This window comes from Halichoerus grypus, chromosome 5 (genome assembly GCF_964656455.1).
Source record: "Halichoerus grypus chromosome 5, mHalGry1.hap1.1, whole genome shotgun sequence".
Lineage (NCBI taxonomy): Eukaryota > Metazoa > Chordata > Mammalia > Carnivora > Phocidae > Halichoerus > Halichoerus grypus.
This window is the reverse complement of record NC_135716.1, coordinates 73,093,432-73,326,550: the sequence shown is the minus strand read 5'-3', so window position 1 is coordinate 73,326,550 and position 233,119 is coordinate 73,093,432. Positions and strand designations below refer to the sequence as shown.

The 233,119-nt window shown below is 41.7% G+C and overlaps 2 protein-coding genes and 1 non-coding gene across 5 annotated transcripts; 1 reads left to right on the top strand and 2 right to left on the bottom strand.

Annotated features, from left to right (window-relative positions):
• The first annotated feature begins 50,096 nt into the window (after positions 1-50,096).
• On the top strand, positions 50,097-165,020 carry LYN (LYN proto-oncogene, Src family tyrosine kinase). 3 transcript variants are annotated; one of them, XM_036106088.2, is made up of 13 exons: positions 50,097-50,312; positions 104,946-105,082; positions 107,971-108,016; positions 108,838-108,943; positions 110,497-110,595; positions 110,718-110,821; positions 110,968-111,117; positions 111,962-112,114; positions 127,056-127,238; positions 129,262-129,338; positions 154,110-154,263; positions 157,249-157,380; positions 163,547-165,020. In XM_036106088.2, the coding sequence occupies exons 2-13, from the start codon at positions 104,951-104,953 to the stop codon at positions 163,747-163,749; spliced, it is 1,539 nt and encodes a 512-aa protein (XP_035961981.1). In that variant the 5' UTR covers positions 50,097-50,312; positions 104,946-104,950; the 3' UTR covers positions 163,750-165,020. The 3 variants fall into 3 exon arrangements, with proteins under 3 accessions (XP_035961981.1, XP_035961983.1, XP_035961982.1); XM_036106090.2 differs by having other exon boundaries at positions 50,099-50,312; positions 104,946-105,019; XM_036106089.2 differs by lacking the exon at positions 50,097-50,312 and adding an exon at positions 83,358-83,457.
• A 45,649-nt stretch (positions 165,021-210,669) lies between these two features.
• On the bottom strand, positions 210,670-212,088 carry RPS20 (ribosomal protein S20). Its single transcript, XM_036106087.2, has 4 exons — positions 211,895-212,088; positions 211,586-211,685; positions 211,204-211,277; positions 210,670-210,883 (listed from the first exon to the last, which is right to left on the bottom strand). The coding sequence occupies exons 1-4, from the start codon at positions 211,895-211,897 to the stop codon at positions 210,701-210,703; spliced, it is 360 nt and encodes a 119-aa protein (XP_035961980.1). The 5' UTR covers positions 211,898-212,088; the 3' UTR covers positions 210,670-210,700.
• LOC118544313 (small nucleolar RNA U54) lies at positions 211,344-211,410 on the bottom strand. Its single transcript, XR_004921520.1, has one exon. It is a non-coding gene; the product is annotated as a small nucleolar RNA U54 (small nucleolar RNA).
• Positions 212,089-233,119: the final 21,031 nt, after the last annotated feature.

Sequence of the window (233,119 nt, the reverse complement as noted above, 5' to 3'; positions counted from 1 at the left end):
AACAGTATTTTATAATTCCTTTAGAAGACAGAAAAGGAATTGCAGTATACTTTAATATACTTTTTTCCCTCTCATTCATGCACTGTTCAATACTCCTTCCTTTTTTTTTACTTAATCTTTTTTTAAACTATGTACAATTTTACAAATATATCTTGAAGACCTTTCGTTGTCCTTACATACACAGAGATCTACCTCATACCTTTTCATGGCTATCTTGTATTCCATACACTATAATTAATTTAACCAGTCCCCTGCTGATGGACACTTCGGCTGTTTTCAGTTTTCGCAACTACCAACTATTGTGGGCATCATCAGGCATTTTAATTTTGTTATCTCACGTGTCAGAAAAGTGGTATCTTACTGTTTGTATTCCTCAAGTATGAATGAGATTTGAGCATATTTTCATATATATTGGTCTTACAATAGTTTTCCCCTTTTAAACTGACTGTCCTATCTTTCATCAATTTTTCTTTTGGATTACTGCCTTTTTCTTATTAATATGCATGAATTCTTCATAAATTAAAGAGCCCTTTGGCTTCAGTAGATGTTGCAAATACATTTTTCCAGTTTGTTATTGGCCTTTGCTTGTTTTGTGACTTTTTTTTTATTTGCCATCAATAAGTTTTTAAGTTTTTATGTAGTCAGACTTATCAATCAGTCTTTTCTCTGTTGCTTCTGGGTTTATGGTTTTTTGAAAGATCTTTTCCATTCCCAGAATACACATACATTTGTTCAAGCTTTTTTCTAGAATTTTACTGTTTTTATGTCTTTGCTCCATTTGGAATTTGCTTACATCCTTTTATTTTATAAAGTTGGTGGTTTTTTTTTTTAATTTCAATTACAAAAACAATATGAAATATATTTTGTAACATTGGGATTTATATTCTTTTTCTATTAAAATGACAATGAAAGGAAGAATGTGTGTTGCTTAATTATTCATCTAAAATTATGTGTGTTCAGTTAATTTTACAAGTAGATAAAAAGACAGGGACACAGGACTCTGGCTATCAGGGATCTGGGACCTTTATCTTTTCATAATGTGAGCATGTTAAACATTAAACAAAACATGGTTTGGGCTGGGATGGAGCTGGGGGAATTGAAATAAATTGGGGGAATTTCCAGTAAGTACTGGAAAGAATAACTTACATAAAAACAACTTTGTTGGAGAATGGAGAAGCAGTGCTAACTTCTGTCTCTTGAAACTTTACAATGTGTGCCCGATTGTCCTGCACTATAGAAGCAATAGAGCCAGTCATGAAGGGTTAATTTTTTATTGATTTGCAACATCAAAGTCAGTCAGGGTTCTTTGTTTTTATACTCCGTCATCATGGAACATTGGTCTATGTATCATAAATTGGTCATCATTTTTAAATTAATGGCAGCATTGGTCATAAACACGTGGCCTCTAGAACTAGAACATGACTTGACTTAGCCACTGAGGTAGGAAGTGGAGGAGTAAAAACATTTCCAAAATCACCACTTGTTTTTTAGTTTGTGTCTCTTAACCTTTCATGCATACCTTTTTTTCCACAATACCTTTTCTTATTTATATATTGTTAATATTAAAACTAGTTTATCTTTCTGAGCGTACATAACCTTATATGAGTAGAAAAGGAAACCTAACCAAGATTAAAATATTTCTCTCCACGAATCACACAGAGATATAACATTTGTAGACTTGTTCATGGATTATTAGTGCTTAAAAGAACTTTATTGTGCAGCTCCTGTGTTCAAATAAAATCTTACCAAAAAGCCAAATACGTAAAATGGATAAAAAGTAAAGCTGCTGGAGCTGCTTCAGATAAGACAGAAGTGAGGAAGTGAGCAGCCCTTGTTCTAATCCAACTCTCTTTTTTCTTTGTTAAATTGCAAAACTTCTTAAAAGACATTTTTGTAAAAAATGAATATGAATTGTCAATTTCAACACAGTGAACAATGCAAAAAGTGACACCCCAACCCTCACCTTCTGTCTGGGGCACTTCCTCTCCACCTCCTCTCCCACATTTCCATTCCAATTCCCAAAGTCCACCATCGCCAGCACCTCGATATGTGTGCTTCAAGACATTTCCCTAACTAATAAACACACACACAGTGGGATGGGATGGCATGGGATTATATGATTTTGACACCTGACTTTGTTTTTCATTTAATATGCCCTACAAATTTTTCCACATGAATACATACACATTTGCACTATCATTTTTATCCATCACATAGTGCAGATCTGAGAATTTCTTTAACCATTACCCCACTATGAACATTTAAATTGTTGCCAGTTTTTGCAACTGCAGATGATACTGCAGGGTATATTTCTAATTAGGGTAGGAGGATCCTAGAAGTGAAATTTTTAGGTTAAAAGTCATGCTTATCTTTATATTTAGTCAAGTTGTCATGTTGCCCTAGAAAACTATACGTTCTCACTGCATAAAAGGGGCCACTTTTCCCCAGACTCTCAAAAACATGGCATGTTTTCACTTCTTATTGTTACCAAATTAATCAACAAACAACAAAGTTATCTTAATTGGCATGTCCTGATTACTAGTGAGGGAAGAGCAGTTTTTCATATATATAATTATTATTCAAATGCATGTGTTGTTAGGCATCTAATTTTTTCACCATTTTCTAGTAAATGAACTAAACTTTCTCCATTAATTTGAAATCGTGTGTGTGTGTGTGTGTGTAATTCTGCGTCTGGAATTCTTTCCTGTCCATTAATTTGAAATCGTGTGTGTGTGTGTGTGTGTAATTCTGTGTCTGGAATTCTTTTTGTTCCATCAATCACTTGTCCATTCCTGTGTGTGTGTGTGTGTGTGTGTGTGTGTGTGTAATTCTGTGTCTGGAATTCTTTTTGTTCCATCAATCACTTGTCCATTCCTGTGTGTGTGTGTGTGTGTGTGTGTGTAATTCTGTGTCTGGAATTCTTTTTGTTCCATCAATCACTTGTCCATTCCTGTGCCATATGTTTTGATTACTGTAGTTTTCATTGTACATGTTAATAGTTGCAAATACCCCCATCATTAGTCTTTCAGATTTTTCTTGGCTCTTCCTGAGCATTTTTTACTTTTTCAGGTGAGCTTGAATTTGTCAGTTCTATTTTTAAAGATTTTTTTTTTTTTTTTTTTTTTTTTTTTTTTTATTTGAGAGAGAATGAGAGAGAGCAAGCACATGAGAGGGGGGAGGGTCAGAGGGAGAAGCAGACTCCCTGCCGAGCAGGGAGCCCGATGCGGGACTCGATCCAGGGACTCCAGGATCATGACCTGAGCTGAAGGCAGTCGCTTAACCAACTGAGCCACCCAGGCGCCCTGTCAGTTCTATTTTTAAAATCTCCTTTAGGATTTTAAATTTTCAGTTAAGGAAGAATGATGTCATCACAGCATTGAATCTTTCTATCCAAAGACTTAAAATGTATGTCCCTTTCTGATCTTCTGTGTCTTTCTGTAAAGCCTTCATTATTTTAGTTGTATAAATCTTGCATTTTTTTTTTTTTTTTTTTTTTTTGCCAAGTCTATTGCTTGGTATTTCACACTTACTGTTTGATTTTGAATGGGGATCTTTTTGTTGTTACTATTTCCTACTGGCTGTATTGTTTGCATGTAACAATGCTTTTACTTTCTTACATCCAGTCACCTCACTGAACTCTTTTTAATAGTTCTATTATTAACTGATTTACTTTGATTTTCTAAATCAGCAGTCATGACATCCACGTAAAAGTTTTTCTCTTTGACAGAATGTATGCCTTTTAATTCTTACTCTTCTCCTATTATATTGGTTAGAACTGCCAGGAATGTTATGCTAATGTCACTTACTCCTTGCTTTTTATTTTGCAATGAAAAGTTGGAAGCATTTCTATTAAATATTAGAGCTTGCTTTTAAAATTAGAGATAGTACTTTAGGGGCGCCTGGGTGGCTCAGTCGTTAAGCGTCTGCCTTCGGCTCAGGTCATGATCCCAGGGTACTGGGATCGAGCCCCGCATCGGGCTCCCTGCTCCGCGGGAGGCCTGCTTCTCCCTCTCCCACTCCCCCTGCTTGTGTTCCCTCTCTCGCTGTCTCTCTCTCTGTCAAATAAATAAATAAAATCTTTAAAAAAAAATAAAATAAAATAAAAAAATAAATAAAATTAGAGATAGTACTGTATCCTAGAGGTTTTTTTGTCCTTATTTAATCTAATAACGTACTAAATTGCTCTTAAAATTTCAAATTATTCAACCATATGGGCATTTATCACTAAATCCTACTTTATTATAATGTATTATTTTAGTGACTACTGGATTTCACTTGGTAAGCTTACTCTGTTTATGTTTGTTTTTTGTGCACCTTACCTGGTTTTGGTATCAGAGTTAGACTATTCTGGCAGAATGCTTTGGAAATGCTTCCATTTTCTTCTGAATCCTAAATAACATTAGCATTATTGGTTCATTGAACCCTTGGTTAGAACTCCAGGAAAACTGGGCCTGATACTTTTTCAAGAAAGATTTTCACTGTAGCATTTTTTTAAATCCTCTTTTCAGTTTTTTTAATTCTTTCATAAGTTTTTTTTAATAACTTATAATTTCCTAGGAAATATCTGTTCACTTAGATTTTGGCTTATTGATATAAAGTTAGTACATTATCTTATGGTATCTACTTGCTTTGTTTAACATTTTTTATAATTTCTGTCATAAAAAGATTGAAAAACTGGCATAAAAAATTTTTGTGTGTGGAGCGCGTGGGTGGCTCAGCGAGTTAAGTGTCTGCCTTCAGCTCAGGTCATGATCCCAGGTCCTGGGATAGAGCCCTGCACTGGGCCCCCTGCTCAGCGCGGAGCCTGCTTCTCCCTCTGCCTCTGCCTGCCACACCCCCTGCGTGTGCTCTCTATCTCTCTGTCAAATAAATAAAATCTTTAAAAAAATTTTTGGTGTGTGTACAGCTCACTCATTTTCCAAATGTTAATGTCTTATCTCAAGCTACTACTCAGAAGTAGGCCTGGGCAAATTCTGGAGACAATAGCAGAGGGTCTAAGAGAAAACATGAAACGCTCCCCAAGCCCTCATCCGCCCGGACCACAGCCTAACCAGACAGAAGCAAGACTTGAGTCAGGCCAGGGCTGCCCAGACTTCAGGTAGTTGTCTGCTACCATCATAACATCGCCATGTCTGTGTCCATGTGTAGAGTTAGTTTTTTTTTAACTCAGCTAATTTTTTTAAACTTAAAATATATATGAAAAACAATTTCAAATACTATCATAAATGAAAAATCACTCTCCCTTTTAATATTTGTATACTAAGATAAAAAATGTTCATCCATTGACTACCTAAAACAATGCTAGATACCACACTCTGAGAAACAGTGGGATGGATGGCAAATGATAAAGACCCACACTGTCCCCTCAAGGAGCCGAGAAGTGTGACACGATGCCCTGTGCACCATGAAAAGGCTGCCCTTTGAACAGCGTGGTAAGTTATCACAGGTTAACAAATCAGGACAAGACGCTCCAAGAATGGAAACGGCATTTAGAAGGCACAAAGGCAAAAGCATGCAGAGTCTATTTGGGCATCAATAAATGTCAAACCCATGGTGAAGTTGCTGAAGAGTAAGCATGCTGCCCTATGCTGTGCTAAGGAGTACCCGCGACATCCTGAACACAGTGTAGCTTTTCTTTAATCAACACATTAAATAAAATCCGCTGGAGGGTCTACCAGCTACTGCAGTTTCCAAGTAGTGAGACCTGTAAATGGTATTTCAAGAAAGCTGCAACAACTAGAATATTACATGAAAACATGTAAAATGTCTATTGGTGGCAGAGCACAGGTACTGCTAGGAGCCTGTTTTTATGTTTGCCATGCACGTTCACAGACTGCCTGAGTTCTACCCCTGATCCCTGTGGGGGCCACAGACTCCAGATGAAGAACTCCCTTCCAGAGAGCTCTCTGACTAAGGAATTAGCCTGACCGGAAGCCAGAGGAAAGGGAGTCGAGGGAGGAGGCCCTCACCCACAGCAGCAATGTGTGTGTGGCAGGGAGGACTGAAGGCAGAGGCAGAGCTGAGAGAGGTTTAGGAGATAGAGCTCGCACCAGACAGGCAAGTTAGTGTCAGCCCCGTGGGCAACTCCTTACTTTCCCTAGGAGACACTCAGTTCCTGGAGACTCTGTAAGACAAAACTCTCCTTTCTGCAAGAGAAGAGTGGGTTTATTCTCCAGCTTTGAATGGGGAAGGCATTCTGTAATTAAGCAAGATGCCCTGTGGAAATAGTGAAGAGTGTTAATGGGGATCATCTAGCTCACATGAGCCACAAACGTAATTTTAAATTTTCTAGTGGCCACATTTAAAGGTAGAAATAAACAGGTGAAATTAATAATATATTTAACTGTTGAAAATATTGTCATTTCAACATGTAAATAATATAAACCCTTATTAATGAGATATTTTACTTTCTCACTAAGTTTCTGGTATCCGGTGTGTATTTTAAACTTAATGGTACATTTCATTGGTACCAGCTACACTTCTTTTTTTTTTTTTAAGATTTTATTTATTTATTTGACAGAGCGAGAGAGAGATAGTGAGAGCAGGAACACAAGCAGGGGGAGTGGGAGAGGGAGAAGCAGCCTTCCAGCCTTGCAGAGAGCCCGATGCAGGACTCGATCCCAGGACCCTGGGATCATGACCTGAGCTGAAGGCAGAAACAACCGACTGAGCCACCCAGGCGCCCCATCCAGGTACACTTCTTGTGTTCAGTACCTACATGGGGCCAGTTGCTGGTGGCTTCTGTTCAGATCGTGTGGATCTAGATTTCTGGAGAATAAAAAAGAACACTTTCATTTGGAGGCTTTGGTATCTAGTAATTAAAACTCAAATGCTTAGGAATTCAGATTTCATCCCCAGCTGATCGACATAGTAATTGAAGCTGGAAAGGGAAATGACCAGATTTGCATTTTATGACATAGGATGAAATAGTGTACACAGGTCTTCCTCCTTCCAACTAGAAATATGGAGATTCTTTTACAGTATTTCAAATAAGAGCTCAGGAAGTCCTACATTAAGGTTATGATAGTTTAATTGTCCCAAATGAAGTATAATCATGATTTTAATCCTTTAAGTAATTAACAATAATATAACAGAGATTAAACATAGTGAACATAACATGCTGAAGGTTTTTGTTGTAACTGCCACAGTGACTTGCCTCTGAGCCTAGACTGAATATGGATCTTGGGTGAATTTGCTTTAATTCTTTTAGGCCTGACAGCCTCTCTCTGGGAGCCGATGAAGAGCTCGGGCTCCAGGAGAACTCTGGGGAATTGGCCATTCTGGGGAATCCCTTTTCAACCTGCACCACAGCAAGAGACAGAAGAAGCATTTTACTCTAAGTTTTAAGACCTATGCTCCCTTTATTCAAATTCATTTCTTGAAATTAACCTTTCTAGTAAATAAATAGAAAAAAAGCATCTAAACATTAATGTACATGAGGAAATAAAAATTGTATGCAAACAAGAAATGTACTTCTCCCTGATAATCATTTATTAAACAAATAAGTATGCACTGCTAGACGTTGGGAACTCACAATCCCAGTTAAAACAACCTTTAGATACCAGAGTTTATCTCATCAGTTAGCAATTTAAAAGTAGCATCCCATGCTAGCTTGTTATGATAAATAATTCACTCATTCAGTAGTTGTTCATCATTAGTGCCTTTTGCAAAAGCAATGGAATGGAATCCGAGATAGCTCAGAGTCTTTTAGCGCTCACTGTCAACCCCAGCTGGTGGCTACAACTTGAGAATTTAAGTTCCAACAGGTACCTCTAGTTCCAAATACGCAGTTTCTTGTCTTGTGTCTCTCGGGTCTAACGGCTTATCCCTGGATTCTGCTGCTCCTACTGGGCCTTACACACTGATGCATTGATAGGCCTCACGGTTCTCCCTTTCCATTTCACCTCTAGAAGTGGTCTTGGTCCATCCTGGCCTCTTCATCTTCAGCTCTCAGTCTAGTCTGAATATACTCCCTCTGTCACTTACCTGACTCCTGAGGATCAGCCCTATGGAAATAAATACTTGAAAGAGGGGGAAAAAAAAAAAGACATATACATGAAGATGTTCATTGCATAGAAGGAAAAATTTGAGAACAACCCAAATATTCCCTAAAGATGAATGGTTATTTACACTGGGACTATTAAGACTATGAAAGCACATAAATGCATTTACAGCTCAAGAGAATCTCCAAGGTATATCTTCTAACAAAAAATAGTGTCCTTTGAGGCCCCCTTCTTAGGTCTCGCTACTACCACTCCATTGATTAACTTATAACTCTTTAATGGCTATTCCATCCAGGAGAAAACCCTGAGTATCACTCCTGAACCCTCCCTCATGCTGCCCTCATAATAAAGCTCGAATGCCTTTCCATGGCCGGCACGGCCAGCCCACTCCTGCTCGTCTCCCAGCCACACCACCCAGTCTCCCCTCATCCTACCATCCAGCCCTGATCCTACTGTTCAGTTCCAGCTTTTGCACAGGCCATTCCGTCGGCTAGGACATTCCCCCAACACACCGTAGTCATCTGACTCAAAGCAACTCAGCCTAGCTCTCTGAGCTCAGGCCTTCCTCATCACTCCCTTACCTTACAGTGCCTTCTTGCCAACTCTATGGGCCAGTCAGTGCCTTCTCTGAGTTCCTGTGACTCTCTGCCCTACTCACCTGCAGAGCCCTCACACAAAATCCTCAGACAGATTTTGGACCGCATCTTTGAGTTGAAACATTGAGCAGAAAACCTCTGCTAAAATGTAAAAAAAAAACCTGTATTAATCACAGCCTTTTGTGTCCTCAACTAAAATAGTTAGGTTGTCATTGTCCTTTTACCTTTGTGGGAAGATGGCAAAAAATTCTTCTTACAAATTACTCCATCCAGTATATGGTAAGGATTTATAGCATCATCTAATCTTTCCATTTATAGAAATTGAGACTGACCCACAATCACGTGATCAGTTAGTTTCAAAATCAAGAACAGCACATACAATTCTTGAATCTCTGACTTCTGCCCTGAGCTCTTATGAACACTTCCTCTCTCTACTCATGCTCACAAATCCATTGACTTCTCCTTTCTGCGTACGAGAAAGGCAACGCCCAGCCAGCATTACCAAACACTACATATAACCCAAATGCATTTGTCCAGGGAAGTCTTTACCTAAACATTTTAACCATATTTGGAAAATTAATATCCATCCACATTTATCTGAATGATAAACTTACTTTTTTTATTCTATTGATGAAAACAATTAAAAAAATTAGTGAGATTTTCACATCACCATGTGATTGATATTAAAGTAACAATTTTGAGTTTACTTTCTAGCCTAGCTGTGCCAGATTTTTTACTGTTTGTATGTAAAAGGAGAGTTTTAAAGATCAAATTTTACTCTTTACTGCTTTTTAAATGGTTATAAATTTACATTAAACTTTTTAAATTTCTTTCTTAGATATTTTTTTTTAGTTTTTGAATTTGGAAGCCTGCAATGTGACAAGTTTTAAAAATTGCTTCTCTCTCACCCACCCTAGAGGAAAGCAACCTGCTCCAGTTGAAAAAGTGAGCCATAAATCATTTAAAAAAAGATCTGTAATCGAAACTAAATATTTGGCACTTGGAAAAAACAAAACCCGTAAAGCAACTATATCCTTCCAGAGAGTATAGCAACAACTGTATGTTGTAGCAATTCATATGTGTGTGTAATACTTTCGTAATTCAGCATGTACCTCCAGATAGCTGCTATCTCAGTTGGTCTGCCTGACACCACGGGATGATGTGTGGCAGCCGTGATCATCCCTGTCTTACACAGGAGCAGAGATTGAGAGAGTTTCGATGAATCTGTGGCCTGCCCCACCTACCATTTGCAGGACCCAGGCCAAGAGTATCGGTGGAGGTCCCCATACTGTGTGCCTTTTGGTGTCGATGATATATGGTGCCTCTAAAGCTCAGGGCCAATGGCATGGTTCTAAGAACAAATTTGTTATTAAGGGCTAGAGCCACAACCCGGATCTTTTATAACCAGAACCAACACTCAACTATCAGTGTCACATCATAGTCAGGGGGCAAGCCTCTCAAGTCAGCACTTGAATCAAAACAGGGCCAGTTGGACTTGGGGTATTTTAAGCTCTGACTTAATATTCACTAAGTTGCCCTATGAAGTATAATACACATCGTTTGGTGTTAATAACCCATGCACTATCATAGAGGATATTATTAATGGTTACCAACCTACCAGTCATTCCAAAAGGATCCTGAATTTCCCTGTCATGGGATTTGGGTAGATGGCCCCCAGCCATCTAAGGGTGGGCCGAGAGTAGCCAAAGCAAATCAGTATAGTTACATCTGCCCTGTCACAACAACTGGATTAGAAGTGGACATGCAGGGCGCCTGGGTGGCTCAGTCAGTGGACAGCTGCCTTAGGTTCGGATCATGATCCCAGGGTCCTGGGATCGAGCCCCGCATTGGGCTCCTTGCTCAGCAGGAAGCCTGCTTCTCCCTCTCCCACTCTCCCTGCTTGTGTTCCTTCTCTTGCCGTGTGTCTCTGTCAAATAAATAAATAAAATCTTTAAAAAAAAAGAAGTGGACATGCAGTCTAAGTCACTTCAATCAGCAGGAAGATAAGACTCTAGAGAGTTAAAAATTTAAAATTTTTACTCTTTTTAGAGGGATACTACTACTTTTTTTAGAGGGATAATTTTGATGTCTTAATGATTTCCTGTTCCTCCTCTCCTGTGAGGCTCATCTTTCTCCTCTGCCACTGTTTCCCTGCCCCAAAGTCTATGTGCCTCCTCCCCAGATTTGGGGGATCTTTCTTTCCACATGAAAAAAAAGAAAGATGGTTTATTTTTAAAATGAAGAGGAAGAAAAAGAAGAAAGGAAAAAAAAATGGGTGTGTAGCGTATGGATAACCTCTAACTCATGTACACAGTTCTTGGTGCTCAAACTATGTATCTAAATATAAAATACCAGATGATTCCACTTATGTGAGGCACTTAGAACAGTCAAATTCATAGAGACAGGAAATAGAATGGTGTTTACTGGGGGCTCGGGGAAGGGAGGAATGGAGAGTTACTGTTTAATGGGTACAGTATTTATGATGGAGATGATGAAAAAAATCTGGAGATGGACAGTTGTGTTGATTACACAAGAATGTGAATGTACTTAATGCCACTGAACTGCATATTTTAAATGGTAAGTTTTATGTATACTTTACCACAATAAAAAATGAAAAAGTCTGGTGTGTGTGTGTATCATACATCAATATGTAGTATTTATTACATAATTATGTATATATCAATATGTAGTATTTGTTACGCAATTATATAACTATCATTTTTAATGTGGCTTTATCTGTCTCACTTCCTCATTAACTATTTTTCAGCCCAGCCCTCGATCATTCCAGAAAGCAGATTCAAAATGGATGATATCAGCACAAGTCATCTTTAGAGCTGGGAAACAGCTCCACAGAGCCAACCCCTACTATGGTAAAGGAAATAATACAGTACTCACAATGGACAGAGACTGCTCCAAAACCTCTCTGTATATTTTTATTTTTTTTAGGATTTTATTTATTTACTTGACAAAGAGAGTGAGCAGAAGCAGGGGGAGGGGCAGGCAGAGGGAGAAGGAGAAGCAGGCTCCCCGCTGAGCAGGGGCCCCCACTCGGGGCTTGATCCCAGGACCGTGGGATCATCACCTGAGCCAAAGGCAGATGCTTAACCTACTGAGCCACCCAGGTGCCCAATATTATTATTATTATTTAAATTCAATTAACATATAGTGTATTATTCATTTCAGAGGTAGAGTTTAGTGGTTCATCAGTTGCATATAACACCCAGTGCTCATTATATCAAGTGCCCTCTTTAATGCCCATCTCCCAATTACCCCATCCCCCCACCCACCCCCCCTCCAGCAACCTTAAGTTTGTTCCCTATAGTAAAGAGTCTCTTATGGCTTGTCTCCCTCTCTGATTTTGTCTTATTTTATTTTTCCCTCCCTTCCTTTTGGATCCTGTATTTTGTTTCTTAAATTCCACATATGAGTGAAATCATATAATAATTGTCTCTCTGATTGACTTATTTCACTTAGCATAATACCCTCTAGTTCCATCCACGTCATTGCAAATGGTAAAATTTCATTTTTTTGATAGCTGAATAATATTCCATTGTATATATATACCACATCTTTTTCATTCATCTGTCAACGGACATCTAGGCTCTTTCCATAGTTTGGCTATTGTGGACATTACTGCTATAAACATTGGGGTGCAGGTGCCCCTTCAGATCACTATATTTGTATCCTTTGGGCAAATATCTAGTAGTGCAATTGTTGAGTCACATTAAAAATGTATACTTTACCACAATAAAAAATGAAAAAGTGTGGTGTGTGTGTGTATCATACATCAATATGTAGTATTTATTACATAATTATGTATATATCAATATGTAGTGTTACGCAATTATATAACTATCATTTTTAATGTGGCTTTCTCCTCTAGGATTTTGATGGATTTCTGTCTCATATTTAGGTCTTTCATCCATTTTGAGTTTATTTTTGTGTATGGTGTAAGAAAAATGGTCCAGTTTCATTCTTCTGCATGTGGCTGTCCAATTTTCCCAACACCATTTGTTGAAGAGACTGTCTTATATTCTTTTCTGCTTTGTCAAAAATTAGTTGACTATAGAATTGAGGGCCCATTTCTGAGTTCTCTACTCTGTTCCATTGACCTATGTGTCTGTTTTTGTGCCAGTACTATACTGTCTTGATGATTACAGCTTTGTAAAAACTCTGTGTATATTAACTCATTAACACGTATAAGAAATTTACGAGATCGGTAGTATTTTGTTCATTTTGTAAATCAAGAAACTGAAGTACTGGAAAACTAAGTAACTTGTCCCAAGTTCAAAGAGCTAGTAAACAAGGTAGCTGGGATTCGAACCCAGGTACTCTGTCTCCAGAATTATTGCACTCTTCTGCCCAAATGAAACTTAACAAACTGGGGATCTCTCTATGCCCCAGACCTATAAGGATATAGAGATGCATCTAGAAATGGACTTTCTCTTTCTGTGCCTTGGTTTCTCCAACTGAAAAACAGGTAATAATGACACCTATCTCATAAAGCGCTCACGAAGATTACATGAGTTAATGGACATGACTTTGTAAAGTGCTCTGTATGTCTGGCATGTGGTAAGGACTAGCTAGTATTAGTCATTGTTCTTAAGGAAAAATTAGGAATCAAAGATGGTTGTCATGATAAAAACTCTCAACAAACCGGGTATACAAGGAGTGTACCTCAACAAAATAAGGGCCATAAATGACAAGCCCACAGGTAACATCATACTCAACAATGAAACACTGGAAGCTTTTCCTCTAAGATCAAGAACATGACAAGGATGCTCACTCTTGCCACTTTTATTCAACATAGTGCTGGAAATCCAGGCAGAGCATTTAGACAAGAAGAAGAAATAAAAGGCATCCAAATCAGAAAGGATGAAATGAAACTGTCTCTATTTGTAGATATCATGATATCATATATAGAAAACCCCCAAAACCCTACCAAAAAACTGTTAGAACTAATAAATTCAGTATAGTTGCAAGATACAAAATCAATATGCAAAAATCAGTTGCATTTCTATACACCAATAAGGTACTATCAGAAAGAGAAACCAAGAAAACAATTTTATTTATAATTGCATCAAAAAGAATAAAAGAATCAAAAGAATCAAATACCTAGGAATAAATTAGGGAAGGAGGTAAAACACCTGTACACTGACAACTATAAGAGCTTGATGAAAGAAAATGAAGAAGGCACAAATAAATGGAAAGATATTCTATACTTGTGGATTGGAAGAATTAATACTGTTAAAATGTCCATACTATTCAAAGCAATATACAGACTGAATGCAATCCCTATCAAAATTTCAATGGCATTTTTCACAGAAATAAAACAATCTTAAAATTTGATGGAACTACAAAAGACCCTGAATAGCCAAAGCCATCTTGAGAATGAAGAACAGAGCTGGAGGCATCATACGCTGTGATTTCAAGCTATATTACAAAGTTATAGTAATCAAGACAGTGTAGTATTGGCATAAAAACAGATACATAGATCAATGGAACAGCATAAGACCCCAGAAGGAAGCCCACACATATGTGGTCAACTGATTTATAACAAAGGATACTGGGGAAAGGACAGTCTCTTCTTTTTTTAATTTTTGTAAACTTTTTTTTAAGATTATTTATTTATTTATTTGACAGAGAGAGGGAGTAAGAGAGAACAAGCACACAAGCAGGGGGAGCAGCCCAGAGAGAGAGAGAAGCAGGATCTCCGCTGAGCAGGGAACCTGATGCAGGGCTCGATCCCAGGACCCTGGGATAATGACCTGAGCTGAAGACAGATGCCCAACCAACTGAGCCACCCAGGCGCCCCAAAGACAATCTTTGCAATCAATGGGAATGCTTGATTTGATAGCCACATGCAAAAAAATGAAACCGGATCACTTTCTTATATCATACACAAAAATCAACTCAAAATGGATTAAAGACTTAAACATAAGACCTGAAACCATTAAAGCAGACACAAACATGGTGGTAAGCTCGTTGACAGGTCTCGGCAATGATTTTTCTGGACCTGAGATCAAAAGCAAAAGTATATAGGAGGGACTACAACAAACCAAAAAGCTTCTGCACAGCAAAGGAAACCAACAAAATGGAAAGGTAACCTACTGAATGGGAGAAAATATTTGCAAATCATATCTCTGGTAAGTGCTTGATATCCAAATATATAAAGAACTCATAAAACTCAAAGAAAAAAAATCCAATATAAAAACGGGCAGAGAGGGGCGCCTGGGTGGCTCAGTCATTAAGCGTCTGCCTTCGGCTCAGGTCATGGTCCCAGGGTCCTGGGATCGAGCCCCGCTCAGCGGGAAGCCTGCTTCTCTCTCTCCCACTCCCCCTGATTGTGTTCCCTCTCTCGCTGTGTCTCTATCAAATAAATAAATAAAATCTTTAAAAAAAAAAAAAACGGGCAGAGAATCTGAATAGATATTTTCCAAAGAAGATATCCAAATGGCCAACGGGTACATGAAATTGGCTCAACATCACTCATCATCAGGGAAATGCAAATCAAAACCACAATGAGATATCACTTCACACCTGTTAGAATGGCTATTATCAAAAAGTCAAGAATTAACAAGTGTCCGTGAGGATTTGGAGTAAAGGGAACACTTGTGACCCATTGGTGGCAATGTAAATTGCTGCAACCATTCTAGAAAACAATATGGAGATTCCTCAGAAATTTTAGAGTAGAATTAACATATGATGCAGCCATTCCACTTTTGGGTATTTATCTGAAGGAAACAAGATCACTATATCAAAAAGATACCTGCACCCTCGGGTTCATTGCAATGTTATTCACAATAGCCAAGATATGGAAACAACCTAAGTATACATCAACAGATTAATGGACAAAGAAAATGTGAGATAGATGATATAGATATAGATAATGCAATATTATCCAGCCGTAAAAAAGAAGGAAATCCTGCCATTTGTGACAATATGGATGGACCTTGAGGGCATTATGCTAAGTGGAATTAGACAGAGACAGACAAAACTATATGATCTTGCTTATATGTGCAATTTAAAAATAAACCAACTCATAGATGCAGAAAACAGATTGTGCCAGAGATAGGGGGTGGGCAAAATGGGGAAGGTGATCAAAAGGTACAAATTTTCAGTTGTAAGATAAAGAAGTCCCGGAGAGGGGCGCGTGAGTGGCTCAGTCGTTAAGCGTCTGCCTTCGGCTCAGGTCATGATCCCAGGGTCCTGGGATCAAGCCCTGCGTCAGGCTCCCTGCTCCGCGGGAAGCTTGCTTCTCCTTCTCCCACTCCCCGTGCTTGTGTTCCCTCTCTCGCTGTCTCTCTCTCTGTCAAATAAATAAATAAATAAAATCTTTAAAAAAAAAAAAAGAAGTCCCAGAGATATAATAATGTACATCATATTGACTATAGATAACAATACCATATTGCATATTTGAAAATTGCTAAGAGAGTAAATCTTGAAAGTGTTCATTACAAGAAAAAAATTTTGTAACTATGGTGACATGTTAACTAGAATCATTGTGGTGATCATTGCACAATGTATACAAATATCAAATCATTATGTTGTGTACCTGTTATATCAATTAAATCAATTAAATCTCAATTTAAAAAAAGAACAAAATACTAAAAAAAGTTGCTAAGAGAGTAGATAAGTTTCATCACAAGAAAAAAGAGTTGTATCCATGTGTGGTAATGGAATTCATTTTGGTAATCATTTCACAATATATACATCTATCAGATCATCATGTTGTCCACCTAATACAATATTATATATCAGTTATATTTCAATATAAAAAAGTGGTTGTCAGGAGGTTGATGAGAAACTTTTATTTTTGTTACATAAAAAACTACCTTCTTAAGAATTTTGTAAATTTAAATTTTCTTCTTTTTGCAAATGAGTAAAGTTAGAGGCATGAACATTAACGTCATTAGGTCTTCTCGTTTTTGAACCTAAAACGCTCACCTTCCTGATCACATTGTTTTAATCATAAAGAAGCGACGATACTGGGCTTGAGGTCATAAGACGATAATGTGATCCAGTTTGGGCAAGCGATTCAGCATCTCTGAGTCTTTGCACGTTAAAATGGAAATAACAATTGCAGGTTCGCAAAATAATGGGGAGAAGAAATGAAGAGATGGTGTCATAGAGGGGCTCAAGTTTGTAGAGTCATTCGCACCTGCGTTTACAGCCCCGGGTCTTACTGAAGCCCCTTTGTTTGAGAGGTTCTCATAGGTGATGTAGGGCTTAGCACACAACTGTTCCAGAAACGGTATTGCCTCAAAACGTCAGAACTATTATGGGGATGTTGATGAAACGATGCTGTAGTGTTCTGAAGGCGCCAAGAAAGTACAGGTTATTATTTCTGTTACTTCCTCAAGTAATGCGACTTAAAATCCCATTTAAAAAAAGAAAGAAGGAGTCAAGGTTAAAGGTAGTTGCAGGCCCACTACACAAAAGTCTTGAGCTAGCTTCCCTGTTTGGGAAGTCTGGCGGCTTCTCCCGCACAGCTGCTCAGAGTAGCAGAGTTCCCAGGCGGGGTCACCGTGTCGTGCCCTCAAGTACAAATGTGAAAATAGATTCACCAGTATGTGCTGCTGCGTTTTTAGTTTCACTACCGGAAAAGCCTGCTTGGATGGAAAGATTTCATTTGCTATGCTTTCTGCCTTTGAGTCTGGTTAGCATTGTAAGCAGGTGTTTTTTCATTCAAAACATGTTGTGGCCCTTGTTAAAGGCCACCGCGCAACAAGTAGCCAGTGCAACCTGGGAGGGACACGACAATTATGGACTTCCTAGGGCTCTAGCCAGTCTCTAGAAATACTTAAAGCAAGAAAACTTCACTCCCTGGCTCGTACACCTTATCTCACTTATCTTAGAGCAACCGTCCTTCAATTTCCTGTAACTAACCAAAGGATAGTGGTGAATATTCGAAATTTCTCAGTTCTTCTAGGTCAGGGGTCAGCAAACTATTGTCCACCGGCCAAATCTGGCCCAGCACCTTTTTTTTGTAAGGCTTGTCAGAGAAGAATGGTTTTTACATTTATAAATAGGTTTTTAGGGCGCCTGGGTGGCTCAGTTGGTTAAGCGACTGCCTTCAGCTCAGGTCATGATCCTGGAGTCCCGGGATCGAGTCCCGCATCAGGCTCCCTGCTTGGCGGTGGGTCTGCTTCTTCCTCTGATACCCTTCCCTCTCGTGCTCTCTGTCTCTCATTCTCTCTCTCTCAAATAAATAAATAAAATCTTTAAAAATATATATATATAAATAGGTTTTTAAAGGAGAAGAGTATTTTATTTCATGACAAATGAAAATGAAATTCAAATTGCAGTGTCTATAAATAAAGTTTTATTGGAACACAACCCATTCATTTACATACTGTTTATGAGAGCTTTTCACGCTGCAGGGGCAGACTTCTACTATTAGTCGAGAAGTTCCCATTACCTTTTAGTTGAACAAAAACAAAATTAATAAATAAAACAAGAAATACTTAACTTTTAATATGACAGATTCTGATTTTCCAGTAGTGCTAGAAGTTAGAAATTAATTTCAAAATTTAATCTAGAAATATTTAGGAATTAGCTCAAACAAAGGGGAAACCATGTCAAAAAGTATTGTATTTAATCTTTATTCTCCTAACCAAGTGCCAAATAGGCACTCGCTAACCCATGGTTGTCTCTGAAATACTTGTGCAAAACAAAACAAAACAAAACAATTGTTCTAGAATAGACATTAAGCTGAAATGGATACTGTAAAAAATGAAATGAGGGGCTTTGGCTAAATTAGTCAAGATTTTAGCAGCTGCTGAAACAATTCCCTTAATTCTCTATTTTACTTTGGTGGCAAGGCAGGCCTTATTGTTGACTCTAGTTGAGTAAATCCGACCTAGACTTTCAAAGCCTTTCCTTCACAAGTCTCCTGGGGCTTACTGCAGGGCTCCAGTCTCTGGGGTGGAGACTCCAGCCTCTGATTTTGCTGTTCCTTCTGCGTTGTGTCTCCCTACAGAAGAAAGCAGTCAGGGAAGTGTGTGTGTGTGTGTGTGTGTGTGTGTGTGTGTGTGTGTGTGTGTCAGGAGAGAAAGGGTATAATAGCCACACCAGCTCAGTAACTGGGTATAACCCTGATGACTAAGTAGCAGAAGCAAGCCGTCATAGGTCCAGAGAGCAGAAAACTTTGCTTGTACTAAAAAAAGTCTGGTTACAGGAGAGTAAGAGTTTAAATGCAAATAAAACTCATCACATAGATGTTCACTGCAGTGCTCTTTTGAGTAAACAGTTGAAAACAGTCTAGATATAAAAAAAAAACAACTGAATTTTTAAATAGATTGTGGTACATACACATAGAAAAACACAATTTAGAACCACGTTGAACTACTGTAGAAGTATTCTGTAAAACTCAGTTGAGAAGTTCCGTGCAACCATATGACAAGCTGGGGAAACTGGATTTACTGATATATGGGTACACTCCAGTCCCCAGCACCAGGGCCACCTCCTCTATATGGAGGCTCCGCACTACCGAGTTTCCCCAAATCTCTCCTGCCCCACATTGGCTTTACTGCCCACCTCCTTTGTAACTATGGCCTGCGTCTAGTAAAGTCTCCACAGCCTGTGGACCATCCTCATTCCAAAGGAATGAGGGAGAAGGTTGCCTGGGTGGCCCAGTTGGGTAAGCAGACATCTGACTCTTGATTTCAGCTCAGGTCATGATCTCAGGGTCATGAGATCGAGCCCCGTAACAGACTCTGCACTCGCCGGGGAGTCTGCTTGAGACTCTCTCTCCCTCTCCCTCTGCCCCTCCCCTCTGTGCTCACACTCTCTCTCTTTCTCTCTCTCTCTCAAATAAATAAATATATCTTTTAAAAAAGGAATAAGGGAGAGAGAGGGGAGAGACAAAAATAACTGTATTGCAATAAACTCATTTACTGTTTTCCATAAGCAAAGTCATTTATTCAAATGATTATTTGAACTTTCTCCTTGGAGTTGAATGTTTGATACAATATCCTGTAGAAATAAAAATACATTAAGAATTTTATCAAACATATTTAACTAGAAGATATCTATTTATTTATTCATTTATTTATAAAATTTATTTATTTTTATTAACATACAATGTATTATTTGTTTCAGCGGCACAGGTCTGTGATTCATCAGTCTTACACAATTCACAGTGCTCACCATAGCACATACCCTCCCCAGTGTCCATCACCAGCCGCCCCATCCCTCCGATCCCCCACCACTCCAGCAAACCTCAGTTTGTTTCTTGAGATTAAGAATCTCTTATGATTTGTCTCCCTCTCTGGTTTCGTCTTGTTTCATTTTTTCCTCTCTTCTCCTATGATCCTCTGCCTTGTTTCTCAAATTCCACCTATGATAATTGTCTTTCTCTGACTGACTTATTTCGCTTAACATAATACCCTCTAGTTCCATCCATGTCGTTGCAAATGGCAAGATTTCATTTTTTGATGGCTGTATAATATTCCATATATACATATCTTCTTTATCCATTCATCTGTCCATGGACATCTAGGCTCTTTCCACAGTTTGGCTATTGTGGACATTGCTGCTATAAACATTAGGGTGCACGTGCCCCTTCGGATCCTTACATTTGTATCTTTGGGGTAAATACCCAGTAGTGCAATTGCTGGGTCATAGGGTAGCTTTATTTTCAACTTTTTGAGGAAACTCCATACTGTTTTCCAGAGTGGCTGCACCAGCTTGCATTCCCACTAACAGTGTAGGAGGGTTCCCCTTTCTCCGCATCCCCACCAACATCTGTCGTTTCCTGACTTGTTAATTTTAGCCATTCTGACTGGTGTGAGGTGGTATCTCATTGCGGTTTTGATTTGTATTTCCCTGATGCCAAGAGATGTTGAGATTTTTCATGTGTCTGTTGGCCATTTGGATGTCTTCTTTGCAGAAATGTCTGTTCATGTCTTCTGCCCATTTCTTGATTGGATTATTTGTTCTTTGGGTGTTGAGTTTCATAAGTTCTTTATAGATTTTGGATACTAGCCCTTTATCTGATATGTCATTTGCAAATATCTTCTTCCATTCTGTGGGTTGTCTTTTGGTTTTGTTGACGATAGCAATTTATTTAAATAGCACCAATTTGCAGGCAGCCTATCACCAAGAGAACCAAAGAAGGATTTGTGAGTTTGGGTCTGTCCGCGCTTGCTGTCAGAAGTCCATTTGTGGCTCATCAAGACTCCCTTGGTAGCATCTGGATCCCTAGTCTACACCATTTAGTTGGTTATTGTTGTAAGCTAAACCGTGTCCCCACAATTGTTATATTGAAGTACTAGTCCCCAGTACCTCAGACTGTGACTGTATTTGGAGATAGGGTCTTTAAAGTGGTAATTAAGTAACAATGAGGTCATTAGGGTGGGCCCTAATCCCAAAAGACTAATGTCTTTACATGAAAAGATTGGGACATAGACACACACAGATGACAGAGTAGGTGAAGACACAGGGAGAAGGCCATCTCCAAGCCAAGGAGAGAGGCCTCAGAAGAAACTGCCAACACCTTAATCTTGGACTTCTAGCCTCTGGCACCATGAGAAAATGAATTTCTGTTGTCTCAAAGCCACCCAGTGTGTTATGACAGCCCTAGCAAACTAATACAGTAATTCATGGTGCATTAGGGAGTTTTTAAATATAATTTATATATATTTTTTACATTTTACCTGTTTTTACATAATTTGTCATGAGTACCATTTAAAACTTCTAGTGTGTTTATGTTTTTTTCCCAGCTGGACGGTAAGGTTCTTGGGGGCACTTCAACCTGAACCTATATAGCCCAGTGTCCTTGCAGAACTCACTAGATGTTTACTGACTTTGTCTAATAACAAAACGTGTAACGATTCTATGAAAAAGAAGAAGTGAGAAAAGAGTGGGGAAAGTTAGTTTGGGGTAGACACTGGCTTTTCTATGTGAGTGATTCGTTTAGTTAATAGTTAACCCAGAGATTGAAATCGTGCTTTAAGGCTTTCCAAAATGATTTTCTTGGACCTAATCTGTACTCTTCACAACAGCCTGGGACAGAAGCACCACCAGCGGCTATGCTTAGCAGACGAGGAAACTGAGCCCAGAGCCGGCACAGAACTTGGCAGGTCACACAGAACCGGGGCTTGGGGGCCTGGAAAGGCAGCAGGGCTCCGGACCACAGCTGGAGGGTCCCAGGCGGGGCCCGGCTAAGCTGCAGGCACTGGACTCCCCGAGGCCTTCCTGGAAACCGAACTGAGGAGGACCCACAAGTCCCAGCCTTTCTCATCGAAGCCTGTTGTCAGACCATCCAGAAGCTGAGACTAGCTGGACAGAGGGGTCTCTGCAGTCCAAAAGAAAAGTGTGTGGTTGCCTGGTTGAATTCGGGTAAGGAAATCAAGCCCCGGCACTGATAGTGTGCACTTCATGCAAGTTCTCAAAGTTTTCTCAGGGCAGTTTTTCTTTTTCCATTTGCGGTTTTCCGGCCACAGTCAGAGGAGCTGTACCCTGAGTTACAGCGCTGAAACTTCTCACTTCTCCATTCCCGGGCCTTCCTCCTGGGTGACCAGCTGGCTAACAGCTGGCTCTTTCTCTGTAGACCTGATAAGGCCCTCCAGGCAGGAGGCCTTATCGGACTTGAAGATGCTCTATCTCGGGGCCGGCCGGAGGGCGCCGAGGCCCCTGGTTCTTGTGGGTCTGTCCAGGCTCCCTGCGAGGCTGCAAGCTTTCCCCGGGCACAAACTCCATAAACAGATGGCTGGAAGCCGATAAACACATGGAGCAGGGAAGGATTTACATGCTGGTGGAGGAGATTTTGGAGTTCCTCCAAATATTAGTGAACTATCTGGGGAAATGAATGAAAATTAGATCTCTGCCCCAGGTTGTGGAATGGGAGAGACCTCAGAGCCACCCAAGGCGCTGACAAGACCTAACGCCACACGCCCTCCCTGCTCCTGGGGATGCAAAATGCAAACAATGCTGAACACACAGGGAGCTCAAGGAGGGCTCTGATGCTCTTCAAGAATATCACATTCATGGCCCCCTGCCCCAGGCTTCTCTTGTTTGAGTTTGTTCCTAATTTGGATGAAGGCATTTAGTTTATCATTAAATTACCTTTCCGATTGCAGGCTTCCGTCTCTAAATCAGATATTAAGTGCCTTGCAAGTTTCTTAAAAATAAAAGTCCAACACTGTTCAACTTCCAGCTAAAAGCTTCCACTCTGTTCCACAATTAGTGTTCTGCCTTTATTTTCCTAACCTAGTCACCCACCAAAAAGGTGTTGCACAGCTATTACGTGCATCTGTAATGGGGCAGCGCGCGGACCGTATTTCTACAGTAACTCACATGCACCTTGAACCCTGTGACTCGTGGAGACCTTATTTTGATGAAGAACTGGCTCCCCTCCAGGTAGAGCTAGCAGGGGTCTTTGTGTCCCCAAAGCCTAGCACAGGCACAGTCCCTCCAACAAAGTCAGTCTCATGAAAGGCTGCTGAATGAATGAAGTCTGAGCAAGACTTCTGTGTGAAGTACAGCTGGGAAGGAAAAAGGCGGGCGGGGGGTTGTTAAAAAAAAAAAAAAAGCTATCATATGCCTTCCCACTCAATGTCTGTCTCCATGATCTGCCTGTGTAGATGCGGAGTATTCTACGTATCGAGAAAGGGAGGATACTCTGTACAGTTCTGTAACCTCTCTCTTCACACATATCTGAAATATGCAGAAATGCACTTGAAGGAAGGGGTAATGGTCCAGTTTGTAGTGTTAATCTCACAGGCTCAGGCTGAGTGGAGAGGAATCCAGGGCATGGGTGGAGAGATAGTACGGGGAAGACAGTGGTTCCAACTGCCGCTCAGACAGGCTTCCAGGGAGAGGGTGGAGGCCAGCGAAGATAAGCGTGGGTTTCGGAATACCTCCCCTGCGGCATTGCCCTGCCCCCACCTAACCCCGCCCCCACCCTGCGATCTTGCTGTTTCACTTTCCGACTCAGACCCTAGAGGGATTTCAAAGGGAAACCCCAGTGGGGTGTCACGTATCCGTGTCATCGCTACAAGCTCCCCATTGTGACCGGCCCAACAAGGCTCTGTTGTTCCCCATGAATGTGAACTCAAGAGAGGAGAGTACTCGGCACAGCGGGGGGAACTTCTCCGCACCAAAGGCAGGGCCTCGCTGGAAACTTCGACCCTCCCCTGGCTTCTCAGAAAGGCCGTGCCCGGCACTACCTGACGCACACCTGTCACCTGTGGGCAGGTGTCCGCGCACCAGCAGCCGGAGGGCTCTATGCTGGAGAGGAACTTCTCAGCGAGGAGCCTCAGCTCCGAATTGCTGGTTTGCTAAGAAGTGTTCTAATCCCAAAGCTTGCTTCCCAGGAGCACTTTAAATGACTGTTTATGGGGTTCAGGACGTTTTTTTAAAAGTACCTGGCTGCAATGAAGTTTGGATGAAAAGGATCTTCTTTCTCAGCAGGATTATATTTTGTCATTGTTTTTATTTTATCCATTCAATTGCCTGTGATACTCTTTTTGATTACCAGAGTCATGTCAAAAGTCTTGCCCCAAACCAACTGAGTCATGTAATTATGATAATCCTTCGTGCTTTCACTTCCAGGCCACCCCAGATGCACTCATGCTGAAGGGCAGATCAAAGGCGCCCAGCGCGGCTCCTACCTGTGCTGACCCAGGAGGGCATCTTCTATTGTAATGATTGGTCTGTTCTTCTCCTTACTTCCCGAAGGTTTACAACACACCCTGTATTATTCGTGCCACGGGCAGGGCAGTTCCAGCATGTGGCTTCTGTAGGCTTTGAGTCACAAACCACAGCTTGATGTTTCTGTATCTGTATTTTCTATCTATGACCATTTATTTCATGCTCTCTTCCCACCATCTTCATATATTAGTTCTGCTGCTGTCCCGGCTACAGCCGCAGAAAATGCTGGAAGAGTTCCAAGTGGCCAGGGAGAGCAGGACATCTCTCTCTCTGACTCCCTCCTCACCCATGGTCCCCAGCTCAAAGCCACTTCTCTTTCCTTCTCTTTACATCATCCTAAGTATTCCCACCAGGGGCTCGAACAGATGAATTTTCAGAATTCTACTTTTTAACACAGCAGCCTGGCATTTCGAAAACAAAGGGAAGGGCGACCAAAGAAGGAATAACTACAAAAAAAAAAAAAAAAAAAAAGCCCAGGCTGCTGATAGTGGCTATGAGGTAGCCTTCCCAGGGTCACTGACTCAGTTTTGTGCAAGTCTGCCGCGCTTCCCTGTCCGGTCCGTACGTGGCTGAGGACAACGAGAAAATGTGGGTGGTCAGAACTCTGAGTGGAAAACACACATGTGATTTCAAAACACTACCAAAAAAGAATCCAAAATATATGACTACTTTTTTATATTAATTACATGTTTAATGATAATATTTTGGGTATTTGGAAATAAGCAAAATATATGGTTAAAATGAATTTCACCTGCTTCTTTTTGCCTTCTTTAAGGTGGCTATGAGAACATTCACGAAGATGCACGTGACTACCATTATATTTCCACTGGATGCGGCTTCTCAAATAACAGCCTTATCTCCTGCCTTGCGGGAACTTTCTCCAGGGGACTTGCTTACTTCCTTGCACCAGTCGGGGACAAAAGTTCTCTGTGTCTCTCACCTCCCATATTCCTCCCATTCAATTCTGCTCTTCCATCTGAAACAGTCACCTACCTCATCCACAGCCAACCAAATGGTCCATCGTGGTCAGGTAGGACCCTCTCCTATAATGAGGAGGAATGCACTTGCCCCTTACAGCCAACTTCAGCGTCCAATAATCATCTCCGAGCTTATCACGAGAATTATAATATCTCCCTCCATCGTAGCCCCACACCCATCTCAGGGCTTTTCCAAAGATAATGTAACATCCAGGATGAGTACTTATTGCTAAACAGGTGAGAGCCCCACTTTCCTGAGACGGTCTTTGCATCTGACCGTTTCTACCTGGAAAATCACAGATCTCATGGAAAAACCTTTCCTTCGACCATAGAGGCTGTGGCTGGCCCAGCACCACAGAGCTGAGGAAAAAGAAACGCGGACTCCAATAACCAGGTATCTTGGCTTGAATCTTGTCTAGATTTCTAAAGCTTCACTTTCCTCTGGTGCGTATAAAAGAGGAAATTGACTTCACGTTGTTTTGATGCTTATAAAGAGTAATCCTCTTGCCCATGGGATAAGACTTTCCCTACCTTGTAGGGGTTACAGTACCTGGTAAGTGATGAAAGACAGACGGAAATAACCAGATCTTAGGATGCATCCACATGATGCTGAACACCTGGATCCTGAGAACAATCCAAATGGTCGGTGTTATTATGCCAAAAAAATCTGACGAACAGATGAACTTTTCACTCAAAAGTACAGGCCTGCTATAAAGACAGCTATAGATTATGAGCATGGTTGAGTTATCAGCGAAGGCCGGAGGTTACTAGATTTACACCAACCACTGATAATGCCGCGCAGGCCGGGGGCAGTTCCTGATTATGGACGTTTGAGGAAATGGATGGCAACGCCCACATACAGATGGCTCCTGATAACTGGCCATCTCTCTTCCCGGTGGCCAGGACTGTTATTTCAGGAGCACAGCACAGAGTAAACCCTCTGTGGAGGTTCTGGGAGAAGCTTCAGCTGGTCATACATGGAGAGCACAGAGAATTAGGCAGAATTCCAGCACGGCATGGGACATGCCAGAGGTCCCCGAACACCCCAAGCTGACGGCGAGGGAAGGGCTCAGAGCTCCAGGGATTCCGGGCACCTCTGAGGGATGAACCTCAGGGGCCTCCCTGGTGGCAGATGTCTGCTGGGCCTCTCCCAGCCCTCCGTTGTCCCTGTGTCTGGGAAACTGGGACACATTGCCTTGCTGTCTATTTTCAGGACCAGAGGACTGTATCTTTTCCCAAACAAGTGTTTCAAGAAATAGTCTCGTATTAATCGTATGAGCAGACAGGCCCGGGAATGGTGGTTCAAGATGAACTGGACAAGAATGACGTTGCACGGCAAGTAACTTGAATTTTCCAAAGGCTTGAGGAAAGCGAAGCTTTCAGATCTTTTCAAACTTTTCTCCCAAGTGGGAAGTTTTTATTCTAAATGCTTGAAAGGCCAGAGTTATTTTTGTAAACATAAGCCGTGCCTCACTAGGTCACACCAGTGGGGGTGGTCTGACCTCCCCCGACACTGGCCATGCCACAAAGGGCTCTGGCATTCACCTCCCCTTGTCTCTGTGTCCCTCGGCACCAAAAAGTTCAGCTCACACGTCATGTGTCATGCAAAACAACAAGGAGAGATAAATAAGCCATATAATACAAAAATACTTGTTTTTTTTTTTTTTTAAAGATTTTATTTATTTATTTGAGAGAGAGAGACTGAGAGAGAGAGCACATGAGAGGGGGGAGGGTCGGGAGGGTCAGAGGGAGAAGCAGACTCCCTGCTGAGCAGGGAGCCCGATGCGGGACTCGATCCAGGGACTCCAGGATCATGACCTGAGCCGAAGGCAGTCGCTTAACCAACTGAGCCACCCAGGCGCCCAATACAAAAATACTTGTATGCTAAGACAAAATTGCATCTTTCTAAATTTCTCTATTGTCAAATTTGGAGTAATTTTTCCCTCCCCCCTTCCTCCCTCCTTCCCTCCCTCCCCCTTTCCTCCCTCCCTCCCTCTCTCCCTTCCTTCCCTCCTTCCTCCCTATTTTCCTTCCTTCTTGACCCTGCCCTCCCTTTGTTGGTGAGCTGTGCACCCACATAGTCTGCCTATTGAATAATCCAGCTTTGGTGTCACCTTCAAAGAATCACCCACTATGCACCTGTAAGCACGTGTATACGTATGTGCAGACCCACACAGACACTAGGTTTATAAATTATTTCTCTATCCATATCTCTCTAACATGCAGTTCTATCTTTGGACAAGGATATGATAGAGTGGATGCTGCCAATTTGGTTCTCTCCTGGTTCTCGTTTGTTTATTGGTTGGTTGGTATATTAATCTGTTTGGGCTACCGTAACAAAATACCACAGACTGGGTGGTTTATACAACAGCAATTTATTTTCTCACAGTTGTAGAGGCTGGAAGTCTAGATCAAGGTGTCGGCAGGGTTGGTTTCTCCCAAGACCTCTCCTTGGCTAGAAGATGGCCGCCTTCTCCTGTGTCCTCACATGGTCTTCCCTCTGTGCTTGTCTGTGTCCTAATCTCCTCTTATAAAGACACCAGTCATATCAGATGAGGGCCCGCCCACATGACTTCATTTTAACTTAAATACTTCTTTAAAGACCCTATCTCCAAATATAGTCTCGTTCTGAGGTACTAAGGGTTTGGGCTTCAACATATGAATTGGGGAGGGAGGGGATACAATTTAGCCTATAATAGTTAATTTACCAGAAAAATCAGCATGCAACTTGGCAAAGGTCTGTTATGTTCTAAATCTAGAGAAGTCAAGCTTAAAACAAACAGTAATAAACATCAAAAAAAAAAACCAATCATAATTCCCCTTCTTTAGTGGAAAGACTCTGTCTAAATTGCAATGGGCCACATCTGCCCTCAGTTAATGACCTTTCCTTCTAGGCCCTTCCCATAGACCTGTGGGGACTCTGTTCTCCATAATATCTGTAATGCCGTTATATTCAGTTTTTAATTTTAATTTTACTTGTAATGTCCTGAAAAAAATGTCCTTTTAGAGTTTGCTAATCTGTTAAAAGTCATTTTTTTTAAGATTGACCCTCAAGCTAGGCAAAAAAAACATCAAGACATTTCTATTTCTCAAAAATTCCATTCTTCGTTTTACAGTATCATCAGTTCTACATTTAGCCAAAAGATCCACTTTTTGGGGGGCGCCTGGGTGACTCAGTCTGTTAAGTGGCTGCCTTCAGCTCAGGACATGATCCCAGGGTCCTGGGCCTGCTCAGCTGGGAGCCTGCTTCTCCCTCTCCCTCTGCCTGCCACTCTGCCTGCTTGTGCTCTCGCTCTCTGTCAAATAAATAAATAAAATCTTAAAAAAAAAATCCACTTTTTTTCTTAACATCTAAACTGGATTAGAACAGAAACAGATTACTTCTCTACTTATTTCCATCTTACTATTTTTTTACAAATTAGTATTCATTAATCTGAAATGTGCCAGCAACCTCAAAGTCAACAAGAATGTGATTTTTAGGAAAAAGTAATTTCATCTTACAATGAATTTAAAACTTGATTTTCTGGTTAAGCACATCGTTATTCCTTTTCTTTCCCAGTCTCTTTTTCCCTTCATGTGGCATGATGTTTGAAAAAGACCAGAGAATATTCCCTCCCACTTGGGTTTCAGTTTTCTAACCAGACAGCATTTTGGCACGGAGGGTGTGAAATAAAGGTGGCCGACGGGGCTGATTGTCTGGAGGGGTCCCTACACCCACTGCATTTTATGCTGTATATCACAAGTGTGTTATCTGATCTTCCTCTGACCAACAGTAATGTATGTTTGTCACGAGGGATTTTCACAAAGCTTCTCTGAGTCAAGCTCCGTTGAACAAGCTTGGGGAGGATGAGTGTGCATTGTTAGGGCTCAGGCAGCAGAGCTGAGCTCCACCACCTTCCAGCTGGGCCATTCGGGGCAAGACCCTCGATCTTGCTGAGAGTCAGTTTCCTCTGCTGTAAAATGGGATCATCGCCACTATCAGTAGGGCTCCTCGCACATGGAAAATGTTCAACAATAACAATGTTGAACAAATGTGAGAATTGAAAAGAGATAATGTGTGCAAAATCCTCTGCAACAGTACTTCTTAGCCCAAGAGAAGAATCGAGAAAAAAAGGCAGTAGACAAAGAGCAATAAATGGAAAGTTTAATTATTTCTATTGGTAGATCTATAGGATGAAGGATTAAGTGCTTGGTGTGGAAGAGCGTAAGTCAAAAATTAGGGGAACCGCAACTCATTTTCTTTAGATAAACCCTCCTGTGTCCTTATATTGATTTGGTAAATTACACAAACCATCACACTTTTCTTTTATCCTATTTTGCACGCTGGATGGACATCCAGTCTTCAGACCCAGCTCTTCGTCCTGGAGATGCATTTGCAGTTCCTCCTAAATCCCCTGTGTCACATCTCCCCTGCCACCACGTAGATTGGGGGACACACTCCCCCGAGATGGCCATCGTGCACCCTCCCCCATGAATGAAAGTGCACCGAATTCCCCCCTGGCATGGTTCTCCTACCCTTCACCAGCAACTCGTGTCTGAGTTATGTTGTAAGTTTTCCTCCCTGCGGTCTGGAAGCATTCATCCCTGGACTCTGAATTAGACACAGCAGAAAGAGCTTGAAAGGTCAAAAACAGAATCGTTCCTCTTTCAATACCAAAGTAAAGCATTCCTTGCATTTCCCTGAAATTTCTTCTTCCTTTTGTACATCTTCTCCTTCTCTGTTGAGACCATCTATTGAGAATTTCCCATGAGCCAAGCTACACCAAATCCTTTACAAGTTGAGTCTCCTTGATGTCATAGTCTTCCCATTTTAAAAATCAGAAACTGAAGTTTAGTGAGTTCCAAGGTTTCCAAGCTTGAATTCTGGCTGAGACATAACCGAGCCCCTGGCTCCCCCATGACGTGACCACTCAGATGTTGATGATCAGTGTCCACCTTCCTTCACCCGAGCTTCCCAACCCCGCCATCAAATTCCAACCCCTCAACCCACAAGAAACAGCAGGACTGCAGTAATCCCCAGAGCAGCTTTACGTCATCCTTCCCTGCCTTCCTAGCAATGGTCAGTGACTCTCTACTGTCCACTAAATGAAGCCATACCCCTTGCGTTAGTATTCAAGACAGTGCAATCAGACCTCAACCATGCCATCTTCTTTCTTTTCCAAACTTCTCTCAACGCCTCCCCATGGCGGACCCACATTTCAAAATTTCTTCCCCAGACACGACACGACACCACACACACACACACACACACACACACACACACACACACACCCAAGCCTGTGTCAGCATGCACGCAAACCTATACACATGCAATATAACACACAATAAACACACATCCCTGCATACCCACACTGCTGCATAAACATACACAGACGCTCTTACAACACACTCCTACATACATGTCCTTACTCACACACGCCTGAGCACAAACACATCCTACACACACAAATGTCTTTACACATACTCACACCCTGCACACTCATCTATGTACATGCATACCCCTATACACACATATTTCCCTGCATACACACACTCTTAAACACATACAAATAGCATTCCCATACACACACTCCTAAATACGTACTCTACAGACACATGTACTTGCACACACGTGCACATCTGACACACACACATGCACTTGCCCACTATCTGAATACGGATGAAAGTGGAAGTAACTAGGGCTACATGTTATCATTTTACATTTCCATTGATGGGACTAAAGGAAATTTTCTCTCTTTGTTAAATTTTTTTGATAGTGTTATTTGGCAATTAATAAATTTTTTTGATAGTGTTATTTGGCAATTAACTGAGAGGAGAAAGATCATTTCAGGTAATGTAGTCAACAAGTTTTTGTACGGAGGAGACATTTTAGGCCACCTAAGTAAGATGGTGTAAATAACTGCATTTTTAAAAAGAGGAAGAAGAAGACACCTTTGTGTGTCTTCATTTTGTTTTGCGTTTTTAAAAGATTATGGAGTTGAATCCTTTAACTTAAAATTTTATTTTGGTGTGCCTGGGTGGTGCAGTCGGTTAAGCGTCTCACTCTTGATTTCGACTCAGGTCATGATCTCAGGGTTGTGGGATCAAGCCCCGTGTCAGGCTCCAGGCTTAGCATGGAGTCTGCTTGTCTCTCTTCTTCTGCTCGTCTCCCCACTCTCTCTCCCTCTCTCTCTCAAATAAATTAATAAATTAAATCTTTAAAAATTTTAAATTTTATTTTATTATTATTTTTTTAATTTAAATTCTAGTTAGTTGACATACAGTTCAGTATTGGTTTCAGGAGTAGAGGTCAGTGGTTCATCATTTACATCTAACACCCAGTGCTCATCATCACAAGTGCCCTTCTTAATGCCCATCCCCCATCTAGCCCATCTCCCCACCCACCTCCCCTCCAGCAACCCCCAGTTTGTTCTCTATAGTTAAAAGTCTCCCATGATTTGTTTCCCTCTCTCTCTTTTTCCCCCTCCTGAATGTTCATCCATTTTGTTTCTTAAATTCCACGTATGAGTGAAATCACATGGTATTTTGTCTTTCTCTGACTGACTTCTTTCACTTAGCTTAATACTCTCTAGCTCCATCCACGTCATTGCCAATGGCAAGATTTCATTCTTTTTGATGGCTGAGTAGTATATGGAATTTTTTCTGCTTCATTACAATGAGAAAGTGTTGCCATCCTTTATGATGTGAGGCTGCTCTTCTTCTTACTTGATTACTGGTGAGTTTTTGCAATATGTCACTTTTGTATGGTTCCAGGACCAGGAAGTTTTTTGTTTTTTTTTTTAAGATTTTGTTTATTTATTTGACAGAGAGAGATACACAGCGAGAGAGAGAACACAAGCAGGGGGAATGGGAGAGGGAGAAGCAGGCTTTCCGCCGAGCAGGGAGCCCGATGCGGGGCTCGATCCCAGGACCCTGGGATCATGACCTGAGCCGAAGGCAGACGCTTAACAACTGAGCCACCAGGCGCCACCCAGGAAGTTTTTTAGTAGAGCAAGTGCTATCCTAGCTTTGCAAAGCGATGATAAAACACAGAGATTCCATCAAGAGATATCTTCCTTAGACCATTTACTACCCAACCACTCACAGAGGTAGACTACGAGAGCTTTTGAGAGTTCAGATGGAAGGTTTGACTTCATGCTACTTGTACATTCTGGGTCCTCACCAACTACATGTCTGAGGTTCAATTTCTTTCATTTGTAAAAGATTAGAGTAGATACTTTTATATTAGGACAAATATACTTCGTTATCTTCAAATCTATGTGTTAATATTTATGAGGAGAAAAGTACTCTGCACAATAAAACCATTTCCGATGTGTCCAGTTTTATAGCAAGTCATGGGTCTGTCTAACCAGATAAATGTAACAGGACATCCTGTAGGCACCGTGCAGTTTTTCCAATGCTTCTAAGTTTTTCTTTTTTTCTTTTCTTATTTTTTTTTTTCTGGCTCTGCATGAGACACAGAGGCAACCCAAATTTAACCAAATACTAAAACCTGTTATAATGATAGTTGCAATTGTGTACAAAAAGAAAGAATGGTAAAGATACTCTGGAAGGACTATTGTGTTTGATAACATCTCTGCAAAATACATTTTTCTTTTAGAGCACAAATCCCCTTTATATTGGTGTTTATTCATTTGTACTTTTCCTACCCTTACTTATACTCTTGCCATGTGCTTGGTATTGGCTACTTTTTTTTTCTTTTCTTTTTTTTTTTTTCTTTTACTTTTACTGGGAAATAAGGGACTTCTCTGAAAGGCTAAAGGAGATATAATTTTGTTTTGGCAACATGCTATTTTCTACAGAGTTCCCACATCTACTTTGAAATGATTTTACATTTCTTCCCAATGGAATGGTGACAGAATCATCAGATCGAGTAGACAGTAGACCATGGGCCACCAATGAAAATGGTTGAGGATTCACCAGAATAGAACAAAAGTCAGCTAATATGTATAAACAAGATGAACAATTAAGAAATTAATATGTTATTATTTAGGTTTTACGTAAAGAATAAATTTTGGGGTTTCTTTATTGAGAATGACCCTTAGTAAATATTAACAAGTTAAATTGTATTTGATTTTTACAAATGTCCTCAAATATCTTAAGCATTTTATTTCATATCAGAAAGTTATAATTATAAATCTAACCCAAAAGATAAACATGCAATTAATTGAGCTTAATTAAACATTTAACTATAGATATTAACGTATTTATACAGAAGTACTGTATGATTGTGATAATTATTCTTTCTGCCATTTCCTGGCTGTGTGATAGTGGGCAAGTTACTTAGCTTCTCTGAGCCTTACTTTCCTCCTCTGCAACCTAGGAATTAAGAATACCAACAGCAAATCATTGTTATGAGAAGTAAATAAAACAATATCCAGCACGTGTTCTGCTTAGCACATAATGAAAACAAAGCAATCATGGGGAGGTAGAATGACCAGCAAGCTCTGGAGCCAAAAAGCCTGTGTTCTGTCCTGGAACCACCAATTTACTAGTTTGATATCGGACAAGGATTTCCTCTTTTCTGCCTCTCAATTCTCTTATGGTCAGATGAACCAAAAATGAGCCTGTGAAGCGCCCTGCACACTGCTGGCCATTGGTAGGCAGCTACCGGATTCCCTTTCCTGATCCTTCCTGGCTCTCTGACTCTTTACTATAACATTCAAGGGGAAAATAGCAAAAAACTTGACAGATTTTTATCGGGGAGAGAAAACAAGTAGTGTCATCAGCATATAAGTGATTTCAGCCTATAAGAAGAATGGCGGTATTCCCCAAGACAGATCATAGTTTTATACAAACGAAGCATGTATGAAAAATAGGTGGCATAGAAGAGATGCCTGAGCGGATGTGTGTGGCAAATGCCAAACAATCACATGTAGCAAGAGTCAGCAATAGTTCCGGCTTTCACGCCCACGCCCTCACTAATCCTATAGCTCGTCAACCTCACTTATGTGAGCTGGGCCACTCTTCCCTGGTTAGTGCAATGCAAGGCATGCAAGATGTATACATTGATTGAAAAGCTGGAGAAAGGGGCGCCTGGGCGGCTCAGTTGGTTAAGCATCTGCCTTTGGGTCAGGTCATGATCTCAGAGTCCTGGGATCAAACCCCGCATCAGGCTTTCTGCTCAGCAGGGAGTCTGCTTCTCCCTCTCTCTCTGTGCATGCACCCGTGTTCTCGCTCTCTCTCAAATAAATAAATAAAATCTTAAAAAAAAAAAAGAAAGAAAAGCTGGGAACAGAATCCAGTTTTCAGCAATCTCCTCACATCTTTGAATTTCCCACTTCCTGACAGAGTTGTGCCAATGAGGGTCTTGGACTTCAGACCTGCTGAATCTTCTGGCCGTTTCCAATGGAGCCTCCTCCTCCTTGATGTTGGGGGGAGGTAGGGAATGACACGTATGTCATAATACAGGCCATACACACACGTGTACATAGATATACAATTACGGTCTCTTCAACCTCATTTAATACATTGTCCTAAAATTTGAATTTCCCCCCCATCTGTCTGTTAGCCTAACGTATTTGATGGCTCTAGCTTGGTTGGTTCTCAATCATTTCCTGAGCCCATTTCTTTGGAGCCCCCTTCTGTTAGGGCTGAAAGCCAGGCACTGCCAGAGGAATAAGGCAACATTAAGCACGATGTCTTAGGGCCATTTGTATTCTCTCGGGAATGTGCCCTAATCAACCGTGTACTTGAGCAGTGTTCTAAACTTTCAAGTTCAGATCACAAAAACATTCACATGTAAAGGAACTTTAGAAGATGCAGCCTTAGTTTTCCAGTCACCCCATAAAGTTTTCTTTGTTTCCATTTAATAGAAGCATCTAGTTGGACTGGTTTATAAGAGTTCATAATAGTTGGTGAAGGTTTAATCTCCCTAATACAAGCAATCTTGCATGCAGATGTCCCTCAAATGATTTTCCTTATTGAAACAAAAAGCTACTTCTGATTGGCCTAAGCAAAAATGGTGCTTTATACTGCTCACATAATTGCTCCAGGTCCCCGTGAATTATCTTCTCAGGTAAAATGCCCTGAGCAGGCAACAAAAGTCCTCCCACCACATCAGAAGCATAGACTATGAAACCTGAAAGTTCCTATAGATCCCACAGACCAGCCTCTAAGCTTAAATGAAGAAACCAAGGTTTCATAGCTAATGAATGGTGAAACCAGAGCTGAAACAGAGATCTTATAATTCCTATGCAATGTTCTTTCTATCAAAGAAAGGTTATTTTTTTTTTAAGATTTTTTAATTTATTTATGAGAGAGAGAGAGAGAAAGAGAGAGCATGCAGGAGTGGTGGGTGGGGACAGAGGGAGAGAGAGAGAAGCAGACTCCCCGCTGAGCAGGGAGCCTGATGTGGGGCTCGATCCCAGGACCCCAGGATCATGACCTGAGCCGAAAGGCAGACGGTTAATTGACTGAGCCACCCAGGCACCCAAAGAAAGCTTATTTTTTATCACCAGCTTAAATCCAACAGAACTTAAGCTCTATTGATGCATAAAAGCATAAGATTATTTTGTTTAGAAAATAAATTTTTAATACACTGGAAAACTCACATCTAACAAATATTCACTGAGCAGCTTCATGTGTCTGGCATTGCACTAGGCACAGGGATAGAAAGTGGAAGACACTGTCCTCAACTGAAGGAAGCTCATGGTCCTCCTGGATGTACCTGTTGAACACAACTTGGGATGTTACCATGTCTATTTGTATTTGAGGCAGGGAATGGACAGGTAAGGTAGGTCATCATTGAAGACCAGTGGATCATGGAGAGCAATGGAATGCACCCTGGTTCTGGCTCAGAAGACCAGAGTTGAGTCCCAGCCTCCCATTCACAAGTTATGGGACTTGGAGCAAGTCTCTTAATTGTTCTGTGTCACACTTCCCTCATTTGTAGAATAAAGGTCAGAGTAGCCAGGGCGAATGTGAAGGCTAAATGATATAATACAAGCAATGTACCCTGAACTCAATAATTGTTACTTACTTTCCCCGTTGTTGAAAAGCAGAGGTAGAAATCACATCTACCCTCTGTAGCTCAAAGACTTTTTTTTTTTTAATTCAAGTTAGGTAACATATAGTGTATTATTAGTTTCAGAGGTAGAATTTAGTGATTGGTCAGTTGCATATAACACCCAGTGCTCATTACATTAAGTGCCCTCCTTAATGCCCATCACCCACTTACCCCATTCCCCCACCGACCTCCCCCTCCAGCAACCCTCAGTTTGTTCCTTATAGTTAAGAGTCTTTTATGATTTGCCTCTCTTTCTGTTTTTAGGTTGAATGAAATAATGCTTTCTAAAATAATTTGTAAAAGATTATTATCATGTTTCTTTTACCCTAATATTATCGTAACTATTAGCTTACTCCTTGTCTCTTTCCAGCTCAAGCATTCCAACCACTTAAAAAAATCCATCATCCACCTTCCAAAAACCACCAAGACCAGGATAAGGAGAGCATAATTTAAGGAAGAAGTTGTGTTTTTGTGTGCTGACCCCATTGCTCTTGGTTCAAAGTTATTTTTGCATTCACTAAGCTCCCAGAGAAGTTAGGTAGTAATTCCAGTCTTTGTGTCAAGATTTTGTTTTTGTTTTTTGTTTTATCTCTGTGGAGTTTACTGAAAGACTAGTCTATATTTAAAGATATTAAGGATATTAAGACATTAAGAATTAATAAAGATATTAATACTTTTGTAGTATGTTGAACCATGTAAAATTGCCAATATTCAATCATTTTTGGATCTGTAAAAATGGCAGCTTCATATGGTCAAACCCAATATTTTATTTAAGAGTAGTGATCTTGGGCATATTAGAAAGACTCTCCCTTTTTTTGTTTTAAAGATTTTATTCATTTATTTGACAGAGAGAAAGAGAGAGTACAAGAATGCAGAGTAGCAGGCAGAGGGAGAGGGAGAAGCAGGCTCCCCGTTGAGCAGGGAGCCCGATGTGGGGCTCAATCCCAGGACCCTGGGATCATGACCTGAGCTGAAGGCAGTTGCTTAACCAACTGAGCTACCCAGGCGCCCCAGACTCTCCCTTGATACACATTTAGCTATAAGATGGTTTCATAACACATACCTGAGGGCAGCTTATAGGGATCTCCCAAGCAATCCATTTGGGATGAAACTAAGCCCAGTATCCAGAGTGGAATGCTGAGTGGAATAATGGAGGTTGTGCCGGTTGGGAATTAGGATATGCAGCTAGTAGTGCCTGCCACGCGCTGGATGAGTTGAATCCCTGAGGCATATCATGGAAGCTCTCTGAGTCTCCGGGCCTCACACCCAGCAGAAGAAACCTGGAATACATGAATATGCCTATTTCTTGGAACTGGGCAAGAAGAGCCTGGCTTGATGCCCCACATGGTAGAGAACCTGCCCCTGGAACACCATGCCCCTCCAGAGAAGAGTCTGTGAGTTCATGCTTTCCTGGAGCCTGTGCCCCCTCCCAACCCATGTTCTAAGTACCACAAACCACAGAGTCCCTGTTCAGGTGTCCCTGGGCAGACCAGATGCTCAGGTCTCCTCCCCCAGAGAACAGAGCATGGTAGCATGCACCGCCCTATGTGGAGAGGTGGCCAAGAGCCCACTATCTGCAGAGTTGCAGATGGCATGTGGATGTGTGGGTTAGGAGTGCCACACTCCTGCATGCAAGGCTGCTCAGAATGAGGGGCAGAGGGGAGAAGAGCAGGGGTGGGGGGCAGCGCACAGGAAGGGCCTTCAGCCAGCCCTGGTACTGCCACACTCTGATGCACACCTTCTAGGGGTCTGAGAATTCTAACTTCCCAAGTCCTTCTGAAGGTTGTGATGGTTAGTCTCATGTGTCAACTTGGCTAGGCCATGTACCCAGATATCTGTTCAGACACCAGTGTAGATGTTGCTATGAAGGCATTTTTAAGATGAGATGAAAATTTCAATCAGTGGACTTTGAGTAAAGCAGATTACCCTCCATGACGTGGGTGTGCCTTGTCCAAGCAGTTGAACGCCTTATTAGCAAAGACTGTGGTCCCCTGAGAAAGGAGGAATTCTGTTCCTACACTGCCTTTGAACTTGAGCTGCAACATCAACTCTTCCCTGGTCTCCAGCCTGCTGGCCAGCCCTGCAGATTTGGGACTTGCTATCCTCCATAACTGCATGAGCTGATTCCCTAAAATAAATTTCTCTCTCTCGCTCTCATATTATATGATATTGATTCTGTTTCTCTGGAGCATCCTAACTAACACCAAGGTTTATTTTTCAGGGTAAAAGGATAGATCACATTTTATCTGGCACTGGATTTATACAGACTGGACATATTAGACACGTCTTATTTAGACTGCTCACAAATGGTCCCACAAATATTAGGGCTGAACCTGGATGTGTCTGCAGTTCCCACATTGTGAATACAGAGGTCCTAAATATGTGTGCTTTAGCTGAGTGCAGCAAGCGCTATATAGATGCTCATTGCTACCAGATGGTCAAACCTTGACATTAAAGCTACGGAAGAGGGGCGCCTGGGTGGCTCAGTTGGTTAAGCGACTGCCTTCGGCTCAGGTCATGATCCTGGAGTCCCGGGATCGAGTCCCGCATCGAGTCCCGCATCGGGCTCCCTGCTCGGCAGGGAGTCTGCTTCTCCCTCTGACCCTCCTCCTTCTCATGCTCTCTGTCTCTCGTTCTCTCTCTCTCAAATAAATAAATAAAATCTTTAAAAAAAAATAAAAAATAAAAAATAAAGCTACGGAAGAATTTAGGAAGGAAGGAGATGGAAAGAGGCAGTAGGGTGCAATGGGGAGGCCATAGGCTTGGCTAACTAAACCTAAAGTCAAATTTTGCTTCTATTATCCACAAGTGCGAGTGAATGATCCATGCGATCTTGGAAAACTGCTTGTAATCTCCTCTGTGACATCATTCTCATCACATGTAAGACAGAGGAAACAGCGTGGGTCTCCAACATTGCTGTAAAAACAACATACGTGGTGTCTGTAGGGGACTCGCCCAGCTCCTGAAGCACAGTAGGGACCCAAGAATGAGAGACTCTTGCTAGGACTGCTGTAACAAAGTCCCACAAACTAGTGGCTTAAACAACAGAAATCTGCTGTCTCACAGTTCTGGAGGCCGGAAGTCCAAGATCAAGGTGTTGGCAGGCTTGATTCCTTCTGAGGCTGTGAGGAAGAGTCTGTGCGATGCCTGTCTCCTAGCTTCTGCTGGTTTCCTGGCAATGTCTGGCAATCCTTGGCTTCATTTTTACACGGCATTCCCTCTGTGTGCAGGCGTGGCTATCTGGGCTCACATTTCCCTTTTTTGGTAAGGACAGAGTCATATTGAATTGGGGCCCATGCTAATGACCTCCCTTAACTTGATTATCTGCAAAGATTCTGTTTCCAAGTAATGTCACACCCATGGGCATTGCAGATAAGGACTTCAACATCTTTTGGAGGACACAATTCAACCCAGAACAACAACTACTAGCTGGTGTTCTCTATGAACCAAAGCAAAATACTGCTTCTCTGGGTTCCAACAGAGCAATGGTAGCCTCTCCTGCCATATTAACTCTTCATTTGGCAAACTCGCTCTCAGGACCTGCTGCTTCTATGCACTGTGCTTAGTGCTAAGAGTAACAGCACACAAAATCAAAACAGAAGAAACAGGCCTGGATTCTCCATCAGGAGCTCACCCTCTGGTGTAGGAGCTCCACGTAGATAAATAACAATATTAGAAGAAAGGTCTAAAGGGACAAGTGTCAACAGAGCTAGAGGTGACTTTTCATAGGATGCTAAGGGCTGAAGAGATGCAATGAATCTAAAGAAGGTTTAGTGAATTTTTGATGAGGTGGCATTTGAACTGGTCCTTGAAAGATGGGTAAAAATTGGCCAGGTGAAGGTGGAGGGAAAGGGAAACACGTGAAAAGAAAGACATAAAGAAAATAAGCCACACAAAAATATTCTCATTATCTTGTGTACCCCAAGTATTAGTTGGGCTTCTGTTCCTCCTTCCCACCTCTTCCCCTCATACCATCACTTTATGCAGAGACTAGGAAAACTGGGTCACTTGCCAGCCTTCACAGACCTGGATGAGCTAGATGTGACTCACTTTATAGATGAGCAAACAGAATCAAATTAAGTATAGTCTAGCCAGTAATCACAAAGGACCTCTTCCGATAACCTTGGGTCATGTAAATGAGCAATTCAGGCTCAAAATCATACCTTTTAATAAAAACTCTCCCATTGGGTGGTAAGACAAATACATATACTCTTAAATTCTAAATTAATGTGAATTTTTTTCTCTTATAACTTTGACTCTTATCTACAATCAGATCTGAAGAATCCTTAAGTAAGAACCAAATATTATATTTCATAGGACAGTGTATTTTTAGGATAGTGGTATTCTCAGAGCTTAACAATAGCAAATCAAAATAAACAGGACTTCGGAGGAACAGACACACATAAACTATTTAGATCAACAAAAAGACACACCCAACGTCAGAGAAACTCATAAACCCACCCTGGAATGAACTGTACTTTTAGAGGGTGGCTGAGATTTTACTGAGTGATCTGTAGGAATACTCTGCATTTTCTGGATATTTCTGAAGGTAGAGGTGAGTAACAGAAAATGACCACAGTGAGGCCATGAAGGTCCCTCCTTAGACTTCAGCTATCACTGGCTTGTTGGTCTGCACTGCTCTGTGAAGACAAGTCAATGGGGTTCATATTAAAGCACACCAACAGGGGCACCTGGGTGGCTCAGTCAGTTAAGCGTCTGCCTTCGGCTCAGGTCATGATCCCGGGATCCTGGCATTGAGCCCCAGGTCGGGCTCCCTGCTCAGTGGGGAGTCTGCTTCTCCCTCTCCCTCTCTCTCTCTCAAATAAATAAATAAAATCATAAAAAAAACCTCAAACAAACAAAAAATAAAGCACACCACCTCTTTCCACATAGTTAGAATCTATGGATTCCTTGAAATACTTCCCTTCTCATAGCCGTGCTAATAACCAAATCACCTTATCAGGCTGGCTATCCAGAGAACTGGGAGGACTCAGCTGATGCCTCCTACCAGGGCAAAAAACAGAAGTAGCCTTTGGAGCTAAATTCATTCAAAGGCAGCACAGACAGAGAGACAACATCCAAGGCGGTCGCCAAACTACATACATAACCTCCATAAAAACGACATAACATTAGTCAATGCAGATAGAGAATGTAACCAGAATGTAAAATCGTAATCAACTTGACACAAACATCCTCATCTGACTGTGTCTTCACACGACAGCTGTTTAGGGGGGTACTATATTCAGCATGCCGTCTTCTTTCTGGTCCATGACAAGTACTCAGTGAACAGAAACATGGGGGCACTGAAAGGGTAGGCGGATCAATGAGAGGTGATGGCAATAGCTAGACCCCGGGGAACTGGCTCATCATGAAAGGTTCTGAGGGACAATTTTGTCAATATGGACTGACATAGAATCAGAGAGCTTTCTTAGGATGTTATTGGCGTTAAGACTGGCAGTTTGGATGAAGGTGGTGGTGGGAGGAATGATGGTAAGGGGTCACGTGGTGCCCAGGACATCATGCAGGAAGAGGTGGGCTTTGAGGGAAGTAAGAGTCTAGAAGCAGGGCTGGAGCGTGGGGCAGGTGCTGGGTAGGAAAGGGCTGCAAAAAGAGACTCCTTCCCCCCACCCCCTGACCCAGGGCAAACTTGGCCTGTTGCTTTGGAAGTCCAGGGATGCATCATACAGATACTGATCTTAAAAGCTGGTTGTATAACTTAATTTCCTCTGGAAGATGCAGCTCCACTAATCACCTTTAATGTTCACAGTAACAAACAAGCCATTACCAAAGGGGGCAGTGGATGGGGGGCTGGTCTCAAAGGGCAAGCAGAGGCCAGGAAGCCCACTGTCAGAAACTGGGCAGCATCCAACTCAAGTGGTTTGGGCCGTGGATATAGACAAGGTGTAGCAGTCAGTGCTCAACTGCAGTGCGTCTAGGCCCTCCCACTGTTTCTGTGCCGTCTTCTTTCAAGTTCTCCTCCTCATCCAGAAAGCAAAGGCTACCTGAGTTGGTTGGGTTACCACCATGACGTGAGCATGTCTGGAAGAGGGCTTGCCCGGTTGGCTGGATTCTGGCCCCAGAGCTGTGGGTGGAGGCTTTGGTCCAGGCCATAGAGCATGAGACTCTTGATCTCAGGGTTGTGAGTCTGAGCCTCACACTGAGTATAGAGATTACTAAATAAATAAATAGATAAATAAATAAATAAATAAACTACATCATGGGGCTGCTCTGAAAATTAAGTGGTTTTTATGCTTTTTTGTTTGATCCTTGCTACTTATTTTTCTACCTCCTTTGACTGACACAATCCAATTCCAGAAGGTTTTTTTTGTTCAAAAGTTATAAGATACATCATTTGGCAACCATCACAATAATTACTGACACAGGCAAGAATCATCAATGGATGCTAAGCTAGGGGGTAAAAGTTTGATGAAGAATAGGAAACTTATACAGTTATCAAGGTATCTCCCTACAAGATATTGATTAATTATAATGGGGAAAATAGTGACTTTAGAGTGGAAAATCTAGACAGACACCACCTTAACTAAGTGATCAAACTCCACCTCACTGGTGAGGACAGAAATGGACCCTCTGTGCCTCCAGATAGCTGCACTGACAAGAACCCACTAGCACTTCACTTGAGGGATGCTTCTGCCAGAAATGCATAGCCTGAATCTAATTATGAGGAAATAGCACATAAACCCAACACAAAGCATGATCTGGGATGTTCTTTTGCTATGAAGTGTATTTGCAGGACAATTGCCGAGATTTGAATGGTCTGCAGATTAATTGGTAGTGTTGTATCAATGTTAGTTTCCTGATAAGATAATGTTTTTAGGAAATACCCACTGAAGGATTAGGGGTAAAAGGGCATCATGTCTGTAACTTACTCTTAAACAACAATTCAGAAAAACTTATTGATTGATAGAGCACAAATCTGGTTAAATGTTAACAGTTGGAGAATCTGGCTGAAGGATGTATGGTGATTCTTTATGCTTATTTTGGAAATTTTCTTTAAGTCTGAAGTTATGAAAAACTAAATACATGAGTTCCTAGATACCATAAGAGCACCTAGGAAGGAAGTTTGACCTCTCTAGAATTAAAACTGGGGACACAGCAGATCCCAGAGTCGGGAGACCGGCTTGATTTGAGGGGCTAGGTACCCTTGCTGAAGATCAGAAAGTCTGGAAAAAGGGGAATGTGGCACTGGGCCTCCTCCCTCAAAGGAAAACAGAAATGAAGTCACAAGCAATTCTCCCTCTTACCTTCTGGACATTCAGCTGTAGACCCCCAGACCCCCAATCTGACCACATGAGACTTTTTTGTACACATAGTTTACTGTTGTAGTCTAATTACCATGTAGCACAATCTTGTCTGTCATCGAGTGACAATTTTGTTATAAATTTGATAAGATTTCAATTTCAATTAGGTTATCAGGATGCTTGCCATCATAATTCAGCTCAGTTTTTAAATAATTGCTCATTTAGGTAGTTTGGTTATTCCTATACAATGTCCAAGGATTGATAAGGACGGGGCCCAGATTTAGCCCCATGTGCTTTCGGGCATGTTGCATTGCTTCTGTGGTATTCCAGGCTGAGAAGCCGAGACTTTCCAGAAGGCATTGTAAGCCAAAGGTTCGAGCTTGAGCTGTGATGTCAGAAGGACAGAATGGGGTTCGAATCCAGTGTGTACCACTTCAAGGTGAAGTTGGGTGGGTCACCTTCCTCTTTCGAGGCTATCTTCTTATCAACCAAACGTAGAAAAGAAAGCCCGGTTGTTGTGAGGACTGGTAGGAGGCTTTCACATAAAACAACCTGCCCAGTTCCTCACCAGTAGTTGTGACAGAAACCCCTGGGAATCACCCTCTTCCCAGAGAACTCTGGATGAGACAGCACTCAAGCTTGCCTCTATAAACACCTGCTGGATCCCTCCAGCAAAGTGAACTCTCTCCTTCCCGCGACTTTCCAACTGTTTTTAGGTCAGTGTGTGCCTGATATGATAAATGGGCAGTTTAATTAAATAGAAACTTCAAAAAATGAGTGAAAGAGTTGTTTCTATATAAACTAAGCTAACTATTTGGAAAGAGTCACAGGTAAAACGGTAAAAGCAATAATTCTGCTGATTTAGGAATTATTTAGGTGGGGTGAAGTGGCTCTAGAAGGTCAGAGACCATGGGAGAGATGGCTTTGTGACTCTTTCCTCTGCTTCCACAAAGCTGTGACTAGAAATCAGAGAGGCGGGTTCATGGGTGTGGTTTAGGTAAGAAAGATGACACAGAATGCCCAGCTAGGGGTTCACGCTCAGGGGCAATGTCCTGGCATCATCACCTGAGAGATCGGCAGTGAGTGAATGAATGTGAATGCAACTTTAGGTTGAATTTCAAGTCAAATATCTAAGGCACATTTACATCACTTTTTTTATTTCCCCACTTTAAACAGCTTTTTTGATTCATTAGTCCCCGTGCGTTAGATGAAAGGTCTTCTGATGTATTTTATTAAGAACACTGGTGGTAGGTAGAAACCATTTGTTTGGCGAATACAAATACGCCATATTCTCCGAGGATGTCGACTGGGGCTTTTTCCCAGTGGTTTCTCATGTTTGCTGCACCATCTGGGGAGCTCTGATGATTGAGTCCCTCTCACTCCACCCCTGGAATTTGATTTAATTATCTGGGTAGGGCCTGGGTAGGTGATTCTCATGTGCTGCCAGGCTTGGGGACCACTGATCTGTATTATTTGCTACTTGGGCCTCAGTCTGTGACCATGTTTGCAAGAGTCAGACGGAGAGTCTTAGCCTCCACTCTTCCTCCCCCAAAGCTGAAGAGGGGGCTTGTGCAGACAATCTGTAAGAGTCCCTGAGTTGTTGGGAGGAGTCTGAACCCTTGGAGGGCAGCTCCCAGAAAAGTGAAAGGGGCCTTGGGACAGTCCACACCGTGGCAATGGGATGAGCAGCAGGTCAGACGGCGAGATGGGTAGGATGGCATGAAGGTGTAGGCTGAGATTGGTCATCCTCATCAGCCCTGTAAGTGCCACGATCAGGTATACGAAGACGAAGATTGTGTTGGAGAAAAATTTCCTTGAAGTCAGGCATTTCATTTTCCTATCAGTGGATATCGGGATGGTCTTATGCACAGTCGATTCTCATTATTCGTGGTAATGATGGTCTATAAAGTTGCCACACACAATGAATTAGCTAATATGGAACCACTGTTCCTGGGAGGAAGACAGGGTTCAGTTGCTGAGAGCCTCTGGCTGTTGCATGTTCATCAACTGATGGATAAATGACCTTGTTTTGTGTGCTTCTGTTTAAAGACACCTTATTTAATGTATACTGTTGACTCACTAACATAGAACTCACAGCCAACAGCACCATAACTCACGTCCGAATAAAGCTTATCTAACACATGCATCTCCTCCATAAGGTACATCCCAGTTTTCTTGTGTTCAGAACACCGGACAGCATTTCAGCACTACCCTTAGGAGCCATTTTAAACAGTGAAATGGCCAACAAAAAAGCACGAAAATGCAAAAAACCTGGCACTAAACAAATCCCCAGAGGACACAGGTTTATGGTACAAGAACTTGAACAAGAAGGCGGAGCATCACCTTGTTTGACCTCTGCAGGGGAATGTGTGCATGAGGAGACGCAGATTCTCAATGCGGTGCTCATGTCCATGCATGGCTGTGAAAGCACTATGAGTATTGGTTTTGGGGTTACACTTAAGTTTTCGTGAGTGGGTGAATTTGTAGATATGGAATTTGAAAGAACGAGGATCGCCTATACATAGCTGGTGCCATTTCCACGACTTCTTCCTATGGTCCTGCTCAGTCCTATCCCTCACCTTCTTCAAAAGTCTACTTCCCCTGCCAAGTGGGATCTTTGTTCATTTGCAACCTGTCTCTGATCGTTTGTCTGTGCTCAATTCCCAACTGAGAATACCCTTGAGACAACTCAGTCCATCAATCACTGAACCAACCGATACTCATGAAGTATTTTAAAGCACCCAATAGAACTTTTTTGTTTCAAGATTTTATTTTTAAGTAATCTCTACACCCAATGTGGGGCTTGAACTCACAATCCCGAGAACAATAGTCGCATGTCTGAGCCAGCCAGGCACCCCCTAAAGTACATAATAGAACTTTTGAGAAGTGTGGTGGGAGAAAGATAAATACAAGAAGCAATGGCTTCCAGGGGCGCCTGGGTGGCTCAGTTGTTAAGCATCTGCCTTCAGCTCAGGTCATGGTCCCAGGGTCCTGCGATCGAGTCCCGCACTGGGCTCCCTGCTCAGCGGGGAGTCTGCTTCTCCCTCTCCACTCCCCCTGCTTGTGTTCCCTCTCTTGCTGTCTCTCTCTCTGTCAAATAAATAAATAAAATCTTTAAAAAAAAGAAGCAATGGCTTCCAAAGAGAGGTTTGCTATTTACTAGCAGTTGAGGAGAGAAAGTTACCATGTGAAACAAAGGCAAACCATGTTGGAAAGGACCTAAGTCTAGTTTACAAAAATGTTGCACCCTGCAGGTGCTCTAGATGTCTAGAAAAGAAAGATACCAATGAGGTCTTTAAATAAAACTTTTCTGAGACATGGAAATTTCATGGGACTTAGGAAAGACAAATATGGAGAGTAGGTGGGGAAGTTTTCAGGGTATATGAATGCAGCCTGAGAAGTGGGAATGAACATCGATTTTCCCCCCCAAATAAGAATAAAGAGACGAACTTAGGCAGGATGCTTGTATGTAAGGAGTTAGAAGTGATAGAGCTGAGTGCAAGCCCAGCTCTGCCTGATGATGCTTTGTTCCTTGTTCTGTCAGACATTTTACCAAGAAACACTGACAGGACACTCCACATGGATGAACCAGCACCAAACATTTTGTGTCCTAATCACATGCCTTCTGCCAAGATCTCAAGGACTCATTGGTAATAGTAGCTATTTTAATTTAGGGCCAGTATATTTGAGATGTCATCCTGAAGAAAGGTCTAGGAAATGGGCTCTCAGGTAGTGAATTACTCCATAGGATCTGTGACAAATTTCACTCACACATTCAATACCTTCCAGCAGATAACCCACCCCCTCCTCTTCAGCAGCAAACTAAGCAGCTACATACTAGTGAACATCACAGGTATAAACCATCCTACTCCTTGTTGTTGCTGGAGGCAGAGTATTGCAAACCTTTGCAGTCTGTTACCAGTAATAAACTACTGCTGTACAGGATTACGTTAAGGTGGCTACTTGACTGCTGGACCATGGCTATAGCCTCAGGGGGAGCCAGCCTCCTAAGAATGTTGTTAATAACCCACACTTACATGGTCAATTACTCTAGGATAAAGAAGGTAAGAATATACAATGGGGGAAAAAAACAGTCTCTTCAATAAATTGTGCTGGGAAAAAAGAAACAGCTACTGGTCCACTTTCTTACATCATACACAAAAATAAACTCAAAATGGATTAAAGACCTAAATGTAAGACCTGAAACCATAAAACTCCTAGGAAAAAACACAGGCAGTAAACTCTTGGACATCAGCTAGAGCCATTTTTCTAGATATGTCTCCTGAGGCAAGGGAAACAAAAGCAAAAATAAACTATTGGGACTACACCAAAATAAAAATTCCTGCACAGCACAGGAAACTGTCATCAAAATGAAAAGGCAACCTCCTGAATAGGAGAAGATATTTGCAAATGATATATCAGATTCAAAACAAATAAAGAACTTATACAACTCAACACCAAAAAAACCCAAATGATCCGATTAAAAAATGGGTAGGGGACCTGAACAGATATTTTTCCAAAGAAGACATACAGATGGCCAGCAGACATATGAAAAGACACTCAACATCACTAATCTTCAGAGAAATACAAATTAAAACCCCAATGAGGGCACCTCACACCTGTCAGAGTGGCTAAAACCAAAAAGGCAAGAAATAACAAATGTTGGTGAGGATGTGGAGAAAAAGGAACCCTCATGCACTGTTGGTGGGAACGTAAATTTGTGCAGCCACTGTGGAAAACAGTATGGAGTTTCCTCAAAAAATTAAAACAGGTCTGTGTGCACACACACAACAGAACATTATTCAGCCATAAAAATAGGATGAGATCTTGTCATTTGTGACAACATGGATGGATCTAGAGGGCATTGTGCTAAGTGAAATAAGTCAGACAGAGAAAGACAAATATCCTATGATTCCACTTATATGCGGAATCTAAAAACAAAACAAAACAAAACAAAACAAATGAATGAACAAAGCAGAAACAGACTGCTAAATACAGAGGACAAACTGATGGTTGCCAGAGGATATGGGGGTGAGGGATGGGCAAAAGAGGTGAAGGGGAGTGGGAGCTAACAGGCTTCCAGTTATGTAGTGAATAGGTCATGGGGATGAAAGGTACACCACAGGGAATGGAGTCAATGATATTTTAATAGTGCTGTATGATAGCAGATGGTAGCTGCAGTTGTGGTGGGCATAGCATGAACATATAGACCTGTTGAATCACTATTAATGTAACGTGTGTCAACTATACTTTGATTTTTAATTTTTAAAATTTTTTTAAAGATTATTTATTTATTTCTTTGAGACAGAGAGAGAGAGAGAGAGAGAGAGCGCACACAAAAGCAGGGGGGAGGGGCAGAGAGGAGAGGGAGAAGCAGACTCCCCGCTGAGCAGGGAGCCCTATGCAGGAGCTCAATCCCAGGATCCCTGGGATCATGACCCCAGCCGAAGGCAGACCCTTAGCCGACTGAGCCACCCAGGCGCCCCTATACTTTGATTTAAAAAAAAAAAAAAAGATTTAAAAAAAGAAGAATTACAGGAAAAAAGGAGAACATATTAATGAAAGGTGATCAACCTAAAGTGCTTAGAGCAATGTCTAGCACCTGATAGGCCCTAGGTGTTTGCTATTATTAATACAAAGAAAATCTCCTACAGGGCACTGTTTATTTCCCTGTAAATTCACACTGTAGTGTAATGCTGGGATCCCAGTGAATCTTGCTTAAAACAATTGGTCATCCGCTGTGACTGGGACTAATAATCTTGGATTTATATGTGGCATTTACTGAGTTGGAACACCGGTTCGACGATGCAATCATTCTTTCAACAAACATTGATTATGCGTTTGCTGTGTGCCAAGCACTGCGCTCCATGCGGGGAGGCAGAGAGCGCAGGAATGAACGGATAACAGCTACCATTACTGTGTGGTAGGCACAGTGAGAGCCCTTTACAGAAGGCATGTTATCCTCCAGTGACCCCCCCATCTCCATTTTCCTGGGAGGAAATCGAAGTTTTGAGGAACTGAGTAATTTGCCAGGCCATTCAACTTTACAGCCACCCTCCGCCCCGACTCTACACCCTGAGCATCGGCGCGTACACCCTTAAGGAGCTTACTCTGTACTGATGATTAAGAACACAGTGAGACCCTGAACATCCGCCCGGCCCATCTCATCCTCTTTCTTGAGAACTCCAGATGTGGGGGACCAGAGCGTGCCCCTCTGCTGCCAGGGGCACCCCACTTCCTAACACCTTATAGGGAGTACGATGGTGAAGAAGCAAAGGAGACGCGAGAGGTTTCGTTGCCAGGCTCCCACGTCCAGGCTCCAGAGGATCTCCCTGGAAGACCCTTCTGCCCCCGTCACAGGAGGATGTCGGGCCCCAGCGGCTCCACATTCGCGAGCGGCACGCTGAGAGGCTAAGTTTCTCTGCCTTCAAAGCTCGCGCGACGGCCACACCAAAGACCCAAACCTTGGGCAGGGGCCAAACGGTCACTTCCCCGCCCTCCCGGCGCAGTATGCAAATCCGAGCACCAGGAAGTAGCTGGGACCTCTCGGCCGAGCCCAGCGACAGCCAGTTCCTCTCCCGCCGCTCCGGGCCGTCCGCCTCTCGCTCCCCTGCCGTGGCGCCTCCGGGCCCGACGCGCTGCAGCCTCCAGCCCGCGGCAGGAGGGGCGGCCGCGCCACCCCGGGCCCAGAGCCCGCAGCCTGCCCTGCGCGGGCCCCTCTGGGCCGCCCCGTCGCGCCCCCCGCTCTGAACTCGAGTCACCGTGGAGCGCCGCCGCAGCCGCCGCCGCCCCGCAACTTTCACCGGGAGCTGGTGAGTCCCAGGCGCGAGCGCGGGGGTGGGCGCGGGCGCCGGGGCGGGCCGGGCCGGGGCCGCGGCTGTGCCACTGGCCCGAGTCCCGGGTGCCCGGCCGGCCCTGGGCCGGGGGCTGGGGGTGGCCGCGGGCGCGGGCGCGCGCCGCCTCCTGGCCGCACGGGCGGGGGCCCCGGCGGTGAGGGCACCCAGGTGCCTCCAGCCTGTGGGTGGCCGGGCCCTGGGGAGCAGGGGACGCGGGGGCGGGCAGCTCGGCAGGTGTCCTCCCCGCGGCGGCGCGCAGGGGGGCGGTGGGAGGTGTGGGCGCGGAGGCGGGCGCGCCGCGGGTCCCTCTGGCGCCGATCCGAGGGCTGGATGCGCTTCCCGCTCGGGCCACTCTCGGTGCGCCTCGGGGAAGCCCTTCTCCGCGCAGAGCGGGCGCGCGGCGGGGATCCTGGCGGGGACTCCTCGGGTTGCACAATCCGGTCTCCCCGCTGGGCCCCGGGCTCCCCGAGGTGAGGGATAGGGCTCGGCCGGGGCTGCCAGCCAGGCCCGCGGACAGCTGCGCTCCTCGGGAGCCCCGGGCGGGAGCGTGACGTCGAGGGGCTGCGGCAGAGGCTCGTGCGCACCCTCCCGCTGCGCCCGGCGCCTCCCGGCCTGCGGAGGAGCAGTCCCGTGCCTCCGCCCGCGGAGAGGAAGCGAGAGTTATTTTAAGAATTCAGGGGTTGCCTTTCCTTCGCCCTGGGGGAAGGGTGTAAGCGTCAGTTCTCGCTTTCCTGCGTTATCTTGGCCGAGTGCGGCTTCTCCAAGCTGTGCATTTGTAACGTTCCTACTAATAGCTGACGTGGTCGTCTGGTTGTGTTTCCGTGTGTGTGTGTGTGTGTGTGTGTGTGTGTGTGGTGTGTGTGGTGTGTGTGTGTGGTGTGTGTGGTGTGTGTGTGTGGTGTGTGTGTGTGTGGTGTGTGTGGTGTGTGTGTGTGTGTGTGGTGTGTGTGGTGTGTGTGTGTGGTGTGTGTGGTGTGTGGTGTGTGTGTGTGTGTGTGTGTGTGTGTGTGGTGTGTGTGTGTGTGTGTTTGAATTATCCCAAACCCACTCAGCTTCTTTGCCAGAAACCCCAGTTGAATCCGGGCCTTGCAGTTTCCTAGCTGCGTGTCAACTTGGGCCTATTATTGAAATTACTTTTGTGGGTTTTTTCATCTCAGAGAGAACATGTTTACCTTCTGAGCTATTTATTGCACGTAAAGCCCCAAGCGCATTCATGAGGCATTCCGTAACTGGCGCTGTTATTATTTACTGCAAATAATTCTATCCATTAAGACAGGGTTCCCTGGTTCTTTGCAATTTGTTGATTTTAAACCTGAGACTACATGTGTGATTCAGCCATCTGACCTTCTTAGTAAAGCTGCTTAATAAATACACCAGAGATTTGCTGTCTGCAAAGCTAGGGTCTGGGAATCTCACTCACCCTAAGCACGAGCTAATACGGATTTTGGCTTACTTCTGATTTGTTGGCTGCCCCCCACGCTGCCTGTAGGGTTTAGGAGGGCAAGCCTGTTGTCCCTGCATAGGTAAAAGCTAAGGGGATCAGGCACTGAAGGAGTATAGGAATTTCCTAAACCCCCAGCAGCCCTTCCTAAGTAAGGTAAACTGTGCTGGAAAAGGGGGGGATCCAGTTAGTCCTGGGTTTTCCTTTGGAGGTAAGGAGATAAATGTCTTGAGGCTTGAAGAAATTTAATTTGATCCCAAGGGACTTTTGGTGACCGGGCCTCTTTGGATGCAGAGTGGGGTAAAACCCTCTTCCTGGGTGAAGGGGAGAGGTCAGCCCATGTAAGGAAAGAGAAAACAGGAGCTGGAAAAGCTAAGTTTGGGTCTCTCCCATCATTGACCAGAGCTGTGATACGGAATAAATTGGGTTAATGACTTGGGCCCTTTATTCAGCCAACATTTCCTTCATAGCAGCAACCAGTTATTTTCTGATTTGTCCGTGTGTGTCTAGTCTATATTCACCACTGCAATGAAAAGCTCTGTGAAAACAGCTCTGTCTTGTCCAAAACTCTAGCCCCAGTGCTTGTCACACAGTCAAGATTACTTGGAAGAGGGAATGAAGGTTGGCTCTGAGTTTGGCTCTGTGCAAGGCCAAGGAACAAGGCTGGTTCCTAAGGCATCTGAAGCCTGCTGGCTCTCTCTGTCCTGGTTTCTACAACGGGAATTTTTGACTGTCTAGTTATCCCGGGGGCAGTGTTCTAAGTGGGAATCTCTACGCAGGATAGGTTACTCTGCTGTATCCCTCGGAGCAAGGGCTTGACTTGGAGTGATGAGATGTAGCTTGCAAAGGTAGTTCGTCCCGTCAAAAAGACCCACTTTATCTAGGAGTCATAGATGTTGCCAAGATATATGGAGACTTTGCAATATGCCCTGACCCCCAAGGGCGTTTCTTTTAGCAGAAAAGTGGTCCACAGGTTTGTGAATCAATGACTCTCTAAGCCCCTTAGTTCCATTATATTTGTTTTCAAAAATAAATCACCAAAACATCTGAGATGTCAGTTGGTTCAAATGAATATGCAGAGTTGTAATTTAACAACATTAAACAATAAAATCCATAAACAAACCCATAGAAATTTAAATCAGTATAAATAAGAATACAGTGTGTACATGTCTACAGTATGAAAAGTTGTTACATCTCGCGCACACTGCTGATCCCAATGACCGCCATGTCCTCAGGCATGGACAGTATTAACATTGAAAGGTCACTACAATCATTAGTTGGGACACTGACCAATGACTCATTGATGACAAAGGTGGCCTCAGATCTCTTTTGGGCTTTACCTGGCAATGACTGTGCTCACACCTTTTGCTTGTCGGAAGCGATTCCTGAGAATTGCTGATTCCAGAGTCAGAAGCCTTTCTGAGCTCTGATTTCATTTGAACCTCTCATGGATCCCAGGGTAGGCAGGGCCAGGTTCAAAAAAAAGAGGTTTGGTGTCATGTCCAAGGTTACAGACCTGGTTACGTGGCACCACTGGGCAGAGTAGGTATGTTTTCTGGCTCTGACTTTAGAGCATTCCCCACTTTTCTGCCTTTACGCCTGTAGTAGGTACTCAATTTCATAAAAGCAAAGGAATGATCACTTAATAAACATTTTTAAACAGGGAACCACAAGGTAATTTTCTTCTATCACTTGGTAATTGTACCATCAAGCAGAGCACTCCAGGCATATTCAGGGAGGTGAGTTTCTGTGCCTTCCAGCACTGCTTCCTGCTTGGGGAGCATAACTGCCAAGGTGACACTTATATTGGCTGTTGCCCAAGCAGCTTGAGAGACCGCCTTGGGGGCTGTCGGGCTTATTGGTTAATACAGAAGTAACCAGGTAATACTTTACCAAAGGATTGCCTCCAGCCGCTGCTGGAGGGGCCTCCCATGAACCCTACAAGCCTCCTTGTGTGGTTGTTGTAACAGTGAGAGCATCATTTGAGGTGAAAATATAAAGGAGGGAGACAGGACCAGATGCTCATTAAACATGCACTCCTTTACTGAGCACCAGCTACGAGCCAGGCGCCCTTCGAAGCCCACACTTTTACAATGGACACACACTGCCTACCATCTTTAAAGATTGGTGACAAAGAGGAAGTTTTTTTTTTTTTTTTCCAGTCAGAACTACTGAAAGATTTCTTACAGATGTCCAGTTTCCTGATACTTAAATTGTGAAATGTTGAGTTGACTCTATCATCATTTCTGAAATTTATTTTGAGTAAGTTCCCATTTAGGGGAGAAGCCCAAGTGTAGACAATGTATGGGAATCTGCCAGTTGAGGAATTAGAATTTTTGGAACAGCCCTGTTTCCAGACTTGGACCTTCTTTTGGATATCTTTGGCTTAAGTTAGCTGGAAGGGCTGTCTCGCGTAATTTAGCAAGTTCAAATAATGACTTGGGATGATGTGTTAAAAAGGTGCATCCATGCTGCCAACTTGCAGGGCCCGAGAATATAGCCTTTGTTCTTCATTCTTGGACTTTTTCCTCAATCTTGTTCTGTGCTTCACTTTCCCTTAGTACTTAATGAGTTGCCCACGTTCCTTATTTGCCACAAAAACTATTTCTTGAAAGTTCTATTTGCCATCAGGATGTCATTTTTGTTTGCACAGAACTCTTCCAAAGTTTGATCATTTGACCTTCTTTGTTAACCTTCACATATTGCCAATCTCCCTTCTCTGGCCCCTCTGGTCAGCTCTCTGCCCACCCCCCTTACAAGGTCCACAAACCATGAGTCGACACGATAGGAGCTGAGCATTTATGGGAAGAGATTATTGGTTCATGTCGTTGTAACTGTCCATTTCTTATGATGCTGACTTATATAAATGATGTCCCGTAAAATGATATGAATGGGGATACCTTTACAGAATCCATCTGAGCGGGTGTTTCTTAACGCTCTAGGCTGTGCCCCCATTGGGTCGTAGAACACTGGGCAGAGGTCTCCATTTCCTGTAGCCCAGAGGGTCTTTTAAATCTGTCTCATCTCCTTTTGACAGTTCACACCTTAGGCAAGTCAAATAATACAGGGTCTGCCCACACTCCCACCCTTCTGGGAACATCGAAACTCACTGTATTGATCCCAAGCCGTGCTGATTGAAAGCTCTTTGCCAACGCGCCTCTCCAGTCCTCCTTCCTCTCTCTGGTGGTACGGCATCTGGTGGGGAACTGTCACGACTTCCGTGGCCCACTTTTCAGCGCCGGTGAGAATACACAGTGAGACGGGCGAGATGGGTCCGCGTCCAATTTACCTCCAACTGAAACAATGATGTCTTCTTGGCTTTGGGGCCTTCTGGGTGCCTCTGCTCTTCCTGTAAATGTTAACCCCCACGGGGGTGAGGGGAACAGAGAAGATCGTCTCAGAGAGACCCTCTGGAGAGGGAGGACCACTTCTGCTTTCCACGGGGAAGCTGTGTCACGGAGAGCAGAACTGTAGCCAGCGACCTGACAGGAGGCCCGAGGGAGGGGGCCGGCAAGGAAGTGATACTTCCTCCTGCTTCGAAGGCCCCAGACCCAGTCATTTGCCTGCAGCCCCACCTTCCTTGCCACCCACCAAGGCTTTTTCCTCAGAGTTCTTGCCACCACCTTCTGCTCTGTTCATTTTCAGTTTGCCCCTGAGAGAGGGGGAGGGAGGAAAAGAATGAACGTAGCCATCACCGGAGAGCCTTCTATGGCGAAGCCCACGTTGGCCATGCTTGATTTTTCAGCATCAGAAAGATGTACCTTTTGATATTCACCATCATGGAAACTATTATGAAAATCTAAGTGGGTGTTTTGAAATTTTTTAATGTTCAGGCAATATAATATTTTCTTAATCTCGTGAGAATGGTTCAGTTCTATTTTTTAAAATTACTTAAGTTCTAGGGATGCCTGGGTGGCTCAGTCGTTAAGCGTCTGCCTTCGGCTCAGGTCATGATCCCAGGGTCCTGGGATTGAGCCCCGCATCGGGCTCCTTGCTCAGTGAGGAGCCTGCTTCTCCCTCTGCCTCTGCTGCTCCCCCTGCTTGTGCTCTCTCTCTCTCTGACAAATAAATAAATAAAAATCTTTAAAAAAAAATTACTTAAGTTCTAGCCTCTAATTAATTTTGGGGGATAGAACGGTGACTTTCATGCTTCTTTGACCACACCCCACATCAAAAAACAGGTTTTACCTTGGGCCTGAATGCACATCTATCTGTATGCAAAAAAGAAAAGAGAAAGAAAGAAACACAATTTGGTGAAAGAACGCCTCCTTCCAGCTCATTGGGTAGTGTGACCCAGAGCAGTTCCTTTGAGACCAGCAGCATGGTGGGATCGATCAGAGTTTAAAGCCCATGGGGGAGCCCAGCAATTCCACAAGCTCCAGTCCGATAAGAGCCTTATTAATTATTAAGCAAATACCAATTAAGATACATCCATACAATGGAACACCTTGTAGATATCTTTAAACACAATATTAAATTACATTACTAAAATGAAAGATGTTTTTAAAAAGTTGAATCACTATATTGTACACCAGAAACTAACCCTGTATGTTAACTCTACTGGAATTAAAATTAAAAAAATAAAATAAAAATAAATTCACAAAATAAAAAAAAATAAAAGGCTTAACACAAATGTGTAGGTAACATATGATGCTATTTCTGAAATAAAATATGCATTGGTGGGACACATAATCTGTAAGCTATGCCTATCAGTAATTTTGATACTGAAGTTTTAATAGTGATTATTTCTGGGTTACAGGTGAATGCTGTTTTTTTGCTTTTGTACATCTTTATTTTTTTATTTTTTAAATTTTTTAAATTTTTATTTTTTTAAAGATTTTTATTTATTTATTTTAGAGATCGAGAGAGAGAGAGAGAGAGAGAGAGAGAGACAGCACGAGTGGGGGCAGGAGCAGAGAGAGGGAGCAGGGAGCCTGATGGAGGGCTTGCCCCCAAGACCCCAGGATCCTGGGTTTATGACCTGAGCCGAAGGCAGCCACTTAACTAACTGAGCTACCCAGGCGCCCCCATCTTTATTTTTTTAAAAAGAGAATCACTTGTATGATTTGAAAATAGCAGTAAAATGAGCAATGACACGAAGCCAGTGTGAGTGCAGGGGGAAGGGAGGAGCAATCAGAAGACATTGGGGCAAAAGTGGCCATTATGGCGCTTGTGTGGATATAATTGTAAGCAGACCTGCCCCTGGAGGAACTCACGCACTATGAATGTGGTAAATAGATGTAACATTTTCTTTCTCTTTTAAGATTTTATTTATTTATTTGAGACAGAGAATGCACGGGAGTAGTGGAGTAGAGGGAGAGGGAGAAGCGGGCTCAGCAGGGAGCCTGAGGTGGGGCTCGATCCCAAGATCCCTAGATCACGACCTGAGCTGAAGGCAGACACCTAACCGACTGAGCCACCCAGGTGCCCCAGGTATAACATTTTCTTAAAGGAACATCCACTTCTTATGTTTAGTTATATTTAGTTATATTTAGTATGGAGCTTATTTTTTGAGTACCTTGTGCAGGAATCATTCCAAGGCCCAAGAACTTGTTCTAGTGACGTGGTGGTTAGTGTGGAGGACCATTGCCCAGAATACTAAATGTTGGATTTCACTGTGTAAAAGGGAGAATCATTGGAGCCTTTTAGTGAGAAAGTTTTTTTTCCATCACAATCAACTTACTGCCTAGACTCTTGGCTCCATATGGTGCTGCCAAATGATAAAGAGACAGTGAGCACTCATTAACTGCTCTGAATTAGGTGGATGATTAACCCCGGAGCTAACAGAGATTAATTTGGGGCTGAAATGTAACATTTGTTGTTGTTTTACATGACATCAGAAGGCTTAACCTTGTAGTCACTAGCACGTAGGTACTTGATCACTGTCCTAAATGGTCATCTTGCCCAAACATTTATCTAAATATTCTTGATGATGGTAGCACTGTTGGAAGAAGTAAGAAATTAATTTGGAGTTGAGGTCTAAGTTTCTGTGGTATTTTAAAGGAGAATATGTTGTAAAGCAGCAGCTTGGTATTGGGATCATGTTATGATATATATATATATATATATATATATATATATATATATATATATATATATATATAAGTTTATCAAAAGAATTACTATAACTAGGAATGGCAGTATTTGGTCAAAATGGCATAATTTGGCAATGATGCCAGCAACTATATTGAATAATCAGATATGTCATACTGATCATCTGTTGTATTCAATGCCTTTGAGGGATTATTACTTTTAAATTTGAGGGGAGATAATATAAAATGGTAAAAAGAAAGTGGGCTTCCAAGTTAAGCAGATCTGAGTTCCTGTTTTGGTTCCCCTGCTTATAACTTTAGGCAAGTTACTTAGCCTCACCATTTAGTAATACCGAAGTTTGTGGTGGTGATTGACAGAGCTAACCTATAATTTCCTAATGTTGTTTCTGGTACACAGTAGGCACAGAATAAAAGGGGACTGCATCCTTAAATAATGAGAGGCTTCATGAGAGAGTGACAGACAAATACCATAATAGACACAGTCCCTGGCTTCAAATGAAATTTTAATATGGAGTTTATGGTCATCAATATAATCAAATGAGCACTGTAAGAGTTGGTTTTTGTCTCTCTAAACAAAACCCTGGTTGTTGTCTCTCTGGACAGTGGGCTACACTGACTTTTTGAATTGTTTCAAATTTAATGGATTAAAATGTATATAAAAAAGAAATTCTAACAAGTTAAATCTCCTAACTGCCTGTGTATCTTTTACGTTATGGTTTTCAGTTATTTTTAAAGTTTTAAATGAATTAATATAACCACTAAATGAAAATTGTAATTTTCCTTAAATTCGTTTACAAATGGATAATCTTTCTAGAGTCTAGTAAAAAAAAATTTCTGAACACTTTAGTGAATGACTCTCAAATGTTACATTGTTGCTATAGTTATAAGTCTTTAGCAAAGATAGGACTATACATCCGATTAAACAAATGACATGGCCCGTCTGGTGTCAAGTATCAACCCTTGGGCTCTTGACATCGCCTATCTGCCTTGGTATTTGATATTTGAATCATAGAACCTTGTAGAAGGAGGAGATTCTGGTGGTGTGTCTTAACATAAACCTTTGCAGGTAGTCACTTTCCCTTGAACATTGGGTCTCAAATGTTAGTTTCTTCCCAGGTTATCCTAATGCAGGTGGTGGAGGCCACATCGTGAGAAACACCAGGATAGGGTGCTCAAAGTGGCCCATTTCATTTTTGGACAGCTGTGGATATTAGAAAGCTTATTCTATCATCCTACAATATTTCATTTCCGTAATTTCTGCCTTCTGCTTCTACTTCTGCCCCCTGGCACTGTTTTGACATATTTGAAGCTGTGGCTCTCACTTTGGGATGTGGAGGGACATTATTAATTGCCTGTCCACCCATCACCATCACTCTCTTCCTAACAGAACCCAGATTATTTCAGGATCCATCTTCTCCATGGAAGGTTCAGCAGAAGTTTTCTCCGTCCCCATTGATAGGGTGGCCCTAACTGGTCAGAGGCTCCTACTCTTGCCAGTGATTGGTTCATAAATGGCTGTACTTTGGGTTGGACAATAGTCAGAAAAGCAAAGTAATGTTCCATAGATGGTCCCAACATATAAATAGAAAAGGAGTGGAAGGGGCGAAGAGAATTGAAGTGAGAGATAAATGAGGAATAAAGAAACAAAAAAAAAACCTCATGTGAGAGTCAAGAAATTAGAAGAAAAATATTGTAAGTTATCTTGATTACTAAATTTGTAATGTGCACAGTATGTGGTTGTCCACTCTGTATTCTTTTTTTCTCCAGTCACACAGACTGGTGTGGGATTATTCGGGATTACTGGGTTTCCATAACTATAATTTCTTTTTCAAATGTATGTTTATTGAGTATCATATGTTGGGTGCTCTGGGGGAAACAAACATTGGACGTGTGAGATTCCTATCCTGGAAGAGTTTCTTGTACTCTTTTCTCTCTGGCTGGTACACTGATCACAAGGCTGACAAATTAATATGCCAGAAGGCAGGACAGGAACCTTGCTCAGGAGTTCCCTGGGCACCTTAATCAGTGCCCAGAAACCAATATCTTTGGGAAGAAAGAAGGCAGCATATGAGGTGGATAGAACACAGGATGTGTAATTATCACCTTTGGGCTCAAATTCCAGTTCTGTCCTTTCCTAGCTTTCTGACAAGATGCTGGCCTTGTTAGCCCCAGGGTCCCCCCTGGTTGTGAGGATTCCAAGATGCAGTGGATTCAGAACCAGCTACACGTGAAGCACGTAGTCGGTGGTTGTCATGTAATCGTTGCTATCAAAAGAAATTATCTAGTTACTATCAAAACAACAAAACAACAAAAACAGAAACCAGAAGATAACAAGTGTTGGCAAGGATGTGGAAAAACTGGAACTCTTATGCACTGCTGGTGGGAATGTGAATCAGTGCAGCCGCTGTGGAAAGCATGGTGGAGTTCCTCAAAAAATTAAACATAGAATTACCGTATGATCCAGTAATTCTGTGTTAGTCTATACCCCCCAAAATTGAAAGCAGGGTTCCAATGGATTATGTGTACACCCATGTTCATAGCAGCATTATTCACAAGAGCTGAGAGGTGGAGGCAACCCAAATGTCCATCAAGTGGACACACAAAATGTGGGATGTACGGACACTGGAAATATATTATTCAACCTTAAAAAGGAAGAACATTTTGACACATGCTGAAAGGTGGATGAACCTTCGGAGAACAGTATGGTAAGAGAAATAAGCCAGTCATGAAAGGACACAGACAGCTCTTCCCTGACTTATGTTGGAGTTACATCCAAATAAACCCATGCATTTCATACGCCTAAACCTACTGAACATCAGAGCTTAGCCTCGCCTACCTGAAATGTGCTCAGAACATTTAGGTTGTCCGACATCATCTAACACAAAGACTATTTTATAATAAGGTGTTGAATATCTCATGTAATGTATTGAATAATGTACTGCACATTGCTAGCCTGTGAAATGATCCCAGTTCATGATTCCAAGTATGGTTTCTACTGATTGCATATCACTTTTGCACCATCATAAAGTCAAAAAATCATAGGTCAGATCATCCTAGGTCAGGGAACAACTGTACAGTATGATTTCACTTACCTGAGGTGCTCTTGGAGAAGTCAGATTCATAGAGACAGAAAGTGGAATGGTGGTTGTCAGGGGCTGGGGGAGGGGGACATGGGAGTACATGCTTAACAGGTATAGAGTTTGAGTTTTGCAAGATGAAAAGAGTTCTGGAGGTGGATGGTGGTGATAGTAACACAAGATGGTTAAGATGTAAATGTTTTGTGTATTTTATCACAATTTAAAAAATGACTTTTTATTCTTTTAAAGATTTTTATTTATTTATTTGAGTGAGAGTGAGAGAAAGCGAGCACAAGAGGGGGGAGGGTCAGAGGGAGAAGCACACTCCCTGTTGAGCGGGGAGCCCAACACGGGGCTTGATCCTGGGACTCCTGGATCATGGCCGGAACGGAAGGTAGACGCTTATCTGACTGAGCCACCAGACGCCCCTAAAAAAAAGGATTTTAGAAAAGTTGCTAGGCAAACAGAAATGTAAACAAATAATGAGGGTGGTCTAGAGGATATTTCATTGAGTCTGATAGATTGTCCTTATTCTGAGTGGAGATTTGCCCACCACGATGGCCGGTGTTCACTTCTTTTGAGGGGAGAAGACAGGGTCTTCAACTTGTATTTAATACAGGGCCATGTGGCTTGATGGCTGACAAGATATGGAAGTGGCTGTGGTGTGTGTGAGAGGGTATGAGAGTGGAGAATTTTATAAAGGCAGGGGCTGGATTAGAGGGTAAGGAGGAGGTTTTGAACAATCAAAAGTCTGCTGGGGACCTGGCCAGGGTGAGAAGTGGGCCTTCTCCATCCCTCGAAGTTTGCAGGCATATGCTGAGCGATTCTCTCACAAGACCTTATGTGTGTATATATATATATATATATATATATATATTAAAATTTTATTTATTTGAGAAAGAGAGAGAAAGCACAATCGGGGGGAGGGGAAGAGGGAGAGGGAGAAGCAGGCTCCCTGCTGAGCAGGGAGCCCAATGGGGGCTTGATCCCAGGACCCTGGGATCATGACCTGAGCCGAAGGCAGACGCTTCACCGACTGAGCCACCCAGGCGCCCCTCATAGGACCTTTTAGAACAGGTCCGACTAGATGGCTCTAAAAGGTGCTTTCTGATTTGAGAATGCTGTGTTTCCTAGCCACGTACTCACCGATTCCAAATTGCAGGGAAGAATATTGCTGATGGAGTTTTTCCTCATAGGCTTGAAGGGGAGCTTTTTAAAAAGTTTCTCCCAGGCAGGAATGGTCTTTTTCTTTTAATTGAAGTATAACATACATGTAGCAGAGCAGCTTAAAGCCAACCCTCAGGTAACCACCCCCACACCCCAGCTCAAAAAGCAGAACGGTGCTCAACCCAGCGTCTCCCTATGCACCCCCAAACAATACTCGCTTCCCTCAAAGGCATCTCTCATCCTGCTCCTAGCTTTAATTTAGTTTCCAGTGTCGGCTTTTTTAACAATAAGGTGTAGGAAACTGAAAAGCAGTACAAAGCCATTTGGTTTGGCAGATAAACAGATTTTCAAGCTGTGGGTTTGGCAGGCCCTGGCCTCTCCCCTGTGTGCGGAATGACTGCAGTTCAATCGGAGAGCAAGTCCTTGTCCTGTTTTAGACCCTGGCTATTCAGCTGCTAAAATTCTCACAGGGGAGTTTGATCAGAGCCTCATTTAAATACGTTTTTTATTCAACCATTAGTTAGTAAAATTAGGCAGCCCTAGCCACATACAGCTTGCTTTTCTGCCCATCTCTGCATAGCTAAGTCAATTTATAAATGCAAATATATAAACGCGGGTGTGATAAAGGTGGTTTCCAGTGACCCTCATGTAATCAAACATCCTGCTATGCGCCACAAAGCTGCCCGTGCCCAGACTTTTGAAAGGACTAACTAGTTTTGGGAATTCAGTGATGCTATTCCTCAGTAAAATAGGACTCCCTTTTCCGATGTGAAGGCACACAGTACCCTTATTACTGACTGTTCTGCCTCACGTAGTTTTGACATTTATTTTTCTTGGAGGGGAGAGAAATCCATGATTTGACCTGTGGAATTTATTAATCCATGAAGTAATGCTTCGTTTATTCACCATTCCGAAAACATTTCTTGGACACTCAGCACTCATGAATATGTATGCATACGACCTGCAGTCCCATCCGTTTTGCGCTCAGAAGCAGAATTGTGCCATATGGACTGAGGAAGTAAAAATACTTGAAAAAGTAGAACGAGGAGTACAAGTTTCTCGCTCATCTGAAATAGGAAGAGCACACACAGGCAGGGAGCACTGAGGTGAGGTCCTCCTGTGAGAAAGTCACAGGTTGTGGTCCAGGTCAAGGCCCGGAGGAACCACATGCCGGGAGGACAGGAGGAGCCCACGGTTGGACTGCCTGCAGCCCCCGGCCCCTGGCCACAGCGCCGGAGCGTGGCCTCTCTGTGTCCTCACCACGTACAGCTCTTGGCAGCTGTGGGTGCTACAGAAGATTGAAGAAGGACTGAAGCCTGGAAATGGAGGGAGGGCAGGGCTAGGCCAAGGAGCCTGACCACAGCAGGGCCATTTCGGGGTGAAGAAGCGTGTTCCTCAGGTGAGGATAAAAAAGAAAAAGCGGAGAAACAACTTAGCAGGATCCCTTCCTTATGCAAGTGAAAAACCAGTGGAAGTACGGTCACTTGTGAGGAATGGGGTGGCCACGGCATGCACTTTGGGGTGTCTGAGGAGCAGTGTAATGCCATGGTCTCATAGATTCAAGAATCAGGACTTGGGTTCCAGTCCACGTGTGTCATGCTCTAGGCTCAGGGCAGGAGGAGATGAAGTTCCTTTCCATTCCCAAGTCGGTAATGACATGCTTGTCTCCTACTCCAGCCCATTGTTGCAAGGCTGAAATGAGGTAACATACCTGAAAGTCCTGGGCGAAATCTCACTGGCCACACACTTGTGGCTATTGTTTGGGGTTCAGCTTCCGTACCCCTAGCCTTTTCTTTCTTTTCAGGCAAAAGGCAAAGGGAAAACATTTTCTTTTATTATTTAGGCTGTCCTTAAGCATGAGAAGTAAAGCAGTTGAAAAAATTAAAAAAAAAAAAGCTAGTTTTATGGATAAAGAAACAGAGGGGATAAAAGTCTTGCCAAATTTGGTCGAGGCCCATCCTCAGGCTCCCTCACCTCAACTTAAAAGCCCTGGTCGCAGGACCCCAGTGAAATCATGGGTGTGGGTAGCTCGGTGGAGACCCGTGCCCTGGCCAGAGAGTGGATTCCATGCAGGCTCTCCCTCCATGCAAACCCTCTGATTGACATTTGGAGCGGCGTTGGCCTATTTCCTCCCGACAAGGAGATGAGGCACAAATGTTAGTACACTGGTTTTGATTCATGTGACTCCTATCATGCCATTTAAATGAAAATCCAGATTTTAGGCTAAGGAAAGTGAAGTCCTCTCTATTGTATCTTAAAAGATACTTTTTCTCCTTCTAATAATAGGTTACATGATGCTTGTCGTCTTACAAATTAAAAACACCTTGAGATCAGGAACAAGCTTCTCAGATGCTGAGCAGACCTCTAAGTTCACCTGTGGTGTTTAGGAGGGGCTTGACTGCATGGGACCCTCAGTTATGACAATAGTACTGCTGGTAATCCCCCACCCCAGCTTTCTCTTAAATTTGCCTTTTCTACCTTGGCTTTCTCCCCATCTAATAAAAAATGTACTACTTAATATGTACTCTAAGATATTTCAAAATCCCTTCAGTAGAGAGATACAGCACTCAAAGCCATCAGAATAACTTTTTAAGATCAATAAACATTTTTTTAAAAGAGTAACAAAAACTTAAATGAAAGTAGATTTGACTTTAAGAAACAGCTGGAGTTTTTTGTTGTTTAAGCTGACTTTTAAAATTTTGCTATACAGTTCTGTGATTTTAAATAAATGTATAGATTCATTCAACCACCATCATAATAAGGATGCGGAATGGTTCTCTCACTCCTGGCGTCTGGCAACTGTTGGTCTGCTCTCTGTCACTATAGTTTTGCCTTTTCCAGAATGTAATATAAATAGAATCCTACTGTATGTGACCTTTTTTACAGTGTGGCCTTACTGAGATATAATTCATGTACCATATAACTTCCCCATTTAAGGTATGCAATTCAGGGATTTTTAGTTCGTTCACAGAAGTGAGCAACCATTGCTACGATCAACTTAAGAACATTTTGATAACACCATAGAGAAATCCTGTACCCACGAGCAGTCACTGTCCATTTCCCTGAACCTCCCCCCATCCTCCTTGCCCTGGGTAGCCACCACTCATCCACTTTCTCTTCATATAGATTCCAGGCAACTGTTTTTAATGATATTTTGTGCATGGCTTCTGATGTTTCCCAGACTCAGCTGTTTCCAGTGTTATTAATTTAACACTGCAGAATTTCTAGGTGTAATTCATAATGCAGTTTCTATAAAGCTCAATATTGTTGCCAAGGTGGGAACCTTTATTCTGTCTTTTATCAAGAAGGGTACTCAAAGTAGTTTTTCTCTTTTAGATCTTCAACCTAAAATAAATAAAGTTCCTCTCCAAGAGAAGCCTCCAAGATTGTAAAGGGCAGTGTTATTAACACTGGAACATAAATCATTTGGGAGGGGATCCTGGAAGGCTGAGCTTTAAATTCTGAGGATAAACTGGGCATTTTGCCCTGCCGCATTCTGCTGCTTACCCCTCCCTGCTGCCTGAGGGTGATGGCGATGTTCCTAACTACCAGGTTTACTTTGTGGGGAGGTGGTCTCTGGAAGCCCCAGCTCCCCCACCTAGAGAATGAACATGACAAGTCGCTTCTCACAGACTCTCAAAAGCATCAAGTGAAGTATGATCATTTGAGCCAATGCTTCTTAGTGAGAGGTAATGTCATGCAGGGACAGTGGACGGAGGACCCGGTCACATGACCTGGCTCTACATTTGCAGGTATAAATTCTCACTGTTGGAGGTATAATCTTGGGCAAGGCACTTGACTTCTGGTCATCTCCATGTCACCATCTGTTGTGTGACGATTAATTATAGAAGGTCTTTGGAAGCTTAGCTGTGATCATTTATGTGGATATACTCAAAACATAATAGAGTCATAACAAATATTTAATATTTGATTTTCCTTTGGTAAAATAATCATTTTTGGCCATCAGAGTCTTCAGGGAGCTTATTCTGTGCAACTATATGTAAATCACTGAAAAGATTTTGCAAAGGCCATGGCAGTCTGAACTTAGATGCATGCTTGGACTTGAGCCAGCACTGCATTTTGAAATGTTTGTTAAAGCTTAGAAGCACAGTGTGTTGCCAAAAGGGAAAGAATGTTTGGATGAACGATGGATAAGGATGACTTAAGTTTTCCATGCATTGCTTAGTCTCTGTAGGGAGCAAAAGGAACTTTCTGGCCCTCGTCTTCAAATCCAGACGGTCTTACTGAACACTAGCTAATGATGAGACACAGGATCCAATTTGCATTCATTTTTTTTTTTTTTTAGATAAAAGACTGACCTATCAGGATCAGGGAGGAAAAGGAGCTGGGAATGATTGGTTTTGGTGTAGAAGGGAAAGCAACTTTCTTTCTTAATTGCAAGAGTTTTATAATGATGCCAGCACAGTTATGACTTGTTTTACTTTTGTATCAAGCAATATTTACCTTTCACAGAAAATATAATAGAAATAGCAATTTTATGGAGTATGTGTCCTCTGTTAGGTGACCGATTCCTTACAAGGTGTGTTATTGATATTCTTGTTATTGATAAGGAAACCAAGGCTCAGAGATAATAAATTACCCTTATTAGCTCCTTTAGCTACTAAGTAAATGGAACCTGAGCCAGCTTGACTCCCAAGCTGGTGTGTTTTGCAGGCATACCTCGGAGATATTGCAAGTTCAGTTCCCAACCACTGCAATAAAGCGCAAATTGCGATGGTTTCCCAGTGCATAAAAAAGTTCTGTCTACAGTATACTATGGTCTATTAGGTGTGCAATAGCATTATGTCTAAAAAAACAATGTACATACCTTAGTGAAAGAATATTGCTAAAAAATGCTAACCATCATCAGAGCTTTCAGTGAGTCATAATCACTGATCACTCATTGCCATAACAGGTATAATCATAATGAAAAAGTTTAAAATATTGTGAGGATTACCAGAGTGTGACACAGAGGCATGAAATCAGCAAATGTTGTCAGAAAAAGCAAAGTGCAATAAAATGAGGTATGCTTGTATTTAACTTTGAAAGGTTATTTTTATTTATTTATTTTTTAAGGATTTTATTTATTTCAGAGAGAGAGAGAGAGAGAGAGGGCATGGGAAGGCAGAGGGAGAGGGAGAAGCAGACTCCCCGCATGGTTTTTTTTTTTTTTTTAAGATTTTTTTATTTATTTGACAGAGAGAGACACAGAGAGAGAGGGAATACAAGCAGGGGGAGTGGGAGAGGCTTCCCGCCGAGGAGGGAGCCCGATGCAGGGCTCGATCCCAGGACCCTGGGATCATGACCTGAGCTGAAGGCAGACGCTTAACTGAGCCACCCAGGCGCCCCCTGAAAGGTTATTTTTTAAAAAGTCATGACTATAACATGTGGAAGGTAATGTCCACTTTAGTTTATCAAGTTGACTTTATACATTTACTTAAATGAAAACAGAGGAACATGCTTGCTCCTGAGATTACTAATAAAAATGACGCAGCAAACATTTTTTGAGCACACACTGTGCATCATTAACACTTGCGAAGTTTTTACCCATTTAACCCTCACGACAACCTTTTGAAATCGGTACAGTTATCATCCCCTTTTTGCAGGCAAATAAAGATTAATTAACCACAGTGTCACATGGCTCCGCCGGATGGAGCTGGAACTTGAACCCAGGAAGTTTGGCTGTCAAACTCAACTCCGCTGCTGCATGAATCTAATGTCTAACTAACTGTTGGGTCTTGCAGAAGACAAAAGCCCAGACACTAGAAACCAGTCAGCACAAGAGAGAGCCCCCACTTCTGCCAATTTGGTGTGATTTTTTTACCATGGTCACCACTTGAAAAGACGAAGAGCAAAATAATGTGCTGAAATTGCACTGAAATTTTATAAACATCACATCAAGAGTTTAAAGCACGATCAAGATTAAGCCAGCTGAATTTATCCACATTAACTTCAGCTGGCAACTCAGTCTAATCAATTAGAGTTGTCACCCTTTGCTGGGAAAGAATCATTTTCCTCTTCCGCCAGAGCAAAGTAAATACTTTGTTTTATAGCTAAGCCTGAATCATGACTGGATTAAGCCTTTCCTTCAGTATGTAGCTCACATTTTTCTTTTGCTAATTACTTACGTAGCTTGCATTTTTCTTCCCACTAAGCAGTAACTCTTCAGTATCATACACTTGGTAACTCTTAACCAGGAAATGCTGCTGCAAGTCCTCACAGTTTGAAGGGTTAACACTGTAGTTAATAGATTACTAATGGCAATGGGTCGGATAATAGGCAAAGGACTTCCAGGTGAGGGGAGTTGTATAGCTCTCTCCAGCTCATTCCCCTTTGCTTTTCTTTGTGGCATTTGTGGCAATGGGTCTAGGTGCCTGAGCGAAGCTGCTTTATTCCCTGGGAGGCGTGTCAACGAAACGGCCAGTGCTTTTGCTCAGCCCTTGGGCACATCATGATGGACTGTCTCCTGTATGGTTTATACGTGGCTTGTTCCGTTTCTGAATGGTGGCTCTCTGAAAAGGAGTTAAAAGAAAAATGGATAAGACTTCAACTTTTCCTTTAAAAAAGGAAAACGTATTAGAATCTCTCTGCTTTCTTTCATTGCTGGGGTGTCAGGTGGTTCTTTGAGGAAGCCCCAGATTTCTCTTGTCTTGAGGAAGTCGGTTTAAGTGGAAGTGCTTTGACATCGACTTTAAGAGAAAAGGAGCTGTTTAATCTCAGTGCCAGCCCTTGTGCTCATTCTTGGGCTCGTCCAGGATCCTTTTTCGGTCCACCTTGTGGCCTAACCGGAAACACTTCTGGTGATTTCCCTGGACTAATAGTCCCCAAATATGGCAGCCTCAGGCTTGATGTTGACCAAAGGTGCCGTGTTATGCTTGTTTTCTGTGGGGATGAAGGTGTTGCCGGGGCAGTCTTGCGTCAATATTTTTCATGCCGATTCAGAAGAAACACAGGGCATACACTTAAATAAACTCCGTCGACTGACAGTTTGGAATTGTTGCTGGACCTTCGAGAACCTTCGGGCCATAACACCACTGCGCCTTCCTGAACCTGAGCTGGAGGCAGCAAGGAGGGAGCACCCAGCCGAACAGCTCGTGCTAAGTCCTTATCTGGGTTCCTGGCTCAACCAAAGACGAACAGATGAGAAGAGCCAAAGCCAAAACGGGCATGAGGACTGTGATTTGGGTTAATATACTACCCAGGGCAGTGACGGATTCATTCCCGAACAGACACAGGGGGCATCTGGGGTTTGAAAAGTCACATGAGTCACTGATTATGTATCATCATTTAAAAAGTGTCTTGTATTGTTATGAATGGGAAGGTGTCTTCACAGTGGAGCAAATAGAAGAGCAGAGCCCTACTCTGAGGTATTTCTTTCAAGCCTTCAGAAGAACTAAGTGACCTCGTGGGGAAGAGTGAAAATGGTAAGGCTTCTGCATGCAAGACTTGTGGGACAAAGTTGAAAAAGATGAAGTAAACTGTAACAAGAGAACAATGATGCACTGAATTACTTCTGGTTTTGACTGCCAGTGGTTCAGGAAATTAACAGATTGGAAATTTTCTGCTGTTCTAAGTTTTTTATTTTTAAGGTCAGGAGAGAAATTATTTCCTCGGAAGCTTCTTTTTATTTCTGTGTTGATAGTTTAATCTGAGGACATTGGGGTTTACTGGGACCCTCCCATTTGAAAGTGATTTCTACCTATTTATTGTTTGTTTATGTAGAATTTAGAGTGTTTTATCCTTTATATAGATTTTGAGGTCTTAAACTTGAAGTGGCATTGTTTTATCAGTCATAAAAGTATTTGTTGGGCACCTGGGTGGCTCAGTTGGTTAAGCGACTGCCTTCGGCTCAGGTCATGATCCTGGAGTCCCTGGATCGAGTCCCGCATCGGGCTCCCTGCTCAGCGGGGAGCCTGCTTCTCCCTCTGACCCTCCCCCCTCTCATGTGCTCTCTCTCCCTCTCTCATTCTGTCTCAAATAAATAAATAAAATCTTTAAAAAAAAAAAAGTATTTGTTCTCTGAGGGTTGATTATAAACAACGAGGTAGAATGACTTTTGAAATAAAGGAAAATGATAGCAATAGTTTTATAATAGATAAATCTGAGATAACTATAAGTGAATTCTGTTTTCCATAAAATGTACCCCAAAGCTAATACTTTGTAAATTCTACCATTTTTTTTATGGCTATAGTGTAACCTTATCTTTGGTTATCAGGTTTGTAGAACAGAAATAAAGTTCACAGCAGCAAAAATATGATATGAAAGCCAATTCTCCTGCATACCAGTAAATACATTACAATTATGGACTCTGTTTATCAATTAGAGCTTTACTTTCTTTCCTGAGCATTGTTTTCTGTTTTGAGTTCAGGTATGGGGTCAGATTGGGCAGTGGATAAATCCCAATTCCCATTCCTGAATAAGGGCAGGGAATTGTAATGCCATTTGGGATCGTTACTGTTATAGTTAACCCGCAGGGCACCTGAAATTAAATCATCCATGGCATTTCCATTGCTAATGATTTCAGTCCTGGCATAGAGTTCAGTATTTGCGAAGGTTCCTAACACAATTGGATGGTGCCTTTCTTTTTCAAAAGCAGGTGAAGTTGTAGTGTGGGGTTTTTGTAGTTAGTCTCAACCCTGGCTGTTCATGGGAATCAGTGGGGGGGTATTTAAACCTTCTCATGCCAAGCTGGACCTAGACAATTAAATGGGAATAGTGGGGAACCCAAGTTCAGTCTTTTTTTGAGCTCTTGTCGAGATTCTGCTTGTGTATCAAGGTTGAGAACCATTTCACTAGATCTAGCCATCATGGAATTTGGGGGCTACTATAAGAAAACATTCAGATCAATGAATTAGGGTGGTGCTGCTAATACCTGGTCATTCTCCAGCTGAATGTCATATATCCTGGAGTGTGGAGACATGTGCAGAAGAGCTCCCTAGCTAGGAGTTTGCCCTTCAAGGAAAGCAACTGCAGTGGGCACCAGTTAAGAGGGTGGACAGTTTCCTGGGGTCAGAGGGCTTGTTCCACTGTCTCCCACACACACTTAGAAGCATCTGGAGTGGGACAGGGACACACAACCTGCTGGGACAGTCTCATTCACTGAAACAGCAATATCTTGGCTGTGTTTTAAGGTGTGTGGGGTCCACAGAGCTTCCATCACTCAGGGACCTCACATTCAGGCATGGAGTGACTCCCATGTGCAAGGGGCTCGCTCCCCTTTCCCACTGGTCTTGACTTCTGTCAAAGGGACCTGTGAGTGAGAGGGAGTATGTATACAAAACCATGACGTAGCATAGTTCATCAGAACTCATCAATCAATAAGTTGGTTTTTTTTTTTTTCCTCTTTCCGCATGCAACAGGTTGACTGATGTGCTCAGAAATGGGGAACCTGTTTAGTCAGAGGGCTGGAATGAGGAGGTCTGCCCTGTGAACCCAGGGCGAATTACCCCATCTCAGAGCTGCTCCTTTATCAGATGTTAGAATTCCTTATCAGGATTCATTTTGTTGTTGTTATTGTTTTAAGATTTCATTTATTTATTTGAGAGAGAGAGAGAGGGTGACCACGCCCAAGGGGGAGGGGCAGAGGGAGAAGCAGGCTCTCTGATGAGCAGGGAGCCCGATGCCGGACTCAGTCCCAGGACCCAGGATCATGACCTGAGCCAAAGGCACATGCTTAACTGACTGAGCCAGCCATGCGCCCCTCAGGATTCATTTTGAAAGGGTATGTGAAAGCGTTTTGTTGAAAAGGTAAGGAATGAAATAACCCCCATTTAATCTCCCGCTGAGCCGGGGTAGAAACCTCCTGCCTGAGAGAAAAGGAGCAGCCCTCTGGGAAACCAGTAACCCTGTCTAAGAGGTACTTTCCTCTTTCTGTAGCATTCATGGTGGTTCAGTGAGCCGTCGGTGTCCATTAAAAAAAAAAGACTGACCATACCAAAATGCTGACAAGGATGTGGGGAGATTGCAGTCAAAAATGGGACAGCTACCACCACAAGACACCCTTTGGCAGCTTCTTATAAAATTCAAAATACATCTGCCTCACAACCTAGCATTTCCACACCTAGGTAGGAGGAATGAAAACATACATCCACAAAATGACTCGTGCAAGGATGTATATAGCACCATTTTTCATTATATATATTATAAAACCGCAAAACCCTGGAAATGTCTTGAATTCCCATCATCAGAAGAGTGGTTCAATACATTTGAATGGCAGACTCATAAAATGGGATAGTGCTCAGACCAAAAAAAAAAAAAAAGGATACTGACACAAGCAAGAGCTGGGTGAGTCTCACAAACATGTTAAAGGAAACACATCAGAAAGAAATACATACTGGATGATTTCATTTGCATGAAGCAGAGCTCACAGGGAGGGTGTGACTTAGAAAAGGACACAGGGGACTGTCTGAGGTGATAGGAATGTTTTGTATCTTGTTTTGGAAGCTGGGTAGGTGGATGTGGACATATATATCGGTATCAATCTCGTACGGCATTTAAGATCTGTGCATTTCATTATATATACATACTTGTTTTGGTGGGTAATCAGAATTTATTTTTCTTGATTTTTTCAATTGTGGTAAAATATACATAACATTTACCATCGTAACCATTTTTAAGTGTACTGTGGCATTAAGTACATTCATCCTGAGCCATCACCACCATCCATGTCCAGAACATGATATGTACATTTTGTTTCAATCAGAGAGGCCGATGAGAGGTAACATTGTGTGGTAAGGTCCACTCAAGCTCTAACTGAGGTATTCACCCGGTGCATTGGTGAAGCCAGCCCTGACGCTTCTTCGGCCTGTGGCCCCGACGCATGTCGAACATACGTCTGCTGTGGTACCTGTCACGTCTTATTGGCACTACCATTGATGTGCCTGTTTCTCCCACTGTTCCCTGAATTCCCAAGGGTGGAGAGTATCGTGCTCATCCTCTTCCATTTAAGTGAGGTTTTCATGAAAATGTGCTGAACTCCAAATGATCCCAATGTCAGATTTTGGCTTGCTACATTTCCATGTTCTTTTTCTTCTTCTTTTTAAAGATTTTATTTTATTTATTTATTTGACACAGAGCGAGAGAGAGAGAGAGAGAGAGAGAGAGAGAGAGCACAAGCAGGGGGAGTGGCAGACAGTGGGAGAGGGAGAAGCAGGCTCCCTGCTGAGCAAGGAGCCCGCTGCGGGGGTTCGATCCCAGGAGCCTTGATCTCATGACCTGAGCCAAAGGCAGCCGCTTAACTGACTGAGCGACCCAGGCACCCCTCCATGCTCTTCTTAAAGAAAATATGAGCCTGTATTTTTCACAACTACCTCTGTAAAATGGTTAAAGAAACTGTGAAAATTTAGAATTTTGAAATGGGGAACATTTAGTATGACTTCCTGGAACTACTTGATTCTATTTAACATGTGTGTTTTATCTCTTTTCTTCCTTCTTGCTGGAGTCCGCTTCTGGACTCCCACACCCAACACCATGACTTAGGCACTTCCCTTTCTCCTGTGCCCTGTGGTTTCCTGTCCTGCCTCCAGATCAACTATCTAAACAACACAAAAGAGCCTGGGCGACCACTGAAAATATTTTATTCTCCTAGCAGCTCAGAAGAGTTGAAACTAAAACTTCAGGTTTTTCTTCTTCAGAAACTCCATGATTTCCCAGTGATCAGGAGGAGTATAAAGTCACGGGAGGGATTACCATAGGCTACTGTTTAAGGACCTGGCCACGGTGCTTTTGGGCTGTGCCGCAGATGGTCCACGGGCAGCCCCTTCTTCCTCTTTTGAGCCTGAAAGCCAAAAATAGGGTTAAATGTGATAAGGGCTTCCATCCCCAGACAGCTAAACAATTTGTACCGTTTCTAATTGTGTCTTCCCGTTTAGACATAATTTTCAATATAGATTCAGCATTTTGTCCTTGGTCTCCAATTTTATGCATTTACTTCACAGTAAGGCTATCAGCTTAGATCAAAAAAAGTGCTTTGCTTAGGTTAAAGGGTCCTTGCTTTAAGCCTATCTTATGATTTTCATCTTGTTACTGTTGAATTAGGTTTATGGCATCTCTGCTTTTTATAGCATTCGTATCAACACTTGGGCTTTTGGCTTTCTACTAAATTTTTTTAATTATAGGTTTAAAATATAATGACACACTCCAGTAACTGCATCCACTATCACCTTGTACTGAGTAAGACACTGCTCCTGATGACTCTGAACTTGGAGCGGTGGGCAGCACCACCATGCAATCGGTGAAAAGGTGTATTTGCTGGCTGATGGGAGAAAGTCTGCATTTGGTGCAGGAAAGGTTGTTTAGGAATGTCACCATTTTACTATAGAAGTTGAACATGTGAAAGTGAAGACCATTTGGAATTTAAGGACATTTCATTTTACAGATGGGAAACTCATTCATTTATTCATCAGCAAATACATAAAGAGAGACTGTTAAATGTCAGGTTCAGTTCTAGGTGCTCTGGAGATATTGAACAAAAGACACAGGGCTCTGCTCTGTGCCATGCATTGCCAGTCAGGACGAAAGACAATATACTGATAAATGCTTTCAGGCTGGATGAAGGGGTTCTGAGGAAAGTAAGACTGGGTAATGTGACAGAGGGCATATTGAGGGGGGCATTACTTTAGCTAGGTTGGCCGGGGGGTAGGTCTTTTTGAGTTGTGATGTGAATGATATGGAAGACAAGGAGAGGAAGAGGATTTTAGACAGAGGGGACAGCAAGTGCAAAGGTCCTGAGGTAGGGATGAGCTTGAGTGTCTGCAGAGAAGAAGGACGGGGGTGAGAGAGTTTGGAGAGGCAAGCAGAGGGCCCTCTCCAAGCGCTCCCACCTTCTCCGATCAAGTGCCCTCAAGACTTTGGTAAAGAACTTAGTTTTTATTCTAAATTCTGAAGAAAGCTGTGGGAGGGTTTTAATCTATAGATAAAGATTTGGCTGTGTGGGGAATGCAGGGGCAGACAGGGCTGGCTGTTTGAGCAAATAAAAATACAGGATGCCAGATTCAACTTCAATGTCAGGTAAACGATGAATCATTTTTTAGTATAAGTGTGTCCCATGCAAAAATGAATTACTGTATCTGTGAAATTCCAGTGTCACTAGGTGTCCTGTATTTTATCTGGCTGTTGGGGCACGCATGCGTGTGGCCCTGGTCCTGGAGCTGAGAAGGGTCAGACTGGGGAGAGCTTGTGCTTGTCGATGGAAAGACCCTGCCGCTGAGTTGGATTTGGGGAGTGAGAAAAAGAGGAATCAAGATGACTTCTCGGTTTCCAACCTCAAGAGCCAAGGGCGCCCTTTACCGCGGTGGAGATGGCGGGAGTGGTCGTGTGTCTCTCTGTGTGCAATGAGGACATGTCTTATTTAAGGGTATAGCAAACAGGAAGTGGAGACACGGAAGCCTGATTCTGACTGGGTAATGTGACCCCATCCATCCCCATCTCTTCCTTCCAGGCTTCTCTCTTCCCTCTCCCCATCTAGTGTTATTCGGCTCAAATGGAAGGAGAGGAGTAATTTAGAACATAACGTGACTGGGACAAGCCACTTCCTAAAAGAAACCCAAAAGGGGAAAAGTCAGTGCACTTCACAGGAGCCTACAGACTATTTCTATTTCATTGTGTAACAGATTTCTGGGTGCCTCTTTCCTAATGTACCTTTATGGATACCTTGATAGGCATAATGAAGGAAAATGATTTTTGCAATGAAGAGGTTATGTGGGTGGTGAAGGACAGACAAGATAAACCAGGCTCAAAGTGTCGGAGTTACAACATTTATAAAATCCAGCATTACAACCAGACCCGACCATGGTATTTTCTGAAATTTTAGCTCAAATAAGAAATTCTTTCATTTTGAGTAAAAAGCAAGAGTTCATAAACACAGCTGCAAAACTGAATTTCCTGATAAAAAAATATCTTTTTTTAAAAAATGGACTATAAATATTATAATTTCCTTTAAGGTGGCCATTGTAAAAAGTTCGTTCACCTTGACTTTATTCTTATATAGTATAACGCCACTTTACCACATAAGCATTTTGATTAGGGAGGGTTTGGATGTAAAATGACATCATATCCAGAGAATGTTTTATTTCTTTTTAAGATTTATTTATTTATTTATTTGAGAGGGGGCCAAAGGGAGAGAGAGAAGCAGACTCCCCGCTGAGCAGGGAGCCCAAAGTGGGGCTCAGTCCCAGGACCCTGGGATCATGACTTGAGCTGAAGGCAGATGCTTAACCAGCTGAGCCACCCAGGCGCCCCCAGAGAATGTTTTAAATCAATATTGGATGTATTCCATGACTTTTTCTTTTTTCTCTACCCTTTCTTTTCTCTCTCTGTCTCTCTCTCTTTTTTTTCCTACCCCTTCTATTTAAATCTTTTAGGAATTTTACCAAAAATTCACATTAAAGTACAAACAGTTAATAAAATTTACTATGTCATTCTCTTTCCAAAGAATCTCACATTTTAGTAGGGGTCAAAGTATCACCCAAGTCAACTCAATGTTAAGAATTACCTGTATTGGGGCGCCTGGGTGGCTCAGTCGTTAAGCGTCTGCCTTCGGCTCAGGTCATGATCCCAGGGTCCTGGGATCGAGTCCCACATCGGGCTCCCTGCTCAGCGGGAAGCCTGCTTCTCCCTCTCCCACTCCCCCTGCTTGTGTTCCTGCTCTCGCTATCTCTCTCTCTGTCAAATAAATAAAATCTAATAAAAAAAAAAAAAAAAAAAGAATTACCTGTATTGTTTGCTCCAGATGCCCTCAACCCCCATACAGATTCTAGTTCAAGGGTCTGTTGAGTGCAGGGCCCAAGAATCTCTTTTTAACCAACGTCCTGGTCATTCTTGTGAACTGCAGGTCTGGAATACACTGGCTTGAGTGAGAGGATTAAAGGTTTCCGTAGTTGAAGTCCAGCAAGGGCAGAGGTATGGGTGGAGGAGGCTTTGGAGAGGCTGGAGGAGAGGTAATTGCATGCAAAACAATTTCATTAGTTATAGGATTCAGCCTTATCAGTGTTTCTCGTGGGCTTGGCAGCATCCTGGGTGCTGAGGACACTCGGTGGAATGAACAGTGAAGCGAGGGCTGGGCCTGAGATGGGGGAGTTGGGAGGACGGAGGTGCGCTTCTGCCTGCAGGTTGAGGACAGTGTTTCCTGCAGGACATGATGCTTGAGATGGGTGACTGGAAACAAGAAGGAGCCTGCTGGTAGAGTGTGGTATTCCAGGGTGGGGGCAGGTGCCCAGGCACGGAGGAGGAGGAGGAGGAGGGAACCCTGCGTGTGTCCCCGCAGGCAGCCCTGCTGCCTCCATAAGCATTTTATGTATTTAACGTGAAGTACGCTGAGATGACTGCATAGTTTTGCGTGCAAATGTTTCCTAAAGACGAGAGTGAAAAAGCAAAGGTGAGAATGTTCTGATTTCCTGATGTCAGATGCGCTCAGATCCTTCGGAGTTCAGGGAGGGACTGACTGCGTGGGGGGATCAGGCCCCCTCAGCGTCCCCCCCCCCCTCCCCGGGCCCTGAGGACACCGCTGCCCTTCCGGCCATCTGCATGCGCTCCCAGGAGCAGCCCGAGCTCTGGGACCTTTCCCTGAGGCCTCTGTTGCCAGGTCCTTTGGTGGCCATCCAGCCAACGGAATCACCATGGTGGCTGTGTTCCTTGTACCTCTTTCCCGCCAGCCTCAGCCTCCCCTTTCAGACATGAGGATACGCTGTTTCAGAACGAAATCCAGTAGATTGACCTACTTGGTAAAATAAGAAGGATCCAGGAAGTGGCTATTCTGCCACCCCCCCACCCCCCCGTCCCTATTCACTTTGTTTGTAACAGTGAAGCCAAGTTTCAAACAAACGCAGAAAAGGTGAACAATGCTAATGGATTTGTTTCCGGTGGGATCCAGGGCCAGCTAAACTTGAAAATGGGCTCTTTGCCATCTGTTTGTATGCCTGAGGTTTCACCTGCTTTGAATTAAGATAATTTAATAAAGTCCAATTAGACTGGGAGAGTACTAATGGGTTTGTTAATTAGATGAAGAAATTATATTTTATGATCCTTCTACTAACCGCGGGTTGATGGCTGAGGCCATACTACGTCTTAAAGCCCTATCTATCAGCTGTTCTTCTAACTGTGTCTTATTTAATTTCTATCACGCTGTGTTGGGGCTGTCTAGTCTCTGGCATTCTAGAACTGGGTGCTGCAACTCTTACTGTTCTTTGCCCAATCTTTTGTGAACTTAACGCTCTGTGATTCCAGAGCCCCATCGAGCCTCTGATATCAAGGTTTAATTATATTAACTATAGTTTGTTTCAATACATTTTATTGCATCCAGTTTCTTTGAAAATCAGTACCTTTGTGAAACACAAACCAAACACTGAAGTATTTGAGGTTCTAGACTAAGTCCCTGAAAACTGGTTTTCTGTTTGTTCACTTTGCCGTGTCTAGGTTGCTGGACCTTGAGCATCACAGTCTGTCAGATAAGGAGGTTGGACTAGTTAGGGGTTCTGAAACTTTAAATGTTTATTTTATAATTTAGGAGATTTGAGAGAGAGAGTGTGTGTGTGTGCTTGCACGCACAAGTGGGAAGGGGGGGCAGGAGCAGGGGGAGAGGTGAGATCAAGGGAGAGAGAGAATTTTTAAGGAGGGTCCCTGCTCAGAGCTCAGGACCTGCCCTAGGCAATCTCAGGATCCTGAGATCATGACCTGAGCCGAAATCAAGAGTCGGGATGCTTAACCGACTGAGCCACCCAAGTGACCCAGTGGTTCTGGAACATTAGCAGGTATAAGAATCCCCCAGAGGGTTTGTGCAGACCTAGATTGTGGCTCCACCCACAGGGTCTGATTCCGAAGGTCGGGGTTGGCCCTGAGCATTTGCATTTCTTACCCGTTCCCAGGAGGTGCTGAGCTTGCTGGTCTAGATTGACCTTTAAAAAGTCTTCTCCAGCTCAAGAATTTTGATTCTGTGTTCCTCTATAATGCATCAAGTGGGGCCTGGTAACATTTCTCAAATAGATGATGGTGTCTGCCCATTTCTGCCCTCAACTTCACAGGTGTTTTCTGTAATTATTCCTTCTTGCTCCTGCAGATTTCTTCCAGTCACACCCCTGGGGTCCTGTTTCTCTGCTCCTGCAGCTCACTCCAGCCACTAAAAAAACCATTACCTGTCAGCATCTAGAGGCCAGGTCACACCACATTCACAGTGTGCAGTCATCCTGGCGTGGACAGTGGCACCCAGTGGCCCTCGCTTCTGTAGTCTGAAGTCTGGACTCTTGGGGGTTTTTTTGCAATACGCCCTAGAGAGCAAATGGTGCTTACCTAACAGCACACGCCTCAACTCTGGGTCCATTGCTTACTGTTTCGGTCATCTTGGAAGTCTCTTTACCTCTCTGAGCCACAACTTTCTCATCTGTTAAATGGGATTAATAATAGTATCTGAAGGATTGTTCTAAGGATTGAATGAAACAATCCATGTAAAGTGCTTGACACAGTACCAGGTACATAGTAAGCGTTAAATAGATGTTAGCTTTTATCAGGTATGGTCAGCAACAATGTCTGGATGGGAAAACAAGTTCAGCATGGATTAGAGATGATGCTAATACAATTACCCTGCATGAACCAGGCACCAGGCTTTTGAAATACTACTCATTTCACCATTAAATGGGAAAAAAAGAGAGCTTCTTCTTGCTTAATTCTATTAAAATTTACTTTAATAATAATTAAATTCTCTGTACTTAAAAAGAATATGAAGCAGCACTACCAAAAAAAAAAAAAAAAGACATTTAAGGATAAAACAGAACATGGATTATCATTTCTAAAATAAATGGATATTCAGTAAGCATGTACTTACTATACCTCACAAGCTCTGAGGCAAGCATATTTTTACATTTTAATACCTTTGAAATCATAGTTAAAGGCATCTTAATAATTTGAAGGGTTGCCATTCTGTTTTGTTTTCTTTTTTAAGATTTTATTTATTTCGAGAGAGAAAGAACACGCAAGCAGGGGGAGGGGCAGAGGGAGAGGGGGAGAGAGAATTTCAAGCAGACTCTACAGGAAATGTGGAGCCTGACATGGGGCTTGATCCCACAACCCTGATATCATGACCTGAGCCGAAATCAAGAGTCAGATGCTTAACCAACTGAGCGACTCAGCTGCCCCCTGTTTTGTTTTCTTTAACGTTACATAAAATAATGATGTACAAATCAACAGTATTTTAGATTCAGGAAAACATAACACTTTGGGTAAATTAATTTGGTAATTCTACTTTATGGTAAATTATTTCTGTGATAGTCCCATTTGTTAGCTAAGTCTTGAGAAAAAATTTCTATCAAGTTGATCATTGGCTAAAGAAGTACTGGTTTTAAAGGAACATCTTATTTTGGTTTTTGAAGGCAGAAAAGGAAAATATTGGAGAGAAATATTGGGCGTGTTAAACATTAATGTGCTTTTAATATCAGTAAATTGCAACTGATGAGGTTGTGTTTCCAATGTATACTATTAAACAGTCGTATTTCCTCATTTAAAAATAATGCTTCTAAGGCTAAATCTTTTACTTCTTCTAGACTTTGTCAGATTACTTTGGGTGATTTTGAAAGATTTATGCCTAATTTCCAAACATAATACCACTCTGGAAGGATGTAGGCAAAATGTAAATCACAGAGCAACGGAGACCTATATTTACATCATAGGGCAATGATGTAGACTCTTACCCTGGAACAATTGTTCTAGATGGGTATCCTGTCTTTGATGATGATTCCTGAGCACCAGATGTTAAGGAAGATATAAATCCCTCATCATGTACTGAATTTCCCAATGCCCCACCCCTGAGAGAAGAGCACAGACCCACCTCTATCTGGCTCTATCCTAGAAATGTGGGAATAGTCACTGCTCTGGAGCCTGTGCAGAATGATTAAATGCTGCCTCAGGCGGTGTGTGTGCATACATGAGTGTGTGCAGGCATGTGTGTGTGTGTGTGTTATATCAGAGAGAAGTCTTAAAAATTATCAGAGAAAATTTAGGAGAAATTTTCTCCTAAAAATTTTATGGATGAGTAAAGTGAAAATGAAGTTTAATTGAGTAACCTGCTGATGTTTATATGGCTATTAATAAACAAAGGAACCAGATTGGATGCAGATTTCCTTAAAATTTGGGGTGATGGTTGAGGTCAGGGAGAGTTTTGAAACTGCTCTTTCGAAGTTTTGATATGCTGGATACACTAATAATAACATTTTGTCAAACTTGCGAAGTTGCGGGAGTGAGAAAGGAGAGGCTGGTGCTAATGAGCTGGTGACATGAACTAAAGAAAGAAGGAAAGGAAAAGAGTTTCCTAAATACGCACACACTGGGTAATTATCCTCCATTAATATAAAGACATACTCAACTCCTTGGAGATGGCCATGTCTTACAATATTTATGCCTCCAGTGTCTCTCTTATAATGTGTTCAACAAATGAAAATGATCCCAGATGCATGGATGCATAGAACTTGAGCTGGAAGAGATGGATATTTTGTTTGACCCATGTGTTTTACAAGTGACGAGAAGGTGTAGGTCCCAGAAAAGTTAAGGAATATATTTGGGATACTCAGTGGTCGAGACGTTAACGAATTCCTCCAAATATCTTGATTTGAAGTTCCATGTTTGTCAAAGACGATTACATAAATAAGACTGATTTAAACTAAATAAGCTCTTGTCTTAGTAGAAGTTTGTTGCGTTTCCATGGAGATCTCCTTTGGCTAGCTTAAGTAGAAATGGGGAATTATTGGAAGGAAGCTGAGGCATTGCCCAAAATTGCCCGGAACTGAAGGAGATGCTGAGCAAGCAGAGCTGCGGTGGGAAGGAACCTGGGTGGCCTCCGGACAGCCCAGCTTGTGGCTCTCCTGCTGCTGCCTCAGCCCTGCTCCCTGGCCACTCTGCCTCTGACCCAGACATGAGACTCCGCAAGGCTGGCCTCACCTTGAGCGTGGTCTGCTCACACCGGCCTCACTGACCAACTATCCCATACCTCCCTCTCCTGGGACCTTGTCTTTTCTTCACTGTACATACCATCACCTACCAATCTTCCATTTACTTGTTTGCTTCTGGAGATTTTCAGATACTGATGCCCAGGCCTAACCTCCAGAGATTCTGACATAACTGATCTGGGCACTTATTTTTAAAAGCCCCCACGTTGTGTTTTAAGGCACACAGAGGTTAAGAATCGTGGCCTTACGCATTGATAGAACAAAGACAGAGTGTGCTGCCATAAGCAGTGCAGCTGAAAATATGCTTAAAAGAATTAAGGATGAGAAATCTAGAAAGGATTATTAAGGAATAGCAAGGCATTTATTTGTAGATAACCACACATGAGTGAAATTGACAAGAGCCCTCTCCCACTGAGGGCTTGCTAGGTGCTCTGGGTATACTACTTCCCTTAGTCCTTACAGTGGCCTTACCTACAGTGGCAGTATCCTCATTTTCCAAATGAGTCGACGGAGACTGAGGGGTTAAATAACGTCCCAAGGTGGACCAGTAGCTTGGGATTCGAGCTCAGCCTGTGCCCACAGTTCTTGGACAAACGCGGCCATTATGCTGAGACAGCAGATTCTGAGTGGCCTCTCTCCCACGTTCCCGTGTGGGACCATGCTGGGCTTCGGTGAGGATCCTCCACCTGTCTGGAGGTTAAAACAGCCAACAGTGACATCCCTGACACAATGACGGCTGAATGTTGGCATACGTTGCCAAGGGAGAACACATTTTTAGTAAAAATGCTAGGCGAGAAAGAGGATCTCAATTATTGCAAGAAAAGCAGAACATGCTGGGCGTTCAGGGCTAATTAACGGAAATGTGAAGAATGTGAGTGAGTGAGAGCCTGAACCTAAAAGTAGTTTAGTTCAAAGAGGAGAAAGAAGTGGTGGGGGCATGGGGGGGAAATGAAATTTTGAATTTTGTTTTTTTAGGAAATGGAGATATCGTGTAGTGTTTGGTAAGGAGAATGGGAAACATAAATATGAATGGTCTGTTGATATAGTGCTTGTCATAAAAATAACGGATTAGAAGAGACTTCACTGAAGAGTGTAGAGAAAGCCTCTCCTCTGCCTGGGTGATTTGGAAATGGACTGCTTTTAACACAGAGGGATGGACGACAGGCCTCTGAGGGTTCTTGAAGAAAGAATCTGTAATCCTTTTGGGTTTAACCATTAGGCAAATTTAGCTTCCTGGTTTCAGAAAGAGAAAACACACCCACAAAAAGAAAAACCCAGGCCCGTGGGAACGAGTAACTTCCTCCTCCTGGGGCTGCTTGAAAACTCTAATCTGCCTGTCATGAGTCCCTTTCCTGCTCAGCATGAGGCTGGCTGGGGAGGCATCCAAGATGCAAAGGGGTAGCGGGGAGAGAGAGCACGCCAGCTTGGATAAGTAACTGAATACACTTTGGCTGCGAGGTAGGTTTGGAACGTGGTTCTCAAGGCAAAGAAACTGGTGAGGGGCAGCTTTCTAATTCTGTGTGCTCCTGAGGGAATGAATGACCTGAGTGACTGTGCTGAGTGCCCCCTCTTTGCTCCTCTGCCTCTTCTGTCCTTCAATCAAAAACATCTTGAAGCCGAAAAATCAAATTCTTCATTTTTTAACTCACTTGGTGACAAAATCCGAGAAAAGCCAAGGCCAAGTGAAAAAGAAATATCCGCAAACACAGAACTCATTTTCCTGCCAAATATGTTGAGTGTGTGCTGCAAATCCAGTAAAGCGATTTAGCAGATTAATTGAGGGGAGCCCCGTGCAAGTTGGGGAAAGGTCTAGGGTCTGGGCCACTTAGATTTTAGTAGAGCAAACGGAAGGTGAGAATTGAGGTGGAGTTGAGGGGGTTCACTAGAAGTTACCTGGGATGCTGTGAAAATTGGAGTGGCTTTAGCTGTGAGTGGAATCCACACTCAGGAAGACTCCTTAGCAACTTTTTAAAAAAGATTTTATTTATTTATTTGACAGACAGAGACATAGCGAGAGAGGGAACATAAGCAGGGGGAATGGGAGAGGGAGAAGCAGGCTTCCGACCGAGCAGGGAGCCCGATGTGGGGCTTGATCCCAAGACCCCGGGATCATGACCTGAGCCGAAGGCAGACACTTAACAACTGAGCCACCCAGGCGCCCCCTTAACAATTTTTATTTAACAATTTTGTTTGTGTCAAAAGTTGCAGGAGCCTTTCTTCACTTAAGTATGATAATGTCACTATAATCTGGCCCTCCTTGTTTTAGGGGACAGGGAGGGAAAACGGGAAGTAACACATTGTTCACTTGTTTTGGGAGAAGCATTTAACAGATGCTATTTCGTTTAATCCCTGTGGCAACCCTTGAAGGAGGAATATTATTTACATTTTATGGATGAGTAAAGTGAAAATGAAGTTTAATTGAGTAACTTGCTGATGTTTATATGGCTATTAATAAACAAAGGAACCAGATTGGATGCAGATTTCCTCATCCCAAAGCCCTTTGCTACTTCACTTCAGAAAAATTATTTTTATAATGGAGAGATTTTCAGCCCAAATTCTTTGAATGGTCACAGAGGGAGAGAAGAATGTAACCTGAGGGGATCAGGCAAGATTGGGTGTGAGTTAGGTGTTGGAGGATACGCAGGATTTGCCTGTATGGGTAAGAGCCGAGATGCCAATCAAGGCAGTCTCATGCTGTCACGTCAATACATATCTGTGTCCATCAGGGAGTCTTCCGTTGGGAGTAACACAGGTGATGGTGAGGTAGACTGTCGCCAGGCTGTGAGGGGCTGAGTGGCAAATTAAATATTGGAGCTTTTATCTTATTGGCAATGGCAGTGAGGCTGATGGCAGTATTAGAGGTGATGGTGTAACACTGATAACTATAAACACATATCTAACATTTGTTGAGCGTTTGTACTACGGGGCGCTCTATTCAACAAATGAACATTTATAGAACACGTCCAAGTGCCCAGCACTGTTCTCTGCTCTGGCAGTACAACCGTGTCCGGAACTAACAAAAATCCCTGCTCTCCTGAGAGGAGAGACAGACAGATGATAAAATAGGTCTTCTAATCTGAATTCCTGTAATAATGCTGTAGAGAAATGGAAATAGGGAAGTGGGCAGGGTGGGGATGAATGAGAGGACATCGCCATTGTAAAACTGAGCCCTGCGTATATGTATTAACTCATTGAATCAGTGAAATGATCGAAGGTGGTCTGAAGAACGTTGAATATAGAGTGACATGAAGATAATGTAATTCGCAAAGATGAGCAAAGAGTAGGGGAAGGACAGATGCTGCCGTAGGGACTAGCTAGGAGGGAACTGCAACAATCAAGAGGAGTTTTCCCTAAAATGCGATGATGTTAGTAATTAACATCATGTAGGGTTTCATAGAGAAAGAAGGCTCATGTAGGAAAAACCACCGGAATACACGATTTTTCTGGTCCACACCTTTTCCTAAGCTTCGAAACCAAGCACAATTATATTGCAAAAGGGACAGGGCTTGGTGAGGAGTTGTTTCTACTACATAAAGTGTGACATGGAGTCACAAAGATGACAGAGGTTCTGAGCCTGGGTGAGTAGGATGCGGAGAAAAAGGAGATGTCATTAAGAAAAATGGAAATTCAGCAGAGTATCTGTCATGCTGTTTCCATGATTTGAAGATTTCTGAAATTAATTGGGGGCATCCTCTAGTGTATTCATAGTGAGAACCAGCGGTTTCTCCTTACAACGGGGTGGACAAGATGAAGTTAAAGGTGGCGGGTTCCCAGTGCCAGAACACCTTGCCTCTCCTCCCCGGGTGCGCCTGGCCAGTGGCCCCACCCTCGGCTGCCTTTCTGCCTCGCCTCTCAGCCTGACTGCATCCACCTTCTCTGTCCTAACCTGCTATCTGCTGCTGCTCACGTTTTAAAGATTACAGACCCTGAGTGTGTCAGTGACTTTTACGTCGCCATCCTAGAGCAGAAGAAACACCACAGAGTTCCATTGGTTAGCTTGTTAGGTCTAAACAACGTAACATGTATTTATTATAACAACTTAGTACTATTTGAAAAAATAGTACACACACACTGAAAGCAAAAATATTATTTTTATGTTCTTCTTAAATGAACACAAATATGTGTTCATTTAAGAAATGTATACCTGTGTCGTGCAGCCTCCCAGCTTTTGGAAATGTATTTGGACACCACCACCCATACTTTCTGTTCCATGTGATACTTCCTTTTTATCACAGCAACCACAGAAAACCCTATGTCACACAAATACGAAGTTGTTGAAAGGAATACAGTACGATCTAATGTTGAAACTGAGCTACTTTGAGCTCTTAGTTCTCATGGTGTCCAACAGATGTCATTATGTTTCCCTTGAAAATTTGAAATATCCCCAGGCACCCCTTGAGTTTGCCATGGCACCCTGGGTGCCTTGGCACACAGTTTGGGAACTACGGTACAGGCCTGTTCTCTACCGTCTCTTTTTCTTTTCCTCACCCTTATGACACTTCTTGGCCATACCCATTTTAATTAAGAAAATAACTTTAGACCCAGCCATGGCCTTATCTCCTCTTTTTCACTTGTAGACTCCTGGCGTGAGTTTAAAGTGACTCTCACCAGCCCACTCTTGATATCGTACACCACACTTGATAAGTCGCTGCTTTGTCTTCAAGCTTAGTCCAAGGAATTGTTTCCAGTTCTTGTTCTTCCTCACATCTTTTGTGAATAAAATCGTGGCCCTGTGACCTCTGGTCTTCTGGGTTAGAATCATTGCCTGGCTTTTAACCATCATACTTTATTGACCACAAGCTCACATGGGTGCCAGGCCATAGGGAAGATGGGCTTCCCATGCCTTCAGCTCTCTTGAAAACATTGAGAGTCCACCACAACCCCATGGGGATGAGTGCCATTACCAGTCCATTCCTGTCTGAGGAGACTGAGGCGGGCTGACATCAAGGCATTGCAGCAGGACGGAACATCATATGGGTGTTGCTTGTCTCCCAGATAATGAGAAAGTCCCAGAGGTCACTCTGGGTGGAGGTAACTATGACAGCCATATTTTTATAAAAGTAAAACACTGTAGCTTTTTTCTTTTAAAGATTTTATTTGTCAGAGAGATAGAGCACAAGCCGGGGGGTGGGGGGAAGGAGAGCACAAGCTGGGGAGAGAGAGAGCGCGTGCACAAGCCAGGGGAGCAGCAGAGGGAGAGGGAGAAGCAGGCTCCCTGCTGAGCAAGGAACCCCATGTGGGACTCGATCCCAGGACCCTGGGGTTATGACCTGAGCCGAAGGTAGATGCTTAACCTACTGAGCCACCCAGGCATCCCCACTGTAGCTGTTTTAAAAAAGGTGTTTATTTATTTTAGAGAGAGAGAGTACACATGGGGGGACATGGGAGAGGGGCAGAGGGAGAGGGAAAGAGAGAATTCTAAGCAGACTCCCCACTGAGCACGGAGCCTGATGAAGGGCTCAAACCCACAACCCTGAGATCACGACCTGAGCAGAAATCAAGAGTCGGATACTTAACTGACCGCTGCTTAGGCACCCCAACACTGTAGCTTTTTGTGTACATATTGTTAATGGAGAAAGAGAAGAATAAATACTGACCAATCATAGAAGCATGAAAGTGTTTTTATTTTGATTTTAATTTGATTTTAATATTCTTTCCAAACTTTTTTCTACGTATGTAATCATAATGTATATAACACTGATCTTGCTTTTTTAAAAAGTTACATTATAAACATTTTTTTTAAATTTAGGTACATAGTTCTTTTAGCCATCCTTAAAAAAATTCTTCATCACCATCAAGGTGATACTTGCACATAATTTGAAAACCAAAACAGCTAAAAAGCTTTAACATAAAACAGTAGACTCCTACCCCACTTTCCTGATGCCCCCCCATCCAGTTTTACTCATTAGATCCAACCACTTTCTTGTCCTCAATTTTAGTGGCTCTGTAATAGCCCCTTAAATGGACCACATCATTTATGTACCTGCTACCCAGCCTGTTTTTACTTGTTTGGCTTTACTGAACTATCAGTTGACAGTGGTGGTTCTTCAGGTTTACTAATTGCTGATAAAATCCTGTTCACTGTGCAAATGTGTGTGGGTAAACTCAGGGCCACATTATCAGATGTACTTTGCCTTGCCATTTTTATAGGCCTAACTCAGTTTCACCTTTCATTCATCATAAATGGCCAAAGGCATATTGTTAGGATTCACGGCTTTATTATTAAACATTACTGGAGCTCCCATCTTTTGCCAGTTATTTTCCCAGGCTAATGTTGTAGAAGTTTAGGAATTCAGCTGAGAAGATTTAATGAAATTCTGTTGTATTTTACACCATAATTATTAAGGCAGGTAACAGCCTGCCCTTGATAATTGAAAAATTTGGGGTGTTAGGAAGGAGCATAGTATATGGATGTGTGCAAATTTTCTCAACAGAAATATTTTAACGCAATCATCTTTTCAAAATTGAGGATCTGTTTTCTGAAATACTGACTCAAAAGTACATGGTACCCATTCTGTCACAATATACTTAACAAATAAATAGAATTACTTTTTTCAAGCAGTTTTAGGCTTACAGAGTGGTTTATTGACTGGAAAGTACAGAGAGTTTCCCATATAGCACTCACCACCCCCCAGCTTCCCCAAATCATGAACATCTTGCATTCATGTGGTACATTTGTTACATCTGATGAGCCAATATTGGTACATTATCATCAGTGAAAGTCCAGTTTTTATTGGGGTTCACGCTTTGTGTTGTACATTCTGTGGGTTTTGACCAATATATAATGACATGTATTCATCATTACAGCATTGTATGGAATAGTTCACTGCCCTAAAAATCCCCTGTGCTCCACCTATTTACCCCTTCCTCCCCCTAAACTCCTGGTAAGCAATGATCTTCTTACCGTTTCCAGTAAACGGTGCTGTTTTGCCTTTTCCAGAATGTCATATAGTTGCAATCGTGCAGTATGTAGCCTTTTCAGATTGGCTTCTTTCATTCAGCAATATGTGTTTACCTTTTCTCCATGTCTTTTTTGTGGTTTGATGGCCCATTTCTTTTAATTTATGAAGAAGATTTTCTGCATGGACGTACCATCATTTCTTTATCCATTGCCCCTAGTGAAGTACTTCTTGGTTGCTTGCAAGTTTTGGCAGTTATGAATAAAGTTGTTATAAACATCTATGCGCAGGTTCTTATGTAAACTTAAGTTTTCAATTCCGAAGAGGTACAATTACTGAATCATATGTTAAGAGAAAATTTAGTTTTGTAAATGGTTGTACCATCATCTTACGTTCCCCCAGCAGTGAATGAGAGCTCCTGTCACTCCACATCTTCAACAGCATTTGGTGTTGTCAGTGTTTTGGATTTGGCGTTTGAATAGGTGTGTGGTGGTACATAGCATTATTGTTTCAATTTGCAATTCCTTCATGACATGCGGTGTTTAGCATCTTTTCAGATGCTTATTGACCATCTGTATATCTGCTTCAGTGCTGTCTATTCAGATCTTCAGCACGTTTTTAACTTGGATTCTTTGTTTACTTATTATTGATTTTTAAGAGTTTTTGTATCTTTTGCCTACCAGTTCTTTATTCGTGTTTTGCAACGATTTTCTCCCAGTCTTTAGTTTGTCTTTTTATTTTCTTCAGTGTCTTTCACAGAACAGAAGTTTTAAATTTTAACAAAATCCAACTTACCAGTTTTTTTTCATGGATTATGCTTTTGGTGTTGTATCTAAAAGTCATCACCAAACCCAGGGTCATCTAGATTTTCTCCTGTGTTATCTTCTAGGAGTCTGATGCTTTTGCATTTTACATTTAGTTCTGTTAGTTCATTTTGAGCTAATTTTTGTAAAAGATGTAAGATCTGGGTCTACGTTAATTTCTTTTTCATGCGGACGTTCATTGTTCAACATCATTTGTTGAAAAGACTATCATTTCTCCATTGAATTGTATATGCTCCTCTGTCAAAGGTCAGTTGACCATATTTCTGTAGGTCTATTTCTGGGCTCTCTATTCTGTTCACAATAAACTTTTAAATGAATTTTTGTGTTAATTTCAGTGAAAATAAAATACATTTTCCTAAGAAGGGGGTAGGTAGCCTAGATCATTCTTACTGTTTCTTCTAGCTTTATCTCATGAGACTAGTTTATATTGAAATATAGAGTCAGGCCAATGATTTTCTCATAAAGTTTCTGGGTCAGTTCCAACAAACTCCAGATCTGTGTGTATGTCTTCGTGAGTCTGTTTCTGTGTCTGTGTGTATCGGCGGAGTGACAGACATCAACTGTACAAGATTTCTGGCGATGCCCCTGAAGTTTTATAATGGGCTATTAAACCTGTCTTGCACTGTTGACCAACAAAGCATTTTGCTCTATCCCAGTCTGTAACAGAAAATATACTTACGGTCATTGCCAGTCATTAAAACATCTGATTTCCTGCCCAGGCAACTTTCATCGGGGGACATTTGGCCGTGTCTGGAGACATTTTTGGTTATCACCACTCGTGAGGAGGCGGGGGAGAAGGGCGTTACTAGCTTCTTGGGTAGAGGCCAAGGATGCCGTGAACTACCCTACAATGCACAGGACAGCCCCCACAACAAATAATTTTGGGGGTTCGAAATGTCAGTAGTGCTGAGGTTGAGAAATTCTGTTGTAGAGCAGCTGATTTATTTATATCGTGTCATGTTTTCCTCTTGGCTTTAACCTCTAGAAAACCTACCTTTTTGTAGATTTACAGCCTATGTCCAACAATTGTACCAAAACTTACGGTGTGCTGTAACATTCAGCTTCCTTTAGATGTCTTGGGCTTAGTTTCACTTTTTTTCTGATTTCATAGTAGTCTGCATTATGTTGCCTGCACTTATGTGAAGCTGCCCTAACTCTTAAAGTGGAACATAAATACGTAATTTTATATATTTCTGAATACATGTGACTGAATTCTTGATCACAAAAATCTGACTCTAGACACAAAGTCGATGTTTATAATACTTCTTAGTTGGTTGTACATGCATAATTCAGAATCTGCTTTTCATTTCCTCTTCTGGTCCTTTAAGTGATGCATTTGATACATAAGTTTCTATGATACATAAGTTTCCATGAGCTCATCTTGTTTTCAGTGTGTTCCCTTTTATTGTTAAGAGAAGCAAAACCAAAAAACCCCATTGTTTCAGCAATCCCCTGTTGTCTTCCTCTGTGTGAAATTGCTCAACTAAGAGTTATGCAAATTGGGATCAGCTGTGTAAGTGAGGCTTCTTACTGCACATCGATCCAGGCGAATGTCACCCATCTCTGGCGTGTCTGTCATCAGCCGCACACTGGTCATAAGAGGGTCAGGGCCTAGGCCTTCCCTCTTAACCACTCATCCCCTTGCTTGCTTCCCTCCAGCCATACCAGCTCCTTTTCTGCCCCTCACCTCATTCCAGTCACAGGACCTTTGCATGGCCTCTTTCTTCCACCTCCAACTCCCTTCCCTGAGACATCCCAACTTTGCTAGGAGTCAAAGAGAAGGGGACATTGCTTCTTCTGTTCACATGGGGGCCTGAGTGGCTGTCACCTCTTGAGACGCCTGACAGAGCCCTTGCTGTCTCTTCAGAGCCCGCTTAGGTGCATTTCCTGGATGTTGAGCAGTTTTCCTTATATCTAGTAAAAAATCTTCATGATTGACAATTTATTTCTGTTTAAATTCTTGGCAAAGACTATGACTCCAGCTGCAACCTCTCCAAATTCTTTAATCCCACAGATTATCAGAGTTTGAAAGGTCTTAGGCCATGGGTTCAGATTCTCTTGTTTGTTCGTTTATTTCCTATGCTGTACTTTTCATCCCTGTGACTTACTCACTTTATAATTGGAATTTAGTACCTTTTAATCTTCTTCACCTGTTTTGCCTATCCCCCACCCTCCTCTCCTCTGGTAACCATCAGTTTTCTGTATTTATGAGTATGTATCTGTTTATTCATTCATTTGTTTTATTTTTTAGATTCCAGATGTAAGTGAAGTCATATGGTATTTGTCTTTCTGTCTGACTTATTTCACTTAGCATAATACCCTCTAGGTCCATCTATGCTGTTGTGAATAGCAAGATCTCATTCTTTTTTATGGCTGGGTAATATTCCAGTGTGTGTGTGTGTGTGTGTGTGTGTGTGTGTGTGTGTACACACCACTTCTTTATCCATTCATCTGCTGATGGACATTTCATATCTTGGCTATTGTAAATAATGAAGCAGTAAACAGAGGGGTGCAGGTATCTTTTTGAATTAGTGTTTTCATTTTCTTTTTTTTTTTTTTAAGATTTTATTTATTCATTTGAGACACAGAGATACAGAGGGAGAGAGAGAAAGCATGAGCAGGGAGAGAGGCAGAGGGAGAGGGAGAAGCAGGCTCCTCGCTGAGCCAGGAGCCTGATGTGGGGCTCGATCCCAGGACCCTGGGATCATGACCTGAGCTGAAGGCAGACGCTTAACCATCTGAGCCACCCAGGCGCCCCAGTGTTTTCATTTTCTTTGGGTAAATATCCAGAAGGGGAATTGCTGGATCATATGGTATTTCTATTTTTAATTTTTTGAGGAATTTCCATACTGCTTTCCACAGTGGCTGCACAAATTTATATTCCACCAACAGTGCACAAGGATTCCTTTTTCTCACCATCCTCACCAATACTTGTTATTTCTTGTCTTTTTTATTTTAGCCATTCTGACTGGTGTAAGGTGATATCTCATTGGGGTTTTGATTTGCATTTCCCTGATATGATGAGTAATATTGAGCATCTTTTCATGTCTGTTGGCGATCTGGATGTGTTCTTTGGAAAAATGTCTATTCAGATCCCCTGCCCATTTTTTAATCAGATTGTTTCTTTTCTTGGTGTTGAGTTGTAAGAGTTCTTTATATATTTTGGATATTAACCCCTCATTGGATATATCATTTGCAAATACTTCTCCCATTCAGTAGGTTGCCTTTTCATTTTGTTGATGATTTCTTTCACTGTGCAAAAACTTTTTAGTTTTATGTAGTCCCAATTGTTTATTTTTGCTTTTGTTTCACTTCCCTGGGAAGACAGAAAAATATTGTTAATGCTGATGGCCAAGAGTTTACTGCCTATGTTTTCTCTTAGAAGTTTTGTAAGGTTTCAAGTCTTACATTTAGGTCTTTAATTCATTTTGAGTTTATTTTTGTGCATAGTGTAAGAAAGGGTCCAGTTTCATTCTTCTGCATGTAGCTGTCCAGTTTTCCCAACAGCATTTGTTGAAGAGACTGTATTTTCTTCATTGTATATTCTTGCCTTCTTTGTCATAGATAAATTGGCCATATAAGCATGGGTTTATTTCTGGATTCTCTATTCTGTTCCACTGACCTAGGTGTATTTTGTTTTAAACTTCTAAAAAATGTTTTCCATTTTTGTACAAGTTTATATATATGTATGTATATTACATGTTATATATGTATAAGAAAAATACAAAAATAAAAATACGTATATATGTATAATAAAAATACATTGTGTATGTATATATATATATATATAATTTATACAAAATAGAAACAGCTTAAAAAATTTTAGAATAAGGGTAACTGAATACATGACCTAAGGTCCTTCAAACTCATATATATGTATATATATTAGGAAAATATTTTACATATATATGGAAAATTTAAAACTTGGAAAGGCAAAACCAAAAATACTTGCAATCCCATCATTGGGAACATTCTGATATTTTAGGATATTTCTTCCTAGACCTTTTTCTACTCGTTTTCCCCCAACAAAATGCTATCATGCTGTATGTACTCTGAATATCTTTTTTTTTTAAAGATTTATTTATTTATTTGAGAGAGAGAGAAAGAGCGTGTACAGAGGGGAATGGGGGGAGAGGAAGAGGGAGAGAGAGTCTTAAGCAGACTCCAAGCTGAACTCAAAATCTGCGGCTAGGCTGGATCTCAGGACCCTGAGATCACGACCTGAGCCAGAACCAAGAGTCAGACATTTAACCAACTGCACCACCCAGGTGCCACTGTAGTGTGAATATCTTTTTATGTCTCTCTCCCTCCCTCTGGCTACACACACACACACACGCACACACACACACACACACACACTATTTTAATAACTACCTAGTATTCTTTTATGTTGATGTATCATCTTCTAGGTCAACTTTCCAAAACTCAGTTGCCTAAAGGCCAATCTGATATATTTATCAAATTTTCCAATTTACCAGAAGACTTGTTTCTTTTAACTACTTGAATATTATGCCTATTTTTTAAAGTATATTCATTTTTTTTACTGTTTCTCTTGCTAGTTTTCAAAAGGCATATCAACCTTGTTGTTTCTGTACTTAAAATAATAAAATTTTAATTTAAGCTTAAGTTTAAATTTAGAAGCATTAGAAAGAAATTACAAGTGACCAAAACATTCCCAAGACATCAGACATGCTAACGCTTTAGCTTCTAAGGAGAAATTAGGATGTGTTGACCCAGCAACTGTTTGCAAAACCATTTGACACAGAGGGATAAAGCCATTCTGAGGTGTGGAAGGGAAGTGAGGATGTGTAGAGGAATTTCTAGAAAGAAGCAGATTTGCACCTCAGATGTAACAAAAACGTGTCACTAGGGTTGATGAATTTTTAGAAATTAGTTTAAAATCCTAAAAATGTAAGGGTGAATAAAGTAAGGAATGAACTAGGAAACTACAGAAACAACCATATCTCAGAGTACACTTAAGCTACTTGTTACAATTTTAAAAATTATATCTATAAATATTTTAATCTCTAAAAGGTAAAGACTCATGTTTTAAATATAAATTTAATACCATTATTATTAAACATAAAAGTGATGATAACTCCTTATCATCACATATCCAGTAAATGATCCAATTTCTCCAGTTATCTTATAGTTGTTAATAACTAAGCTGCTTATTACTATCAGCTAATGTTAATATAATCCTAAAAAGATTCAACAATCCTGTTTTTAAGAAGAACATTTTGGGGTGCCTGGGGGGCTCAGTTGGTTAAGCATCCAACTCTTGGATTTCGGCTCAGGTCATGATCTCAGGGTCGTGAGATTGAGCCCCGAGTCAGGCTCTGCGCTGGGCGTGGAGCCTGCTGAACATTCTCTTTCCCTCTCCTCCTGCCCCTCCCTCTCCCTAAAAAAAGAGAACATTTCTTAAAAGGCATCATAGAAATTTTCAAAAGCTTGTAAAACAATTACATTTGATAAGAATTGTTATACCCTTAAGCTATTAAAACCACTTCACAGTAAAACCAATACACAGTTGTAAACTTAAGCTGTCCCACAACAAACAGTCCCACAATAAATATCCTTTTCTACAGAGCGTTGTGTAACTGACCAGTTATTTTCGTAGAAACAATGTATTGCTAGAAGTGGAATGTTAAGAAGTGCACACGTTTTATGGGCCCAGCACGCTTCCGCTGCGCCACTCTGCTCTGCTGAAGTGCACACATTTTAAAGGACTTTAATATGTATTTGTCAAGTTAAAAATAGTATCATTTACTCCCTCTGCCAAGCCCAGCCATTTCATTTTATGGTGAGGAAATTGGAGCGGAGAGAAGAAAGTGGTTTTGTCCATAATTACTGGACCTAGCCGCCCTGCTTCCCAATTCCTAATTTGCTGCACCTGTCATTATCCACTGCCTTCTTCCAGGCAGGAGTCAAATTACCCTTCAACTTCTCTGCTCTAGATTCCAAATGGTAAGGTATTTGAACCCTCATCTACCTCTTTAATGGTCTTTTTCGGACTCACTGTAACAAATACTGTGACTAAAACTATACTGGCTTATTAGGGTGCTGATAAATGCAGTCAATTTGCTCTTTTTATGCATCATTATTTCAGAATATCTCAGTATTGGCTTAACATTAGTTATGCTACACATTCCTGTTATAGCTAACTACATAATACCTGGGTCTTCCTGCTGCTATGCATATGTCCTACAGCATATAATAATAAAAAAAAAATGCTTTCAAATCAGGTAAAAACATTGGCAAGCATAAGGTAAATTAAAATGTATCGGATTCATCCGATCAGATCAGATCACAAAAACATAAAGAAAATGTGATGAGGAGGAAGCCAGCCATACTGCACTACATCTCTCTTGGTGGGTGGGGGAAGCATATTTTTTAATTAATTTTTTATTGATACATGCCACAAATTCACCCTTTCAAAGTGTACGATTCGGTGGGTTTTAGTATATTCACAAGGTTGTAACACCATCACCACTCTCTAATTCCAGAATCCTCTGTGTCTCCTGTGTAGCGTGCTTGCAGAATGTATACGCTGCAATTCAGCTGTGCAAAAACAAAGGGAAAAAAAGCCTTCACATTCTTTAACTATTTCTCTTCATCCCTCTGAATAGCGGCAGGTGGGAAAACAGCCTTAAGTTTGCCCAACAGGGTTTGATCCAGTTTAATCTTTTTACCGTCATGCCGCCGCTTCATTAACCTAGGAGCTTTGTCCACGTTTCTTCTCCAGCTCCCTTCGAAGATGGTACCTAAGTAGATAAAGGGTTTCTGTTGTGCTGTTTGGGGAGAAAAAAAGCCACAGATTCTCTCCATGTTCTTTATATGTCTGCTGACATATGACTGGGCACTGCTGATTGTTGCGAGTGTTACCCTAACAGCGCCCCCAGAGCGAATGCATCACATTGGGACACTCCAAAAGTTCCAGAGCCCCTTATACCTTCAGCAGGCTGAGTGAGGGGACCCTCTAGACAGTCGCCCTGTGTGCTTTACCCTGTGTGAGGTGGGAAGCAAAGGGAGAGGCAGCAACTCTTTCAGATCTACAGCTTCCTCCAGGCTTGGTCTAGGTATGTGGACCTAAAACTACTAGATCTTCAAGTCACTTTCCACCCCCCCCCGCCCTTTTCCAATTGGCCCTTCCTAGTAAAAATGGTTGGGGGGTGGCCACCTTGGACACACCTTCTATTCCATTCTTACTCTTTCTAATGCTCCTTCAGGCTCCTCTTTGTCACAGTTTATAACTCAAGAAGTACTTCTTGTAAAGTACACATCCTTCCCTTCTAGGGGGAACCCAATATTCCTCCCAGACTGGAGATGATATCCACGCCATAGAGCAGCCCTGGGATCTGAGTTGTCAAGGATTTCCTCTTAATAAGGAACCCAGAGGAACACCAGGAGCTGGGATTACCAGATACCAAAACGACATAGACTTAATTGCCCCAAGACACTGTTCCTGTTACATATGGTATTTAAACCTTAGGGATCTCATATTAGAGGCTGGTCAAAGCCAGGGTCTGGACCCAGGCAGACCTAGGTTACCAGCTTACTAACTGTGTCAACAATGGTTTTCTGGGAGATTTCACAGAAGAAAAATACCGAGAACATTTGAAAATTATTACCATGACATACAAAGGAGAGAAATCTTAGTTATCTAAGTAGAGAGAGTCTGGCTATACCTTTTTTCAATTCTATCTTTTTCAAAAAGAAATGGGCAAAAGAAAAGAAAGCTACTTAAGATAGGAACTGGATGGAGTTGATTGTGGAGTTTAGTTCTGGAGCTTTCTCCTCCTCTGCTGTCCTGAGGCTACTTCTAAGGCTTCTCTGACCCCTTTTCTCTCTGATAGGTTGTATGAAGAAAACATTGGAACTCTTCCATATGTAGACTTTGCTTCTCTGAAAACATCTCTGAAGTCTCATTCTTGAAAGTAAAGTAAGAAGGAAAACAGTCAAAGGGTGTCGAAAAGTCTTCTATTTGGGCAGGCAATGCAAGGCTCTTAAGTTAACGAACTGGTCCTGGAATGCAAGCACGAGGCGCGGACACTGTTTTAGGGATACATTCCTCTGAACGACCCTTGAACCAAACCCAGCCTACTTTGGAAGCTCAAGATCACTTTTGTTTGGGATTGTTACCACCCATCTCTAAGTCCTTGGGACTTCTTTCTCTTTTTCTAAGCTCGCTAGTTCAGAGAGATACAACTCACTCCACAGAGAGGCCGCAAAGCTTTGGGTGGGTACAGAAGTGCAGCTTGGGGGGCGCCTGGGCGGCTCAGTAAATTAAGCGTCTGCCTTCGGCTCAGGTCATGATCCCAGGGTCCTCGGATCGAGCCCCCCATCGGGCTCCTTGCTCAGCGGGGAGTCTGCTTCTCCCTCTGCCTGCCGCTCCCCCTGCTTGTGCTCTCTCTCTGACAAATAAATAAATAAAATCTTTAAAAAAAAAAAGTGCAGCTTTGAAGCAGATGGACCAAGTTCCACTTTTATCTAAGACCTTTGATAACCTGGCACAGGTTTACATCAGGGCTTTTCTTTCCTCATCTGGGCAGTGCCAGGCACAAAGTAGGTAATTACACATTCTTCTCTTTTTTTTCCCTACCCGCATAGATATTTCTAGTAACTCCAGAATGACCGCTTGATATTGCAGGGTCAGGCAAAAGGTAGCTAACAGGAGAAAGATTTCACAGCTCCTGATGAGTCTTTGGATGAGTAATTGGCTTGTTGCTGGGAAAACTCAATGCAAATTGAAGCAGTCAGTTTGGGAAGTGGTGGTGAAGTTCAATGCCAAAAAAAAGTTTTTAGTTGCTTTTTGGTGGCTGCTGGAATAAAGAGAGAAAATTTACAAGTCATAAGAAAAACAAAACATGATACCAACACAGTTTCTTTGTAGCATTTTGTAAAGGCTAGAAATTGAGGTTCTGGGAGGTTAAATTCTAGTAACTTCATTTTTAAATGTTAAGATCTAGGATTGTGTGGAATTGTTAAAACATGGATTCAGCTTTCATAGGGGGAAGTGGCATCCAGTGGGATGTAATACCTTTCAACCTTAGGAAATCTATGACAAACAAACTTTACCCAAAACATGTAATATGCAAACTCGGGAACCCCTCTCACTTCACAGCTTCCCTCCCCCCTTTTTAATTACCGAGTAATGTGTACATTCACATTCAGATCATCCTGCAATACCAAAGTATACAGTAGAGTTGGTGTAGCATGCAAGGTGCCCGCCCAAAAGTGGGAAGGGAAGGGGGGGCAGAAGAAAACATCCATTTAGATGGTCCAAGAGGCCTGGGTTCCACCCTGCAGGTGGGATGGGAGATGTGCTCCTACTATTCCCTCTTTGGGGTGGGGTGAGGTTGTGCACTAGTATTTAGACCTCATTTATTTATGTGTTTAACAAACATGTTTATAGCTCTTACTGTTTTTAAGCATACTTCTAAGCACTTTACGAATATCAGCTAATTTAATTCATTTAACCATCATAACAATGCAAAGAGCCAGATAAAGTCATCTCCATTTTTCAGAAGGATACTGAGGGACAGAAAGGTTTGGCAACTTGCCCAAGATCATACAGTTAATGATTGATGGACCCAGGATTTGAGGTCAGGGAGCCAACTCTACAGTCCTTACTCCAAAATATCTTGTAAATTGTAGTGTCTTCCTTAGGAATTTTTAAGAGAAAATTTCTGTATAGGATCTGCACCTTATAAGTGGACTTTAGAACCTAACTGCCAGGCTGGTGGATATGTGGATTTGCTTTCGTATGGATATGTCTGTGTAACTATGTATATGTGCATTTTTTCAGTCAATAATGATTGATGGTCAAGAATGCCTAAATTATATAAATCTCTCTTTTCAATTCAACCTAGTCTCAGAATATGTCAGTTTGACCCAATTTAATGAACTCTTCCCTATTGATGGACATCTAGATTGTCTCTCTGTATAATACAAATAACATTCATGTGAACGTCCTTGTGCCCTATTCAAGTGTATCTCAAGAACAAAACCTCTAAAACTCCTTACCATAAAACAAATAAACTAAACCTGACAACCATGTGAAGTGATGGATGTGTTAACTAACTTTATTGTGGTCATCATTTCACAATACACAGTATATGAAATCACTACGTCATGTACCTACGCTTACACAAAGTCATGTGTCAGTTATATCTCTATAAAGCTGGAGGGGGAAAAAAAAAGAACAAACCCATCCCCAGAAGTAGAATTCCGAGTGGACAGTTGCTTCTTTGTTGAGCACATGGATAATTGTAAGGCATTATTGGATCTGACCACAGGCAGCAGGAGTGATGAATGAAGACTCATACTTAGTCTTTTCTCCAAAATCTTTTTTTTCTTTTTTTTAAGGATTTTGGTATTCTAAGGCCCTTACATGAGGATAAGCCCACCCAGTGGATATTTGTTGCAGTGACCAACAGACATTTTTGGAAAGAAAACTTACCCACCTCCCGTTTCCTGGATGTGTGGGTGGATGTCCCTTTGTGAGCAAATGGTTGCCCAGCTGTTTGTGTCTCTTCAGACCATGTAGTTGAGCTCATGTAATGAATATCCCAGGGCTGTATTTGCATGTCAAACCCCCGGTTATTATCATAATTAAATGAGAATCTCCACATATGAAATGTGCCTTCATTTACTGCTAAAAAAAAAAAAATGGAATATATTGCCATCGGACTTGAATGTCTGTAGGACTTGATGTCAAGTCTGTCATAAGCATTTGTGCCGGGGCCTTGCCCTCCTGTGACAAGCTCGGTTACTTCCTCTTCCCTTCGTGAAAGCGCTGTCACCCGCCCTGCACTTTTGCTCTTCCTGCCAGGAAACCTGCTCTAACAAATCTGGTGCCCACCATGTTACCCGACCTCCATTCTCCTCTTGTCCTGGGCTCAGCTTTTCTGCTTTCATTTGTTTAAACTCATTATCGTCTTTTTTTGGTGAAAGCATTTCAAATCCTTTTGAGAAAGAAGCAGGCCACAGAAATAATCCCTTCATTCAGCATCGTTAGTATGTAGATAAAGCACAAGTTTCAAAATAGCCATCGTATGGCAAAATGGTGGAGCTCGGACTTTTGGCTAAAGCCATGTGTGAGGCCCAGCACCGGCATTCCCCACCGCTGTGGCTTGGGAACTGGTCACATGACTTCTGTAGGCCTCAGTGTACTCCTCTGTAGAGTGGGGTTAGTAATACCTATGTCATAGGGTTTATTCAAGCAGTAAACAAGATGCTTAGAAAATGATAAATGTTTAATTAAAAAATACTAAGGGAAAGACTATACTTTCAGGGATCATTTCTATAGTTTGTAAAAAATACTAAGGTGCGAGTCATTGTACAGTGTAGCTCATATCATTTGCAAACATGTAACCACTTTCTCAGTTTTTGTGGGGGGTACATTGTATCTTCAACCTTTCTGGTACCTTCCCACAGCAGAAGGCATTTGCAAGACCTGGTCTGAGTTCATCCCTATGTCACAACAAGGAGCTCTCTGAGCTTTCTTGCTGGACTGTGAGGAACTGTAGGGCCCCAACCCAGGGCTCCCTGCTGGGTGGGCAGTCAGCAGAGGCCGGCTCAGCCTGAGCGACCAAGGACGGTATCTCCACGTGGAGCAGTGTTGTAATTGTTTCCATCTACGGCCCATGCATTGGTTCTCAGTGATCCATGGTGATGGGGGAGAGGAAACTACGAAATAAGCATAAAGAAATGATAATCCGTGGACTGTCACCACCCCTCACACATCCACCTGCTTTCTATTTCCATCCTTTGTCTTCCTTCCCAGGGCCACTGCCCATGGACAGTCGCCATTGTCTCTTTGTCCAGACCTCTTAGAGGTCTGGGTCCCAGATGTCCCCATCTAGCTCTCGTCTCCCCTCTTGCTCCTACAGAGTTCTCTCTGGGAAGGAGTGGTCTCATCATATCGTTTCCCTGGGTAAAAAACTTTCCATGGCTTCCTGCTGAAATAAAGTCTGCACTCCTTGGCATGATACAGAAATAACACCCCTCAAAGTACTTTTCTAACCTCATCCCCTGTGCGCATGCACACACACACACTGTTTCTAACATTTTGAACAACTTTATGAGAGAAAGTAGTGTAATATAAATATCCCCTTATTTTCTCCCCACTCCAACTTTTTATTTTGAAAATAACAAAGCCACAGGAAAAAAAAAAATGAAAGAACGTCCTCACCTGGATTCACTGATTTTTTAATGTTATGCCACATTTGTCTCCCACTCCCTTCTCTTTTTCATCTTGCCCAAAGTGTTGTAACTCGCAGACACCATGAGACTCCATTCGTGCACACGTGTGTATGCATCTCCTAAGATACGGACATTCTTCTGCATAACCACGGTGCTATCATCATATCACCTATGAAGCCCAGCAATTCCCTAATACCATGTTCAAATATATTCAGATTTCCCCAATTATCCCAACCTGTGTCCTCCTCTACCCCCAACCCCCTCCATCCAGGATTCATTCAAAGTTCACCCATTGTGTTTCTTTTGTTTCTTAATATGGAATAGTTCTGTCCTCACCTCTCTACCCCCCCCGCCCCGTACTTTTCAAAGTATCCAGATTGGTTACACATTAGGGATTTGTCTGATCATTTTGTTCCTCTAACCTCTGTGTTTCCTATAAACTAGAAGTTAGTTCTAGAGGTTTCTGTATCTTTTAAAACAACTGAGGTGGGTTTCACCTCCTTTCCTTTTTCTTGTCCACCTTTTGCAAGGGGGGTCAGGATGAACATGTGGGAAGGTGGAGTGCAGCAACCAGAGCTGGTCCATCCATTCATTCTTGCAGCGCATATCCCCTGAGCACCTGCTCTGCGCAGGCCCTGTGTAGCTGCTGGGAATACTGCCCTGAAGAAACAGGCTAGAGGCCTCCCTGTCTGCCTCAGTTCTGCTGGGGGCTGACCACGAATTCACCAATATGTAATGGGATGTCGGTCACAATTAGAAAAAGAAGAATGTAAAGCCTGAGGAATGGGCAGAGGGGCGATTTTTTTAGTAGGCTCGTTAGTGAAGACCAGTCTGGGCAGGTAACATTGTGTTTAGATCTGGAGAGGGTGGGAGAGAGAGACAGAGATGCAGAGACAGAGAGACACTGAAAGGGAAAGAGGGAGAAAGAGACAGGCAGGGACACAGAGAGAGACAGGCAGGAAGAGACAGACAGAGAGACAGAGACAGAGAGAGAGAGCGTGCGCTGGAGCGGGGCAGCTTGGCCAGGCTGCGGGAGTGCTGGCAGCCCAGAGGCTCGGTGGGGGGTGCGGTCAGTGCGAGGGGAAAGCAGGGTGTTAAGGGCAAAGGGCAGCGGTGGTCAGGTGGACCCTCCGGGGCCTCCTCTTGGAGCTGCCTGTGTGCTCAGTGGTGGGCTCCACCTTCCCTTCTTGAACAGCACCATCTTAATGGATGGTCAGTGAGATACAGCTTTTTTGGGAGGGGGTGGGGGTTGAGACTGGTGAGAAAAGAGCTTGACTGTTTACTTACAGATCAACTTTAAAACCCGTCTCACTTATTTACAGATCAACTTTAAAACCCTTCTCCATTGCAGATACTTTAGCATATTTTTAAAAAAAAGGGCTGTTTTGAATCAAAGAAGTACTTGCTTCCCCTTTATTTTGGGAACTGCTGCTTGCTAGTTTCGGAAAGAGGTGTGACTGTACTTTAGAGGCTTCAGATCTCCATGATGAGATGATAAACAAGTTGAAGGTTGCAGGCCCCCTGGAATCCTGCAGGACAAGGTGGGGAGATGAGCTGGCCTGTGGATGACAGTTTGACAATTTGGAGATCTTGAGGTTTCTTAGAACAGTTCCTCCCCCGGGAGTTATTTCCTGTTTCCCACCGCCTCCTCCCCAGACTCGGAATCCTCTCTCCCTCCTCTAAAGATCTAGGCAGTGGTCCTCCAATGGCAGTGCTTCCGAGTTCCACAGATTACCGCCCCCCCACCCCGGGGCAGGGGAGGGGTGGATGCCCTGCCTCCACTGGGCCCGAGGGAATTTCTTGGAATGCATCCAGGGAATCTGTTCTGTTGCGTTTGATGATCCTGGTGTCCCTTCAGCTTTGGGAGCCACTGCCCTATGGGACCTTCTAACAGAGCTCATAACAGATTTATTGTTTTTAATGTATGGATTTAACTGTGAGGCTGTGCTGTAAGGCAAGATTCATATCTGATATCAGATTTTAAATTCGATTCTTTAGCCCCCAGAGTGCTTGGTGCGGTGCTCTATACATCCTACTATGAACCAGAGAAATTAATAAAGGAGTTTAGCATTCAGAAACATGGTTGTGTCGTTCTGCACTGGTCAGGCTCGAGCCCCTTCTGTCCACGGCTCTTCCATTGGCAACGGGGATGTCTCTCCTGTTGGCATCTCCTCCTTTATTTCTGGTCTTGGTGAAGGGCCACCACCATTTTCCCAGGCCCCAAGCCACATCCAGTTGGAGCCCGGTTCTGCACCATCTAGCTCTTAATCATGCTTGCCTTTGAAGCCTCAAGCCCCCTCACTTGACCTTGCCCATTGTGTCCTCATGAAATGACAAAGTAAGAATAACAGCTCCCCAGCATGGCACCCACGGTGCGCCTCTGTTTCCATCCCAACTCCTGGCCTTCCCTACTTGCTCCTTGGCTAAAGGGTTTCTCATCATAGAACTAGTTCCCCGAAGGGATCAGCTTGAATCTGTTCCCTGAAGGAGTGAGATGAACCAGTTCCCCAAAGGGATGTGATGAACTAGTTCCCTGAAGGGGCCATGTTATCTCGGGATCAGTATTTTGCATATGAGGTTCCTTCTTCCTGGAATCCCTTTACTGACTCTGCCACATGACTAACATCCCTCCCATTTTGACTCAGAGCATTTCCTTTGGGGCATTTCCACTTGCCTGAGTTAGGTGCCCTTTCCTAGGTCCTGTGCATCCTCTGTCATTGACTCGCCACACTGTACTGTAGTTTTAATTCACAAATCTCTGCCACAAGAATAGGAGCATCTTTAGGGCAGGAATGATGTCTTCTGATATAAAATTGGTGCTCAATAAATAGTTGTTGAATGAATGAATGAACAAGCAAACGGGTATGTGAACAGTATTCACATTTGAGTTTGTTAAGCTATCTGTAATAAAAAATAAAAATGTATTCTTTTTATTCTTTGTGAATGGAGATATTTTGGTAGCTTGAAGCCAGTTCTAAAATGGTAAAACAATGTCATTGCTTTTGTATTCCCACAGGAAATATGGGATGTATAAAATCAAAAAGGAAAGACAATCTGAATGACGATGGAATAGATTTGAAGACTCAACCAGTACGTAATACTGACCGAACTATTTATGTGAGAGATCCAACGTCCAATAAACAGCAAAGGCCAGTAAGTAGATAGTCTCAGGGGAGAATTCCCACAGCAGGATCAAAGCATGGCTGCGTAATTTAAACGCCAAATCTGTAACATGTGCATGCAAAAAAATCACATCCATTACTTGGACCTCAAATAAGTTTTGATTTCCTTTATAACTTAATCCTTTAAAGAGTTTGTAAACATTTTAGAGATAAACAGACCACTTATTGTACGATAAAGGGCCTTTGATCACCTACTCACGTGTAAAGAAAATCATCTTTCATATCACTGGTGCAAAGACCCACCCTTTATATATAAAGATCAATCTATCTGTCTATCTGAACTTGGGTGACTTAGGATAGGTAGTGAGATCAGCACAGTGGTCTGGAGGCAAAAAAGAAATTCTGGATTCAAGTCAGAAGCTAAAATAAGTGCTAATATGCCCTTTGGCGTATCATATTTTATCCCCTATCTTGTCATTCTTCAGTTAACTCCAGACAGTACAGATTCTGAAGTTGTCATGCCTTATTATAGAGAATTAAAGGATTAAAAAGTACACAGCTAATTCTGCCCCCTAACCTTGGACAGATATCTGTACCAGAAATTTTACATGAGTGCTGTGCTATTCGATGCAGTTGGGAAATGCTTGGCAAAGGAAGACCTAATACTCTATCCAATTTCATGGAGAAGAGGACCAGAGCTTTGGATAGTTGCTATGTTAAACGTACTTTACTTCAGATCTTTTATCCTTTCCATCTATTTTATTATATACATATATATATAATCAAATTAGTATATATAGTATATATATATAAGTATATATATAGTATATAAATAGTATATTATCAAATTATATATATATAGTATATTATCAAATTAGCCCCAATGCCTTTATTAAGAATTTTCATAGTGTCTCTAGTCTGACATGTTTTAAATATAAGGCCTTGGCATTATGGAGTGTGTTCTTGTTACCAAGCCTTCTTGCAGCTCTTTCCCCACCGCTCCCCATTATCCTGTAGGTTTGACGGATGTCAAAGTCTCATGCCATTGCTGAAATTGAGAAGTTACTGTTGGCCTTCTTAAAAAGTGGAGATGAAGAGTGAATATATTATTGCTGTCAATTATTGTACGTGATGTTTCTAGATAGATAAATTAATGTTACAGTTATATAGAGAGAAACTCAAAATGTATAAGACTATATAGCTTTCATAATTTAGTGATAATAAATAATATAAATATAATATTTAAAAACATTACATAAACCAGTATAAGTAGAGAACTATATTACATACACATGATTAATAGGAAAGAAAATGATTGAAAGAATTGGAGTCACAGATAGTTGCCTCCTTATAGACTTTAAGAGATCTCATAAAACAAATCTGGCTTTTCCTGGTATCATGTACTATAGGCACTTTACGTGCTTTGAACCCAAGTTTTCTTTTGAAATGATGAACGAAGATGCCCTTGATTCAGAAAAACAAAGGCAAATCATATAAATGTACCATTTTTCCTCCTCCTAAGATTGAAAGAGGTTAACCATGGGGTTGGAAGGCAGAAGTAGTAAACAGGTTTGCAATATGGCAGCTCCCTCCTGGATTCTGTCTCTTAGTCTGTGCCTTCTCTGGCCACAGCTGCCCTTGTTTCCTGAGCCCGCTAGCATGGCCTTATCCCATGGCCATAGATAACACTCCCAGCTGTGGCCAGATGTGCCAAAAATGCACGCCCTGGCTCTGTGACAGGAGCTCCGAGAAGCCAGTGAGGTGAAATTGATGGAATTCAGCAACACCCCGAAGAAAAGACATTTTAAGGAAAGAGTTACGACAGATGAGTTGCCTATACGTGTTTTGGTCTTCTAGAAAGTCTGTTAAAACATTTGTAAATTAAGGACTCTTTGGTATTTGAAATCGGCTTGCTGCTTTCAAAGTGATTTAACTAGTTTCTCATCTTCTAATTATTTCCTCTAAATCATTTGTAATTGATCATGAATCCTAATTATGCAAATCCCCATGATTAAAAAAATCAGTCTAGAACTTTTAAAGTAAGTATTCAAGGATAGCACGGACCCCTGATTTTCTGATACCAGGACATAGAGTAATGCCCCCTCCCCCACTGCCCCAACCTCATAATTGGGGATTTTATGGGCTAACTGTCATCATCAGAAATTTAAATTAAAAAAAAAAAAAAGAAATTTAAATTTCAGTGCAAACTGTTTTGGTCCCATTCCATTAAGTCACTGAATCAAAGGGAAAAGTTGCATGATTTGTGGATGTAGGCCTTGGACAGTACTTTCCTGAAAAGGGGCCCACGAGGTCTTACCATCCTCCCCATGGTCACTGAGAGAAAAAGGAATTTGGTTTAAAAGGTCATTGAGGTGACCTTCTGTCCCACAGACCCTTCCTGCCAATTCACCTCCCAGCTGAAGTAACCGGGGATGCCATCTGTCCCCATGACAGGAGCAGAGTCAGCCTTAGGAAGCCTGGATCCGTTAGGACCTGTTCTCAGCCTCTAGTGACAGAGCCCTGACTCTGTTTGCTAAACAAGTCTGAGAAACACGGAGATCAGCAGTCCTGGCCGAAGTGGCAATCCCACCAAGCCAGCAGGGGCCCAGGCCGTTTCCGTCTTCTGCTCTGCAGTCCCTGGTGTCTGGTTTCCATGCTGAGACTCCAGCCTTCACCTGTTCACTTCCTGCCGCCACCGGCAAATGACTGCTCTTAGAAGGGAGAGCCGTTCCGCTGAGCTGTGTAGGATGGGACCCAGCTCTGCAAAATGTTTTCTCTGTTCTCTTCTTTCCGGCTTCCTAAATGAGCCATTCTAAACCTCATTTGCTACTGTGAGAAAAATGACATAACATACAACATGCATGTAAGTAAGAAAAGCTAAATGTAAAAATCCTTTTCCTAACCAATATTCTCTCCTAGGTTCCAGAATCTCAGCTTTTACCAGGACAGAGGTTTCAAACTAAAGGTATGTTTCCATAGCAACATGGTGGTTTTCCTTTCTTTACTGTTAGAGATGCATTAAGGGAGTCAGCTTGGGTGTTTTTATTTATACTTTCATTGTCAAAAAAATACATGGAATATAAAATTTATCATTGTCACCATTTTTACGTGTCTAGTTGAGTAGCTTTAAGTACATTCACATTATTGGGCAGCCAGCACCACCATCCATCTCCAGAACTTCTTCATCTCCCCAAACTGAAACTCGGTCCAAGTTTAACACTAACTCCCCATTCCCCCACTCCCCTCAGCCCCTGCCAACCACCATTCCACTTTCCGTCTCAATGAATTTGGCCACTCTAGGTACCTCAAATAAGTGGACTCATAAAGTGTTTGTCCTTTCGTGTCTGGCTTATTTCACTCCTTGTAATGTCTTCAGGGTTCATCCATGTTGTAGCTCGTGTCAGAATGTTCTTCCATTTTAAGGCTGAATAATATCACGTTGTATGTACACACCACATTTTGTTTATCCATTCATTTGCCACCGAACATTCGGACTGTTCCTTCCTTTCAGCTCTTGTGAATAATGCTGCTCTGAACATGGCTGTATCCTTTCTGAAGTATAGGGCTGGAATTAATTATAACTGTAGGTCTCTATGACTGGGGATAACATCAACTGTATCCAGTGTATCCAACTGTATACGTTGCTTACTGCAGACCATGTGGGCTCTGAGCCCCACTAGGCAGGAAACACATGTCATTATCCATCTTTTGTGCCTGATAAAGACTTGTTAAAACGTTTCCATTGATGGATTCTTGAACGTCTCCCCTTTCGTCCTTCATTTTTAGATCCGGAGGAGCAAGGAGACATCGTGGTAGCCTTGTACCCCTATGATGGCATCCACCCGGACGACTTGTCTTTCAAGAAAGGAGAGAAGATGAAAGTCCTGGAGGAGTAAGTATGCCCACGCACCCTTTTCTCGGGCCAGAGTCCTGGCCCCTTCGTTCTGCTCCCAGCAGCACAGCAACGAGCAGCCTCCCAGCCTCCTTGCTGCTAGCAGGGCTTTGGGAGTGCAAGGAATGAGGCCAAAGGAATCTTCCTCTTATGTTCTCCAGGTTTCCCTTTGAATGCAGACACCAGTTTCTTTCTTTATCCGTCTGTGCCACCTTAAGAAGCTTGTGTCTGTGTGGAGTTTGCATGTTATTTTAATGCCCGTGTTTACTTAGTTATAATGCTCAAATTCAGACTGGGTGTATGGGTCCGACTTGGTTTGATTTTTAAGGGCACTGTGCAGAAGCAGCCGTCATTTTGGAAAAGCCCCTCCTCAGCCGTTGTCGTCCTTCTGTGAAGACACTTAGACATCGTCGTGTCCTTGACCCACCCCCCAGCTCCCCATGCTGACTCACAGACCCGTGGCTCAGACCACAGGGGCTTGGTACTGAGAATAAGGATTTCCCAAGTATTTGCCCCTGATCTTGCATACATTGTCATGCTGGCCGGCCTACCAGGGTTGGAGGAGGGAGACCCCTTAGTAAGTGCTAAGTGGTTAAGAGCAGTTCTCACTTACTGGGTGAGTGTGAACTCGGGCCTAATCCTGGCCCTGCCTCTTGATAGCTGTGTGACCTTGACAAGTCCCTTCAGCTCTATGCCTTCGTTTCTGCACTTAGGAAACGGGAGCGGCCTATAATGGGAGTGACAGTGGCTCTGTCCCGGGTTGATGTGAGAATGTCGTGAATAGACAGACGCACAGCAGGTAGCAGCTTCGGGTCCTTGTGGCTGTCCTTCATGGCTTGCAAACAAGGAGCCCGACTGGGCGTGGGGATTTGAACATCATAGTTGAGGCTCCTGGGGACCCTTCCATTCCTGCCTCCTTCCTCGGCCCCAGCCTCCTCCTTGGCTCCATGCTGAGGGCAAGAACAGGGGGAATGAGCCTACCTGCTTGGGATTACTTTATGGTTTTCCGTTTCTTCTCTCCACAGCACCTCTCTATGGAAAGTAGATGTTTTAACAAAGGAGTTTATAACGTGAGAGCGATGGTTCGTTGTTCCCTTGACTCTCGTTTCTATATAAGGATCCTACAGCATTTCTTGGAGATCCTGGGGGAAATTACAAATGGTTGCTTCTGCAAGAGAGGAACCATTTTCACCAACTCTTGTGTGTGCGGCGCCGAGCACAGTGATCCAGTTATGAGGCTGTTTTCCTTTGCCTTAAGTCTCTAAACATAGTTTTATTTCAGCAAAAGGAGCGAATTTTCCCGCTGGATTCTGGGGTTCCAGGGATCTTCCCACCCTCCCTCACCCCCCCTTCAGACAATTGTTATTGCAGTTCTTGACTCATTGGATACAAACACTTATTTTTTTTAAGATTTTATTTTTGTAAACATAATCTCTACGCGCAACGTGGGACCCGAACTCACAGGCCCAAGGTCAGGAGTCCCATGCTGTACCAACAGAGCGAGGCAGGCGCCCCTGGACACAGACACTTTTTGATGTCCGTTTCTCTTCCAGGCATGGAGAATGGTGGAAAGCTAAATCCCTTTCAACAAAGAGAGAAGGGTTCATCCCCAGCAACTACGTCGCCAAAGTCAACACCTTGGAAACGGAAGAGTGAGTCCTTACCTGTTGCCATCTTGGATGGTTTTGCTTGCTGCCTTGGCTTTCTTATGCATTCCTTACCTTTTTCCTTCCCTGGAGCGTAACATCCATGAAGTGTGACAATGTCTTCTCAGGTGGTTTTTCAAGGATATAACCAGGAAAGATGCAGAAAGACAGCTGCTGGCGCCAGGGAACAGTCCTGGAGCTTTTCTTATCAGAGAAAGCGAAACCTTGAAAGGTAGGAAGTGCTTTAAGTCCCCTTCTAAATCACTATTTAGGAAATCATTCTTAGAAACTAGTCTAGAATTCTTTTTTTAAAAAAAGATATATCCTGGTCGTGAAAGTTTTATGGTTTGATAACAAACTTGTGTTTTTCCCCCACAGGAAGCTACTCTCTTTCTGTCAGAGATTATGACCCTGTGCACGGTGATGTTATTAAGCACTACAAAATTAGAAGTCTGGACAATGGGGGTTATTACATCTCTCCACGAATCACTTTTCCTTGTATCAGTGACATGATTAAACATTACCAAAGTAAGTAAAAACTGAAGGTCGGACAAGACAAAACAGATTTATTACAAAATGTAGGGTGTCAAACACTTCTTTATATTAAAATTCTTCGACCTCATATTTCTTTTGGATGAATTTGGAGGATCCGTATTCTGTAATTGATTCTAAATTAATCTGTAATTACATATGCATTTAAAGTCAGATCGGATCTTAGTGAATAATTATCCCAGTTCTTTCCACCACATCCATGCTGTTTGACAGTTAATGTTCCAAAACTGCGAAGAGAAAAATGAATATTCTTTTCATGTAGTGCATATTTTTACAACACATTTTTAAATATTTGGAATCAGAATGCAGATTTGCAGGTCTGTGTCTTTATATATATATATATATATTTATATATGCGTGTGTGTGCGTGTGTGTGTGTGTGTAAAAGTAATCCATAGTCTGGGTAAAAGAAAACAGAAATAACAACAACAAGAAAATATTTAGAAGAGGCAAGTCAATGGTCCTCAGTCTCCAGTGCCACTTTTCAGCCCTGAGAAGCCAAACCCATGGGCGGCCTTTAGGTTCATTCTCTGTGTGATTGAAGTCAGTTATAGTCAGTAGCTGCTGGTACTGTTTACTTCTGTAACCCACTCCGCGGGGATACATATTGTAGGTTTGCAAACAGTACTAATGGATAAAATGTCCTTCAGGCAAGAATTTCCAAAGTCACAATTAGACAAAAGATACCCCCATAGCATTTTAGGTTCGTAGACTGCGTCGAGCTGGAAATGATCCCACCAGTAGTCGAAATTTCTTCATAGATACTGGTAAATTACAAAGTAGGACATTTCTTAACCTTTTTTTTTCTCTTTCACATTAGAGCAGTCAGATGGCTTGTGCAGAAGGTTGGAGAAGGCTTGTATTAGCCCCAAACCACAAAAGCCGTGGGACAAAGATGCCTGGGAGATCCCACGGGATTCCATCAAGTTGGTGAAAAGGCTTGGTGCTGGGCAGTTCGGGGAAGTCTGGATGGGTGAGTGTGTGGCTCTGGAGGAGGTGACCAGAGAAGTAAGGGCTCAAGCAGTGTCCACCCATTTTCTCAGCCAAACATTAAACCATGTCAGAAACATCATTTCTTTTGTTTTGCTCTGCCCACCTGGCACAAGAACTGGCCTGCAAATTGGTTTGATTGGACTCTCTTCCTTGTAACTCTCTCTCTTAAATTTTTAGTTGAATTACACTTGACATACAATGTTATATTTGTTTCAGGTGTACAACATAGTGATTCAACAGCTCTGTATGTTTTGTTCTGCTCACCATGAGAAGTATAGTCACCATCTGTCACCATACAACATTGTTACGATATTATTAACTCTATCTTCGTGCTGTACTTTTCATCCCCGTGACTTAATTGTTTTATAACTGGATGTTCGTACCTCTTACTCCCCTTCACCTATTTCACTTCTCCTGTCCCCTGTAGTAGCTCTTTTAGAATGAACGTTTATAAGGAAGAGGACAGTGGGTTTTTATCCTGATTGTTCTGTCTACTCGTTCGTGATTCTCTCATCACCAGATTCTCTGGACACATATTTTAAGGGCAGGAAATTGGTTTCCATCTCAGGGAAAATTATATTCAGGGTGAGGTTCGTCCTTACTAGTGGGCATAATAAGAAGCATCACATTTATTGCACTTTCTCACCAAGAAAGTTTCTAAAGGTGCTCAAAATGCTGCCATTCATGAATTATTCCTTATGTCCTGCCTTCTCAGGCAGACCAGAGGTAACCATGAAATTAGAGCAGTGATTTCTCCAGGGGATTTTTTTCCCCATGTCTTTTCTAAAGTTTTTATAGCAAATTTGAATTTTCTTTTTTCTTTTGTGATAGAATTTATAGAGCCCTTTTAAAAAAAGTCATGTTCTCTTTGAGGTTCTAACTGAAAATGCCGTTGCTCTTGTTAAGGATAACACGTGTGGTCATGCAGTCTCAGTGGATCACATTTTCTGTGCCAGCTTTGTGTGAGTGAAAAGCACTGTGATTTCTAGAGAGATGAAGGGGTAGCAGCTTTTAATCCTGTGCAGTCCCAGCTGAGCAGAAGCTAGAGACTCAGCCTGCTGCGACCATGTAGGCAGCCCGCTTGCCCATCCAGGGGTCTGTGAGAGAGGTTTCTCCTCTAACATGTTGGCCCCTGGGATCAGAGTATCGCCTCCTTTCTCCTGTTGCTGTTGCTTTAGTTGAAGCATCTTTTAAATATGGCGGATACTGACCCAGCATAGAATGAGTTCGCTGCACTGTAAGTCTGTGAACTTGTTATGGAATCCAGGTAAATGATAATTACACAAGCTGACGGTCTTCATTTTGGTTAGCATATTCCAGAACTAGTCAGTAGTGCCCGTCATGCACACCATTTCCATCCCAGTCAGCAGATTCGTGGGTGTGAGTGTGCGCTCCTGGACGCGGCGGCCTCTTCTCATTCACACTCTGTGGCCCAGGTCATAGAATCCAACTCCCCCTTTGCCTGTCTGCCCTTTTCCTTTTTATTGAGGTAAGATTTGTGTCACAGAGAATCAGTCATTTTAAAGTAAACGATTCAGTGACGTTTACTGTACTCACGTTGTTGTGTAACCACCTCCATCTAGTTCCAGAAAGGAAGCAGTGTACCCGTGAAGCAACCATTCCCCATTTCCCCTCCCCCGACCCTGGCAACCACCATTCTGCTCTCTGTGTCAGTGAACTTGACTGGTCTAGGTACCTCATGTAAGTGGAATCCTACTGCATTTGCCTTTTTGTGACTGGCTTATGTCACTTAACATAATGTCCTCAAGGCTCATCCATGTTGTAGCGTGTGTCAGAATTTCATCCTTTTTTTAATGGCTGAATAATGTTCTACTGTATGGATACACCACACTTTGTTTATCCACTTGTCTGCTGATGGATATTTGGGTTGTTTCTACCTTTTGGCTATTGTGAATAGTGCTGCTACGAACATTCATGTACAAATTGTGTAGACAAATGGTTTCATTTCTCTTGGGTATATATGTTCTTTTAACAGTGAAATTGCTGAGTCATATGGTAATTCTATCATTAGCTTTTTGAGGGATCATCAAGCTGTTACCTGCTCATTTAAAAAAAAAAAGCTACCTTCTTTATTCCTCTGAGGTGTTTGTATTTATTTCTTAATATGTTTTTTTGCAAATCCACAGAATAGGGGCTGGAATTGTGTAATGAACATTGCAAACCCTTCACCTGAATTCACCAGTTAGTGGTTTGCTATATTTGCTTTTTGTCTTTTCTACATACACACACATACACAGTGAGTTGCAGATGTGATGACTTTTCACCCCTAAATACGGAAATATGTGTCTCCTGAGAGCAGGACCATTATCTTACACGATACATTGGCCACGTTTAGGAGATCTAACATCAATACATACTATTATCTAATACGAAGTCTAGAATTCCTTTAGTTGTCCCAGTAATGCCCTTGAGCTCCCTAGGATCATGTATTTGCATTGAGTTGACATGTCTTCACTACCCTCTAATCTGGAACAGTCCCTCGGTCCTTCTTCATCTTTTATGACACTGACATTTTGTAGAACATGGGTCAGTTGTTCTGTAGAATGTTCCTCATTTGGATTTTTCCATGATTTGGCTCAGGAAATGCCTTTGTGCATGAATAGTATCTAAACAGTAAACGATGCTGTGTCCTCAGGGCATCTACCAGGAGGCACAAAATATTAGTTGGTCCCATTATTGCTCATGGTCTGTGTGATTTTAAGGAGGTCTACCAGATTTCTCCATTGTAAATACTACTTTTTAGTTCTTTTTCATAATTAATTGATAATCTGTGGGGAGATCATTTAAGATCTTGTAAATATCTTCTGCTCCAAAAGAACTTTCCTCAAATGGTTTCAGCATTATCTGCTCATGTTGAGGTCTCTTCCCTCTTAGAAGCCATCACTTCTCTAAAGAGAAGCTGCCCCTATCTTCCTCCACGCTCCCTCCCAACGTGTCTTCTCCAACCCCGCTGGCTCACTGAGGGAACCATGTTCCTCCCTGTATTTACCATGACTTTGAATGGGGAGGAGGTGATGAAGTGGGGGATGAGGAAGAAGAAGGACGGGAGGAAAGACTATCCAAGCTGTACAGTGTCCACTGCCCCCCTTCTAGGCACATATTCTTCAGTTATCTCTCATACTCATTGCAATACCACTGTGAGATAGGAATTATTGTCAGCATTTGATAAACAAGGACACTGGACTCAGACAAGTGACTTGCCCAAAGTCATTCAAGGCAGTGAAGACACCAGCTGCTTTGGCATCCCAGAGACCTGGACTCACTTGCTTGCTAAAAGCTATTTACAAGTTAGTTTGACCTCATCAGTTTCCTCATCAGTAAAATGGGCAAACAAACATCTTCTCAGTTGCTGAAATGAGAATGAAATTCTATACCTGACGTGTTTCCTATACAATATGGTTCTGTGCACTCTAGTTTCATTTTCTTTATTTTACCATATTTGACCATAGTCACTGGAAGCTATATTTCAGTGGATTTTCCCCAACTTCAGTCATGAGTTCGAACTATAAATAATCCAGTTAGACCTTCCTGTGAATATTTGCCAGCAAAGGAATTGCATACCTGTCATGAAGAGAAAAGTAGAGGGAGCTTAACGGGGTGTACTCATCTGCTCTAAAACAGTAACCCTGCATACGAAATGATGGTTTGGAGTTCTGTTCCAACCTCCTCATGTTCAGCTGTGAAGCCAGGATGAAGGCATCAAACTACATGATGTTTGCACTGGAGAGAGAAGGGATAAGATCTGCTAGTCTGGGAAGTTATTGCTTTGAGGGGAAGAGATTATGCTAGTCCTCTTGTGTTTTCTTAAAATTTTCTTTTTTTTAAATATTAAAGATTATTTATTTATTTACCAGAGAGAGAGAGGGAGAGAGAGAGAGCACAAGCAGGGGGAGCAGCAGGAGAGGGAGAAGCAGCTCCCTGCTGAGCAAGGAGCCCGATGTGGGGCTCGATCCCAGGACCCCGGGATCATGACCTGAGCCGAAGGCAGACGCTTAACCGACTGAGCCACCGGGCATCCCTTCTTAAAATTTTCTTGAGAGCTACTAGCAAGTAGAATGGTAAACTCTTTGCCAGCTTTGCCATGGTGGTGGTCACAGGTGCCATATGCCAGCCCAACTCGGCCAGAGAAACTGAGGAGGGGGTGAGCTAGCGTAGCAGCGGGAGTCAACGCCTGAGTCAATCGGCTCACAGTACATTTCTGTCCTGAGTGACCCAAGCCTGTGCTGAAATTGTCACCTGCAGATCAAGCTCATTGGTCCTTCTGAGATGAGGAAAACCTCTGCTTCCAATTCCAGATATACTAGATCCTCCTGCCCATTTCTCGCCTTTTCCTGTTCATGTGCTTCCACTGGCCACCTGCTAAATCTTCATACTGACTTTAGAGAACATTTTTTAGCATGTGCCGAGGTAGTGGGAGAAACTGAGGTTTAGAAGAGAGGAGAAATGCGGCATTGGAAAATATTTAACTGTTCTATCGAGAGTGTTACTTGGATTTAAACTGTTTGAAAGAGGGTAAAAATCTGGTGAAAATTCAGCATTTGAATAGATTTGCTAATAATTTTGTGTGCATGGTAAAATGCATATAACTTAAAATTTACCATCTTAACCATTTTTAAGTGTACAGTTCAATACTGTTATGGACATTCTGATTAGACAGCCAATTTCCAAAGCTCTTTTTATCTTGAAAACTGGGCTTCTATACTCTTTAAACAACAATTCCCCATAACCCTCTTCCCAGCCTCTGTCCACCACCGTTCTACTTTCTGTCTTTATAAATAAGCAGAATCATAAAGTATGTACTTTTTTGTGTGACTGGCTTATTTCACTTAGCACGTCCTCCAGGTTCATCCATGTCGTAGCCTATGACGGAATTTCTTTCCATTCTAAAGCTGACTTAAATTCCATTGTATGTATATACCATATTTTGTTGATCCATTCATCCACTGATAGACACTTGCGTTGATTCCACCTTTTGGCTATTGTGAATAATGCTGCTATGTCCATGCGCACACAAATTTCTCTTTGAGACCCTCCTTCCAATTCTTTGGGGTATATACCCAGGAGTGGGATTGCTGGATCACAGGGAAATTCTATATTTAATTTTTTGAGGAACTGCCATACTGTTTTCCATAGTGGCTACACTTTACATTCCTACCAACAGTGCACAAAGGTTCCAATTTCTCTACATCCTCACCAACACTTACTCTTTACTTTTCTATCTTTCCCTTCTTTCCTTCCTACCTTCCTTCCTTCCTTCCTTCCTTCCTTCCTTCCTTCCTAAGGTAGCCATCCTAATGGATGTTAGGTTGTATCTCATTGTGGTTTTGATTTGTACCCTAGTGATTAGTTATGTTGAGTATATGTGTTTATCTTTTCATGTGTTTACTGGCCATTTATATGTTTTCTTTGGAGAAATATCTATTCAAGTCCTTTGCTCAGGTTTTAATTGGTTTGTTTGATTTGCTAATAATGTTTTATAAGAGAGAGGCAACAGAAGCTTATCTGAAAGATTATAATAGAACCTAGCTTTTGTAGGCATGGTGTGAGGATTAAATGAGATGATTCAGGTGAGCACGTAGTCGACAGCACTCAGAGAACTGTTGTTATTATTAAATACTGAATTTTCTTATAAAGAAAGTATGGTAACATTAGTGGAAAGACCGAAATAGGAGAGATTACCCAGGATTTCCTCACTCAACAAAGTTGTTTCTTGTTGGTTTTTTTTTTTAAGATTTATTTATTTATTTGAGAGAGAGAGCACTCGAGCATGTGCGCGCACATGCATATTCATGCGTGCACAGAGGTGGGGAGGGGCAGAGGGAGAGGGAGAGAATCTTCACGTAGACTCCCTGCTGAGCGTGGAGCCCGACCCAGGGCTCAGTCCCACGACCCATGAGATCATGACCTGAGCCAAAACTAAGAGTTGGACATTTAACAAACTGAGCCACCCAGGCACCCCTGTTTCTTGGGGTTTTTTAAATTAAACTTCTTATTTTGAGATAATTATAGATTTATATGTAATTGTAAGAAATAATACAGAAATGAAAACATGTCCATGCAAACACTTTTACATGAATATTTGGAAGAACATTATTCATAATAGCTAAAGAGTGTAAACAATCCACATGTCCATCAACTGAATGGATAGACAAAATGTGGTGTATCCATACCATGGAATATTATTCAGCAAGAAAAAGAAATAAAGTACTGACACATGCTACAGTGTGGATGACCATTGAAAACACTATGTTGAATGATAAAAGCCAGACAGACACAGAGGACCACATGTTATGTGATTCCATTTATATGAAATGTTGTGAATAGGCAAATCTATAAAGACAAAGGAAATGAGTGGTTGCCTCAGGTGGAAGGATGGGGATGTGGCCGTCAAGGGATATGGGATTTCTTTTGGGGGTGATGGAAATGTTTCAATAATTGTGCTGATGGGCTCACAACTCTGAATATATAAAAACCAATGAATTGTATACTTTAAATAGGCAAATGGTATGGTATATGGATTATATTTCAACAAAGCTTTATATACATATATATTGTATCACATATTACATATATATATGTGTATATATATGTATATATATATATATATATATATATATAATGCAAAGAGATCCCATGTAACCTTTACCCAGTTTCCCCCAATGCTAACATCTTGCAAAATTGTAGTATGATATCATTGCCAGGATATTGACATAGATGGTTTTTTTTTTAATCGGGCTTTTCTCTTTTTAGTCTTGTATTAAAGAAAGGAAGGAAGAGGAGGTAGGAACAGGGTGGGGAAGGAAGGAAAGAAGGAAGAAATTTAAAAAAGAAAGGGAAAAGAACAAAATAGAAATTTTGATCCTCAATCTTTTGCAGATATATCGGTTCTGTGAATTTGGCTATCAGGGAGCTCTTCCTTAGCTATTGAAATAAGGTCAATATGTTGAATGCATTTAGCAGAGGAATACTGGGAATAAAACCAAAAGAATAATGATTGATGACACTATGTTATGCATCAGAGGTCAAAGGTTGCCCCCTCTCCTAGGTGTGTCTGTATGTCTCATTCCAACTCTCTTGAGGGTTGGTGTAATAGCAAGGTCTGCCATTTAGGGCTGCCTGAATTTTGTTTTTTATTTCTCTATTTTATTTCTCAAGAGATGAGCAGGCTAGTTTTTCTCATTGATAGAAAAAGAAGAACAAATTAAAAATGATATCACTGTTAACCAAGTAAATTGATATTTTTGTGAAGCTTGAGGAATGGTTCATAGACCACCAGTCACATTTTATGGTCTGGGTTTTTTTGGTCTGAAATGCAGTGAACAAATACGAGGAAGTGACCTGTTCTGGGGAGGAGGGGTGGGGGTAAAAGAAAGCAGTTTCTCCCTCAAGCTGTTTCCTGTCCTTCGTGTGATCCTCTTGACATCTGGCTTGGTGACACGTTTTTCCCCCGTGGATTATTGGATTCCGAGGGAACTGACTAGTCAGTGAAGCCAAGGATGATGTTTCCTGTTACCACTTGGTCTACGAAGAGACTTTGTAGAAGAAAGGGAACTTGTTTTGAATTGAATTTTGCCTTTTTTTTTTTTTTTTAGATTTTATTTATTTAGAGACAGAGCATGAACGGAGGGAGGAGCAGAGAGAGAGGGACAAGCAGACTCTGCACCAAGCACAGAACCAGATGTGGGGCTCGATCTCACAACCCTGAGATCATGACCTGAGCTGAAATCAGGAGTCCCACGCTTAATGGACTGAGCCACTCAGGTTTTGCTTGATATATTTTCATTTAAGCCAACTGCATTGAAATTAATCACCAGCCAACTTGCAAAATCAACCCCATGCATCTTTTTTTTACCAACTTCCATTTTGTGGTACTTAGGTGTTCTTTAGCAAATTAGGCACACCTGAAAATAGAGCTTTCTCAGATTGTCACCCCAACTGTCTTTAACTGTGCCAAAGTGGCACTCTTGAAGACATTCTTTACTTTCAAATGAATTTTTTAAAAAAATCATTTGCATCTGTAATGCCAACCCAAATCTCCATGAGTAGGTTAATTGAATACTGGAGAATATCTTGGTAAAGTACAATTTGATCCGTAGCGCCGAATAAAAACCATGCCTTTAGTGCAAGTTGGAAACCTGCCTTGTTGCTTAAATACCACAACCTCAAGACACAAGTAAGTGGGAGTTACTGCCCTTCTTGAGCTGTGCTCTTGACACAGCTGTTTTAGTCACTGTTCATCTCAAACTCCCTATCAGCATTTTTAATATCTTTAGCAGCTGTGCTATTTCCTGATAACTTTTCCCCTACCCTTGGAAAGCATTTTTTTTCTTCATCCTTTAGCCATAATTTTATATGATGTAAAAGTCTCAGTGAGTTCCATTGTTCGACAGAGAGGGAATAGTTTTGTTTCTTTCGCTTTTATTGCTGTGTCATATAACAAGCAGACTGGAAAGTATGTACAGCACAAATAGTCAAGATCACAAATAATTACAAAAGGAAAACTGGTGTGGTAGATACTGAGATCACACGCTGGAAACTTGCCAGCACCCAGAAGCCCCCATTTATCCCTTCCCAACCCCAACCTCACCATCCCCCAAAAGACCGTCCCCCAAAGGCAACTGCCATTTGGACTTTTGTGATAATTTCCTTTTCTTTACACTTCTGTTACTTTTGTATATGGGGGTGTGCAACCTCAAACAATATAGTTTAATTTTGCCTGTTTTTAAACTTTATATAATTGAATCATACCAAATGTACTCTTGTATTATGTCTCACCTCTTCTGTTCAGTATTATCGTTGTGAGATTCATCCATGTTTTTGGGGTGTAGCTACAGTTCATTTACTTTCATTGCTATGTAGTGTTGCGTTATATAAGTACTCAAGTGGTAAGAAGGCTTATCCATTGATTTCACTATTTATTGATGGAACTGGACGTGTTCCCAGTCTTAAGCCACTATGAACAATTCTGCCGGGAACATTTTTGTACTGGTGCAAGGGTACGTGACTTTCTCAAGGGTGGCCAGGAGTCCGTTTACTGGATCATGGGAGTATGAATCTTCAACTCTCCTAAATACTGCCAACTCTGTTTCCAAAGTTCTTGTCCCAGCAAAATGTACAAGAGATTTCAGTGTGCCATTTCCTGATCAACAGAATTGTATCTAGAAGGAGGGGGGCTGCAGGTCAGCACAGCCCTTGTGTGTTTGTGTGTGTGTGTGTGTTTGTGTATGTGTGTTTGTGTGTGTGTGTGTGTGTGTGTGTGTGTGTGTTTGTGTGGTCACTCAAGGTAATTGCACTTGAAAGAAGGCTGCTCTGTCAACATCCGCCATGGGCCCCTGGGAATGTTGGTGAAGATAGAAGCTTCCCAGCTGAATTTTGCTGATGCTCAGAAAAGAGCACAGAAGAAGGCCTTGGGGAGCTGCCCCAGTTTCCCCACTAGGGTTGTGTGCTCACCAGCACTCACATTGTCAGGCTTTGTCATTTTTGTTGAGCTGGGTGGTGGTGTCTTCCTATGGCTTTATTTGCACTTCTCTGATTACTAGTAAGATTGAGTTCTTTTTACATGTTTCCTAGCCATTTGGACTTCTTTTTTTAATTTAAATTCAATTAATTAACATACAGTATATTATTAGTTTCAGAGGTAGAGATCAGTGATTCATCAGTCTTACATAATACCCAGTGCTCATTACATCACATGCCCACCTTAATGTCCATCACCCAGTGGACTTCTTCTTTTTGAAATGTCTATTCAAGCCTTTGCCTATTTTTCTATTTTTCTTATTGATTTATAGGAATTCTTTACATATTCTGGACACTAGTCCTTTGTCAGTTACATGTGTGAAAGAGATCGTATTTTCTTGCTGTTTGCCACTGATATAGTCATGTAACTGAGGATCTATGTATAAACTTTCTTTTGCATTTTATATAATTTATTTTTTGTATTTATTATTAGAGGATAGTTGGCACACAATGTTATATTACTTTCAGATGCACAAAATAGTGATTTGACAATTCTATAAATTACTCACTGCTCACCCTGGTAAGTGCAGTTACCATCTGTCACCACATAACATAATTGTAATATTATTGACTATATTCCCTATGCTCTACTTTTCATCTCCATGACTTACTTATTTTATAACTGGACATTTGTACCTCTTCATTCCCTACACCTATTTTGCCCTTCCCCACACCCCTTTCCCCTCTGGCAACCACCAGTTTGTTCTCTGTTGAGTCTGTTTTTGTTTTTTGTTTGTCCATTTGTTTTGTTTTTTTAGGTTCCACATCTAAGTGAAATCATACGGTATTTGTCTTTCTTTGTCTGACATATTTCACTTAGCATAATGCCCTCTAGCTCCATTCATGCTGTCGCCAATAGCAAGATCTCATCTTTTTTATGGCCGAGTAAATTCTAGTGCATGTGTGTGTGTGTGTGTGTGTGTGTGTGTGTGTGTGTGTACCACTTCCTTATCCATTCATCTACTGGTGGACACTTAGGTTGCTTCCGTATCTTGGCAATTGTAAATAATGCTGTAATAAACATAAGGGTGTAATAAACACAGAACTAATGTTTTCATTTTCTCTGGGTAAATACCCAAAAGTGGAATTGCTGGATCATACGGTATTTCTATTTTTAATTTTTTGAGGAACCGCCATACTGTTTTCCACAGTGGCTGCACAAAGGGTTCCTTTTTCTCCATATCCTCACCAACACTTGTTATTTCTTGTCTTTTTGATACGAGCCATTCTGACAGGTGTGAGGTGAGATCTCACTGTGGTTTTGATTTGCATTTCTCTGATAATTAGTGATGTTGAGCATCTTTTCATATGTCTGTTGGCCATCTGTAAGTCTTCTTTGGAAAAATGTCTGTTCAGGTCCCCTACCCATTTTTAATCAGATTATTTGTTTTTTTCTGGTGTTGAGTTATAGAAGTTCCTTATATATTTGGATATTAACCCCTTATTGGATGTATCACTTGCAAATATCTTCTCCCACTCAGTAGGTTGTCTTTTCATTTTGTTGATGGTTTCCTTTGCTGTGCAAAAGCTGTTTATTTTGGTGTAGTCCCAGTAGATTAGTTTTGCTTTTGTTTTCCTTGCCTGAGGAAACATATTTATAAATATGTTTCAAAGGTTGATGTCAAGTGTTTACTGCCTATGCTTTCTTTTGGGAGTTTTATAGTTTTAGGTCTTATATTTAAGTCTTGAATCCATTTTGAATTTTATTTTTGTGTATGGTGTAAGAAAGTGGTCCAGTTTCATTGTTTTGCATGTAGCTGTCCAATTCTCTTAACACCACTTATTATAAAAACTATCTTTTCCCCATTGTATATTCTTGCCTTATTTTTCACAGATTAATTGACCATAAAATTATGAGTTTATCTCTGGGCTCTCTATTCTGTTCTGTTGATGTATGTGTCTATTTTTGTGCCAGTACCATACTGTTTTGATTACTGTAACTTTGTACTATATCTTGAAACCTGGGATTGTGATGCCTCCAGCTTTGTTCTTCTTTTTCAAGATTGCTTTGGCTATTCAGGGTCTTTTGTGGTTCCATACAAATTTTCAGATTATTTGTTCTAGTTCTGTAAAAAATACTGTTGGCATTTTGATTGGGATTACATTGAATCTGTAGATTGCTTTGCATAGAAAGTTCATTTTAACAATATTAATCCTTCTAATCCATGAGCATGGTATATCTTTCTATTGGTTTGTGTCATCTTTAATTTCTTTCATCAACGTTTTATAGTTTTCAGAGTACAGATCTTTTTTTTTTTTAAAGATTTTATTTATTTATTTGAGACAGAGAGAATGAGAGAGAGAGAGCACATGAGAGGGGAGAGGGTCAGAGGGAGAAGCAGGCTCCTTGCTGAGCAGGGAGCCCGATGCGGGACTCAATCCAGGGACTCCAGGATCATGACCTGAGCCGAAGGCAGTCGCTTAACCAACTGAACCACCCAGGCGCCCCAGAGTACAGATCTTTTACCTCTTTGGTTAAATTTATTCCTAGATATTTTATTCTTTTTGGTACAATTATAAATGGGATTGTTTTCTTAATTACTCTTTATGCTACTTCATTATTAGTATGTAGAGATACAACAGATTTCTGTTTATTAACTTTGTATCCTGTGACTTTCTAAATTCATTTATTAGATTTATTCCTGTAACTGAATACCTATGTATAAACCTTTAAACAAATTTATAATGAATCTTTTTTATTTTAATTTTTTTAATTTTTAATTTTTTTTTATGATGAGGTGTACTCTTAATCCCCATCACCTATTTCACCCATCCCACAATCCCCCTCCCCTCTGGTAACCATCAGTTTGTTTTCTACAGTTAAGAGTCTGTTTTCTTGGTTTCTCTCCCTCTCTCTTTTTTTTCCTTTCCTTGATTTGTTTCTTAAATTCCACATATGAGTGAAATCATATGCTATTTGTCTTTCTCTGACTTATTTTACTTAGCATTATACTCTCTAGCTCCATCCATGTTGTTGCAAATGGCAAGATTTCATTCTTTCTTATGACTGAATAGTATTCCATTGCATATATATATATATATCTTCTTTATCCATTCATCTATTGATGGACACTTGGGCTGCTTCCATAGTTTGGCTATTGTAAATAATGCTGCTATAAACATAGGGGTGCACGTATCCCTTTGAATTAGTGTTTTTGTGTTTTGGGGGTAAATACCCAGTCATGCGACTCCTGGATCATGGGATAGTTTTATTTTAAATTTTTTTGAGGAACCCCCATACCGTTTTCCACAGTGCTTGCACCAGTTTGCATTCCCATCAACAATGCAATAGGGTTCCTTTTTCTCCACATCCTTGCCAATCCTTGATGTTTTTTGTCTTTTTAATTTTAGCCATTCTGACAGGTGTGAGGTGATATCTTATTGTAGTTTTGAGATAATGAATCTTCTTGGTTCAAATACAATGTTAAAGGACTTTTGTTGGTGGAATTTACTTTAAATTTACTCTTAAGGGCTATAAGAAAGATCATATTGTGTGTAATTATGCATTTAAATGGAAAATCAATTTAATAGATTTATGATTCCATTATTTTTTGTAGATTGTGGCTTTTGAAAATAACCTAGTACAGTATTTTGTCAGTTTTCTATTACTGGCTTATCCATACATTCTAACACTTACTTTGTACATTGCATTTTTCATTTTTCTGTACAACACTGCAAGCTACTACTAAGTACAAATCAAAGTGAAATATAAAAGGAAAAGTTTTAACAGAGTAGTAAGTGTTAATGATCAGAAGAAAAGTTAGTAAGTATGGTTGACTGTTAGCTGTAACTAACACTTTTTCTGGCCCATTTGGAAGTGTAGAAATAGAGATATAATTTCCTTTAAAAAAATAATCCCTTTTGTAAAGAAAGATACATATTCATTCACAAAATGAAACAAAATGGAAAAGAACAAAAGAAAGGAAAAGTCACTCCAAATTCTACCACCCAGGGATCATCATCATTGTGGGTGTTTTATTGAGCATGCTTCCAGTCATTTCTGTATTCTGTACAGACACAGATGATTATGTGATCTAACAAAGAGACCAGACGCTAGACATCACCATTTCGCTGGGCAGGTAAAAAAAAAAAAAAAAAAAAGCTGTAGTACACCAGGTAGAGCAACCCGCAGGGAACCTGCTGCTACTCCTTCCTCACCTTTTCCTTGCACTTCCAAGAGAAGTACAGAAAGAGAGGAGAGGAAAGGGGAACGTGATTATCTCTATTTCTGCTTTGCCAAACCACTGAGAAAAGGCTTAGAATTAAGCACGCCATTGGGGCAGGTTCCAGAAAAAGGGACCTTGGGGACACTATATGAAGGAGTTAGTATTTCCCAAAGTGCATTTCACAGGGTGTGAAAAGGTACATGACAGTGTGTCCTGTGGTAAGAAGGTGTGGGAAGTGCTGGGGTTAGCCAAGTCTGACAAGTTTCTTCACTGCGGGACTCTCTGCTTCTGCTGCATCTCCTGGATGGGGAAGGGGGAGGCAGGCGGTGGTTCCCAGACATTTCCGTACAGAAGCCTTTGCTCATGGAGAGTCACCCAAGTCCAGTTCTCTTGGAAAACTTGGGGAAACGCTTATTTGACTCTAGGATATTATACTTCAAAGTTAGTATATATAATTTTTTAAAATGCAAACCTTTTTGGGGCGCCTGGGTGGCTCAGTCGTTAAGCGTCTGCCTTTGGCTCAGGTCATGGTCCTGGAGTCCTGGGATCGAGTCCCACATCGGGTCCCTGCTCGGCAGGAAGCCTGCTTCTCCCTCTCCCACTCCCCCCTGCTTGTGTTCCCTCTCTCGCTGTGTCTCTCTCTGTCAAATAAATAAATAAAATCTTTAAAAAACTTAAAAAAAAATGCAAACCTTTTTCTCCTGATTACAAAAATAATACATATTCATTGTAGAAAATTTGGTAGTTAAAGGTATTGTGAACACAAATGAAATCCCTCTAATTGCACCATTGGAGATGGCCAGCATTTGGCATATTTTAGTGTGTTTTCTTCCAGACCTGTATGCGTGTGTGTGTGTGTGTGTGTGTATGTGTGGTGTGTAAGAGTATACCGAGCCTTGCTATGCACTTTTTTTTGTTCTTGGATAAAGAACATTTTATTCATTAGAGGAAAATCTTTTCTCCATGATGGAGTGCATTTGGAGGTTTTTCCAAAAATATTGCTTTATGAAACCTTGTTGATTTTGGAATAATTTTAGATTTTTTTTGTAAAGATGGTATAGAGAATTCTCAGACACCCTTGACTCGGCCTCCCCTAATGTTAACACTGTCTAGAGTTTTGTGTCAGTTTTTTCTATCTATAAATTTTCTTCTAACTCTGCATGAAGTTTCTGGTTTTCAGTTGGATAAAACATGCCCTCTTTTCTGCTGTCTTTCTAGGTTACTATAACAATAGTACCAAAGTGGCTGTGAAAACCCTAAAACCAGGCACTATGTCTGTGCAAGCTTTCCTGGAGGAAGCCAACCTCATGAAGACCCTTCAACACGACAAGCTGGTGAGGCTCTATGCCGTGGTCACCAGAGAGGAGCCTATCTACATTATCACTGAGTACATGGCCAAGGGTGAGTGTGCCCCCCAGACACAGGGCTTTTGAAAGACTTCAAACTTCAAAAGTAAAACGTTTATTTTTTTAAAAGATTTTTATTTATTTATTTGAGAGAGAGAGAGAGAGATCATGAACAGGGGAGGGGTAGAGGGAGAAGCAGACTCCCTACTACGCAGGGAGCCCAATGGAGCTCAATCCCAGAACCCTGGGATCCCGACCTGAGCCAAATGCAGACACTTAACCGACTGAAGCACCCAGGCACCCCAAAGTAAAGCGTTTAAATGTTCACAGAATGTTCCAATAGTTTTAATTCCAAAACAGCATGCTCACTACTGAAAAATCAGAACACATGGGGAAACAGAACATTTTTGTAAACCACCTCACCAGAAATATTTTGTGTATTATCTGTATTATAGAAATAATGTATAATCTTTCTATTTTCTCTGCATTTGTCTTCATATTCATATTAGCCATATGAATCACACGCAGTACATAGAAGGTCCCTAATAAATATTTGTCCAAAAAATACATATTTCAAAGAAGAGTATTTTTGTTATATCTTTAAAACGGCAGTTCTCAAAATCCTAAAATGCATTCATTTTCCTCTCTAGCATTATCTAAGCGTTCAGGGTGTCACTTTAAAATGTGAACATTTTTAAAACTGTTGGAGGTTACATTCCTCTGTCATCAGAATCACTGAGGAAGAGGTATCCAGCAAACATGTTTTCTCCGGCCGATATTACCTTCAGATAACAGGGTTTGAATTACTACCCTTCTTCCTCCACGTCAGTTAGAGATACTAACAAACTGCCAAATGGTTCTTTAAAAATCTTTAGAAGGAATGAAGGAAGAAAAGAAAGAAACATAAACAATAATAGCGAATTGAGAATCCTGCATCATGGAGCTCATAGTGTGATGTCACAACTGAGGAGATTAGAAAGATGAATATTACATTTTCTTGTTTAATATATGTAAATATTTCAAAATAGCAGTCACTCAGAGTCCTTTCAAAAAAAAGACGTTTAAAAACAAAAATAAAAAAACAACAAAACTAACCCCTGTGGCTTAGGTTGCTCTAACCCAGAAACCAGGCTCCGGATCAGACACTTTGTAGTTGAGTAAATCCTTGTTGAATTAAGCAACTAGTCGTATTTGGATCATAAATGTAAATATGAGTTTCTCCTCATAACAATACTTAGCCTTTATTGAGTACTTACTATATACCAGATTGTTTTTGATGCTTTCCCTGCGTGATCTCCCTTAATCTTCTTAGCAATCGGAGGGCTAAGTACCATTGTTCTGTGTTGACGATGAAGTAGCAGAACATTTATTGAGCACTACTGCCCGCCAAGCACCGTGGCACGTGCTTTAAATCTGTCCACACGAGGCCTCTGATAATAGCTAGTAGGACATGCCCTCTTTACAGGGACTAAGACATAATGGGTAAGCAACTTGCCTGAGGGTGACACTTTAAGTTCTAGGAGAAAAAGCAGGTCTTGTTTTAGAGATGAAGCCGTAGGAAGTAGGAGGGTTTATTGACACACTTTCTCATTGAGCACCTACAGCTTGCACTGACTTCTGTGCTTTTGCTGGACACAGAGAGCAGCGAGCCTAGCCCAGTGCCTGCTCCAGGCAGGCCTGCTATGAGGACCTGCTGGTTTCTGTCTCTGAGCAGCTCTGAAGATCAGGCAGCTGCAGTAAGTGGATTGTGGTGGCAGGTGCAAAGTGCTCTGAAACGCATAGCTAGAAAAACAGTGTCCACCGTCACCCTTTCTTACCTGGCCCACACGCCACGTTTCACATCAGGTCAAAGGTAACAGGTTAGAGGGGACTGCGTTTGACCAACTTCAGAAAAAGGCACTCTGGCCATACAGAATTGTAAAGGCCATCATTCTGTGCGTTCCCTTGCTAATAGTAAGGATCGTTTGACTTTTGTTTGGATTTTGAAAGGAAATGTGCGATTCCAAACTAAATGTGCGATTCCAAACATTTTGTTTGTGTGTTTGAACTACACTCACTGGTTCCTCCTCTACCAACAGGCAGTTTGCTGGATTTCCTGAAGAGCGATGAAGGGGGCAAAGTGCTGCTTCCAAAGCTAATTGACTTTTCTGCCCAGGTGAAGTATTAAAAATCCAGGGTCCATGTAAGTTCTCGAAGACCTCCCTGCGTCAGCGTCATGATGTTCCAGGGAGAAAGCGTTTGTGTTGGATGTTTCCCAGTAGTGGTTCTGAGAAAAAGGCCTTCCAAAGTGCACTTCCTTGGAGACAGTGATGGGTGTTTCACACTGAAGGAGTGTGTGCGTATGTTCAGGTCTGACTTGAATGTCATCTTCCCTAAAACAAGGCAGCCTCTTATACTTATGTTCACGCCTGCACCAGCTAGAGAGACAATGAGGCGGAAGGGGTCACTTTGCGCTCCATTTTGGAGACTCAATCCTGAGTGTTCTGAGCACAGCACATTCTAAATGATGCACATGTGGTATTTAAGTTACCAACCTAAGGTACAGGTGCTTTTAAGTCCTTAGTATTCTTGAAAACAGAGGAACTATCTTCTTTTCCTTATTTACCCCCTTCCAATCCTTCTCGTTAGATACATCTTTAGGGTTCTAAGAAATATTCATTTATAATATTTCTAGTACTAGCCTAGAAGTTGCAAGTTTGTTTAGTTTGGAATTGCACATTTCCTGAAGTGCGTTTAAGGGCAGAAGAAAGCCAGTGATGTACCTGGTGTGTCAAGGAAATGCGCGTTTGAATGATGCTAGCTACTGACTGTTAATAGTCCAATTGTATCTGTTAGTCATTTTCAGTAATTTGCTTGTTTTGTTTCTTGATACTGGCCATGGTAATCCATGTCGGGAAGGCCATGTGCCAGAAAGCCTAGAGTAGCCCAAGGGACTTCCAGAGGTTCCGAGAAAGGGTCGCCTTTATGATCTTCATTTCTTACTCCCGTTTCTTCCCTCAGACCCTCTTTAAGTTGGGAAATTGATAAGGCCTTCTTGGGAAGATGAGATCAAAGGAATGAATTAGTATGCAGGTAAAGTCCTTCAAGAGAGGATCAGAACACATATTCAACAGTAGAGTATCGTGGGCAGAGTTGGGGTTCAACATCCGAAGACTGGCGTGTGTCGTGGCTCGTGGCTCTGACCCGATAGCCATAACCACTCAGGAAGTCTTTTGCCTCTTTGGGTTGGTTTATTCACCCATCAAATGGGAATGGTAATTCCAGTTTTCAGGAGATGTTGTTGGGGGTCTAATCTAATCACAGACTGGCATGGACACAAGCACTTCAGAGCCTCTTGGTGGAAGCTGAGGGAATCTTGGGGATGACCATCCCCATCATTCTGGTAAAGGTGTGTGATGAAGTCACCCAGCTCAGCCCCCATCTCATCCACCCAAACTGGGCAAGCTTTAGTAGATTCCTTGTCTGAGTAAGAAATTCAAAGGTGATCTGGAACCCCAGCATCTAACGTGGAATGAAGTGAGATTGCTGTGGTAGCACTGGGGAAAGGGAAAGAGCCCAACGGCCCTGACTTTACTCAAACTCTCTACACTGGCCCCTGCGAGGATCTATGGACTCCAAGCGTTCCAGGACCATAGTTTGAAAACCACTGCTCTGCAGCAAGAGGAATGATTACTTGGTTGGATGCAGCTCTAGATCCTATGTAGATAAGGAGTCAGAAAACAGAGAAAGCAGACGTTGATAAACTTGTGTCACACTTGACATTGATAAAGAAGACCCTTGATTGGGGCGGTGAGTTAGGCATCCCCTATGGATGAGACACTTGGGGAGTGTAGCGAAGGTTTGTTGTACCCAGGGGTGTGAAGGGAAGGGGGCTGACAGGGAAAAGTGGGCCATGCGCCTGGAGACCTGAGTGGTCATAGTTCAAGTGCAGCTGAGGTCTGATCTATGTGTACCTACAGTTCTATAGGGTTATATAAGGTCTACAGTTATATGGAAATTATGCACATCAGGATGTGTACCATACCTGGAGAAGGACTTTAATTTGTCACATGGGTATTTTTTATTTGATTTTGCATGCCTGACCTTATAAAGCTTTATCTCGACATATTCAAAGTTTTTAAGGTCCAACTCGGGGTCTCTGTATCTATTCTTTAACTTTCTACCTTACTACTATTGCTAAAAAAGGTAACTTTTTCTAACTTACGAATGAGTCGGGGAAAAAAGTTGCTTTCTAAAACTTTGTAGTTTGCAAGGGAAATTATCCCAAAGCATGAAATTGACCATGACTTTCAAATTGTAGGTTCCAGGTGGCTTCAGTTGACTCCCCTGTCAATTGTGATGGGACTGAGCACTGCCTCCCCCCCCCCCCCCCCCCCCGCCGTGGCAGGAGGGGCTCGGGATAATCAAGGCCACCACCAAACCAGTGTTCCAAATCCACCTCCTGCCAGATAAGCTCTTGTTTTCCTGCCAGGGTCTCTTTCCCAGCAGTGGCCACTGGGTAGAACAGGGGGGACATCCAGTCTGAGTCCATGGAGGGTGAAGTGACAGTGGGAGAGTCAGCAGGTCAGCACCACCCAGGATGTCAATAAGCATGTGGTTCTTCACAAAATTCATTTTTTTTTTTTTTTTTTGCAACTAAAAAGGATCTCCTTTTGAGTCCATTTTTGTTCCTGGTGCAAACCTCACCCAGACTCTTCCCCAATCCTTCCCTCAAGGTGGACCTCCTGAGACCCCACGTTGCCCCACCTTTGATTACTATCTGCTTCATGTGTTTGTGACTTTTCTTGTTATGATATTGATAACACGAGAAGAGGGCCTGAACCTTGGCAAGAAGGAGTGGGGCCTGCACGCCTGAAATCATGTCCCTTATACATCGGCTTTCTGTTGACCACAACTGATGCGCATTCCCACCGCAATATTGTCATTTCCCTCTGTGACCAGTACTACCAACACTCCTCCGAAATGATCTCTCTATACAGAAAGTCATCTCTGCATTTTTTCCCCTTTTTCTCTCCGTCATGTGCCACCAGTTAACTCCATCACTTCTCCCTAATGGATAAGATGAGAATAATAAATACTAATAACGCTGGCCCAGGGTGATAGAGGATACCTGGTGCCCACATACTGGAATAATCCATCCTCTCTATACCTTCTTCCACTTGACTCTTTAGAGTGGACATAGGGTAAAGCAGAAGATTTGTATAAGTCCATATTTGAACTCTAAACTAAACAACAAGCAGGCTGTAGTTTGTTCTTTCTTCTGTTAGCATTGTCAGTAACATCAAAGAGCACAAGAGGATATAATTAAACTCAGCTGTTTTTCACAATGAGGGGTGGAGAGTAGAAAGAAACCAGCTTACTTAATCTCAGCCCCAGAAGGATGAGGGAACCGGGACAGGGGGCGGGTGAGGGACAGCACTGGGACTTTTCCCACAGCCTCTCATCAGCCTCTTCTTCCCTCTCCCCACGACCTACTTCCCCAAGCTCTGCTTTCCCCTCACCATCCTCCCCTTACACCAGTCGGGACAGGAAGTGGGTGAGTGCACACAACCTCTCGGTTCATGTGAGAGCTGATTTCATCACTTCCTGTCTCGGGATGAGTCCTAAAAAGCTCTTCTGAACCCAAATGCAATTCACTCCGTGCAACCTGTCTCTCAGCTCACTCGCCTCCCTCGGCATTTAATGGAGAGGAAGAAATTCCAACTAAAGTAGCTCTACCAGTGCTTTCCCTCTGGTATGAAATGAAGCGATGTTGTGCTCTTTGTGCTAAAATAGGAAAATTAGCCCTTTGCGGAGTAAGTTTGATACTTTTCAGAGCAGAGAGACCTTTGCCTCCTGCAAGAGAAGAAAAATGAACTTGAAAAAGCAGGGGGTTAAAATCTGTGGGAATTCCCTTCAAGGGAAGTGGAAGTGGAATCGTAGACTTGTACAACTGAGGGGACAGAAGTGGGAAATTCACAATTGCAAGATGGCGGTCAGAGAAATCATCTTGTCATTCAGGCCAAGTGAACCAAAGCATCTCTTGCTCTTTGGTGGCAACATCACTGAAGGGCAAAAATTACCAAAAATGAAATGGACAATTGTGTGTGAGTAAAACTGCAATAGAAACAGAAAAGTCAGTTTTTGTTACAGTCGTGACAAGTACCCTTTCTCTAACTCCTTCCAGTTGATAAAACACTTCTACGTCCATTATCTAATTTGAGCCCAACTACCGTGACAGCATTTATATCTTTATTTACTACATTTTCCAAATGAGGAGGTGACCTTGGGTTTATCTAAGCTTACAGAGCTAGTGGCTGGAATTGCTGGACTCGGTCCTGGGTTTTCTGACTTTAGATAACTTGTTCTTTCCTCTGCACTGTCTCACACTTGCATTCCAAGGTCAGAGTTGCTCCTAAGATCGTTTTGTACCTGATACCGTGCTGATAATGCATTTTTACCCCTCAGTGGGTTTTGCTTATCAGAATTAGAGATATATAGCTTCCCCCCCCCAAAAAAATCTCTATTCACAAACAGATCTTTCTTTCACATAGTGATTATGCTCAACTGTATTTTGCCCCCTACGTTACATTTAAGACACATTTTAAGTTGGAATTTGGTAAACTGAGGAAGGCCGGAAATCTCCGTCTGTGTAATTCTCAACCTTTTTGAGTAGGAAGGCCACTTGCCATCAGAGCTTTTAAAGTTCCCCCTCATTATAGTATATGCTGACTGAGAAAACAAGACATAGACTGGGAATCCCTTGCAATAACTCTAGGTTGGGACCCACCAGTCTGTTGGTGGTAAATGAGTGTCTGGAAGGAATTTGCTGCAGAAGTTTGTAGAGTATTTGCCAATACCATCAGGTAATGTGTTTGCTCATTCTACCTCTTTGTAAAGAACCTAAAAGGTAAGTTAGGTTCTCATTCTGCAGCTCATGGCTACCCTTCCTCCCTGCTTCCCCCACCGTAATATAATGAAGCAACAACTTTATTTTCCAAACCTTTATTAATCAACCCCTGATTGATAGTGTTGGCCCATTTAATTTACTTAAACTGGAGGAAGAATTGCGTGGAGATAATGAATCAGATCCAATGGCAAGGGAAAGCCTCGGGTTGCAGACTTGGTTCGCCCCTCATCCAGGAGGCCACATCTCCTTTCCACTCCATATTTGGTCTCACTTCTTCACCCCGGAATTCTCATGCATGACTCCGTATTGAGGCCCCACGTTGCCAATTCTTCTTCCAAGCACAGAAGCCTCCTCAGAGGGGGAAAAGGCCAGCATGGAAGAGATAATTAATTAATTCTACAAAATAATCCGAGCGGCACGCTGCACTGGCTGAGGGGGCATGGTCGTTACCCAGGAGGCATTACTAAGGAGCCATGGCTTAGAATGTAAATCCCAATATAAAATATGGAGATGGTGGCTAGCTTTTTGTACAGAATATGAGAAATATCACTCTCGTTTTGCAAATGGAGCTATGGATGATGTGAATAGAGGGGAAGGCATTGAGCCGAGGGTTGGGGACAATCATTTCATAGGCCCGGTCCTCATCTGTAAAATGAGAGGCACAGGTTAGGTCGCCCACAGCCTGATGCTCCAACTCGAAAATTCCACGACTAAGAAAATCTACTGAGAATATCTATGTGAATCATCACCCAAAAGTGAAATGAATGATTTTGGGTGTGTTCAGATGACGCTAATGTAAGATTTTGACATTGCTGTACATAAAGGACGATGAATGTATCACAGGGATAGAGTACTCTGGAGCCTGTAAATGCTCTCTTTATCTGTTTTGCATAGTGAGCTTTATGTCTGAGACTTAAACTTTGACTGTGAAAACTTGTAAAGGGGCGCCTGGGTGGCTCAGTCGTTAAGCGTCTGCCTTCGGCTCAGGTCATGATCCCAGGGTCCTGAGATTGAGTCCCACATCGGGCTCCCTGCTCAGCAGGAAGCCTGTTCTCTCTCTCCCTCTGCCTGCCACTCCCCCTGTTTGTGCTCTCTCTCTCTCTCTTTCTCTCTGTGTCAAATGAATATATAAAAATCTTTAAAAAAGAAAGAAAGAAAAGAAAACTTGCAAAATGGGCAAATGAAACTAGAGGTCCTGTCAGAATTGCAAAACTGGATCATATGCAGTTTCCTTCTGAAAAAGTTTAAAGAATGGGAAACTGTCATTTAAAAATAGTATAAAACAAGAACTCTCTTTTTCCCCACTTTGCTAGGTGGGGGTGGAGATGTTTAGCGGGTTTACATGGAGGAACCATGACTGGCTGTTTAAAATAGCAACGAAGGCAGACGATATTACTGTTGTTTTGATTTTGATTGGAAAACTTTCTAGCAGCAGTGAGAAGTGTTAAGCTGATGTAAAGGGGAGGACGTGGTACTTCTGGTCTGCATTCCAGATCTTCCTCTTAGCTCAATATTATTTTGTCCAAGGGTGGCAATTTCTGGTCAGTGCTACTCTAAGTCACAAAATAATTTCCTCTTTAGGGACTCATCGCAGAAGCCCGCAAGGCCAGAATTAAATTGAAGTAGTTTAGGAGTGGAGAGAGTTGATTATCAGATGCTCACAATTTAAAAATGGAGAGGGGAGCACTTTGAAAGGAGCAGCAGAGTGTGAATTCTGATTGATCTTTGTCTGAAGCCCTTGGCTTGCTTTCCCCATGTTCCCCTCACCCTCTTGGGACACCCCCCCTCTTTCACCCACGAGCATGTAGAGAGAGCAGCCTGGCAGATCAGTAACAGCAGTGGATGGTGCATAAGGAATGAGGCAGGGCCTTTCTGGGATGGGCGCTGCAGGCTGCTTTCCGAGCACGTGCAGTTGGATGGACCCCGGGGGCGGGGTCGCAGGAGGAGGTAGGCTTCCTGGAGGAGGTGACCCTCAGAGCAAGGGTTGGCCCTGCTAGCCTGGGAGGGGCTGGATGTAAGGAGGAGTCTTTGAGGGAACTTGGAGCATAAGGACACAGAAAAGGGGCACAGGGGGTGCAAACGGGGTGTGTGGAAAGAATGGGGTGGGGACAGAGCTGGGAGAGATTGGAAGTATTGTCCTCTCTTGACTTACATAGGAGGCACAGTTAACTGTTTTCTAGGTGACTCTAAGAAGATGTATTTGTGCCTCCACCCCCACCCCTCACATGCCCTCAAGGTGCTGTAGACAGGAGCTGGAGGATGGACAGGAAGCCTGGCCCTTTGGACCGTCTTTTTAATGGGGATCTTGTGACTTCCCAGGGAGAATGGGTGAAGGGAGCAGAACCCCAGGGAGAGGACAGAGGCCAGCCTGGGGACAGCAGGAGCATCGTCCTGGGAGACAGCCCTGTAAGGAGGAGGTGGGAACTTCCCATTGGGTTTTTGCAATGAGGAAGGCCTTGGAGAACTTGGGACTTGGCTACCCCTGTGAGTGTAGCAGTTTAGGTGGAGCCCCACCCCTGGCCTCATCGCCCTTCTCTGTTCCTAGCTCTCCTCCCTTGCTCCCAGTTCTTGGAATCCTTTCCTTGGTCTGTACGGCTTCCTCTCTAAACCTGGTTGGCTCCTCCTCACCCTCCCGCCCTTCCCTCTCAGTCCTCCCCCACCATTCCCCAGCCACACTCTCGAAACAACTGATTTCTGTCATTACTTCAATGTAATTGGATAGTCCTTCTTTTCAAAAGCAAGTTCATACTGATTGTTTTCTATGAAGGAAAAAAAAAATGAAATAAAATTACTTAAAGAGAGATTTTTAAATGATGGATCTTTAAAAAATGTTTTTGTAGTGTGCTGTAGGAAAAAAAAAAATCTTTCTTCCCCTGTCCTTGGAACGTGGGCCTTAACACTGTGACATTGCTTGTGGGGTTTCGTAAAATATAAAAATTTTTTTTAATTGAGTCACCAAAAGTCGCCCCCCCCCGCTCCCCAATTTAAGAACGGTTTGTTGTCTTCAGAGTTTATTGTGAGGTCAGTTTGGCGCTTGGAATGCATCTCCCTGGTGGCTTCACAGCCTCTGGCCAGCAGAGCAGAAGCCTCATTCGCTGTCCCCCACTGGGGAAATTGTTTCTGATCTCCCTGGTGCAGCTCAGCAGCCAGACTGAGGCCCTGCCCCAGGAACCGAGGGGCCAGGGATGCCACAGCAAGCGAGGGGCCGCCAGAGGGCAGCTGAGCCACAGGTGCCACCACGTGGCCTCCCTCCCTCCTCACGAGGACACCCCTTTCTAGGAAACCCTTTGCTGGCCCCCTCCTGCAGCCCCCAGAGCTCCTGCCCTTGGCAGCAGCCAGAGCCAGGGAGGTTGCAGTCCCCAGGAAGTGGGCCTGCAGGGGCCTCCCAGCCTGGCTTCCTCCCACCAACACCCCCCCCCCCCACTCCAGGGGCAGCTCCTGGAGCCTCTCTTCTTTCCACCCGCTGCCCTGATAGACAGCTGGTAAACAAACCCTCTCGTTCCTTCTGAAATATATCTCCCTCCCCCCACTATCAAGTCTCATCTGAACGATGGTGGTTGCCTATTAACTGTGTTGCTAGACTGAGCGAGTAGAAATTCACGGCCTCCCAGTGACATGTGACTTTCGGGTAAACAAGGAACAATGTTTGAGTCACAGTGTTCTCTTTGTATTTTACCTGGCAACCTCTTCTTAAGGTCTCTTTGGCTTCCTCCTCCCAAGCCGCCCGGAGTAGGCAGGGCCAATTAGATAAATGTATATGTGCATTTTGTAGTGTGGTCAAATATACATAACATAAAATTTTACCATTTTAACCATTTTTAAGTGTACCGTTCAGTGGCATGAAGTGCATCCACACTGTTATGCAACCGTTCCCAGTATCCATCCCCAGAACTTTTTCATCTTCCCAAACTGGAAGTCCCCACCCGTTGAACACTGACTCCCCATTGCCTTCTCTCCCCGGCCCCTGGCAACCACCCCTTTCGTCTCTGTCCCTATGAAGTCCACTGCTTGAGGTGTCTCACCAATAGGATGCTTTTGCATCCCTGCTTAGCACCTTCAATGGATTCCCATCACATTTGTAAAATGTCCTGATGGCCCATGAGCTCGACTCCCCAGGATCCTGCCTTATTCCCATCGGGAGCCCACCAGGCTCTGTCCTATCTTTGTGCCTCTCCCAAGCCCCCTCCCAGAAGCCACCCCTTCTGCTCCACCTCCTGTTCAAGGACACCTTCCCCAACCATCCCTCCTAAAATAATTCCATCCCAAGCCCCCGCTCAGCCCATTCTTTATCTTGGCCTCCTGTTCGTTTCTTTCAGAACGCTTACGGCAATTTGAATGTTTTGATAAGTTCTTGTTTACCTTTGGTATCCCCAGCACTTAGTGCCATGTAAATAGTAGTTGCTCAATAATATTTGTTGAATGACTCTATTGACCAAAGTGGGGACCGCCTATATTCAATTTAAGACAATAAATTCTTTATTCTCTGCTTCATAAGCTCTGGGTCACTATTCAGGTGTGTTTAACTATAAAATATTTTCCTGATACATTCATTCTTCCTCTTCCTCCAAGTGTGTTTACTTTCCTGCACAAAACTTACCTTGTTGGTCTAAACAGAAGTGAGAAAAGAAGAAGGAAGTAGAATACAAGTATCTGGGCCTTGATGCGAAGACAAAGAGTTGCTTTGTTTCTCCTTGTCGGTGGAATAGAGAATGCCGGGAGGAATGAAATATTATAATCGAAACATTTAACACTGAAGCCAGTAGCGGATGCATTTAACTTGGGGAGGGGGGCAGTACCGAGCAAGGTTTTCATCCCACTGTGTCCTTCGGATCCTTTGGCGGCCTTTCCCTGGGGCTGGGGAGAGCCCTGTGTCTGTCCCTGCAGCCGCCGGAAGAGGCAAGGATGCTGGAAGTCTAGTGGCGATGGGCTGGCGGATTCTTCTTCCAGTATCAGGATTTCTAGCTCCTGTTACGTGTTCTCTCCGCATCTCCTCCCGTGTCTAGAACGTAACTGGCTGGGCGACGCCTTGTGTTACAGAGCTGGCTGCTTGCACATTTGCTAATGAAGATCATTTTCGTACCTTCTCCCTATGGACGATCCAGACCTTCTTTCTCCCTGTCCACCCCCTCCCCCCGCCAGGACCCCCAGCTTTGAGGTCCACCCTCCCTCCTCGTTGTAGCTGTCCCCGGATCCCTGGACACTTGTCACTGCCATGTTTCAGCGCTTCCTCCCTCCAGCGCCTGGAGACCCTGCTGTTGTTTGTAGGGATCCAGGCAGGTAGGCCTTCAGACTCAGGCCTCTCGGTTTCTTGACTTCCTCTCCTCCGGGACACTGTCCTCTTTCCTCCACTGCTGCACGCAGCCCACTCCATGCTGATGACCAATAGCTGCACCCCCCGCAAGTCCCAGCCGGTCCACCGGCCCCCATCTGTCTGGCTCCCCACCTCCCCAGGCCTCCACCTCCAACAATCACTTCCCAGCACTCCCGACCCATCGAACCCTCCAACTGTCCCCATGTCTCCACTACCCTCGTTGTTTCTCTTCTGTCCTGACCTGGCTTCTGCGGACCCACTTGGGCCTCCCCCTTTGTCACACGTGCCTTAAGTCCTACGCTTTACCTGTTTGAGCCCCGTACCTCACAGCTCCTGCCAGCGCCGATGTGACATGGGGGCTTTTCGCACTTCTAAGTCAAGGCCCGTGATGGGGCTGCCTCCTCACGCTTCTAGACAACTGTTTTTCACCTTCTCCTTCTCCTCCGTGCCCATGCCTTACCTCCTTCCCCTGCCCTCCCTCAGTGGATTTCCAAAGCTGCCCCCCACTCCATCCTTCCTGGTGTGACAGCACCCTGCCTCAGGCAGCAGGTCCCACCCCCTCTTGCCATTTCAAGACATTGTTCTAGAAATTCCGCATTAGCGTTACCCCCTCCTTTCTGTGCCATTCTCAAACGAATTACAAGTTCTCCCTTTCCTCCATCTCTCTCTCCAGCTACCTCCATCTCCATTTTTCTCCTCCCTTCTTGTAGGGTCAAAAGCCCTGGAAGAACTATCCTCATTTTTCCCAATTCCTTTCCTGTGTCCTACTCTTGAACTTGGCACCATTCACCCAAACAGGTCCTGGCAAGTCATAGATGATCCCACCACATGAGTTAAAGGGCATTCCTCTGCCTCTTCTCTGGTGGGCTTCTGGCTATGGTTGGTGCAGCTGGTCCCCCCCTCCTCCCAGACATGCTCTCTTCACTTGGCTTCTGAGACGCCATTCCCACTGGCCATTTCCTCCTCATCTCCCAACATCTAACCATGGGAGGGCCCCAGAGCTCAGCCCTAGGACCTTCTCTTTCCCCACATTGACCTCCTAAGTGATCCCATTGAAAGTGTTGGGTTGCTTTCCTAGAGCCGCCATAACAAATTCCCGCCACCTGGGTGGCCTAAAACATCTGGGATTTATTCTCTCAGTTCTGGGCACCACAAGTCCTAAATAAAGATGTCGGCTCGGATGTGCTCCCTCCAAAGGCTCTAGGGGAGGACCCTTCCTTGCCTATTCACCTCCTGGCTCCTGGTGCACCCTGGCTTGTGGCAATACTGCTTCACTCTGTCTCTTTCCTCACAGCCCTGGTCGTCTGCATCCGTGTCTCAAAGCCCCCTCTGCCATTCTCTTATAAGACACTGGTCTTGGACACCAGTCATTGGATTTAGGATCTGCCCTATACCCAGGATGGGACTCCATGGTGAGATCCTTAACTAATTCAATCTGCAAAGACTCTGTTTCTAAATAAGTCACGTTCCAAGGGTCCAGGTGGTCATGAATTTGAGGGGGGACTCTCTCTGACCCAGCACAGTTGTCTATACTCTGAGCACTCTGAAGTGTCTCTCTAGCTCAATCTGCTCCCCCGAGCTGAGTGCTTACTCAGCATCTCCACATGCATGTGTCTCAGGCATGTCAGACTCAACACTGCCCGAACGGAGCACCTGTCCTCCCCACTGCAAAACCTGCCCAACCAGAGCTTTCTCCCCAACTGGTGGCGGCAACTCCATCCTTTGAGTCGTCAGGCCCCAACCTTGAAGTCATTGTTGACCCTCTTTCTCCTACATCCAATCCTTCATCAAATCAGGTGATTCTACTTCTACAACAGATTCACATTCCTAACTCCTCCACCACTGTCACTCTGGCCCAAGTCCCACGCTCTCTCTCAAAACAAATTACTGAGGAGCTGCCTGATTCGTCTTGTGCTTCATCTCTTGCATCCTCCAGAGCCCATGTGAGATGCGGCAGCCAGAGTGCTGCTCCCAAAACCTAAATCAGATCAACGTGCTCCTCTTCTCAGCCTCCAGTTGCTCTGCGCCTCACTCGGAAGACGAGCTGAAGGCCCCGCAGAGGCTATCTGCCTGTGGTGGTAGTCTTGCCATAGACTATCTTTCAGAAGTTCCATCTTTTCACAAATGTTTTATTCTTTTATTTGTGTGGAAGTCTGTGTCACAGGGTTTCATGGACTTGCCTTATCGTAAGACTCCCCTTGGGCCCTTGTTTAAACTCTGTAGGTTTCTGGGTCCTTCTCTTTGATATCAGTAATTAAGAAGCAGGGCCCAGGACAAGCTGCAGGTTGTCTTGGGGGCTTGGATGAGTCTGGAAAGCACTGTCCTTAAGAATTTGCTGAACTAAGCGCGTGACCGTTTTTCTAGGTCATACATTTTGAGAAGTACAGTTGACCCTTGGACAACACAGGTTTTAGGGGCACTGACCCCCCCCAAGCAGCTGAAAATCTGTGTATAACTTTTGACTCCCCCCAGACGTAACTACTGGATTGAAGCCTTACTGATAACATAAAGTCGATTAACACATATTTTGTATGTTACACGTATTACATACTGTATTACAGTAAAGTAAGCTAAAGAGAAAAAAATGTTATTAAGAAAATCATAAGGAAGGGGTGCCTGGGTGGCTCAGTGGGTTAAGCGTGTGCCTTCCACTCAGGGTCCTGGGATTGAGTCCCGCGTCGGGCTCCTGCTCAGCGGGGAGTGTGCTTCTCCCTCTGCCTCTCTTTCTGTGTGCTCATTCTCTCTCAAATAAATAAATAAATAAATCTTTTTTAAAAAGAAAAGAAAAAGAAAATCATACGGAGGATGCATTTATAGTACTGTACTGTATTTATCCCAAAAATCCACATATAATCCCTCACAGTTTGAACCTGTGTTGTTCAAGGGTTGAGTCTACTGCTTCTTTTCCCATAGCCAGTAGGGAGGATTGTATTTCTTTCCCTCCTTTGAGATCGTGAAGACCAGTAACTGTTTCCTCCAGTCATTAGGCACAGAGGAATTCTACCTGGTGAACAAAATACTTGACAGTACTTTTTCCTCGGGTTCAGGCATTTCAGCTCCACCTCCTGTTCCCAGACCCTGAGGAAACCTTCAGGGGCTCCATTCATAAACACGTTATCTTGGAAACTTATTTCAAGAGGGTTGAAATATGAATAAAGATTATAGCAAAGCTGTCTCAGGTACATTTGGAATTTATCAGATCTCATGGTAGGCTTCATTAAATGGGTCACAGGAAAAATAAGTCAGGGATGAATTTCAGAGCTAGAACTTGGGCTTTGCCCAGGGGTTCTTTCCACCCAACAAAACACAAGTTCTTTAAAGTATTTTGTTGGAGTTGAAATAAGGCACCCGTGCCTATATATTTTCTTCGGTTCTTGGCTGTCTGACTTAGGGTATGTCTCTTGGCCCCACTGGGAAGTAAACTTCAAAAGTAGGGACTACGTTTAGTTGCCCACGGCACCCAAACAGGACTAGGCTCCTGGCGGGCAGGCTGGACAGGGTGCAAATAAATGGGAAATGGTCCTCAGGCTAATGGAAGACCCTGCCTCAGAATGACAGTGATCTTCAGTGTTTTAATGTGCTAAGAGTGTCCTCCAGGTGTGGCATCCTGTGAAGCCACAAGTCACTAGACATTCAGTTACACCCCTAGCTGCTTTATGTGAACTTGTGGCATCTACATGTATGATACGATCATATAAACGTGAATACGTACTTAGTGAATGATCCTGAAGGTCTTTCAAGGTTCCTGTAGCACAAAACAAGTATTTATGCTCTGGGATGTTCTGGGAAAATGTGATCCGTATCAGATTTCATTTCTTTTTTTTTTTTTTTTTTACATAGAGGTTTTTTTTTTCTTACTAGAAGTCAATGCAGGGGCACCTGGGTGTCTCAGTCCGTTAAGCGTCTGCCTTCGGCTCAGGTCATGATCTCAGGGTCCTGGGATCGAGTTCCCCATTGAGCAATCTGCTCAGCGGCGAGTCTGCTTCTCCCTCTCCCTCTGTGATCTCTCTTGCTTTCCCTTTCTCTCAAATAAATAAAATCTTAAAAAAAGAAGGTCAATGCATACTTATGATAGAATTATTGAAAAAAATGAAAAAATAGTATTCAGATCCTGTTATTCTCTGATAAGCATTTTTGTGTGTTCTTACGCTATATCTCAGTTTTATTTTATTTGTTTAATGATATTTTAAGCATTATATCGATAATGGGTTAAAAAAGAAAAGTCTAACTATACTATAGCTTAGAAACTAAAAACCCCGATTCCTTGGTCCCAATTTTAGCAACTCTAATGCATCTTTCCAGGTACCAGCATAGATTATGGCCATTCTTCCCCAGCCCGCATGGAAATGCACGATATGTATCATGCTACAATTCTATAGCTTAACATATCTGGGCTATTTTTTTTTTATATCAGTGTAGAACAATCCCCCTCATTCTTTTAAAGCCACTTATCTCTGCTTCTGTATAGAGGTCCTGTGATTTATTTAACCATTGCCTTATTGATGGACATTTATGTTATTTTCTGGAGTTTTTTGTTTGTTTTTGTTTTTACTGTAAGAAACAGTATATGGTGAAGAGCCTTCGCTACATTTTTGTATACTTGCACAAGTGTGTTTGAATGATAAATTGTAGGTTGTAGATCTACCAAAAGTGTGTATACATTTTAAATTTTGGTAGTTATTCCTGAAAGTCTTTCCAAAAAAATGAGAGTACCTTTTGCTTCATCCCTTTGCCCAAACTGGGTATTATTAGCATTCTCTAATCCAATCTGATAAGTCAAATTTAGCATTCATTACTGCAATTTATGTTTATTTAACATAGATGAGGTCAAACACCTTTTTCTATATTTATTCTTTGAAGTTTATTTTTCTGGGAACTCTTTCTTTAAACTTTTGCTCATTTTTTCAATCAGCTCATATCACCATCCATTTTAATTATTTCTAATCACACATTAGGTTTTTACCATATGTGCTGTTTCATATGTATTGGACTGAATATTATAATTTTTCATTTTATGAAAAAATCCTTCACAAACATGTATGTATCTTTACAGTACAATATTCTACTCCTATGATTATATCACGATTTCTTTAACATTCCCTTATAGATTAACATAAGAAGAATCTCCAATTCTTCACTAATACAAATAACAATACAAAACATTTCTGTGGACAAACCTTCACTTATTTTATTTCCTTACTTTAGCACCTCCCCCCGCCCTTCCCCTGCCCCCAGTAGCTAGATAACCAGATCAGAACATGAATGTTTGTAAGTCTTTTGACATTTCCAGCTTGTTTTCACTGAGCAAAATTTGGCATTTGAGTAGAGTGAATTGTTTCTCAGTTTGAGGTGCTTTGGGGGAATGTCTGGGTTGGTTCACATTCCACCTTGGAGGCGATCCGTATTCAAGCTCAGAAGTAAGAGCCATTTCTTTTTCTCTTTTCCTCCCACAGTGGGAGAAGTTGTGAACCATTTGCTTCCTTCTCTTTTCAAAGTGATAAGCAGGAGCATGGCTCATTAGCCACAGATCAAGGAGTAGTTCACTTAGATGGTCGTAGTAGCAGCAAAATTGATGTAGCAGAGGGGACAGTAAGCAAAGGCGATCTCTAATCCCCGAGTGCCATTTATCCACTCTACAGAAGTGGCGAGTCACTTTCACGACGGGGAGGGCAGGGGACTCTTTGGCAGATCATCCGTTTACCTTCCCAGGCAGTCGGTAGAAGGGAGCTAGCTAGTCACGCGGAGTCCGGAAGTCAGTTTCTGCCAAGGTTGGTGGCAGCCTCTCAGCCAAAGGGGGCCGGCAGGCAGGGGGCTGCCAGCTGGCATGCCCAGAGCTGCACTTGCATACGGTGCTGGCAGCTTCCCGCCACTTGCCCCTTGGCTCTCCAAGATCAGCTCTACTGTTTGTCATTTGACATTATGAGCCAAATCTGGATTTAGGTCTTCTGTGATTAAGATTAGTAGCAGTGGTAGTCATGAGAGTAATAATCTCGCATCGAGCATTTTTCCATTCTCCCTGTCAATCTCATCTGGGCTTTACCAGGTTGCTACTATTATTATCACCATTTTGCAGAGTGGAAAGCTTGAGGCTTCGAGAAGAAACTCACCCCCGTTTTATATAAACCCAAGCTGAGTCATTCTAAAGTTTCGGAACCCTCACAACGGTCCGACTCTGTCCTGGGGCATCAATGGTAATCCCTCTGCTTCTTGCCGATCCCAAGTTATGTATGCATGTCTTGGCCAGGTTTAGCCGAGGCTGGATTGAGGAGCTGCCGAAGGGGAAGGAGGGACGTGGGAGGAGCTGTGGCTGCTTCCCACTTTGATCTGGTCCCGCCCGGGCGTGCATGGGTGCTCCCATCTGGTGTGCCACGGCGAGCTGCCACGTCTTGTCCTTGATGGGAAGCTGCATTGCACAGGTGGGTGGGTGATGAGTCCTCTGCTGGCCGCTCTCCCTATACAGCAAGAGCCTTTGCTGGGTGCTCACCCTGCTTTCCTACAGTGGGAGGCTTCCAGGACAGTTTTACGTGTGTGTGTTTGAGGGCGTAAAATATGCAGAACATAAAATTCACCATTTTAATAATTTTTAGGTGCACAGTTCAATGGCAATAAATACATTCATGTTGTGCAATCATCACCACTGTCCATCTCCAGAACTTTTTTCATCTTGCAAAAATAAAACTCTATACCCACTAAACACCTCCCCATTCTCCCTCCCACCGGCCTTTGACAACCACCTTTCTCCTTTCTGTCTCTATGAATTTGACTGCTCAAAGTACATAATATGAGTGGGATCATACAGTATTTGCCCTTTTGTGACTGGCTTATTTCACTTAACGTAATGTCCTGAATTTTCATCCATGCATGTGTCAGAATTTCATTACTTTTTTTAAGGCTAAATAATATTCCATTGTGTGTATAGATCACATTTTGTTTATCCATTCATTCATCAGTGGACACTTAGGTTGCTTCCACCTTTTGGCTCTTGTGAAAAATGCTACTATGAACAGAGGTGTACAAATATCTGTTACATATTGTACAAACACCTGCTTTTAATTTTAGGGGGATATACCCAGAAGTGGAATTGATGGATCACAGGGTAATTCCATATTTGTATGGTAATTTTTTTAAGAACCCCCATTCTGTCTTCCACAGTGGCTGCACCATTTTATATTCCCACCAGCAGAGCATGAGGATTCCAATTTCTCCACATACTCACCGACACTTGTTATTTTCTGCTTTTTTGTTTGTTTGTTTTTTGCTTGTTTGTTTGTCTTTGTAATAACCATCCTCATGGGTGTGAAGTACTCCAACAAGTTTTCATAAGAGAACATCTATGGGAATTAGTTGAAAAATGTGTCTTCCTTTTTTGCTAAAGGAGGTGAATCTCCTTCATGGAAACTTACTGATTTGAATATGGTATTCAGTGACATTGTGGGTGTCTCCCCGAGACATTCTTGCATACCGTTGGATGGATTAAATGTTGACCAGTCACCAGAACCTTACCAGCCCTAAGTTTGCATATAGCAAACTGCCCTCATCTTTGAGCTTTGAAGGTAGTCTGAAAGACTGCAAACTTTAACTTGGCCACTTTATAAATTATCTTGTTTTTTTATTTCTCTTTTCCCTCCTTGTACCTTTCTGTGAGCCTTCCACTATCTGTACCTCTTTGTAAAGGAAGAAGCCAGTCTGGATAAATGGTTAAGAGCACAGGTGGTGGGACCAGCCAAACTGGGATTCAAATCCAAGTTTATCCAGGAAAAAAATTACCTTCTCCAAGACTCAGCTTCCTAATGATTTTTTTTTTAAGATCTTATTTATTTATTTGAGAGAGAGACAATGAGAGACAGAGAGCATGAGAGGGAGGAGGGTCAGAGGGAGAAGCAGACTCCCCGCTGAGCGGGGAGCCCGATGCGGGACTCGATCCCGGGACTCCAAGATCCTGACCTGAGCCGAAGGCAGTCGCTTAACCAACTGAGCCACCCAGCTGCCCCAAGACTCAGCTTCCTTATCTTTACTATGAAGATTGCCTGCCTCATAGGCTTCTTTTAAGGATGATAAATGCCTGGCCAGGTGCCTGGGCAGAGTAAGAAACCAGTGCATGGCAGCTGTAATCATCACCATCACCCCATTATCAGAGTAATATACTTCACTACTTCTTAGCAGTTTCACTTGAAAGAGAAAAATAAAAACCTAATAACCAAATAAAGCTAAAACAACATTTCTAAGAAATTTTCACCCCAAAACGCAGCAAGGAATGAGCTCTCTGTTCCATCCCTTCCTCTACCAAATTACAGATTGAAGAGTGTAGGACTCTAGTATGGAAAGATCAATGAATATTAATAGAAAAATGTTTCTATAAAAACTATCAAGGGCTATAAAACAAATGCTGTCATATTTGGAGTACAGAGGAGATGTGTTCTTACTTAAGCTTTCTTTTTGAAAGCTCCCTGTTGTCTTACATTCTATTTTTCTGTGGTCATTAAATGCTCTGTAGCTCAGATTGACCCTAGGGGATCCCTATTACAAAGGATCCCTCACATAGACTGTAGGTTTTACCCAATTGCTTTTCATTGGTTCCATTCCAACTTATTAATATTATCATTATCATTATTTCACACGCTTCCTAGGACTTTTGAAAGTGATTAATTATTTGAATTCTATTTTTCCCAAGTGTAGGAAGCAAATACATCATCTAAAGAATAAAGTTATCGATGCCTACTAGGACAGGTAAAGCAATAAAACCAGATTTTTATTCTTTCCTGCCTTTTGGCACTTTTCTTGTTTAATTTCTCTCATTGCTTGTCTAGATGATAAATGTTTTCCAACCAGCCAATTCTAAGACAGGTTTTATTTTCAGTTCCAGATTCTCATTTAGCCTGGAATTTCCTGGGGCAGATTTTAGCTTTGCTTGAGAGATCACATTGAGTCCCTCAATTAGGTTCCTTTCATTCCTTTATTCCCTCCGTCATCTGACTCAAATGTGGGCTTCTTCTCATTAAAATAAAAAATAACTCACTAAGCAAGATAGCTTGTTATTTGCCAATTTCTCAGAAAAGTGATAGTAATTAGGATGAATACAAGAACACCAGAGCAAGACTTCCAGAGCAAGGCAGTCCACACAAACATTTTGTTATTTGTCCAAAGCATCACTCAGATTCTCTGGGGAAAGCAGCCCAGTGTGTGTGCTAGGCAAGCCATCCAAGAGCACAGGCTTGGGACAGGCTACTGAAGGCTCAGAGCCTGAGCATCTGAATGGGAGAGAAACTGCTGGAAGCTGGGGCGTACGTACTGTGTGGGATGCTGGGTGGACACGCTTCTGATTGGACCTCTAAGAAAAACAGGAAAAGATGAGTGACCTCTGTGGTCATTGCTAGCGAGGAAGGTCACTTACGAGGAGGATTATTTGAGCTTTGCTTTGGTATGTAAAAACATAATTGAGATTTTTTTTCCCCTCTAGAGTTGTATTCCACATAAAATAAGCCCACTGGACATTTCCCTAGCGGCTGGAGTCCTTAGGTATTTCCTGCCCCAAGCAGAACTGTCCTGAGACCCCCAGTTGGCCATGGCAACTGGCTTCTCAGTAAATGTATTTGATGATGGAAGCTGTGCAGAGCCTTGTTGCCTTCCTCAGAACAGCCCAGGCAGGGGTGTGTGAAGAGGGTCTGCTGAGCTGCCCGCCATGTTTACTCCCCATTTTGGGAAGAGGAACACGGACTTTCTATCTGAATGCTAATGTTGGAGAAGGAATTTAAATGAGTTAGCTCAGCTCACATGCTTCTGAAAACTCTGGTCTGATTTCTGACCTTGTACCCTGGGGAAAAAAATGTATTTGCAAAGTAAATAGAACTCTAGATTTAGTGTTCCGTGCCCACTTTGCGATCATAAGTGTACACACGGGCGTGTATGGTGTATATGTGTTTGTGCGTCGTCGAAAGTAATGAGCAGAGGCTGTAGTGCTTTCCAGAATGTTGGCGTTCTGAAAACTGGCCGTAGGCTTGTGTGTATTTGTGTGTGTGTAAAATGACATCTGTAGATACGAATATACCAGAAAATAGACACATGCTGGAGACACCACTGTAAGGCCCCTCTGAGGTGCTGAGGAGGGTCTGAAATCCACCCCGATCCAGCTCCCCCACCAGCCAAGACAGCTGGCTCACCTACCCCTAGAGGATGGCGCCTTCGACCTTGTTGTGGGCCTCGGAGGGTACATCTGTTGGGAGGGATGATACTTTCTATTTCACACCAGCAGCAGAAGAGACAGGCCAGCGTATTTGGGGTGAGAGCATTTGATAATACCTTTTTTCCCTGGCTGCACGTGTGTTTTTAGCTCATTCATTTCCCCCATGCAGACACCGGATGAGCAATTTCTTTTCTTCTCACACTGCATCCAAAAGGCCTCTCGGAAAAACTTGCATTGCATGGAACTGGAAGTCTGCTCCTCGAGCACCTGACAAGATAAGACTGCCCTTTACCTTGGGGACAGCATTTTTCATATGGCCCCTGTGCCTAGAACTTGCACCAGGTACTAGATGCCTGGAACTTCACCAGAGCCCACGTGGATTACTGGCTCAGGGTCACTATCTTAATAATTCCTCTTGGCCCTCCCAGGATGGCAGAACACCACACACACACACACACACACACATGTACCCCAAAGGGAGAAATGTCATCATCATATATTTCCACTGAAGGGACAAAAAGAGGAACTAAGAAATGTACATTTGCCATGCTCTGTGAGAACATGAGAAATGCAAAGCACACCTAAACGTAAATCAGCTAGCTTTAAACCCGGAGTAGGAAAACATCACTAACATTGTCTTCTTACATGATTGCTCTCATCTTAGGTAATGGGGACACTTTTATATCAACTTTCCAGTAGCTTCACACCCAGACTCTCTCATAGAGTTAGGAATGAGTACGTGAACATGAGAGACATGTTTCATTCCTTTGTTAGCCTCAGCAGGGAGTTTACAGGAGTTGAGGTCTTCTCGAGTTTGTACATCACCAGGCCTGGTGTTGTGAGGCCGCTGTGGTCCAGGATGAAGACAATCTCTTCCTAAGATTTAAAACATAAGGATAAAATCATTCCCACATCCTCTGAATAATGGCCCAGCCCCAGAACATGATATAGAGAGACGGAGGCCACGGTCCCCTGTCCCCAGGCTGTGAGGCTGGGGGAGTCTCTCTCCCTGGGTGATAGGAAATACAGAGGCTCAAGGCACATATGCCGAGCTGTTGATGGACTAGGTCTTCAGCCAAGGCATTGCCAGCACCTCTGTCATCGGGCCCTGAACCTTAGCCTCCTCCCTGCTGGCCCAGGCTCCTTACTGCTGGATGCACACCCCTGCTCCTTCTGTGGCTTAAGCTGAGCTGTACGGGAGCTTCCTTTCCCAAGCATTCTGAGGACAGCAGTCCACTTGGCAAGGTTGTAGGTAATGTGTTGAGACTAAGAGCTCCTTCCAGTCTATGTAGAACGTTGAGTGTTTTTTAAAAATTTTTAAAGATTTTAAAAGAGAGAGCGAGAGAGAGAGAGCACAAGCAGGGGAGAGGGAGAAGCAGGCTCCCCACTGAGCAGGGAGCCCCATGCGGGATTCCATCCGAGGATCCCCAGGACCCCGGGATCCTGACCTGAGCCGAAGGCAGACGCTTTACCCACCGAGCCACCCAGCCCCCTATGTAGAACTTTGAATCCTAAAATAGCTTAAGTTTAAAAGCATATGATCTGGTGTGGTGCTTATGAAACTTTAACGTGCATGCACATCACCCACAAATCTTGTTAAAATTCGGATTCTGAATGAATATGTCTGGGTCCGAGTCCAAAATGCTACACTTCTGCCAAGTTCCCACTTGATGTTAAGCCTGCTCCTGACCTGAGGGCCACACTTTGTGTCACAAGGGTCCAGAGCGGTTCTCCGCCTGGACTGCCCCACTCCCATAGATTCAGGTTTAATTGGGTGAGGGTGAGGTGTAGGTGGTGGTAGTGTGTAAAGATCCCCAGGGACACAGCCAGAGTTAAGAAATACTGGCATAGGGTTAAGACTTAACTGCTAAATGCACAGAAGGGAAATTCAATTGACTTCCAAACCATTGCACTAACCTGTGGTGTGACCCTGGGAAAGAAATTTCCTTTCAGCTTCATCAGAGCTCTAAGGGGAATGACAGTTACTGCTTTTTTTTTTTTTAAATAACATTTAGATCATTAAAATCCGCCAGCAAGAATAAGAGAGACGTGGATAGTTTGTGCCGTGGCCTAGAGGCTCTGTCCGGGCCACCAGCACGCATCTGTGTGGGTCAGTCTGTGTCCCTAGAGGGGCGCACAGCGGAGGTTCTCAGGGCCAAGGCCAAGTGCAAGTGCAGACCCAGCTTGAGATGGCGGCTGACTTCAGCTCTTTGGGGTTCTTGCCCCCATTTGTATATAGCTATTGGAATGTGACCTAAGGGCCCAAGGATAGGAATGTGCACACCCTACACCTGCCCTGAGGGATTTACATTCCTGCTCCGATCATAGGTAAACAGAGAAGGAGCCAGGGCCCTGAGGCCACGCACATTAGCAGAGGCGAGTTGGGTAAGGCTCCTTAGAAGAAGTGACATCTGCACTGAGGCCTTCAGAATGAGTTGGCTGGGCCCAAGGGCCAAGAGTGAACGTTCCAAGCAGAGGCAGCTGTGGAACCGGATACAGGACAGGAGCTGGTCAACGGGAGGAGGCAGGGGAGTTGAGCAGGGGCCGGGTCACACAGTGGCAGTGATAAGGAGTTCAGACACTGGGACGCATGGGTGGCTCAGTGGGTTAAGCGCCTGCTTTCTGCTCAGGTCATGATCCCAGGGTCCTGGGATCGAGCCCCGCATTGGGCTCCCTGCTCAGAGGGGAGCCTGCTTCTCCCTCTCCCTCTGCCTGCCACTCCGCCTGCTTGTGCACTTGCTGTCTCTCTCTGACAAATAAATAAATGAAATCTTAAAAAAAAAATGGAGTTCAGACCTTGTCTTGAAGCTAGTTTTAAGCAGGGAATGACATGGTCAGACTTGCACGGAGGATTAAAGTATTCCTGTGGAGGGATGTGGTGGCCCAGACCGTCAGGGAAGTGAGGGCAGGGACCCAACTCCAGCGACACCCGCTCGGGGTCACACAGCCCAGGTCTTCTGCACTTGACCAGCACTGCTCCAGGGCCGCGCGCGCTGGTCTTGCTTGGAAAAGCTGTACGTTATTAAATTGTCACTTCAACAAAAGCAAAAGATCAGACCTCTGTTGTTCTTTCTGATGTATGATTTTCTCTGTTCAAAACGGTGTTCCTCGGTGTCAGATGCCAACTGCCGGGCTGATGGGACACTGAGACCTGCCCTTGTGTGTGCTGATTATTACCCACCAGACTTCTGTGGCCGCGTAAATCCCATCTGCCCAATTCCTGCAGCAGTGTGCTGGCAACATAGTATTCTGGTAATATTGAAAACCCAGCACATTTCCTAAAGAACTTTCTGAGAAGAGGCTTGGTGACAAGCTTGAGGGTTCCAAGAGATACACGGGAAGGCAGACAAAGTACAAGGTGTGGCTCTGCCCTGGAGGTATCTCCTGTCTGGCAGGAAGACAATAGGCACACAAAACTAGGTGAAAATAAAGACAGAGCTCTGATCAGTAGGTGCAGATGGTTTTTGTACAAACTGACCACTGAGGGTGGGCAGAGAGTGAAGAGAAACCATCCAAGAGGAGTTCAGGGAAGGCCCTCTGGGCAGAAGGTAAATGTAGGGATTGGCCGAGGGGAGGGAGGCAAGGCGGTCCGGGGGAAGGTCCAGGAGAAGCACAGCCAGTAAGCTGAGCTCCATGCGAAGCAGCCCAGCCTCGCTGAAGGGGGCCTTGAACTGAGTACACGAGTGGGGAAAGTCAGGTCCTCCGAGCTGAGACTGCGGGAATTCGAGATAGAATCCAGAAGAATACATTCATTCCTATGTGACAGAATCCTAATGAGAGCTGTCCTTCTCACTGCCCACCAGATCCGGAGACGTACTTCATTCCTTCCTTCGTTATATCCATCCTTGATTCTTTCCTTCCTTCCTTCCTTCCAGATCCTTATCTTTATAATTTGGTAATATGTTCCCTAAACATCTCATTTTGATTCCTTTAAAAACCCAGTTTTCTAGCAAGTAATGAAGTAGTTTCACCTCCCCTACTTTATGGTTTTGTTTAGGTCTTTGGATTCTTTCCTGCTGTCCTGCTTTGTGGTCAGAGTGAATCTCTCCGTTCCTCTTGGAACTCTGTGGGGGGGGGGGGACTCGGAGAACCAGTTCTGCAGGCTGTTGATTAACCGGACAGCAAGGCTGCTGACCAAGGACATCCTGTTCTTGATACCCCAAGCATTTATTCATATTGGCTTGTGACTTTCTCCAGCTCCGTTTTCTGATCTGAAACACTGGGATCATGATGTCTGTGGATCTCTGTGCAAGAATTTAGTAGGGTCTTAAAAAGATTCCCTACCCATTAGAAAACGTCAAGACATGCAGCTATGTTAAAAATCACATTGAGACATGACCCCTATATTGGAGATTTGGGGTGGGGGCAGCTATTTTAGAAAGGACTCAAAATACTGGTTGTATTTTACTCACTGTGTTTAAAACTTGAATGGCCAGAATAATATCCATGAAAGGATTTCAGGAACTCGTAAGTGTTTTGTTTTCCTTGATGGTCCTCTGTGATAGCTTCCCCTAAACTGAAAATGAGAGCCTCTTTCTGGTTTCAGATTGCAGAGGGAATGGCATACATCGAGAGGAAGAACTACATTCACCGAGACCTACGAGCAGCAAACGTTCTAGTCTCTGAGTCACTCATGTGCAAAATTGCAGATTTTGGCCTTGCTCGAGTAATCGAAGATAATGAGTACACAGCAAGGGAAGGTATGTTGTCCTCACCATCTTTACGATCTTTACATGTTTTGTTATTTAGTTTTGTTTTTGTCTGTTGTTGTTTTTTTTTACAAAGCAATTACAAATAGTCATCCGTAAAAAAATGAACTCATTTTGTAAAATGTTCACAATGTACCATAGTTGTTGTTTGTGGGTTTGTTCTAATACTTGTTTTTAAAACTTACTGTCCTGATTAACTCCACACACTGTTTATAAAGTTTACAGATGTTGTCATTTGTATTTCAGCTAAGCAAAAGAAAACAAAAAGAGACTTGGCAAGTTCAAAATTCTTTGTTTATATTGTATGTTCAAGCTTTTTACCCAAACAATGAAGCACACTGTTCCTAACTGTAGAGAAGACATTTGCAACAATAATTCTGTATCCTCTATTCTGGCCTTTTCATTGCAAATTAAAACTTGGAAATTATCACACACAGAGAAGTAAATGTAATGCACTCCTTTATTTAACCGCATTCCATATTCTACACATATTAAAACACAGAGAGGGCGCCTGGGTGGCTCAGTAGGTTGGGCATCTGCTTTCAGCTCAGGTCATGATCCCGGGGTCCTGGGATTGAGCCCCACATTAGGCTTCCTGCTCACTGGAGAGTTTGCTTCTCCCTCTGCCCCTCCCCCTGCTTGTGCTATCTCTCTTGCTCTCTGACAAATAAGGGAAGGAAGGAAGGAAGGAAGGAAGGAAGGAAGGAAGGAAGGAAGGAGGGAAGGAAGGAGGGAAGGAAGGAAGGAAGGAAAGAGAAAGATGGCAGCTTGAGAACCTTGTTTTGATTTGTTTAGCATCTCTTGTGCCCATCATGCTTCAGGCGGTTCTCCTCCTGCCTCAGGATTGTGTTCTCTTAGGTGGGTGACAACTTGTCCTCAGCAAAAAGGCAGGTGAAGGAAAACAGTTTGAGGAAAGGGAGTGAAAAATAACAACTAAAATCTTGTGAGTAGTTGCAGTATGGTGGGCTATTCTAAGTGCTTTTCTTCCTTTTTTCTTCCTTCCTTTCTTTCTTTCTTTCTAAGATTTATTTATTTATTTTAGAGAGAGGGAGAGTGCACGAGGCAGGGAGAGGCAGAGGGAGAGGGAGAGAGAGAATCTCAAGCAGATTCCCCACTAAGCGTGGAGCCTGACATGGGGCTCAATCCCAGGACCCTGAGATCATGACTTGAACCGAAATCAAGAGTCAGGTGCTTAACTGGCTGAGCCACCCGGGCTCCCCTCTAAGTGCTTTTCATACGTTATCTCATTTATGTTTATAATAACCCTATGTAATAAGCCCTATTGTTGTTGTTGTTGTTATTATTATCATTCCCACCTTATAGGTGAGGCCACAGAGAGGTTCAGCAGCTTCTAAGGTCCCGTAGTAAGTGGGAGAGCCAAGAACCAAACCCAGGAGATGTAGTCTCAAAGTTCGCCATCTAGAACATATTCCACTGGCTCTGTTGAATTGGACAAGACTGGTGGTGCCTTAAAAAATAACTATTCTTGTGTGAGACAGGTGGCTTAGTTCAGAGAGCCTGGGTCCTAGAATTCAATAGTAGCCATTTCAGGGCCACCATAATAATTACCTTTTGTCTGTATTTACCCTGTGCCGAGCGTGCAGATCAACCCAGTTAACTCTGGCACCAACTTGAGGGAGGTTCCGTCTCCTCATCTTATAGATGAAGGTGCCGACAAAGCCCAGAGACAGTAGGTGGTTTGCCAGGGTCACACCAGGTTGGAAACAGCAGAACCAGGATTCAAACCAAGATGCACTGTGTGGGACTGACTCCACACCCCCCCACACACACCAGGGCCCCTCCTGGAGCAACGTGCCCCAACCCCCACCCTGCCCCCTGCCACTGCCCAGCCATGCAGGGTCAGTCCCCAGAACGTGCAATAGTGAGTGCCCTGCACACCGTACCTAGCTGTTCCATGAGGCTTTCTGCTGTCCTTATTGATCTCATTCAGATTTCCAATTTGGGTCTGATACCACAAGAAATTCTAAAGCAAAAACCTAATAAAGGCAAACATGTTTAAAATCTTTTAAAACGGTTGGTGGGAACCCCTAGCCTTTCCAGGATATAAGGATGACATTCTGTGCCTGAGTCCCTACTTTCCTCGAGATGTCCCTGCAAGTTACCCCCGAGCCAGGTTTGTCCCTTAGCCTCACCAGCTCCCCGTGAGAATCCTAGTGTCATTACTATCTCTCTCTGGGCAGATCATGATGCTACCCAATTCCTAAAAGTAGTAAAGTTTGGGCTGAGCAAGTGAAATCAGGAGACTTTAGCATTTGGAGTAGTATCTGAAACTCCTGTTGGTATGAGCTGACAGAGATTTGTCTGCAAGAATGTACGCATCAAGAGATATTTCCATTCCATATAGACATAGTATGGGTTTATTGGAGAACATGTGAACACTGAAGATATATGCTTTAGAGGCTGCTGTTAAGGGACAAATACACAAGCTAAGAACAAATTTCTTTACATTCTGTGTCATGTTCTTTGGTATAAAGTGGGCTCATTATGATGTCTCTGGCAGGATACACAAGAAACTTTCCTTCTCAGGGTGCTGGGTGGCTCAGTCGGTTAAGGGTCTGCCCTCGGCTCAGGTCATGATCCCAGGGTCCTGGGATCGAGCCCCGCATCGGGCTCCATGCTCGGCAGGGAGCCTGCTTCTCCCTCTCCCACTCCCCCTGCTTGTGTTCCCTCTCTCGCTGTGTCTCTTTCTGTCAAATAAATAAATAAAATCTTAAAAAAAAAAAAAAAGGAAACTTTGCTTCTCACAAGGGGAATGCCCAAAAGGGAAACGGGAGGGAGGCATCTATTTTCAGTATAGCATTTTTGTACCATCTCTGTCGTGTGCTATGTATATGCATTACCTATTCAAAAGAAATAGTTAAAATTTTCCCCAAAAGAAGGAAAGTATGAAGGTGACATGCCCATGACTTTTTGTTTCAGTTCAGAGGCCCAAGTAAGACATGTCTTCTCCCTTAGGTGCCAAATTCCCCATTAAGTGGACAGCTCCAGAAGCAATCAACTTCGGATGTTTCACGATTAAGTCTGATGTGTGGTCCTTTGGAATTCTCCTGTATGAAATCGTCACCTATGGGAAAATTCCCTACCCAGGTACCGTTTCCTTACCTATTTCCATTCAAGCGGTCTATATGAGAAAAAAAAAAAGCCAAATGGCAGGATGCATAAAAACATAAATCCATATCCAAAAGCTAAGAATAAGCCCTTTTCCAAATGACTATCTTGAGTGGAAAGTGTTCTAAAAATGCTTAGACACTTTTCTGCCTTCTTATTTGATTGAGTGCATCTCCTTTGTTTTTTCCCCCTAACGAATTCCTGGCACCTCTCAGTGCCTGGAAGGTGCCTGGCACCGTCGTAGGTGTCGCAGATACGAGGACGGAGTAGAAGGCTAGACACGGGTGCTCTCCTAAGCAGTGCACCTGATGGAGAAGGAAACAGACACAGAAATGAGGAATCGCAATGCTTTTGGGTTAGTTTTGAAACAGAGATTTGTATGAAGTACTTCGGAGCCTCTGTCTCTTTGGGAAATAACCGCCTCTGTTTATCAGTGAAAGGTCTTTCCGACCTGTAACTTACCGAATGTGAGGACATCCATTCGGTGTCTCTCGGTTCCTAACACCGAAAGCCCTTGGAGCCGGATTGCACCAGTCTTCCCTTTAACCGGGACCCGTGCCTGAATATGCAAGGAGGATTTCTCCCAAAGCCTTCACATTAATGTTAGGCTTTTTACAAAATAGATGGATATGATGAATTTAAAATTAAATCTTTAATGGTTAAATCATTCCCTCATTTGAAAAATATCTGAGGGTGCCGGGTACCCCTGAGGGGCCCCGATGCAGCAGTCATAGCTCTTGCCTTTGAGAGCTGGTATTCTGGTAGGAAGAGACTGATAACAGTGAGGCGACAGTCCGTCAGTTGGCACAGTGCCCTATGGAGTGGGTTAAAGATTGTCGAGGAGGAGGAGGGTTGCTGGTTTTACACTATGATCCTGGTAGCAGCAGGTATGAGGAGGGAACCACAGGGCCGTCTGGGGGGCTGAGCGTCCCATAGAGAAAACAGCCACTATATGGGATCCCGAGGCCCCATGGTTTGGGTCTCAGTGAGAATTTGCTGGATGAATGAATGGATGTGCTCAAGCCATTTAACATCTAGATAGACACCATGCTGTGGATGAGAAAAACTTGTGGACAGAGCCACAGTGTGGCCTTCATGCTCCTGATCACCCTCAGTGCTGTTTGGGGGAAGAGTCATAGGGAAGTCAGGGACCAGGGCCAGCGGGGAGAGGGGAGAGCTTTCGGATGGCGCCTACACAGTGGGCTGACTGTCCCTTGAAATGCCCCTTGTGCCAACACTTCATATCTGACTGCCACTCTGCTCTAGATGCTGAAGTGAATGAGAACATTACGGGAAAATAGGGAAAAAGAAATATTTTCTTGATCAATCCTGATATCTGACATTATGTATCTATATAATCTATATCTATCTACAGAGAAAGATAGTCTATTCAGATTACATATATAATCTGATATCTGATCAAATAAACATTTAAGGGCCCCTAGGTGGCTCAGTCATTAAGCGTCTGCCTTCAGCTCAGGTCATGATCCCAGGGTCCTGGGATCGAGTCCCACATAGGGCTCCCTGCTCAGCGGGAGTCTGCTTCTCCCTCTCCCGCTCCCCTTGCTTGTGCTCTCTCTCTCTGTGTCAAATAAATAAATAAATAAATAAATAAATAAATAAATAAATATTTAACTTCATCAAATGATCTGTGATATGTCTGACATGCTCCAGAACGACGTACAGACAATTCCCATGAGGCTCAGAGAAGGTGACTCTTTCCCAGAACTGAATCACTAGCTCCTGGCAGAGCTGCTTCTGAACCCCAGGCCCATGTTCTCATCCATATGCTCAATGTTCAGGATTTAAAAATGTTTAGGGTAAAAAAATTGTTAAAAAAAAAAAAAAAGCAGTAGAAAAATGGTAAAAAAAAATAATAAAATAAAATAAAAAAAATACAGTAGGACCAACCAGAAAGCACTGACCGATCTACTCCCAGGGTAGCTTGTCCCCTGTAAGGACCAGGGGTGTGAGGGATACCGTCAGGAGCTCTGGATTGATGATGTATTCAGGTCATGAGGAGAGCCTTTAGCATTAGGAGATGCGAACAGAACTGAACAATCCTATTTACATAAATCTCAGAGGACTTGATTCACAGGTGGCACAGAAATTGGTGAACGTTGCCGACATGGGGCATTGCCATCACTGTTATAAAACTGCTCACGGGAGAGACGCCACTAATAATTGAGTTATCTGGGCGTATCTTCTTTACCCGGAAGAGTGCTGGATATGTTAAGTTTGGGTTTTTTTAAGTGGTTTAGAAACCATATGCCTAGCTTTGCAAAATAATGGGAATAAGAGAAAGGAGGGGACAAAACAAAGAGGAAATAAGGAGGTCAAATATAAAGTGAACACATATTTTTTAAAAGAAATAAAAGACTAAAAGATGAAATACACCAAAATGTTATTATCCTTGGGCAGTGAAATGATAGGCTATATTAATTTTCTTTTTGATAAGTTTCTGAAGTTTCCAATTTTTATTTTTTTCTAACTTTTTAAAAATTATGTCTTTATTAAGTATTTCCATTCTTGTTTAAGTAATATACGTGCATCAAAAAGTGAGGTAGTATGAAAAGACTTCTAATGAAAAGTTGCCTCCCTGGCTTCATGCTCCTCAAAGGCATTTACTTTCAGGAATTTTAGTTATTTATTCTAATATTTGTTGTTCAGAATTCAAAATATTATATTCATACTATTATCTCTTAAGTAAAAAATTTTCCCCGTTTTACTTATCATTAAGAGTATGATCCCATGGTTCTAAATTCAAGAGATACAAAGAAGTATGTGGTAGAAGTGGTGTGCCTTTCATTCCTCATCTCCAGACAGCCCTCCCTCCCCTTGCACCCATCAGAACCATTAATATCAATTTCAGTGAATTGAACAGAGACCCTCTAGAAATATCCATGGAGATACAATTAGAGGTGTAGCAAATACACATGTTGGCTGGGTGCCAAAACTGATATCACCAACAGAGATACAGAGAGCAAACTTCTGGGAATAAGAGAGTAAAATATATAATTTTGTCAGTAAAAGTTACATATCAAAACTCTAGTAGTCAAATACTAAATTTTCTATTCTCTGCTGTACTGCATTTTTCTCCTCCCTGTGCTCCTTCACCAACTTCTAGTCTCTGCTAATTCCTACCCACTCCAGATTTCATTTCCTGCTTCCCACCCACCTCCCTCTCCTGAGGGTATCTCCCCCATTGGGCTGTGAGCCATTTGTGGACAAGACTTGGTCTTAATCGTCTTTGTATCTCTCAGAGCCTAGTGTTAGCTTGTGTCCCATTGTAAGCACTCAGGAAATGCTTGTGGAGAGAATGGCGGATGGAATATGAAACGGCTTGCTTTTACGAGCACCGGCAAATGGGTGTTTGCTTTCTTTAACCTAGCAACAGAGCAATGACCAAGTATCAGGTTTAATCTTAGGGTCTGGTTGAGGTCTCCCTCCCCCTCTTTCTTTCTTCTGTAAGACTTGTCACTTAATAGCCTTATTTTGCTCGTTGATTTACTCGTGCATTTAGATTTCTTTCTTTCTAGTCCTCTTACCAAGTCAGATTCCCCCAGGCAGGATGGGCTTTTATCTGCATCACGGAGAGTCCTGCAGAGTCAGGAAAACATATGAGAACAAGGAAGGAAAAATCTGCAGTGGGGCAAGGTTGGGGGGGCAGGGGCTAGAAAAATCTTTTCTTCTGTGGGCACGTTCTGACCTTTCATTCAGCTGGGGGTTCTCCAGGCAGAAAATGAAAGAGATATTCCTAAGACGTTGGCCATCCAGCTGCCATTTTCTATCACCCTGAATGTTAGTCCTCCTCCCAGGATCCCAGAGCTTCCCCCAATGCCCATGTAGAAGCAAAATAGAGGGATTTCATCTGAGATTTATCTAAGTGAGGAGGGTGAGTGACAAGAGCCAGAGCAATGCTGAAACCACATAATTTCTGGAGACTGGAACCCCAAATGAAGAAAGGACTGCAAATCGGTCTCTTGGCTTCAAGAATGAGAATAAATTGAAGTCTTTCCATTAGAACATTCCAGTTACACAAATATCCGAAGATCGTGTTTCAGAAGACTTGAGGAAAATTAATTCACTATGTAAACAACTTTCAAGAGATCTTAGCATTTATAAAGTTTGCTTGGAACTTTGCATTTCGAAAAAGAAGGACTCTTCCAAGACAGAAGTAATCATGTCTTCTTTCAAGGGCTTAAATCCATGCAGGGCCTTCAGTCACTGTGTTCTTAGAAAAAGAAAGGTTAGTTAAGGTTAGAGGAGTTCAAAGGTCACTGATCATGACCCATGGTAAGAGAAAAACAGAAACCCCACTCCACAAATAGAACAAAAGTTTCATAAAATCGCACTAACTTTTACTATGTGCGGTGTGTTCTGATCTTTGCTATTTCATTCTGTTGTGATTTATTTTAAAAATACTGGTAGTTCCCTAAAAAAAATTAATTTGTCGATCTCAAATGGGTAGTGACCCACAATTTGAGAAACACCAGTTAGAGGATAAATTCAAAAGAAGGCTCTGTTTCAAATCTAGTAAAAGACATTTCACTTCTAGCTATCTTTTAGAATCTTCCCAGTGACCACCAGTGGTAAAAATCTATGGCTGTGGAAAGGAAATTGGTTGTGATAAATAGAATTCCTCATGTGCTGGGCATCAGATATATTCTACCTGAAAATATGCTGCATGAAATACCTTTTTCCCTAGAGAATGAGGTATTCACAAAACAAGCAAAACATGCAGATGTGGATAGGTCCTGCTACACTGCTAAATGAGCATAGTCCTCTATCCCATTTTAATCATGGAGGAAAATGTTCTTTTTCCCCCTTAAACCTGTTCTTGGTATCAAAGATTGACATTTCAGCTTCTGAACTACCCTGCGTCGTTTGACCATATTACAAGCCACCCTTCATTACCAGTCCTCTTGTAGAGCTCAGTAGGAATAATGAACACCCCACTTCCCTCACTGGGTGTTGAGAACACGCGTATCGCAATCAGTGTGAGTTGTGACTCTGGCCTGTACTGAAGATTTTGTAGGGGACAGTTTAATGATTGGGACATAATCCATTGGACTAGCTGATTTAAGGATTTTGACTTCTTCCAGTAAACTTACAGGGAAAAGCGGATTTTTAAATATATATATATTGGTAAGAGATAATGTACATGAAGATGATTTTTTGGTATATGTATTACAGGTAGAAGCTGGAAACAATACTATAAAAGAAACTGAGATTGAGGGTTACGATTGGGTTTGAGTAGTTCATTGAAGGGTCAGCCAAGTCCATTATCCTTCTGCCGTTAAAAGCTTGCTCTGTTTTCTACTTCCCATGTTGGCCTGTTTTCACTCAGGCAAACTGAATACTGTCTTGACCCCTTCGTACTAAAATTTACATTACTTAGTTGCTCACAGAAATCTCTTTAGCGTCCCTATCCGTTTGCGAGGATTGCTGTAGCAAAATACCACAGACTGAATGGGGCAAATTAATTTTCTCAGTTTTGGAGACCAGGCGTCTGCGACAAGGTGTGGGCAGGTTTGGCTTTTCCTGAGGCTCCCCGTTGGCCTGTAGATGGCCACCTTCTTGTTGTGTCTTCACACGGGCATTTCCTCGGTGCCCACACAATGCCCACATATCCCAGGTCTCTGTATCCTAATCTCCTCTTCTTCTAAGGACATCGGTCAGATTGCGTTAGGGCCCACCCTAACTTGATTACCTCTTTAAAAACCCTGTCTCTGCAGGCAGTCATGTTCTGAGGCTGGGGACTGAGGAGTTCAGGAGTTCTGAGGACTTCAACATATGAATGTATTGTGGGGCGGGGTGGGGGCACAATGCAGCCCATAACCACCTCTAAAGCTTGCTTCAAGATTGCATGCAGGATGGGGCGCCTGGGTGGCTCAGTCGGTTAAGCGTCTGCCTTAGGCTCTGGCCCTGATCTCAGGGTGCTGGGATCGAGCCCTGCGTCGGGGAGTCTGCTTCTCCCTCTGTGCTCGCTCTCCCTCACCCTCTCTCTCTCTCTCTCAAATAAATAAAAATAAAATAAAATAAAAAACAGAAAAGAATGGATGCGGGACATGGGGATCAGAAAGCCCACTGCAAAGCTCAACCCTGGGTCAGGTTTCTCAACGGTTGGTTTCTTTTGCTTTAGGGAGAACTAATGCCGACGTGATGACCGCCCTGTCCCAGGGCTACCGGATGCCCCGCATGGAGAACTGCCCAGACGAGCTCTATGACATCATGAAAATGTGCTGGAAGGAAAAGGCCGAAGAGAGGCCAACGTTTGATTACTTGCAGAGCGTCCTGGATGATTTCTACACGGCCACAGAAGGGCAGTATCAGCAGCAGCCTTAACACACAGGAAGGCTCATGGCCATTGGCTGGGACGGCTGCCTCCTGCCAAAAGAAAACAGGACAATCACCGGCTGCGCTAGGATCTCTTGCACTAGGTCATCACCGCCCCTGCTTCCTGAAAGTGAGGCCAGGCTACTCAGGAAGAACATTCTCGACATGGAAGAAAAGTATTCTCGTTCTTGTTGGCTGATGCTCGCTGGTGGCCGCTTGGGCTGCTCCCAGCTGGGACCCTTGCTTTGCTAGACCAGCATCTGCAGCCAGCCTTCTGAGAAGAAAACACCTGTTCTGTCCAAGATGCACCCACTCTGGCCTCTTGTTTACAGCTTAATGTGTGACTCTGGGGTTCAGAGGCCATTGCAGTGAATCTCAAATAGTAACAGACTGAAACTCATTTATAAAAGTAAAGTAACCAGATGCATATCGTGACCCTTCTTTGCATTTTCTCTGTGCTTTGGCTTATCTGTTAAAAAAATTACTAATCCAATCTGTTACAGTTTGCAGGTGAAGTCCAAAGTTAAAATGGTCTCTCCCAGATTTCAGTGAGGTCCCCTCCCCCTAAAATCTGAGACTGGTAAACATTTTCCCTCCGTGGAGACTGCTCAGAAACCCCTAGACATGAAGCAGAACAACCGCAATCTTCTGGTCTGGCCCTGTAAAAATGTCCCTGGTGAGCATCAGAGCTGCTGTGTGTCCCAGCGGGGACCCCGCCGACGGCCAGGCCTGGCCCAGACCTCTCAGGACAGGGACAAGGGCCGCAGGAACTGCTCTACCCTAAGAAGGAATATTTCTAACAGTCCAGCTTTTCAATTCCACAATTTCCTATATAGAGACTTTTTTTGACAGTGTACTTTGGGAGAGTAATAAGATTCTAATCTCTGCAGGGCCTTATGGGGCCTTATAAAACATAAGAATTTTCTTTATTGCTTCCAATGATTTGAATGTTATTTTAATGATGAAATGTTAATTTTAGTTGTACTTGAGAAAAGTAAAGACTCCATCTTTGGGTCTATTTTTGTGATTCAGCAATCTTTTCTAAATTGTGTAAGGCGTGTGTGAGACTATTTATACAAGGATATGAAAGCAGAATAAGTGACTGAGGAGGCTCAAAAGAGCCCCCGTAGCACAGGATACGAGAGGTTTTGTTTACTAAATTTTTCTACTGTAAGCTTTGAATAGAAAATGCTGTATCACCTCATGTTTCTCATGCTCTTGTGTATATACCTAATATTTCTATTTTTTGATTTTATTTTAATACACCTGGCCCAATAACATCTCGAGTTTTTTCCTTGTGTTTAACATTTCCAATGATCATTAAACTAAAAATGAGTACCGTTTGGGGGGGAAATGAGAGGGAATTCCATATAGTTACATCGTTTAAAGAACTTGTACAAGTTCTACCTCCATCTTTTGAGCAAAAAAAAAAAAAAAGAAAGAAAGAAAATGAAAACCAGGAGTTGACAGCCTGGATGTCCCTTAAGAGAGCCAAATAGGATTTGTTTTCAAATAGGCTTAGCAGGTATCACTAGAATTTCATTTTATGTGTGTTGCCTGGGTGTTGGGTACCTAGGAGAAGGGATAAAATATTCTACTGTTCCCTAAGTTTTAACCTATTTTCCTGTGCATTTTTTTAAATGTCCTTCCTCAAATATTCTAAAGTTCTTGATTGACAAGTGCCACCCTCACGAAAATGGAGTATTATCTCCATATAATGTCTGCACAAGCTGATGACTTGATTCACAACGCTCAGTCTTCTGCACATACCCACCTGTTCACATTTCATTTCAGAATCACAACAGCATGTTATGCGGAGAGAAAGTGTAAAGAATCCCTAAGGCAAAAAGAAGTCTCTAGAAAATTAGTAAGTTTATCTTCACCTTGTTTTTCTTCTCTCGATTGTGCTTCCTTTTGCCTTTTGACATTCAACTTTCCCTCTCAGTCAAGTCTGTGAGCCTTTCCTCCGTCACCTTGGGCCTGTCGCTCCCTTTTAGGATGTGCTCCAGCCACGTGATGCTCAAGGGACAGCAAGCTCAGTCTCTTCCCTCGACGGGAGGATTCCAGCTTCCTCATGACTGGCAGGCAGAATGAGGGGCTGGGCAGGTGTTTGTGTCATGATAGGGTCTCCGGTGGAGTGCAGAATGCCTGATATCATCACCTCCCCGATCATCATTGAGGACTTGAAAGGTAGAATGGCTGCTCCTCTACCCCCTCAGACCTTGCCTTTGTGGTTCTGTGGTGAGGGACTTGTGTCACTACTCGAAGAGCTTCCCCGCTGGATATACTGTGCCCAGGCTTGAAAGTCACTCCCTCGCTTTGACCCAATATTGCAAAGTTAACTGAGCAAAGGAAGGCCAGCCCTCTCTTTCCCTCAGATGGTCTGGTTGCCCCCGGAGGAGGGAGGATTACAGGAAGAAGGAAAAGGAGAAAAGGTGCCTTTTTCCTTTCTTACGACCATGAAGCTCATGGAATCTGAGGTAAAACTCATAGGCTTGACACGGGTGTCCTCAGGAGAGGGGACACTCCATAGCCCCTCCTCGCAGACCTCCCTGGGTTCTGTCAGAATCGCACTGGAAAAGCCTACTGCCCAGGCCTTCTCCTAAGGAAGATACTACACTGCAGAAGCCTCATTCCTGTCCCCAAAGTGTAAAAGAGGCCAATAAAAGAAGGGACCGTATTTATTTACTTACACAGTGGGATAGATCAAGGGCACTGAAATCTAACTATAAACCCATTTTCAACTTTGCCTGTGGTGATGGCTCTCCTTTTATCTTTCCTTTTGCTCGAACAAACTGCATCATCGGGGCAGTAGCCGCTGAAAGGCGGTCAGCACCGGAACACCAGCCTCTGGTGCGCTGGACCGCACTGAGGCATCGCCGAGCTCGGCAGCCTTCCCGTGGTAACTGCCACCCTCCATGGCCAGTTCCTGTTACGCGTTCTCGGAGGGCATCATGCCACCCACCTCTCCTCTCCGTGTCTTGGTTTTCTACTTCCGCCTGGTTGAATGGAGATTCCAGTTCTGTCTGCCACATTTTGACTACCTGAAGTTACTAGGTTAAGGGAAGATGAGCCTTGCCATCCTTCCTGACGGAAACGGTGGTTATAAATACACAAAGCTAACTGTACACCCACCATTTGCTCCGTGCTCTCGTTTGCACTTTGGCGCTTTATGAAACTTAACCTGTAACGCACACCACAACCCTTGAAAGTATGTGGACAGTGTTATGACTATTTCACGGCTGAAAAATCAGATGTAATTTTAATTTTGGAAGAAAAGTCATGCAAGAATTCAACTCAGCACTCGCACCTTTTAAAAAGACAATTTATAGGGGCGCCAGGGTGGCTCAGTTGGTTAAGCGTCTGCCTTCGGCTCTGGTCATGATCCCAGGGTCCTGGGATCGAGTCCCGCATCGGGCTCACTGCTCAGTGGAGTCTGCTTCTCTCTCTCCCTCTCCCCCTGCTTGTGTGTGCTCTCTCTCTCTCTGTCAAATAAATAAATTAATCAATTAAAAATAAATAAATAAAAAGAGACTACACTTTTTTTCCTCTTTTCTTTTCATTTTTTAAAGTAATCTCTATGCCCAACGTGGAGCTCAAACTCACGACCCCGAGATCAAGATCTCACGCTCTACCAACTGAGCCAGCCAGGCGCCCTGAGGCTATACTTTTGAATAAAACACTTTGATAATATTTATGCTTCATTTTATAACATGAAGTTGTATTAAACGGGTAAAATTTTATTCCAGAGAGTTCTAATGTGACAGATGTATAGGAGGAAAACCTTCCGAATTAATTTCCTATGTTCTTATAAATCTAAATACTTCAGGTAGAAGTGAGTGCCAAAAGCATCACCGGGTTCCTAAGATGGCCACCATGTGATTCTGGGGATTTCACTTACATGCGGAAATAATAGGGGCAGTCTTGGTGAGAGCCTCCATCTCTAGGTCCTTGGAAAGATTAGTCAGAAATAATCAGGATTGGGCAGTGTTCAATGTTAGCACAAAACTTCTCAGTCCAAAGGTGGCTTTATTTACAGCACTCAAAGTAGATACCATGTCACAAAACAGAAAAACAATATGCAAATTTTTTTTTTTACACTTATGTAGGGCTTGGACAAAAGTCCTTAATCCCTCATCTGCTACCCTTAAGGTCAGATGTGTTTTCGATTTCAGATTTGATTTTGTTTTTGATTTAAAAATTTAATGCAGTGGGGCGCCTGGGTGGCTCAGTCAGTCAAGCATCTGCCTTCGGCTCAGGTCATGATCCAGGGTCCTGGGATCGAGCCCCACATTGGATTCCCCGCTCAGTAGGGAGTCTGCTTCTCCCTCTACCCGTTCCCCCTGCTCGAGATATTGCTCTCTCTCATGCTCTCCCTCTCTCAAATAAATAAATAAAATCTTAAAAAAAAAAGGTTAATGCAAAAAACGTATTGAATATTTGGCAGTAAACCTTCAATGAACACTGGAGAAGAAACCTTGAATCAAATAAAACATTTCTGCAGAAAAATGCCTAAACTCACACTAAGTGGGATGAATATAGCTTGTAAATAGCTTCAGGTCAAGTTCTGCCATCAGATGATTTCTAAAGAAAGAAAAACAAACAACAACAACAACAAAACCCCAAAACTTGGTTTTCAGAGTTTTTTGGACTTTGGAATTGTGGATAGGGGATTGTCTTGTACTCTGAGACCTTGAAGAATGTACAAGACCACAGTGGTATCAGTGGTGGTCCGATTCGCATGGAGGACTTTGGGACTGTGGGTACTCAAAGCCCATTTCCTGCAGCCATGTTCCAAGATGCAACATAGTTTTGAGTCTCTCTGAAACGACACAGTCATGAAAATGATCTCTGCTCGAATTCACCTCAGGGAGGTCTGATAACTTAGCAGTTCCAATGAAGAAAAATATCTAGTGGTTTTAGTTGACCACAAGAGCTACCAGTGGTGGTGTGGTGGCTAAAATAGTTAAGGAGTGCAGTAGTGAGTTATATTAGGAGCTCAAAAAGGGCTCCAAACAAAAAAAGATGTTCTTTCTTCATCACAGGCAATTGAGACCATGTGGAAGAGCATTACATTCAATTACGAACACCTGATGGCGGATTCTCAAGTCCTAACTGTTCTGGAAAAGTCACTTTGATGTGGGCGATGGGGTATGCATGAAAGAACTGGGAGCACGTCAAGTGTGGAAGTCTTTGGGCAGTCGGGGGCGAGGAGGGGTGTGGGGAGCCATAGCACAGATGTTTTGATGGGAGAGATAAATGGAATCATTTTAAAACATTTGCTCTGTTCAAGAATTATATTTTAAATCCTACTTTGGAAGACATTTTGAAAGGGGCTCATCACTCCTCATCTCTTTTTTGTCAACGTACTTCACCTTAAATAAGGTGTTCTGTGGGCTAATAGTAGTCATTCAATACAGTGCATTACTGAACACTTCCCTGAGGACAGGGAATGTAGTAGACGTGCAAGGGACACAGACTGTTAGTCTCAAATTGCTTGCTTTATGGGGGCAAGTACAGGGATGATACGGGTAGTCTAAGAAAACTATCATAAGGGGGGAAAATAGGTTCAAAATAGGAAGAAGATCATTCCAAGGAGAGATGGCAAAGCTGGTTACAGGAACAGGCATGGAGGTAAAGAAAAAAAGGCTTCGTTAAATAAGCGACATTCAAGAGGGGCTTTGCGGGGAGACAGGGTGCTGGCAGGTGGAAAGGAGTCTGCAGGGAGAAGATTCAGAGAAAGGATGCAGCAAGGCAAGAGCAATGTGGGAAGCACCGAAGGACAGAGCCCCCCAGACTGGTAGCATTACAGCGCTGATACTCAAACTGGAGATTGCATCAGAATCACCTGGAAGGTTCATTATAACAGATCACTGCCCTCTGCCCTGAGTTTCTGGTTCTGGGGTATAAGTAGGTCTGGGGAAGGACCCAAGAACAGCAGCTGATATTCCTGGCTCTGGACCACCCTCTGAGACCCACTGGAAATGCAGGTTCTCAGCAGCTGGGGAACCCAGAGAACCAGGACAAGGCCACAATGTGGAGAACGTATGGAGTCCCAGGTGGGCATCAGAGCTGCCATGTGTCCCAGCATGGACCCTGCCGACGGCCAGGCCTGGCCCAGACCTCTCAGGTCCTGGGATCGAGCCCCACGTCTTCATCGGGCTCCCTGCTCAGCAGGAACTCTGATTCTCCCCTCCCTCTTAGAGCACGCTGGGGGCTGCCATACACATTTGAGGGAGCCTCATGGAAGGCAGCGCAGCATGGAGCGGGTGGCCCAGAGACTGCGGAGCCACATTGCCTGGCTTCCTAGCCTGGCTCTATTTACTGCGCTCAACTACAAGATAGGGGTAAGAATAGTACTCCCCGCGTAGGGTTGTTATGAGGAATAAATGATGTAATATCTCATTATGAGCGAGGCACAGAGTCAAGCCAATGTGTTTGTGAAATAAAAACATGAAATCAAGATATTTGGTAATCAAGATGTTAAATAAAGGGGCACTTGGGTGGCTCAGTTGGTTAAGCATCTGCCTTGGGCTCAGATCATGATCCCAGAGTCCTGGGATCGAGCCCTACGTCTTCATTGGGCTCCCTGCTCAGCAGGAACTCTGCTTCTCCCTCTCCCTCTGCCCCTCCCCACCCCAACTCGTGTTCTCTCTTGATCGCTCTGCTCGCTCTCTCAAATAAATAAATAAATAAATAAATAAATAAATAAATAAATAAATTTTTAAAAAAGATGTTAGGGTGCCTGGGTGGCTCAGTCAGTTAAGAGTCTGCCTTCAGCTCTGGTCATGATCTCAGGGTCCTGGGATCAAGTCCCGAGTCGGGCTCCCTGCTCGGCAGGGAGTCTGCTTCTCCGTCTGTCCCTCAGCCTGCTCATGCTCTCTCTCTCTCTCTCAAATAAATAAAATGAATAAATAAAACTAAAAAAAAAAAATAAATAAAGATGTTAAATAAAATGCAATGTCAGAAAAACACAGTATGAAGTCCAATCAAGCAGTGTGGGGGAGAGATGGACATGGGGGACAGATGGACAGGAAAACCAACGAGGAGGCTGGTACGGCTGTCCCAGCGGGGGGAAAATAAGGTCCCTCGCTATGATTGGCGTGCTTTGGGAGATACTGCAGATGCAGACCCTCTGAGGGCCTTGCCTGGCACCCTGAGACTGGGTTTCTTCCGATGTGGAATAGGGTGCAGAGATCTGTTTGTGTGGCTCTTGTTTTTTAACAACCTCCCCCATCTGTGAGATCCAATTTAAGTATTCAAATTATAACCCTGATAAACTCAACTAGGGAACTGGATTTTGGAAGTGGTAACTGCTAGGGGTTGAATTGTGTCCTTCCAAACTGGTATGTTGAAGCCCTAACCTCCAGAATGTGACCTGTTTCAAAAATAGGGTTGTTACAGATGTAATTAGTTAAGCCAAGAGGACTTCATCAGTAGGTCCCTAAATCAATATAACAGGCACCCTTATAGAAAGAACATCCTGGGAAGAAATAGAACACCCCCACATAAAGGGAAGATTATGTCAGCAGCCCCTGGGAGAAGAAGACCATCTACAAGGCCAAGAGAGAGGCCTGGAACAGATCCTTCCCTGAAGGAACCCACCTGCCAACACCTTAATCTCAGACTTCTGGCCTCTAGCACTGGGAGATGATACGTGTCTGTTGTCGAAACCACCGGGTTTGTGGCATTTTGTTACGGCAGCTCTCGCAAATCAATGCAGCAGTCTCGTGAAATTATAGGAGTGGCTGATAAAAGGGAAAATTGTGGAAAACAAAAATTGGGAGAATCTGCAGTCAGGGAGAGGAGAGCTAGTCCAGCAAACCAGACAAGTGTCTGCTAAGGCAGGAAGTAGGAGAGCTAACCTGGTGTGCCGTCCAGGGTCCAGAGACGGGGCAGCAGTGTGTTTCAGAATGTAGGTTTTGTGCTCAGTGTCCTCAAGTGTAGTGAGGCCAACAGATGAGGAGACAATCGCCATTGAAAAGATAGTTTGGGAGGCTCAGTCAGTTGAGCGTCGACTCTTGGTTTCCGCTCAAGGACGTGAGACCAAGCCCCGTGTTGGGCTCCACACTCAGTGCAGAGCCTGCTTGAGATTCTCCCCCTCTGCCCCTCCCCCAACTCATGCATGCTACTGCTCTCTCTCTCTCTCTCAAATAAATACATCTTCTAAAAAAAAATGGAGGAAGATAAAAACAGGGCAGAGCAGGCAGGCATCTTGTCTTGACAGAAGCAGAAGCTCCCTGAGTGCAAAAATTGTGCCCCACTTGTACCCCATCCCGAGTGCCCAGGAGAGCCCTTTTAAACTCCACCTGCATCTGGAAAATGGTGGGAGAGAAACGATTGCAAAGAGCTCAAGAGAAGGGGGTGCAAGGATGACCCCCAAACACTAACAGGGAAGGAGACAGAGGGCAAAGTGGCTGGGGGATGCAGTGGGGCCCGCAGCTCACGTCTCGGTTAATTCAGCTGAAGAGGCAGCCACGCAATGTCGTGGAAGCGATGCAAGTGAACCGTGAAGATAGTAAGCAGGGTTCGGAAGAGCTGAGGTGAATGCTAAGAAGGAGACGGCCGAGAGGAAGTCCTGCCCTGCCGAGCAGCCATGCATCCTAGGTCACTGGGGAGAAAGCCCGGTGCTCCGAGATGCCCGCGGCTGTGCTCGGCCCCACCTCGAACACACGGGTCCTGATCCAGCCCTGGGGATGCTTCTGGTCCAAAGAACACAATGCAAAGCCAAGGACTGCTGTTCCAAGGGAGTGCATGAGTCTGTGAGGGGTGCCGTCACAAAGCACCACCGACTGGGGGGCTGAGCAACAGAAATGTATGGCTTACAGTTCTGGAGGCTCGAAGTCCAAGATCAAGGTGTTGGCACGGTTGGGGCCTTCTGAGGTCTCTCTCCTTGGTTGGCAGATGCCCGCCTTCTCCCTGTGTCCTCACGCGGTCTTCCCTCGGCATGTGCCTGTGACCGAATCTCCTTTTCTTATAAAGACACCAGTTATATTGGATTAGGGCCCACCTCATGACCTCATTGTACCTTAATTACCTCGATAAAGATCTTCTCTCCAAATACACTCAAGTTCTGAGTTACTGGAGATTACAGTCAATGTATTTTGAGGGAGACACAATTCAACCGCAACGCTCAAGTCTCTTCGTGGAGAATATGAAGTAAGGAGGCAACCAGAGGTCATCAAACCGCATCAAGAGCAGAGAGCAGTTACGATGTCCATGTTTCCTTATAGAAAGCATCAAAGCCCACACTGCTTCCAGCCCCTTCTTGCAGCCGCAGGGCTCCGGACAGGGGCTCCGCTCCCAGGCCGGGCCCTGGCTCAGCCCTGCACTGGCTCGTCCCACCCAAGGGCCGTTTGAACCTCTCCAGCCTTAGTTTGCTCAAGCGCTCCTCTGCCGGGGCGCAGGGTGGTTGAGTATCAGGGACGAAAACGATCTGAAAGTGCCTCCCAGTCTGCAACGGACTACGCGGGCCGCAGGAGGTGGGGAAGGCAGTCCCAGCGCACAAACAGACCTAGTGCTGGAAGCCAGGTTTGTCGAGAGATAACGGCCCCTGGAGGCCCGTGCAAGGGGTGGTTTCCAACTGGCTGCTGGGTGGGGCTTAGACAATGTGAGCCAGAGAGAAGAAAGAGAGGCAAGAAGAGGATCATCAGAGGTGAAAAGCTGCCGTGCTTCAGCTACTTGTCAGGCAGGCATAGGAGGGCCCCACCGGGCGCGCAGCGCTAGGGCCTTGCCGTGCTTATTGGGCAGTCCCAGTCCCCCGGTCCCCCAGTCCCCCGTCCCCCTCCTCCCCCGCACCCCCCTCCATCCCGCCCCAAGCTTCCGAAGGCAGCCCCAGAGGGGGAATCACACTGGCTAGAGAGCTCTGGAACAGCAGCAGGCCCGAGTAATCTCTGAATCTGAGGATGGAAAAACATGATGGACTGTGTGTTTGCGGCCCCAGAGCGGGGCTTGCGCACGGACACACGCACAGGTGGTAATTATCATCAGGAGCGATCATCTTCCACCATGTCATTATTCCAGGGGACATGTAAGTGTGCCACGCTTTTTTTTTTTAACATAAAATTATTTCAGAGACAGAATGCTTTCCTATTATTACTTGCCAGAATCTTCAGCGAGTGCGGTGTTTGGTTGTTATGTCATTTAAAATGACTTTTATCCCTAAAGAAACCAGAACTCGTGGATAAGAAATAGGAGTGAGTTGATCTCAACTATGGGAAATGTATAACAACAAGATACCAGCTGTTCACCCATTTATTCCACCCACTAACATTTATCTATCGCCGGCGGTGCTGGGTGCTGGACGAGATGGAGTGTAGTTCATATTAAAGAACACCTAGACACACACCTCGCCCCCACTGCACACACACACACCCCAGAGTGATTCTGTTATCACTTATCTCTCTCAACAGCAGCTTCCCATCTGTCAACAGCTTTAAAAAGAGCCAAACCATATTGCAGAGAGCTGCTCGGGCTGTGGGAAGAAATGAAGAAAAAGAAAGAATGAAAAACTTAAGAATCAGATTAAAACTCTCAACTCCAAAGAGTCGGATAAGAAAGACTTCCCGTCTTTATTTATCAATAGTATAACAAAGAATCCCTTTAAGGAGTGAATTCCCCCATGCACAAGCTTCTGGGATGCGTGCTGTAGGTTAGAAAAATGGGTTTTCTGTCCAGAAGACTAAACTTGAGGCAGAAGAAGAAGTGAGAGCACCTCGGGCTCGTCACAGAGCAGAACTGGAAAATGGTGAGTCCCCACCAGACGCATATCCCCAAACCAACATTCAACAATAGGTGTGAGGTTTAAAATCTGAATGTGCAGGGGCGCCTGGGTGGCTCAGTCAGTGAAGCATCTGACTCTTGTTTTTAGCTCAGGTCATGATCTCAGGCTCCTGGAACCAAGCCCCACATTGGGCTCTGCGCTCAGTGCAGAGTCTGCTTGTCCCTCTCCCTCTGCTCCTCCCTAGTCTCTCTCTCTCTCTAAAATAAATAAATAAAATCTTTAAAAAAATAAATAAATAAAATCTGAATATGCAACCCCACAAACTCCCATGTTATTACACCAAGTAATGCAAAACAAGGACTGAACTCTCTCCTGTGAGAGAAAAATAATTGTAAAACTTCTTTAAGAGGACAGAAGGAAATCTTTCATTCTTTTAATGGATCACCTCCCATCAAGTAGGAGTCTAGCTTCTGGTATTTTCTGGGTTTTTCAGGCTACTATGTTAACTTTTTAATGACCGTCCTGGCTAGCTCCATAGCGTCATTAAGCAGAGACCTTAGGGAGAAATTTGAATTCTCAGTGTTCTGCCCACTTACGAAGGTGCATAAGAGGGTGATGTTGCCCGCGCTGCCCATGATATGGATTCCTCTCCTCCTGCACTGTGTTGAACAAGGTGGAAATAAATTGGTCACCCAACTTCCCTGAGTTTTAGCACAGTAGTGAGAATGTGTGCAGGGAAGGGCAACTCCCGGACTCTGAATTAGATATCATGTCTATGATCAGTCTTCTGTCTCATTAATCAGCCCATTCTGCTGAGATTCTCAACCAGTGACCGACCCCTTGCTTATTTGGATAGTCTGGACAATATTTTTCTCTTTCTTGCAATGATTGGCCTCATGCAATTTGCCCAATTTTGTAAAGTCTAATCATGAATTAAGAGCTTCAAAAATATTGACGCTATTATTGGACTCAGCTCAACTTCTAGAAATCTTAAATATGTAAAAGTACTTAAGTAACTCGTAGACTCAAACACACTCCTTTCAGCACTATTTATAGTTCAAAAATATCGAAACTCTCTAAAGAGCTAATTTATTCAGTCCCTATGTGTTAAAGACCTGCTAAGCATTCAGAATTATGCAATGCACCAAGGGTATTTATGGGTCAATTTTAATCAATTAAAAGGAAAGGTTAATTGATCCATGTAGAACACTTTAAGTGATACATATTAATGAGGCAGGAAAATGTTCATAATGTATTGTTAAATAGAATTAACCCAAATATGAATTATTTACAAAGAACAATTAGACCTATTTTTTTTAAAAAGAAATGGTGTAAAGTATGCAAAGTAAGAAAAAAAGAAAAGAAGGCACTTCAAGAGAACACACTCAAGTAATAAAGATTGAATTGAGCTTTTTTCTTTTATCTTTCAATTTTCATTATCGTCTATTACTTTAACAATGGAAAAGAGAAATGCTCAAAGAATAATGGAGGTAATACTATTAAAATCTATTAAAAAGCAAACAGATTGCTTAAAAAAAAAAACCCACAGTGATGGGGACATGTCAAAGGGACACAGGAGCCAACTGGAAGAGCTCCCAAGGGCCGAAGCTGGAATAATTTGAATAACCAAATAAATCAAGAAGTACTGGATTATAACCCAGAGTGTAAAATAAAAATTCATGAGTCTACACTGGTATAAATAAACAATTCAACATATAAATAAGTGGAGAAGAGAAAATTTTCCCATGCAGAAGAATTCCAAATAATTTATGTAAATATTTCACCTTCAAAGAGGCGAAGCATAACACCCCACTCCTTAAGTGGTCACTGTGCATAACAACTTCCTTCCAAGGAGGACAGTATGGGAAGGGAGGGAAAAGGTAACTTAAGAGTGAAGAAACTTGACAAAGATTGCCTCAGCAAGGTGATAAAAGTCAACATTAGCAACAGTGATTAGTCTCGTTGATAGTATGTATCCTTGATAGGATAAAATGACACTTAACCTTTGTGGTCTTCCTCTCCCAAATCTATCACCCCAATCTAATCATTAGAAAACATCGGACACATTCCAATGTAGGGGCATCTTATAAGATACCCAACCAGTAACACTCCAAACCTTCATGGTCATCAAAAATGAAGACAGTCTGAGAAACTGTCATAGCCAAGGAGCCTGAGGAGACACAAGGACTAAATCTAACGTGGTATCCTAGATGGGATCCTGGAACGGAAAAAGGACATTAGGTAAAAACTAAGCAAACCTGAAGAAAGTGTGGACTTTAGTTAATAATAATGTATCAATATCATTAGTTGTGACAAATGGACCATAGTGGGGGAAACTGGATGCAAGGTATAGGGGAACTCGCTGTGCTAGCTATGAAATTTTTCTGTAAATCTAAAACTGTTCAAAAATAAAGTTTGTGGGGTGCCTGGATGGCTCAGTCAGTTAAGCATCTGCCTTGGTCTCAGGTCATGATCCCAGAACCCTGGGATCAAGCTCCACGTCTGGCTCCCTGCTTAGTGGGGAGTCTGCTTTTCCCTCTGCCCTTCACCCCGCTCATGCTCTCTCTCTCTCAAATAAATAAAATCTTTTTTAAAATTAAAAAAAAAAATTAAGTTTGTTAACAACAACAGAAAGGTAAACAAGTTCCTTGAGTCTGTTCTTGGTACCATGAAGCTGTAACAGTTACCATCCTGTCATTTACCTTTACCTGACATCTTACTCAGAGTTATATTATTCAAGAAGTCCATCTTTGTTTCAAGTGTAGATGCTTATTCACAAAGTTAAAGCTTCATTAAGAACAAAAAGGAAAGGGAATATTTTTATCTGACTTCTGGAAAACACAAAATAACAAACCAACCCGACAGTAGGCTTTTAAAAAAACTTAGTATTCCAGTTAATGCCTCCAGGGGACAGCGCCATCTAGTGTTTAGTTATATAAATGAACCAATGGTGGTTCTGGTTCCTTCTCTATGGGCTGCTATACATTAGCTTAAGTCCTATTTCAAAGCTGAAAAGAACAATGAAATGGAAATATATCTCTACCCCAAGCCCCCAGAGAGCGCTCATCTCAAATGACCCAAGTAATCCAACTGAAATAAACTGGTAACATTTACAACTTCAGCCTTGAATCTTTCTGCTTATAAAATGTGTACATCTATTTTCAAAAATTCAGTCCGAAAGTAATGTGTATGAAAGAGATTTTATCAGAAATACAAACTCATGAAAATATCTAGTAATGTAGTCACTGTTTAAAAGTTATAAAATGACTTACGCCTTATAAAACAGCAGATCTCCATTCCAGCTGTTAGTTCTAGAAACTGCAAAGCTGTGACAAGTTCCTATTGTGTTAACTTTAATCCAACCCTTACATCAAGTCTCCTTGCTTAATAAGTTCATGCCTATTTTAATATGAGATTGTTGTTCACAAAGTTATGTCTTTAACATAACAACATAACATAGCAACAGTACATAACATAAGAACAGAACATAACAACAGTAAAAAGGAAAAAAATGAGCTCCATTAAGATCTTAAACGTCTCAAGTGAGAAGACTCAAGTGATTAGTTAATATATATTGTTTTTGAACCTGAATGATTTTTCAAAATGTGTCACAAAAAGAAAGGAACACAGCTGAAATAACTAGCACCTCCAATTGCAAATAACCTAAGAGGTAGTTTGCCTAGAATATAAATGGCAAGAGTTTACTTTCCACCCCTAATTTCCTCTGTGTTTGGCATATAGTATAAAAAACCCACTCCAGTTATTAATTTGAATGACACTTCTTGTTCTCTTCTGACCACGTAGACATGTTAAGTTAGGCCCTAAAAGCAATTATTTCCATCATACCTTGAATTAAGAGGTGTGTCCTTGTATGAAGAAGTCACCTCTCAGGTAAGATTGGTTCTGGGTTTTGTTTTTCAGATTTCATTAAGATTTAGTTAGTAGAGAGCTTAAGGGCACTGATAACAACCCAGCCAGGTTATAATTTTTTTCTAGAGCTTTGGTTTGCTTTTGCACATAAAAACTTCTTTTAGGTTTGGGGCTTAAAAGTTTTCCTGAGAGCAAGCAAATTATTGTCCAACTTCAGTGATGATATCTGAGTTAGGATGTGACCATGGACAATTTACCCCATTTTCTTGGTTGATGTCTTTGCTCTGGAAATATTAAACTGCCCAGCTACAAAACAAAGCAGTGACAGCAAGAAAACAGAAAATGTCTGAAATGTAAGACACATAACAGAGACGTGCAGAGTATTTTCTCCTACAAGGTTTAGCCTCAAGAGAACTATGTGGTAATAAATCGCAGTACAAGAATTTGGACAAAACTGGCTCTGACAATAAGCATGGTGGTAACCGGAAATGGTCACCCCTTCTTCCCTAGAAGCAGGTGCCTCCCTCCCCACATTCACCACAACTGCCCTGTGCAGCTCTAACCTGGAATCGTGGTTGCAAAGAGGTGTACTCCAGGTGCCTTTCCACCGTCCAGCAGTCCCAGCTCCGCCATGCTTTGTTGTTCTCCGGGTCGCCTCTTATCAATAGTGACACTTAGGAGATAAAACAGAATTTGTTTCCCCTGATACAGAGAGAAAGCCAAATATTTTTCCTGGTGATAGAAACAAACAGAAATCATCTAAGGAAGTGATGATACTGGAACAGAAAATAAGAATTTGGGACAGAGTCAACAGGCATCCGACAGTGGCTCTCATCTGTGCTAGGAATCTTCGGGAACAAGAAGCAGCAGTTCATAAGCCTCTGCCCACAAGGCTCTAAACAATGGGGAAACTTCTGTAGAAGATGTGCACAGAAATAGATGTCCTACAACAGAGAGGTCAAGCACAAGGCTGGAGAGGTCCCCAGGACAACAGGCTTCCACCTGCCAACATATACCAGGCACAATTATGCCAGGTACTTTGGAAACATTTCCCTTTCACAACATGAGCTTACCAGAATAACTATGGTGTTGCTTTCTTTTCTGAGCTGAAGCAGAGCAAAGATCAACTAGAGGAAATGTTCAGCACAGACAAAAACTAGCCTGTGTTACAAGAGAACACCTTTATGACCCTCCAGGTTCTGGAAGAAGAAAAGCCTGCATCTTACGATGACCAAAGACAGACAGACTTTTATTTTATGGTAGTGCAGGTTTCATGATTCTGAAGATTTCGTTTTTTTCCTCTCAAAATCTAGGACAGAACAAAGAATGGGATTATTGTTATCAGTCTAAAAAGCTTGGGACATGGTGCATTTCTTTTTAAGCCTGTATCATAAATGTTCTGTACTGTAATGGTTTTCACAGACTGAGAGCTTTCAGTCATCTTCAGATCTCTTAGCAGCACTGTATTGGTACTTGGAAAGGCACGTGAAGGGGAGGCAGTTTTACCAGAGAAAAACACCATGAGAAGAAGCGATATGCCACCACTAACTCCAACAAAAATAGAAAGCAAAACAAAACACTGGCCGGAACTTTATGAGGAGGGGGTTGGAATCTAGTGGTGCTGGGAAGGAATAGCTTTCTGCTGTGCTAATATGTTCTCATGAAAATTAGTGGGCCCTTGGGCGAGGAAGATACAATTCATCTCTTAGACAGCAGCAAGATCCAGGAGAGCTGCCCCATTAGGATGAGTCTTAGGAGCAAGCCCATGGTGGTAGGGGGCTCAGCTGCAGTGACCTGCAGGCTCTGTGGACTCCCCTGCTGTCCACGGAAGGCAAAGTGACAGTTGTTGTTACTGGATTTCATTAAAAACCATCTGTAAACTGAGGCTAACACCATCTGCCTCATGAGGCTATATTCAGGAGTCAGTGAGCTAGTATGTGTGAAGATGTTTACCACAGAGTCTGACATAGAACAAGCACTCAAAAACGATTTTATTTTTTGTATCTCAAAAAATAACATTAAGGAGCTTACAAGTTAGAAATGCTGGGCACTCGATAGGCATATTCCAGGTACTTTGTGGGGCTACCGCCAAGTGAAATATGACTTCCCCCTTTTTCCCATGGAGCAACCAGGAGCCCTCAGGCCATGAATGGGGGACGCTCTCTACTCCTGTTACCTTAGAGCCAAGCCAGCTCCCATACTCTCCTTTCTTCTTTGCTGAGGGTCCCAAGGATGCTTTCTTCCCAATGGCGGCCACTGCTGGGCCTATCCATTGGGATTTTTGTCTCCAAAACAGGATTCTTTTCAGCTCTCACTTTCTTGCTCTCTCTGAAGATGAATATAAGCCCCTTCCACTTTAAGACTTTATCAGAGAGAAATAGACTTTATGAAATAAGAAGTAACAAAGTCCAGCCATAGTGGCACCTGGTCCTCTAGCATCCAAAACCTGGACAACAAATAGAAGCCCCAATGGGCTCCTGCTCTCCCTTCATGTCCAATGGATAATCATGCCCCCGCCCTCAATATCAAAGGGGATGCTGGATTTAGTAGAATTTTCTTTGAGAAATGTCTTTTCATAAATGCACCTCCTCACCATTTTCGTGTTTGTTGTATAGCGACTTCAGAATTGTTCACCTACTTTACAAAATTTTATACATAACTGTAATTATAAAGGTATCCCTTAGGGCTTGAGTGGATTTAAAACATTTTAATGACTTTCAATGACACTGTTAGGTGAGTTGACCTCACAGAGATTTAAAATTGAATGAAGTCTGGAGTATATATCACTGCAGGTGTGAACACATTCCCCACCAACTACCCAGGCAGATTAATGACCAAGGGGTTATTTCATTAAATTTTCAAGTAAAAAAAAAAAAAAATGTCCCTCAGGAATCTCTTCAAAGTTGCAATTAAATTGCACAATGATTTAAATTTTCTCTAATAAATTTCAACCTAATCCTGGGTCCCTGGGATTAATAAGAACATATAGAGATATATTACACTGTGAGTTCTGGAACCTCCTGAAGAACTGAAGAGACATTCTTAAAGAAACAAGGTGGGCATAGAGAGTAAAGAGGGTCCTGGGGGCTGGTCTAATGGTACCACTCTCTACAAGGGGCCAGGCAGTGCCAGGGTAAGGCACCATGTTCTCCGGTCCCAGCAAAATGGCAAAGAAGGAATGCCATAGCACTTCTGCTGAGATGGACATGGGGAAATGGAATCTGGGGATATAGGTATGACTCCCCTTGCTTTTCAAGAAGGCCCAGTTAGGAGCAGAAGTGATTCAAACATGATTCCAGATTTATTTCATTATCACCATCTACGGCTATCATTCTCCACAGTGCCTTTGGAGCCGCAAGGAAAATGAGGAAGAGAAAATAAGCAAGGCAATCTGCACCACTCGATGGGGCTCCCTCTCTTCAGTCAATAACCAGGACATCCAGACCATGGATCTCCAATGGAGGAGGTCCCCCAGGAGATGTAGGGAGGAGAGGAATTGAGGGGGCTGGTTTAGTTTGCACCCTTGGCCCTCCCACCCATTTTAAGTGAGGGTGTCTTCCACTGTTTGTTTGTTTTTTTAATTAGATACGTATTACAGTGTAATTTTAAAGGTACAATTCAACGAGCTTTGACATATCATCTAACCACCACCACAATCAAGATGTAGAACATTTCTATCATCTCAGAAATTTCCCTCATGTTCCTTTGCACCTCGGCACCCACCACTGCCCCAGGCAACTGCTGATCCACCTTCTGTCACCATAGTTTCACCTTTTCTAAAATCTCATATAAATGGAATCATGTGGCATAAAGACTTTTTGCTTTGCTTTTAGAAGATGAATTACCTTGTGGGCTAACCTGTCCCTCCCTGGATCCCTGTTGCCCTTGGTAGTCACTGGGGTTCTGGCAACTCCACCTGTGTGGCTGCAAAACCCATCCAGTCATGTTGACAGCCAACCATCTTGCAGGGTCAGTAATGGACCCTTACCGTGCCCCAGAAACTAGACAGGGGTCTTGCATATTCGTCAGAAGGAAGCAACTAGAAGAGTTTCTAGGACTATCACAGCATAACTTGGACATCTCTTCACTCTGCCTTTCAAAGGTCTCCCTTTTGAACCAGGTATGAGGAGAGAAAGAAGAGTCCTGACACAAGTAGCTCTCACTGGTGGGAAGAGGCACTGAAAGCCATGATAAGGTTTAGATTGTGGTGTGTGTGTAGTAGAGGAGGGGATAAAATCCCACCACACAAATTGGATTTATTTGTTTGTTTTCCCCCAAATCCCACATCAGCTTGACTTTTCTTCAAATAATGCACTTTTTAAAAGACTTATCCTGGGCCAAAAGAGTGGAAGGAAAATTCTTCCTTACAACTAAGTCTGTGAGGGGCTATTAGGGGCTGAGGAGAAGAGTGATGTCATCTGAACGAGAGTATTTCTTCAGACTCAGCCAGCGACAGGCCCCATACTCAGGACTCCTGGCTGGGTCCTCAAAAAAGAGCAAAACACCCCTGGGCTGAGATGGGTTCAACCTGGGGGCAGGGGGTGAGGAACTACACGAAGGCCTAAAAAGAAGGAGACAGAAGGGTCCCTTCATAAAATCAGATTGTTCAGACTCTTACAGATGCATCTTCTTCCAAAAAGGCATCAGTAAAGAAAGCCAGAAAGCAAGAAGGTGTTTGTTTGTTTGTTTGTTTGTTTGAATCTTTCATAGGGAAGGGCATGAAAGTCAATGTTTCATGTCCATCCACTCTATGTCAGGTACCATGTTAAGTGCTTTAGATCCATGTTCTCATGAAAAAGAAAAAACAAATTATAAACTTTTTTTTCCAGCCTTTTTTGAGAAAGGAGAAGCTGACATGGGAATGAAAAGAAAAGGGATCTTTTAAAGAAAAGTTAACAGTAGAAGAGTAAGAAGAGAATGAAAAATGCTAGAGTTTATACATGTATAACGGTTTACAGATTATCAAGGCAAGTATGCTCTGATGCTCTGCTATGTGTTGGCCAAACTAATTCAGTAGGATCCACTGATGATAGAGTTTTTAGATCCAACTCGAGGAAGGTTGAGCTTTTTTCAGGGTTATTATAGAAAAAACAAAAACAATGTCCAAGAGTAGCCTAGCCAGTCATTCTTACTCAAAGAGAGAGGCATAAAAAGCCAAGCAAGTCAAGAAAAGAGAGATCTGAGAAGGCTGAGGGTCTTTACACATGTGAGGGAAAAGGCGTAAGAAGTTAGGACATTGGTTAATACTCATTTTTAATGGGAACAATAATTAATTGCAAAAGCTGGCATCCTTGTACATAACACACATAATCTCATTTTTGACAACCCACTGTGTAAAATATTTAGCTTCTTACTCTCACTGGAATGGATAAATAATGGCATGGTTATTTGTGGACAGGTCCAGAGGATACAGACCTTCTATAAAGGATTGGGAACTCCTGGGTTCTAAGTCATAAAACTTCCCTCTATATATAGCTTCCACCAGAAGAGAATATTTCTTCTTTGGCATCCTCTTAACCTGGCTCAGATTCCTGCCTGAAGTCAGATAGCATTTCAGGACAAGTAAGGCACCACAGACAAGACAGTGCTGAGCCCCATCCTGTTTCTATATCTGAATCATTGTTCGTGGAAGTGATGAGGTGGGGATTGTTTTTACCAGCTATTTCGACATGAAAGTAAATATGTTCCCATCCAGCCCAGCAGGTCATCCATTTGTTGGGTGCCCACCTGTCTCCAGCCATTGTTCTTTCTCATCATTTGTCTTCCAGAGCCCATCAGTCTCTGAGCGAGTCCATGAAACATCTCCATCTTCATTCACCCTTAACACTTTTGTGCATGGCACATACGTCAGATCCAAATGCAAAGTAGAATTACATTATCTTTGTCAGCCTAATGCCTTACACTGGTAGACAGGAACCTTAAATGACAAAGGATTTTTTTAATTACAAGGGATTTAGAGAAATCTCACCATGTGGTGGTACTTGTGCAATGGCTTCGGAAAATGTCATTGTATCGCAAGGTAGCTACAATTTGTCTAAAATGAGTATAGTCACCCCAGCTTTTTAAAAATTAGTATTAACATGATATAGCTTTCTCCATCTTTTTACTTCTTATGTATCTGAGTGTTTCAAAGTATAATGTATTGATAGAAAACCTGAGGTTTTAGTAAGGTCAATAATCAGGAGATGATTGCCGTTAAAAAGACAGTTTATTACTCACAGTTCCTAAGAGGAGGGGACACACCATGCCACAGGGAGCCACACGGGGAAGCATCAGGGTCAGTCAAGAAGCAGAGAGAGGGTAACTGTTGGCAAGAGTCTTTATTGAGCTTTCTTTAGGATGAAAATGGCAAGGAAGGACAAGCAGGCTTAGGATTGGTTAGTTTGCATAATTTCAGTGGGCTCCCGGGCATAGGGGCACCTGGATCTGGTAGTTAGAGCAAGGGGATAATGACTCAGTGTGGTTGGGAGCGTGGAGTCTGGATTAATTAGCTTGTATTTGAAAAGCACACTCCAGGGATGCCTGGGTGGCTCAGTAGTTAAGCGTCTGCCTTCGGCTCAGGCCATGATCCCAGGGTGCTGGCATAGAGCCCTACATCAGGCTCCCTGCTCACCACGGAGTCTGCTTCTCCCTCTCTCCTGCTTGTGCTCTCTCTCTCGCTCTTTCTCTCTCTCAAATAAATAATAAAATCTTTAAAAAAAAAAAAAAAGAAAAGAAAGAAAAGCACACTCCACTGGAGGGAGGGCAATGTGGGAGGCAGGAAGTCAAGGAAAGGTGACTAAGATATATTATTGGATTGCCTAGAAAAAGACATGTCAACATATACATGTAGAATAGGTGTTAAAACACAGAGTTTACTGAAGCTAGAAACATGGTTAATATATTGAGTCCTAATTTTTAAACTGAGTTGGATCTTTTTTTTTTTATCCAACCTGACAATCTCTGGTTTTTAACTGGTATGTTTAGGCCAGTCCCATTTAAATTGATTATCAATATAGCTGGGTGAAAATCTCCCATCTTTGTAAATGTTTTCTATTTGCTGCATTTATACCTTATTTCTCCCTTCCACTTTTTACCTTCTCTGGTTTTAATTGAGAATTTTATTTGATCCCCTTTTATCTCTCCTCTCATATCATTTATACCTCTTTGAAACACATTTTAGTCGTTGTCCTAGACTTTGCAATATACCCTACAACTACTCTAAGTCTACCCTCAAATAATACTATATCGCCTCATGTAATGCAGGTACCTTATACTAGAATATTCCAAGTCCTTCCTCCATCCCTGTGACACTGCCGATATTCATCTTACTTATCCATATGCTGTAAACAACAAGCACATTGTTGTTGTAACTCCTTTAAACAGTTCCCTTATAGACCAGTTAAAAATAAGAAAAAGTAAAAAACTTATTTACCTTTATTTATACCTTTTCTAATATTCTTCCTTTCTTTTGTAGATCTGAGTTTCTGACTTAGATCATTTTCCTTCTGCCTGAAGACTTTCCTTAAACCTTCCAGGGTAGGTCTATTGGCAATGAGTTCCCTCAGTTTTTGTTTGTCTTTGAAAGTCTTTATTTCTCCTTCATTTTTGAAGGCTAATTTTGCTATATATAGACATCTGGCATATTCTAGATGTAGAATTCAATCTTCAACACTTTGAAGATTTCGCTCCACTCTCTTCTTGCTTGCATGGTTTCTGAGGAGAAGTCAGCTGTCATTCTTTTTTTAAATTTTTTTTTAAAGATTTTATTTATTTATTTGACAGAGAGAGAGAGCACAAGCAGGGGGAGCTGCAGAGGGAAAGGGAGAAGCAGATTCCCCACTGAGAAGGAAGCCTGAAGTGGGGCTCAATCCCAGGACCCTAGGATCATGACCTGATCCAAAGGCAGATGCTTAACAGACTGAGCCACCCAGGCGCTCCTCAGCTGTCATTCTTATCTTTATTCCTCTAGAGGCAAAACGTTTATCCTCACTGTGATGTCTTCCAGTTTTTGTTTTTGTTTTTCTGCAGTTTGAATATGATAACATCTACGTGTAGATTTCTTGGTATTTAACTGACATGATGTCTCCTGAAATTCTTGGATTTGTGGTTTGGTGTCTGTCAATAATTTTGGAAAATTATCAGACATTCCTTCAAATATTTCTTCAACTCCACTCTCTTTTTTATTTTATCTCTGATATTCCAATTATGCATGTTACACCTTTATAATTTCCCCATGGTTTTTGAATGTTCTGCTCTATTTTTTTATTCTTTTTTTTCTCTTTGAATTTCAGTTTGAGAACTATCCATTGACCCACCTGCAAAGTCACTGATTCTTCCCTCAGCTCTATCTAGTCTACTGATGAGCCCATTAAAGACATTCTTTATTTATGTTACTATGCTTTTGACTTTTGTCACCTCCTTTTGATTTTTCTTTAGAGTTTCCATCTCTCTGTTTACATTATCCATCCATTCATGCATGTTATCTTCTTTTTCCATTAGAGCATTTAACAAAGTCATTATAATTACTTTTAATTACCTTTCTGATAATTGGTCCTATCTGAGTCTGGTTCTGATTCTTGCTTTGTCTCTATGTCTGTGTTTTTCTTGTCTTTTGGCACACTTTCCAAAAAATTTTTTTGAAAGTTAAGTATGTTTTATCTGGTAATAAGAACTGACGTAAAAGGCTATTTGTGTAAGGATCTATGTTATTCTGGCTTGGAATTGGGCTGTGTTTAGTGTTTGTTTCAGCTATAAACACTAGAGGCTTCACATTCTGCTAGTGGGTTTGTCTTTTCCTCCCTTCTTGCTTTTGGGGCTTTCCTTTGACCTGCTGTGTCTCACAGCTCTCTCAGCTCCTTTCCATTATGACTACAGTTACTATTGCTGTTAGCATCATGAGAGGCTGTGGGGGAAAGGGCATTCTCTGATTTTGTAATTAAGTCTCCATCTTTTAGTTGTCTCATCTCAGGAGTGACTCAGAAGTGTTTCTGTCCGTTCTCCCAAACAGAGCTTTCCCTCTTCTTTGCCCCCAGTTCTTTTCTTGACTTCAGCATCTCCAGATACTTTCCACGAAATCCTCTGCCCTGTTGACTGTAGGTTTATGTACTTGTTTTTCCTTAGGTGAGACAGGAAGGCTGCAGTAAGCGGGAGTGGCTCGTTTCCTTCCTCAGTGAGGATAAGGTTTCAGAATTGTCTCTTCAGTCCTTCCGTTGGAGGTCAGTCCTTTGTCAGGGAGAAGAACCTGGGAGGGTTTCGTTTTGGCAACACTTTCTCTACTCCTGATAATTCACTTGGGGAGCTTTTTGGAATCCTGCTTGTAAGAACCTGGTGGGGTCCTTGGAGGAGAGGCCTGTGAACATGTGGGTCCCACTCCATGACTGTAGCCCCAGGAGTTTTTCACTGCCTTGCTAGTCTGATCTCAGCCTCCAATAAATTTGTCAAAATTACTGTTTAAATATTCTGGCAGCTCCTGCTCCAGGTATCTTTGGGTTGTGATTGACTCTCTAGATTTAGGGGAGGTGGTTTGCCCTGTGACTGCAGTTCTCTGATGGGTACAAGAAAATTCTTTGATTTTTCAGTTTGCCCAGCTTTTTCTTGTCATAAGGCAAGGAGTAATGACTTCAAGCTCTTTATATGTCGGAAAGAAATCACACTAACATCAGCAATTTAAATCACTGTGACAAATGTGGCTCTTCATAATGCTGCAGCAAGGAAATGAAAAAGAAAGAGGAAAACCAACTCTTCTGGCTGCAATTGGTTTTCATAAAGCCCATCTGAAGAAACATTCGAGAACCAGATGAAGAATATCTTTGAAGTGGGTTTAGGAATTAAGCAATGCAGAAACGAATCTACTAACAATAGGCTGACCTTATAACTTCGCATCCAAACTAGGACATTTTCGAGAGTAAAAAGGAGAAATACCCTTAATTACATAAGAACAAAGACATAAACCAGGACTGTCCCAGACAAACTATGATATATGGGCAACCTTACTAACAGCCATAGTCATATCATAAAAGACAATAAAGGCCAGGAGATCAGTTTAAAGTAATTCCTTTTTCTCATCACACTGACTCTTTACTATGTCCCTAGTTTTGCATATCTCCTTGGATTTGCAGTGCTGGGTGCATTTATTTTAAAATGAAAAACGAGTTAGCATCTTTTATTTCCTAGAACTCCTTTCTAACAAAAAACTTTATGTTACTGAATGTTATTAGACTCTTTGCTGTAACCACTTTAAAATAAAAATCCTAATACTTCTCCAAATTGTTATGTCAATATTCTCAGATCTCTAGTCCAAATTAAAACAACCGAAAGTCTTCTTGTGATTATGGAGTGTAATATCATTCTTACTAGTTATGGTTTATAGCCATAGCTGGAAGTTAGCATCACATCCATGTAGAATCATGGGAAAATAATTTCTTTTCAATATAATCCCAGAATTCTAGAATTTCAAAGCTGAAGGGGACTTCTGAGATCATTTTAGCCTAAACCTCTATACAGAAGGCATCTGAGTCCCAGAGAGGTCAGATTATTTGCTCAAGGTCAAACAAGAGGGACAAAAACAGGAATTGGAATCCACATCTTCTAATACCGAGTCTTAGGCTCTTTACATCTGTACACTGTGTGTGTGTGTGTGTGTGTGTGTGTGTAACTTGAATGTTGATGTGAGATTATCAGCCATACTTTGATTTTCTTTCATTCTGCCAGAATGTAATTATCAGAATCTGCCTTTGTTGCACAACTTCTCTTTCATTCATGGATTTCATGGTTTAGCACTTAGTAATTTTTTTTTAGTTATAGTGAAAGCACTTAACATGAGATCAACCCTCTTAACAGATTTTAAAGTGCACAACACAGTATTGTTATTGATAAGCACAGTGTTGTACAGCAGATATCTAGAACTTATTTATCTTGTGTAACAGAAATTTTATACCCAATGATTAGCAATTCCCTATTTCCCCATCCCCCCAGTCCCTAGCAACCACAATTCTTTGCTCCCATGACTTTGACTATTTTAGCTCTTTTTTATAATCATCTTATTTTACTTAATGCCAACACTGTGGAATTTAAATAAGTTATGTTCTTTCTCTGATGTAGTTATTTAGTTTTGTTTCTTATTTGTTAATGTTTTATGTTTTGCTTCTTGTTCCTATTTCAAGGAACTTGAAGATATTGGGACCTGGGGAAAATAGTTTCCAGGAAAGATTTTGATATTGGCTTTTCAAATTTAGACAGGGATGTAGTTGGGGGTTGAGGCTACCCAGTACCTCTGTAAATGGTCAAGCTCTATTGTTTCTCCTGTTGGAAGAGTAAGGTAGGTGTCCCAGGCCATTGGAGATGACAGAAGGATGTGGATTAGAGATGAAGAGGACTTTCTGTCTCTTCTATTCAAATTGGAATTCATTTGAATGAAAAAAAAAATGTCTGTGTGCCAGGCAGTGTATGAATTACTGCTCTGGATCTAGACAGAGTAAGACATCTTCTCAGGCAAAGTGCAATCAATTGGTGATGGGAGGTGTGGGAGATACACAGATAACTCAGGACCAGACTGAAGTTGCCATTTACCTAAGAGTGTTATCAAGTGTCGATAAAAGTGTGTTTCAGTTCTGATGCATCACTTACCAGCTCATTATACATTTTATCTGTTGTAGTATATGTCTCCTTTCCTAGACATAAGCTCCTCGAGGTCATGCCTATCGAATCTTGCCTGGCACAGAGGAGATGCTTTATAAATCCTCATTGCTAGAGGAGAGGTGTGAGCAATGCGCTGTGGGGACTCAGGCGGGTGATAACAGAGCAATGTTGGGAGTTGGGAAGGGCTCCATGGAGAAGGTGTTCTTTGAGATAAACCTTGAAGAAGCGGCAGGATCGTAATGCACCCAGACAGGGAAGAGGCAGAGACCTAAGCATAGGATACTGGGGGCCTGGGAAAGAGGCTGTTTAATCACAGCTCAAGGCTGGAGAGGTGGGCTGCAACCAAATTATCAGGGAGACTGGGAGTGGTTTTTACTTAATTTGATCATGTGGTGACATGGCGACACTGATTAGTCAGGAAGACAATCTGGTTAAGTTGCATTTGATGGGTTAGAAATGGGGGAGGCAGGCAAACCAGTTGGGATGCTATTGCAATAGTCCAGCTAACAGCTCAAGAAGGCTTGAGCAGTGATATGGAGAAAGAAATAAAAGGGATGGAGTCTGAAGTTCTTGTAATCTGTAGTTTCCTAGAATATACCAGCCCAGGGAAAAAAAATAGGATGAAAACAATAGCAAAATGATATATATTTTTTTGTTCTCCCCATCAACTGTTCTACAACCTGTGGTTCTTTCAAATTCTTCCTTCCTGTGGTTCCAGGCAAGTAAGCAGATGCTGCAGAGCTTGGCACAGGTACTGAGCATCAGCCAAGGCTGCTGCTGCCACCGCCGATCAGAGGCACCAACATGGGCAGGACCCGCTTGCCACTAAGGCGGCCGTATCCTCAAGTGGGGAGCGCTCCTCACTCCCATTTGGTATCTGATTTAGGAAACAAGGCTTCCCTTTGTTCTCAATGTCTTACAGAGATTTCTCTTCTGCTTTTTATCACAATCTCCCTTTTCACTACAATTCAGGTGTTTGAGGAAGCTGGGCAGTTGACAGACTTAGCAACAAATTCTGTGCTATACTTAAAAATCATTTTTCTCTGGCTTTCTCCCCAGCTTTGGTCGGAGTTCTCCTTTCCCTTTAGTGGTACATCTTAGCCGTGGATGAAAATAAACTAGAGGGACCACCCCTCTCTATCCTAGTTGAATCCTAGTTAAGACCTTGCTTCCCATGGAGGAGAAGTGTGTATGTTTGTATGTCTGGCTACTGAAACCTATGAGGTGGGTGGTGGTAATGGACTGGTGTTTGGGGAGAAGAACTGACTAGGGTCTCGGGGGTGGGGGGGAAAGAAGGGTCAGAGAGCGACTTTCTTTTCTCAATGGGGTGAATAGCTTTTCCATTTTATTTATTCATCTATTTATTTATTTATTATTTTTAAAGATTTTTAAAATTTATTTGAGAGAGAGCACAATTGGGGAGTGCTGCAGAGGGAGAGGGAGAAGCAGAATCCCTGCTGAGCAGGAAGCCCAACCCGGGTTTGATTCCAGGACCCTGGGATCATGACCTGAGCTGAAGGCAGACGCTTAACTGACTGAGCCACCCAGGCGCCCCTAGCTTCTCCATTTTAAACCTCTGTATTCCCTCAACTCTATGGTCAAATAATCTTCGACAAAAGAGAAAAAAATATGCAATGGAAAAAAGACAGTCTCTTCCATAAATGGTGCTGGGAAAATTGGACAGCAGAATGAAACTCGATCATTCTCTTACACCATACACAAAGATAAACTCAAAATGGATGAAAGACCTCAATGTGAGACAGGAATCCATCAAAATCCTAGAGGAGAACATAGGCAATAACCTCTTTGACATCGGCCACAGCAACTTCTTTCAAGACACGTCTCTAAAGGCAAGGGAAACAAAAGCAAAAATGAACTTTTGGGACTTCATCAAGATAAAAAGCTTCTGCACAGCAAAGGAAACAGTCAACAAAACAAAGAGGCAACCCACAGAATGGGAGAAGATATTTGCAAATGCCATCACAGACAAAGGGCTGATATCCAAGATCTATAAAGAACTTCTCAAACTCAACACCCAAAAAACAAATAATCAAGTCAAAAAATGGGCAGAAGACATGCACAGACACTTCTCCAAAGAAGACATACAAATGGCTAACAGACACATGAAAAAATGTTCATCATCATTAGCCATCAGGGAAATTCAAATCAAAAGCACATTGAGATACCTCCTTACACCAGTTAGAATGGCAAAAATTGACAAGGCAAGAGACAACAAATGTTGGAGAGGTTGTGGAGAAAGGGGAACTCTCTTACACTGTTGGTGGGAATGCAAGTTGGTACAGCCACTTTGGAAAACAGTGTGGAGGTGCCTCAAAAAATTAAAAATAGAGCTACCCTATGACCCAGCAATTGCACTACTGGGTATTTAACCCAAAGATACAGATGTAGTGAAAAGAAGGGCCACATGCACCCCAATGTTTATAGCAATGTCCACAATAGCCCAACTGTGGAAAGAGCTGAGATGCCCTTCAAAAGAAGAATGGATAAAGAAGATGTATGTGACTTATGAAGGCAAGGTTTTAAAAGTCTTTCTACAGATGAAGTGTAAGGTTTAATTGAATTTGTTGATCTTATTCCAAAAGTATTTTCTTTTTTTATTGACATATAATTAACATATAACATTATATTAGTTTCAGGTGTATGACATAATTATACAATATATGTAAATATCGCAAGCAGATCACAGCAAGTCTTGTTAACATCCATCATCATACATAGTTACGATTTTTTTTCTGGTGATGAGAACTTCTAAGTTCTACTTTCTTAGCAACTTTCGAATATACAATACAATATTGTTAACTATAGTCACATGCTGTACATGACATCCACAGGACTTGTTTTTTTATAACTGGAAGTTTGTACCTTTTGACCAATTCATCCATTTTGGATCCACCCCCCACCCCCTACCTCTGGCAACCACCAATCTATCCTCTGTATCTACAGGTTTGGTTTTTGTTTTTGTTTGCTTGTTTGTTTATGTTCACATATAAATAAGATCATATGGTATTTATCTTTCTCTGTCTGACTTATTTCACTTAGCATAATGCCCTCAAGTTCTGTCCATCTTATCCCAAATGCCAAGATTTCATTCTTTTTAATTGCTGCATAATAGTCCATTGTGGAATTTATATATATATATATATATATATATATATATATCACATTTTCTTTATCCATTCATCCATCAGTGGACACTTAGGCTGTTCCCATGTCTTGGCTATTGTAGATAATGCTGCAGTGAACATGGGGGTGTGCATATCTTTTCATGTCAGTGTTTTTGCTTTCTTTGGATAAATACCCAGAAGTGGCATTACTGGGTGATATGGTAGTTCTATTTTTAATTTTTTGAATAATAGCTACACCAATTTACATTCTCATCAACAGTGTATGAGGGTTCCTTTGCTCTACAACCTTGTCAACACTTGTTATTTCTTGTCTTTTTGATAACAGCCATTCTAACAGGTGTTAGGTGATAGCTTATGTGGTTTTGATTTGCATTTCCCTTTTTAAAATTTTTTAAAGTTTTTAATTCCAGTGTAGTTAACATACAGTGTTATATTAGCTTCAGATGTACAATATAGTGATTCAACACTTCCATACATCACCCGTGCTCATCACAAGTGCCCTCCTTCATCCCCATCACCTATCTCACCCATCCCTCCACCCCCTCCCCTCTGGTAACCATCAGTTTGTTCTCTAATAGTTAAGAGTCTGTTTCTTGGTTTGTCTTTCTCTCTTTTTTTTTCTTTATTTGTTTTGTTTCTTAAATTCCCACATATGTGTGAAATCATATGTTATTTGTTTTTTTCTAAGTTATTTCACTTAGCATTATACTCTCTAACTCCATCCATGTCCTTGCAAATGGCAAGATTTCATTCTTTTTTACAGCTAAATAATATTCCATTGTTTATATACTGCATCTTCCTTATCCATTTGTTAATGGGCTGCTTCCATATCTTGCCTATTATAAATAATGCTGCTTTAAACAAAAGGGTGCATGTATCCTTTGAATTAGTGTTCTTGTAAGATTTTTTTAGGTAAATACCCAGTAGTGCGAGTGCTGGATCATAAGGGAGTTCTATTTTTAACTTTTTAGGAACCTCCATACTGTTTTCCACAGGGGCTGCACAGTTGCATTCCCACTAACAGTGCAGGAGGGCTCCTTTTTCTCCACATCCTCACAAACACCTGTTGTTCCTTGTGTTTTTGATTTTTGCCATTCTGACTGGTGTGAGGTGATATTTCATTGTAGTTTTGATTTACATTTCCCTGATGATTAATGATGTTGAACACTTTTTTCATGTATCTGTTAGCAAGTTTGACTGTGTAGGATAAGTGAAATCATACAATTTTTATCCTTTTGTGACTGGCACAACTTACTTATTTCACTTAGCACAACATCCTCAAGATTCAGCTATGTTGTCACATATCCCAGGATTTCCTTCTCTTTTAAGGCTGAATAACATTCCATTGTGTGTATATACTGCATTTTTAAAAATCCATTCATCCATCATCAAGAAAATTTAGGATGTTTCCACATCTTGGCTATTACAAGTAAGGCTACAATGAACATGAAAGTACCAATATCTCTTTGAGATCCTGATTTCAATTCTTTTGGATAAATATCCAGAAGTGGGATTGCTGGATCATATGGTAGTTCTATTTTTAATTTTTTGAGGTACTTCCGTACTGTTTTTCATAGTGGCTGCACCTGTTTACATTCCCACCAATAGTACATGAAGGTTTCAATTCTCCACATTCTCACCAACACTGTTGTCTTTGATATTTTTGATCATAGCCATCCTAACAGATGTGAGATGATATCTTGTGGTTTTAGTTTACATTTCCCAGATGATTAGTGATGTTGAACATCTTTTCATATACCTGATGACCATTTATATGTATTCTTTGGGAAAATGTTTATTCAAGTTCTTGGCTTATTTTTTAATGGAATTATTGGGGGTGTTTTTACTATTGGTAATATTCTTTTTTTTTTTTTAAGATTTTATTTATTTATTTGACAGAGAGAGACACAGCAAGAGAGGGAACACAAGCAGGGGAAGTGGGAGAGGGAAAAGTAGACTTCCCGCTGAGCAGGGAGCCCCATGTGGGGCTTGACCCCAGGACCCAGAGATCATGACCTGAGTCGAAGGCAGACGCTGTCTGAGTCACCCAGGTGCCCCACTATTGGTAATATTCTTGATAATATTCTCCACTCTCTTGTCTTATCTCCCACCATTGTTGTGTTCTGGAAAACCCCAATCCTGGATTAACACAACCATTTGCTTTCCCTATTTCTAAATCTTGAGCCTGCAACTACAGAAAAAGTAATAAAATGGCTTGGATTGGTGCCATTATAAAATCAGCCTTACCACCCCCAAATCCTTCTGTTTTCTGGTCGGCTCTATTTCTCTCCTGGTCTCCTTTAAGCTTTCTCATACTTTCCTCATTCTCTTCAAGTCTTGGATTCCACAGTTCCCTCCTTTCGTGCTCATGACTCTTTCCTTATTCACAGAGACACTAGGAATTAACATATGAGCAATTACTGAACTTCAGGTACTAAACAAATGCACTTACTTGCCAATAGGCCTTGTCCTTACCTCTTTCCTCCTACCTACAATAGAAAAGGGTAAGGTGTCCCTCCTCTTCTTCAAGCTAATCCCTCTGTCTCTGGATTCCATCCATCCCTCCTTCTCATGAACCCCACCATCTCCTTCTCCCACGATGATGTCATCCTTCACGTTTTCTCCTTCACTTGCCACCCCTTTCTCCCCTGTGTTCAACTCTTGCCTCTCTTCCCATCAGCCTTTAAACACACCTTAAGTTCATCTGAAGAACACAAAATCAGCTCAACAACATGCTGCTGGCCTCTAGCCCTTTATCTCTTACCTCCATTACAGCCAAATTTTCCAGAGTGTTTGTGCTAACTGCCTCCATTGTCTCACCCTCCTCCCACTCCTCAGCCCCCACCCCCAATCTCCCTCCCATTTCCACTAGCTTTTTGAAGCTACTGTTGTGTAAGTTTCTGCTAAATCTAATGGACTCATCTTATTTGACTTGTATCTTATTTGACCCAGTTGATACTTCCCTCATTCTTACAATGTTTCCTTGGCTTCCCTTATTCCACACTCCCTTGGTTTTCTTGATCAGGATTTGTAATCTCCAGGGTTCCTCCAGCCCATCTTATCTCACTTGACATGTGCCCCCTGGGCCATCTCATCTGTCTCTATGACTGCAATTATCTTTGTGCTGATGCTCCCACATCTGATCTCCATTCCAAATTACTCTCCTAATCTTCTGATCCACTTTATCTAGCTATCTACCAAGTATCTGCACGTGGATGTCACATGGCCACTTCAAACACGTCAATTCAGCCCTCCAAGCCTTTTCTAGTGTTCTTTGTAAATGCTCTACCAGCTCTCCAATGCTGGAGACATCACTCTTCACTTACCTTTTTCCTCCTATTCAACCTATTTACAAATATGATAGATTCTACTTCCTGAAAACTTTTTACAGTGATAGAATTCTCTCTATTCCAATTTCCACTATCTTAGTTAAAGTTGCAGTCATGTCTCATCTGGGCTTTTGAAATGGTCTTCCAGTCTTTAGGTTTCTCCCACCCCTCCAATCCATTTTTATACTGTATCTCATCATCTTACTCCTCTGACAAGAACCCTCTTATATTCTCTTCTTTCTTTGAAGATAGTCTATATTCCTTAGCATAGAATAAAGCCCCTGCATGACCTGACCTGTCTTACCTCTCCAGCCTCCTCTGTCTCCCTGGCTAGATATTTTATCCACTCTCAACTTCTCTCAGACCCTTTCACATGCCAGGTTTTTTCTCCCCATATGAGCTGGTCCTTCTGCCTAAAACACTCCTTCACCTGTTTACTTTCTCCTCCTTGGCACCTCTTTGGCTCCACCTCCAGGCCCTCAATGTAATATATTCCTACTTATATTTCACAGTGCTAATGGATCCTCGGCAAACTCCCAGTGAGTTAGGTGAAACATCTAGCTGAGAGCTGTGCAGATAATAAAACAAATACTCCTTGAAAACCATGATTTTATCCAAACCATACTGAAATTCACAGAAAAACATATGATCTACCCAGCATTGCCTTCATCACAGAGCTTGGCTGTCTTCTTCATATGGAACTACATTCTTGATATACTCTCAAAGAATCAAGTAAAATATTAAAAGAAATAGTACAACTGCCAAAAACCTGCAGGGAGATGACTTCAGGAATAAAACCTCAAAGTTCACATTTAAAAATCACAACCTTTCCAAAGTTTTATAAGTTTTCACTATAGGACATAAAATTATTTTTCTATAGATAATGATGAAAGCTATAGTTACAGCAAAGCATTTTTTACCTTAAAAAAACACAGAAATAGGCAATCACTATGAACATTTCCTTAAGTAGGCTCATACTTAACTCAAGTTGAAGTCGTGGTTATAGAAATTTTTATCTCCTGATTTTCTCTGTTCCTGGTATTTCTTGAAATGTCACCTTGGACATTAATATATCTTTACTCAGTGCATCAGTGCATCATTAGTTTTTTGGCAGTTGACTTTTCTATCAGATTTCTAGCTACCCTTATCTGATCCTGCAAAAAATAATTGAAAAGAGGGGTGCCTGGGTGGCTTGGTTGAGCGTCCAACTCTTGATTTCAGCTCGGGTCTTGATCTTGGGGTTGTAAGATGGGACCCTGCTGTCAGGCTCCTCGCTTGGTGGAGTCTTCTTGAGATTCTCTCTCTCCTTCCCCCCTGTTCTTCCCCCCACTTATTTGCACATGCGCATGCTCTCTCTCTCAAATAAATCTTTTTAAAAAAATAATTGAAAAGAGAAAATAGAGACATGAATGATTTGTTCTAGAGTAGGATCAAATTACATACCCATTGGTAAATGGGGGGTGTAGCTCATAGCACTCTGGGCTTCTTACTTTTATAACACTTAACACTGTAAAGATACATTTATTGAGGCAAATGGAAACATACATTTCATGGAAAAACAAATACAAATACTCCATAAATATATGGGAATCTTTAAGGGAATAAATAAAAAGTAACAGTACAAGACATAGTTTTCACCTATCATTCTGGAAAATCTCCAAAAGATAATAATAATGCCCTGTATCAGAAGAGAATGAACCAAAAGGCACTGCTGTACATTATGCGAAGTCAAAAGTACAGATATACAGTGCTGCATTGTTCACAACAACAACAAAAACTAGAATAAAAAAATCTAGGTATCTATCAAAGGGGTGCCAGGTAAATAAATTGTGGTATAGCTATACAGTGGAATCTCAAGTAAGCATTAAAAAGATTAGCATAGTTCCATAAACACAAAAATAAAATGCCTAAAATGATGTCCATGATGTATTAGTGAAGAAAAGAAAAGTGCAGGACACTGTCCTTATAACTCAAGTGTGACATACAGTTATATATGCCTCAGAAGCTAATCCCATAGAGGTAACCCTTTTACTTGGATTTATTTATACCTGATGCTCAGCTCAGATTGAGCCTGCCTAAAAGACTAATATAACTCACTTTCTCACTTCCTTTTCTTCAGAGTTAGAGGGGTAACATCTTAGCCCATTTCATTCCCTCTGAGAATGTGACAAAATATTGGAACTTCTTCCCAGAAAAGTCAAGCATAAGCACATGCAAAATTTTGTCTATAATTTCAAAGTGAATTCATTGGAGCCCATTCACAGATTTCTGGTTACCCAAAGATCTTTAGCAAGGAGCTCTTTGTGAAGTAAGAACTCATGGTACACTACCACACAGAATTCTAGGAAAGCATTATAACTAGATCTGGATAAGCTTGCATACTCTTGAGTTTAGTGGGTGTGTTCCTCATCAAATATGGTCTCAAAGTCTTGGAAGTGCAGGTGAGTACAATCATATGGGTATAAGATTGACGAGGGACCTAGATGGGTTCCAGTCCACTCCACTCCTACTGCGTCTACTGGTACCTTTCATCTGAGAGCTAAGGTAGTTGGACCTTTGCCTTGCTCTTTCCAAAAACAAGGTTTTCCACTAAGCATTATGCCACTGGAAAGGACAGCTTTGAAGGGATTTTCTGAAGGACAGAAGATCAGCTAGAGGAGTATCTCTTTAAATGAACTCAAGGGCCTCTCATGGTGTGATAGCCCTTGAGGACATGATGGTCTTCTAGCATGATATAACACCTGAGGTTCAGAGTGATCCTCTAGCCTAAAAAAAGCCCAATAATGGTATGTATACTCTATTTATTTATTTATTTATTTTTAAAGATTTTATTTATTTATTTGAGAGAGAGAGAATGAGAGACAGAGAGCATGAGAGGGAGGAGGGTCAGAGGGAGAAGCAGACTCCCTGCTGAGCAGGGAGCCCGATGCGGGACTCGATCCCAGGACTCCAGGATCATGACCTGAGCCGAAGGCAGTCGCTTAACCAACTGAGCCACCCAGGCGCCCTGTATACTCTATTTAATAAAGCAGGGTAAAGTAGAGCACATTTTAGAAAGGGTTCATTGCAAATGGATAAAAGAAAAGCTTTAGAAATTAAAGCATTACACTTTAATTAGCTGTAAAATTATTTTCCAAAAGATAATATTCCCTAATTGAGATTTTTCTGAAACTGATAAATTACAAAGGATGAAAAATATTTGATTCTTCTTAGCAGCTGCATCTGCCCCCAGATAAGCAAATGCTTGCATCTGGTCTCTCCCAGGAAAGGCCTGTCTCTCCTTAGGTAACTGGTTGCCTTAAGATCTCAGCAGCCTGATGAGTTCAATAAAAGTCATGAACTTGAGGTTTTTTTCTTTGTTATTGTTGTAAGATTGGGAGTGGCACTTCTAGTTCTGTACATCCCAAGCAGAAACTAGATGTCTCTGTTGGAGAAGTTTAAACAGAAAAAATGACACGACCTGATTGAAATATTTGAAAGATAATTTTAGCACCTATGGAAAAAAATAGAATGAGCCTGGGGCTGGGGACAAGGGAAAGCAGGGAGACCAGCAGGGAGGCTATTGAAATGGCCCAGGTAAGAAATGATGGTGGACCACACGATCCAGCAATCCCACTTCTGGAAATTTACCCCAAAGAATTGAAAGTAGGGTCTTAAACATCCATGTTCATAGCAGCACTATTCACAGTAGCCAAGAGGTGGAAACAACCTAAATGTCCATGAATAGATAAACAGAAAAGAAAATGTGGTATGTATGTAGTGGAATATTAGTCTTAAAAAAAAAGAAAATCCTGTGAAATACATGGGTGGATCTTGAGGACATTCTGTTAAGTGACATAAGCCAGTCACAAAATGACAAATACTATTATGATTCCACTACTGTGAGGTATCCGACACAGTCACACTGAGAAACAGAAAGTAGCGTGGTGATGGAGAGGCTGGGGCAGGGTGCGAGAGTTGTTATTTAATGAGTACAGAATTTCAGTTTTGCAAAATGAAACAGTTCTGGAGATCTGCTTCACCACAATGTACGTATATTTGACACTACTGAACTGCACACTTAAAAGTAGTTAAGATGTTAAATTTTATGTTGTAGGTGCAAGAGAAAAAAAGAAGTGATGGTGGCATGGATTAGCAGTTTCCTGTAGGAAAGAGGGTTTCTGGTAGGAACATTCAGGTTGCCATTTATGATGGTTAATTTTGATCTCACAATCCCGAGATCAGGGCCGAGCTGAAATCAAGAGCCAGACTGAGCCACCCAGGTGCCCCTGTGATGGCTAATTTTATATGTCTACTTGACTAGACCATGAGAGGCCCAGATATTTGGCTTAATATTATTCTGCAACATTGTTTTTGGATGAGATTGACATTTAAATCCGTACACTGAGTAAAGCAGATTTCCCCTCACCCAGCATATGTGGGCCTCATCCAAACAGTGGAATGCCCAAATAGAACAAAAATGCTGACCTTCCTGGGAGTAAAAGGGATCTCCTCTTGCCTGACTGCTTTTGAGCTGGGACATTGGCTTTCTCCTGTCTTCAGACTTGAACTGAAACATTGCCTCTTCCTGGCCTCTCTTCGAGCCTATTGGCTTACAGACTGGAAATATACCATTGATTCTCCTGGTTCTCAGGCCTTTGGACTGAGACTAGAACTAAACCATTGGCTCTCCCGGGTCTCAGCTTGCTGACTCACCCTGCAGATCTTGGGACTTCTTGGCATTCATAGTCACATGAGCCAATTCCTTACAGTAAATTTCATATATTTCAATAAATTTCATATATATATATTCTGTTTCTCTAGAGAACACTAACACATCATTACAAAACAGGAACCCAAATTTTATAATAATATACTAATTTAAATGTTTTATATCATAATTTTTATTTATTTCATTTTTTAGTTTGAGCAAAGTAGATTGAATATCATTTTTTGTGTATAGACATAAAATGTTTAAGACTGAGTGAATTCTCTGTGCATGTTTTTAAAATAATCATAGTCAAATGTAACCACCCATTTTAACATCTCAAAATATTCCTTTGGGATTCATGATATAAACTAAAAGATTTTTTTGTTTAAAATCTGTAATTTCTGCTTAGTAAAATGACTTCAGCTCGTCAACTGGTTCAGACTTTTGTCTGCTACAATTCATGTTTAGACAGATACTAAAACATGTTTCTTAACACTCTCTAAAGCTGTCCTCTTCTTTTTCCCATTATCCCTCTCTCCCTGAGCAATTCAGCCTTTGTGTGAGACCACCCGCCCAGGGAGTGGGGAGCTGCAACGGTCCCATTGCAGGGTATTAGCGCCTGAGCAGGGTGAGGTGGGTGTCTGTGGAGGGACATCCAAGTGCAGCGGGCTGGTGCCTCAGTGGAGTGAGAGGGGTACCTGCACGGGTGTAAGGGTGTTGGAGCCTGAGCAGGGCAAGGTAGCGTCACTGCGGTGGCAGTGGCAACAGCAGCCCAACTTAGGGCATCCAGCCCAAGTGGGAGGTTCTCAGTAGAGGAGGGCCCACTTGCAGGAGTCAGTCCTGAATGAGGTGCTGCAGCCTGAGTTGGGTAAGGAAGGTATCCAAATTTCAGTACCTATAACTTTCAGAAATGTCAAGGTCATGAAGGTCAAGGGAACACCAAGGGACTGTTCTGGGCTAAATGAGACTAGTAAGACCTGTTAACTCAATGGGATGCATGATTCTCATCTGGATCCTTGTGTTCTAAAGGGCAAAATTAGGACAATTGGCAAAATTTGAATGAGGTGTGAGGATTAGATGGAACTAACGTATCAGTGTGACTATCCTAATTTTGATGGTTGTATTATGGTTGTGATGGAGAATGCATTTTTGTGCGGGAAAGAATACATTGATGTGTTTTGGGGTGATGGAGTGTCCTGTTGACAACTTTTACCCAAATGGTTGACAAAATGGTCTTTGTACTGTTCTTGCAGCTTTTCTGTAAGTTTATTTCAAGAGAAAAACAAAAAGAGGTTATCTTTAAGGAACACATGTCAACCTCATTTTCTGGCATTATGGCTGCCATTGACTGAATTGTGATAAATCAGGCTTACTGGTTGTAGGGTACTGGTTTATTTCTCTTTCCTTCGTTTTAAGAAACAAAATACTTTTTGCTCTTGTGGGCCTTCCCTCATTTTCTTTAAAGCAAGGTTTAATGGGCTTTGTCTTTGGAAGAGATTTAAGCCCACAGTGTTGACTCCTTTAGAAATGAAAACTCTTGAGACTTGATGATGTACAATGTGCTAAATCGTAAGTGAACAAATAATGAATATTATATGATTAAAAACACCTGTCAAAATGCTTATAGGAAAACAATGTCAAAAGTTCATTCTAAAAAATACTGCAATTTAGTAGAACTATATTTTTCACTATTTATTATGGTCTTTTGGTTGGGCTTTAACTAGGTAGAGCTCTTACTCTCCTCAAGCTTTGGCTGTGAGAATGCAATGATTAATAAAAACAAAAGGAAACAAACGTTTGGAATCTGTTTCCTTGAGTGTTTCTTTTGCCAGGTTGTGCCTCTTGTCTCTGTTAGCTGGACTTTCTATGAATTTATTTCACTTGTGACTATGATGCCCGTGTATCTTGTCAGGCATACACACAGTCATTTAAACTTACACATTTGCTTTTTATTAACTACCTACCTAACTGTGAAAGCAGTCACCACTGAATTTTAGTTGATTTCTAAGCAGAAAAAAAAATTTTTTAAATGTTGTTGTATTCAGGGAACTTTGTACCAGGTATGAGTGAGACAAATTCAAGGGGCCACATTTTCGGATACATTTCATTTTCTGAAATTCAAATTTATTAATTTCTAAATATTGAAGTAGCTCTTACTTTATGCCAAGCACTGACCTAAGCACATTAAAAATATTAACTCATTTCACCTTCCAATAAGTCTGTGAGGCATTTATTATTATTATTATTATTATTATTGTTATTCTCATTTGACTGATGAGAAAACTAAGATAGAAGAGTATAAGTAACATACTTAAAGTCTCAGCTACAAAAGAACACAGCCAAATCTGGAACCCAGACAGTCTGGTTCAGGAGCCCCTACCCTTCGGCACAATGCTACTCTATCTTTCTTCTTAATGAGAAGTATCCTAGATGGGTTATCTATATAAAATACATGCTCAAGAAACTTTAAGAATCAGTTAAATCTTAGCTCAGGACTGCAGACTAATGTTGCTTCATCTTGGCCTAGAGACCTCACTAAAATTATTATAGAGGAAAACCAAGGAATAAATAAATAACAAAATAGAAAATGGAAACAGACTTGTGAGTTCAACAATTTTCTGGAATTCAGAAAAGCCAATTTGGCCAAATTCTTTGGTCAAGGAATTCACGGGGGAAATTAGAAAATATTGTAAGACAAAGGAAAATGGAAAAACAATAAGCCAAAATGTATGAGATGAAGTGAACGCAGTACCAACAGGGAAGATTATAGGTCTAAATGCTTACATTAAGAAAGAAGAAAGTCTCAAATCAATAATCTAACTTTATATCAACTAGAGAAAGAAGAAACTCAAAGTTAGCATGAGGAAGATAATACTAAAGATTAGAGCATAAACAAAATAGAGAACAGGAAAAAAATAAACAACCTGATAGGGGTATCAATAAAACTAAGAGTTGGATTGTTGAAATGATCAATAAAATTGAAAAACCCTTAGCTAGATCACTTGAAAAAAAAAAAAAGAGAGAGACTACTTAAATAACTAGAATCAGAATTGAAATGTGGGACATTACAACTAAGGCCACAGAAACGAAAAGGATTGTAAGAGAATACTACAAACACTTATATGCCAACAAATTGAAAAACCCATAGGAAATGGATCAGTTCCTAGAAATATACAGCCTAAGACTGACTCATGAAGAAATTAAGAATTTGAACAGACTAGTAAGGAGATTGAGTCTGTAATAAAAAATCTGCCAACAAAGAAAACCCCAGGATCAGATGGCTTCATTGGGGAATGCTACCAAACATTTAAAGAAGAATTAACACCAACCCTCCTCAAACTCCTCTAAAACACTGGAGAAGTGAACACTCCCAGACTCCTTCTGTGAGGACAGCATCAATCCAATACTAAAGCCAAAGACACCACAAGAAAACTACAGACTCTGTACAAATATTGAATCATTACCTCATACACCTGAAACACATTTAATAAGTTATAGGTCAATTATACCTCAATAAAAAAAGAAAACTAGAGACCAATATCCCTGATGAATATTGATGCAAAAATTCTCAGCAAAATACTAGCAAACAAATTCATCAGCACATTAAAAGAATTATATACCATGACCAAGTGGGATTTTTTTCCTGGAATGCAAAGATGCCTCGACCCTCGCGTATTGGGTCAAACGGTTTTCAATCAGGGTGCCAAGACCATTCAGTGGGGGAAAGGACAGTCTCTTTAACAAACAGTGTTGGAAAAACTGGATATCTACATGCAAAAGAATGAAGCCATATACAAAAATTACCTTAGATCATATATAAAAATTAACTCAAAATTGATTGAAGACTTAAACTAATGCCTAAACAACAAAACTCCCAGAAGAAAACACCAATGAAAAGCTTCATGACATAGGATCTGGCAGTGATTTCTTGGATATGACATCAAAAGCATAGGAAACAAAAGCAAGAATAGACAAATGGGACTATATCAAACTTAAAAAAGCCTGCCCATCAAAGGAAACAATCTGCAGTGAAAAGGCAACCTATAGAATGGGGGAAAATATTTGCAAATCACGTATCTAATAATGAGTTAAATATTCAGAATATAGAAAGAACTCCCACAACCCAACAAGAGCAAAAATAACCTGAAGGAAACATGGACAAAGAACTTGCATAGATATTTCTCCAAAAAAGATATAGAAATGTCTGACAAGTCTAAGATGCTCAACTTCACTAACCATTAGAGAAATGCAAATCAAAACACAATGTGATACTGCCTCACACCCATTAGGATGGTTACCATCAACAAAACAAAACAAAACAAAACAGAAAATGTGTTGTTGAGGAGGTGGAAACACTGGAATCCTTATGGGAATGTAAAATGGTGCAGCCGCTATGGGAAAATGTTATGGAGGATTCTCAAAAAATTAAAAATACAATTATACCATATGATCCAGCAATCCCACTTCTGGGTATTTACCTAAAAGAACTTGAAAGTCAGGTCTTGAGAGACATTAGTACAACTGCAGCATTGTTCACAATAGTCAAGAGGTAGAAGCCACCCAAATATTCATGGAGGGAGAAATGAATAAGCAAGAAATAAATGTGGTATATACATGCAATGAAATATTATTCAGCCTTTAAAAAGAAAGAAATCTTGTAAAGCACAGGGATGAAGCTTGAGGACATTATGCTAAATGAAATAAGCCAGTCCCAAAAAGAAATACTATATGACTCCATTTATATGAAGTATCTAAAGTAGTCAAAGTCACGGGGGAGGGGAGAATGGGGAGTTGTTCAATGGGTATAGAGTTTATTTTGCAAGATGGAAAATTTCTGGAGATCTGTTGCACAGCAATGTGAACATACTTAACACTACTAAACTGAAAAAAAAAGTAATAAATGAGTCCTTTTTTATTTAGACACTGAGAAATGTGTGTGTGAAATATTATGATGTCTGAGATTAACCTCAAAATAATCTGAAGGTTGCTTGGGGGAAAGGGTGAAAGTATATTTGAAGACTGGCAGCAGTTGACAATTCTTAAAGCTGAGTGGGTTCCTGATACCATTTCCTCTACTCCTATGTATGTTTGAAATTTTCCAGAATGGAGGAGTTAAAAAAGAACAAGATTATCAAAATGGAAAATTAAATAAAAAAAGTGCTAGATGAGAAAGTCAAGGAAATATCCCACATTGTATAATGAAAAAAGACTAAAAGAGCATGTGAAAGAAAGCTAAGAGCCGTACAGGACCTGCAGAAGGTCATCCAATCAATAGGAGTACCAGAAAGAGAAAATAAACAAATGGAGGGCAGGGATAAAATAGTATTTTTTTTTTAAAGATTTTATTTATTTGACAGAGACACGGAGAGAGAGGGAACACAAGCAGGGGGAGTGGGAGAGGGAGAAGCAGGCTCCCCACTGAGCAAGGAGCCCGACATGGGGCTCGATCCCAGGACCCTGGGATCATGACCTGAGCAGAAGGCAGACACTTAACCGACTGAGCCACCCAGGCGCCCCAAAATAGTATTTTTTTAATCAGATGGATGTTATTGCACTTCAACTACTGGTAGGAATATAAATGGGCAGAGTCATGTAAGGGCATCAATTTGGTAATATCTTAAAATAAAAAATTCTGATATTCTATGACTGAAATCTCTTTTATCTACCCTAGAAAAAGTCAGACCTGCATATAGTAAATGTTCTTAAATAAATGACTAATTCTTAAAATTAATAATTTAATTATTAAATAAATTCTGGTTATTTAAATTCAGGTACATCCATATGATGCAAAATTCACTGAAAGAAATGAAGTTATGTGCGGATATAGAAATATCTCCCAGATACATAACTAATGATAAAAATAATTTACACATTGAATATTCTCATTTTTATTTTTTAAAGATAAAATTTTATATAGCTAAAGAGAAGATTATAATTACTTTTATGTACATGAAGTTTCAGATAATACAATATTAACAGTATTTCTTAGGTTGGGTTCTATGTAAAGAAAAAAAGCAGTTTACAGAACAAAATGTATGGAAGGATTCACTTCTCTCAAAGTTTAACTTGCTATAAAAGTGAAATATACTATTCCTAGGATGAAGGAAAGAATTCATCTTACTTTCCAAAGATAAAACTTTGGCTTTGCCAGGTTCCCCAGTATAGTTAGATCTACGTGGTCAGTTTTGGGTGAAGGACACAGAAAGGTCATGCCCCTGAGGATTCATGCGTACTTCTGCAAATATCATTTGACCTAACACACTGGCCAGCAGTGTACCCTACCCTGTGGGAATCGAGGTCCCGGTGGGTTGAGAAATCTACGCCAGTCTTGGTTTGGTAGGAAAATGTTCCCCAGAGACATAAAGGAACATGCATATATATACTCTTGAGATAGATACTCTTAAGTATTTTACACATGAGAACTGAGGCCCAAAGAAGTAGCTCATCAAGCCCACATATCCAAATAACCATGTTTCGAGCAGATCTGACAGCATGGCCAGGCATTTCTACTTCTTTCTCTTGCCTGTTCACTTTATATCCACAGAGCTTGCACACTGCACTTAGGGATGTCAGGTGAGGAAATGGATCCAGCAAATGCACAGCCATGGTGGTTTCTGTTGCCTTATGTTTGGCTCACATTTGTATAACAGCAGAAGTACTCTGTGAATCCAAAGGAAATGAGGTAAGGACGGAGAGGCCTCCCACTTCCAACATTTCTTCATGTCCCTGTAACTCTCAGAATCATTGACACTATTTGCACTATTTAACCTTTAGTTGGTTTCTACATATCCCAAGGTCCTGCAGGGGTTTTGTTTCCAAGTAGTTTTTAAATGTTTGAGGGATTGAGGACAATAGCAGTACCCAAAATTTTAAGTGCTATATTTTGGCTGTATTACAGGCTCTCTAAATATTACCTATAGTTTAAATACAACTCCAACAATCTGAGTGGGAAAAATTACAATTGCTGATGTATTAGTTACTTTGGCACAGGTCAGCTAAAATTCACAACTGTTATATAAGGCCATAAAGCTGTTCTTTCAACATCTTCTGATTTACTGAGGCACCCTTTTCCCTATTCTTTAGTCCTAAGTGGTTATATTTTCACAGAACTGGTATTTTCTCAACCAATTCTCTGGTTATTGAGTGTATTCCAGACTTCTGTGTTGCAGTATATTTAGATCACCAAAACAAGCTTATAGGTACTTCTATGTGGGTATGAGGGGGCCACACATTAACAGGTACTTAAGTTGCTTTTCTTTTTTTTAAAGATTTTACTTATTTAAGAGAGAGTGCGCGCGCACAGGCAGCGGGAGCGGCAGGCAGAGGGAGAGGGAGAAGCAAGCTCCCCGCAGAGAGCAGGGAGCCCTATGTGGGGCTCGATTCCAGGACCCTGGGATCATGAACTGAGCCGAAGGCAGTCACTTAACCAACTGAGCCACCCAGGCGCCCCAGTTACTTAAGTTTTAAAATGATTTTAACTGCTACCTAAAGAGCTCTCTTCAGTCCTCCAATGTAGAGAAAGCTTAAAAGTGGGCTGGAAAACAGGCTAGTAGCTCACTACCTGGCTTCTGATTAAGAATTCTTTCACTTATAAACCAAGAACACAAGCTTCTAAGAATGGATCACTGCTTACCTCAGGAGCCTTAACTAGACTCATACTGTGGAATTCTTCAAATACTATGCTTATGGCTCAATGTTTAAGTTACAGTGATACCTTTTAGTTTCCCAAACTAGTTAAAAAAATACCCAGGATTTTGAGTTTTTCAACTTGGTATAGTTCTTTCCAGATTCAGTTCCACTCAAATCCCTATGTCTGAATTATTTTTTGAAATCTAAGAGGAAAAAAAGTGGAATCAAGAGCACTTGGATATTGGAAGAGATAGGGGATGTGGATTCAATGTTTGAGTGACCCATGTGGCTGTGTGACGGGACCATGGATTGAGAAAGAACACAAGTTTTGGGGAGGGAAGAGGATTTTCATCTTAGACAAGTTTGAGCTATGTGAGTTGCAGGTTGTATAGTACACAAATGGATGTACAGAGCAATCTCAGCTGAAGTTCAATTTGAACACACATGGTAACTGAGGACAGTGGACAAGATAGTCCAGAGAACTGAAGGTCCCAGCCCAAACCCAGAAAAAAGGCATGAGTTTCATGACTGTAATCCTATTATTAAGCATCACAAAGCGATCACAATTACTTTTTCTGAATTTTATAATTTGCAAAAATGTTTTTGTTAAATATTTCTGGCAATTTTCTCTAGTAGAAAATTAGACCTATTTAGGATATCCAGAGGATTATACATCCTAAAAAGCAAAAATTTCAGTAATGGAACATTAAGAGGATGGTCATTCCATGAGCCCATTTAAATCTCATCTATGCTACTAATAATGCTCCAATTACCACCAGTTTCCGGATTTGCACTACAGAAATAGCATTTAAGAAAATAAAGCATAAACAGAGGAATGCCTGGGTAGCTCAGGTGATTGAACGTCTGACTCTTCCTCAATGATCTTGGGGTTGAGATTGAGCCCCGTTGAGCTCCCATGTTCAGTGGGGAGTCTGCTTGAGATTCTCCCACTGCCCCGCCCCCAAACACTCTTGCTCTCTAAAATAAACTTGAAGGGGGGGAAATCGGAGGGGGAGACAATGAGAGACGATGGACTCTGAAAAACAAACTGAGGGTTCTGGGGGGGGTGGGAGGATGGGTTAGCCTGGTGATGGGTATTAAAGAGGGCACGTTCTGCATGGAGCACTGGGTGTTATACACAATGAATCATGGAACACTACATCAAAAACTAATGATGTATGGTGATTAACAATAAAAAATTTTTAAAAAAAAGTAAAGCATAGAGTCTAGTAGCTAAACAATGTTATCCATTATTGTGCCAATAGGAGTTTCCCTAAATAAATTTGCTCTACTCCCATGACGTGCTTTTCTCTAAGTTGACATAATGTATTAAACATTTATATATATACTACATGTTAGTATAGCTCCACATTAAAATACCAAGGACTGTATATAAAATAGTTCTATAGATATAACCTAAATGTTAACATAATTAAAACATTTCTCTGCAAAACTGCTTAATATAAAGGCCAGTATTTCCAAAATACTTAAAGAATTTACAAAGTTTACTCTAGCCTAATGTCAAGAGGAAGGATGTATTAATTGGCAGAACTTATTATTTCCAATGTTAGTTACCTGCCCACAAAAGAAGCACCCTGTATCCACTTAAAATCAGAATTTTGGGGGGTAAAACCCAGGTGTGTTTTGCAAAAGCTCTAATATGCAGCCAGTTATGAACCGCCACACTGTATATATTCTCAATGCTAAGGTCTCCATGTATTTAGTTAATACAATTCATTTTCAAGTGATGTCAAGTGTCAACTGCTTTAGTGGCCTCTGAGATACAATGAGAAGAGGATAGACCACCCACCCCTAGGATATTAGTCTAATTTTGACTACTCCAAAGGTGGATGAAATTCCGTAGCACAACTCTGTATTCCTAAAATACATGGCTATTAAGAATGAAAGTCAACAAGATTTAACAACTGATAATCAATTTATTAAAAAGGTTGATTTAAGCATCTGCAATGGTGACTTCAACCTCAACTCCTGGCTCAATACTGATGGAAGTAATCTGCTTAACAATCTCAGAAGGACTGTGCAAATCAATGAGTCGCTTGTGGATCCTCATCTGAAAACGATCCCAGGTCTTAGAACCTTCACCACAAGGAGTTTTTCTTGTAGTGATTCTCAGAGTCTGCAACAAAAGACAAAGGAAACCAAGCATTTATGGTTTTATGCTTATCCCTAGGACACCTGCAAAACCTTTACTCTTATTTTGAATACTTCCCAGAGCATCTTTCCCTTTTACGTAAATCACCATCAATTTACAATGGCAAGTCCATTTTTTTCTCAGCCAGGGCAGTGCCCTTATGAAAACACCATACCCCACCCAAGAAAAAGAGCAGCAAAGACTTTTAACAGTTATCTACGAAAATTAGGTACTTAACATGAACCAAATTCTACCATTAATTTTTCTTTCGCTTTGTTTTTTCCCCTGCCCCTGATTTTTTTCACCTTGGTAGGCATCCGAACTGGTCCTTTCACTTTGAGATTCTTTTCCTTTGCGCCTCTGATCAAGTCAGCACATACTACAGAAAAATAAAAGCATCTTTCAGTTCGTTCAAAACAAACGTCGGCGTCAGAATTTTAACTGATGCTGGCTCAGAATAGCGTATAAAACTATCATCATCATTCAACACAGTAATTGTCTCCTCATCGCCAACAACGATTTAAAAAACACACTAACAGTTAAGCACAGATCATTCTTCCTTTGCCTTTTTTAAGTTAAGCGACTTGTCACTTGACTTCTGAGTCAATCTTGTACAGAAACAAAGCCAAATACATTTTTTTTTTTTTTTTTTGCCCAAAGGTCTCACTCTGAAAATACCGTACTGACCCTTTTCCAAAGATTTTACGTTGCGGCTGGTGAGAGTAATTCTGATTCGGTGAATCGCCACCTCCGGTTCCACAGGTGTCTTTCCGGTGTCTTTAAAAGCCTATTATTACACAAATGGAGACAGGTTTCTTTTAGAAGCCTGGAAACGACCTTAACGAAAAGACTTCCTAGGCTCCTCCACCACTTCACGACCCCTCTTTACTAAGTGAGACTCGTACTCCCACCGCTTCCTCCCATCCCGGGATCCGTCCCCAGAAGGGACCGTGTCCCTCCGCGTCCCCAACCACGCGGCACCGGGCCCCGCCTCACCATGGCTGCGGCGCGGCTTCCTGACCGACTTGTTCCTCGGTGAGAGCGAACAGCGGTGAGTCAGGAGCAGGAGCGGGGTGACCAAACCTCCGCTGTAGCTGCGACCGCGTCTTCCTCAAAGAGAAAGGCGTGAGGCCTGCGTGGCGCTTATATAGCTGCGCTCCCGTCTGCATCCGGGTCCCGCACGCGCCTTCGCGCTGCCCCGGAAGAGGAATTGCCCTGAGGGCTCCGGAGGCGGCTGCGCGAGCCGGGGCTGGAGCTCCCGTGGAGTTGGCGGGAGAGACGTGGCTGTGGGTGCCCCCTTTCGGCCGGGAGGAGTTAGAGCCCCTCGAGGTGGCGTCCCCGCCAGAGCGGTTACAGCGGTCCTCTGGCCACACCTGCAAGAGATGACAGGGAGACTATGACCTAAAACCTGAGAAACTCCTCTTCCTGGTGCACCTACCCCTGGCCTCTGCAAAGACTCCAGTGGTTTTTACAGTGCAAATGTTGCTTCCTATACAAACCGAATCACTCGTTCTCTGAGCAGGTGGGTAACTTTTCTGAGTTTAACTCACGTGGATATTAGGAAAAATGACTGACAACCTGGGCGTGTTGTTTTAAACCCTTTTCATAGCCTGAAATACATTTTCGTGATATTTCGCCTTCTGGCTTCCCAAAGCGGCGGATGCATCTGATCCGTTTCTAGAAAGCACCTGAACTTGGGTTCTTTCCCTCCGGGAAAGTGAGGGCAAAAATGCCTGGCTGCCAGGATTATCCTGTGCATCCGGAGGCCCATCCTGGAGACCCAGGACGTCTCCCTAACTCTAAAACATGTTATTTCCCCTCTGTTCGGATAACCTAATATCGGATAAGACCCTTCAAGATCTCCCTAATACTGAGTGTATGGGACAAAGGACAGTGGAAAAACCAAGAGCGGTCAACTGACTTGGGTAGCCAGGAGAGAGAGCATAGGGACACATATACTTAAAGATGACAGAGTGGTTAAGTAGAACGAAATAGGTAAGACCGGTTTTGGTACAGGGCAGAAGGAAGAGTAAATAACCTCATGATTTTACAGGTGAACTGCTGAGTGCAGAAGAGTTAATTTGCTCAGACACACAGAACTGGTGAAGGACAGACCTCTGACCCCTCCCATTAGGGCTCCGTCTTGAGCCTTTCTCTTCTGTTCTTTGAAGGGAAATTATACTTAAAACTTTTATCAAATAATAGCATGAACTTGTTTGTTTGGTGATAATTGGGCATAGCTAATAGCTGGCTTTCTTTGGCTCACAAAAATATGTATAGTAGATTTTTCTGCCATTTACCAATTAATTTAAATATTAAAGTTTGTATATTTCTAGTTCAGTTATTCTATAGTGTCATCCGGCTGTAAAAAACATATTAGTAATTAGTAGAATTTGCAGCAAAAAATCTGAAAACCTGCATTCTTAGTTTACTAGCTATAACCTAAATGAGACTTCATAACTTAGGGCTTTAACTTATTGCTATGGCTACCAGTAGGAATGCTTGAGAAGTGTGTTTGTGATTTTTTTTTTAGGAACAAATCTGGTACAGCTATTCTTAGGTTTCCTTTCCCCTTCAAGTACTTGAGAAAATGGTGAACAAATTAACTTCCTTGACCTTAGAAAAGAATTTCAGTATAGAAAAAGGCTAAATGTGGCCCAGCATGTATGGGAAAAATTGTTGATGTGACTAGAACTAAGGAAACAGCTGGTTGAGATAATAGAAAAATGTAATGAAAGCATCACTATTTTCAAATTTATGTTTAGTTGAGACATTTTGTTGTATTTTTCTTTTGAAAGTTAACTGCTCCTGTGGGCCCCACATTTTCATTAAGAAAGTAATGTTCTAACATAACATAAGATATTGGGGAAAAAGTAAAATTAACAATTTATCCAAAAGAAGCAAAGACAGTATGCCATCCTTAATGCCTTAGATCAGTTACTAGATATACGTATCCTTTGGTGGCTTAATCAAAGGATATGCAGACTATAAGATTATAAGTACTTTGCTGTTAAGTAAGTTGGCCTTTGGGAAGGTTACACCCAAATAGATACTTCCTTCAGCAGTGTAATGAATATTTTACTGTGAAAAGGATGAATTAAATATCCGTTTCATTTTAAAATTAAAAAAATATTCTTAAGACCATTGCAAACTCTGTGTTTTCCAGATATCTATCCATAGCCTTCCTTTACTGATTTTTGTAGGTCTTTTTAAATGATCTCATAAAAATTCTCACTGTAGGTATTTGTTCCTTACTGTAGGTATTTGTTCCTTTCTGTGGACAGCCATCTACTGGTCTTTCGCTGCAATGACAGTGTCATCATACTACTCACAAAAGGAAATTAACAGAAGTTAAAAACTACTTAATTCATGGTATACATGTTTTTAGTAAAACAATAAAGGCAAATTTTCCAAAGGAATGTTTTAAGTGTCTGTTTAGACACTTTTATTTGCAGAATTTTTTTATCTAAATAACTTCGTGCTAAAATTTAAGAATAAAGTCTGAAATTTAAGGATAAAAACCAGAAAGAGTTTAAAAACTTTCTCTTGTGGTTACCCATGTCTTATTGGTAGGAGAGTGAAATGTGGAGTCAATTCCTTGTGGTTTACAAGGATTACAGGTGAGTACTTAGAACAGTACTGGGAACATGACAGTAGCCAGCACTGTACTAATATCAATTTGTTTGATCCTCACATCAACCCTGGAACATAAGTGCTGTTATTCGTATTTTATACATGACAAAGCTGAGGTTAGGTGGCCTGCCCAAGGTCACAGGAAAAGCTGGTGTTTGAACCTCTGCAGTCTAACTCCAGAGTCTGCACTCTTACCCACTACACTGTGGTGTCTCTCAATATATATTAGCTCTTACCATTATCATTAGTAGTTGTACTTACCCACGAGGTATAGAATCCTATTATGTGAAATAACATAGCATAGGAACGCTCTCTGTATTTTACTATTTGAAGTTAGAAATTTTATTGAGCTACTAATATGTGTCCATTGTAAGACTGAATCCTTATTTTTTAACTCTTTCATTGTTTCGGTTTGAAGTTCTGTAGATACTCAATGCCAGTTAACTCTATTTGCTCATTAAAATCATTTCACGAAAGTGAGTTATGGAACAGAACTAGGGACACAGATCTTTTCATTGAGAATGATTCCTATGGAACTTGCTTTGGGTTGGTAATTTTCAATCATATTTAACAGCATATTTAACAGCTCACAGAATTCTCTGTAGGGGTAGAAACTGAATGTCCTATCCACTAGGCCTCATAGTACTTCTTTCTCCCCTTTCTTTCTCCTATTCCCAGGCCTGCAGGCCTAGAGATTCTAACATTTCTTGAAATTCCATCTGAAAAATTGGTCTACTTCTGTCACATAGTGCCATTTCCTAGTTTTAGCAGATAACCTGCAGAGGACTCCCGTGGTCACACTTTTGTGATCCTGATATCATGCAGGGGAGCCATGGTTAGATTTACCTACCAATCATTTTGCCCCCCGAGGTTGTGTCTTTCATGTTGTTTAGAATTGGTACAACTTTTTAGAAAATACCATTTGCCTCCCTTTATGGAACCTATGGCTTTCACCACACACTAATTCTGTTGCATTGCTTGTGTGGTGGACAGCCTCAAATATGGCCCCAGTGATCTCTACCACCTGTTATTCATGGCCTTGTGGAATCTCCTCTTAAATGTGGAAATGTGTGACTTGCTCTAAATGCTAGAATTTCGCAAACGTTCTGGGATGTCACTTCCATGAATAGATTAAACAGGGTTCTATACCAGACTCTCTCCCTTGCTAGTTTTGATGAAGCAAGCTGCCCTATTGGGAGCTGCTAAAGGGAGAGGACCACAGGCAAGGAAAGGAGGGTAGCCTGTGGCCAACAGCCAGCATGAACGGAAGCTTCCAGTCCAACAGCCCCCAAAGAACTGAAATTCTACCAACAACCATGTGACTTTGGAAGCAGATCTCTCCTTGGTCGAGCTTTCAGACGAGACCTCAGCACTGGCACCCCTTAAGATATTACACCTGAGGTGAGTACCTCTCAAGGCCTTGCACTGGTCCTGGCTCTGATGGGCACGTGTAGGAGAGGAAGATGTAGTGCAGCAAAGGGGGCACTGACAGGAGTTGTGAGGACATGCTTAAGTCCGCCGCTAGGATGGCCACCTCTCAGGAGTCATCCCATCTACATGGGCCTTGGTCGTCTCATTGTAAAAGGAGGGTGCTGGACTATGTGATCTTCCCACCTTGAAAGGCTATTGCATGGAAATAAACAAATCCAAGAATATCTCTTCACCACCAACATATTGCCAGACATTCAAGATGGCTTCTGCCTCCTTTGTCCCTCCTTCCTGCTCCCCAACACCAGGGGAACTAGGTATAGAATCCACAGGGGAGGAGGCTTGAAATAGCGGAGGAGACTCCCCTCTCCCCATTTCAAGTCCTTTGATCTCAGGTGGCCATTCATCCGATTTAGCCAGGATAGCCTCAGTACACCACCAAGATGTTACTATTACTAGTGCTAACTTTCACTCAGGAGTGCTCCAGTTTGGATTATACATGTTATAGTTTCTTTACTCAAGCACAAGTCTACCAGTGATAGCAAGGACAAAGCTTTGAACTGGACCCATTTAGGGTTTCAAACTGAGTTGGACTGAGTTTTAATAACCTGAAGTTACCGGAAAGTCATTGACTCTTTCCTAGATTTTAATTAAGGGGTGGGAAAAGATGAGTGACACAATGCCGTTGAAACCAATAATTAGAAGAAAAAAGCTTTCCATGTTTATATCCCACTGGATGGGACTCATCAAGAAGTTAATTGATTGCTAAGAAAGACCCTTCATGTTCTGAGATTATTTTTTTTAATTATCCCATGATTCCTTTTAGAAATTTTCTATTTCATTTTGGAATGAATTTGGAATTTTATCAAATGCCTTTGCAGTAACTAAGTAGGTGTTCATATGATTTTTTAAATCTATTAATATGGTGAATAAGTTTCTTAATATTGAGACTTCTTTGCATTTCTGGAAAAAATCTCATGACAAACATATTACAAATGAGATTTTTTTTTAAATATATTTTTTAAAGATTGTATTTGTGTGAGAGAGAGCAAGCAGAGGGGGAGGGACAAAGGGAGAGGGAGAAGCAGACTCCCCGCTGAGTAGAGAGCCCTACATGGGGCTCAATCTTAGGAGCCTGGGATCATGACCTGAGCCGAAGGCAGATGCTTAACCAACTGAGCCACCCAGGTGCCCCCAAATTAGATTGTTTTTAAGATATGTGTGTGTGTGTGTGTGTGTGTGTGTGTGTGTGTGTGTATTAATGTGCTGGCATCAAAGAAACAAATTTGGAAGCTTTCCTTCATGCTGTGAAAAGTTTATACAGTAGTATGGTTATGTGTCTCTTAGACTTGGTAGAATGCATGTTTTATTGAGAGGTAACTATAAACTATCATTTCTTCTGTTGTAATTAATTTGTCTTGATATCTCTGTTCTGGGGTCAATTTTAGCAATTTTTTAGAACAGTGATTCTCAAAGTTTTCATTCTTAGTAACTCTTTATATGCTTAAAAATTATTGTGGCCCTATGTCTATTGGTATTTGCTATATTAGAGGCTAAAAATGTGGACATCTAAAAACATTTGTTAATTTATTTAAAAATAATAACAAACTTATTCATTGTTAATATATTTTATGAAAAATAGCTATTTTCATTGTTTTTATATTTTTGCAAATCTCTTTAATATCTGACTTAATAGAAGAAAACTCAATTTTCATATCTGCTTCTGCATTTAGTCTGTCACAATATGTTGCTATGGTTGAATTATGTGTAGAAATTCTGTGTGAGCACAGATTAGAAGTTGATTTTAATAACCTATTCAGATATTTGTGGATATTCTTCTTGGATGCACTCACACTGGCTAAGTGGGAGTCTCGTAAAGATTAGGTACAATAAGACTCTGAAACCATATCAGTGGCCTTTTTGTACTCTCTTATAATAAAATCTGTTTGTCTCTCTTATACTTTGAATAGCTCTTTTACCCCTACTCTTGCATGATTTTGAAACATCATGCGTTGGTCACTTGGAAAATATAGATTCACGGACTTACACAGATCTTCTAAATGTTGACATATTTTATTACATAACATTTTACTATATAATATTTTAAAAATTATATTTCTTGACATCATTACTCATGTTGTCAGAAAAGTCCTTTAAGTATTAGGAAGGTGTGAAGTCCATAGTGGCAGGTACAAGTTTTCCAAAGTCCTAATTTTTGCTTGAAAGCTCAAATTTTATCATTGGCAATTGGCTGTTAATTGCTTTCCTTCAAGTGACAGGCTCACTTTGTTCATTTCTCAGGAGATATCTAACAAATACACATGTCTGCATAACCACAGTTTGTTTTTCAAGTTTTTTTTCCAGTAAAAATGATGTTTGATGAAAAAAGAGGCTGGTTCATCTTGCAATTCAATCTCACAAGTGCTTTTCCTCAAAACAGACATCATGCCTCAGTGGGCACCAAAACCACTTTATGTCTACTTCCAATTTGATCACACAGACTATTAAAAGGAAATGATCAATATTTAGTAAAAGTTATCAGTTTTACTGCTTTTTTAGCATTCATCTAAAATTGTGTTTTTTTACTCTGGGTGAATTAAGCCTAATTCATATATTTTAGAGCCATTTAGAGTATTTTATTTTCTGTGAATAGTCTGTTCATATCCTATACCCATGTTTTCTGTTAGTTATTGGTTTTTATTCAGAGATTTGGTAGGAGCTCTCTGTTAAGCAAATTAGCTCTTCATCTGTGATCTGAGTTGCAGATACTATGTTTCAGTTTGTCAGTTGTCTTCTAATTTTGCTAATGATGGTTTTTACCATGCAGATATTTTATTTTTTGTTGTCAAATTAATTACACTTTTATTCCTTTGGATTTGGGGTCAGATTTGTCTCTCACAACTTTTTAAAAAATCCCCATGGCTTTTTAATGATGCTTCTGAGGTGTCATTGTATATTTTATTTCTTTGATCCTTCTGAGATTTTTCTGATCTAAGATATTAGGTGAATTTAAATTATTTTTTCCAGATGTACTTAGTTGTTTCACTTAAATAAACTTAGGATTTTTTTTTTTAGATTTTTAATTTTTATTATTTATTTGACAGAGAGAGACAAAGTGAGAGAGGGAACGCAAGTAGGAGGGGGAGTGGGAGAGGGAGAAGCAGGCTCCCCGTGGAGCAGGGAGCCCAATGCGGGGCTCAATTCCAGGACCCAGGGATCATGACCTGAGCTGAAGGCAGACGCTTAACGACTGAGCCACCCAGGTGCCCCAAACTTAGGATTTCTTGATCTCTCTTATAGACATCTTGTGTGGAAAATAATTTGTCAACACTCATTTGCTGAACTGTGAATGGTGTATAGCAGTGTGCCATGTGCTATATACTTTTCCATATGGTTATCTTTATCTTATCTTATTTCTATCTTATCAATGTTGAGACTTAAAATGGTGGTTGAAATAGAGCCTACTGATGTGCATTATTTTTGTTTTTAATTTTTAACACCTTTGTTGAGGTGTAATTAACATACAGGAAACTGCATACGTTTACTACTTTTTTTTAATTTCAACAATACTCATTTCCTGGCACTATCCATGAAGGAGACCAAGGGGCAATGACAATCCAATAACTATGAACACAACTAATGCCTGTGTTGTGGTGTCTAAATACCATTCCCCACTATAGTAATCCCAGGCTCATCCCAGGAGGAATGCCTTATTCTGGATATGGCAGGAATTTACAAGATGTGCTTGGGACATCTTGTGTCACAAAGCAAGGAAGATTAATGGATTATGTCAAAAGAACAAGGGCCAGTATGAAGAGGCTTCCATTAGTTAGTTATGTGACCATTTGAGCATAAAAATAATAATGACTAGAGTTGATAGATATTAAATATATAAAAAATAATAAATTTACAGTGATACCAAAAAAGAGAAAGCAAGTGTGTGTGTGTGTGTGTCTGTGTGTGTGTGAGAGAGAGAGAGAGAGAGAGAGAGAGAAAGAGAGAAAGAAAGAAAGAACAAGACCATAGAGGCAGTAAAGAGAAAAATAACTCTAAGAACTCACTGGATGCCTAGTAAGTAACTAAGGTGCTAATGCCTTATTGTGAAAATCGGAAATTAGGAGCAAAAATTAAACATTTATTTTGACTTTCTTATACATATTGTATTTCCGCCAAATAGTTCTATTTTCAAACAGAACTTCAAATAATAAATAGGATAGAAATGATAAAATTAGGATAGCATCATTTTATAATTCCTAATTAAATAATTGAATCAGGCAACATGTAATGGAACCATTACAGGAGAGAAAGGTCGGGGGGAACCTCAGGATGGAGAGATTTACTGAACCCGTTGATCCATCTTAGCATCTCTAAAGGTGGAAAAAGTAATGTGTTTCTCCTGGGGTAAAGTACACAGCACCATATAGGAAGTATTCTTCCTCAAGAAGTTGAACCTGAATTTAGTCAAGGCTCTAAAACTAAATTCCACTTACGAACAATATGAAGGGTAGTAGAAAGAGACACCACAAGGAGCCACAAGGGAAATCTGGCATGTGAGACATTCTACAGAAGAACTGATCTAGTTTCTGAAAATACACAAACAATGGAGAGTGGGCTCTCTAGATTAAAGAACACCTAAACACAATGTGTACACCTTATTTAGATCCTGATTCAAACAAAACAATCATAAAACATATTTTTGAGGCAATTAGGGAAATTTGTTGACAGATTATTAGATATTAGTAAGGAATTATTAATTAAAGGTGATAATGGCAATATGGTTATGTAAGAAAACATTCATATTTTTAGAGATGCTTACTGAAGGACATAGGAATGAAAGGACATGACTTTCGTGTTTGCTTTAAGATACTTCAGCAAAGAAAAAAGTAGGAAAAATAACTAAATGAAGCATATTCGGCAAAGCTGTGGTAATTGTTAAGTCTGAAATTTGATTATACTGGTTCCTCTACTTTGTATGTGTTTGAAAATGTTCATTAAAAAAACATTTTGAGATTATTTTAGAAATTAAAACAAGTAATGATGAGGGCTGAACTAAGATAAAGATAGAGGGGCAGCTTTGTCTTCCCAACTCCTAACAAAACACCTGGTTTTGAATGTACTAAAAGTCAGAACTACTTTTAATGAGTAAATATACATTTCTTTGTCTAAACTACAAGTTACTTCAAGAAAGATGCTCTGTCTTTATAGTTTTTGTATCTTTCACATATCCTATTCACTTCTTTAATAAATAGTAATTGATCACCTACTATGTGTCAGATACTGTTTAAGGGCAGATACTATTGAGGCCACATTTTCTCTCCTGGAGCTTACATTCATTACATTACATAATGAATGAGGATGGATTATTTTTTGGAAAGGTAAGCAAATAAAAAGAATGGTTTCATATCATATTTATTTTTTTAAAGAAAATAAAAGTTAAATTGTATAGAATAGGGAGTGACTGGCGAGTAAGGTGTGACTTTCTCCTTAAGATAGAATATTCAAGGTAGAAAACATTTAAGCTGAATTCTGAGTGATGACAAAGAACTAGCCATTCCTTGAGGCAGGAAGAAGCTTGGCACATTATAGGACAGAATGAAAGATGGTGTGTCTAGGCATGGTAAATGTGGGAGGAGGGTGAAAAGTGAAGTCTGAGAGGTAGGCAAGGCCCAGATCATGTTGAATCTCTTAGGTTATGACAAGGGGTTTATGTTTCATTATGAAGGAATGGGAAGGCAATGTAAATTTTTAAGTAAGGATGTGGTATGATGTGACCATCAATTCTCTATGCAACAGCCTATGCATAGAGAATTGACAATAGGAATGCAAGATATTAGGAAGCTTATACAGTTGTCCAGAGAAGAGATATTAGTGGTTTGGACTGGGCCTTAACAATATAGATGATGAGAAGTCATTGAATTTGGGATGTATTTTGAAGTAGACATGACTAGATTGGGTTTGGAAGATGGAGGAGAAAAAGATAACTTCTAGTTGTTGGCTAGCAAATAGGTGTATTTTGGAAACCTTAACTGAGCTAAAGGAGACTTGGAAAGCAGTGGAAAATAATCACTTTGTTTTGAACAAGTTAAGTTTGCGTTGTTAATAGAAAATGAAGACATGGAGGAGGCAGTAGGATCTTGCTCTGAGCTCAAAAAAGAGATCAAGGCTGGAAATATAAATTGGGGGCCATTAGCATGGAGATGATCATGGTACTGGATAAAATCATGCAAGGAGAGTGCAAACAGAAAAGAAGAGGGCTCAGGACAAAGCCCTGGACACTCAGCTGAGGAAAAGGAGTCTGTGAAGTAAGAGAAAAATAGAAATAAGACTGAGGAAAAGGAGTCTGTGAAGTAAGAGAAAAATAGGAAAATGAAGTCAAGAGAAGAAAGTAGAGTATTTCAAAAAGCAGTGCTCAGACTGTGTTAATGTTGCTTGGAAGAATGGAGAGAGAATCCAAAAATCAATCAATGTATTTATTACATTATATCACTAAAAAAACCACATGATCATTTCAACAGACATGGAAGAAAAATATGACAAAGTTCAACATATCTTAATGATAAAAACACTCAACAAACTAGGACTAGGATGTAACTTACTCAACATGATAAAAAAGGACTTCTGTGGAAAACCCACAACCCACATCCTACCTAATGGTGAAAGACAAGCAAGATTGCAGGATACAAGAATAATATATGAAAATTAACTGTATTTCTAAACTGAAGCAATAAACAATCCAAAATGAAATTTTAAAAAAAGATTCCATTTCTAATAGTATCAAAAAGATAAAATACTTTGGGATAAATTTAACAAAAGAAGTCAAAAATTTATAATCTGAAAATTATAAAACATTGTTGAAGGAAAATAAAGAAGACCTAAGTAAGTATAAATACATCTCATGTTCATGAGTTGGAATACTTACTATTGTCAAGACATCAATACTTCTCAAATCAATATACAAAATCAATGCAATCACTATTAAAATTACAGTTGGCTTCTTTGCAGAAATTGTCAAGCTGATCCTGACACTCACATGGAAATTTGAAAACAATCTTGAAAAAGCAAAACAAAGTTGGGGGACTCACACTTCTTGATTTAAAAACTTGCTACAAGCTATAGTAATCAAGACAGTGTAGTACTGGCATAAGGACTGACATTTAACCCAATGGAATAGAATTGAGAATCTGGAAATAAGCTTTCACATTATAGACAATTGATGTTTGAAAAGGGTGCCAAGATAATTCAATGGGGAGAAGGAATAGTCTTTTGACAAATGGTGTGGGGACAACTGGGTACTCATAGGCAAAAGAATGAAATTGGACCCCTACTCACCCATATGCAAAAATTAATTCAAAATGTATCTAAGGCCAAAATGTAAGAGATAAAACTTTAAAACTCTTAGAAGAAAACATAAATCTTTGTGACCCTGGATTTGATGTTGTTTTCAGAACTATAACAGCAAAAGCACATTCAACAAGAGAAAAAGAGATAAATTAGACTTCATCAAAATTAAACACTCTTTTTTTTTATTTATTTATTTTTATTTTTTTTTAAAGATTTTATTTATTTGACAGAGAGAGACACAGCGAGAGAGGGAACACAAGCAGGGGGAGTGGGAGAGGGAGAAGCAGGCCTCCCCTGGAGCAGGGAGCCCGATGTGGGGCTCGATCCCAGGACCCTGGGATCACGACCTGAGCCGAAGGCAGACGCTTAACGACTGAGCCACCCAGGCGCCCCCAAAATTAAACACTCTTGTACAGCAAAGGACACTATCAGAAAGTGAAAAGATAACCTATATAATGTGAGAAAATATTTGCAAATCATATATCTGATAAGGGATGTATGTATAGAATATATAAAGAACTCTTACAATTCAGTAATACAAGACAAATAACCCAATTGAAAGTTGAGCCAAGAATATCTTCTTGAAGATATACAAATGGCCAATAAAAATATAAAAAGATGCTCAACATAATTAGCCATCAATGAAATGAAGACATAAGAATTAAGACAGTTGATAACAAGCATTGGTGAAGATGTGGAGAAATTGGGAGACCTCTTACACTGCTGGTAGGAATGTGAAATGGTTCAGCTGCTTTGGAGGACAGTTAGTTCCTCAAAAGGTTATCTGACTTAGCAATTACACTTCTAGATATATATCCTAGATAAATGAAAACGTATCCATGCAAAAACTTGCATGTGAATGTCCATAGCAGGATTATTCATAAGAGCCAATGAGTGGAAACAACTGATGAACAGATACATAAAATGGTGTGTGTGTGTACTATGTTATTTTAATATAATATAGAGTAGTATATATATAATATATATGATGTTATTTGGCAATAAAATGGAATTAAGTACCGCTACATATTACAAAGGAATTAATCTTGAAGACATGAGGCTAAGTGAAAGAACCCAGTCAAAAAGACCACGTCATATATGATTCTACTTACATGAAATGTCAAGACTAAGCAAGTTTGTAGAGAGAGAAAGTAGATTAGTGTTCACCTAAGGGCTGGGAGGGGAAGGAAAGTGGAGTGACTGCTAATGGGTACAGAGATTTTCTGGGGATGATGAAAATATTCTTGCATCAATTATGATGATGGTTGTACAACAGTGAATATACTCAAAACCATTTAATTGTGTACTTTAAATAGGTGAATTGCATATGTGAATTATATCTTAATAAGGCTGTTTTTAAAAAAACAAGATAGAGAATGGATCATCGATTTCACAAAGTGGAAGCCGTGGAGTGACCTTGATATGAGATGTTTCAAGACAGTGTGGTTTGAAGTGGGAACTACTCTTTGAAAAACTTTTACTTTAAATGGAAGCATGTAGGTACATAAGCCACTTATTTCGTTTTATTATATTTTTTGACTTCTTAATTTTTTATTGTGATAAAAAACATAAAATTTACCACTTAAAGCATTACGTGTACAGTTCAGTAGTGTTATGTGTATTCACATTGTTAGGAAAGGATCTCCAGAACTTTTTCATCTTGAAAATTTTAAACTCTGTACTTACTAACAAGTCCTCTTTTCCTCCTTTCCCAGCCCCTGTTAAGCACATTCTAATTTCTGTTTCTATGAATTTGACAATTTGAGGTATCTCATGCACATGGAATTGTACGGTATTCATCTTTTTATGACTGGCTGCTTCACTTAACATAATGTTCTTAAACTTCATCATTGTCGTAGCATATTGCCAGATTTCCTTCCTTTTTAAGGATAATGAATAATATTCCACTGCATAAATACCACATTTTATTTACATATTTATCCATTCATCTGTTTATGGACTTTGGGGCTGTTTCCACCTCTTGGCTATTGTGACTAATGCTGCAATGAACATGGTTGTGGTTTGAGACCCTCCTTTCAATTCTTTTGGACATATACCCAGAATTGGGATTGCTGGATTGTAGGGTACTTCTACTTCTAAAATTTTGAGGATCCTCCATACTGTTTTCCATAGAGCCTGCACCATTTTGCAATCCTACCAGCAGTGCACAAGGGTTCTAATTTCTCCACATCCTCAACTTTTGTTATTTTGTTAATTTAATTTTTTGATAATAGCCATCCTAATTGGTGTTAGGCAATATCTCATTTTGATTTTGATTTGCATTTCTCTGATGATTAGTGGTGTTGAACAGCTTTTCATATGCCATCTGTATGTCTTCTTCGGAGGAAATGTCTATTTAAGCCCTTTGTCCATGTTTAAATCAGGTTATTTGATTTTAGTCATTGAGTTGTATGAGTTTGTTACATATTCAGCATGTTAACCCATTGTCAGATATATGATTTGTAAGGATTTTCTCCCATTCCGTAGGTTGTCTTTTCACTGTTTCCTTTGATGTACAAATGTTTTTAAGTTTGCTGTAGTTTCATTTGTCCATTTTTACTTTTGTTGCCTGTGCCTTTGGTGTCATATCCAAGAAATCATTGCCAAGTCCAATATCATGAAGCTTTTCTCCTCCTTGTTTTATAGTTCTAGGTCTTATGTTTAGGTCCTTAATCCATTTTGAGTTAATATTTGCATAAGAGTAAGATAAGAGTCTAACTTCATTCTTTTGCATATCAAGTTTGCTCAGAACCATTTGTTGAAGAGATTGTTCTTTTCTTATCGAGTGGTCTTGGCACTCTTGTCAAAGATCATTTGGCCGTATATGTGAGGGTTTATTTCTGGGCTCTCTATTTTATTCTATTGGTCTGTTTGTCTGTCTATGCCATTAGCACACTGTGGATTATTGTGGCTTTGTAATACATTTTGAATCAGGAAGTTGTGAGGCCTTCAACTTTGTTCTGCTTTAATCAAAATGGTTTGGGTTATTTGGGGTCCCTTGAAATTCCATATGAATTTTAGGGTGAATTTTTCTATTTCTGAAAATTGGCATTGGGATTTTGATAGGGATTGTGTTGAATTTGTAGATTGCTTTGGGTAGTATGGACATTCTTAAAAAATATTAAAGTCTTCTGATTAATGAACATAAGATGTCTTTCCACTTACTTATTCCTTAATTTCTTTCAGCAGTATTTTGTCATTTTCAGGGTATAACTCTTTCACCTCCTTGGTTAGATTTATTCCTAACTATTTTTTTCTTTTTGATACTATTGTAAATTGGAATATTTTCTTAATTCCCTTTCCATATTGTTCATTGTTAATGTATACAAATGCAAGTGATTTGGTGGCCATTTATTTTTAAGTAAGTATTTACATTATAAAGAATATTTAGAAACTGGAAAATAAGAAAAAAATAAAAAGAGACATCCACAGTTCCCCAGACAACCAGCCCCAGACAAACAAAAACTTCTTTCTTTTTCTACGTTTCGAAAATGATTTGTTTATTTAAAAAAGTTATAACCAAACTGATAATTTTGTATCTTGCCCCATTCACTTAACAATGTAGTATAACCATTTCTGTGTTGCTATAATCACCATAACATTTTTCAATTAACTATTGTATTGTAATTTATTTAACCATTTTGGACATTTATCTTGTTTCAAATTTTGCTCCAAATAAATGGCTCTTAGTGAACATTTTGTTAATTAAAATACTTATTTTGTAGCATTTCCTAGGATGGAGTTCCAGAAGCATAATTACTGAGTCAGTGAATAAAAATATTTTTGAGGCTCTCGATGTTTGTTGCCAAACTGTAAGGGCTTTCCAAAAAATTTCAATTTTCAAAAACTTTCAGTAATCTCTACTGTCACCAGCAACATATGGAAGATTCTGTTTTACCGCAACTTCATTAGCATTAAGAATTTTGTGCATTGTCTATTTTTAAAACACCCTATTTTCAATTTGCATTTCTTCAAGGACTTGTGAGATTAACATTTTCCTATTTTTCGTATTTGTCTCCTAAATGTGTTTTCTTTTCTGTGAATCGATTTTTCAAGATTTGTACATTTCTCTATTAGAGCATGGTGATATTTCATTTTTATTTGTATGTGTTTGTTATAGAAAAAGGATTAACCTGTTGTCAGTCACATTTTGACCAAATATTTTTCTCAGCTCATTGTCTTCATTTTACTTATTTTATTTTAATATCCAGAAGTTATCATTTTTATGGAATTAAATGTGGCAATCTCTATAGTTCTTACACTTGCTTGTAGAAAAGTTTAGAAATCGCTTCCTCCTTCGAATTTGTATTAACTATTCAATTCTGTCTTCCTCCAGTCTTACAGATGCTCTCTAATCCATCTGGAAATGATTTTAGTGTGTGGTATGTAAAGTATTTATTTAAAAAAAACATATAGTTTTAGGAAGGCCATCGGTGGTAGGCTAAAAGCTCCTTGAAAACAGGAAGCATGACTTTTTCACTCTGGTTTCCTCCACTTTCCCAGACAGAAGACTCACTAAACACGGCCTCTGTTTCCTCTGGCTGCAGCAGCCAAGCTACAGTCGGGAAAGATGGGTCCCCCATCCTTCTCTCTGCTCAGAGACACCAAGTGCTCGTCCCCTTGCTGGTATCATGACAGTTCCCCAGGGGCTGCTGCCTTTGTCGTCCCTTGCGGACGTCTACCTTCTCAGAAGCAGGGAAAAGGCTACCCCAGCTGTTAGCCAGCAGCGCCCCCTGGCGCCTCTTTTTATTTTAATTGTTCTGATTTCAATTGTTCATACAACCATCCACCCTCCCCACTGGTAATTTTTCCTGGAAGACACCTCAAAAGATCTTCTTTCTCAGTCCCGAAGGTAGCCTAACCTACTTGCCCTGATACTCTTTTCAGAGTAAATTTCTTTTCCATTTGAACAAACTCCTCCTCAGTCAAGGAGATGCCATTATTTCCGGGTTGTCTTTTTATCTTTTTGATAGGGAGAGGTGCAGGGATTGTGGGTGGGGGCCAGCTATTAGCCCCAACTTCTTAGTGATCTCTTCCATGAAATCTTTGAGGCTTTGTACAAACAAAATCCTAGTCTGGCCCTCACCGATGCCTGCAGTTGTGAGTTCCAACTATAGGTCTGACTCTGGGATCTCACTGAAGAGTTAAAAAAAAAAAAAAAAAAAAAAAAACCTCTTTAAAATCGAATTTTTATTGCCTAAGGAGGAATCTGTAAAATAAGGAGGTGGAGAGGATACAAATAAATGAAATCTAAAAGTAGTTCTCAAATCCAAATAAAGCTAATACTGGATAACACACCTGTTAGAAAAATAAACTGTTGAATGTCTCTCCATCATTTTCTCTCTTACACCCTAGTCAAGGTGCTAAGGAGTGCCAGAATGGCCAAAATATGGACAGCAAGAAACCCAGAAGACAGATCCTGAACAATCCATGAATTACATACTCAAACCTGAATTCAGTAGACTCTATCACAGAGACAGAATTGTCCTTGTGATGGGTAATTCTAGCTCAAGTTACTAGCAGGAAATTCTGAAATAATTATGGAAAGATACACTTCAGTAGACAATTAATGAGTTATATGATCTACCTATATATAGTAGACTAGCGTGACCCTGCCATGACATTCGTTTGAGAAATAGGGGAGAAAACAGCTTATTTTCTTGTCTTTTTTTCCTAATGGTTTATTCTTCAGATTGTGGCAGAATCACAATTTCTTAAGGACTTCAGTAAAGATTACTCAATGTTTGACAAATGTTTGGTCAGACTGACTGCACAGTGTGTTCTAATATGATTCACTGTTCCTGAAAGGGGGAAAATCTACTTCCAGTTCTGAAGTCAGGGAAATTCTGTAACTTGACTCCTCTGTAAAGGGACTTGCTTCTGGCATTGGCTGCCATTATTCTGTCAAGTTTTTCTCTCCTTTCCCTTTAAATTTCTTCTGGCTGTACTCTATTATTCCATAGACCTTTAGGTTTTCCCTCTTTGTAATTTGATGCCCTATTCAGCAGTGTTCAGGAAGCTGTCTTGCTTTACTTTAGTCTGCTGCTTCTGCTTTCCTTAGCTGAATGGGTGGCTTGTTCCTTCTTTTAGGCTTTTCCCCTTTTGAGGGAGCCTGTACTATTTCATCATGCTATTATAAAGAAAGTATGGATTTCACATAGTGAGTTGATTCACATGTATCAAAGTGTCAAAGAGAATATTTAGCTTAGTTACTTTGATTTTTTTTCTTAAAATTCATTTCATAGAAAAAGCACATTAAAGTATTTCCCTATCATCCACCTTTCCCTGAGACACACCCACAGACTTATTTTCTTTTTCTTTCTCAAATTTAGTTTTACTTTTCATCAGTTATACATGAACATCAGTTAAAGAGTCAAACGGTTGCACTGGGATTATTGCAAAATATTTTTTAAAAGGCCTCTAGAATGCCACACCAACTCTTGGAGTCTTGCAACCATTTCCCACTCCCTTTTGCTGTTGGTTTTGGTATGTGTGTCTGGTCCCTGGAAGTAATGTACTTATGTGGACATTTCTTGATTTTTTTTCCCTTAGTTTTAGGAATTACCTATTGACTTCTGTCTGCAGAAGATCAGGATTTAGTTTTTTCCCCACTCCTATCTCCAGTACCTATGGTCAAAATTCCCCTCCATTGGTCTTTCCTTCATTGTTATATTGTTTCATACTTTGTCATTATAACCTTATTTATAACTTTGGTTAGATTGACATACAATGTTGCATTATTATAGCTACATAAGGCTATTTTGAATTGAACCATTTGTTATGCCATATTTGCTTTTCTTGTATTGCCCAACTATTTGTGTCCCCTGAAGTTAATTTTTTGTTTCATTTGCTTTGTTTTCTCTGTACTCATCAGTTAACCCCAAACTCTCCTCAAATTACGGAAATGTTCTTTCAATGTACTCAAACACAGATATTCATTAGTTTCATCTTGAGTCTTCAGATCTGCTGTAATCTGCATTACTGCATGATGGATAGCTTGTGATCTTCAGTCACCACCATCTTTGGAGATTCCCTTTGTCTCTCTATTGAGCTGTAACTATTTCTTGGATCCCATATTTTCTTCTTCTTTTTCTTTTTCTTTTTTTTTTTTTTTTTGGTTTATACTTTTGCTTTGGTGGAATACCTCCTCAAGTAGTTTCCCATGCTTGGAAAGGATTTCAGTCAGATGCATATTCACTCGATAGTTTGGCTGGGTATAGAATTCTAAGTTGGAAATGGTTTTCCCTCAGAAGTTTGGAGGTGGCAGCCTCAATTGCCTTTTAGGACCCTTACCTTTTGTATGTGATTTTTTGTGAGGAGAAGCTTTTAGGACTTTCTCATTGTCCCTACTGTTCTAAAATTTTACGGTAATATGCCTTCATGTAGTTTGTTTTCATTTATTGTCTGGGCAATCAATCCTGCATCTTTTCGGTCTGGAAACTTTTGTTTCCTAAATTGTCAATAATCTTCTCCTGTTTTCCATTTTCTCTTCTTGGAACGTCTATTATTTGGATATTAGACTTTCCAGACTGACCCTCCATTGTCTTGTCTTTCTATTTTTAATGTTTTTCTCTATTTTCTGAAAGATTTACTTATCTTTGTGTATCAATTTTTCTAATGAATTTTTCATTTATGTTATCATTGCTTTAACTTCCAAGAGCTCTTTACTATTTTCCAGTTTTTTTTTTTAAATAAAACCCTATTTTTTTCATGTTGCTAATAGCTCCCTTTATATATATGTCTTTGAGGATAGTTAAGGGTTTTTGATCTTACTCTTTCATATTCAAGACTTTCTTTAAAAATAAGCTGAGCTTCAAAAAAAAATAATAAGTTGAACTATCTGCTCCTATTTAATAGTAGGGTACCAAAAACCTGACTGGTAACTCTGTACATGTGGATGGACCATTAAGAATGAAAGCCTCACTGTAGGTTATTCTGGCTGTTTTACTGGGGAACCTCCACTGTTGGATTATTCACATTTCTTGGCCTATTCATATTTCTTTGCCTACAGAGTATTAGCTCAGTTGCCAGATTCTGTGAACTTAAACAACCAATGCTAAGACCTTTGGGCATTCTATGCTACAACTCAGGTTGTATCTCAGTTTCCTCTACTGCTGGCTCAGGATTAAGCATTCTGGGGCATACTGAACTTGTCAGCTTCCAAGATTTTATTTCTATAATTTGCTCTCTCATTCTCTTTGTCCTTATGAATTAATGCTTTAAAAAATTCATCGACTGTCAATACGGAGCTCTAGGAGGGAGAAGAGAGCGATAAATGAGTATGTTTTGCCTTTTATCATTCATTGGAAGTTCCAAAATTTCCAGGATGGTCAGGCAATTTTAAATTTTGGAAATGTATTTAATATACCAATAATGAAATCAGTATCCACAAAGTTTTAAATTAAATGTAGTATTGCATGACCTCTTCAACTAGAATGCAATATCAAATCCTGGGTCTGTGTTTGTCCCTGGGCTTTCTCATGCTGTGCCTGCCATGGTGCTGAGGATATATTAGGTGATGAAATATAGCCTTGCTGAATATGTTGAGTACATGGATAAGAATGATTTTTATGATTAGATTTATGTGAAGGAAAGGAGTAAGTACAGACTATAACCATTTTCTTTTTTTCAGCCTTGGGCACCATATACTTCTCAGATATCTTTTCTGTTTCCTTTTTTTTTTTTTTTTAAGATTTTATTGATTTATTTGACAGAGAGAGAGAGACAGTGAGAGAGGGAACACAAGCAGGGGGAGTGGGAGAGGGAGAAGCAGGCTTCCCACTGAGCAGGACCCCAATGCAGGGCTTGATCCCAGGACCCTGAGATTATGACCTGAGCCGAAGGCAGGCTGTTTTTTTTTTTTTTTTAATTTTATTATGTTATGTTAGTCACCATACAATACATCATTGGTTTTTGATGTTGTGATCCATGATCCATTGTTTTCATATAACACCCAGTGCTCCATGCAGTACGTGCCCTCCTTAATACCCATCACCAGGCTAACCAATCCCCTCTCCCCCCTCCCCTCTAAAACCCTGTTTGTTTCTCAGAGTCTATTGTCTCTCATGGTTCATCTCTTCCTCCAATTCCCCCCCCCCCATTTTTCCCTTCCTTCTCCTAATGTCCTCCATGTTATTCCTTATGTTCCACAAATAAGTGAAACCATATGATAATTGACTTTCTCTGCTTGACTTATTTCACTTAGCATAATCTCCAGTCCCATCCATGTTGATGTAAAAGTTGGGTATTCATCTTTTCTGATGGCTGAGTAATATTCCATTGTATATATGGACCACATCTTCTTTATCCATTCATCTGTTGAAGGGCATCTCGGCTCTTTCCACAGTTTGGCTATTGCGGACATTGCTGCTATGAACATTGGGGTGCATATGGCCCTTCTTTTCACTACATCTGTGTCTTTGGGGTAAATACCCAGTAGTACAATTGCTGGGTCATAGGGTAGCTCTATTTTTAAATTTTTGAGGAAACTCCACACTGTTTTCCAAAGTGGCTGTACCAACTTGCATTCCCACCAACAGTGTAAGAGGGTTCCCCTTTCTCCACAACCTCTCCAACATTTGTTGTTTCTTTCCCTGTCCATTTTGGCCATTCTAACTGGTGTAAGGTGGTATCTCAATGTGGTTTTGGTTTGGATTTCCCTGATGGCTAATGATGATGAACATTTTTTCATGTGTCTGTTAGCCATTTGTATGTCTTCTTCAGAGAAGTGTCTTTTCATATCTTCTGCCCACTTTTTGACTTGATTATTTATTTTTTGGGTGTTGAGTTTGAGAAGTTCTTTATAGGTCTTGGATACCA

Excerpts from the sequence above, each read along its gene's own strand:
- RPS20 (XM_036106087.2), bottom strand. Across the intron at positions 211,278-211,585 it reads CGTAAAATCTTTGGAAAAGG|TATGTGCTGACTTGATCAGA; the intron begins GTCAGTACGGTA and ends ATTTTTCTGTAG. Across the intron at positions 210,884-211,203 it reads CAGTTCGGATGCCTACCAAG|ACTCTGAGAATCACTACAAG; the intron begins GTGAAAAAAATC and ends CTTTTGTTGCAG.
- LYN (XM_036106088.2), top strand. The coding sequence starts at position 104,951 with ATGGGATGTATAAAATCAAAAAGGAAAGACAATCTGAATGACGATGGA. Across the intron at positions 110,822-110,967 it reads AGAAAGCGAAACCTTGAAAG|GAAGCTACTCTCTTTCTGTC; the intron begins GTAGGAAGTGCT and ends TTTCCCCCACAG. Across the intron at positions 157,381-163,546 it reads TGGGAAAATTCCCTACCCAG|GGAGAACTAATGCCGACGTG; the intron begins GTACCGTTTCCT and ends CTTTTGCTTTAG.